General features: G+C 37.0%; 1 protein-coding gene and 1 long non-coding RNA gene across 3 annotated transcripts; both read right to left on the reverse strand.

Moving 5' to 3' along the window:
* Positions 1–110,145: 110,145 nt before the first annotated feature.
* LOC130543339 (uncharacterized) lies at positions 110,146–146,823 on the reverse strand. The gene is made up of 5 exons (XR_008958634.1): positions 146,387–146,823; positions 146,182–146,304; positions 141,253–141,369; positions 115,607–115,720; positions 110,146–110,807 (listed from the first exon to the last, which is right to left on the reverse strand). It is a non-coding gene; the product is annotated as an uncharacterized LOC130543339 (long non-coding RNA).
* Positions 146,824–162,838: 16,015 nt separating this feature from the next.
* SLC7A11 (solute carrier family 7 member 11) lies at positions 162,839–235,664 on the reverse strand. 2 transcript variants are annotated; one of them, XM_048212202.2, is made up of 13 exons: positions 235,553–235,627; positions 235,015–235,283; positions 231,145–231,271; positions 227,184–227,299; positions 219,506–219,631; positions 215,295–215,394; positions 207,226–207,270; positions 180,588–180,711; positions 178,566–178,669; positions 177,647–177,743; positions 175,985–176,134; positions 174,562–174,739; positions 162,839–163,389 (listed from the first exon to the last, which is right to left on the reverse strand). In XM_048212202.2, exons 2-13 carry the CDS (start codon positions 235,058–235,060, stop codon positions 163,322–163,324), a joined length of 1,281 nt encoding a protein of 426 aa, XP_048068159.1. In that variant the 5' UTR covers positions 235,061–235,283; positions 235,553–235,627; the 3' UTR covers positions 162,839–163,321. The 2 variants fall into 2 exon arrangements, with proteins under 2 accessions (XP_048068159.1, XP_026355137.1); XM_026499352.4 differs by having other exon boundaries at positions 235,015–235,664.
* Between the last annotated feature and the right edge of the window lie 52,694 nt (positions 235,665–288,358).

The raw sequence follows: 288,358 nt of genomic DNA on the forward strand, positions 1-288,358 counted from the left end.
CTTTTTTCCTTCAGTTTCTGTGATTTTTAGTTATAGGATTTACATTTGATTATTTTTATAGTTTCCAGATCTCTGCCAAAGTTTTTGTAATTACTTAATTCTATACAATAAGGAAATAAGAGCTTATGCTTGGTAGGGCAGCAAGTTGTATAGATGAGTTCCCCATTAAGCAAGCATTTACTTATTATTATAAATATAATGATAACTATCCAAATTAGACTACTGTAGATTTGGTTCAGGTTTCTGTTGTTTTTTTCCTTAGTCTTCATTTTATTATCTCCCCATGTGGCTTGTTTAGATTAAAATATATGGAGGCTGTCTCTTGATCAGAGGTGCAATTTCCATTTCACAATGAAATTCAGGGACTTGTGCAGCTATGTGATTCTGATTTAAAGAGAACCCATTACAGAGTCAGGATATTGGGTAAAACTCCTGAAAGTCCTGACTTTGTATCAGAGAAATGGCCTATCTTTACTAGGGCCCCGTTGCAGGTTCACACTTGACACAGAACAGTAAGGTAGCAGGGAGGAGGGCTGTGCTCCAAAACTTAAAGTATGGGTGCCTATCAATGCCAAAGACACTAAGTAGCTCTAAAATTTTTGTGACCAAACACTAAAAATTTGTTGTCACTGACACCTGTACTTTGATGGATTCTGAAGGAAATACATGGCTCCAGAGAAGACTTTATTTTATTTTTCTCAAAATTGGTTCCAATGTTCCTTGTTGTAGGGCATTCATTCAAATTTGTTTGTTGAGTTGGTAGAATTTAGTAAAAACACGCAGGTCTGGAGTGTACTGTTTTCAAAATATAAAAGCCCAATCAAGGAACTGGCTTCTGTCTTTGTAATTAGTGACTACAGACGTAGCTTTCTTTTGTTTTTTTCTTTCTTAATAGGAGGAAGTGGAATGTCGTCTTGGGCTCTGAGGCAATCACTGGGATGCAGAGCCTTAGATATTGAGCCATTCGTGACCCAAATATGGTCAGCTAGCTTGGATGTCTTGCAATGTAATGAAGGCATTTTTATTAGCATTTCTAAGATTAACAATTTATCATCAATGCAAGAGAATGGTTAAATTTCAACCAGTACACAGAATTCTAGAGTTAGTCCAGCAAGTAAATAACATAGTTTGGGATACTGAGCTATAGAAGTGTATTGAATGCCTTTTCGGATGAAGACAAACCAACATGACTGTATTTCAAGAAAAACATTTAAAAAAGAGAGCATTAGCAGTATTCAGAATAGCACGCCAACTGCCAATAGTGTGAGAAATTTGCAATGATTTCAGACATGGTGGGAACAATGGTGACTACTTTCTCTGTGGTTTATAGCATCAGTAACTTTTACCAGCCAGGCAAGGCTGTTAAAGTGGAAGACAGCATTGCATACTATTCCCATGTATGTTAAATCTTGTATGAAAAGACTAAATTCATGTTCTCCTTTTAGCATAGGAACAATGTTTCCATTGTATAGTCCTGGCCAGCTTTAGGCATGCAAGACTTTCTTGGCCATACATGTAACTGGTTGTTACAGAATCCAATAATAGGGCTGTCAATGAATTTATCTACTCAAAAGAACATACATTCACACACCTGGATATCCCCATCAGTTATGCAGGTGGACATAAAAAATAGCAAGTCAATCCAAAAACAAAAGCCAAAACAGTATCCATATTAGCTCTGGTTCCGGAATTTGAAGGGCTTCCTCTGCAGGCGTTCAGATTGTTGTACTAGGTCTTAGACTTGTTCTAATTTATTCTGTCAATGTAATTCTCTTAAGTCTTAATTTATATTCTGTCAACTGGTTTATTTGAGTTATTGCTCCCTAGAAATAGCCAAAAAAACAACTCCAGGTTTTGTTTTGTTTTCATGAGCTGGTGTGTCCCTTTCATACTATGAGAAAGGTCTGTAACAATAGCCAAGATGACTCATCCTTATAATTGCATGACCTTCCAGGTTTTAGCTACAACACATTATCATTCATGTAGACTTTCCCCAAACTCTGTAAAAATCTAGACTTCTTTTCATTGGCTAACTGTAGTCCCAGTTATCCATGATTTCCTTTTGTCACATACCTACTTCACTTTAGAAAGGCTTCCTTGTTTGGGGCCTATAGTGGCTTAATACCACTTCTTCCAGTCTTTGGACATGGGTGAACAGCTACCACAGGCTCCTGGGCTTCCAGATTCCATGGTTACCTTGCCTACTCCAGGGCTTCTGAACACTGGCCACCCAGCTTAATCCTGGGCTATGAAATAACACTGTGGCCCCCTGCCCATGGCAGAAAAAGTGGCTCTCTCAGTAGTTCTGCCACCGTTTTACTGTCTCCCTACAGACACTGTCCCTAAAAGGAATATTTCTCATCTCCAAGCTAAGGCAGTTAAACATTGCCACTTCTAAGAACACATAGCACAGGGACAGAGTGGTATTTGTCCCTTCAGTGTTGGTTGCCAACTCTTGTGCAAATGGTACACACATCCAGCTAGTAGAAATAAAAAACACAGTTTAAGAAAAAATAATTCATGAAGTACCAGAGCACACTGGAACTTTTAGGGTCCCCCCCACCAGAGGTATACTTAGACCAGACAGAGTTAGACTGTATGGACCATGGCAAATGTTCTAATAGAGAAGAATTTGATCTTTGAAATGCCCTGCATATTTATGAGAGAATGAGGACCAGGAAACATCTTTGTGCCTATGTAGCAATGGAAGGTCCTTGGTGGAAGAGTGATCTCAATAGCTGATAGTCCACTATTCTTCCATTGAGTCAACTCTATTAAATTATCAAAGAGGGAGGAAATGTGCCTGAGGACCATCCATATTTGTTCTGCCTCCTAAAGTTATCTTGGTCTAGACTATAAAATGGAATTCTCTTAGTCTAAGTTTTAGCTAAGTTGCTGAGACCATTGCTAAGTTTCCAAAGTTAAGATCTGAGACCCAGATGCTGGGTATGTAACAAAGTTGTAAGAACACCAGTCATATCCTCTTAGTTAACATCTTTCTGGTTAAAAGTGGCTAGAAAGTTAGGATGACACTCAAAGAGGGTTTACTTAAAAAGACTTTCTCTATAGTCTCACTACTCCCAAAAAAGAACAGAGTTTGCTACCCCTTGAACTCAAGCCTAGTGAAAGGGCTTCAAAGGTGTTCAATAAAAGCTTGGTCAACATCTTCTATTTGTGAGGAGACCAGTAAACCAGTGTGAGTCACTCTTTAGAAATTTAAATGGATAGAGGGGCTGGCAAAGGATCTTTGTCACAGCAGACAATGAGCTGCATCTTTAGGAGAATTTCATTTCCAGAATTTTCTAGGAGAGAGAACTAATGTTTCCTTGAGCCAAATATAAACCCTAATTACATAAAGAGTTGGTATGATATCATGCTGGATACTGCCAAGACAACCACCTGGAGAAAAGAAAAAAAACTCCACAAAAATAAGATAAAATCAACGCTGGATATATAGCCACTGAAGAACAAATAAGGAACCAGGAAAACAGTGATACATTTACCCTATCAAAAACAGCATAGTTGACTAATCCATTGAAATTGGGGGATGGCAGATGGGAACATTTTCAAAAGAAAAATGACAGCAACTGATGTCTGATTCTGGTAGGTTCAGAAAAGGACAGTGCAAGAATAGTGCCAAATAAGTATGACTATTCCAGTCCCTTTTCTGTTCTCCTTCCTTCCCTTTCAAGGATCAGAAGTCATGGCTAAATAAGCAGAGAGCTTGGAACTGACAAAGTGGAGTGAGAAGAGCCTGACCTTGCCAGCTCTGTCTCATTACAACTTGACTTAGCTCAAGAGGTGGAGACTCAAATGGAATTTGAATTTGTATTACTCTTGCACTGGACCAGGCATGTTAACTCCCAACACTCTGTTTCCTATAAATCTAAGTGACCAAATAATTTTTTATATCTAATATTTAAAAAAAAAAAACCCAAGTTTTTATCTTTTTATATAGTTGCAGGAAGAACTAAAACTAGCGATAAAGTGTTAGTAGAAAAAAATAATGAAAGTTCTTCATATTCACATTTCATGAGTTATACTTGTTTAATTTACCAATAATAAAATATTTAAAAATAAGTTTTTAAGGTGTTTCTAAAAATTACGTTTCGACTTTAGCTATTGCTAATGCTAGAGTGAGCACTCTGACTAGCATTTAGTAGGACATCCTTTACAAAGCATTTGGTTCATTAACACTTTGGATTCCACTGGTTTGTGGAAACCCTTAGAGATCTCCCATCTAACATTTCATTACATGCTATTTTTAATCCTAGATTAGAAAAAAAGAAGTTTAAATATCAAGGGTGAGGTTGAATTTTTTTAATTATTTCTGAAATAAATTGCTGCGTAATGTAACTACTAAGCTTTAAATCATCCCATGAAACTGATTATATTCAGACTCAAGAAATGTTGCAATAGAAAATATAGAGAAGGAAAGGGGGAAAAAGAAAAATTAATGAGCCATAGTTTAGTAAGACATCTGTACTTTTTTCTCTGTTTGGGCTTTTCCATTGTCAGTTTGATTTATGGGATGTCTTTAAATGTATCTCCTTTTGGATATCTTATATCACAGCAAGTCCATTTCATGTTCTTGCCACCAACATTTCCAGTAAATTTCTTCTAACATGTCAAAATGACAGATAAGTTTCCATAGTTAGTCTTACAGAGAGCTCATTATTGTTTCAAACCAGTGCAATTGCCTTGAAGGTCCCCTAAGCAAAGAGCCTTTGGAGTGCCATGTGATTTCCAAACCCATACTGAATAAAGGTGTCATTTCTGGGCTTAAAATGAGGGTTTACGTCACCACTCAAGGTCAACTACTGGTTTTTGTAAACATTCATGATAATCTCCTCAGTAGATGAGAAATAAAAAATGTAAAATATCTTAAATACATGAACTTCCCATTTTTCATACGTAAACTGTGATTTCTCTCATATCATTCAGCTAATAGTAAACAGATCTAAAATTTATTTAATTCATACATTAAGCAGTGCTCATCAAGATAAGCGCACTCTTAATCTCCATCTATTTCACCCATTCCTCCACCTGCCTCCCTTCTGGCAACCACCATTTTGTTCTCTATGGTTAAGAGTCTGGTTTTTTTTGTTTGTTTTTTCTTTGTTCATTTTGTTTCTTAAATTCCACATATGAGTGAAATCATATGGTATTTATCTATGACTGACTTATTTTGCTTAGCATTATACCCTCTAGATCCATCCATGTTGTTGCAAATGGCAAGATTTCATTCTTTTTTTTATAGCTGAGTGATATTCCATTGTATATTTACATACCCCCTCTTCTTTATCCATTCATCTATATTCTGGCTATTGTAAACAATAACTGCAATAAACATAGGGGTGCATATCTCTTTTTGAATTATTGTTTTTGTTTTCTTTGAGTAAATATCCAGGAGTAGAACTACCAGATCATATGGTAAATTCTATTTTTAACTTTTTGAGGAAACACCATACTGTTTTCCAAAGTAGCTGTACCAGCTTGCATTCCCACAAGGGTTCCTTTTTCTCTATATCCTTACCAAGAATTCTTTCTTGTGTTTTTGATTTTAGCGGTTTTGACAGGTGTGAGGTGATATATCACTGGAGTTTTGATTTGCATTCCCTGATGATGAGTGATATTTTTATGTGTCTGTTGGCCATCTGGATGTCTTCTTTGGAAAAATGTCTATTCAGTTCCTCTGACCACTTTTTAATTGGATTATTTGGTTTTTTGGTGTTAAGTTGTCTAAGTTTTCTATGTATTTTGGATACTAACCTTTTATCAGATATATCACTAGCAACCTTTTATTGGACATATCATTTTATTGGATATATCATCTCCCTTTTGGTGGGTTGTCTTTATGTTTTGTTGGTGATATAAAGCACTGATGAAATAAATTAAAGATGATATCAACAAATGGAGAGTTATTTCATGCGTATGTTTGGGGAGAACAAATATTGTTAAATCTACAGATTTAATGTAATCTCTATCAAAATACCAACAGCATTTCCCACAAAATTAGAACACCCGCTTTTAATCCAGAAAATCTTTATAAAATATGTAAATGTTTATGTCATTTACCTCTCAAAGACTCTTATCTAGATCTTAAGCTTAACTGTCTCCCCTAAAATTACCAAATATTTGTAAAAAAAAAAAAAAAAAGGCTATGTGTATTTATTAAGAATTCAACCTGTCAATAGAATGAACCTAAGAGAAAAAAAAATTGTGTAAAAATACCTATAAGCCAATTACATAGCATTTTAAAAAGTCTTAGAAGTTGAATGGTCTTGAAAATATAGAAAAATTTAGAATTTCATCAAGATCTAAGGTGTTTAGACTGACATCTATGTCCTTTAAGAGAAGGCACAATGTATAATCCCATCAAGTGAGTAACCTAGGTAACAGTTGCACACTGAGGAGAAAGTGCCATGAGGTAACAGAAACAGGGGAAGATTCTTTGGCCCAAGATATTATAACTCTAAAAAGGAGTTCAACATGATAGTTGAAGAGATAAGAACAATCTAGAATAACTATAGCTTTAGGTCTTATCCGGCAGAAATTTCCAGTGGCACATGATTTAACTGGATTGTTTTGCGTTCTTTTAGTGGGTATCTACCTTTCAACTCTGGGAAGAAAACTACCATAAAGTTTAAATAAAACAATGGTAATTCATAGTTTTGTGTTAAGAAAGACATTGTGTGTGTGTGTGTGTGTATATATATATATATATATATATATATATATATATATATATAATCTCAGAGTGTTAGAGTTTTGGCCTATTAGAATGTTAAAGTAGAATTTTCACAAGAGTAAAACCATGACTCATAAAAATATAAAATGACTACTATCAAAGATTGCATTTAACTTATTATCAAGGAACCTATAAGATATTAAAACCAGTCCAAATGATAATTTGACTTGCAGAGATATGTATTATCTATGAGACAAACTTCATTTGTATTGTCATTTGCAGGAATGATTTGAACTTCTGGGGCCAACAAATTTGCATTGTTATCAGTTTCTACAATTTAACTTCTATCTCTACCATGTTGTACACCAGTAAATCAAAAGTGCACCCCTCCGCAAAAATCCTGTAATGCTGTAAGTCTAGCTGACATTGCCAGAGCTCCATACCCCATAATATTTTAAGTCCCTTCCAAACATTCAACATCCTTTCAAGAATTAGAATTCAGTAACTTCAAGTTACATATGCAATAAAGTAATTTAGACATGTGATTATTAAAAATATTTATATTCAATTTTGAAATATTGAAGAGACTAAATTTCATTCTGTTTAAGTTTAACGTATTACATTTATAAGTAATTATTTAAGTATGCAGAAAGTTTTTTTTAAAAACTGAGCTACTTAAACTGAATATTAAATTTGTAAATGTAGTTTAAAACATTAGAAAGTCTTTAAATAAATTTTTATTTATTTATTTATTTTAAGAGAGGGAGAGAGAGACAAAGAGAGAGAGGTAGGGAGGGGCAGAGGGAGAGGAAGAGCAAGAATCTTAAATGGGCTCTATGCCCAGTGCAGAGCTCGATCTTGAGATCATGCCCTGAGATCATGGCCTGAGTCTTCGAAATCAAGATCTGATGTTTAAGTGACTGAGCCACCCGGGTGTTCCTAAAGTGTTTAAATTAATTTTTAAATGGGACTAGTCATAAATCAATGTTCAAATGAAAATTATTACTAAAATCTGCCAGGTTTACAAAATATAATAATTTTCCATGCTCAACTTAAAAGTATAAAAAACAGTTAGGTCTTGAGCTGCAGGGTTTTTTTAATCTGTAATTTAGAAAAATAAAGGATAAACCTATAAGGGGCCCTTTGTGCATACAAATTCCTCCCAAAACTTAACATTTATACAAAAAAAAATATTGCACTTCCTTTTTAACATAGGTTTTTCATTTTGCTATTGCATTCTTTTTTATGTTAACGAAAATGCTATACACCGAGGAATCCAAACATCAACAACATACCAATACTTTAACATCTTATACTAGATTATATTCCTCATCATTAGAAGGCAAAAATCTTTTCTCTGGTAGATTAATTTTTCACATTTGTTATATTTCACTTTCTATACATCTCAAATATAGTATAAACATTTAGAACATTCTTCCTACTATATTTCTTTTATTGCCTTCCTAACATCCCAAATTGCTTAATAAGGACACTATTGAGAGCAACAGGATAAATGTCTTCTGGTGATGTGCAACTGGTAAGTTCATGAGGAAATTTTGCCTCAATTGTTGAGCCAATGCTAGTGACTAATCCACTAGCCAAGGGAATTTAATTTAAAGAGTTCAACAATAATTTATGTATTACCAGATTTGAATTCTGAGTTACTAGAATAATTGATCTTTTTTCTCATTAATTTGGCCCATGTAAGTAATTTCTTCAGTATAATTTATTGCCAAAAACCACTAACAAATTCCAGGATGTTATTTTTGTGGTTATCAACAAACTGATTCTAAAGTTTATATGGAGAGGCAAAAGACCTGGAATATTCAGTGTAATACTGGAGAAGATCAAAGTTGGAAGACTGAGACTACCTGACATCATGACTTACTATAATGCTACAATTAATCATAGACTCAATGGAACAGAACAGCACACCCAGAAACAGACACCCAGAAATATAATCAACTGCTCTTTGCAAAGGAGCAAAGGCAGTATAATAAAGCAAAGATAATCTCTTCAACAAATGGTACTGGAACACCTGGGCATCCACATACCCACCCACCCCCCCAAAAAAAAGAATGCAGACACAGAAGTTACACCCTTCATAAAAATTAAAATGGATCATAGACCTAAATATAAAATGCAAAGCCATAAAACTCTTGGAAAATTGGAAAAAACCTAGATGACCTTGGACATGGTGATGATTTTTTAGATATAATACCAAGGGCATGACCCAGGAAAGAAAAAATTGATAAACTGGACTTCATTAATATTAAGAACTGCTCTATCAAAAGACAATGTCAAGAGATAAGACAAACCCCAGACTGGAAGAAAACGGTTGCAAAACACATCTCATAAAAGGCTGTTATCCACATTACACAAAAAAACTCTTAAAACTTGATAATAAGAAAATAAACAACCTGATTTAAAAATGGGTCAAAGACCTTGAGGGACTCCTTACCAAAGAAGATAAAATGATGGCAAATAAGCATTTGAAAAAATGCTCTACATCATATGTCATCAGAGTAATGAAAATTAAAATAATCAGATACTGGGGTGCTGGGGTGGCTCAGGTGGTTAAGTATCTGCCTTCAGCTCAGGTCACAATCTCCAGGTCCTGGGATGAAGCCCCACACTGCATTGGGCTTTCTGTTCATCAGGGAATCTACTTCTCTCTCTCTCTCTCTCTCTCTCTCTCCCTCTCTCCCTCTCTGCCCCTCCCCACTGCTCATTCTCTCTCTCTTAAATAATTTTTTTAAAAACTTAAATAATGAGATACCACCACACATCTATTACAGTGGCCAAAATCTGGACCACAATAACATCAAATGTCAGTGAGGATGTGGAGCTACAGGAACTCTCATTAATTGTGGAAATGCAAAATTGTACAGCTACTTTGGAAGACAGTTTGGCAGTTGCTTACAAAACTAATCATACTCTTACCATATGATCCAGAAATCATGCTCCTTGGTTTTCACTGCCCACACAAAACCTACACATGAATGTTTATAGTAGCTTTATTCATAACTGTCAAAACTTGAAGCAACCAAGATGTCCTTCAGTAGGTAAATAAGAAAACTATCGGGGAGGAGTAGGGGACCCCTTTTTCAGCTGGTCCCGAGTCGAGCTGGATAGGTACCAGACCATCCTGAAAACCTACGGAATCAGCCTGAGACGCAGGAAGATACATCTGGATCTCTACAAACAAACATCTCCAGCACTGAGTATTGAGATAGATACAAAGCGGGGAGCCGAGAATCCATGCACAGTTATCGAAACATAAATGGAAGGGGGAGGGAGACACCGGGAAGCGGTAGCCACCTGCACGGGGGAGCGGGCGGACTCAGGGACCGGCACCCGAGAGATGGCAGACTGAGACCGTAAGCTGGGGAACGTGTGTGCCACCAGAATGAAAACCAGAGCTCTGGAGCGCTCACTGGAACCAGACTAAAACCGGGAGCTTGGGCGCAGGCGCACGACCAGACTGAAAACCAGCACTCCAGAGTGTACACGAACCACATTGAAATAGGGAGCTCGGGAGCGCGCGTGGGAACCCGGGTGGCTGGCAGTGTTAGAAACACAAAGGACAGAGACAGTCCGGCCCTGGAAGTGAGGGCTGGGAGAATGGCTGTGGGGCGCACAACTTGGACACTGCAGGGTTTTTGGCAGCGTTGACAGAAACAGAGTTAAAGAGGCCAAGAGAGCTCAGTGGAGAGCGGAAGCCGATCTCTCTGTTCTGAGACAGAGGCTAGGGTTCGGGCACTGCTGCTCTGACATCAGAAGAGCCACAGAAAACCGCCTGGGAAACCCGCCAGAGTCAAAACCCCAGAATTACCAGCTCACATTGTGCCAATCCCCAACCCCCCTCGCAGAGGACAGGGAGACTCTACCCAGACAGGGTTGCCTGAGTATCAGCCCGGCAGGACCCTCCCCCAGAAGGCAGGCTGAAAAGTCAAGAAGCCCAAATCCCTAAGGTCCCTATAAAACAAGTGCACACTGTCTGGGTCCTGGACAAAAATTTGGGCTCTGGGCAACCCCGCAACCTCTCATCAGAATGACAAGAAGGAGAAATCCTCCCCCAGCAAAGAAAAGATAATGAGTCTATGGCTTCTGCCACAGAACGGATAGATATGGATATAACCAAATTATCAGAAATAGAGTTCAGAGTAACAATGGTCAAGATGATGTGTAGACTTGAAAAAAATATTAACGAAAATATTAATGAGAATATAGAATCTCTAAGGGCAGAAATGAGAGGGAATCTGGCAGAAATTAAAAATGCTATGAATCAAATGCAGTCAAAACTAGATGCTCTGATGGCCACGGTAAATGAGGCAGAAGAATGAATTAGTGAATTGGAGGGTGGGATGCCAGAAGAGAAAGTTAAAACAGAAACTTGGCTCAAAAAAATCCAATCTCAAGAATGTAGGTTATGGGAGATTACTGACTCAATGAAACATTCCAATGTCAGAAGCATCGGCATCCCCGAGGGGGTGGAGAAAGAGAGAGGTCTAGAAGAGATATTTGAGCAAATTGTAGCTGAAAACTTCCCTAATCTAGCAAAGGAAACAAGCATTGGTGTCCAAGAGGCAGAGAGGACCCCTCCCAAGCTCAATCACGACAAACCTACGCCACGTCACGTCATAGTGCAATTTGCAAATATTAGATCCAAGGATATGTATTGAAAGCAGCCAGGGTGAAGAAATTTCTCACGTACAGAGGCAAAAATATCAGAATAATGTCAGACCTGTCTACACAGACCTGAAATGAGAGGAAGGGTTGGCAGGATATTTTTGAAGCTCTACCCGAGAAAAACATGCAGCCAAGGATCCTTTATCCACCAAGGCTGTCATTCAGAATTGATGGAAAGATAAGGACCTTCCAGGATTGGCAGAAACTGACCAAATCCGTAACCATGAAACCAGCCCTACAGGAGATATTAAGGGGGTTCTATAAAAGTAAAAAGTCCCCAAGAGTTATACAGAACAGAAATTTACAATCCATAGAAACAAAGACTTTACAGGCAACATGACATCATTAAAATCATATCTCTCAATAATTACTCTCAATTTGAATGGCCAAAATACTCCCATAAAACACCACAGGGTTGCAGATTGGATAAAAAGACATGACCCATCCATTTGCTGTCTACAAGAGACTCATTTTGAACCTAAAGAAACATCCAGACTGAAAGTGAAGGGATGGAAAACCATTTTTCATGCCAATGGACCTCAAAAGAAAGCTGGGGTAGCAATTCTCATATCAGACAGATTAGATTTTAAACTAAAGACTGTAGTTAGAGATACAGAAGGACACTATATTATTCTTAAAGGATGTATCCAACAAGTGGATATGACAATTATAAATATCTATGCCCCCAACAGGGGAGCAGCAAGATACACAAGCCAACTCTTAACCAGAATAAAGAGACCTACAGATAAAAATACGTTAATAGTAGGGGACCTCAACACTCCACTATCAGCAATAGACAGATCACCTAAGGAGAAAATCAACAAAGAAACAAGAGCTTTGAATTAAATACTAGACCAGATGGACCTCATAGATATATACATAGAACACTACACCCCAGAACAACAGAATACTCATTCTTTTCGAATGCACGTGGAACATTCTCCAGAATAGACCATATACTGGGTCACAAAACAGGTCTCAACTGATACCAAAAGACTGAAATTATTCCCTGCATATTCTCAGACCACAATGCTTTGAAATTGGAACTCAATCACAAGGAAAAATTTGGAAGAAACTCAAACACTTGGAAACTAAGAACCATCTTGCTCAAGAAAGATTGGGTAAACCAGGAAATTAAAAATCATTTTAAACAATTTATAGAGACCAACGAGAATGAAAACACAATGGTCCAAAACCTATGCGACACTGCAAAGGCGGTCCTAAGGGGAAAATACATAGCCATCCAAGCCTCACTCAAAAGAATAGAAAAATCTAAAATGCAGTTTTTATATTTTCACCTCAAGAAGCTGGAGCTGGAACAGAAGAACAGGCCTAACCCACGCACGAGAAAGCAGTTGATCAAGATTAGAGCAGAGATCAATGAATTAGAAACCAGGAGCACAGTAGAGCACATCAACAGAACTAGAAGATGGTTCTTTGAAAGAATAAATAAGATCGATAAGCCACTGGCCAGACTAATTCAAAAGAATAGAGAAAGGACCCAAATTAATAAAATTATGAATGAAAGGGGAGAGGTCACAACCAACACCAATGAAATAGGAAGTGTCATTAGAAACTTTTATCAACAGCTTTATGCCAATAAGTTAAACAACCTGGAAGAAATGGATGCCTTCCTGGAAACCTATAAACTACCAAGACTGAAACAGGAAGAAATTGATTAAACAGACCGATTAATTATGAAGAGATTGAATCAGTGACCAAAAACCTCCCAAAAAAACCAGTCCAGGGCCTGATGGATTCCCCAGGGAATTCTACCAAATATTCAAAGAAGAAATAATACCTATTATCCTGAAGCTGTTTCAAAAAATAGAAACAGAAGGAAAACTACCAAATTCATTCTATGAGGCCAGTATTACCTTGATCCCCAAACCAGGCAAAGACCCCATCAAAAAGGAGAATTACAGACTGATTTCCCTGATGAATATGGACACCAAAATTCTCAACAAGATCCTAGCTAATAGGATCCAACAGTACATTAAAAGGATTATCCATCATGACCAAGTGGGATTCATCCCTGGGATGCAAGCATGGCTCAACATTCGCAAATCGATCAGTGTTATAGATCATATCAACAAGAAAAGAATCAAGAACCATATGATCCTCTCAATTGATGCAGAAAAAGCATTTGACAAAATACAGCATCCTTTCCTCATTAAAACACTTCAGAGTGTAGGGATAGAGGGTACATTCCTCAATCTCATAAAAACCATCTATGAAAAGCCTACAGCAAATATCATTCTCAATGGGGAAAAGCTGGAAGCCTTTCCCTTAAGATCAAGAACATGACAAGGATGGGGCGCCTGGGTGGCACAGCGGTAAGCGTCTGCCTTCGGCTCAGGGCATGATCCCAGCGTTGTGGGATCGAGCCCCACATCAGGCTCCTCTGCTATGAGCCTGCTTCTTCCTCTCCCACTCCCCCTGCTTGTGTTCCCTCTCTCGCTGGCTGTCTCTATCTCTGTCAAATAAATAAATAAAATCTTTAAAAAAAAAAAAAAAGAACATGACAAGGATGCCCACTCTCGCCATTATTATTCAACACAGTACTAGAAGTCCTTGCAACAGCAATCAGACAACAAAAAGGGATCACAGGTATCCAAATCAGCAAAGAAGAATTAAAACTGTCTCTCTTCGCAGATGACGTGATACTCTATATGGAAAACCCAAAAACTCCACCCCCAAACTACTAGAAGTTATAGAGCAATTCAGTAATGTGGCGGGATACAAAATCAATGCTCAGAAATCAGTTGCATTTCTATACATGAACAATGAGACTGAAGAAAGAGAAATTCAGGAATCCATTCCATTTACAATAGCACCAAAAATCATACGTTATTTCTGAATTAACTTAACCAGAGACGTAAAGGACCTATATTCTAGAAACTACAAATCACTCTTGAAAGACATGGAAGAAGACACAACAAGATGGAAAAATATTCCATGCTCATGGAGCGGAAGAATTAACATAGTTAAAATGTCTATGCTACCCAGAGCAATCTACACTTTCAATGCCATCCCAATCAAAATACCAATGACATTTTTCAAAGAACTGGAACAAACAGCCCTTAAATATGTGTGGGACCAGAAAAGGCCCCGAATCACCAAGGAATTGTTGAAAAGGACAAACAGAGCTGGGGGCATCACGTTGCCGGATTTCGAGCTATACTACTGTGATCACAAAGACAACACGGTACTGGCACAAAAACAGACACATAGACCAATGGAACAGAATAGAGAACCCAGAAATGGACCCTCAGCTCTTTGGGCAACTAATTGTTGACAAAACAGGAAAAAACGTCCAGTGGAAAAAAGACAGTCTCTTCAATAAATGGTGCTGGGAAAATTGGACAGCTACATGGAAAGGACTGAACCTTGACCACTCTCTCACACCATACACAAAGATAAACTCCAAATGGATGAAAGACCTTGATGTGAGACAGGAATCCATCAAAATCCTAGAGGACAACATAGGCAGCAACCTCTTTGACATTGGCCACAGCAACTTTTTTCATGACACATCTCCAAAGGCAAGAGAAACAGAAGAAAATAAAACCTGTGGGACTTCATCAAGATAAAAAGCTTTTGCACAGCCAAGAAAACAGTCAAAAAAACTAAGAGGCAGCCCATGGAATGGGAGAATATATTTCCAAATGAGACTACAGATAAAAGATTAGTATCCAAGATCTACAAAGAACTTCTCAAACTCAATACGCGAGAAACAAATAATCAAATCAAAAAATGGGCAGAAGATATGAACAGACACTTTTCCAATGAAGACATACAAATGGCTAACAGACATATGAAAAAATGGTCAAAATCAGTAGCCATCAGGGAAATTCAAATCAAAACCACACTGAGATACCACCTTACACCAGTTAGAATGGCAAATATTGACAAGGCAGGAAACAACAGTTGTTGGAGAGGATGTGGAGAAAGGTGATCCCTCTTACATTGTTGGTAGGAATGCAAGTTGGTACAGCCACTCTGGAAAACAGTGTGGAGGTCCCTTAAAAAGTTAAAAATTGAGCTACCCTATGATCCAGCAATTGCACTACTGGGTAGTTACCCCAAAGATACAGATGTAGTGAAGAGAAGGGCCATATGCACCCCAATGTTCATAGCAGCATTGTCCACAATAGCTAAATCATGGAAGGAGCCGAGATGCCCTTCAACAGATGACTGGATTAAGAAGATGTGGTCCATATATACAATGGAATATTACTCAGCCATCAAAAAGAATGATTTCTCAACATTTGCTGCAACATGGACGGGACTGGAGGAGGTAATGCTAAGTGAAATAAGTCAAGCAGAGAAAGAGAATTATCATATGGTTTCACTCATTTATGGAACATAAGAAGTAGGAAGATCGGTAGGAGAAGAAAGGGAAGAAGAAAGGGGGGATAAACAGAAGGGGGAATGAACCATGAGAGACCATGGACTCTGGGAAACAAACTGATGGCTTCAGAGGAAGAGGGATGGGGGAATGGGAAAGGCTGGTGATGGGTATTAAGGAGGGCACGTATTGTATGGTGCACTGGGTGTTGTACGCAAGTAATGAATCATGGAGTTTTACATCAAAAACTAGGGATGTACTGTATGGTGACTAACATAATAAAAATTATTATATTAAAAAATAAGAAAACTATCGTACATGCAGACAAAGGAATATCATTCAGTGCTAAAAAGATATGACCTATCAAGCCATAAACACACAGAAGAAACTCACATTACTAAGTAAAAGCAGTCAATCTGAAAAGACTAACACAACCTATTATTCCAACTATAGAACATTCTGGAGACGGCAGACCTGTGGAGACAGAAAAAATAACCAGAACAAACAATCATTGCCAGTGGTTCCAAGCTGCAGGTAGCAGAGGGATAAATAAGAAGATCAGAGAGGATTTTCGGGACAATGAAAATGCTCTGTATGATACTTTAATGATGGATACATGTCATTATACATTTGTCCAAACTCAAATATACAATACCAAGAGTGAACCCTAATATAAACTATGGGCTTTTGGGTGATTGTGTTGCGTCAATGAAGGATCACTGAGTGTACCAAATGTACCACCCTGGTGGTAGATATTGATAACAAGGGAGTCTATGCATGTATGGGGACAGGGGGTATATAGGAAATCTATCTTCCTCTCAATTTTGTTATAAACCTAAAACTGCTGGGGCACCTTGGTGGCTCAGTTAAGCGTCTGCCTTTGGCTCAGGTCATGATCCCAGGGTTCTGGGATCCAGTCCCATATTGGGCTCTCTGCTCAGGGAGGAGCCTGCTTCTCCCTCTCCCTCTCCCTGCCGCTCCCCCTGCTTGTGCTCTCTCTCTGTCAAATAAATAAACTCTTTCAAAAAAAAACAACAACACCTAAAACTGCTCAAAAATTTTTATAAAACCACCTAAACTAATTCAAAGATTCATTTTTGGTAGAGGTATTTTACAGGAAAATTATTCAATATTTAATAATTCAGTAATTATTCAAATTAGGGGAGAATATTCAGTAGTCATTGTTAAACTACATACAAAAAGAAATGAATGCATTTTTAAAGATAATCTGTTTCTTAGTAAACTGAAATTTAATTAGATGAGTGAGTAGTTTCCTAAACAAGTTTTATTCCTGTTAAAATTCATCATGTGTTTGCTTAAGCTTTTTACCAGGAGAGTTAATTTCTTCCCAGCAGATCATGAACTCCATCATGTAAAAAGGTTTTGTCCCAGACAAGGTTTATAAGAGCATCTTTTTTTTTCCCCCATTGGGTTGTGGAAAGTCATGTCTTACTACATACAATGTGGATGTGTGTTACTTGAACTCAAGTGTCCAGCATATCTTAACATTTCACTAAAGCATGTAAAATTCATCAGAAAAATTATTTCGTAGGCTCTTCTTTAGGGAGTATTATTACTACTCCTGCATATGACAATAATTAATTCTGAAAGCATTTGAAAAGCATTTTCAATTTTTGAACAAAATCTGGAAATCTATGAAAAATAATCAAAAGAATGTATTTTGTCCTAATTAAAAACCACTTAAATATGAGTTGGATTGCTTGTTTAAATATTCAAACTAATTGCTATTATGCATTTTTTGTGACTCTTCTAATACTAAAATGTAAATATGTATATGAGAAACATCCAGCAAGAAGAAGAGGCCCTGTGGTAGACATATATCAAACATAAGAAGGCAGTCTCAGAATTTTAGGATACCTTGCTATTCTTTTCCACACACACACACACATACATACACACACAAAAGATACTCCATTATTGATGGCATTTTCCATTAGGATATCTCATCCAGATTTCAGAGTGAAGTGGTTGCTTTGATGAAATAATAATGCAGGAAAAGCAAAGAAGAGTAGATTAAAATATTTATTTTTGTTTTAAAGTTCACCATGTTACTCCAATAAAAATATACACAAAATTCAATGTGATTGTGACTATGTAATGTGTGTTTCTAGCTACTATAAGAGGAGGCATGAAGTGTTGGAAGTTGTGTCTGTGTTGAACACTGAATCAATTTAAAAATTTTAGTAGACCGGTTTATAATGAAAAGACATCCTACATATAACATATTTGAAGAGGAGCAATCTTTTGTGTTCTGCAAAATTTTGGATGAGTATTTATGTAGAATTTTTTAATATAGAACACACATATATATTCCTTTAGATGGTTCTTACTAAGTGTTGAGTTAATTCATGATAGTCTTATCTCATGTTCATTGAACTCTCAATCAGTAATTATTGGTGTCCCAAATATAATGAAGGATAGAAAAGAAATTCAGTGTAATTCAAGATACACAGTGTAACAAATCAGAAGCCATTGTTGCATTGGTTTGGGGGAATAATAAATTATTCATTAAGATCATCAATAGTGAACCACAGTGACTATTCTTAGGACAGAAGAATACTTATTTGTAGCCACATTTTAATAATTTTAAGTAGATAAATAATGATGCTTATAATTAAAATATTATAGTTTGATTTATTAAACTTTTCCACATACAGAAATAGGACACATCATGTTTATCAGTCTTAAGAAGAACAAAAAAATCATCAGAACAATTTCTTCGGCCTCAAATAATAAATCTGCTATTAAGAGACCACCACATCGTACTGTGGGCAATATTATATTGCAGACAATATAAATTAAAATGGATAATTTTAAAGTTCCACTCCTAATGTACAGGAGGTACTTTGGACATTCCTAACACATCAGAGACTCTTGTGCAAACCAAAAATAGGTACAAATGCAAGATCCCCTCCTCAAGGTTGACTTAGTCCATGGTCATGGCACACATCTTGGCAAGCTGGACTGAAGTTAATTTACCTTTTTATAAATCTGTGTTGAATATTTCTGTGAAAAATCTGTGCCAATTATATCTTGTTAGATGTAAGGTAAATGATAATCTTGTCCTTCTCAGCTAAGAAATTACAAGCTCTTCAAAGTCAAGAGCTATAAAGCGTAGAAACTAACTGGTAAATGATAAATGTATTGTGCCATTTTCTACTGAGTATCCTTTTTAAACTAAAAAATATAATTGCTTCTACTTGTAGCACTTCACACTTCATCTGAGATTTTATATTCATTATTGTATATAATCCCATAACAAGCTTATGATGTAGACAAACTGGGTGTGATTATTGCACTTTTAAAAGGTTACAGAGCTGGTAAGCACAAGAACCAAAGTTACACCAAAAATTTTGAAACTCAGTCTACTGTACCTCTCTTTAGAGAAATTTGCCATGGAAGAGCTGCTACCATTAAAACAATGTTACATATTAAAGATATTATTAAATAGTGGCTTTCCATAAAGAATTTATCAAGAGTGAATGCAAAAGCATCTCTAAGTTCAAAAGAAAGGTGCTCCTAGATTCAGTCTATATTAATAATTATTTCCCCTTCCTGAAGAATCATGAAAGCAGTTATAAAATATGTCTAATGACTCTGATAAAAATTTACCTCTCAATTTTAATTGAGAAATATTAATCTTTGAGGGGTATATTCCTGAGGCAGTATTTTTGAAGTTGCATTTGCTTGAGAATTTCCCACAATTTAGTGGGTAAAAAAAATGTTTACTTGCAGAAGGTGAGATCACATTCATACTCAGGATGAAGCCTACTCTGTCCTCCAGAAAGGAACAACAACAACAACAAAAATGTCTTTTTCTTTAGATTGCAAGCCTCTTGAAGCCCGGGGATTATTCATTGCTCTTCTCCTACTAAGAAACTGACTAGCATATGGGAAGAGACTCAATAAAATTGTGCTTAATTTAATTAATTTTAAAGCACAAACATTTGTTTGTTTTTAGCCAGTTTCAACCAAATTATGAGATTTAATTCTTATTCACTGACTAAAATGGCCTTAATGATTATGTTTTTGAAATTGAGAAGCATAGATAAAATAAAAGAAAGAAAAAATAAAAACACCTCTTTATATTAAAATGTAGCAGTTTGAACCTTAGATTTCTGTTGCTTGTACTCAACCTGATATACTTAAATTCTCATTTAATATACCCTTTGTAAATATTACCCCAAGACACTGAAATACTCTTTTAAAGATTTATTTGAGAGACAGCATGCATGCACAAGCGGGAGGGGGCAGAGGGAGAGGGAAAGAGAATCTCAAGCAGACTCTGTGCTTAGCAAGGAGCCCACGTGGGGCTCAATCCCAAACCCTGAGATCACAACCTGAGGCAAAACCAAGAGTCGGCCACTTTAACCAACTGTGCTACCCAGGTGCTCCTGAAATATTTTTGATCCAGCTGTGCGCCAGAAGTTCAAGAGTTGACTCAAAGTATTTCTTCAGCTCCTATACCTGCCTCTTTTTCACCGCCATCAACCAAGGCAAGAACACTGACAGCACCCATGGATTTAATAAATGAAAGAGCTCAACAGATCAGGTCCAACGGATTCAGTGAGAAACTGTTCATATATGAACACTGATTAATGTTTAACTTTCTAAATTTTATACATGTTTTAGTTTCTATCTTATGCATCAGTTCCAGTTTTTGACTGCAAGCAACTCTAGATAACTTCAGCAGAAAAAGAATTTGCAGAATTAATAAAGCCTGTAGAACCAAGCCTGGGCTATAAGCAGGATCCAAAGATACTAGGAAACAGGAAAACAGTTCAGGTGGGTTCCAAATCAGTCTGAATAAGATGTACTTTTTGCCTCTACCACTTCAATATCTCAACCTCAATGCCAAAATAATGTCTTAACCTCCCCATATTTTTGCATTAAGTTCTTAGATTCAAAGTCTCAGCAGGTTATGTCTTTTCTCCCCAGCAATTAAAAGAAGGAATATCTAGCTTACTCATTTTCAATATGGTGGCAGCGGAGCCCTGACTCTTAACACAACTTACTCGATGAGGGCTCCTCCTAAATAGAGAAAATGTTTAAATTTGAGGAAGCTGAAATGGGTAGAAGTGTCTACCATATTTTTCAATTTATAATATAAGCGCATTGAAGTTAGGATTCATTTCTACCTATTTACATTCCTCACTCTGCTTAAAACGATGTTGGTTATATTATGCAGTTTAACGTCTGCCAACAGACTCCTGAGCAGAGGTAAAACAGTGTCTTTCAAGACCAATATTCCATGTTTCCTAAAGCTGGATTCAAATAACTATTTCTATATCCCTAGAAATTCCATAATCAGAGAATTCAACACATGCTACAGGGTACCTTTAATCACTGAAATCTATCAACAAACGTTTGCAAGGCATGCAAAGCTTTGTAACATGTGCTTTGGGGAACCCTAAAGAAGTAAAAATACCAGTCTGTGAACCAAAGACACTCATAATCCTGATATAGAGATGAAATTTTTCTTATGGCAAACAACTTGAAAAAAGTCTAAGGCAGCAATAAGCAAGAGCATATGATGTATAAAGGCTCTTGCGTAGGCATTAAGAAAATACCAAGTAACCAAAAGATTAATGTGGACTGTGTTTACTTCAAGATCATGAGTATAAATTGATTCATACAGCCTGAATTCACGGATGGATAACATTCCCTAAATAAAAATCTGATGAATAAAAATATCGTGAGGCAGTTTGATTTATACAACACTAATAAAAAGTCCCTGCGATGCATTGTTAAAACAGGTTTTATAATATCAATCGTCAGTGTTTCAACTGAATGTACTGTCTTTCTAAAAAATTTTCAGGCAGCAGACCTGATTTCATTTCTTGAAAAATCCAATGAGTTTAGCATTTTGAAATTGACAGATTTAGTTCATTAATTTAGATGTCTGTGAGCATTCCCCAGTGAATGATTTTGCTTCATGATGTATGATAGTTGCATTCTTTCTGATAAATACACTTGTAGGAAAGAGGAAGAAAAAAAATACTTTCACCAAATGAAAAATTCTTTTGTGGTTTTATCATTTCATTTTGAAAAAAAAAAAAAAGGTTTGTAGTGATTCAAATAAAAACTTAATGGTGTTTTAATTATTTTCCTAAAGGTTCTCTTAAAATTATATCATGTTAAGACTCTTTTCGAGAAAGGTAATGTTTTGATACTGTAGCATAGAGCATAAAAATAAGAAAGTTCTTTTCTTGCAGGGTCCCAATAGTAAATAGAATCAAATTATGATTATTCTAGAAAGATTTAATAATGAAGTATATAGGGTATGTGGAAAGAAAGAGATAGTGTCAGATCACAGTACTGTTTCTAGATCCCCAAGGCTCGAGCCAGAGAAATAAAGGATGCTGTAATTACAAGGAAGAGCTTCCTTGAAAGGAGCTATGACCTATCTCCTACTCCCCATTCCTTCCAATCTGCTGCTTAGGTTTCTCCTATTGGAAACCAGTAAGGTACACTCACCTCAGCTGAATGCGCACAGAACAGAGAAAAGAGCTGACCTTAGGGGCAAATGAGACTAATCTAGCATCTAAAAATTTCAGATTAAGTTCCCAGGTTCTTAGCTTGTTATCTGGTGGGGGGGGGGGATGCTGCTGAGATTTTGCTAAGCTAAAAACCCCACATTACAAAGATCCATGGCAACCTCTGATAGCATATTTTACTGACTAGTAAGAAAACAGCAAATAAGATTAGCAGACATTAAGAGGCTAATGATAAATCAAAGCATGACTTCTAATACACTAATAGTTTGCCTGTTGTTTAATCAAAGCATAAAAAATAGTTTATTCACCTGTACATTTCTTAGGAGTCTGACAAAGTTTAAAAAGAAATCTAACATTAAAATAGAAAAAAGTTTCGAAGGCAAGTCAATCATGTTCCCTTATTTTAAATTAATAACATTATATATTCATTATTTATTATTCAAGAAACATTTTAAGTCTATTATGTGTTCGGTATCATGAGTCCTTGGCCTTCGGGAATTCAGTATAGACAAGACTCTAATAGAAGGCAAACTTTTATGAACAGATTAGTTATTTAAAACATACTGATTTGATGAAACGTTCAAAGTGTAAGTTCTTTGAAGTCATTTACCCTTCATGGGAAAATATTCCTTTTCCTCTCCCTCTGTTTATTGCTGTTTTGATCTGTGCTGAAAAATCAGCATTTCAAGGATCAGTTATGTGTTTGGCTTTACTTTTTAAAAAAATACATTGAGTTATTTGGTCTGCATAACATCAAAAGATTGGAATATCCATCAAATTGCAAATTTCCTAAGGTCAGAAAGCATGTTCTCTATTCCATTGGCAATTTTACAATTCCTTATTAGGGGCTACAAACAGAGCATACAGTTGCAGATCTTAAATTTAAGTAAGTTCTTAGTTTATCTCTGTGCCAGAGTGATTGAATTGAGTTATACATTAAATATCAAGCAGACAACTGCTAAATGTTTTATTATGATTATATCTACCTTCTTGAAATGGTATTCAATTTTGCCACAATCTATAGTGTTCTATTAGAGAAGCATTGCTGTTAAATTAAATTAGTTGAACTCACATTTTTTGTACATTTTAATGGCAAAAAACATTTCCAATTCAACAGCTTTAAAACAAGATGGCTGAACTGTCCACAACCCTCACAGTCGCATTACTGTTGCATTTGAAACAGAGCTCACCCTGAGTATTCTATTCTCACAACTGAGGTCTGAAAGGAAAAGCTGCAGTGAAATTCTGGGGATTCATCTCAAAACAAGTGAGCCAAACCAAGGCCATAAAATTCCTCAGCTTAAATGTTATCTGGCTCACCTCTTTCAGATCCCTAATACATTCTTAAATGACACAGAAAATGTGAAACTTTAAAAACAAGACTCAAAAACAACTTTTTACAGAAATTTGGGAGAATATTTACTTGTTAATGGAAAAATAGCACTGATTTTAGGAAATACTAGCTTTTTTTCAGTAATATACGGGTTTAATCTCATGACCCAGACTCACAAAGTGGCAGGTTACCTACTGCCTTAGATCTAAAATTTGTACCAATCAGAAAAAAATAGGCAGTTGTCTTCTTAATTACTTTTGAGGCACGGAGTTGTTCTTTCTCCATCCCCTTCTAGCTTTATACATCAATTCTAAAACAGCTAGTCTCAAAGTCAACAGACCTGGAATAAACCAAGCGGGCAGAGGTGAGTGAAAAGAAAGGGTGATGGGGATGGGAATGTTGCCAGTATTACCCTACTTCCTGGGATAAATGATTCCATAACTAAAGTACAATATTTCTGAGAAAATACAAACCTAATGTTGCTGCGTTTAAATAATAGTTTGGTTTTAATGTCTCTTTAGAGTAATACATGCAAGAAGTTTTCAGAAGAGAATATTTTCCAGAAGTTGAGTGTTAGACTAGCAGCTGAACAAATCAACCTAAACTCCAGCTGCGGGTCATGGAGGGACTTGTGACCATCACCAAGACAACAGGGCATCTGAGGCAAGTACATTCCAACCACTTATCTTTTAACCACAACTGACTCTTGTAGGAGATCATTTCATTTAACAATGAGTAAATTAAGTGGTGCTTCAGTGGCCCAGTCAGTTAAGCGTCTGCCTTTGGCTCAGGTCATGATCCCAGGGTATCAGGATGGAGCCCCATGTTGGGCTCCCTGCTCAGTGGGGAGTCTGTTTCTTCCTCTCCCTCTGCCCCTCCCCCTGCTTGTGCTCTCTCTCTGCCTCTTTCTCTCAAATAAATAAATCTTAAAAAAAAAAAAAAAAAAAAAAAGGTGGGGGGCTGGGGGACTGTGAAATCATCCTGAAGATTTATGGAAAGTAAACACTTCAGAAAATATACTACTGCTGTATCCAGAAAAAATGACAGGAAAACATTTGCCATTCTAAAAGAACAATGCAAAAAGATATGGCATGTATGAAATTAGAATGAAAGCCCATTAGATAACACGAGGTTGAAATGAGGATAAAAGTTAATATGGAAGGAACTGCAAAGAATCTAAAAATTATAATTTTCTGTGAGGATCCTCCAAAACAGAATTTCTAACAAGTGTATCCTGGATATACATGGCTCCATAGGCAGAGCTGATACAAAGAAGAGTCATCCACAGGAAGATTGTAATGAAAGGCAATTTTAATTGTGTACAATAGATTTATACATAAAATATTGTGTCCATTTCAAATTACTTTCTTAGGAAATGTGCCTGTGTCCCAAACTGTCTGAGCTTACCATATTACAATGCTCTATTTTCCACCATGTGGGTCATTTAAGGACTTCAGCTTTTACTGAGTAAAACAGGAAGTCACTGAAGGGGTGAAATGCAGTGAAGCAAAGGCAAGAGTAATTTGAGGAACATAAGAAGTTTAAACAGAACTTACTGAGTGACAGGGCGGGGAGGTTTAGTTAAGAATGAAAAAGAGAGTAAATATGGCTCTCGGCTTTCACACCTGGGTGACAAGCAGCAGTGATTTTGAAAAAAACGCAGACACTAGAATCCAAGAAAGTTTCAGGTGAAGTGATTAGATATGGAGATACGTATAATACAGATTAATATAGATATGTAAGTAAGGGATATAATCCCTAATGAAGCTAAAATTTAAAGAGCCAAGTATAAAGTCCAATGAAATACAGAGCATTAATGTCTGAAATCTCATTCAGAATCCATTTTACTAGTGCCATCAACATTCTGTTCTTACCATGAAATGGAAGTGTTGCAGAAACGCGAGCTCATCAGCACCAAAGTGCTACTTATTTGAATTCAGATTTGCTAGGCTGGCTGTGTGAAGGGAATCAATGAGGAACAGAGCCGTGCCACCCAATGAACTGACGGAGGCAAGCACATTTAAAGATATGTCAGTGACTTACTGGGGCATGACCTGGAGCGACGCATTGTGCTTCGGAAAAGACAGTAGCTGCACTTGAGAGAATATGAAGCTGGGAGGCAATCAACCACGGAGTTAATTCATTTTAGCAAAATCTTTGTGTTTTGCTAAGAGACAAAAAAAAAAAAATGACTTTATGTTCAAAAATAGGCCGTGTAACTGAAAGCTCAAGACTGTAATCACAGAAAATAATCTCTCAGCACAGCATTTTGGAAATGACTCTGGGTTAATGACAGTTGCAGTACCATTAGCCCATCTGCATGCAGAAGCAGAAGTGTTTCACAGAATAAATTTAAACTATGAAAGACCTTAAACTCTTATGTTATACCCTCATAGGTAGTTCCCCATGCTAAGAAACATGTCATTCCAAGAGGCAAATAAGTAATATTTTTGATGTGAGGAACTTTAAGTTGAACAAATAAAAAGGTATGCATACAGTTTTTCTATCTTCTAATAAATGTAAGATGAGGTGATTTCCTGTGTGAAATGTAAGCGGTATGATTTTAACCATTTTGGCACTCACATTTATGATGCTCACATTTTCTATTGGTATATCTCCTGAATGACACTAAGCTATCATATTTTCTTCAGTTAAAAAGCTTACTGCTGTGTGTGAGAAGTCTCAAAATCAATGTAATTTTTAAAAGCTAGCCAAGGATATTAGTCTTTGGATACTGTGTATGTCATAAACACATTTAAAACATTTTCTAGCTATGCAGGAAGAAGGAAATTCAGAAATTATATATGGAGAATGGTTTATAGACTGGTTTATGGCTAATCTGTGTACAAATGAAACTATGGTGCTCAGGAAAAGCATGTAAACAATAGTTCCACAAACCAGTTTGGCTTTAATAACTCAAAGCCTGCATGACAGCAAAGATAAAACTATAAATTTGTATTGTGATCACAACTTCAAAAAAAAAAAATCCCTGAAACTGGAAGTTTATACTCTACCAAAGAACATCAGCAGAATTTACTGTATACACCACCTGTTTGAAATCGACCAAAATTGAATTTAAAAGGAATTCTCTCTCCTGGACAAATTTTAACTTGTGTGAAGTCTAAGAATAAGAACAGCATATGAAAGGATCACATCTAACAGATGACCCGTGGATCACTTTTATTTCACAGCAGTGGAAACTATCAGAGCACTGCCACTGGTGAGACAGACCACAGCAGTGGAAACTATCAGAGCACTGCCACTGGTGAGACAGACCACAGCAGTGGAAACTATCAGAGCACTGCCACTGGTGAGACAGACCAAAGGAAAGAGCAAAGAAAAGCTAAGCCAACATATTTCAAAACTGGAAGTTTGGGGAAGTATTTCTCATCATTTTCAGACAAGTTATTTGGTTTGTAAGTGAAAGAGCTATTTGGTGGGTAGTGTTTAAGCTAAACCCTTCATTACATCAAAAAAGTATAGAAGTTATTTTCTCTCAAACTGTTCATTTTTAGAAAATTTAAAAGTATGTATTCATGTATTTTTAAAATCTAATATTCCAACCCCCCCCCCCACCATGACTCCCATTGAGGAATACAAGTGTGACAGGTTTAGGCTTCATCCTCAGGAAGCACATACAAGTGTAACTATTAGGCTGAGAAAGAATCCAAAGCAGTGTTACTCCAAGTGTGGAACACAGACCAGTGCCGGTACACACACAGACACACAATTTACACCCATCGACAAGCTACATTCAGAAATGGAGAGGGGGCGCCTGGGTGGCACAGCGGTTGAGCGTCTGCCTTCGGCTCAGGGCGTGATCCTGGCGTTATGGGATCGAGCCCCACATCAGGCTCCTCCGCTATGAGCCTGCTTCTTCCTCTCCCACTCCCCCTGCTTGTGTTCCCTCTCTCGCTGGCTGTCTCTATCTCTGTCGAATAAATAAATAAAATCTTAAAAAAAAAAAAAAAGAAATGGAGAGTGCATACTTTATTAATTTGACATTGCTGTGACACATAAATATGTTATCACTGTCAGTAAATGTGGTTTGGAGTTTAAGTTCTGGATAGGATTAACTTCTGATGGTCCAGCTGTAACCACAGGAAAATGTATTTATTTATAATATTTATGAGTAGATAGATTAAAATTGCACCAGAATATAAATCAACTCATTGCTTTGTTCACTGAGAAAGTCTCATGACTATCAGCTAAACTGGACAGTGTGTTTCATAACATAGCGAGAATTATGTTATATAAGAGTTAATGCATTAAAGATTATGCTATTAAATTATAATATGATTGCTTATAAATAACTGTTACTGCATGCTAGTGTGTGATGATTATCAAGGAGAAACGTTCTGTGTTAATGTTTGAATTACGTAACACACCATTAGCATGTCTGAAAATAAGTTTGTTTTGTCCGAAGCCATAAATTGTTACACCACACTTGTGTTCAAAATTTTAAAACATCCAAGCAAAAAAAAAAAAAAAAAAAAAAAAGGATATATCATTTTGTTTAATAATAGATAAGATTGAAGGACTAAAACAAAAGTTGGATTTATGGAAGAACAGATACTTCCCACAACTATCAATGAAATAGATGATGGATGCAAAGTAGATGATATTGCAGCTGATGAATTAGAAAATTTTATTTTTCATCAAAAGAAGAACCAAAGAGAAAGATGGTAGAGTAGGAGGATCCTAGGGCCACCCTGTCCCATGGATACACCTAGATAACACCCACATTCGTGTAAATAGCCCAGAAAACGACCTGAGGACCGGCAGAACAGACTCTCTGCAGAAAAATGTAGAGAAAAGACCACACCACAGAGGGGAGGAAGGGCAGAGATGTAGTCTGGAGACAAACTGACCTGCAGGACTGTCCGTGGGAAGGAAGGATGCCATGGGCACAGGGAGGGGAGAAGAACAGACCCCACATAAGGCACCTCAGGCATGGGGGAACCTGCACTGGGAATACAAATCCCCATAACATTTGGCTTTGATAACCAGAGGGGCTTAACTTTTAAGTCCTTAGAATCAGTGAGGCTTAACACCTGGACCTTTGAAAATCATCTGGCTTGGCCCTGGGAGAGCCCAGGACCACAGGAAACTGAGTCCCCACGCTGAAAAAGACAGCATGACAAACAGCTCCACTGAGATACAGCACAGAACCAGCAGTTTGAAAAATGCCTAGGGTATACAGGAGGAAGAATTGTTTACTAATCTCAGAGGACGTGCTGGAGGAGCAGGGATCAATGAGAGATTTTTCTAAGAACAAAAGAACAGGTAGGTACCATTTCCCGCCCCCTCAACCCACCAGCCTAGACTACATGGACAACTGAGGGAAAAACAGCACAGCACTAACAAGCACTAACACTCTCCACCACCTTGCTAACAGGGCACCCTACACCCCTCCAACACACAGGCACCAAGCTCTTCCATTGACCCACCCATCAAGCCCAGCCTCAGCAGGAGTCTATCCAAAGTGGCACCACAAGAGTGGCAGTGTACGAGCAGCCCCAACAGGGCTCAGCACCACCCCAAAATAACTCCTGATTCAGGCAGAGAGGAAGAAGACCACACACGCCAGTTTGTGCCTAGTACTGGGCTGGAGGCAGACTTCTGGTAGGACTGCAGGCCCCATCCACCAATGAAACTTTTCAGAGAACAACACAGAGAGAGAGCACCCTGCACTTTGGTGCAACCACAGCTCTGGCAAATGCCTGGTCTGATCCAACTCAAGCCCAGGGCAAACCCAGCCTGGCACACTATCAACACAGGGACCAACCCTGGCAACAACGGGCAAAGAGAACCTTGTAGATGACTGGACTGAAGGAAAACATGGCTCAGCCACAATTGTAGGGTGCAGACAACACATGTAGGAGACACCCTGAAGTGCCAGGTTCTGGGTGAACAGGGGACACTGCACTGCAGGGCACTACAGGAGTTCTTTGCAAGGCCACTGCTTTCAAAAGCAGGAGACATAGCTGACTTTCCTAACACACAGAAAGACAGAGACAGACAAAATGAGGAGACCAAGGAATATGTCCCAAGTGAGAGAACAGGACAAAATCACAGCAACAGAGCTAAATGAAAGAGAAATAAGTAATAGGCCTGATGGAGAATTTAAAGTAATGGTCAGAAATATATTCACTGCCCCTGAGAAAAAAGTAGAGGACATCAGTGAGACCCTTAACAAAGAGATACAAAACAAAAAGAACCAAACAGAGATGAAGAACTCAATAACTAAAATTAAAAATACACTAATCGGAAAAACAGTAGACTACAGGGAGCAGAAGAATGGATCAGTGACCTGGTGGACAGAGTAATGAAAACCAATCAAGCTAAACAGGAGAGAGAAAAAGTAAAAATAGAAAATGAAAATACACTTGGGGAAATCAGCAACATCATCAAGTGTAGTAACATTCACATTATAGGGATCCCAGAAGGAAAAGAGAGAGAAAGGGGGCATGAAGTGCATTTGAAGAAATAGCTAAAAACTTCACAAATCTGGGGAAGGAAACAGAAATCCAGATTCAGGAGACGCAGAGAGCCCACAACAAAATTAACCTAAGGAGGCCCACACCAAGACATATGGTAATTAAAATGGCAAAAAGTACTGATAAAAAGAGAATTTTAAAAGCAGCAAGAGAAAACAAAACAGTCACATACAAGAGAACCCCCACAAGGTGAACAGCTGATTTTTCAGCACTTTGCAGGCCAGAAGGGAGTGACATGATATTATTCAAAGAGCTGATGGGGAAAAAAACAAAAAAACAAAAAACCCTGCATCCAAGAATACACTATCCAGCGAAACTATCATTCAGAATAGAAACAAGGATACAGTGTTTCCCAGACAAATAAAATTTAAAGGAAATCATCACCACTAAACCAGCCTTACAAGAAATGCTAAAGGAGACTCTGAATAAAAAGGAAAGACCATAGGAGTGAGAAAAGCAGTAAACACAAAAGCAATAAAATGAGGTATATCTATAAAAAAATCAGTCAAGGATTCACAAAATAAAAGGATGTAAAGTATGACAACACATGCCTAAGAGTAGTAAAGAGTAGTAAAATTCAATGCTGTAGAATCAGTTCAAATTTAAGTGAACATGAACTTAATACAGAAGGCTATATGCATAAGATGTTTGATGCAAACCTAATGGTAACCACAAATCAAAACCAGTAATAGATAGGCAAAAGATAAAGAGCAAGGAATCCAAGCATATCACTAAGGAAAGCCAGCAACCCATAAGAGGAGAGCAACAGCAAAAAGAACAGAAAAGAACTACAAAAACAAGGATAAAACAAGTAACAAAATGCCGAAGAGTACATACCTATCAATAATTACTTTGAATCTAAATAGACTAAATTCTCCAATCAAAAGACATAGTGACTGAATGCATAAAAAATCAAGACCCATTTATATGCTGCCTACAAGAGACTCATTTCATAATGAGAGAAACATACAGACAGTGAAGGGATGGAAAATCATTTATCACGCAAATAGAAGTGAAATTAAAGCCAGAGTAGCAATACTTACATTGGAAAAAGTAGACCTTAAAACAAAAACTGTAATAAGAAACAAAAGACAATACATACCATAAAGGGAACAATCCAATAAGAAGACAGAATAATTGTACATTTAAGGCACATAATATGGGAGCACCTAAATGCATAAAGCAACTCTTAATAAACATAAAGTTGGCATTTTGTTATTTGTTTTATCCTTGTTAATACCTATTCTCCCCAAACTACTCCAAAAAATAGAAGAGGAAGGAAAGCTTCCAAATTCATTCTATGAGGCCAGTATTACCATGATACCAAAACCAAAGATACCACAAAAAAAGAGAACTACAGGCCACAGCCCTGAAGAACATAGATGCAAAATCCTCAACAAAATACTTATTAGCCCGAATCCAATAATAAACTTAAAAAAATTATTCACCATGATCAAGTAGGATTTATTTCTTGGTTGCAAAAGTGATTCAATATTTGCAAATCAATCAACGTGATATATCACATCAATAAGAGAAAAGATAAAAGCCATGTGATCATTTCAATACATGCAGAAAAAGCATTTGACAAAGTACAAAATCCATTAATGATAAAAACCCTCAACAAAGGATGTTTAGAAACAATATAATAAACATAAACGAAAAGCCTATAGCTAACATTACACTCCATGGCGAAAAGCTGAGAGCTTTTTCCCTAAGATCAGGAACAAAACAAGGATATGCACTTTCACCACTTTTATTCATTATAATACTAGAAGTCCTAGCCACAGCAATCAGACAACAAAAAGAAATAAAAGGCATTCAAATCAGCAAGGAAGAAGTAAAACTTTCATTACTTACAAATGATATGACACTGTATAGAGAAAACCCTTAAGACTCCAGCAAAAACTATTAAAACTGACAATTCAGTAAGATCACAGGATACAAAATCAATGTGCAAAAATCTATTGCATTTCTATACACTAATAATGAAGTAGCAGAAAAAGAAATTAAGAAACCAATCCCATTTATAATCGCACCAAAAATAATAAAATACCGAGGAAAAAATGTTGTCAGTGGAGCAAAAAACCTGTACTCTGAAAACTATAAAACATTGATGAAATTGAAGACCACACAAATAAGTGAAAAGATATTCCATGCTTACGGATTGGAAGAACAAATATTGTTAAAATATCCACACTACCCAAAGCAATCTACAGATTTAATGCAACCTGTCAAACTACCAACATCATTTTTCACAGAACTAGAACAAATTATCCTAAAATTTGTATAGAACCACAAAAAAACCTGAATAGCCAAAGCAGTTTTGAAAAAGTATAACAAAGTTCGAGGGGTATCACAATCCCAAATTTCAAGATATACCACAAAGCTGTAGTAATGAAAACAATACTGTACTGGCACAAAAATAGACACATCAATCAATGGAACAGAATAGGCAGCCCCAAAATCTACGATTACATGGCCAATTAATTGCTGACAGAGGAGGCAAGAATACACAATGGGAAAAGACAGTCTCTTCAACAAATGGTGCTGGGAAAACTGGAGAGCTACATCCAAAAGAACAAAACAGGGCCACTTTCTTACATCATAAACAAAAATAAACTCAAAGTGGATTAAAGACCTAAATGTGAGACCTGAAACCATAAAAATCCTTGAAAAGAGAACATCTAGTAATTTCTCTGACTTCAGCTACAGCAAAATTTTTCTAGATATGTATCCTAAGGGAAGGGAAACAAAAACAAAAATAAACTATTGGGACTACATCAAAATAAAAACTTTCTGCACAACAAAGGGAACAATGAACAACAACAAAAAAAACCTACTAAATAAATGGGAGACAGTATTTGCAAATGACATATCCAAGAAGGGGTTAATATCCAAAATACATAAAGAACTCACACAACTCAACACACACACACACACACACACACACAACTAAATAATCCAATTAAAATGGGAAGACATGAACAGAAATTTCTCCTAAGAAGACATAAAGATGGCCAACAGACACATGAAAAGATGCTCAACATCACTAATCACCAGAGAAATGCTAATCAAAACTCCCATGAGATGTCATCTCACATCTGTCAGAGCAGCTAAAATCAGGGGCACCTGGGTGGCTCAGTCGGTTAAGTGTCTGCCTTCAGCTCAGGTCATGATCCTCAAGTCCTGGCTTTGAGACCCACAGTGGGCTCCCTGTGCAGCAGGGAATCTGCTGCTCCCTCTGTCCCTCACCCCACTTGTGTTTCTCTTGCACACTTCCTCTTTCAAATAAATAAATAAAAATCTTAAAAAAAATAAAAAGAACTGCTATAATCAAAAACACAAGAAACAACAGGTGTTGGCAAGAATGTGGAAAAAACATATAGAAGTATTGAACCGCTATACCGTACACCTGAAATTAATATAACACTTTATGTTAATTATCCTGGAATTAAGAAAAAAAAAAACAGTAAAGGGGGAAAAAAAGTAAAAGAAGATCCAAACATATGAAATCAATAGATCCAAAGTCCATGTCAATCAACTAAAGGTAATTTAAGTATAAACACAGTTTTAAAGGATAAGTTTGGAAATAACTACTGATTCAGGATTTAAGATAAATTCTGAAAATATATGATCACTTGCCTCATTTTGGATTAAAAAAATGATAAATATCCTGAGATTGCTGAAATTGCTTTAAAACTCCTCTTTCATTCTCATTATCATACCATCGTGAGATTGTTTATCTTCTATGAATGCTATCAAACAGTACACAGAGTTTGGATTATATAAATTAACAAGCAGGAAACAAACATTTGGTCACACTTAAAACTTTGCATAATGATATATACAATGTTTGTTCCATATAGACATTTAAGAGGGAATTGTTTTTTTGTTTTCTTTAGTAATAACTTAGAACAAGTTCAATACAAGTGTAATAATTCTCTTTGTTAATCTCCAATATTGTTTTCAATTAAAAATCTTGATTGCTGTAAATCTTATCCTTTTCCCCTGTTTTAGATGTATCAATTATGTTTATTAAAATGTAATTTTATGTGTATTGAATCTAATAGTAAACAAATGGGGAAAGGGGAATAGAGTATAATTATAAAAAACAGCACACACAGGGCGCCTGGGTGCTGCAGGCAGTTGAGTGTCTGACTCTCGGTTTGGCTCAGGTTATGATCTTGAATCATGGGATTGAGCCCCACAGTCAGCTCCGTGCTCAGCAAGGCGTCTGCTTGTCCCTCTCCTTCCCCCTCTGCTCTTCGCCCTGCTTTCTCTGTTTCTCTCTCTCAAATACATATATACATACATACATACATAAATTCTTTGGGGGAAAAAAAAACAAAAAACAACAGCGTGTGCGCGCACACACACACACACAACAGCACAGGCATTCTTGTGGTAATAAAACTTTCCTATGTCTTGATTATGGTGCTAAATAAACGAACCTATACATGTTATAAATACACACACACACACACTCAAATACATCTAAAACTAGTGAAATCTCAATGAGATTGACAGATAACATCAATGTCAATTTCATGATTGTGATATTATACTATACTATTACAAGACGTTACTATTGAGAAAGACCATGTGAAGGGCACCATACGCATAATTTCTTAATACCATGTGAATCTACAATTATCTCAAAGCAAAAGTTCCTTTTTTTTTTTTTTTTTGTTAAAGATTTTATTTATTTATTCGACAGTGTTAGAGACAGCCAGCGAGAGAGGGAACACAAGCAGGGGGAATGGGAGAGGAAGAAGCAGGCTCCTAGCGGAAGAGCCTGATGTGGGGCTCGATCCCATAACGCCAGGATCACACCCTGAGCCAAAGGCAGACGCTTAACCGCTGTGCCACCCAGGCGCCCCGCAAAGTAAAAGTTCCTTCTTAAAGTACTTTAGAAACAAAAGTAACTCAGGAAACTCATAAGCAAAGAGGTCTGGGAGATGACAGGATCAGTGAAGACAAAGAAGTATTAATTCACAGACAATCACAGATTGCAGTTGTGCTATATATTTCTAGATAGATTCCTTGTAATTCAGCAATAATGCTAGAATGTAGTCCTGAGCTGCTGGAAATTATTGGTAAACATCCTACTCCTGAACAAATTCATCTGATCACCACAAATCAGGTCATTGGTATTAAAACTATCTTTACCATTTTATTCTTCATAAGCCTCTGCCTTGTCTTCCATTGTTACTTGTGTGATTTGATGTAACTTATGTTCAAGCACCGTCCTTCTGCTTTCTTGATGAGAGAAGTGCCCTTGATAAATTCATTTGTAACATTTGTAATAAGGCCCTTAAAATTTTATTAATCAATTAAGAATGCTTTATTTCTAGTAGTAAGAGGATATTTTGTTAAAATATCGTAAAATAAAAAATATTCTGAAGTGGAAAAATATTACAAAGTGAATCATAATTTCCTATCTTCCATTATAAGTAACCATTTACTACTTTAATTTATGTTATCAATTTATGGTACACAAAATTACATAATAAATCTAATGAATTAAACAGTTCAGACACAAAGAGTTTTTAGAACTTGACCTAAATGAGGAAGTCCACATAACAAGTCAATTCATTTAAATGACTTCAGATTTATCAATAAATATGTATAAAATTTTCTTTTTAAATGGCAACAACGTCTTTGACACTTTTCTCATCTAGAGATGAAGTCTATGCTCTTCTTTTGAATCTGTATGGGCATGTGACTATTTTGATCAATACCACACCAAAAAAGTAAAATTATATAACTTCCAAGGCTAGGTCATAAAAGAAATGCAGCTTCCAACACTTGTGGGGCCTCTCACAGTGGTGCTCTGAGCCACCGCATAAGAAATTCAACTACCCTAAGGCCACTATTTTGTGAGCCACCATATGGAAAGACTATACATAGGCTCTCTAGTTGACCGTTCTAGCTGAACAACCAGCCAACAGCATCAGCTGCCAATCACATGAGTGAGTCATGTTGGATGCCCACCCCAGTCAAGCCTGAAAATAACTGTAGCCACAATCAACAGCTGGACTCTTTTCAAATTCCTGGTTCAAAAAACTGTGAACCACCACAAAAAAAAAAAAAAAAAAAACAAAACAAAACAAAACAAAAAAAAAAAAAAACACCACCCCACACAAACAAATACTATTATCACTAACTGGTTCATAAATCACTAATTTTGAAAGTAATTAGGAGTTTAGCTCAAGTATGAAATGGCAATCAATTAGACAAGTAAGAAAGTAAAATATAAAAAGCATGCAGAAGTCAATTATTTACCTACAGTATGAATTTTATTCATTGCAATCCAAGAGCAAAGAGATCAGTTGCACTTTGTTGTAGAGTGCAGAATTCCATCTTCTTATTAAAGTCAAAAGAAGTTAAAACCAAAATATGATGAGGATGAAAGTTACTCAGGGAACACTTTATGCATGGAGTTAAAAAATTAAAATACAAATTCAAGCTGAAAAGCATGAGTTTTAAGTATCCACTTTCCCTTCATTTGTTGATACAGATAGAACTATACCCCTAAGATAGCCATATTAACCTACACGTGGAATTACCAAGTAATCAGGCACAGATTCTATATACCTATCCAGAATTTTGTGCTATAACCCAAATCTATAATTGTATTTTGGCACCAATAAACTTTAGCCAAGCTGAGATCATATATCAGTCTGTAATCTCTGGAAGTACAGAAATAAATACAAAAATAAAGAAGAAAATCAGAATATTAATTGTCCTAAATTGAATTTAGCAAAAGTTTTCTAACCATGGTGATCATTTCCTTGCATTTGTCATTTAAATGTCTGAAATGCTTAAAAGAATATGATATTTTGAAGACCTATCATATTTTAGGTTTTTAATTTTAAAAGTATAAGAAAATTAGCTTAGGTTTTTCAAACCATGTTTGGATTGATACATAACATGAATTTTTATATTTAAAAATTTAGACACTAATTTGTGAGTTTAAGTGCATTAAATTTTACTGGTAGATTTGTAAATCTGTCACTTTCATTACTGAGAGATTCAGATACATTAAGTCTTTTACTATAGTTTGAGATGTATTTATAAATACAATCAATTATGTAAGTTAAATTGAGACAACAATGATCAAAGAATGAAAGGAATTTTTATGTTTTTTACAAAAGCTATCAGATTTATAAATTAAAAGCAAAACTTTTATGTTAAACTTGATAAAAATAGTTATCAAAATCTATAGTTTTAATAAGTAAACTATTGATTTAAACTCAGTGACAAATAGTCATTTACACATAAAAACTCTAATTAGATACTGATAATATAATTGAAAGGATTTCCATTGCTTAACTATACAGCAATACAAAATACAAAAGTGTATATCATTTTTATAAATAATTTGAAGCCAAATTATTAACTGTGCTTTGATAATCTTTGAGGCCTAGAACCTGGTTTATTGATTAAAGACTTTAACGAAAACATCCTGATGTTGAAGAAATCAAAACTAGACACACAAGGAAGTTCACTGCCTACATAGTGAATACTTTAAATATTAGAGATCACATACAACCAAACATGGGGCTGAAGATATTTTGGACCAGAAAAGCCATATGTGCTTGGGCTACAAATTCACATGAGTTATTTCATGGTAAATAATTTTCCTCCATTTGGGAAAGACAGTCCAATTTCCTTAACTGCATGTCTCAATAGAGTGGGCCTTCTTCAAATTCATTCTTTCACTGAAGATGTACTCTCTTGGGCTTTATTGCATACCTCCTAGTCAACATCCTATGTTGGGTGGTGCTAGGTGTTGCCTCTTGTAACCCACACCTCATGTGGCTATCAAAACAGTAGTGCAAGTTGACAGGAGATTGTAGATTCTTTAATCTCATCTGCTCATCTCCCTAGATCCCTACATTCAATTTATTTTTAATTGTAAAGGTTTTTCCTTCTACACAAGGTCAGAAACATAATTAAAATAGAATTTAACTGGGTGGCACAGTTGATTAAGTGTCTGCCTTCAGCCCAAGTCATGATCTCGAGGTCCTGGGATCAAGCCCACCTCGGGCTCCCTGCTCAGCAGGGAGTCTGCTTCTCCTTCTCCCTCTGCTCCTCCCCCCTGCTCATTCACTCACTCTCTCTCAAATAAATAAATTAGAATTTAAAAATACCAGTCCACCATACTTCCACTTTATTCTTAAACAATTTGAAAACAATTTAGTTACTGACGCATTTCAACTACAAAATTATAATTCAACTAACCCAGATGTTGGAAGTAGATAATATCAGCAACCAACAAAGGAAAATGAAGTACATTCTCATAAACTTCACAGAAATGATTTTATAATCAGAAATAATTGATGAATTTTTCATAAGTTACTCTATTCTTTCTTCATCTTATAGAATCAGACTCAGAAACATTAGGAAGGAGACAGCTCTTGTTAGTTAAATAAGAAAGGAGGAAAAGAGAAAAGAATTACCAATTGCAAAAGTGTGATAGGTTTTAAGCATTTTTATAAATTTTACCAGAAAAAAACACATTAAAAAGATCACTCTACTAGGTGAATTTTTTTCTAGTAAGTAATTAAGGAGAAAATAACGGTAGTTGTTGATGATACTTTTACATATAGGAAACTGTAACTCAACATCTATTCAGATATTCCTAGCAAAAGTCAGTTTATCTCAATTATTCATCCCAAATCTATGCTTGTAATAAGTCAAATGAGAATATCTCTAACTCAGGCAAAAATTTTATTCTTTTCTGGAATTACAAGGGCAATATATTAAAATGGAAAAATGTTAGCAGGAGGAAGTGGTTGATATTTGTCATTACTCCTTCAGTTTCTTGGCTATGAGACTTTGGCAAGTCATTCAAACTTTTGGGGACTCAGTCATCCCATTTAACATATGGGATTAATTTATTGCCACCCTGAGGCCAGGAAACAAGATGAAGTACTGATGGAAATCTCTTAAAATTTTTAGGTCAATAATCTGTCATAGTAATTCATTCATTTTTCCTTTTCCTTTTTTTTCCCTGTCCTCCCCCACTTACCACCCACCCCACCATGTACTCTTCCAACTGCATCGTACTGCCTTAATCTTCATGCTCTTTTTTTAGGAGACAATTTAGTCTAGAAAGGAATAGTTGTACACTTATTTGGAAATGTACTCTTTCTGGAAGACAAAGGCTAGGGCAACATCCTATGTAGAAATGAAGTTAAAGTTGATTTCAGCTACCATCTGATTAAGAAAAAAAAAAAAAAATGAGCCAGAAGTTACTACAGACTTCAAAGGTCAAGAAAAATTATGGCCAAATTTCTTACGAACGTCTTGTTCTCCAGAATTTAAAAAAAAAAAAAAATGCAACTAGGTGACACAATCAAGACTTTTGAAGGAGAGAAAAAACAGCCCTATCATTCTGCATTCTAAGAATATATTTTACGGTCAATTCTTCTGTAATATGGAGTCATAGTGCTGGACTTCTTACAAGTAGACCTTCCAACTAGAAAGCTCTGGTTATTATTAGCTGTTTTGAGGAGTTGAGTTTATATTTCATTGACTTCTCAGTCCACAACACAGAGGATTTTTGCTTAGCCAAAAATTATTTTTATAGTGTGTTTAAAAAAAATCCTAATTATAAAGGAATATGCAATGACTCTTATAGCTACAGAGCTGGCTCATAATTTATTTTACAAGACTTTCCTCACACTTCTTTGCTAAAGACATTCTTTGTGTTTTATTACAAGTTTCTTCCATTGCGTCATGCTCTCAGTGGGATGGTGTGCCTATATTTTATTTTACTCCTGCCATTAATTACCTGTGGGCCTGTATCATGTCTCCCTCAGACCCATTTATTATAATGGAGCCTGCTGGTGTCCCTGCAGCTAGCAGTCTGTCAGCATTTCCATTAGAAACCCCATTTCACAGGGGTTTAAAATTCAGCTGTAAAATTGTGCTTTAGGCTGTACATATTTAGAGTACATGATATGAGCTACAAAGCTCTTTATTTTTAGCTCTAAAAAGACAAATTTGGGGGAAAAAAGCTGTTTCAAAATTGATGTTCATATAGGTCCTAATTTTTGTGATAAATTAAAAAAACAATATAATCCTATGAAATGTTTAAAGGTTTTGTTTCATTCTTTTCAAAATGGAAACATATTTGTGTGTAGTTTACAGGAAATACAATATAACCTAGGATTATATGAATAATTTCCATATTTCTTTGTTTCATTTTAATTTCTTAAAACTACATATGGGCACTAATTTTTAAAAGAATTTTGATGTATTCACTGAAAAACCTCAAGAAGTATTCTAATGATAATCTAAAAACTAATCTTTTAAAACATTTTCGGAGTTAGCTATGGAGTTGTTCATTGGTCAGCTTTCAAATATGAATGTTATTTACCATAAAAATGCTCTGGGATTTGGAAATCGTAAGTTTCTAAAAAATTATCATACCAGGATAAATTAAATTTCCCTTATCTTGGGTATGACATCAGCAGGATTGCCAGATAAAATATAGGACACCCAGTTAAATGTTAATTTCAAATTTTAAAAAATACAGAATTGTTAGTATAAGTATGCCCCAAATATTGCATGGAATATATCTATATAAAAAATATAGGTTGGGGCACCTGGGTGGCTCAGTCGGTTAAGCGTCTGACTTTGGCATGGGTCATGATACCAGAGTCCTGGGATTGAGTCCCATGTTCAGCTCCCTGCTCAGCGGGGAGCCTGCTTCTCCCCCTCTCCCTCTGCCTGCTGCCCCCCCTGCTGTGCTCTCTCTCTTGCTGTCAAATAAATAAAATCCTTGCAAGAAAGAAAAGAAAAGAAAAGATAAAATAAAATAAAATAAAATAAAATAATAAATAAATAAATAAATAAATAAATAAATAAATACAGGTACGTATTTGTTGATTATCTAAGATTCTGTCTTAACAGGGTGTTTTATATTTTCATTAGCAAAATCTGGCAACCATAAATGTTACTGATTATTTTTCATATTCTTCTAAACTAAAACTAAATTCAATGTTAAAGAACATCTGAGGGATAAAAGAATGACAAAAATGTCTGGGATTTTTAAAAACACTACATAGGTTATAGAAACACTTTTTCAAAGAGTAAGTTTATTGTTAGAAAATAACAGGTTCTTGTGGATAAGAGTCAAAGTGGAATAATATGACCAAGTGGAAACAAGAGAGTCATGTTTAATGGAAAGAGAACCCCTAAGGATGAGAACCAAGATAACTGAACACAAAAGCACTAAGGGAAAAAAACGACAGTGACAAAAATCTAAGAAGACATTTCCAGATGTACAGTGCCCCTTGTGGACTGCCATAAATATCTGACTTAATTCTGAAGTATGCAACTACTAAATACATATTAAGTCATTTATTTGATTTTATGATAAAATAAACTTGGAAAAAGACTATATCTAAAAGAAAATGTCAAAGTATTTCATTCATTCACATAACTGAAACTTATCTTTAAGCAGTTGGAAGAGGCTGGATGGAAACAAATGGAGCTCATAGCTGGGGAATGGCTGGGAAATTAATAGGCAAGAATAGTTTGGATAAGTTGCACTGTCATAGCAGTTATTAGGGATGAAAAGAGTCAATGATAAAACAGTGTCTTCCTGAAGCACTAATCAATTATATCTAACACAAAATTATACACATAGGATATCATAACACAAGAGTAGGATCAATAACTTATGAGAAAAAGCCATTTCATACTTATCACAAAACATAAACGCTATTCTAAAATGTGCCAAAACATGAGGCACCTGGGTAGCTCAGTTGGTTAAACATCTGACTCTTGGTTTTGGCTCAAGTTGTGATCTCAGGGTCCTGAGATCGAGCCCAGCAGCAGAATATATAAAAAAATAAAATAACAGAATATAAAAAAATAAAACAAATAAATCTTTAAAAAATAAAATACTGTTTTACATTACTGTACTTAAGGTAAATCTTCAACCAGATAATTTCTTCATAATAAATAAAAATGGGAATTTCACTCATGTAATGGCATATTAGCCTATCTAGCAGTAAACCTCCTGACCATAACAAAAATTCTCAAGGAAATTCTGCTGGAAGTTATTGGAGCGTGATCAACATATAACAGAATTGAGGGGATGAGTTTTTGTTTTTGTTTTCCTTAAGATTTTATTTATTTACTTGTCGGAGAGAGAGAGCGCACAGCAGGGGGAGCAGTAGGCAGAGTAGCAAGGAGCCCCATGTAGGACTCGATCCCAGGACCCTGGGATCATGACCTGAGCCAAAGGCAGATGCTTAACCAACTGAGCCATCCAGGTGTGCCAGATATGGCTCTTGACAAAGGAGAATCATACTGGTTGAGGCCCAGAATCATGAAGGCTTTTCCTAGTTTGAATGGCATCTGGAGGAGAGAACTACAGTTTCATGGAGCTGAGGAACTGTCAGGAGATGACAATTATCAGTGCTGCCAGAACTGAAAGTTGCAAATGGCAATCTTGGAAAGGAGTTAACTACATATTGGGTAGTACTAAAATCTGCATATAAGTTACCCTCAAATCTCTGACTGACTCTTAAACTATGTATGAACAGAAAAATATTCCAAATAATACATCAGAAAGCAACATCTGAAAACTAGAGAGCTACACAGAGACTTTTAACAGCTACCTAGTACCTGGGACGCAGTTTGTAGATCACACCAAGTTCCACCAAGTTAGGGAAGCTTGGTAAATACTGATACTCCGGGGGTACCTGGCTGCCTCAGTCAGTAGAGCATATGACTCTTGATCTTGGGGTTGTAAATTCGAGCTCCACCTTGGGTGTAGAGATTACATAAAAATAAAATCTTAAAAAAAAATACTGTTACCCCAAAAAGACCAAACATTGAGAGTAAGAAACATCTCTAAGGACTCAGGGTCACTCCCTATGTTAAGGGGAAAAAATGAAATTGGCCTGCTCTAATAAAGTAGCTTCCCTAAGAACAAAGTGATTACTAATTTAGTAGTTTGATAGTGCAAAATTCAACCATGTTTAGAAAAAATATATATATACTTTCAAGTGGTTGAAGCATATCATCCACAGTTTCCAGTGGTCAATTCTATTTTAGTTAGGCAACGAAACAGGAAAATATGATCCATAATCACCAGAAGCTAACCTGCAGAGGACCTTGATATCGGAACTAGCAAAAAAAAAAAAAAAAAAAAAAAAAGATATTTAACAGCTATTATAAATATGTTTCAAATGTCCAAAAAAAGATGGATATAATCAGTTAAACAATGAGGAATTTCAGAAGAGCTATAGCAACCTTATTAAAAAAAAAGAAAATCATAGAACTAAAGTACGAAATACAGAAAAAATTCATTGGATGTTACAGCAAATTATACTCTTCAAAAGAAAAGACCAAAAGACCAGTGACCTGCAGGTACAAATAGAAATTATCCAAACTTAAGCACACAGAGAAATATTATTATTATTAAACATAGCTCAATGACCCATGAGACTATAACAAACAAAGGAAGGAGAAACTAGGGCAAGAATATTTAAGAGATAATAACCAAAAATGTCTACATTTGATGGAAAAAGGCTCAGCTCCAAGAATCTCAGTAAACACCAAGAAAGATAAAGACAAAGAAATATACACCTTGGCATATTACAAACGTCTAGAAACCAAAGATAAAGATAAAATCTTGAAAAGCTCAAGAAAAAACTCATTAGTTCATAGGGTCAAAAATAAGAACAAAGATTAACTTCTCATCAGAAACAATGGATTCTGATCTGTTTCTCTTTTATTGCTTCTGCTTTTGTTTTCATATCAGATAAACCATTGCCTAATCCAGAGTCACAAATTTATTCCTATACTCTCTTCTAAAAGCTTCACAGTTATAATTATTCTATTTAGGTTTACGATCTGAGTTATTTTTTTGTGTGTGATCTAAAGAATGGGTCCAACTTCAGTCTTTCTTTCCCTTAATGACTATTTATGGCACACTATCAATCAATGGTAAATGTAAGGGTATTCTCATCCTACCAATCCTGAACTATACAGCCTCTGTCTACTTGTCAAGGCTTGGTGGATGAAGGGGACCCAAACTATTGACTACATTTACCTGAAATTTGTTCTCTGCAACACATGGGTGAAAGAGATAAGAAAAGTTGGTGGTCATCCCCTCTTTAGGAAGTATTGCATTCTTGACCAGGAACTAGGTGGAAGAGATATCCTTGTCTTCTTAGCAACATCTGTTCAGAATAGAGCTTCCATTAAGCTAAGCTGGGGGCAGGGGGTAGAGGATGAAACAGGCTGTAGCTCAAGTGCCATAGAAACTCACTGTTCTGAAAAGATTTAGATTTTTTTTGAATAAACATATATTCATCGGTCAAGTAACCTATGAGAAAGGAGATAAAGTATCTTCAACAAAGGGTGTTGGGAAAACTGGAAAGTTAAACCAAAAGAACAAAACTGAACCACCTTCTTATACTATACAAAAATGAACTCAAAATGGATTAAAGATGTAAATGTGAGACCTGAAACTGTAAAACTCCTAAAAGAAAAGGTAGGCAGTAATTTCTTTGACATCAGCTCTAGAAACATTTTTCTGGAAATGTCTACTCAAGGTAAGGGAAACAAAAGCAAAATTCAACTATTGCGACTACACCAAAATAAAAAGCTCTTGCACAGTGAAGGAAATAATCAACAAAATAAAAGACAACCTATTGAATGGGAGAAGATACTTGCAAATGATATATCTGATAAAGGGGTAAAAACCAAAATATATAAAGAACTTATACAACTCAACACCAAAACAACAAATAATGCAACTCAAAAAGTGGGCAAAGGACCTAAACAGGCATTTTTCCAAAGAAGGCATACAGATGGCCAACAGACACATGAAAAGATGTTCAACATCATTCACCATCAGGGAAATGCAAACCAAAACCATAATGAGATATCAGCTCACACCTGTCAGAATGGCTAGAATCAAAAATACAAGTAACAGGTGTTGGAAAGGATGTGGAGAAAAAGTAACCCTCATGCATTGTTGGTACTAATCCAAACTGGTGCAGCCACAGGAAAACAATACTGAGTTTTTTCAAAAAATTAAAAATAGAATTACCATATGATCCAGTCATTCCACTACTGGGTATATATCCAAGGAAAATGAAAATACTATTCAAAAAGATATATGCATCCCTATGTTTATTGCAGCAATATTTACAATAGCCAAAATACAGAAACAACCAAGTGTCCACTGATGAACAAAGAGGGGATGTCTCTGTGTGTGTGTCCGTGTGTGTGTGTGTGTGTGTGTGTGTGTGTGTGTGTGTAATGGAATATTATTCAGCCATAGGAAAGAATGAGATCTTGCCATCTGCAACAACACGGATGAACCTAGAGGGTATAATGCTCAGTGAACTAAGTCAGACAGAGAAAGACAAATACCATATGACTTCACTCATGTGGAATTTAAGAAACAAAACAAATTAACAAAAAAAAGAGACAAACAAAAGAAAAGACTTTTAAATACAGAGAATGAATTGGCTGTTGCCAGGGGGAGAAAGGAAGGAATGGGTAAAGTAGATAAAGGGGATTAAGACTACATTTATAGTGATGAGAGCAGAGAAATGTTAAATCATTATAATGTACACCTAAATACAATAACACTGTATATTAATATTTCAATAAAAAAATTAACCTATATCTGGTTCAACCTCCATCCCTCTAACTCCCCCCTCCAACCCAGAGATTCTGATTTAATTATGTATACATTTATATTTATATTTGTGTATTTAAATATTCATTTGCTATATATTACTAGAACAATTTTCAGAGACAGTGAATGGTCGTTTTTAACATAATTTTCTCCAGTTATGGTTGCTTCACTGTAGAACAGTCCCAAAACTCCTCATATGGCCATTCCACAAGTGGAATCTCCTATGTGACATATTTATTATATATGACCTTTTAGTAGTCTACCAAAATGTCCATAATATGCTTCAAACAGTAGAAATTTTACTTGTCATAATGCAAAAAAAAACCTAGAAATAAATTTTAAAAATTAAACCCAAAGCCATCTTTAATTTTAATAAAATGAGAATCTTCTGCGTAATAGCTGAGTAAATGATAGAATCACACAGAAATGAGATTTCTTTGAATGCAATAAAAGTTACAGCACATTAAACATATAGGATTTAATCAAATCCATACTTAGGGATTGTTTCTATTTTCATCTGTATCTGACAGAACTCCTGTAACAATAATAGTTTAAACAAGATGGAATTTTATCTCTTTCTCATGAAGAAAAAATCCTGAATATAAGAAATCCAGAAGTGGTATATATCAACTTAAAGATCATCAGTATCATTCCAACTTGTTGCTCTATTGTGATTATTCCAGCATCCACTATTACATTTGCTTTGCAGATAGCAGAATTGAGCAAAAAGGCAAGAAGCAAAAGGACAGTTCCTTCTAAGGGCACTACCCAGAAACTGTACATGCCATTTCCATTAGACACACCAAGTGTAAGGACAGCTGAGAAATTTTATCTTTCTTCTGAATAGTATACGCTCAATTAATATTCAAGGATGTATCACTGAGGAAGAAGAGGAGAAAAATTACTGGGGAAAAACTCCTGGACTCTCATGTGAATATAGTCACCTTCAGGTAATCGGAAGAGTAACTGAACTAATATTTAAAATAAACTAAGAACCAAAGAATAAATTAATAAAGATTAAAATGGAAATTAATAGCAATTCATAAGGAGTATATTCAAAAGGATTAAAATATTGAAATCCATTGCAAAAAACAAACAGAAAATATAAAATGTTACATTGAATAAAAATAACATAAAAGATAATGTTTGTTATATCCTAATATCGAAGTTCTTAAGGAATTATAGGACTTCTAGAAAAATTAAAAATTCCTAAATTCTTTCAAAAAGAAAGCACTTCCTGGGGTGCCTGAGTGGCGCAGCGGTTAAGCGTCTGCCTTCGGCTCAGGGCGTGATCCCAGCGTTGTGGGATCGAGCCCCACATCAGGTTCCTCCGCTATGAGCCTGCTTCTTCCTCTCCCACTCCCCCTGCTTGTGTTCCCTCTCTTGCTGGCTGTCTCTATCTCTGTCGAATAAATAAAAAATAATAATAATAAAAAAGAAAGCACTTCCAAATGGCAGAGTAAGGACCTCAGAAAAATTACTGCTTCACCAAAGCAATTAAAATGGCACAACTTTTCCAAATTAACTTTTTCTGAATTCTGGAAATTATCTAAGGACTTGCAACAATCTGAGGAGAATTTATCAATAAAAGGACTAGAACCCATATAAGAACAGAAATCTTTGTAACACTTCCACTTGCCCTATTCCTAATAACCTCTCCCCAGCTCTATGGTAGTTTTGAAAATCAATAGTGTCATAACTACAACAGTTGTGAAAAACAGCGGTCTAGCAGCCATGAGAGGGGGGAAATGGACTTGAATCTCTTCACAAAGCCTTCCCTCAGAGAATACTTACTATCTGACTTGTTCAGCAATTGCCTGGAAAAGCCTTATTTATACAGCTTGTCTTTATTTGAACTGACTCGCAGCTCATTTAGGGAGAAAAACCATATCCCCAGGGTGTTTGTCAGAAATAATCAGCAGCAATTATTTAAAATTGCACCTGCTTGAGGCAGTGAAACAAGGTTGAGCAAACAGGTTAAAAATGTATTAGGAAAATATGGCATATGAGAGGTCCATAGAGGGCTTTGAAAACTTCCAATATAGTCCTGGGAATATAGATGGTCACTTGCATGTCCAGTGCTGTGCACATGACCATGAAAGACTTCAGAAGGCCTTAATCTCTCAGTTGGTTGACCTTAAGGCTCTGAGCAAGATGGAAGTGTAGATTAAGGCAGGATTGAGATCTTCCAGAGCAATGAAAGTGTGCCCCACTACATTCACAGAGCAAAAATGGGGAGACTTATTCTTCGAGGCATTTAAGGAAATTTCCGTTCAATCATGAGGTGATAAGCTAACTAAGCAGAGAATTCAGCAGTAGCATGTCAAAAAAATACATTCTCTATGGAACTTTTCCTGTATAGTTACTAAAAACAAACAGCCAAAGCAACACCAAAAAGTGGCAATGAACCCAAGGGAAAGTCTTCTGATTTCCATGGTTGCCATTACTATTATCTTGTCAGTTCTTTTTTTTTAAAGATTTTATTTATTTATTTAACAGAGAGACAGCCAGCCAGATAGGAACACAAGCAGGGGGAGTGGGAGAGGAAGAAGCAGGCTTCCAGCGGAGTAGCCTGATGTGGGGCTCGATCCTATAACGCCAGGATCACGCCCTGAGCTGAAGCAGAAGCTTAACGACTGCACCACCCAGGCGCCCCTATCTTGTCAGTTCTTGTTTAAAAAAATTAGGAGCCATGTGAAAAGAAAAAGAGAAAGTATATCCCATAAAAGTTAGCTTTTTGGAAATAATAACAAACATTTATTTAAACTGACCAAGAAGAAAAGAGAGAAAATTCAAATTAATGAAACTAGTAATGTGAGAAGTTACTATTCTCCTTAAGGGGGAAAAAAAAGGATTATAGGGTAATACTACAAAAGCTTGTATTCAAATTAGATCACCTAGATGAAGCAAATTCCTATTAAGTTGAATACTATAAAAACTGTCTCAAAGAACAGAAAAATCTGAATAGACCTGTAACAAGTAAATATACTGAATTAGTAATTAAAAACAAAACAAAACAAACAAACAAACAAAAAAAACGCTTTCCTCAAAGAAAAGCCCTGGACCAGATTGTTCACTTGTGAATTCTACTAAACCTTTGAAGAAGAATTAATATCAACACTTCAAATCCTTTATCAAATACAAACGAGGGAGAATTACTTTCCAACTCATTCTATGAGGCTGCTACTAGACTGTTATCAAAAACAGATGATATTACAAAAAAAGAAAACTACAGAACAATATCCCTTAGGGACATAAATTCAGAAATCCTCACAAAAATATTATTAACAGAATCCAATACATACAAAGACGATTAAATACTATGACCAAGCGGGTTTATGTAAATAATGCAAGGTTGGTTTGATATTTGAAAACCAATCAATGTACTACGTCATATTGCTAGAATAAAGGATAAAGACCACATGATTACCTCAATAGATGAAAAAGAAGGGTTTGACAAAATCCAGCACCCCCTTGATAAAACACTCAATGAACTAAGAATGGAAAGGAACTTCTTCAATCTGATAAAGGACATCTATGAAATCCCATAGATGACATCATATTTATGATGGAAAACTAAATGCTTTTCCCCTAAGGAACAATTCAAGAATGTTTGGTATCATCACATATAATCAACGTTGTACTTGAGGCTTTAGGGAGGACAATTAGTCAAGACGATAAAATAAAAGGCATCCATATTTGGAAACAAAGAAGTAAAACTATTTCTACCCATAGATGATGTTGTCTTATATATAGGAAATCCAAAGGCATGAACAAAGGAACTGTTAAATGAACAAATTCATCAAGGTTGTGGAAGAAAATATATATAAGGACAACAAAAACCAGGTGTATTAATATAGATAGCAATGAGAACCATTCACAAAAGAAATTAAGAAAACATTTTCCATTTATACCTCAATGAAGTTGGAAAAAATGAAACATTTTTATTTATAATACTGTCAAAAGGAAAAATATATAGTTAAAAATAAGTTTAACAAAAGATATATAAGACTTCTACACTTAAAAGACTTGTACAAAACAATGTTGAAAGAAATTAAAGACAAGAATAAATGGGGAAACTTCCCATGTTTATGGATCCAAAAGTTAATATTACTAAGATGGCTATACTCATTAAATGGATCTTTTCATTCAATGCAATCTCTATCAAAATTCCAGCTTTTTTTTTTTTTTGTAGAAATTGATGAGCTGTTCCTGAAATTCATATGGAAATAAAAGGCATCAGAATAACCAAAACAGTCTTGAATATGGACAAGCTGGAAGACTCACTTTTTTTTTTTTTCCAAAACTTACTACAAAGCTACACTAATCAAGATGGTGTGATACTGGCATAGGACATATACATCGATGGAATAGAACTGAAAGTCTAGAAATAAACTCATATTTATGGTTTCATATTTGGATGAATTTCAACAAGTGTGCCATGATAAATCAATGGGAGAAAGAATAGTCTTTTCAACAAACGGTATTAGAACAACTAGATATCCATATGCAAAAAAATGAAGTTGTGTCCTTTCTTCCCACCATACACAAACATTAGTTTAAAATGGACCATAGACGAGAGGCAAGTGATAAAACTATAAACTTCTTACAAGAACACATAGGAGTGAACCTTCATGAGATTGGGTTATCTACAGTCTTATTATATATGACAGCATTAGCACAAGTGATAAAAGAAAAAGTAAATAAATTGGATTTTGTCAAGACCATAAAATTTTGTGCCTCAAAGGACATTACTGGGATAGAGAAAAGACAATTATTTGGCCACTCACTCCTCTTAACCAATGGACTTCCACCCATAATTTGATCGGATAGCAAGACTGATGGCACAGCATATGCACTACGAGGATATGAAATACGTATTGTCATATAATGAGGCTTTCTTAGGGAGCAGGATGATTCCTAAGCAGGTATAATAGTTGCCTGAGAGTGCCACGATAGGAGATTGATTGGGGGGGAGGGTTTACGGTTAGGGGATGGGGTGGGCTAAGGATCCCTATGCATGGTTTGAACTTCCCTTGAACCAAAGGAGGGAGAACCTGGGACTTTCTTATCAGCTTACTCAGGCGTGGGCCAGAAGCAGAATTCAGATGGGTAAGGGTTAAAAGTTTCCAAAAGTCAAACATTAAAAATGGAGTCAGACTCTTTATTAAGATAATTCACAGAATGGGAAAAAGTATTTGCAAATCCTAACACTGATATGGGTCATATATTTAGCATATAGAAAGAACTCTTATAATTTAGTAATAAAAAAAAGAACTCAATTTTAAAATGGGACAAAAGATTTTAATATTTTTCCTAAGAAGATATACAAATAGCTAAGTAAGACGTGAAAAGATGTTCAATGTCATCAGCCATAAGAGAAATACATACCAAAATTATAATGAGCTATCACTTCACACCCAATAGGATGACCAAAAAAAAGACTGACAATAACAAGTGCTGACAAGAATATAAAGAAATTGTAACCCTCATACATTGCTATGGGATTGTAAAGTGGTGCAGCCACATTATAAAGCAGTTTGTCCATTCTTTACAATGTAAAACACAGAGTGACAAGACCAGCAGTTCCACGCATAGGTATATACCAAAGAGAAATGAAAACATATGTCCACAAAAAAAAAACTTGCACATGAAATATTCACAGCAGCATTATTTATAATGCTAAGAAATGAAAATAATACAAATGTCCACCAACTGGTAAGTAGATAAAATGTAAAATATACAATCCATGTGAATATTTGACAATGAAAAGAAATGCCATTGTGAAACATGATGCAGCATGAATAAACCCCAAAAACATTATGCTGCATGAAAGAATTCAGTTACAAAAGACCACATAATGCATCATTCCATTTATATAAAGTGTCCAGAATAGACAAATACATACAAACAGCAAGTAGGTTAGTGGTTGCCTGACTAGGGCAAGGGAGGAATTAAGACTGTTAAGTGGTGGGGGATGGTCAAGGGTATTGTAAATATTCTAAAATTAGATAGTGATGATGGGTGCACAATTCTGTGAACATACTAAAAACTGTTCAATCGTATAATTTAAACGTGCAAATTGAATGGCTTATGAAATTTTATTACAATAAAATACACATCCCCCATAGACACAAAATCTCTTAAACATGATGATTATAATTCTTTTCGTATTTATGTAAAAATCTTGGAAGACATTTATTTTGGTCAGTTGTTGTAGCAGTAGAAACAATTATTTGAAGAATATAACTTTCTATGACCCAGATTAGATGAATGCTATATTCTGCAAGTTTTCATCCTTGATGCTTTGAGTTGGGCTTCATCATTTTGCCCTTGGGGATGCCCTGTTTTTAACTGTTCTGTCATCATTTTATGTACAATTATCCATCGAAAAAGGAAGCCCTAGATGTGTGGGGCTGTAAAGATACTGTTCACTGCCGATGTACCTTAGAAGTGGGGTTATCATGGAGACTTGTTTGGGTCAATAATGTTTAATGCCTGTGGCTCCAGTTAGGTTATAAATTATGTGGGCACTCTATAAGGGTCATTTTAAGAGCCCATGATTAGCAGTCTATTTAATAAATTATTTTATAAAGAATGCTTTCCAAGCAAAACTATCTTATAATGTTTAAGGATCCATCGTTACATGGTAAAAGAATAAAGAAAGGAAATCATTACCACAAAAGTCAGTGTAGTGCAGTGATTCTTACCCAGGGGTGATTTCTTCCCATGCCCCAGCATCATTTGGCAATATCTGGAGACATATTGGTTTGTCATAATTTGCAGGGAGGGGGTCAGGAGGGCAGAGAGGAGGTAAGAGTGTACTACTGACATCTAGTGGGTAGAAATCAGCGATGATGCTTAACATTCTACAATGCCCAGTAGGGCTCCCTTAAACAAAGAATTTTCTAGAACAAAGTATCTATAGTGCTGAGGTTTAGCAACCCTGGGACAGTGTTTACATTTGCAGGGGAGGGATAGAAAGTGTAATATTTACATTTTAAGATAATTGAGCTCTTTCTGTTTTGTACAGTTTTTTATATGTATACTATACTTAATAAAAGAGCAGAAGGAAGGAGGGGAAAGATGGGATAGATGGATGGAAGGACTCTTGAACAAACAGGTATCATATAATTATTTCCAAATATTTCAGGTACAAGTTCTTTCAGACTTCCAAGAGGAATAATTTTCACCTATATATAGCATTCCAAAATAAAAATATATAAGCTTGTCTATTTTATTGAGCAAATAATCCTTACAAGAAAGTATCACTTAAAAAAGGCTATATTGATTTTACTTGTGACTATCAATATGAAAATTTTAATTTGTAGCAAAGTAAATTTGGAGGTCGAAAGTCAAGTATGCTTTAATATTAGAAAAATTATTAAATGTGATATCCTCTATAATTCAAAAAGTTAAATTCTTCCTAGATTACTCAATAAAATTTGTTATTAACAGTTTTAAGGAGTAAGAAGATGATTTCTTAACATGATAAAAATATCTCTCAAAACAACTACTATATCATAGTTAATAACCATTTCAACATGGTGAATGCTGTAAGAATTCATATCAGAAAGAACAAAAGTCTTAATTTTCACATTTGTAGAAACGCAAAATAGTCCCATAAGATCTTAAAATAGAAATAAAAGTTGGAGACTTTTTAGACCCTACCCTAGTTTAGTCCACATTGTTTTTTTTCTTTCTTTCTTTCTTTCTTTCTTTAAGATTTTTTATTTATTCATTTGACAGAGAGACAGCCAGCAAGAAAGGGAACACAAGCAGGGGGAGTGGGAGAGAGAGAAGCAGGCTTCCAGGGGAGGAGCCTGATGTGGGACTCGATCCCAGAACGCTAGGATCACGCCCTGAGCCTAAGGCAGACGCTTAATGACTGAGCCACCCAGGCGCCCCTAGTCCACATTGTTTTCTATAAGCTTCTGGACTATGCCCTCATTTATTTTTTTGTCGATGAGAGTCTCAAAATAATAAGAAACTTCAAAATTTAAGTCCTTAAATATCATTTTTATTACAAAGTAATAGGAGTATGAGATGTATCCATATCCAATCCTTGACTTTAGCTCAGTCTTCCTATTCACTGTTACTCTTATTAAATTTTTCTTAATTATATCCCTAAGACTCCTAGGCAGGGAAACATTAAGATTCTAAGAATGTAGGTTTCATGTGTTAACTTGGTAATTTTTAAGAGCTACAAGTCCAATAGCTGATTCTTCAAGCAAGGAAAACAAATGTTCCCAACTCCAAACTTCTGTATCAAAATGCCTTATATCAGATTTCAAGCACCAGAATAGTCCCTGTGAAAAGTCCATCTATAACGAGAGGTTTGCTAATGAGAACTTCCTGCTGATGCGCATGGATACTGTCATCTTGCTCAGGGCAAACCTAAGACCCAGGGTAAACCTAAGACCCAGGGTATGCGGTTCCTGGCTTAATACTTCCAGTGTTAAAACTGACTGCTTCAACAGCGGGCACATGGCTTGGCCGGACAGGTAAAGAAGATGAACACTGTGGAAGACCCAGAGCCGCTAGCAAAGTTTAGACCAACAGGAAGGTTTCACTGCTGACTACTGATCCCTCTCGAAAATGACCAATGGGTGTAATCATTCACATACAAATGACACTGACCTATGTGTGTCCTCGTATTCTTCATTGTAGAAAGTGTTGATTATCATCTTTATAACATATGAAATATCTTGTATCACATATCCAACTCAATGCTTAGTCAAAAGCAAGCACTCAAAACATTTATTCTTTTTCCTTTTCTACTCCTTTTTAAAATTATGAAAACTGTTAAAACTTTTTTATTCTGATTTCTGAGTTATCCAAACTATAATTTAAAAATCCTCTTGTGTTAGAGAAGAAAAGGGTAGTGAAAGCACATTTTTAAAAGCTGCTTTTCCATTGAAAACTTTTTATTTATAATATTTATATTGATTAACTTAAATGAAGATTATAATATTTAAATACATACTTATCCACCTAGTAATGATGAAACAATACTCTATTATCTACTTTGGAAAATTCTTATTCACCATTAGTAACTTTTAAAGCTCAGTACTAATTACTGAATTAGAAGCACAATTTATTCTTTTTTTTTTGAGGTGGGTCCCATTTTATTTTATTTTTTTTTTACTTTTCATGCAGTGATTTATTTTATAACTGTAAGTTTGTACTTTTTTTAATTTTTTTTATTATATTATGTTAGTCACCATACAGTACATCCCTGGTTTCTAATGTAAAGTTCGATGATTCATTAGTTGCGTGTAACACTCAGTGCACCACGCAATACGTACCCTCCTTAGTACCCATCACCAGTCTATCCCATTCCCCCACTTCCTGAAGTCCTATTTTTTAAAGATTTTTTATAATTTATTATATTATGTAAGTCACCATACAGTACACAATTTATTCTTATATTATATCTTGACTATTTCTTGGCATCCTCAGAAATATGTATATCCCTTCCTTCAAAATACCTGCTCTATAATATAGGAAAATGGGTTAAGTTTTATCCTAGATATTCAAGAAAAATAAAGACAAAGGAAACATCTAAGAATGCCATAGCAAGTCAAAATGATAATATTTTATGCAATAGCTACTCTCCTTTCTGATTCTTGCTCCAGAGGGCCCGTAAAACACTGGAGTGAAAATAGAACAATGTGTGTGAAATTTTAAAACTCATTGTAATGGAAGTTAGTAAAACAAACAAAAACCACATGGAATTTATTAACTTCTACTTTGAATCTTCTGTCCAGTGGATACTACCCTACTTTAAATTGAGTTCAAAATTAGAAACATCAAGGTATCCAAATATCCACAGGCAATGAATTAACTCTTTTTTAATCAATTTAAGTCAATCATTGACTAATTGATTAAAATAGTTCAGTTAAGGTTACTCCACTATTAGGACAGCTGGGGGGGGGGGAATCAATCTCTTAAATTAAGGCTCTATCCTATCAGGATTACCTACCCACAAGCAAAACGAAAAGCTGGTCAATTTCTTGGTCAGCTGCATAATGGCCTTTTCTTTCTCTTTCTGGAAAGTATTCTGAGTTAACGTAAGTAAGCTACTCTTCTCAAAGTTTATAATACCTACTGCTAAACAAGTTATATTTATCCCCTCTGTTTAGTAGACAAATAGGAATTCAGAGATAGGCTTGTGTTTTGCCCTTTGCCCTTCAAATAAACTCAGTAGTTTTCAAAAAATATAAAGTTTAGCAATGCTATCAGTATAAATCACCTGTAAAAAGAAAGTCCAATGTACATGACAAATATAATGAAGCCACTCCATAATACACTGTTACTACATGGTAATCGTCATTAGGGAAGAATTTTGTTCATTTTCCTCACTCTTAAATCCCCCAAATGCCTGGGGCATAGTATATGCTCAATAAGGATTTTCAGAATGAAACAATATTGCTTGGATAGACAACCCTTGAGGAACCTCTAGGTGTTCATAATTTGAAAACAAATTAGTAATTGCCATCAGTTTGTCTAAATGAACTCCATGTATGTGTGGCTAACCTGTTAGAGTTTGACCTGATCCCGGCAGAATGCTAAGTTTCCTCAGCCAGGTTTGCTGGAGAGAAGTGAGAAGTATGAGGAGCCAATGGAAATTTTAATCCCCTGTGCTTCACACATTTGCTACCTGGAAAGAGACCTGTCCTTTCTGGGGTGGGGGTGGAGGGAGGGTGGGGGGGGGGAAGCACTGGGGCTCAGGAACTCCCACAGGCCTTTCCTGTTTGAGGACAGATGCTGAGATGGGAATATCCGAGGTTTAACCTATAATCTTAGGGCAATGACACAAGGACAGTTAATTCATGTGCTTGGACACATCAGAGTCTGGAACTATGCTATTAACTTTGGCCAAATGACACTGTAATCTGTTGTGTCTTAGTGTTCTCACTTTAAAGTGGAGAGGATCCAGGAGGTCATTATGACGGAATGGGAAAAAAAATAGAAGAAAATAGAAGATATTTTTCAGTTTGGGGAAATAGAATAATTTGTGGCTTACTGTAGCATTTATTTGGGCAATCTGCATACTCTACCATACTTGTTACAGCCTAGCAAAAGTTTATGAAAAAGCAGAAGTAGACTATAGAGCACTTGGAAATAAGGGAGTTAAAGTTTAGTTTAAACATGTAAATTTCCTAATATCAATAAATAATAGATTTTTTAAAATATTATTGGTTTGTTTTGATTTTAGTGGATTCTATTTTCTTATTTATTTCCACCACAAAAGCAAGGATATCATCACAGGAGTAATACTTCTCAGACTGTTGAAAATTTTAACTCAATTATCAGTACTCACAGTATTAATCATTTTGCTATACTAAAAACAAATCACCAAGTAAAAATATTTAATTAAAATTTAACACTGTAATAGAACCTAGAATAAATATTTGCTTCTTTCTACACTATTTTCTACCAAAGTAAAAAACAGATGTAGTTTCAATTCTTCCTCCCATTGGCCAGGGTTTTTCCATTTATCATGTCTTCCTTTGCAACGAAAACAAATAACGTTATTGGGGAATTTTATCCTTTGCAGCAGTAGTGGGTTGTTTCCAAACATAGTGACCCAGCAATATTTGTACATCAGCAGTTGGCTAATGTGGGCTTCTAATGGAGAATAGAAATGTCAAAGAACCATCTAACAATGATACTCAGTCCCCTCTCTTATAGGATGGAGAGTTGTCAGCACCTAGCTAATACCAGATATATATGCTAGCAGACTATGTCTGCATGTATCCTAAAAATGAATAAAGTCTTACTGTTTTACCTGGTATTTACTTTTTTGTGAGCAGGAATTTTTTTGTGTGGTCAATATGAATTTTACTTTTGGTTAAACATACCATTTCTATGATACACATACAAGAACAACAGAAGATGAAGAAAATTGTTCTTCTCGGTTGGTTATACTGTCCTCTCTGAGGATCTTCATAATAACTTTTTCTCTGATGGTAGGAATTAAAAGTCAGTAAATGTCAGAAGCCAGTCTACATGGTAAAACCGGCTAAATCTATGTCCGTCCACACCAGTCCTTTCTTTTTATGCACTTGTCCTTCAAATTATAGATATTACCACCAAGCAGGCAATGAAATACATACATAACAGATTTCTCTTCCTCCCACTTTACTTTGGATTATAAATCCGTTAAGGATGTAAATCTATTTTATATTTCTATCCTATTCCCAATGACATTACACATAATATAATCAATAAGTTTGTAAAAGTCCTTCATATCAAGGCAAATTTGATAAAAACATGAAAGCTGTTACAACGCCAGAGATTGAAAATGATTCACCCAACAGTACAGAAGTTATTTTTCAATATACTGAACTATTTGCCCGTAACAAGCTTATTCTTAACAGAGAAGCAGTAGTATGCCTCCCTCTGATTGTTAAATCATAAATGTACTTGCATTTTACCAGAATTCACAATGGGAATTTTTGAGATTCTTTCTATTCTGAATTTGGGCCTTTCACTTTATCAAATATCAATTATTTTCCCTGACATTTTTCTTTTTTTGTTTTTTTAAAGTTTTCATTCATCCATTTGACAGAGAGAGGGAGAGAGCACAAGCGGGGGCAGCGGCAGGCAGAGGGAAAAGCAGACTCCCCACTGAGTGGGGAGCCCAATGTGGGACTTGATCCCACGACCCTGGGATTATGACCTGAGCCGAAGGCAGACGCTTAACCGACTGAGCCACCCAGGCGTGCGTATTTACCCTATTTAAAGAAAGCTATTTAAAAAAAAAAAATTATCCCCCATATGTTCCAGGTACACTGGATTATGTATTTGAACCTGATAACAATCATCTCAGTATTTTCACTTCTACACTGGAATGTGAACAACAACAGAACAGAGATCTTTCCTGTTTCATTCTCTACTGTATCCATGAAACCAGACTGGAGTAAGAGCTCAATAAACACTTTTCAAAATAATGAGTCAAGGTAGAAAGGCAAATTATCAAAGGACTAAGAATATGGGTCCTAAAGTCAGTCAGACATTCTGGAATAATCTACCCAAGGCAAATCTGGCCACATTACTAGTTATTAATCTTTATCAATAAACTGTGGATGATAATAGTACAACCTTCATGGGGTCACTATGAGGACTGAATAATAAAGAATTCTAAGAAAAGTACTTAGTGTTTTGTACATATCAGGTATGCACTCAACAAATGTCAGTGCTTATTATTATGCTAAACATAAGGAATTTGGAATTCAGAGAATTTTTATAGTCAAAATTACATGTCTGGTAACAGAAGAAAATTCTTCCTAATTTCCCACCTGTGCTCAGTACTGACCACCCGGGACAGTACAATGGTATTTCATGGAGAATATAATTTCTAGAAAGTAATACATTAGAGAAAAGCAATTGCTGAGTAGAACATACATTCATACCATTAATAGTAATTTTGTACAACTCAGGCTTAAGATGCAACTCTGAGAGAATTTCAGGGAATGTGAATTGCCTTAAAAGCATGAGTTAGGTAGTTGTGTGTGGTAGACTGTAACTCACAGGGAAGCAGCACATCACTTGAGGTGGGTGGCCCTGGTCTGCAGGGAAGGCCACCACGGACTGCTCAGTGACGCTCGGGTGGTTTCCGATAGCCTTGGTAAGTGATTTGTCCTCTGGACGCTCTGTGGCACATAATCCTCTGGAAAGGTTTCCGGGCTCACCTTACATACACATTTCAGCATTCACATCGAAGCCTTTGTGTTACTTTCTGTACCATCTGCCGTGTCAACACAGACATTTTCACTTTTTCACTTGGGATATCACTTTCTCAAATCTTCTAAGAGCTGCCCTAGCATCAAGTTTGCCCCCTCCCTAGGTTCTTGGCCAAGTGTTAAAGCCATATTCTGAAAAAGTGCCCAAGCCAGTGGGTTTTTAAGTATTTTATTAAACATTCTCGTTAATACTTTCTTTGATTCTTAAGACTTAGATTTCGACTGAATTATCTTGGGTTGATGCTAGCAAGGGTTCTGCACGCTATGTACTATAATCTGCTCTCTGAAGACCTTCAATACCACTCCCCATCGTCACTTAAGTGTTAGAGTTCACAACGAACACATTTTTAAGAACTTGTTTTGGATGACATTGTCACGGGTTAAATAGATTTTCCAACCCCAAATGAGGTATTTAGGTCTGTGTTTAGTTGTTGTGAGAATAATGGAAGTTGAGTTTCCCTCAAAACCAAAGAGATATTTGATGAAAACAGGTCTGACCAGTTATTTTACTCCCTATTCCCAGTAATCCCTCCACCATCCCAGCTGATTCTGCTTAAAGTTTGGTTCTGTTGTTCTGTTGATTTTTTCTTCCTTTTTAGATAATTTTTTATGGGTGAGACATCACCATAGTTGTAACTTATTATGACCTTCCTCGTTTCATATACTGTACGACATCAGATAGAAATAGATCCAGGTCGCACATAAGTAAATAATCCAATACCAGACTGCTGCCATATTCTTCCCCCTACTCTGAATCACATGACCCCCCCACCATCAGGTTAATCTTTCTAAACTGCTCTGCAAACATGACTTCTATTTTTATGTCTTATGGGTAATCAGCATGAGTATACGCACATACACATGCCCCTATACAGGTGATATCTCTGTACGTATCTATAGAAGTGCAAAGAGTTAACTGAAATAAGATACACTAAAATTATATTTGTGGTAGAGGGTAAATTTAGAGATTTTTTTAAATAACTTTAAAATCGCATATGAATTATTTCAATTACTCTTCAGGTCACCATATAGTTTGTCATTCGACCTAAGCTTTGAGAGTGAAAAAAGACACTAACAGAACACTATTAAAATATATCCTGGGCAAATAACATAATAAGAGGCTATCCTGGGCAAACAAGGATGTGCCTTTGGCCTGTTTAATCCTCACAGTGGATAGAGAAACTAGTCAAAGGGTTTGGCCCCAGTTTACGCAACTCGTAATTGGCAGGACTGGGTTTCAAGTCCAGCTCCTGTGTTTTCAACTACTGCTTCTTGCGAACATCTCATTTGCCTGTTCTTGTCCCTATGGGCAGATGTGCTCACTCTTGCTCACTCTTTCAAGGAGTTGATGTAAGACTTCCTGTGAGCCTCTCTTGTAATACTTATCTTCCCTAACTTTGGATAATGGATGTCTGTGCACCTCTCTTATCTCTATTCCTAAATTATGTGTAGGGCACGTATTTCAGATACAACACTGAACCTTTCACTTGTCTCAGTTATCTACTGCTGAGTAACAAATTACCCCAAAACCTAGTGAATCTAAGCAGCAAATGTTTATCCTTCCTTTTTCAAGAAAGGCAGTGCAAGTTTGCAGCCCAACACGTTTCTCAGCCTGCCTTCTGGGGACCAGTGACCTCCTTTTGTTTTGTACTATCCTCTCTCTTTCAGTCCAAGTTTTCAGTGTTCCCGCTGGTATAATTTTCCCAAGAGCTTTGTGGCCTTTTGTGAATCTCACTGAGTTCATTCAACACGTTTCTCAGCCTGCCTTCTGGGGACCAGTGACCTCCTTTTGTTTTGTACTATCCTCTCTCTTTCAGTCCAAGTTTTCAGTGTTCCCGCTGGTATAATTTTCCCAAGAGCTTTGTGGCCTTTTGTGAATCTCACTGAGTTCATTCTGTCAGACAAAAGCCACACCCACAAGTACCTGACGAGCACTGTTTAATTTATCATTGTTATACCAGTACTCTTTCAGAAATTATAAATACTCCCATCTATAAATTTTTGAATCAGTTCTATTATTCTACTGGTTCCTCATTAAGGAGATAAATACATTTTTGAATCATGCTCACTCAACTTGTATAAGAATAAAGTTTAAACTATTTGGAAGTTATACTTTCAGAACAGACTGTCAGAAAGCATAAGGTTTCTGTTAACATAAATTTTTGTTGGTGATGTTGATGATGGGATGTCAAGGTTCCCTTTTTATTGAAATTAGGGTTTGAAATTTTTGAAATTAGGTTTTCATAAAGTATACAAATGACACATAGGAATAAATGTGAGTGGGAAATAATATCATCACCTCTGTGATGAATAATCAGACTTAAATCTGGCTGGCTAAGCAGGTTCTCTCGTTCACAAAATCTTGTGACATTCCTCAGCTGAAAAGAGTGGATGGATCAGGATAGGAGAGCAGAACTGGTTTCTGCTGGAAACTTCAGATATCAAAATATCCTATTTATTATAGTGTCTAGCAGAGGATTCATCTGTCTTGTTTGGAATCAAAAGTAAATAAAAATGGGGGCGTCTGGGCGGCTCTGTCGGTTAAGCATCCAACTCGATTTCAGCTCAGGATCTCAGGGTTATGAGATCCAGCCTCACAGCGGGCTCTGTGCTGGGTGTGGAGCCTGCTTAAGATTCTCTCTCTCCCTCCCCCACCTCTCTCTCAAAAAAAAAAAAAAAAAAAAAAAGGAGGGAGGGAGGGAGGGAGGGAAGAAAAAGAGAGAAAGAAAGAAAGAAAGAAAGAAAGAAAGAAAGAAAGAAAAGAAAAGAAAAGAAAGAAGCAAATTAAAATGTTTCTTTTGCTTTTAACAATTTAAAGTTAAGATGAAAAAGGAACACTGTCATCTTAAAGAGGCCACAGATTCAGTAAAATGAAACAGCTAACTTACTTATCTGGAGAGAGCTACTTAGACATGACCAATCACATTTCATCGCTGCCATACTGACTGAAGGCCCCTCTAATTTCAGGTATTCAGAGCATAGAAAACTATAATAAACTTTGATTTTATACTTTTTTAAAGTGCTATCTGGGGGGAAAAAACTATAGGCTCATTTTTATGGCATATTCTGTGCACTGACACAATTGCTGCAAAAACTCAGGTTCTCAACCTCAATGACAATTAAGGATATTGAAAGCAGTCACACATTGAATTTATTTTGACAAATGATAATTTGCTGAAACAGAAGTCTCAATCGAAGAAAGCTTTCTACAGAACCAGTTTCTTCTCCTAATTCTAAAATACAGAGATAACCAGGTGCCATCATTTTTACTTCATGTAACTTATGTCTGTTTTCTTGGAAAACTAGCCCAAAAAGTTTATTCAAGGAATTCAGAAAAATGTAAACATACCAACTGTTTTGACACCCTTTATGCCTGCTTGCCCTTCAGTCATGTCCTAGCTCCTGAGTGTACACCCCCTTTAATCCAGTGTAATAAATCATGAAATGATTTTTCTCAGCGAGACAAAAGAGACATTACTTGAAATGCTGGCATGGCATTGGAATGGTGGGGAAGGCTGATGCAATTATCTAGAAGGCCTGTTTATTCCTGCTCCGTTCCACTCCACCTGAGGACAAAATTATTATTCAGCACAGTTAGCTCTAGCATTGCATAAAGAGTGAGATTAGAAAGTACTGATTTATACGGAGAATTATAGCTAGAATAAGAAATTCTGATAAGCAAAATGACTTAAGGGATTTTATTTTCTCTATTTCCTTAAACTCCATTCTGGTTCTTGCTGCCTCTATCTAAGTTACATATAATTAATATTAAGATTTTTACTATTTACATCTATCTACACCCCAACCCCAAATATCTAACTTTGTATTCGATTGCTGTTTCATCTCTGAAGGGAATTCTAATATGTAGGCATATAAATCATGCCAGTGCATGATTAATGTGCCACAGAACATTAGGTCCCATGTCCTGGGAGGGAAATGAATAGCCTTTGAAGGGTACAATGTTCTTATAGTCTGTAGCAAATGGTGAGAGGTGCAAGTCCTTATCTGGTAGTTCTTACCTTCCCAATATAAGTAAAGTGTACTGGGCTTCCCCTGAGACACATGAATTCAAATTTCTTTGATTTATTTTTTTAAATATACAGTTGAATCCATAGCCATAGGTTGGAATCCATATAAGAAGAATGACATGCAAATCTTGCTGCTGCATGGCCCCCTTTCCACTCACTGTTCTCGGACCTTTCTTGTCTTCTGGGCCACATGGTTTGAGATGCAGAATAATTTATTAGTTAGCAAAGCAGTGCCATGTTACCAACAGGACTATTTTGGATTGAAAAATCAAGGTATTTTGTATTGTCCTTAATGCAATCTGTTGAAAGAGACAGACGGTAGAGCAGGTGTAGGGGGTCATACAATAGACACATGCAGACTTCCTCGGCATACTAACTACAACACAAAATGCCAAAAAGCAAAAGAATAGATGGGCAAGAGTTTAATATACCTGAGCATTTTAGAAATTATACTATTTAATCCTAGCAAGCAGGAAGCTCTATCAGTCTATGGTACTATACTTAAACAAAGTAATAACCATGTGAGCCATTCAAATCACCAGACAAATCATATTTCCTCTAGCATATCTTTTAATCCTTTTTGATAAGATTATCCCCAAATTCTTTGACGTTTATTCTTCTTTCATAAAGAGGATCTGGGTTAGAGACATGGATCCCATTCTTCAAGTAGGCCTGCTATCCTCCCACAAAGGGAGGGCCAAATTTAAAACATTCTTAAAGGTTTATTATAACTAATCTACTTAAATTATTCAGAAATATCCATAATTGTATATGGAATAGTGATACTTTAATAAGAAATAGTATATGTTATAATTTCAAAGTACATTTGTGAAATCCATAGTTACATTTTCCATTGTATTGCAAAGATATCACACTTTTCTATCAAGAGCTATCTAAAAGCTCTATTACATTTGAGTTGTTTTTTTTTTTAAAGATTTTATTTATTTATTTGACAGAGATAGAGACAGCCAGCGAGAGAGGGAACACAAGCAGGGGGAGTGGGAGAGGAAGAAGCAGGCTCATAGCGGAGGAGCCTGATGTGGGGCTCGATCCCAGAACGCCAGGATCACGCCCTGAGCCGAAGGCAGGCGCTTAACCGCTGTGCTACCCAGGCGCCCCCATTTGAGCTTTTTTTTAAATGAACAGTTATAACCCAAAATTTAAAGAAACAATGCACTTGCGATAAAAGCATTGTAAAATGTCACTAGAAGTATGATAAATTTAAGCAATGTTATTAATTACAGTTTTCAAGTTATATGCTAATGGTAACCCCATGCCTGTGTCTGAATCTTATTAATAAACAGCCACTTGGGTGTCAGAGCTATTCCTTAGTAAACATGAAGGATGAGATCTGAAATATGAAAACACTGAATTTAGAATAAATGAATCTTAGAGATCACTGGGTCCAACCTCCTTAATTGGAACCAAGTTTAAAGTGACAAAGGCATAGGCCATTTAATACCACTCATTTTTAGCACACTCAGCCCTGGAAACAAAGGTGAACTCCTTTTCTTGAAATAATGGACATCTATGTCGCAAGTCATTTTCATGTAACTGCTGTGCCACTCATGTTTTGATCTGATAGTAGGTATGCTGACTTATACTTCCCCCTGACTAATCCAAACCACACTGCTTTACATACTAATCTAAAGGACAGGCATCCTGAATCACCTCGTTTGCCTGGGAAGAAACCTGGACTTAAAAAGAGATTTGCAAACATGAGCCAGTGTTGACATTACCAAATCTAGAACACAGGAAGCTATGAATGAGGAGCAAACTGATCTCGTATTTGCCTGTTAACTCTGAAATATCAAGGCAAGTCATCAGGAGTCTTATTTGCATTAAGGCCTGTAAGTCTTATGATGAAGGTGGGACTAGGGAAACTAAGGCTGACCAAGATGTTAGAACGGAGGATGACAGAACTTCAAAGCATGAAGTTTAGGATTCTGTGATAAAAGGGGATAAAAACAATTTTAGTCCTTCAGAAAGAAGTTCTAAGGCTATAGGGAAGTTTCCCACGGTTAAGCAAAAGTGGAAAGGCACTAGGAGAATCTGAAAGAAGATAAAGTTGTATTTCTTTAGGACCTACTGCATGTCAGATATAATGCCAGATTGTTTACATTAAAATATTTCCGTGACTCCTCACAACAATCCCATGTGGTAGATACTTTACCTGAATGTGTGACTTTAAGTTCCTTTGGAGATGCCACACATGGAATAGAAGTTCAAGATATATTTGTTAGCAGGTAGGAAACATTTCTACTCCAATCCTAATAGAGCTCAAAGCAGCGATTCCTATAGAATAAAGATGAAGTGCACAGTTTCTAGAGCCAGACTATCTGGGCCCAGTGCTGGTGAGCCAGCAGTAGGACGGTGAAGTAACTCCCTCTGAGCCTTAGTTTCCTTATCTGTAAGATGAGACTGAGAGCTGGGGTGAGAGGTAAAGCAGGTAGCCGGTGTACAAATCTTGCTCTGCGCTGGGCATTTAGTAAGATCTCCGTCCCCAGCTATTGCTAGTATTATAAATCCCACCAGCAGAGGGAGCAATACACCTGAAAAAGCAGGGTTCTGAAGAGTCCCAGAGGTCACAAACCCTCAGAAGTGGGGGGGGGGGGGGGAGAGAAGGAGGAGGAGGAGGAGGAGGAGGAGGAGGAGGAGGAGGAGGAAGAGGAGGAGGAAGAGGAAGAAGAAGAAGAAGAAGAAGAAGAAGACGAAGACGGAGGCGGCTACATTGTAGAAAAAGACTATTTCCTCTTGGAGAAAAAAATTATTATGGCTTTCAGCAAAGAGTTTGAATACTGGACCAACATCAGGAGACTCAAAATAACAGAACAAGATCTGGAAACCCAAAACCAGAATCTTGCTTGAGCAGACCAGCAATGCTGACAGTGGGCCTAGATGGCTGCAATGCGAATGGGCTAGGCGGGACTGCCTGACAGTCTATTCAGCTTATCCCAAATTTCTCAGAGTGGAGGGGGACTGAAGGCTGAAGGAGGTAGGTAAATAATAATGATAATAGCTAGCATGAGCTTTTGCTATCCTTATAAAAATTTTATGAGTTACAAGGAAACTGAGGCACAAGGTAGTGAACTAACTTTGCCAAGGTCTCAAAGTTAAAACCAGTGAAAGCCAAAATTCTTACTCATTACATGTTTCTGTAGAAAAGTCTCCAACAATCCGAGTGTGTCTAGGACAACAGGACACAGAGGTTTTGGGGTGTTTTTTTTTTTTCTTTTTTAATCATTCCTCTAGCCCCCAAACACCATCTTAGATCACAGACACTCTGCTATGTCCCAATGAAAGAGCATGCCGGTCACCACAGGACTCGGTCCTGTGTGTAAGGGAGAGCAAGAAAACACTGGAAGCTACAAACACGATAAAGAGCCCATGAAGACAAACAGAAACCTGTGACTTGTTGCCTTGGAACTTGCTAGAGCGACAGAAGCTGGGACATGTTAAAAATATACACTTGGCCCAGGAGCCACAGAAACTGAATTGGGTTCCAGAAAAAGGTGGAACAGTTGCAGGTCTGAGTGCAGTCTCAAAACACTGAGGTGAATCAGCAAATAAGCAACAGTGTGTGTGAGTACAAAAGGGCTGTTGCTATATTTTTGCCCTCCAACTACCGCAGAAGAATCTCTCATGTGGCCCGCCCCAACCAGAACCACGTGGGAAAGAGAGTTCCGGGAAATGCAGTTCAGCCTAGCCAAAGTGACACAATACAGAACCACCACAATCAACTGCTTTTCAGTTTGCCACACATACACTTCTCACTAGACAATACTTAATCTCCAAATAAAGATGAGAACACTGTGACACGTCTGCCTAACAAGACAGGACAATCCCAAGTGCTATCAAAAGCTAGCTAACCTGGAAATACATGTCCAGAAAGGTAGCATGAGGGGCTCTGTAGACCGGCTCCCCGGGATAGCAACTGTAATTGGTAAAAATTATTACAAAAAATATTTAAGTCTCAGAAACTGTCCTAAAAACATACGTCAAAAGAATAAATCTTTATTCAAGAAAAATCTTTATTCAGGAAAATCTATTTCCTCTTGGTAGGAACAGCAGAGTAAGTGGCACTTCAGCCATGACTTTATCCCACCACTGTTCCGCTAATGGAAGACCTACCCCAGGTGGGTGAGACCAAGAAGAGAGATCACCCTTGCTCCTCAGCTCAAGGGCTGTGTGTCTCTCCAAGAGGGATAAGCCTACGGCCTATGTTGGGCAAGCTAAATTCCAGAGGAGTGCAGATGAGCGATAGGGCTCTCCAAACAGCCCCTGGTCCTAGAGCAGAGATTCTAGTTCACACAAAGCAGGCTGAGAATTCTGGGATCTCCATCTTCCTTACCCCAGCTCATTTGGGAAGTAAAGACTCCAGACCAGGAGAGGCAAGCCCCCAAAACTAGAAATTACAAAGCCTTCCCAGGGCCCTACCCATAACAAAGAAGTCTACACCAAGAAAAGTAGGTCACCGTCCCAGTTCCAAAGCAAGAGCTCTGAGTTTTGTAAGAGAAGAGGCAGGACATAAGAACACAGCACACTGAGGGTCTCTCCAAAGGATGTGATTTTATGGAGTATGGAAGATTCGAGACTAAATGGGCTCTTAGAAACAATGGAGATTTTGGTGTAAAGGAATCCATAGGAAGATGATAGGTCCATCAGAGCCAGAAGCTAAGCCACAGGACAGCTTATTTACCATATAAAAAAAAACCAAAACAAGAAAAGTAGTAACAAGATGTTTTATAATTCTACAGATGGTGGTTTTGGCAGAAACACTGAGGACATCTAAAGCCAATCCATACCCAGAGTGTGTATTCCAGTAAGAACAAAACACCACCCCTTTCATTATGAAGGCAGTCCAGAGCAATCAATCTGCCAACAGAGAGCTTGCCGGTACCCCTGGGGAATGGGGACATATCAGGGCTCAGTGTTGATCTCATTTGCTGACAGACTGAGTGCTCAGCAGTGACTGTAGTCAGATTGGCCTTGGTGAATGGAAAAACATACATAACCTTTATACTGCCACCGTGGACACTCTGTTTACGAGCCCATTAGATAACAGGGTTGGAGGCTGACTAGCATCCACCAAATAAATCTTTCCACCCCCTGATTATTAACATCCTTCTGTTTTGAGGTCACCATTTGGTGAATGTTTACAGAGGACACAAATATCTCCACATTCTATTCCCATTTATCCATTTGGCCAAAAAATTAGCCACAGTCTATGATTTGTTGTCAATCCATACTATTTGACCATCTCTTCTTTCAAACTAAATGAACCACCAGAGAACCACCCTGAAGTCCCACCACTAGAAGAGTTTCCCTTCACCACTCTCCTTTAAGGCCTTCCCAAAGTGGGGTGGTGGTTCTGCAGCCACTTTTGGATAGTCTTTGCATTTTCCTTCCACAGGCAGCAGATCATACTAAATATAGGTTGAGCAAGAGAAGACAATCAGTCGAAGTAAGAGCCATCTGGTCAACTTTCTCACACAACTTTCTTGTGCCTTCAGGACTTGGTTACATTTTGTTACGGAGGGCTGGTGTACATGCCTGACTTTATGGCATGATGGGTCAGAGCACACCCAGTTCATAAAGGACAGCTTAGGTCACATGATAACTTAGAAGGCCATGGTCAAGTGTTCGGTTTCTTCTAAGGTCCAATAGGAAGCCAGAAGCTGTTCTCAAATAAAGATAATAGGGGTTTTGCTTTTTTGTGGGGGTTTTTTGTGGGTTTTTTTCCCCCAGAGAATGGAAAAATCTCTGGCTGTGCTTCCAAATCCTAAGTGCTATGTTGTATGTCACCTTTAGCCAACCAAATAGCCTCCCTATCTGTCACTGACACTTCAAGCATCATCAGATTTACTGTATCATATGGCCCAAGAGCACAGAGCAGCTTGCACAGCAGCTGGACCTGCTGCAGAGTATGGTCTTGCTCTGGGACTCACTCAAAACTGGCAACTTATTGGGTCATTCAATAAGTGGGTCAGAGTGATGTACACAAATGAACTATATACTGGTTTTGAAATCCAAAAATGCCTGAGTATTGTAACTTTCCTAGTAGTTGAATGGATCATATACAGTCACTTGCCCCCATACAACTGGATACCTGGAAATCACACCAAGCTAGCAGACCGCTCGATTTTCATGGGATTTATTTCTCACCATCCGGCATTCAATTAGCTGCCCAGTGTCTAGTGTAGTTGCTACTTCCTGCACACCAGACTGAGCAGAACCATATAATCAATGTAATGGAAGAACAGATTATCCTGTGGGAGGAAGCTGACCAAAATCCATGTAGCAAAGATAATAACGTAGGGCTAAGGAGTTCGTGTATCCCTGAAGTAGGAGAGCGAAAGTTACACTGCTTACCTCGGCAGTTAAAAATATACTACTTCTTGTGGTTTGTGTGCAGATCAGTGGCTATATATCAGGTAGCAATTAAATCACAACTGCTGTAACTTTCACGTGCTTGATGGTGCCACTAATGTCTGTAATCCTTCCAGGAATGTGGTATTTCTCTTAGTTTGCTATTTTTGTAGATAGAGACAGATCCTGTGAATTCCCACACTTCACAGATCAGGATCCAGGCTCTGAGTATGTCGTCTATTCCAACTACACATTTCAGTACTGGATAAGTGGCCACAGAGTAGGTTTGGGGACCTATGGGGCCCACTGTACTAGAACCTAAGCCAAAATCCATTGATCACCTAATCTCCATAAGCTCCTGCTCTGACCAGTGGACCACAGTGACATTTTAGATTTCTAGGAATTAACGTGATTTCAGAGACAGTGTCCAGTAATCCATAAAAATGCATAAAATCCTGGTCAATTGCTGCAGGAGGAAGGCTGGGAAGGTGATAGACATTACACATTTTTGGCCACGTGGCAAGATCTTTCCTCCAAGAGACCCAACCTTCCCTTTATTCAAAGGGTTCTGGGTCTGTAAACTAGCTCAAGTATGGGAAATAATTAAGAAGCTGCAACTCCGTTTTCATGAATCAAGTTCACCAGATTTGGAGCTTTTCCGCTCATGTAAAGTAAGACTTCATCGCTATCCATAGTCGATTCCATTATTCACAGTAGTTATGTTCTGTAAAGTCACCACAGACACTGAATTAGCAAATACTGAACCACTGCCCCCCAAGGAAAACAGAGTTAGATTCCTGCCAGCCTCTGGTTACATTTTCACCCAGCACTCAATATAAAGCCTTATTTTATATGTGTTTCTGTTTAAAGACACCGTATTTAATATATATTACTTATTCATTAACATTGAACGCATGGCCGAAAGCATCATAATTCATGCCTGAACAAAACGACAGAGCGCTGCATTGCTCGCCCGACCTCAGCTGGAATGTGAGCATTAGGTGATTCAAACACTCTGCACATGCATGTGTCCGTGAATTACTACAAACACTGCTAGGATTGCTTTTGAGGTTACAAAAATATTTTACCAAACAGAATCTGCAAGTAACAAGGATTAACACTATGTTAGCAGTCGGGAACACCATGATCAATTGGCCAATGCCAAACAGCTCTGGGAGTCAAGATTATTTTGGTTATGGCTTTGGCTCTGCTAAGTAAGTGTCTCTGCTTGTCCTCTGCCACCATGCAATCCTGTCATCCTTATTACATTTCAGGGTCTCAGTTTGATGGAAGACATTCTCCCTATAATTTCTGGTCTCCAGAAAAGGGCCATCACAGAAGTCTTCAAAAATATATTTGTCAAAACTACATGGAAAGTAAAGTCCTCTGCATCCTCCCAGAGTGGTAAGAAGCTCTTACATGATAATTCTACTGTAGCATTCCAATATTCCTAAGCCTTGAGATACCTTTCTCTTCAACATACCAGGGAGATTTCTGGCATTTCAAGGTTATTTAGCATAGGCAACCTCTGAGTTCATTTTTAGTCCACCACCAAGCAAAGTGTTAGAGCAATTCCTAGCCCCTCAAACTAAAACACTGAATTTGGGATTTTTGCTCACTAAGCTCATATCTGCAAATTCATCCTGATCTAATTTTATGTTTCTTCTACTTTCATCATATACCTTGAAGTTCCTTTCCCCCCCCCAAACTCCCCCAGATGTCTGTCACTATAAATTGGAAAAATCATGTAGCTCCTTTGGTCTGTATTGTACCCTCACAAATCACACAGGTCACACTTCTGCCACACCCATTTGGGGCCTGCTGGGGTGTGGGTCTGACATAGATCCAGAGGCAAGGAAGGGTTGTGGAATATGTTCTGAGAAGGATCTGCAGTGTCTTGCAAGTCAACCAGCTCAGGGGAAGCTTCTATAGGTTCTTCAGACAAGAGTACTTCAACTGGCAAAATTTAGGAGTACAAGATTCTGGCATCATGAGAACATACCCATATGTCCCTATCCCAATTCTCACAATCCCATTCCTTCCCAGTCAATGCCTTAACTTTAACAAAAGAGAATCTAGAAGTTTCAGAAATCATTTACATTACAATTCAGTCACCCAAGATGAGATTTTAGGTTTGATTTCCAGAAATCTCAGCATTGTAACTACAGTATATACAGATTTTTTCTTTGGAGAGGTCAAAGAAGCATTCAGGTCCCCTGTGCAGACTTTGAGCTGGAAATCTGAAGCCGTGTCTTGTCATATATTTTCCCCAAGTTCCCCAGCACAGTTACAATTAACCAACCAATACCCTTACACTCTTATTGTTTGTAAATGCTTTTATGACAGCTGATATTTAGTCACCCAGAGCTTTACCTTCTGTAGTTGCTAGATTACAACTATCTAAAGGTGATAATTTATGTAACTGTTTTACCATGACATGGCCCAGCCTATCAGTACCCTCATAACTGCTAGAAACAGAGTCACTAATACCTGTAGGTCTAATCAGATCAAACAACCAATTCAAGAAAACCCAGAGCCAATTTGAAGTAATCATTCTTAAAATTCTGTTCTTCTAAATTTCTGCTACCAAATTAGTACCAGTCGGGATTTTATTGGAGAGGCAAAACCACTAGGACAGATATATAGATATGGATACAAAAATAGATAAATATTAAGTAATTATGTCAAGGATTTGGCCCTATGGAATTTGGAGAGCTGATTAAGTGCCTGTCTTCACATTTGATTCTGGAGCTTGAAACCCACATGGCAAAGTCATTGGAAGGAAAGACAGACCTCATGTGGAGAGATAAAAAGCAAGCTGGTACTCACAAGACAAACTGAAACCCTTGTCCATCTTTGATACTCAGTGATCCTAGTGAAAGGGGTGTCCTACAGAGACTGGGAGCTAAGTACACACACCTGGCCCAGGAGTCAGGGAAGCCGAAGAAGGACCTGGCAGAAGGTGAAGTACTGCCGGCCCACTACTGGCACACACCAACCATCGAGACGGCAGGTCAGCGGCACGTGTGAGACACGCACAGCTGCTGCTTCACACCCCACTTACAAATCACCCCCAAGAATTTCTCTTGATCTCATCTTAACCAGCAACATACAGGAAAGGAAATTTTAGGATATCAGTTCACCCTTGCCAAGTTGACACATTACACAGCCACCACAGTATCATTAAAATTCCAAGCTGAAGAATGCAACATCCAGAGCAAAATGAGATTTCTGATGTCGATTCCAGGGGAGACACAAAGAGGAGACGAGCTGGTTTCATTACAAAAGGAATGGGAAGGATAAAACCGGTACTTTGGATAGAGAGATATAAAAAAGGAACAAGGAAGGATTCAAAAGAAGATACTTGCAGCATGGATTCAAAATCGTCTCTACACCAACTACATATGACCTGAAGGGACAAGTAAAGAAATGTGTGCTGTCTGGACTCCAAATACATTTCCAATCAGTTTGAGTAAGACTGGGTGCTTTCAGATGATGAGCTGAATCTATATGCCTTTTCCAGTCCTGATAGTTTTTAATAGCAAATTTACAATCAGGGCAGAAAATGTTCTTCTCTTACATAAATGCCCCTGCAGACATGTCCTCTGAGGAATTTCTTCAGCCAAAGCACTAGCTTGGTACAAAGTTCAACACCATCCAGGCAACTGCATGCCTATTCTAGTAATCTTGCTAGGATTAGGGTACACGCAGTAGTGAGGAAACAGTGAAAGCAATTGGTCTACGGAGTCAGAGCACCAGGGATAAAACTGCCCTGATCATTATAGGACTTGGAACACAAAGAGAGTTGCCAGAAGGTGAAGAGGTATGGAGTCCCCAAAATAGCAGTTCTGAGAGTAGTTTTTTTGACCCGTTTTCAGTATCTCCTTACCAACTTGGGAGAGAGAGCCTGTGGGATCAGTATGAAAGGGGAAGACATTAAGGAACAAACGTTGTTATCCACCAAGTCACAAAAGCAAAAGTAATTCAAACGTGCTCCTCAGAAAATGTGAAGTCCAGGGTCCAAAAAATTTTATAACATAAAGTCTGGTTCAAAGACTAGAAATATTGACATTGTAAAGGAGAAATAAAACAACAAATGAGGAAATCTCCAGTACATCTTATCAGATCACTTCAATGAACTCTCAGATGTGACCGCAGAAATGCCATGTTTCAGTCATGTATAGTTAAGTACCCCCATGCCTGGATGTAGAAAGAACAATGACAATTTGGTAGGATACATTTAAGGCCACTTAAGGAATGAGTTATGGGTCTCATTATAGTCTTTCACTCTGAGTTTAAAACACAGATAAAAAATAAGTACGACCAAACTTATAGCCAACCATTCCAACTATTTAACCACATCACCTTGGTCAAGAGCTACCCAATAGACTTAAACTCAGCAAAGTGATTTGCAAAGCACAAATACTTCCTTTTGAGTCAATATCCTTCTTCAAACTCATCAAAGTGATTTAAAAGAGTATTTCAAGCCCAAGTTGTCCTTCCCTCTCATCATTCTGGAGCACCTTGTTAAACAGCGAGTAACAGTAAAAGAGCATTTAACAATCTGCTTCACATATACCTCTTTTCCAGCCAAATTGCACCTATAAAGTTAAAACAGAACCTCTCTGGATTCTCAACAAACATGAACTGAATATTTTATGATTTATGTAGTAGTTACAGTGTGTTGCCTTTTCTTAATTAGCATAGATATGGATGCCTTTCTTTCGTGGCACGTTATTATTGTTGCAGTAATTCAATAAAAGTATCCTAAACATTTACATTGTGGAGCATTTTTATGGTTTATAACAATGGAACGGCACACACAGTGTCATACATCTGCTTTCGAAGTTATTGCTTTATTTCATATTTTCATATCCCTTTTAAGAATGAGAACTATTGTAGCTTTGGAGCATGCCTTTATCATTTCTGCCTCTCTATGAATTCCATTCTTTCACATAATTTTGCATACTCATAATGATGCTCAAATTAATTCTGTTCAACTGATGGCAATTTTTTCCTGAACTCTCTCATGACGGAGTAATGAATTGTTCTCTTAATCTACTCCATTGTATTTCTATTATTAAAATAGTAATCATTTTTCCCTGTTTGGTCACTAACTAGATTTGCACTCACCCTCTCCAAAATGACTCACATAAAATTCAAAAGCATAAGTTCTCCATAGAGAAACTAAATACATGTTGAAAGGTCAGTCATTATAATGTCTTTATAGTGTGCTATTTCCCTAAACCATTTCCAACCTCAGGGGTCAATGGAATAGGGGTTCCCTTGAACAAAGTGATTATGCAGAACATCTCCATAGGTCTTCAAGTGGTCTCCCTCGTATTCTTATGCATATTTGTGACACAACAGAGTCATAGCAGTTTGCTTCAGTTTGAAACTCAAGGCTCTGAGACTCCTGCACTTGCAATCGCTCCCTCACATCCCTGTGTCTGCCTGAGCTTTTAAACTGCCCATGTCTCTACTCTGCCTCCTTTATGTACAGAAGAAGTAGCAAGTGCAGATAAATCAAAAAGCGATCTTTTGAAGTAACAGTTGGAGCTTACAGTACCAAAATTATGAATTTCAAATAAAAGGTTTGGGAGAGAGATTCTTTCAAACCTTAAGGTGTGGTCTGAGTGATGAGCAAACGTACCTGAGTGGGAGAGAGCAGTTGAGGTCTGGCCAGGGCCACCGACTGGCACTCGTAGAATGAGAGGTCATTGTGCATGCAACACTCTAAGTGTCCACACTGGTAGTTTTCCAACCAATTCCTGGGGATCTTGAGAGAGATCTACAAGAGAAAGAGAAAGGCTAATTAGTATAGTTTTACTATCAAGGCATTATAAAAAACTGAGAAAGCTAGGCCTGCCTTGACTAGGGAGAATAGGGACATCCCTTCCCTTAGCTGGAAATCGCAGAGAGGAAAAAGGACAGGAATCACACAAGGAAAGGGAAAACGACATCAGAGCTGGAACACCAGAGAGCAGCAATGAATGACTGTCAGAATAACATGGACAGTGGATAACAATACCAGCGATCAGAAATGCAAATAGTGATCATTTTCAGAAAAATAATTCAAAAGGCTACAGAAGGGAAACGGATGAAACATTCAAAATTCCACAGATGAGGGGTGCCTGGGTGGCTCAGTCGGCTAAGCACTTGACTCTTGATCTCAGCTCAGGTCTTGAGCTCAGGGTCATGAGTTCAAGACCCACGTTGGGCTCCATGCCGAGCATGGAGCCCACTTAAAAATTTTTTTTTCATAGATGATATGATGATGATAATGATGATGAAGATGATGATAATTGCTGACTACTAGAAAATTCTTCAAATTTGTCAAGAACTATTCTTTTTCTTTTAGATTTATTTGAGAGAGAGTGAGCAAGAAGGGTGGGGAGGCGCAGAGGGAAAGAGAAAATCCCAAGTAGACTCCCTGCATCAAGAACTATTCTGAATAGTTTACATAAAGTATCTCATTTACTACTTAAGCCATCCTTATGACATAGGAACAAGTATTATCCTCTTTTTAAGATGAGGAAATTGAGGCCTTAAGTTATTACCTGAAGTTATTTACCTATGGTTTATATGGAAAAAAAGAAAAAGCAGTATACTGGGCTTTGAAATGGGATATCATAGATGAAGTCTGTGCTTTGCTTTCCTTTCCATCTCTACAGAATCCCTGGCAAGGAAGGGATGCGGGTGTGGCTTGGGTTTCCACTTCCAGTGCCTCTACCATGAGGGTTCAAACACTCTTTTGATATCACTGCTATTGCTACTTAGATGGCTCTCCTTGATTACATTTCCCCAGTCACTACAAGAAGTGAGAAAACACAGGTGGTCAACAACAGTACTGGCTCTTCTTTCATTCTGTCATTCATTCACTCCCTCATTTATTCATTCATTGAACAAGATGCCTGTCCTTTCCCAGTTTACCCTAGTTGTGCCCTGCACGGTAACTGTATCATTCACAAGCACTTTCAGGCCCAGATGTCCACATCCTGGCTAAGATGAAGCCATGTTCTCAGCAGCTCACTCGATGTTTGCTTCCCAGTCTCTAACTCAGTCAGACAGAGAGAAGAGCAGAGTCCGGAATTCCTCTGGTACTACCATACAGTTATAGTTCTTTGTGTTCATTACGGAAACATTTCTATACAAAAATAAAAGGCACAATTGTATTGGAACCAGTTTGTTGATAATTAGTATTTAAGAAAATCGTTTTCCTATAGCATTGCTGGAGGGCCCAGTTAAGTCGTACAAACACACACACTCAAAAAAGGTTTTGAATTTTCATCGTATATGTCAAATGAAGTCCAAGTGAATAAATATCAGGGTGTAAGGAGGAAAAATTCTTTAAGTGAACTGACGATTCTGCAAATGTTAAGTGATATTCAGACTTGGTTATATATAAAATACAGTCACAAAAAATGAGCATTATCCTTTTCATCAGTACATACATATTCCAACACAGCTCCACCCCCTAGGATCTACTGATTAGTGACCAAAATGAATATAGTTATACACATGCTAAGTTTTTATGCTGTTTTACCAGCAGATGACTTGGTTGATCTGAAATGGAAATAAATCCACAACCTTCCTCCTTATTTTTCTTCACACCACTTAATTTTGAAGATGCAGAATAAATTAAAGGTCACTCAGTGACTCATAGCTAAAATCCTCATGGTTAATCCTGAACACCTACTTTCTGATAGATCAACCAATTATGCTCTGGGCTACACGATCGTTAAAACGTACTGGAGTCTTGAATCCACTGAAGTGTTTTAAAATTCAGCCAGTATAACCCTTCCTGCAAGTGTTCCATTGCTTTTTCCCAAATGTGTGAGCTCTCAGGGGAGCTGACACAAAGTAGCTGTTCCACACTTCGGAAAGGGAGTAGCAGTTGCCAGACTTGAAATTGCCGCTGGGATTACAACAAATCCCCAAACCACCCCACAGCAGAAACAAACAGCAAGTCTCATATGTTAAGATAGCAAGAGGAGATTGAAAAGACAGAAACCTTTACGCTGCACGCAGAATTCTTCGCAGCAACCTTTGGGTAATGTTGATAAGCCTGGAAATTAAGGGGATTTAGTGGTAATAGTGACTGGAGGGAAAGGTAAGGACTTGTAAGTAGGACAAAGAAAATGAGATGGCTGATAAATCTGTTAAAAAAAAACGCTTTTTAAAATTAACTAGTAGGTTATTCCTTATTACAGTATGTATTACATATTCCCATACGGTTTAGTTATTTCTGCAATGTCTGTGTTCAAAACAGGCTGTAACATGCATAGAGGGCCATTCCTGTGTTTTGTCCATTTTTGGATACCTATAGATCCCAATGATGCTATACATTTGATACGTATTTAAACTAATAAAAATTCAAGTTATCATCTTAAATGTAACAAGGCTAGATTTTAAGTAATATGCCAAATCATAAAGTGACCAGATAGCTAATTTTCAAACTTACAAACTCATATATTTCTGTCCTTCTATAGGGACTAATCATTGAGTGTTATTACGGATGAGCCCTTAAAAGGAATTTTTCCCCATCCTCTGCCCTTCAAGCAAGCATTCAGCATTACTTAGGCATTCAGCACTATCTCAAACAAGTGAAAAGCTGTTATTTGTCTAAAGAACTCCAGGGAAGTATAAGGCATAGTCCTCAGTAAATCATGCCATCAGTACCATTACCCTGCATTAAATTTGTATGAATGAACTTATTGACTAATTGGCAATATGTCAATGGGAGAACTTAATCTTAAATATATTACACATGCTATAGACTTTGAAGTTAACATCAAAAGTCAGAAGTCTTCTGGGTATGTTAAAAATTCACTCAAAATTTTAAGAAGTTAATAGGAAATATTCAAGTCTCCCTCTATGGATTACTGGAGGGTTGCTATTATAATGCTTAAAAATCAGGTATAGTGTAGAAAAACTAAACTCTGGTTAAGGTCCATTAATTATAAAGCAATGCCTCAGCCAAACAACAGCTTGGCCTTAAATCAATACTCAATTAAATACTTCCTGCAGTTCTAGCCATTAATTGCTCTGCAGCTTTGAAAATAACATTCTAACTGCTTGTAGAAAGGTAATCAAAACTGGTGTGTGAAACTAGAATTTGGTTCCTTTGTGATTAGATTTCCTCAACCAGGAAAATTAACTTCTTCGGTGACTAACAGTTCATACCTTCCAAATGCACTCAAAAGTATTGAAAATTGAATACAATAACAAGCAATCGATTTTTGGTTGTGAAATACTGTATTTAGTTTGCTTTGAAGAATGAACACCACGAAACAGTATTCTCAATCTTCATAATGAAAAGTATCATCACTTCTATGTTATATCTTTAGTTGGGAACAACAGAACTCCTGCTGCCTATCTATTATTGGAAGGAAAATATTTAAGAGCTAACACTTTGCAGCTGCTGCTGACAAGGGAACAGCCATGTTTCAATAGGAAACACGACCTTGTTGGGCACCTAGGATCCACCTTTCAGGTCAATTCTGGGCACAAAGCAACTCATCCTGCCGAAGGTGATGTACAAGGACCCTCCCACTGACACATCGTCCAGAATGCTGATTGCACAGCAGGACAAATACAGAAACACAGGAGCGAGATGTGCGATTAAGGATGTTCGTTCTGGATAGAGGGCTACAGAACTCAGAAACTCACAGAAACCGCCACCATGGCTAAAGAATGAGGATGAGAGAACATAACTGAGAAACAATGCCAATATAAACACCATGCAGGCAGGGAACGGCAAGTGTTTGCAAACATGAGGACTAAGAGTTTAGAAGGAAAGGTTTTGGAACAAAGTGACTTCTCTGTCCTAAACTGGCTGGGGCAAGAGGGGGGTGGGAGTGAGAACTGCTGCAAAATGAGGCCCGCGCAGACAGAAGAGGAAAAGGAGGAGCCTGGAAAGGAGTCCTGTGCTCTCCCTCACAACACAGTCATGGTTTAGCGAGGATGCTTCGTAAGCGTGTGTGTTGTATGGTGTGCGTGTGCGTAAATCTGATTTACAGCAAGTTTGATATTTATCCATTATCATTCAGATGTGCAGAAACATAACTTTCCGTATTTCTCCCCGCCGCGTTCAACGTGCTCTCTGAGCCTCCTTTTAAAAATGTAAACCAGATTTCCAGTTTCCTGTTCCGCATAGAAGTTTGGAAGTTGCCACTCTGTCCTAACAGTGAGTAGCAGAACTGAAAAATCAACTCTTTTTAGATTCCCAAAGGGAACTGGGGTCACAGGGCAAACTGCTGTCACCAAATTCACTGGCAGGTGAATATAGAGAAACACAACTTACCGGAGCAGAAACCCAGGGGCTGAAGCGTCTGTAGAACCAGTGCAGGGGTATGAAACCTGCAATGGATGAATTGGTTGTCTGCGTGGACAAGCCTGAGAGATAAAAAGTCCAGGGGGACCTCACACTTTTCTGAGCTCTGCCTGCTAGAGTTCTACCAGGTTCTGACAGTAAACAGCTAAGAAAAAAATATCCTCTCTTGCTTTCAGCAGGAGACGAGAAAGAAGCCATCTTGAAATACACCGGAACATTCCGTTCCCCTTTATAACGTCTGCCCTCAGGAGAAACTATTTAACTGCAGCCTCACCTGGTGATATTTATCCGAGTCTAACTGGCCTGGGGGAAGGGAAGGACCCAATTGCAGCCCAGTCTCGCTCTCCTGCCCCACCTGAGGAGGGTAAAGAGAAGGGGCACGAGGGAGAAGCACCAGTGAAGCTGACAATCCAGAGGCAGAGGCTCAGTAAAAGACTGAGACCTTCTCAAAAGACTATGGAATGCTGCCCTTCCCCCACACACCTCCCCTCTCCCGCACACCTCCCCTCCCCTCCCCACGTTACTAATGGCCTATTTACAGCAGCTCCTTTTACGCTGCACAGTGCATCTGGAAAAAAAAATTTACAAGACATTCTACAAGGCAAAACACACTTTAAAGAGACAAAGTAGGCTTTAGAAGCAGACACATCAGGGATTTTAGAATTATCAGATCAGGAAGTTAAAACGTTATTAAAATGTTAAGGGCTCTAAAGGATAAAGTAGACAGCATGCAAGACACATGGGCAATATAGAGAGATGGCAATCCGAAGAAACAAAAAGAAATTCTAGAGATCAAAAACACTGCAAGTGAATTGAAGAATGCCTTCGAAGAATGCTTATTAGTAGATTGTATGTATCTAAGTAAAGAATTGCCACACTTGGGATATCTCAATAGAAACTTCCAAAATTTTAAAGCAAAAAGGAGAAAAAAACTGTAAAAAGAAAAGCAGAGCAGAATATCCATGAATTGTGGGACAACTAAAAAAGGTGTACCATGCATGGACTTGGAATACTGGAAGGAGAAGAAAGGTAAATGAACAGAAGCAATATTTGAAATGATGACTGAGAATTTAACTAAATTAATATCAGACACCAAACTACAGATCCAGAAAGTTCAGAGAACTCCTTGTAGGATAAAGGCCAAAAAAACCAAACCAAAACCAACCAACAAACAAAAGTATACCCAGGGATGTCATTTTCAAACTATGGAAAATGAAAGATAAAAAATCCTGAGAGAGGGATACCTGGGTGGCTCAGTCAGTTAAGCATCTGCCTTCAGCTCAGATCATCATCCCAGGGTCCTCAGATTTAGTCTCACATCAAGCTCCGTGTTCAGCAGGGAGCCTGCTTCACCCTCTGCCTGCCGCTCCCCTGGCTCGTGCTTTCTCTCTCTCTCTCTCTCTCTGATAAATAAATTAATCAATTCTTTTTTAAAAATCCTGAGAGAAACCAAAAGAATAAACACGTTACCAAGAGAGGAACAAAAAATTACATCTGACTTCTCCGAAACCAGCAAGCAAGAAGAAAGTGGATTGAAATATTTAAACTGTTGAGAGAAAATAAAACACCAACCTCTTAATCTGTACCCTGCAAATTATCCTTCAAAAGTGAAGGACAAATTAAGACTCAAAAAGCCCTCAGGTAATCTGTGGGCTCTGGGTAATAATGATGTGTCAATGTAGGTTCATCAACTGTAATGAGTTCCCACTGTGATGAGGGTCCGCACGTGCAGACTCGGGGGCTCTATGGGCCCTCTCTGTAACTTCCGCTTACTTTTGCTATGAACCTAAAACTGCTCTAGAAGCTAAAGTCTATTTTTTAAAAATGTCCCTGGGCTTCTGCAGGTAGCTCAGTCACATCTGGTTGATATGTTCTCTTTGGTTTAATTCTTAATTAATAGAAATATCAGCGATATGTACTTCTCTGTGCACTTGCCTCTTAACCTCCTCCTCCTTGAGAAACCTTTCGAGAGCAAGAATTTGTTGACAGGTCATCACAGCAGAGGGGGTGGGGGAATGCATTTTACAAGGGTACTCCTCACATTGCAATGGTCTATATCACACTCCCTGTTGAACTTTTATGACCACATTTGTTCTCTGTGTCTGCAGCTGATGTAAAGCGTTCCCATCTGGCTTTCGTAGGTGGACAGCGTCCCTGCTCAGGACCAGAGCCCCTAGCGTGGTCTTGATGTCTGTGTACTCTCTTTGTTCCTTACCTCCACCCCGGGCCTCCTATAATATAGTAACCTTCATTGCGATCAGATGCTCTTTATTAGCACATAAAACAATTTCTTGATTTTCCTCCACACCAGGTGTTTCCAAACTTTGGGATGTAACAGAAGATGTAATCCAAACGCTCTTTCTGCATGGAAATGAAAAACCTTCATATAAAATCCTCTGGTCATCCCAGTTGGGGAGCATTATAAAGCCCTGCCTCCCATGTAGCAACAGAGAACATACTCCCTCTCTTGAAATTACCAAAGATATGGGAGTAGGCTCCACTTTGAAGCCTGAATGTACACTTCTCTGCTTTCCTCTAGCTGGAGGGACTTTCATCTCATCTCTCTGTTTGGCAGGAAATTTCTCCTAAATCATCCTTCCTATTTCATGGTATGTAGTAAAAACTTCATGCTCGATCCTCCAAGGTTTTGTTCCTTATGTTTAAAGGAAAGATTTTGGAATTTAGAAAATTGCTTTCAAGTGTTTGTCCTTTGCGAATGAAAGCCCGGTTTTAATTATATAATCTACGAAATGGACTTCAAGAACCTATTCTAAAGTGCAAAGGGTTGACTTTGACTCTTTTGTCCTCCACTTCCAGTGATAAGAATCTTAATGTGGTGATGTACAGAGACTGTAGCAGACACCTTGCTAAGTAGTTGTGTATATTATCAATTTTACACTCATAAGGTTTAACAATGACATTCCTGAAGTACAGGGAGATTAAGGAACGCATCCAAGACTGCACAGCTGGTAATGAAACCAGGAACTGGACCACACAGCTGACATCCAAAGGACATACTCTTTTCCCTCTACATTATACCATCTGAGGGTAATCTATACTGATCCAATAGAGGATCAGACATAAACAAGGAAGTAGAAAAAAATCCCATATCAAAATATTATGTAAAAATATGTATAATTTCTGTATGTCTAATTTAATCGGTAGTAAAATGTATAGTTCTAATGATTGAGGTTTCAATCACTCTCAAAAAATCTTTCAGTCATCTTCAGAAAATCTTGGCTTATAGAGCTCTTTTATACAAATATCTATTATTTCTCGATGTGGAGAACTTCCCTAGACATAGGAGCACACCATAATGCACAAAACTACATAAGCACATCCTCTTATACCAGCTGTCTTCGACCTCATTCACTCCTGCTGTGTCACAGGTTTCATTGATAAATGTAAGTAAAAGTTAAGCTTTTTTTCCTACATCTAAAATTATGTTTTCATTTTTATGTATATTGTTTCCTTCTGTAATTATAACAACTCAGAAGTATACATAGTGAATTATATCACATTCCTTGAAATTCAATGGAGAAATAAGCTATCATAATTTAAACATAATCAGGAAATACTACTTAGTAATAGGTCCATTGTGACAAGTCATAAAAATATCAAAATATGAAACTTGAATTCTAGTAAAGAAATATTATGAGAGATTTCTACTCTGAAAGTATAATCAGGGGCACCCAGGTGGTTCAGTCAGTTGAGTGTTTGACTCTTGGTTTCTGCTCAGGTTGTGATCTCAGGGTCCTGGGATCGAGCCCCACTCTGAGCTCCGTGATCAGCGGGGAGTCTGCTCGAGATTCTCTTTCTCTTCTCCCTCTGCCCCTCCCCCTGCTCACAGGCACGCGCGCTCTCTTTCTCTCTCTCTAAAAAAGAAATAAATAAATTTTAGAAATAAATAAAAGTATAATCATATTTTCTTCTATGTGCCCCCAAAAATAATTTTAAGGAGAAAGGAAAATGTATTTACTTATCATATGATGCTTATCTTGATTTAAGATATTATTTATACTCCATGTATTAAATTCCAGAAGAACTTACTGTATTTTAATATTGTAAAACACAAACCATAAAATGTAATATTTTTCTTGATTTAATATTCTTATACCTATTTGAGATATATTTTACTATGCAATTTTTCAATTTGCTTACATGGTATGTATTAAATCAGTGAGAGAACTTACTCTAGATATGTAAATTTAAAATAAATACTATTAAATTAAATCGGAGTAAAATGTGGAAGACAAGACGGAGGAAAAACGGGTTCAGTTTCTGCAGTATTATACTCCCATCTTATATCATCAGTATCATTGTTCAGTCAGGAAAATAGAAACTTCAATTGGTATTTCACCTGGAGGAAATTTAATACAGGAAATAAGGTGCAAAGGGTTTCAGAAGGGCTGGAGTAGCTAGAAAAGGACAAGTTCGTGGACGATTAACATTTGCAGGAAGCGGCCCGCCATCCTAGGCTACAGGAGCGGAGGGGACATGGTGTCACCTGGAGGACGCAGTCGCTGCCCAGCTGCAGCTGCTGGACCACCTCTGTCGCTGGTGCTGTTCAGAAGCGCTGCTGAAGGGCCTTGCAGGAATCCACGGCCCATTCTCCTGGTGCTCGGGCAGCAACCCTGGGCGCAAAGCTCCTCACGCTGTCATGGGGCAAATGGGGGCAGGGCAGGTTAGCCAGGGCTGCTAAAGCACCTGATGCTACTGTTGCTTTGCTACCCGCCCCCCTCCCCCCTCCCGCAGAACCCCTTCCGCAGAACACCTGCCGCTGGGGGAGGAACCCGGTGCTCCTGCATCACCCTTTGGCACTGCTGCTGAAGGCTCTGCTGAAAGCTCTACTCATCTCCCCAGAAAGGTGTAGGGTTGTGGCTTCTTTCTCCCAGCCACTTTCCAATCACCTGCCAGTGACTTTGCTACACTATCAGAGCCTAAGAGAAGCCAGCTGGCAAAGAAATGTCTGGCAGGTAGTTTTTCCGGCATCCAGCCCTCTGTGATACGGAACAGCACACACAAGATTAGAAAGAGAGCCCAGGGCAAATGTACGAATGACCCCGTCCCACCTCCTAAGTCATTGCTAATTTTCAGTCTCCTTTTCTTGACAGCAGGCTTTGGTAGTCTTCACATTCCTTACATTGTATTCTGCTCTTGCTCTTCATTTTGAAAGCTGAAAATATATTTCTATTCTTTTAGTAATTTCTGCAAAATTTAAAATCCTTCGTTGTGATATAAAATAAGATTTATAAATGTAAAGTTCTATCCAGCAATCTTGCTAAATGCATGTATTTGTTCTAATAACTTATCTACAGATTTTTTTGGATTTCTATGTATACAATAAAATTATCCATGAGTAAATGGCAATTTGTTTTCTGCTTTCCAATATTATTTATGTATGTGTTTGGATATTTACTTTTGCTTTGTTGTGTGGCTAGTGTCTCAAGCACAATAATGAATAGAAGTAATAGAGGGCATTCTTGTCTTCCCTTCCTCATATGAGAGGAATAGATTTCAATATTTCACCATTAGTATGATGCATGCCATAAGATTTTCTCTTTTAGAAAAGTTATACCAGAATAGGGAAATTTTATCCTCGTTTTAGTTTCCCAATTCTTTTTTTTTTAATCACAATCATTGTTTAATTCACTAAATGCCTTTTTTCAATACCTTTTGTGAAGATTGTATGATCTTTCTCTTATTCCGTGAATGCATGAATTGATTGTTCCTTTAGGAAAAGCTACAGAGCTTTCTTTTCCCATGAGCTGCCTCTCCTCCTGGACAAACTCTGTGAGCCACTGTTCTGGGCCCTGGACATGGTACCAGCCTCTGGATTTCTGCACTTGCCTCTCCCATCACGGCACCTGTGTCCTGTGAGCGAGCCAGGGTGAAGGCCATCTTGGTGCAAATATTTTCAACCTTCCCTGTATGTAGTAGAGTTTCCGTGCTATGGTTAGGGGCAGAGTAGAAGAGGGTAGCCCCTCAGCCACACTCACCAGGAATGTTACCTCTTCAATCGTAGCTGGAGGGAATGAGAAATGCTGGTGATTGTCCCTGGAATGTGATAAAGTAAGCTTTGATTGGAGCTGAGGGGTCAAGGAGGCCCATCTTCTTGGCCATGCCCATCCCGGATGAAGCTTCTGTGAATCTGAACTAGAAGGGGGAAGAAAGGGAGGTGTGCTTGGGTCATATAATTCTAGAGTTAAAATACTCTTACTGAGCATGCGTACGACCAGTTCATTTATGGCAGCAAACATGGGAAGTCACTTGTTAGTGCCACACTGGAGACCAAACTCACATCTATGATTAAAGATTACTATAATGTCGTCGACCATGCTGCTTTCTCTAACAATCTCAAGCTTGGATACCACCAAGGCTCACATACAGCATCTTTCTGCACTTCAGTAGATTTGACTGAATACATGTTTCTGCCTTTGCTTCTTTGCTGTGTACCCTAATGTGTTTTTTCCAGACACTTTAAGTGGTTGGATGATGTCCTATAGTTTTCACTACTTTTGCTTGTTTCACTGGAGATCAGGTCCACAGAACTCTTCACACCGGCATCTTGAAAGTGAAACTCTCCTGAGGAATGGTAAGATAACATAATGATGATCTGAAACTATTTCAAGTCTTTATATCTGAGACTTTTATTTTTTGTGTCCCATTAATTTACTGTTAAGTTGCTGGTATTGAGGCCATTAGGACTAAGGGTATTGATATTTCTCTGCTACCTATTTGATATAGAAAAAAAAGCTTTTACAAATGTGTTTTGCATCAGGACAAACCCTATAGCTTTATGCCCACCTAATCCTCTACGATTACATTTCCAACATAATGACAGAACGAATTGGTATCAGAAGGGAAATAAAAACTTCCAATTGCATAAGGGGCCAACTAAAAGGAAAATTTATGCTGATAAATAGCTGCGTGATCTTGGGTTCACGATGGGGGATTATATGATTTTTAACAGTATCAATCCAGTTCTCTAAACCCAGGTAATTATTTATTTTAGTTAAAATAATCCAGAAGAATTTTTGGACAGGCTTGGGTCATATAATTCTAGAGTTAAAATAATCTTACTGAGCATGCGTACGACCAGTTCATTTATGGCAGCAAACATGGGAAGTCACTTGTTAGTGCCACACTGGAGACCAAACTCACATCTATGATTAAAGATTACTATAATGTCGTCGACCATGCTGCTTTCTCTAACAATCTCAAGTTATTTTCAACTTAATGGCTGTCCTAATGTAACATGGCTAAAAAGTTAATTTTTATAGGGTTATGAATGTGAATAAATCTGGGTGGCTCCTTGCTCCTACGATTTATTTTTGACATATAACCCGAAGAGCCCCATTTAATGTCTGTAACTTCTAAGTTGACACAGCCCCTCTTTCTTCATTACTATTTTCTAAATATCTATAATTCTGATGCTGTATGTTATGTGTCTTTTTCAAATATAGTTTTATAATTCTGCCCCCTTTAGGTCATTGTCATTATTGCTTTATTATAATTGGTATTTGCAACATATTTATTAAACTCCTCAAAATCGGTTGGCATGATCTTTTCTATTCTTTATTAAATAAAGGTTATTCAGTAAGGCATATATATTTTCCTTGATTATATTTTCCCCAGTTGGTTGCACAGCCCTCTACCATTACCTTTCAGCTAATAGCAATTCAGTCTCATGCGAGCTAAAGGGCTGCCAAGTAGTATTATACAAATAAAATTTCTTATTAAAAAATACTCAGTTGCATTTTTCTACATGTAAATAATGTGTGCATACTACTACTCTATCTTTCTCTTTTAAAATAATAATATATTGTATGTGATCAGAGCATTGGGACCTCAGTTAAAATGTTTTAATTCATTGCCTACTTCAGGTTACAGCTCATCCCTCTCCCCCAACAATTCCTTATTCATGCTCTACTTTTTTTCCCCATTCCCTTGATCACTGTGTAATAAAGTGTATTTTTTCCTTATTTATTGTGATTGTGGTTACTATTTTTCTTTCTTCCTATCCTTCTATTTAAATGTAAACTCCATGAGGGCAAGGATTTTCATCTAATCTGTTGACTGAGGTGTTCTATCTGCTTAGGGCACTGCTTAGCTTTGCTGAATGATGGAACAATGTGTATGGACTGCCTGCTACATTTAAGGCACTGGGCCAGGCTGGTAAAAGAAAAAGAGTTACTTACAGCCCTCAAGATATATACATATAAAATATATTTGATAAGCTTAGCCTTTATTTTAGCACTATAACAAGATATCACCATTGGTAGCAGACCCTTTATCTTCAAATTAATTTAAAAGGATCTGTAACAAAACCTGCATCACAAAAACAGCCAATATCTCTTGGTAATTAGATCAAAATTATGTTAACAGGTGGAATAGGGTTATCAAACAGAGGAAATTAATCTCTACAGTGGGATATTAGGTTTTTAAAAAAATTTCCTTGGAGGATTAAAAAAAGTCTCACCAAGTTGGATCATCTTCTTGTCACTCCTCTCCCCAAATAAGTGAAGAAATCTGTTACAGCTGGAAACACTTTCAACCCATAGTTTAATTTGGAGTATAAAGTCATTCATTTATCTACTCATTCATTTGACCAATTTCTCTTAATTCTTATCTACATGTTAGAAACTTTTCTAGGTTTCAGGGATATGTCGGTGAACAAAACAGACTAAACTCCTTTTCTGTAATTGATGAGACGCAAGAGTAGACTTGGGACTCCATGGTTTCTAAAAATGGGGCAAATTATTTTGGAAAGACAGAGAGACAGGACCATAGGAGACTTAAAGACCATTAAAAATAAATGATAGATAGATAGAAAGATAATAGATGATAGACAGATAACCCAAGAGAGATACTGAGGAAAGAAAGAAGAAGCAGAGTTAAGAAGGAGGTTTTGTTCACATGGCAAACCCTAGAAGTTTATGTGTCATTCCTATGGGGCTCCCTTAAAGGTCTAGGCCAACAACATGAAATACAGTAGCTACTAGTGACAGGTGGCCAGTGAGCACTTGAAATATGGCTAATATGGCTTAGGTATAGGCAGTGAGGGCCAGGAATACTAATACATGGGTCATCAGATCAATAGCTCATCTCTATTCTGCATAATTCAAATTTATCCCTGGAAGACGAAGCAGATTGCAAAAGCCCACACTTTCATGAGAGAATGAAATACAACAGGGTCTGGAAAACTTATGGCCAATTCCCCTTTGTCCACTACTGATTACATCTTAAAGAGCATTAAAATCAAAAAAGTCCAAAACAGTACAAGCCAAATTGAAAGGATGCTATAATCATGCAGGCATGCGTACCGTGACCTCTGGTTCAACACTCCTGAGAATGTGGACATGCTTATGTTTGTGTATAAGCAGCTGCCAACACACAGCTGACATAGGCAAGCACCATAGAATTTCTGTCATCCAGCACCAGCAGGTAGCATTAGATACGTTTTATCCTGAGATAAAGAAGTAACAGCAGAGGAAAATCGGTGTTATAAAGACCACGTTTAAAAAATAATATGGTTATTATTATGGGTTATTATTATGGTTATTAATATGGGTCACCCCATAACTACCACTACCTTGTCACTTTATTTCAGAAGACACCCCAAAATACGATCCCGTGGAACAACAACAACAGAAAAAGAACCTATCAAATCGGTTTAACCTAAAGGAAAACATCTAAACAGGCAAGTTAGTCAAGCTCCTAACCAAAGCAGGAAACTCTCATTATCCTTAACAGGTGGTTACATGACAATTCACGGCCAGTCAGCACAGCTCTGGGTCTCACAAGCAAATCTACTTTTGAAAATTTTGTGTTGATAACATCTTCCTCATGTTGAGCTCCAATTTCTCAACCTGAAGCTTTCACACTTTGCTCCAAATTTTTCTCTCAGTCCTTTTGAAACTGCATCAAATAAATCTAACTTATCTCCTACAGGAAAGTGCTTCAAATATGTCACATGTTGTACACACTCTCCTTACCTTTTCCATATCTACAAGAATCATCATCCCCAAGTGAAATATTCTTCTTCCTGTCAACGCTTTTTCATCTGATTTCACTTAGACATGACTAATGTTCAGCAAACACGTTTGGGTTTATTCGTTTTTGCTTCTGATCCACTCTGAATCCAAAATTGTAGATTTGAATTTGTGTGTGCGTCTAAGTGCTAGGTTCATTTGTCCCTACTGATTTTACTACATTTAGGATAAGAGATTTTCCCCAATTTTTGTGTATTTCATCTTGAATGCTAGTTTGTTTTTTTTTTTAAGATTTTTATTTATTTATTTGACAGAGAGAGACAGCCAGTGAGAGAGGGAACACAAGCAGGGGGAGTGGGAGAGGAAGAAGCAGGCTCCTAACAGAGGAGCCTGATGTGGGGCTTGATCCCAGAACGCCGGATCACGCCCTGAGACGAAGGCAGATGTTTAACGACTGCACCACCCAGGCGCCCCTTGAATGCTGCTTTTATCATCCAAGAGTTTAGCTACAGGTACAGTTCTTGCAACACCTGTAGATTGTATTCACCTGTCTTCCCTTTATTTCTAAGCTCTTGACAACATGTGAAATAAAATAAGTTGACAATGAAAAACCTAGGTAAGTCATACCACTAGAAATCTTTCATTCTGATTAACAAGAATACATTATTCTCTCCAGATAAGCTGTTAAAATTTGGAAGATAAAACACTGAACAGCTATTTTCTGAATGTTTACTATGTGTCAGGTATGCTTCTAAGACTATGGATGCTGCAATGAATAAGATAGAAATAACAAGATAACATTTACAATATGAAGGAGTTTCTTCATGGTACCATAGGATAGGGGAAAAAATTAAATGTCAGTTTGTAATTAGTGCTATCATCTAGAAATACACAAAACTATATTTCATTTAGGATCTTATTAGGCTGTGGGTAATAAGAGCCCAACTATAAGGAAGAGCCCAATTTAAACAATTAAAGTTTGGTTTTTGTTTTGTTTCATTTTGTTTTACATGTAAGTATAGTTGGCTGTTAGGCTGCTCCATCATCTTAAGCATAACAGACACCAGGTCTTTGTGAGTCCCTTGCTGTTCCCATAATGGTCACAAGACTGCTAACGTAGCCCCGGCCATTATGTCTGTGTTCAATACCAGCAAGAGAATAGCATGGGAAAAGGGAGGATTCCTGTCCACGAAAACAATTTCCCTCACGTTAAAATGTAATTTATGTCTTATTCGCAAGAGCCATGTCATATGACCATGACTGGCCAGAAGTATCAAGGAAGAAGGGGATTGAAATGGGGGCTGGCTAAGCTTACTAACAGTACCTGCCAAATTATGGACGTGTGGGCTGTGACAGGCAGAGGTTAGAGAAGACCTCTTAGAGTTATCACACTGAGTCACAAAAAAATGAATGAGAGTTTTTCAGGTGCATAGTACTAAGAAAAGGATAAGATGAGCAAAGATTATCATAGAAGAAAAAGTAACAAAATTTACAAATGCAGAAAGGTATGAGAGACAATGTTTTATTAATATGGGACAATACAACAGGGTAGAAGGACATAAGCCTGTTTTCCTCCTTTCTCATTTTGCATATGACAGAGTCTTTTTAGATTTAATGTCAGTCATGGAGAGTGCAGTGGACTGCCCTTGATCCTAAACTCAGCACATTCTGCATTATGACTAATTCCTCTATCAGATCTTTTCCCAATTGCCATCCAGTGTTCATGACTTCACATTTCTGATATACCCTTTTATTTATTATATCAAGTTTTTATTGAGGCAGAATCCTTCTCAATCCTAATCACATTATTGTCCCGTCCTCTGCCTAAAGCTAACGTTTTAAGTCCTATGAACAAATAAATTAATCACTTTTTAAATTCATTTTCCTGAGATGATTTGAATCAGTCTTCCGGAATTTGCATTCTGTCACTTTAAAAAGATTCTTAATGAATTTAGACTATGGAACTAATCTTCAAGGAATCATACTTTGGGAAATATTGATTATGGTAGGAAGAATTCTAAGATGACCCCCATGATCGCTACCCCTTTGTGTTACATTCTGCAAAATCGCCTAAGTGTATCAAGACCATGGGACTTTCTTCTAGCGAATTTAATCTAGCAAAGGTAATGGGATATCCAACCCTTGGTTAGGTTTCATTATATAGTGAACATAATGGGATGTCACCCTCATCATTACACAATGTCATATGAGATTCCTTAGCAGACTAATAGGAGACATTGCTCTGATGGCCACGAAGCAAGCAGCCACAATGTGAACTACTCTGGAGAGAACCATATGGCAGAGAATTGCAGGCAACCTCTAGAAGCTAAGGACAGCCCGCAGCTGACAATCAGCAAAAAGCCCCGCCTCCATCCTACAGCTACACGGGAATGAATTCTGCCAACAACCTCAATAAAAATAGAAGTGAATTCTTTCCCAGCCAAGCTTCTACATGAGAATTCAACCCAACGATAGCTTGAGTGCAGCCTTATGAAAACAGATTAGGAAAGCCTAAGGTTTCTTCATATATACAAAATTAAGCCCAGAGGCTTTCAACCTCCAGGGAGATAATGTAAAAAGAAAATACACATTTAGTTACTTCATTCTTGTTGTATAAACATACTATTTCTTTTCTGCATAACTAACAATAGTGACAAATCAGCTTTTCCTCAACTGTAGCCACAAATCCCGAAGGCCAAGGTTACTACTGATGATTGCGTTTGTCGGAAGAGTTTGGATTTTGGATCATTAGTACTGAACCTTGGTAGCACCCGATTGACTAGATTCTACCTATCTTCATCCTGTTGACAAGAATTATGTTAACCTTCTACATTTTATCCTGTTTCTTGGCCTTGGCTGGGGGAGTGGTGAAGTCCGGTCCTGCTGGAACAACAAATTCAAAGTTGGGAAAGAATTTGTATGCTGACCCCAGGGTCGTGAAGCCTATCCAAGACCTAGGGAAGTAAATTCTGAGGAAAGGCAAGATTAGGGCATAACATCTGGCCAAGATAGTTCCTTCTCACTGGCCCTCAAATAGCTCTCGTTTGGGAATTGTCAAGGAGAAAGGTCCGGGGATAGGACACCCTGGGGCTTCCTCAAGGTTTATGGGAGAGCAAATGGCAGCACAACCAAACTGTGGAAATAAAAATCATCCATTTAAAGAAACTTTGATTCCTGCCTGGTTAAAATAAAAATATATTACAACAGCTGATGAGAGAAAAAAGGGAGAGAGAGAAAAGAAGAAATTACCACATCCCAAGAACCTTCCCGGAAATAGAGCTGCCTGGAACTAGGAAGTGGAATAAAGATTAGAAGCTGAACTTGGAAGTGCACAGAGTTTCATTGCCCAGTAACTCCACGCACAAATAGTGTGGCCTGGCTACCTGCTCTGTACGTTGACTAATGGAACTAATATGTCTATCTCCCTCGGCAGGTCTAAGAGTGGTTTGGCAGAGCAGAGTATGGCGTGAGGATAACCCAACATCCCCAGCTCTCTCTTGTGCTCTCTCATTTTTATTCTATTTAAATCTATATCTAATAATAACTAAGCCAAATTTCAACCAGGGAAATGGTGTCTCTCATAGGAGAAGAGATCTTTGGTAGCCTCCAAGGTCTAGTGAAGTGGGAAACTAGGTTTTTGCCCACCAGGTTTCCGAAGTATGTCAGAACAGACATCAAGCATTAATTCTGAAACATATTTAATACTGGATTAAATTTTCTCCCTGTCCTACTTCACATTTCCATTTATGCCAGCTGCATGATCCAATATGGCTCACGAGAGAGAGTTACACAGTGAACAGATCTGTGTTAGCCAGATCCATTCTTCCAATTGCAAGTAACCAAACATCATGCCAAATGAAGTTTAAGCAAAGAAAGGAACTTATTGTGTCACTTAATTGAAAAAAACAAAACCAGATGAAGCACAGCTTCAACTTCAGGGCTTGTTTGCTCTCCATCTTTTAGTTCTTCCACCTTTGTATTGACTTAATTCATAGGCAGGTTCTTTCCATGCCATTGAAAAGATAATCAATATTGTCTCAGTGCACATCTTTCCACCTTACTAATCCTGAAAGACAGATTTTCCATTGTGTAATAATGGTTAGTACTCTGGACTACATGGTAAGGAGGAGAAAAGAAAAACAGACCCAAGGTCCAAGGCATCTCTGCAAGAGAGATAACCTGAAGGCTTATCACATGCTTATCCCTGAAGTAATAATCCCATGACTATGATTGGCCAGGACTCAGAATCGCCTCTGCTCTGGAGTTGGGGAGTAGATGAGCCCCTTCCGGTCACGTGGCCTGAGAATTAGAGAAGGATGTCTCAGAAAAGCAAAACAGGAGCATTTTATTAGTGAAGAGAGAAGGGATACCCAGCTGGACAAAAATAACAAATGTTTCGGGCACACAATCAGCCATTATAATTCCAAATATAAGAATGGAAACATTTTCCCAAATTTGAATATAATGAACAATATTCTATTATCATTCTACTACACAGAAAATAAAATGCTCAGTGAAAATTTTGTCTCCTTATAATTTAAAGTAGTAAAATATTAAAGTGCAATATTCCTCCCTTCACAATTTTCTTTTTCGGCTTAGTTTAGCTCCACAGATTTCTTTCAGAAGTCAGGGTAAATCGAAGACTTTTATCTGGCATTATGAAGCTTGAAAAATACATCATCCACTGAAATAAATGTAACTCTTTAACCATTTCCAAAGTTTAAATAATCCGTGATAGTTTCTTGTTTGTCAAGAGACAAGCTGGTATATAATTGTTCCTAACTCTTAATAGTTCTTAAAAAACACAAACAATTCTTAGCTAGCTAGGCACATCACTGCACTGAATAAAATTGGAATTCTGTTACTAAGGAGAAAAGGAGAGTGGATATTGTGGGAAAGAAGCAATCTCTGCCACAGGCCACATATCGATTTTCCTACATGGTCCGGAGGAGAAAAGAAAAACCAACCCAAGGTCCAAGGCATCCCTCTAACTAACAAGAAAACTTACAGTTTTTACATTGGTAGGTTAAATAAAGACAAGACCATGAGGTCATAGCCCATGGGTTAATTATCACAAGGTTAGTGAGAAAATGCAATTACCAGTGACAAATATAGTCTATAAATGTAAGTGAACAAATACAATTTTGTAACATATAAGCTTTGTTTGTGACCATAACTTACAATTCAAAGGATACATTTTGAGGGAGAGCAATAGAACCTTTGTAGCTATCAGCTCAAAGTGAGAGGAGTTTCTGATCTTCTTGATAAAAGATATAGCAATGCAAAATCATAATGACAAATTACAGAATCCATAAGGATTATATCTGAACAAGGCCTTTGTTTTTCTTGGACAACTCTCTAACAACTTTGTGGTCATATTTTGGAGAATATTTACAAACCCACTTTTATTCCAAAATTGTATCATCAACCGTTGTAATATATTTTTATTTTAACCAGGCAGGAATCAAAGTTTCTTTAAATGGATGATTTTTATTTCCACAGTTTGGTTGTGCTGCCATTTGCTCTCCCATAAACCTTGAGGAAGCCCCAGGGTGTCCTATCCCTGGACCTTTCTCCTTGACAATTCCCAAACGAGAGCTATTTGAGGGCCAGTGAGAAGGAACTATCTTGGCCAGATGTTATGCCCTAATCTTGCCTTTCCTCAGAATTTACTTCCCTAGGTCTTGGATAGGCTTCACGACCCTGGGGTCAGCATACAAATTCTTTCCCAACTTTGAATTTGTTGTTCCAGCAGGACCGGACTTCACCACTCCCCCAGCCAAGGCCAAGAAACAGGATAAAATGTAAAAGGTTAACATAATTCTTGTCAACAGGATGAAGATAGGTAGAATCTAGTCAATCGGGTGCTACCAAGTTTCAGTAATAATGATCCAAAATCCAAACTCTTCCGCCAAACGCGATCTATCAGTAGTAATCTTGGCCTCCGAGATTTGCAGCTACAGTTGAGGAAAAGCTGATTTTGTGACAAAAATTTTTGATTCTAACTAAAGCTTTTCCATGGCCATATGGACCTTTAATCTCTAGGAGATGGCCTTGCAGTCTTGGTCTATAAGAGTGCTGCCCCCCTAGAAGGGAATCTCCATCCTTACTCTGTTTGAAGTTACCACGTAGCCTCTCTACAACCAACCCCCAGACCACTGTCTCTGGCAACACCACAGCCACGTATGGTAAAAAACATCCACATTAGCCAAGTCTATAAAATCTACTGGTACATCAACCATCTACTTGCAGAGAATATTGTCCCAGATGATGTCTCTCTTTTTAGAACCTCACCCATCGCACAGAGTCCTAATATCTTAGGGATGATTTATTTGCATCTGTATTAAACCAAACTGTTACCATTACCTAGTAGCATAGAACAAGGAAATGGAAGAGAGGGACATGCTTACACCGCTTTTGGTTAAATAAATCCAATAATTAAATACACTTCTATAACAATGTACCTTCATTTTGGAGTACTTATCATAGTCATATTTTACATTTGTTTGTTTTATTACTTAACTATATGCCTATGTCCCCCACTAGACTCTTTACTCTTTGAGAGCAAGAAATATGTCTGGCTTACTCACCATCGAATTAGCAGGACTTAGTACCATGCTTAGCATATAGTAGACGTTTAATACTTATTTCCTGCATAGAGAAATGAACAGTGCTTCAGTAACATCTGAGCCTGGCCTAGACAGATGAACAACTCATTCTTGTACATAGTGAAGTACATTAGGCCCAAAACAGTAACTTGCAAAAGAGGGCCTTCTCTACAAATATGAAGTCAGTTTGGTTCTTTACATCAATTTTCCAATAGAGAATACTAAATGGACAATGTCACAAAAGATCCCTGAAGAGAATGCACTACAAACTTGATATTAATATTTTATAGCATCTCTAATATAAGCCAGGGGCATGATTTATAATTACCTTAGTTAAATGAGTCTTCTAGAAGTCAAGGCGCTGTGATTGACAAACTCAGATATTTGATGATAGGACTCAATTGAAGCTAAAAACAAATGAACAAATGAAACTTCAATTACAACCTGGAATATCTAAAAGAGATCTAGAAGATATAATAATTATTTCTATAGAGACTTTTGACAGGAGCTGGATTCCAAAGTTACATTCTCTGCCATGGCACTGGATTATAGGCACAGTATTCTGTGGTATAAGAAATGGAGGACTAAATTATTAAATGGCAGTATTGATACACTTTTTTAAAAAATCCACAGCCTAACCACAATTCCATCTTGAATAAATTAATATCTCACTTCTATAATGCAGAGCTAAAAATTTTCCTTTAGGGAGAAATGAATCCTTCCTGAATACATACAATGATTTTGCTATAATATAAAAACAACCTATTGGTCAACTCCCCAAAGATCTACACCATAGATAATAGCCTCCATCAATGTCATTCCAAAAGTGGTGCATGGACTCATGGTGATCTGGAAACTGCTAACAGTCTACAGTGATAGAAGTACAGAAATTGGGTATAAGCACTCAGAGTCTTACATCCCTATTGTCATGCCATGCAAGCACACGGTCAGTGAATTCCACGGAAGTATTGGTATATGGTTGTGTGAAAGTTAAACAAGAACAACAATAAAGCAGTCCTTTATTACAGATGCTTCAGAAGCTTTGGACTCAGTGGTTTAGCTTGGAAAGTTAAAATAAAGGCTTACCCGATGCTTAAAACAACCATAGAGAATTTCCAGTAATAAAATTATATAAAATATTGTTTTGAATAAGAAGTTTATTGAAGTATCTTCTAGGATCAATTATTTGCATAACTTGCCCAAAAGTAGCCAGATGAACTGACTTATTTTAGACAACATTATCAAATACAATGATGTTAATTCCAGATCAATTCGTCTTAAGGTATTCTTTTTATAGAAGCTGGAGGACAGGAGGAATTCTCCATTCAAGCCAAGTAAAACAATAAATTAGCATAATATGACCAATAAAATTTATTTGGAGTTAGAAAAATAAAGTTAATTCTTTTACTACTACAATTCTTCTCACATATATGAACTACCTCCTAAGAAACATGAGTACGGTTTTGAGAAATAGAGGAGAGAATTTAGGAAGAGACGTCAAAGCCTGATTTTCTTGTAATGAATTTTGGAAACTGAGTGATTTCTGTTTTCCTCTTTTTTTAAACATTTTTAAAATTTAAATTCAATTAATTAACATATAATATATTATTGGTTTCAGAGGTAAGGCCTGTGATTCATCAGTCTTATATAATACCCAGTGCTCATTACATCACATGCCCTCCTTAACGCCCATCACCCAGTTACCCCATCCATCTACCCCACTTGATTCCAGCAACCCTCAGTTTGTTTCCTATGATTAAGAGTCTCTTATGGTTTGTCTCACTGTCTGGTTTCATCTTGTTTCATTTTTTCCTCTCTTCCCCTATGATCCTCTGTTTTGTTTCTTAAATTCCACATATAAGTGAGATCATATGATAATCATCTTTCTTGGATTGACTTATTTCACATAGCATAATACCCTCTAGTTTCATCTGTGTTGTTGCAAATAGCAAGATTTCATTTTTGTGATGGCTGAGTAGTATTCCATTGTCAATAGATCCCACATCTTCCTTATCCATTCATCTGTCAATGAACATCTGGGCTCTTTCCAATAGTTTGGCTATTGTGGACATTGCTGCACTAAGTACTGGGGTGCAGGTGCCCCTTCAGATCACTACATATTTATCTTTGGGGTAAATAGTTACCAGTGCAATTGCTGGGTCATAGGGTAGCTCTATTTTCAACGTTTTGAGGAACCTCCATACTGTTTTCCACAGTGGCTGCACCAGCTTGCATTCCCACCAACAGTGTGAGAGGGTTCCCCTTTCTCTGCATCCTTGCCAACATCTGCCATTTCCTGACTTGTTAATTTTCGCCATTCTGACTGGTGTGATGTGGTATCTCATTGCGGTTTTGATTTGTATTTCCCTGATGCTGAGTGATGTTGAGTATTTTGTGTGTGCGTGTCTGTTGGCTATTTGTATGCCTTTTTTGGAGAAAAGTCTGTTTGTGTTTTATGTCCACTTCTTGATTGGATTATTTGTTCTTTGGGTATTGAGCCTGACAAGTTCTTTACAGAATCTGGATCCTAGCACTTTATCTGGTAAGGCATTTGCAAATATCTTATCCCATTCTGTCAGTTGTCTTTTGGTTTTGTCAACTGTTTCCTTTGCTGTGCAAAAGCCTTTTATCTTGATGACGTCCCAATAGTTCATTTTGCCTTTGTTTCCCTTGCCTTTGGAAATGTGTCTAGCAAGAAATTGCTGTGGCCAAGGTTGAAGAGGTTGCTGCCTGTGTTCTTCTCAAGGATTTTGATGGATTCCTGTATCACATTGAGTTCTTTCATCCATTTTGAGTCTATTTTTGTGTGTGATGTAAGGAAATGGTTCAGTTTCCTTTTTCTGCATGTGCAATTTTCCCAACACCATTTGTTGAAGAAACTATCTTCTTTCCATTGGATATTCTTTCGTGCTTTGTTGAAGATTAGTTGACCGTAGAGTTGAGGGTCCATTTCTAGGTTTTCTATTCTGTTCCATTGATCTATGTGTCTATTTTTGTGCCAGTACCATACTGTCTTGATGATCAAAGCTTTGTAATAGAGCTTGAAGTCTGGAATTGTGATGCCACAAGCTTGGTTTTCTTTTTCAACATTACTTTGGCTATTCGGGGTCTTTTGTGGTTCCATACAAATTTTAGGATTATTTTTTCCAGCTCTCTGAAAGAAGTTGATGGTGTTTTGATAGGGATTGCATTGAATGTATAGATTGCTCTAGGTAGCATAGACATTTTAACAATATTTGTTCGTCCAATAACTTGGAATGTATTTTCCATTTTGTGTGTGTGTGTGTGTGTGTGTGTGTCTTCCCCAATCTCTTTCATGAGTGTTCTATAGTTGATCTGAGTACAAATCTTTTGCCTCTTTGGTTAGGTTTATTTCTAAGCATCTTATGGTTTTGGGTGCAATTGTAAATGGGATCGACACCATAATTTCTCTCTCTTCTGTCTCATTGTTAGTCTATAGGAATGCAACTGATGGCTGCACATTGATTTTATATCCTACCACATTGCTGAATTCCTGTATGGGTTCTAGCAATTTTGGGGTGGAGTCTTTTGGGTTCTCCACGTAGAGTATCATGCCATCTGCAAAGAGTGAGAGTTCTTCTTTGCCATTTTGGGTGCCTTTTATTTCTTTTTGTTGTCTGATTACTGAGGCTAGGATTTCTAGTACTATGTTCAACAGTGGTGATAGTGGACATCCCTGCTGTGTTCCTGGCCTTAGGGGAAAAGCTCTCAGTTTTTCCCTGTTGAGAATATTTGCTGTGGGCTTTTCATATATGGCTTTTATGATTTTGAGGTATGTTCCTACTATCCCTACACTGTGAACAATTTTAATCAAGAAAGGATGCTGTACTTTGCCAGGAGCTTTTTCTGCATCTATTGAGAGGATCATATAGTTCTTGTCCTTTCTTATATTTATGTAGTGGATCACATTGATTGATTTGCAGAGTTGTCGACCAACCTTCAACCCAGGAATAAATCCCACTTGGTCATGGTGAATAATCCTTTTAATGTATCGTTGGATCCTATTGACTAGTATCTTGGTGAGAATTTTTGCATTCATGTTCATTAGGGATATTGGTCTGTAATTCTCCTTTTTGATGGGGTCTCTGTCTGGTTTTGGGATCAAGGTAATGCTGGCCTCGTAGAATGAGTTTGGAAATTTTCCTTCCATTTCTAGAAAAATAGGTATTAATTCTTCTTTAAATGTCTGGTGGAATTCTCCTGGGAAGCCATCTGGCCCTGGGCTCTTGTTTGTTGGGAGATTTTTGATTACTACTTCAATATCCTTGCTGGTTATGAATCTGTTCAGGTTTTCTATTTCTTCCTGGTTCAGTTTTGATAGTTTATATGTCTCTAGGAATGCATCCCTTTCTTCCAGATTGTCTAATTTGTTGGCATATAGTTGCTCATAATATGTTCTTATAATTGTTTGTATTTCTTTGTTGTTGGTTGTGATCTCTCCTCTTTCATTCATGATTGTATTTATTTGTGTCCTTTCTCTTTTCTTTTTGATAAGTCTGGCCTGGGGGTTATCAATCCTATTAATTCTTTCAAAGAACCAGCTCCTAGTTTCATTGATCTGCTCTACTGTTCTTTTGGTTTCTATTTCATTGATTTCTGCTCTAATCTTTATTATTTCTCTTCTCTCTCTGGGTTTAGGCTTTATTTGCTGTTCTTTTTCCAGCTCCTCTAAGTGTAAGTTTCGTTGGTGTATTTGAGACCGTTCTTGTTTCTTGATAAATGCATGTATTGCTATATACTTCCCTGTTAGGACTGCCTTTGTTGCACCCCCAAGGTTTTGAACAGTTGTGTTTTCATTTTCACTTGTTTCCATGAATTTTTTAAATTCTTCTTTAATTTCCTGGTTCACCCATTCATTTTTCAGTAGGATGATCTTTAGCCTCTGTGTATTTGAGTTCTTTCCAAATTTCTTCTTGTGATTGAGTTCCAGTTTCAAAGCATTAGTGGTCTGAAAATATGCAGGGTATGATCCTAATCTTTTGGTACTGGTTGAGACTTGATTTGTGATCCAGTATGTAATCTATTCTGGAGAATGTTCCATGGGCACTAGAGAAGAATGTGTATTCTGTTGCTTTATGATGAGTGTTCTGAATATATCTGTGAAGTCGTTCTGGTTCAGTGTGTCATTCAAAGCCCTTATTTCCCTGTTGATCTTCTGCTTAGATGATCCATCCATTGCAGTGAGGGGGGTGTTCAAGGCCCCTACTATTATTGTATTATTATTGATGCACTTCTTTGATTTTATTATCAATTGGCTTATATATTTGGTTGCTCCCATGTTGGGGGCATAAATATTTACAATTCTTAGATCTTCTTGTTGGATAGATCCTTTAATTATGATATAGTGTCCTTCCTCATCTCTTATTACAGTCTTTGGTTTAAAATATAATTTGTCTGATACAAGGTTTGCCAACCCAGCTTTCTTTTGATGTCCACTAGCATGATAAATGGTTTTTCACCCCCTCACTTGAAATCTGGAGGGGTCTTTGGGTCTAAAATGAGTCTCTTGCAGACAGCATATTGATGGGTCTTGGTATTTTGTTTTTTTGTTTTTTTATTTTTAATCCAATCTGATACCCTGTGTCTTCCAATTGGGGCATTTAACGCATTTACATTCAGAGAAACTACTGAAACATACGAATTTAGTGCCAATGTATTACCTGTAACGTGACTGTTACCATATATTGTCTCTGTTCCTTTTTGGTCTATGTTACTTTTGGGCTCTCTTTGCTTAGAGGATCCCTTTTATTTTTTTTATTTTTTTATTTTTATTTTTTTAAAGATTTTATTTATTTATTTGACAGAGAGAGAGAGACAATACAGGGAGGGGGGGTGGGAGAGGAAGAAGCAGGCTCCCAGTGAAGGAGCCTGACGTGGGGCTCGATCCCAGGACTCCGGGATCACGCCCTGAGCCCAAGGCAGACGCTTAAGGACTGAGCCACCCAGGGGCCCCTAGAGGATCCCTTTTAATCTTTCTTGTAGGGCTGATTTGGTGATCACAAATTCTTTAATTTTCTGTTCGTCCTGGAAGTTTTTTTTCTCACTCCTTCTATTTTGAATGACATCCTAACTGGATAAAGTATTCTTGGCTGCATATATTTCTCATTTAGCACGCTGAACATATTATCATGCCAGTACTTTCTGGCCTGCCATGTCTCTGTGGATAGGTGTGCTGCCAATCTAATATTTCTACCCTTGTAGATTACCAACCTTTTGTTCTTGGCTGCTTTCAGGATTTTCTCTTTGTCTCTGAGCTTTATAAGTTTCACTATTATATGTTGGGGTGTTGACCTATTTTTACTGATATTGGGGGGGTTCTCTGTGCCTCCTAGATTTTGATGCCTGTTTCCTTCCCCAAATTAGGGAAGTTCCCCACTGTAATTTGCTCCAATATATCTTCTTCCCCCCTCTCTCTTTCCTCTTCTTCTGAGGTCCCAATTATTCTGATATTGTGTCACGTTATGGTATCACTTCATCTCAAATTCTCCCTTCGTAATCCAGTAGTTGTTTATCTCTCTTTTTCTCAGTGGAAGCTGAATGCTTTCTTTATTTTGATAAAATCTATGCCTTTCAATAATGACTTGTAGAATGAAAAGGAAAAGGATGACAGTGGTTGGGAATGTAAGGTAGTACTGAACTTGCTTTCAAGGTTGACCAAGTCCAAAACACAAATAATAACAGAAAAAAGCAATTCTGAAAATGGAGCCAGTTACATCAAATTTACATATAAGAGGATATTTGTCAGATTCTTCTAGAAGTATGCGAAAAGTGAGGTGAGAAGTTCAGTAAGTCTTGAAATATAACTTAAAATGAGATAGAATCAAACATCTCAAAACTATTATTTAGTTTATCCTGAGTACATTTCTACAGGCCTAACTCTTCCAGCCATTCTGGCTCGTCGTTGGTAGAAGAAACAGTGACTAGTAGCTCATACTGAGTTCTTAGAAGACAACCAACACAAAGTCCCCAACCATGGAGTCTAGGTGTAACCCAAAGAGTCATATCATGTTCTTGTCCTAAGCTCTCCAGAAAGTGATAGAGTAATGAGGGTCAATAGGTTCAGTAATCCAAAAATACCTTACTCTTCATGTAACATAATGATCAAAGATCCTCATTCTTATAATTTGTAGAAGACAGTCACAAAGTTTAGATGCAATACTTAAAAAATCAATGAAGAGTCAGCAAAGTTTATATGAACATAAAATGTGAAAGGGACTCATGGAGGGTTTAAACCATACTGTTCTCAGGATTATATTTGTTAAATCCTTCAGTAAACAGGTAACTGAAGGTCCAAGTCCTTGAGTTATTTAATTAATTACATTTTAAAAGTTTAATTTATTTGAGAGAGAGAGAGAGAGAGCAAGAGCATGAGTGGGGGGAGGGGCAGAAAGAAAATCTCAAGCAGACTCTCCACTGAGCATGGAGCCTGACCTGGGGCTCCATCCAAGGACCCTGAGATCCTGACCTGAGCCAAAGTTGGGTATTTAACCAACTGAGCCACCCAGGTACCCCCAATTAATTATAATTTTTTAGTCAACTACGCTATATGAAGAAGTTGAAGAGTTCTAACCAAAGATGGATCTAAAATGTACAAAATTTTGACTGTTTCCTGTCTTATCATGATAGAAAGTAATCAAATTAAATGTAGCTCAACACTAGTTTGAGAAGATAAAGCCAGAATATGCCCCCTGAGCTTACAGTATTTTAAGTATTTGGTAGAAAATTTAAGTATTTGGTAGCTTAATATATTTTAAGTATTTGGTAGCCAAAAGATCAAATAGGATAATAACTTGAGCCCTTTTCATCTCACTAACCTTGTTGACTTTCTTTGCTGCTGTTGTTTTTTCCTCTTTTTCACACAGCACTAACAAACCAGGAACTTAAAATTCAAGATCCATGTCTTTCCAATCATTGAAGAAATAAGATTTTATCAATCATCTGTTGATAAGAGAAGAAGGGTCTTCTGCAAAAGATTCACGGCATGTTTTCCTGTGAAACATCCTAGAAAATAGAATAGAATAAAAGTGTTCCTTATTCTTTCTCATTCTCTACAAAATTGTCATCTCACTAATCTACATGAGGATATAGCCAGGCTCAAGAACACCTACAATCATGTTAAATAAACCAGGATATTTAATCAAAGCCTGGAACAAAGCAAATAATGAGTTCATTATAATATAATCAGTAACACTGTCTCAGGGGTTAAAATACATGTGAATTTTTCCTAACTGTAAGTGATTTATCTTCCAAATTTGCCCCATAGGCTGCCATTTAATGACACAAAATTTTATGTGTAAATGCATTGAGAACTAAGTGCTCCATTAAATTGACACAGCTCTTTGTCAAGAAATGTACCATCTTAAGACAATTTTCCCTAGAGCTGCTTTTTTTCTTTTATAGCTTTTCTTGTACCCACAAAAGTCTTGACAAGTTAATTATCTCAGTTATATACAAATATAATAATATATTATAATGTATAATATATAATTAAATTAAGAGGTTATGACAATTTAATTAAAAATCTAAACAGGCACCCTCTGCCTTGGTGGGAGGGATAGAAGCTTAAAATAAATCATATAGAAAACCAAATTAGGGAGGAGAAAACTTTTTCCAGGAGCTTTGGATCGGACAGTTTAAGAGCTTTATCTTTGCCATTTTGCCCCCTTTATAGTTGAAGAGGAAAAGGCTTAAAACTTAGCATTTGAGGAAAACTATTTGATAAAATTTCAGTTTGTCTCTACACCTGTAGTATTAAAATCCACCCCAAATCAAAGAATCTACACATGAAGGCTCTACATTGGCTGTCCTGCCAAGCTGCAATTCTGGAGACAAATCTTGGAATTTGGAAGGCAATCTCCGTAGAATCTGCCAAATATGAAAATATAAACCGTTATCTTTGTGCAGCTTGAAGTTAGATCTGCTGGCAGCAAATGGGTGATGTAACTCACTGCAGCTAAAGACAAGGAATCTAGCAGGAGTTTCGAGGAAAGGGAGATTGCTTTCCTTCTGGAACAGGTCACGTGCACAGGTCCTGGGCAAGCTGGGAAGGAAGGCAAACAAGTGTTATTTCAAACTATTTCTGAGAAGAATGGAACAGGATATTGACTGGGGATGGCCTCTGGGTCCAATTACCTACTATTTTATATCATTTTAATTAATTGGTGTTAATCAGTTTGGTTTAAAAAAAAAACCCATAAGCTTCTAAGAGAGTTGTAATTTACGTTCTTCTCATTTTTCTAAATGTCAGACTCTGCTTAGCATGGTTCTGGTTTGGGAGCACACCCTGTTGAACTGTGCTTAGGATGAACAGTACACATCCTAACCTCGGAGAGACGCAGTTCTTGTAATTATAAGCATCGATTAAGCCAAAGACTATTAAATCTAGTAGATCACTTTACATAATAGGGCTTCTAAGTCAAACTTCTATTTTGGGAACTGTCATTAATATTCTTCTACAGTCCCTCTTCTCCTAAGACATTCTTCAGTTTATATTGGAGCCCAGTCAGTTTATGTAGCTTATATTGGAACCTGGTCAAATTCTTTCCCACTCTTCCTGCATTTCTTTGTATAATGACCCCCATTCCCCAAACTCAATCTCTGTTGTTAATTTCCCGAGGATTGTATAGAATGCTGCCTAAATGAGAAACATCAGTTCTAAGGATGTAGGCAATGCTTTAATTGATCAGATAAACATGGTCCATTTAGTTTTGCTTTAACTCAGACTTCAAAGTACCAAGCTGTACGTTTGCTTCATTTTGGCAGAAGCAAAAAGCCTGAAACTCTTCAGGAGGTAAGGAAGCAGTGGAAATTAGGCATCTGCCCAAAATCTAGGACGAAGAATAAACACTTAAAACCTATTTTAATTTCTACTTTGAACTGAAAAGAAAAGGACTCAGGAGAACATTTGAAGACAGGAAAAGGACAATTTTCAAGACCATGAACTTGAACCCATTCGACAGCAGAGGATGTGGTTTCAGGGCCACAGAATATTGGTCTTTCTTCATTAAAGTCTCATCAGCCCTATCAAGATGAAACACAGGTTCTAAAATTCCCTTCAGTCTTCCCCCTGCCGGGTGTTAGCCCTAGGTACGGACCTGCCTGGGGAGGATTTATACATGCACTTTTGAACTTCTAATAGAGTCTCTCTTTTGAGTAACCATTTAAAAGAAGATTAAATTTAATTAGACTGTATCTTTTTCCTGTGACATGCCGCCTTCAAAGTGCACTTTATTACAGTCTTCTACCCCAGCAGCGTCCTAATGCTGGCTGGTACAGGACAACTTCAGATGCAGGAAGAAGGAAAAACAGAGGTAGAGACTCAATCCCTTGGGAGCATTTTGGGCACGGTCGACATCTGACATCCACGCCTGCCCAGCAACACACCTGAGCAAATGTTGCTCAAGGATCCATTGGGAGACATGTGACAACTTTCAGAGTAACCTGAGCCCTCCCCCCACCTGCCTAGCTAGGACCTCACAGTCACCGTGGGTTCTATCAACTTAAACCCTATTTCCTTCTCTTTTTTTTTGATGTTTTCTCATTCTCTGAATTTACTGATAATAACCACCCATTGATCGTAGTTGGTACCAACTCATTTATGAAGAAATACTTGTCTTATCCTGAAACCTAGGTGTGATTTAATTAATGAACATTTCAGTCTAATTTGCTCTTAAAACTATATTAACACATGCGCTATGATTTCTTCAAAGACAATCAGTGTCAATGACACTAAAGGGATTTAATGAGAAGCCAGGACATCAAGCCCCTGTTCAACAATGAGATCGTGTGGGAAATCTCTAGATGTGAGATTCAAGTCATTTTAATTTTTAGTGGTAGACTTTGAGAGAAGGGAAAGAAATGCAACCAAGAGAAGCAGACAGTAAAAAAAAGAAAAAGAAAAAAAAAGAAAGTAAAGAAAAAGAAAGAAAGCATTTTCAACCTGTACTGAAGCCTCATTCCTTTTCAAATGGGAAAGGAAAGCCACCACCTCCCGCGCCTTTGGTTGTACCAACGTTGCTGGGACACGAGTGTGGATTTATCCCTTCATCATTGTGTCGTTGCTTTCGCCAGGATGCTGCGGCATTTTACCAACCTTTCCCTACACGGTCACATTTTTTTTTTTTTTGACAAGGTAAAGAAGAAAGAAAAGAAACCGGTTTTGAGGCACGTGGGTGTGTTTCTCAGCAATGCCGGGGAGTCCCCGTGGTCCTGGCTGCAGGCTCGCTGCTCCCTTCCCCGGCCTCCGACGCTTCCCCACCGCTTGGACAGGGGGAGGCAGAAGGGCTGTTTGCGATTTTTCAGTTTTTGCTCTTTTCCCCGGCATGACAGCGCACAGCGGTCGAGTCTATTCTTTCATTTTTCACTGGTGTGAAGGTGTGCAGTCACTTAGCGAAAGAAACCCCTGGCGGCAAGGGAGCAAAGAGGGAAAAAAGAAACAGGCCAGCCTGGCCTTTCTTTGGGGCCTGAAACTGCCTAAGGTTAATTGCTCGCATAAGAAGAATAACTGGTGGTGCCTAATTGAATTTTTATGGAAATAAACAGGTGGCAGATTTACTGTAGCTGTGGGGATAGCAGGGGGTGAAATGCTGTAGCCACATTAACCTGTTTAATTTAATAGCTTGGGTACTCGTAGAAAAAAAGGCAAAGTTGCTCGTTGAGTCAGTTGGATGCCAAATGTAAATAACTACAATTACCTTGGCAAGCCCATGTGGTTGAGCAAAAAGGGCATTGTGCCAGCTTTGACTTGGTTTTCATGTTTATTAATTAAGCTCCTAGAAGTTTCAAAATAAAAGTGCTGACCCACAAAGTACCCTGGAAAAAGGGACAGAGGAGAGAATTTGACAAAGGGCAAACGACTGATGGACACACAGACAAAGGCTCTGCTTACACTAAAGGCATAGCACGTCTTCCGACCCACAGGCTTTACAGAGTCTACACCGGGCACCAGGATGAACTAAATGCTAACTTTGCACTATGCTTCCCCCCAGTGGCCAAATTTGGGAAGTGCATTTTTATATTATGGAAAGAAAAACTGGGACCATCTGGTGAAACTTGCAGAGAGCTCTGGTAGCTTATTAATATGCCCATTTACTTTTAAGCCAAACAATAAAAATGAGAGTTTCTGTTTAAAGTTTTGCCAGGTTGGGGCGCCTGGGTGGCTCAGTTGGTTAAGTGCCTGACTCTCAATCTCAGCTCAGGTCTTGATCTCAGGGTCGTGAGTTCAAGTCCCATATTGGGCTCCATGCCCAGCTTATTAAAAATAAACAAAGTTTTTCCAATTTGTCTTCCAGTATATACACACTTTTTTTTAATATCGGAAATTGAAACATACTTTAAAGAAAAAAAATGTTTATAAGAGACAGAAGCACTTACTATCAGGAGACACCACACCATCACTGTGAACATAAAGGTGAGTGAAACATGGGCACCGTCTGCCAAACTTCCCAGGCTGGAAGGATGGACAGATTCCCAGATAGGTACTTTCAACATAAAGCAGAATTGGCTAAGTACTGAAAAAATAGAGTACTAGGAAGTCATTTTACAAATGAGAAATCGTTTACACCTTATTTGAATCGCCAGACCAAACACCTAAAAGCCAACATTATCAGAACCAAAGGAGTCTAGCCAAACATCGCCATCCAACTTGGAACATTTTCTGTTTGTACTCGCTATTTTAGAGTAAGCTAGTAAAAGGCGAGAGGGACTGAAAGGGTGCTCTCCTTCTCTATCAGTTTTGGTTTGTTTGTTTTTAAGCCCATAAACCTCTGGTGAATTCTTGCTAAGTGCAGCGAGCTGAACAGACTGCACTCCAGGGCGTCAGCGTACCTTAGCTGCTGAGTCCTGCAGTGCATGGTCTCAGACTCCTCTTCTCTCCTTGCAATTTCTCCACAGCTCTGGCCTCTCTTCCTATCCATGGACCAGTGACCCCCGTGTTTATTATGTATTTCATCAACAAATCCGTTCTCATTCCTCACCCTCATGACTGTTTTCACTCAACATCTTCACATAAATGTGTCAGGGCCCTCAATCTCTACAGGTCCAAGAATGAACTTAAGATCATTGTCCCAAATTTATCCCCCCTCTCTTTCTCCATGCAAATGAGCCAAGAATCAGACTCATTCCAGCCAGTTCAGATTGTGAATATGTCTATATATATACACACATATATATACATACTACTGTTCTGTGTGTATACACACACACACACACACACATATATATACTACTATACAAGCCAGAAATTTTAGGTGGAGAGATGATAGATAGATGGATCGATAATCTCCTGCATATAAGCCAGAACTATGAGAGCATTGCTTTACATTTTCCACTTTCATGTACTCAATAGTCAATTCATTATCAATAGTCCATCGCCAATCCTATTAATATCATCTCCTAGATATCTCATAAATTTACCTATTTCTCTGTCCATACAACAAACTCCCACTTGGATTGTTGCAATAGATCAATACTACATCTTGTCACTCTCTGATTAAACCCATAGTGCAGTCAGAGAAGTCGTTTAAATATCTGAACATGACATTTCCCTACTTAAAACCATGCACTTGATTTCACATTGTTCTTAAGATAGGAGCAAATCCTGCCAGTTTAGCCCGTTTACTGCTTGAGCTTCCTTTCTGCCCACTTTGCCCCCAGAGCCACCATTCCAAGTGCACGGTCTTTCATTTGGATCCTTAGCTGCTCTCTTCTCTCCTGCTGTGGGTGCCGTTGGCCCTTCCCCTTTGCTTAGCTAACACCCACCTTCGCCACCAGTGCCACTTGCTGGAGGAAGACTTCCCTTGTCTTTTCTGCTTTCCCTTCCAAACCTTTCCTGCACACACTTACACATAAACACCAGGACAACGCAGATTTCCCTGCAACACAAGCTCATGGAATTCTCTCGATCAATGCCCGTTTTCTCCACCAAAACATCTGTGACACAAAAGCAAAGACTATGTCAAGATTTGCTCATAATTGCACCCATGACATCTAGCAAAGTCTGAATCTTGGTGGGTATTGAATAAATATTTATGAAAGGGACAACTGGGTATAATTTATAATCACTCAATGGACCTCTGAGTCTTCTACGTAGGCCTAAATGGAGACCTGAAAAGAATCATCAACCCTACATCGTTCATGCTTTTGGTGATGTTTTTTAACTTTTGTGATTCTCCTACGGATTCAATACTACTCTGGATTTTAGCACTTTAGTAGGTAAGGTCAACTCCAGAAGCCTGGCAATTCTAATAGTCCTGTTCTTGGTACAGGGACCCAGTGCGGGATTCAGTCAATTGCTTATGAGACTTATTCCACTTATATACTGAGAAAAATAACCACAAGACTGGACCACCTCGGGGGAAACTCAGATCAAAACTCAATTTATAATCTGAAGTACAATTTGTCATTCTGATCAGTAGACCACAATGGTACTCTCCATCTCCAGGAATTAGGTAGCTCAGAATCAGTGTCTAACCATATCCAAAGCTCCAGTTATTTCTCTTTCCCAGAGTGGGTTTACTATATGTATTTTTACTATATGGAATTTTATACCTTCTTTGTATTCTATTCACACACAGATAATACCTGGCATGAAATGTCTGTGTAGCCAGATTCTAGGATGTGTTTGTATCAGTGTGACCTGAAATGCAGTCTATTTTTGTCACAAAGTCGAAACAATAACATGTGGTACCTGATAATGTCTATGTGAACACTGACCCCTAAAAGCACATTATCCTTACAGTGTAATGCTGCTATTCTTGACGGTTGCTAGATCATTGGTATGAGAGAGCAAGAGTCTTTTGGAATTCTTTCTGCAAAAGGACAGAATTTCCCAGCCATTCTGAATGAACCAGGAGCATAGAACAGACTAACCAGATTAACAGCAATTTATCCGCAATACATAGCACATGGCCACCAAATAGCCTTCGGTGAAGGCGAGGAAGGAGATTAATTGCACATACAAGTGATATTGCTGAGTCCATCATTAAGAAATCCTGGATTATGGAACTGACTCAAATCTGAGAATCGGGCTAGATTGAGCAACTCCCTGCAGGGGTGGCCCATATCAGACCTGTGCTTCCCGGTCGTGGAGTGTTTTCATAACACAAATCAAGAAGGACTAATGTGCTATCACATATTTCAGTCAAGGGACCCCATGATCAGCCAACCAGTACGAAAGATTCCTGTAATTCAGAACATTCTGACTGATGAGCTTGACCTACTATGGTAACCACAACAATTTTGTCTTTTACTTTTTGAATGCTGCCACTTGGCCTCTACTGCCCTACACTAGTTTCCTCCTCATTGCAATCAGGGAAACCATTTCAATGGACACATTCTGCCCCTAACATCCTCAGCCTAGAAAAACAGTAATACGAACTCCCCAAAACTGTTGCCAGTCCCCTCGCCAACACATTTCTTAAGACCTTAGTAATGATCCACACTTCTTGGGGGACAAACAAGGGTAAGGATTCTTTGTAAATTATAATTTCACCCCAGAGTACTTGCTCCCCTTCTCTGTGTTATTTAAGGGATTTCTAGAATCTCAAGTTCACTATCCTAAACCTCCACTGATGTGAGATTATAGTCAAGCAAATGAGGCAGGAAACAGACCCACGCCTGCTAACTCAGAATGATACAGTCATCACTTTGAAAAATTATGCTTTGCCTGTCCAAGGTCAGTCACTGTTACTAGTCTTTATCATTCTTATATACAGTCCCAAGTTTTGTCATCCTAAAATAAAAGGAAAAAACTTCATCCAGGTTTCACAATGCAACTGACAACTCTGGGACACGTTGGCATCTGCCCAGTAGTTAGAAGTTTGGAGATGATGGGAGGTTTGTAGGTTCTGAAGAAGACCAGAAAATGCCACCCCAAAATATGCCACTTTGGCATACTGATTATTTTGAATTAAAGTTACTTGAGACACAGCCAGTATAAGAAGGACACTCTGACCCTCATTTGTCACCCTGAATCTTTCACATGAAAGTACCCTCTTGATGTCAGGAGAATAGAAGACATGCTTATAGCCAGGGATAGGAAATTCAGGGCTATGAGGCTGTAAAAACAAGCCTTGTTACTTCTTTGCCAATTAGCTACCCCAAGCCCAAAGAACTTTGTCTTGTCAATTTTTCACAAGTTTACTGTTTTCTTATCTAAAAGGTATAAGAGTTTTGGCCACATCTTTGAGTCTCATATTTTTATGGGTTTCCATACATATGAAATTAAATTTGTTTTTCTTCTGTCACTGTGTCTTATGTCAATTTAATTATCAGACCAATCAAAGAACTTAGAAGGGAAGAAGGAAAAAGTTCCCCTTCACTGCAGTTCCAAAGGGTGAATTGGCTCTCTCTTGCTAAGATAGCCCCTAACTCAGGGGCTCCAGGCAAGAAGAGACAGCCCCATCAACCAAGAAGGAAATACTTCAAAAATCCCAAGAACAGTGATGTGCTCCAGCAAGAGGGGGAGGGGGAATCCTGATCTGCAGCATTTAAAATACTTCTGTGGCTGACTTTGAGGGGTCAACATGATATCACTGAACACAGTGAAGAGATAAAGGCAGTCACCCTCATGAGCCATAAACAGCTGGGTCCAGCGTACCACCACAGAGGGCGGGGTGGACCTGGGGGTGAGGGAGGTTAGGAGTTCAAGGACATGCAAGTCTTTGGAATCAGCTCACATGGTCTAATTCTGATGCTTAGGATTCTACGTTTTTCTGATCGGTGCTCTCACTTTCACATAAGAAGACAGCAAGACTGTAAAGTTAATTTTTATTATAATTCAGCAACCATATCAAACCCTGAGTTTCATTTTCAAGTACATGGAAGTTGAAAGAAGCTGAGAGAATGCAGAGACTGTTTCATTGTCAGAGTTTCTGAGATTCAGTCTTTGCCATAATCAAGAATCTAAGGAGAGAAACTTATCATTTACCTTTGTCATCTATTCAATGCTCTCAAAACATTCCTGTATCCCGATAGCCTTTTATTTTATCTGTTTAATGACAGTGGCAACTTGGTTCTCCCAAAGCCTTACCTTGAATAGGCATTTGATTCCAAGGGAGTCTTTCATTCCAGAGACCAGAGGCTACGTTTAATTAGCTCTTTCACCACTGCATGTAATGAGCTGCCAACGTCCCCAAAGATGAATGGGATTTCACTGCTTTCGGCCTCAGTCTGAAAACCAGCCACCTCGTCACTCCTAACCCCACTTTCCCTAAGGCTCCATTACATTAAACCCATTCCCAAGTACCTTTCTGTGTATCAGCAAGGTCTTTACCCCAAAAGAACATACACCAAATATGGTAAAATTAAGGGAGGAAGAGGAGTCTATAGCAAAGGTTTTAGTTAGCATCCAGAGTGATGTGAAACTTGAAAAATCAGGCTCAGAAAACAGGAAGGAACCAAGAGAGATAATCAACAGGAAACACTGAAGGAGAAAGTCTGGTTTCGAACACCAGAGACTCTGCAGCTAACACCATCACCTCTGTCCCAGGCTCTGCTCTGCCCCTCTGGGGATAGATCCCCTCCATCCTCAAGCGGGACCCTCTGACTGCCAAACCAAGACCAGGTGCCTTTGTCCTCGCTTCCGGGGTGCGCAAAGAGCGTCTGATCTCCTTATTCTTGAACACGAAACTCTGCTTTCTGCCAGGAAGTAGAAACCCAAGGATTTACACCCAGCAGAAAGAGCACTCGGCCGCGGAAGAGTAAAAAACTATGACGACTGTACTGAATAGATAGGAAACGCGCACTTTTATAGAACAGTTTCAGAGAATGGGCGAGCAGAAAATGGGAGTAGAGTAAATGAAGAAAATTGATGACAGGAACTGTAGACTAATCTTCCAAGAAGTTTTGTAGGAATAGAAATGATAGTAACTTGAAGGGCAACAGTCTTGAAAATAATGTTTTTTTCTTTTCCTTTATAAGGGATAAAGACAAGTCAATTGGAGAATGCATTTAAGTGAAAAAGGCTGAATATTTCAGTAATTAAGGGATTAATTGAAATGAATGGAATTGGGTAAAATTAAGAATACATGTGTTTGGATTAACTTCATGAGGAGGAGGGTAATTTTCTACCTAAAATCGGAGAAGAGGAAAGAACTAAGACCGGGATACTGTAAGTTGGAGGAAGGAAGGAACGTTGTAGTTGTTTTTATAAAAAGAGTTCTCTCCCATAGTCTTGATCTTTTCACTTAAACAGAAGCTAAGAGCAGTGCTCAATGTGGAGGGAATGAGCCAGAGTTAGGAACCTTGGGCGAGTGGAAAACCTTTAGTAAACTTATGATGAAAAGCAATAGTGAACGACGCATGAATAAATGATACACTAGTGGAATTGAGGACCACTTCCTATCTCACTGCCTAAAAAGCTGTTTCTTAATAGTCACTGAAGTTGGGCTGATAGATTTTTTCCATTAGGGAAAAAAAAAAAGTATATACTAAATCCAGCTTCCCCAGCCCTAGTAACAGCCTTCAGCATGATTATACAAACAACAGATGCAGAAGGAGATTTTAGCCACACACCCACACACGTAAAATGCACAAATACCTTCTTGTAGTTTTAGTAAGTAGGATAAAATATTGCAAGAGGATGAAATGATTGTGGCAGATGGTAAATGAGTCCCAAATTTCGGTGTCTGGGGCAGCTTTATCTTTGGTTCTGCGGTGTCTTTGATGGCTATTTAAAGGAACTAGAATTTAACCACCCATTAAGAGTACAGATCAGGCCTTAGATTCACCTTGGTCTTCCGAGGTTTGTCCCTCCTGCAGAATCTTCCAGATGCATTCTGTAATGACACTGTCTCAAGCCACTGAGATCAACTGCTAAAGCCCAATCTGCTACAGGAATCTTCCTAGAAGAAAAGGATGTTTCATCAGAGGCATTCATTCATCCTAGCCCACACCTCGCCTGCTTCTGATCTTCCGCTGTTAGAAACATAACACACTGGAGGAAGATTGTGCTATATTTCATGAGTGCTCTGTGCCGCCACCAAGGGACAGTTCCATCTGTTATTTGCTCTCAGCTTTGCTTACTGATAAAACAGGAAGGACAGCTTGCTGATGGGCTCTTTGAAGCAAATGGCTCCTCTCTTTCCTGCAATTAATGTTTATAAATTATTTCTACAGTAGATGGTATGTATGGTACCATGATTTCAAAATTAGTTTCAATAAATTAAGGGCCTGCATTCATTACAAGAGTAGCTTGATTACAATGCAACTCGTGGAGTCTAGTATACGCTCTACCTTTTGTGGAAATTACTGCATGAAACCAAACGCTGCCATTAATCCTGTTCGTTATCAACCCCCCGTAAGAAGATCTTCAGATCGAATGTTCAGTTGTTGAAATTTCATTTTGTCTAGTACATGAGGATTTCAGTTGTTTACAGAAAACAGAATTCAGGGTACTTTAAAATTTCAAATTCTAGGTTAATAACTTTTTGCTGTAGCAAAGGGAGCTGGCTTATGAGGGGAAAGCACAAATATCACTAAAGCAATTTGGTTTCTTCCCCCAAATTAGTCTGTCATTCCAATCATACACCATTCTTTAGGTAGAGAATCATTATATATTTTCTGGCCTCTGCACTATTTTAAAAGGGATTTCCATAGACCTAGACTATAAATTGCTTTTTCTAAATTGGAAAACATTCTTTTACCTCAACTTGTCATGTTTTCTTTATTTCTTTGGTTCAATATCCATGACCAAATTGCCTGTGTTTTCTTTATAAACTAATTATATTCCCTCATTATATTGATATATTTTCTACAAAACAGCGACTATGAAATTTCTATTAGGCTTGTCACTTTCAAGTTTTAGACTAGGAATTTCAACTTTCCAAGCAACACCTACTAGTTAAAAGGACAAACAAGAAAAAAGTGGAATCGGGATTTCTAAAGACTAGAGGTTGGGGAGAGAAGCCTTTGAGCAATGTAAGAGTCATTAAGAGACTCTGAAAAGCCCTGGGAGGCAACCATCTCTTCATCCTTGTATGAGATCGGCTGAGAAACTGAACTTTGGCAAGGAGGGAGGACCAACAGGAGATGAGAATACCAAGATTGCTGCTTTAAGAAAAGAATACAGCATACCTGGAAAGTGTGACCCTTTAGAATATATTAATAATGAATGAGCAAAATGAAAGAACTGCTAGAACATGAAGGAAGAAAAATAGGTATGAAGCACCCCCCTACTATCAACAGGGTGTATTTAGGAGAAGCAATTTTATTTAAAGAACAAATAGGCCAGTGGTACTGCACCGTTTATGACCATTTCATTTTATTTCACAATGACTCATAGAAGACATGACCTGTGTTGCTTGTGCTCATGGCACTGTGAGAGTAAATTAGAAAGCATGGCAGAGATCTGAAGCCTAAAAGTAATTGCACAAAATAAAATCTATTACATTTTTAAAAGATTAACCTGAGTGGAATTTGAATTACAACATTCTTTGTCAACTCCATCATTCAGTGAGAGGTAAGATAAAGCCCCTTTGAGATGGGACCATACACATTAATAAAGAACAGAAAAAAAAAAAAAAAGAAAAGAAAATGTTCAGGGAAGTTTTACTTATCATTAAATCTGTTTCACCCTTTTTCCCCCCTAATCTTCCAAGTACCCAGCCGTTCTTAGCAGATTGGAGTGGTATTCAAAAGGGTACCGATTAAATGAAGAAGTGATGAGAAACTAACAGAACACAGTTATGAAGAGACTGGGTAGAGTACAATTCATGTTTTTAAGTGCCTTTTGGTGAGATTAAAAGAAATAGTTACCAACAAGGTAATACTGTCGTTAAAAAGAGCAAGAACATTATTAGCCTATATGCGATGAGTAGGAGCAGTGAAATAATTCCCTATTCCGTACAGTCATCTCTCTTTGGGGCAGTGTACATAACCCAGGTGCCAAGCCACTGGAATGACCGGACATTTGACACAACAGTCTGGTCATTTTATATTCCTCAAGTAATCAGGGAAATAGAAACAGTCACAGAGGTTAGAGGAGAGAACAGATTCAGGCATATGAGATATTTTCTAAAAGGAATAGCACGCACTGAACCCAGAGAATAGTCTACCATGTAACAGACTTCAGCAAGAAGTGATAACTGTTTTTCATGGTTCCTAAGAACACACACACACACACACACACACACACACACACACACACATAGAATTGAGAATATAATATGAAAGATTGATGTTTAATCTAGGAAAATGTACAAATGTACACGGGGACTGAAAGCAGCCTTTCTTCTGAGTCTTTAATAAATGCATATACTGTCATGTTTCAAAGAGTTGAAGGCCATCCTTCTTATGGGCCTGTTTATTATGATCAGTCCCATTATTATTCCCTATGATGCAGTTTAGAAAATAAATTTGTGCACTTAGTAAATGGACCAGATCATAAGCGACTGCCTTTTGCTGCACAGTTGGTTGCTTTCATGACTCGTACACTTAACTAGTCAACTTTAGGGGGAAAAATGTTCATTTTCCTTTGAAGGAAATTAAGTACCTATTTTTAGAAAATTAAAAACAATCAGGCATCCATTGTTTTGTTTTCCTATGAAAACTGACTGATGCTTAAGTGTGACTAGGACGACATAATGACTGGCTACTAGTAACAAGTTCTTTTGATATGGAATTGAAATGAGTGTTTAATGAGCTATTGCAGAATTTTCAGTTTTCTAAATAAAGCGACATAGGGAAAATGGGCAGCACAAGGCTGGTATTCAGGAGAAAGACGAGATTCGTAAATAAAAACAGCACGGTGAAGAAACAAAATTGTTTAGGCATTAAAACTACCTATCAGTTAGATGCATATTTCTCTTCAAAGTAACCTATGCAAAAGCTATTATCCCCATAACAACTTTGTTCTAAGTATTTTTAAAGCTCCATTTTTGGAATGGACACTGTGCATAATTCCAGTCATATACGAAATCAGGCACTATAACTTCCCTTATCCTATGGAATAGCTTGAATTCTGCTGCCTCTCTTCATATGTCAAAATAAGTACTCTCTACTCAGAAATATTTGCTGCCTCCTCATTTTATGGACCGAGCCATACAACTAAATTGAAGAATGAAAAAAAAAAAAAACAAAAAACAAAAAACTCTTAGAACTACCAATTTAAATGCAGATTCATGGTTCTTAAATTTTTGCGCCATGAAATGCTAGATAGACTGTGTGAGTGGTCACGAACCCATTCAGTAATCCACCGTGACTTTACTATTGATTCGGTTACATGAGGCTACATGGTGTCACCAGATAAACAATTAGGAAGAAAAGTTGCCTACACAGTCCAGCCTCAATGTCACAAGTTAGTTAATACATTTTGGTCCTCAATTGCCACTTGAAGCCAGTTCAATACTGGTGCAAATTCTGCAGCTAGCTTGGGACTATTATCATGCCTGGCCTAGTTTACAATCCTAAGAATGGCCACGTACCTCCATTTTAGGAAGACAAGAGTCTGAGGATCAAAACCTCTTGAATTATAATCTCCAATCTAAACAAGGCCCGTCCTGTCTCATCATTATGAAAAGAATTATTGTTTCTTAAAAATTGTTAAAATATTGACTGATGGCAGAAAGCGGCATGGCAGATTTTTTTAAGGAAAAGATATCAAATACCAACAATAGGCAGTGACATATAAGGATGTGATTCCTGTTTTACAAAAAACTTATAAAATAAAATAGCAATATTTAGTATCATCATCCCTCTCCAAAATTATCACTGCATTCCTGCCACTACTGTGTTCAATAAAATCTCTTGCCGTGGAAAGGATGGTGGCAAATGTGACTTTAAAAAGTCTGTGGGTTAATTGCATATATTACACGTCTACTGTGTGCTCTATTAACGTAAAAATAAGTAACCGTTTCTAAAGAACTTACTGTGATCCAGACACTATTCTTAGAGGTTATATAATCCTCATTTCAGGCCTGTAAAGGGACCATTGCCAGGCCTTATTTTAAAGATAAGTAAATCAAAGTTCAGAGAGGTTAATAACTTGCTCTTGGTTTCATCTCTAAGAAGTGATAGAGCCAAAATTTAAACCCATGTCTAACTCCGAAGTTTACACTTTTATTAACTATTTCTGAGAGTTATATTTGAGTTATCCTTGCTGTTGAAGTTTTAGTAGGAAAAAATCTCAGTCTCTGGGACTGAATGAAATATATAAACTGTTGTATATGAAAATGTCTGTCGGCTGAAGAAACACAATTTAAACAATGTTTAAACCTGACACTAAATTCCACACCCTATTTCTCATTTCAAAAATGATTAAACAAATTTCTTTCCCTGCTGGAATATCACCAGATTGGCATGTGATCTATCTGGAATCTACCATCCAATCCCAAATAGCCAGAGGACAGAAGCTGCTTTCACGTCATTTCTAAGCAAAAGCTGAAAGGCTAAAAATCACTGCAGAAATTTGTTCTGGTGAGATTTTTCAGTTCAATTTTAAACTCCCTTGAGGTTTAAACAAACTTCAGATAATCATCTTGAACTTGGTGGTGAACCAAACTCAGATTCAGACTATGGCTTCTCAGAGGGTCAGCCCTTCCATTTAGAACAAGGCACAGCTTAAAGTGATGAGCCAAGTGGGTCAGATGTTCAATACTTGGCAGCAGACTCAGCTGTCGTGTTGAAACAATGTCGACAAGATGGCAGGCTTTAAAATAAATCCCCCGTGGAGGCTATCGATATCATTCTTTCTTTCCCTTCTGTCTCTTACCCAGTCTGGCTACTTTCTGAAGCACGTGTCAGTCACGCAGAGTACTTACTAGGAACTACAAGGACTGCAAGACACTCCGATATTTATTCCAGCAACAGGAGCCAATCGTGGGCATATATACAAGGGGACTTCCTTAACTCCCCTGCACAAAGTCAAGCATGCTGCTGACACACACCTGCCCAAGCTGTCAGAGGGCAGCCAAAGCCACCACATTCCTCATTCACCAGCTCTTAACCCTTTCCAGTCAACTCTCTTGAATAAAGTGGGCACAGAGCACCTTGAGTTTTTCTCCTACAGGATCCATTTTGGCAAAGGCTCTGAGAACATCGATTAATTTCAGTTAGATAGCCATCCATCGATCTTTCTGGTAAGCAAGACGCTGGCTTACTAACTTTGAGTTATGCATCACATAAGGGTTAGAAATGTGGATTAATTAACTATTTGTGTGATACCATTTCTCTATAATGAACTGACTTGGACTCCTTCAGTATAGCCTACAAGTCTAGCCCAATTCATGACAACATTTAAGCTTTTGATTTCATGAACTTTCACATGTGTGCTCTGATCAATTATAAATAGAAATCTAGCCCCACTGTGAGAAAAGTAACTTTTGATAGTTCTCTGTTCTAAAGTAACTGATCATCTGGTAGATATGAGATTAATAGGAGAATAATATAATATAGGAGAAAAATACAATGCCAGTAAATATAATCTGGTATTAAGATTGTTTTAAATGGCTCACATTGTCTTTGCCTTTAGGGTCTATACAATAAATTATCGCCAATCCACGTATCTTTCAGTTATGTGATTTTGAAATTGGTATATCGGTATTTTGGTAAAGTCACTGGGCTAACCTAAACCACCAGAATACCCAGGTGAACGGCTTTATTACAATGAAAAGTTGAGATACTAAACTGTTGGAGGGGAACACTGAGAAAAGCTCTCTTGTATTAGCCCCACCCCCACCCTCAGCCCCACCCCAGGCTCTTCATCTTTTTAGTGCTCTCAGAATACTGAAGCCACGGACAATTAAAAACCTCGCACTTGAAGAGGGCCGTGAGATGATCTGATGCGGTCATTCACAAAAGGGTTGCAACACCTCCTTCTGAAGCTACCTCAAAATTACTAAGGAGAGAAAGCGGCTGCCCACACCTGCTCCATTCAGAGCCGCTCCCACCATTCTCCTCCACGGTCTTCTTAAGCAGGGTTCTCTTGGAAAATAAAATGGCATTGCTAAGGGAAAAATTAAGAACCATTCATCTCGTCTGGGATACTCCTCATTTTATAAGTGAGTCAACTGAAGCTGCAAGAAGCGACATGATGAGGCCCATGTCACCCACCTAGTTAATGACCAGGTCAGAAGAGCAGCAGCTCTTCCTCCGTCTGACGCTAGAACCCATCAGGCCCTTGCCGAAGACCAGGGCTTTGCTCATGTTCTTGTTTCCTCTGTCTACACTTTCCAATACCCTCATTCTCCCTGATAGGCTCTCCTCATCTTTCCAGCAGAAAATCATGGAGCCTTTTTGGAACCCCAGCCAATTTTATTCGTTTAAACACAGAGCTAAGCACTTATCTGGGGGGAACTGGATTTAGGTGTAAAGGAAAACCCAAGGCTAAAGTGAAAATTTCACTTCATTTCAGGATCATTACTGCTATTATGATCACCATGACCGTGTCACCAACACCTCCGTCATCATCCGTTACATTTAGACTGCCCTCTAGAATGGTTTATTCACATGCATGTTGCTTCATTTGATGACAGCCAACAAATACTTTTAAGTATCTTAACAAACCGAGTGCTAGGAAGATCCAGAATTTATCTGTACTACTTTGTACTTAATGCTTTGTAACCAACCATAATTTGTTTAGCATATGCAATTGCTCTCACCAAATAGATGTTTTAATCTTTTAAGTCCTCTGTGATGGCCCCTGTTATTTTTTTTATTACACAGGTGTCTAATAAAGAGACCTTTTTATAGAAAACAATGTGTAGATTACTCGTTAGCAAAACTAGACATAAAACCAACACCCTTAACCGCAGAGTCCAATGGCAAAAAGTTAAGAGCTGAAAGTGGAATTAGTGGCAGGCGCACTGCGGGAGTGCTGTAGCCTTGAGTGACCTCTCGGCGGCTCTTGATGCTAATGATCATGCCCTTCTTCCTGAACCTTCCATTCCCTTTGTTTTATATATCACTGCTCTCTTCTTAGCTCTTTGAAGCTGCCTTCCAAAGGCCATTTGATGGCTTTCCTGACCCTCCACATATTTTCATACTTTGGAGTATCTGCTCATGACATTCGTTCCTTTCTTCCTCTCTGCTTGAACTTCTCATCTTCCAAGATTCATCTCCAATACCACTTCCTTTTCTAAGGCCTTTCCTGACCATCTAGACTGGAATTATTTGTTCCTTCCTCTTTTCTTTTTTAAAAACTATATCTGGTTTTTCAAACAGCTAATTCATTCACATGATTCAAAAGCTGAAAATATAAATAGGCATGCGCTGAAGAGCCTGTACCATTTCCTGTCATCCAGTTTTCCTTCCCATCACTTGATTTTTGCATTTCCAAAGATACTTATGCATAAATAAGCAAAGATAAGCATAATTTTCCTCTGGTTGTACACAAGTGGTGGCGTCCTATACAGTATGTTCTGCACACTGCTTTTTTCTCACTTAATGAGAAATGTTTTGGAGAGAGGTATTTTTATATTAATACATAGAGTACCTATTAATATCCATTCTACAGCTATATGATATTTTATGACAGAGGTATAGCATACTGTATTTAACCAGTCTCCCGTCGATGGAACTGAGAGCAATAGTCTCATAGCTATTAGTAGTCTCATAATACGTCATTTTGCAAATACGTACGATTACACCTACAGAATAAATTGGAATTGTTCTGAGAGCATTCAATTTTCATAAACATTTTCCATCGTCCTGGGTGTATATGTGCAGCAATTTACACTTTCTCAAGCAATATGTGTTTATTTGACCCATATTTTTGATAACACAGTATTATCAAACTTATGCATCTTTATCAATCTTAATAGGTAAGAGGCGTTATTTCAGTGTAATATTAATTTGCACTTCTTTTATTATGATTAAGGCTGAGAACCTTTTTCACAGTTCTAATGATCATGTGTACCACCTTTTTAATTATTTGTTTATATTATTTCTATATTCTTCTCCTAGGTAATCTCATTCATTTATAGATGCTCTTTACATATTAGGGAAATTATATTTTTTTCTGTTACATGAGCTGCAATTTTTAAAATTTGTGTTGTTTGCTTTTGACTCTGTTTATAGTAACCCTCTTCATTCTCTAGCTGCCTATTAGCCATTCCTTTATTATTAAGCTCATTATATTATGTCATAAATGTTTCTATATTTGCTGTTATATAAAAACAAATATTGTTGCTCTTAGATTTTTAAGATCTCAAGAACAGATATCATTTCTCATTCAACTTTCCACACCTTTGTATGTTAGCACAACACTAGGCACCGAGAAGTCAGCAATAAATTTTCTGTGAATGGATCATTAGTGTTTGCTTACTTTTTTCTTCTGAGCTTAAATTGCTGCTAAACTGGAATGATTAAATTGGTGGTAGCGACAGGTAACAACATTTATAGCACTGCTTCGTTGTGGCTCTACTTCTCCTTTCCCTATTCTATGCGACTTAACTAAACAATAACAAGCAGCAATTATTTAGCAGATTGGTTTTTATCCGGAGTACAGTTCAAAAAAATGTCATGGGTGTGTGTGTATGTTCTATGTGCGTACGGGGTGGAGATGGAAAAGGCAAACTCATACCCATTTACGGTCCTAAGTTTCTTTTTTAGCTCATAAAATAAATAAGTACCAGAGTAAAGCTTCCTAGAACATACTGAAGATTTTGGGCCAAGATCCCTAGTCCCAGAAACCTATTTAGAAATGATACGTTTGAAGTAAATCAATAGGAAATTCAAGGAAACAAGTGACCTGCCCTTCAATGAATCCTACATTAACTAGTACTACATCTATTCATCCTTTATTTTCCTCCTTGCATATCCTAGACATAAATTTTAGGATTTCTTTTTATAGAAAAAAAGTGAAAATTTAATTTTCTAGTATCAACCACTCCTCATGTTATTGCTTCTCAAGGGTTTCTGTAGTTGAATGAAAACACAGTGACTCCTCAGGCTGTCTTTAAAACAAAGTTTGTTATATACTTGGTCAGCAGGGGTGGAAAGAAGGTATGGAATTCCATACACATGTTCATCCATAATTTTCTCTTTGGTTCAGACCTTGATGAGGAGCTGAGATGTCCCTTGCTTTATTTGGTTTTTAGGTCTCCGAGCTAGCATGCAATGGCATAAGAGCATTCACCCTGACTCACCTTCCCTTTGTGTTCCTTTCTTTTTTTTTCCTCTCTCTCTCTCTCTCTCTTTTTTTTTTTTTTTTTTTTTGTCAATGATGACTGCACAAAAAAATAAACAGTTTTCCTATGGTGCTTGACAGCACTCAAATGTGCCAGGGCAAGGACCCCTTTTCTAGAAAATGAAATAAAACATATGGGAGGAAACTAAGAACTCTTGTCAAAATTATTCCACTGTGAAATTAGTTACATTCCACAAGAAAATATAATCATGCCAAGGGTTTCTTTCTTCAGTGACTCTCGCATAAACTGCAGCAGAAAAAAAAATCTGGTGTTCAGCTTCATAAGCTGTCAGTGCCGTTGGCTACCTAAAGCCATTCATATTTGATTATTTTCAGTCCACTGCAATCTCTATACAGCCCTGGTGGATATTTCTTTGGTTCATTGAATAAAACATTCACATCAGTCTATGATTGTGTTGCCGTTGTCCTTGCTATAATTAACACAGCAACAGATTAAAAAATACTACTTAAAATAACTGGTGTACAATTCACTTCCAAACAGAATACACATAAAAAAGATTATCCAACAGAGAGCTGCCAAATGTACTGTAAACTGGAAGGGTTTCAATATCCTTTAAACACTCGGCTAGAAGCTAACTGAACCACGTCTCTGCTGTCAGTAGAGCATGAAACTCTGAGATTTGTTTCAGTTTCCATCCAGTCTCTGCCAGTGAAAACTAAAGACTTCCACAGAGCGAATACATATTTCCATTTTTACTGGCATTGTCTACTTTCTCTTTTATAAGCAATACATTTCCCTTTCAAGGATGCTTGCACCTTTTATGAAGATGACGTTCTGAAAAGCACCGTGGTGTAACAAACTTCCCCAACTTTCATCACCATCCTCATCTCCATAGAATCGCGCTTGCGTGCACACGGTTGTGAATGGCACTGTGAAGAAAATCTAATAGACCCCATCCTTTCTCCTACAAAAACGTATCACGGCAATCTCAGGGTCGTGAGATTGAGCCCTGCGTAGGGCTCCGCGCTGGGTGCGGGGCCTGCTAAGGATTCTCTCTCCCTCTGCCGCTGCTCTGGCTCACGTGTATGTTCTCTCTAAATAAAGGAATGTAGCATGGAAAATACACACACACACACACACACACACACACACCCCCACTCTCTCTCTAGAGAGAGAGAGAGAGAGAGAGAGAGAGAGAGAAATGAATATAAACAGTAGACCCTGCTCAGAATCCTCTATTGGACTCCCATTTCTTATCAAATCAAATACAATTTTCTCAGCCTGTCATTCAAAGACTTCTACAATATGGGTCTAGATTATCTTTGCAGCCTGTGTTTCACCAATCTCCTGAGTGTATCTCCTATTCCCAGTAAACCAGATAACTTGCAGTTCCTGTATCATTGGCTGTTCCCATTATCCGGTCCTGCCTCCCAGATAAGCAGAGAATCAGAGCCCCAGAATCAACTCATGTGAAGTACTGGTGTTGGATGCCTGCTACAATGGAAGACAGGGAGGAAGAGGTGCTCCCCGTAGTCGTATGGATAGGCAGCTGGCGTGCCACTAAGGGCATGATCTGAGTCACATCATCTCTCAGAGCTGCTGATAAGAAAAATCATGCAGACATCTAAATAAGTTATTGGTTTATTTTTAAAAAGATTTTATTGACTCATTTGAGAGAGAGAGACAGAGAAAGCATAAGCAGGGGGAGGGGCAGAGGGAGAGGGAGAAGCAGACTCCCCACTGAGCTGGGAGTCTGACTTGGGGCTCAATTCCAGGACCTGGAGATCACGACCTAAGGCAAAGGCAGATGCTTACCTGACTGAGCTACCCAGGTGCCCCTAAAGTGATGCACTATTATTTATTTTGACATCCTGTGTAACATCCTGCTATAGAGAAGTATAATATTATTAAATAAAAAAAAAAAGAAATTTCCCCTTTTAGGTACATTTTCTTGAAAGTAGAATGATTTCAAAACTAGCTGGAGGGTTCAGGAAAAAAAATCTGTTGGTCTCCTAATTTGCTCCTAAGATTGAGGGAAGCCATTTATTAATTTTATCTCTTATTTTCTCCTCTAACAGGTAAGATAAATAAAACTCTCAACTGCCCATCTACCTTACTTTTATAATTCACACATAAAGTACATATAACGGTGAGAAATCTTGACTTTCAAAGTACTTAGTAATATTTACAGAGCTGAAAGCCTGTAAGAAATGCAGAGTGGTCATATTCATTACAGACTTTGCTTTCCAAGGCTACAGGAGTGCATCAAGAAAATAAACCATAAATATGATACATTTTTGGCTATGCAGCACTTAAAAGACCCTTTAAAATATGTACTTCTTCCACTAAAATAAGAAGAAAACTTAGGATTTGAAGCTGCTTAACAGTTCCATTACTGCAAGTGCAATGACATTTTGTCATAACTTTTCTTTCTGTTTCCACAACTTTCACATTCCTAGTAATGTTATGACATGTTTTGCTTTTATTTGCTCAAGTTTAATGGCTAATTCATTTCCAATCAAAATGTTCAAAAAATTAATATTTTGACTAAAAATAGTCATTGAAAGGCCAGTGCTAACTATGAAGTCTCACAGACCCAGTCTATCCTTTTTTAATGTGTGTAAACAAACTCTCTAGGAGTCTGTTTATGAACTGGTTATTTCAATGTGTGGAAGTGAGCAAATGTTCTATCACTGCTGACTCTGAGGAAGGCACTGGCTGTGTGGGCAGAGAATGTCGAAGCCATCTGTGAAGGGAAGGGTATGTCACCTGAATTAATGTAGTAGACCTGCCCCGTAAGTCATCTCTGCCATTCTGCCCTACCACACTGCTGGGAAGAGTAGGGGTCAATATTCCACGCCTTTAGAACATACAGAGCCTATTTATTTACTGTGGGATTCATAACCCTTCATGGAGTCAGGATACAATAAGACTCAGATTGAAAACATTTTTAAGAAACCAATTATTCAAAGCAGTCACTTAGCCATTAAACTTGAACAGATATTTCAAAATCCCCCTTGTTACTGAACGCCCCGACTCGCCTACCTGTAGAGAGGCAGCGGTCGCCTACGGGCTCAGACTTCAGTGCCCTTGAATACGCTCCTCCCCCAATGCAATCAGTTGTTTCCTTCTTCATGTTCATTGAAGTGCCTGATTTTTTTTTCATTTTTCCCCAAAATCCTTTAGAAAGGAACATGAAATTCCTTAGTTCAGTTAGACTTACGAAGCAAACTCCTTCTGTGCGGAAGGAGCGCTGTTGTGGCCATCTCACAGAAGCAGACAGTGAGCGTGGTAAGTAGCAAATATCAGAGGAAAAGAGATCATGAAATGTCAAAAACAAACTTCAAGTGGTCAGTGTTTTGTTCCTGGTTGCTTTTTGCTGAGGGAACAAGGATAAGGACCAGCGAATTTTTTGTTGAATATTTAGATTGGTAATTGCTACTTATAGGACATAATTATGACTGGTCATAAAAATAACTGAATATCGAACAAATGGATGCTTTCTGGCCCTGTGGGCCAGTTTCCAACAATGAACATATTCTTCATACTATTTTGTACCCATAGAAGCACAAAGGGTTGCTGCTTCAGACTTCTTGCCCAGGGAATCAGCTCATTCAGCACATCCATATGGTGCCCCAGATTCTATTGAAAAGTCCATGAATCATGTGGGTAAACGGCCGTAGACCACTTCTATGTCCTCATTTTCGTTCCCATTAGCTGGGGGTTTTAAACTCCGCCTTGAGTTCATTTTGATTGCTAATTATTAGGTTTCTGTAGTTCGTTGGAATTGTGCAGAAGGAGCTGAGAAGATGGTGGGGAAAAAACCAAAAAGCTGGGAAAAAACAAGGCTGGTGCAGGGATGTGAGCAGCCGGGTGGCTTGCTTCCTAGCACCCCGCAGAGATCTAGGTGCACGAAACCTTTTCTGCAAAAGTCTTTGCTTCAGAGTCAAACTGCTCCTCTAACAACTTCTTTCAGATGATTAAAAAAAACAAAACAAAACAAAAAACCTCACTGAGCACCAATTATACAGGAAGCACTGTGATAGTTTTTCAATTATAAAAATATTTAAGAATATGATTGCTATCTTCACGGAGCTCAAGGTCCCTGTGAAAGTCACCACGAAAACAATGCAGTTGAATATAAACTACTGTAAGACTGTGGCAGCTTACGAGTGCAGTAGAAGAGACTCGGGGGTGTAGATGCAAGGGTCGACTGGCGGGAGAAACAAAAGGGACCAGAGAAAAGGTAGCATCGGTGGGGGTGTCTTAAAATGTTATTGAGAAATATAGTTTAATAATATAATTACAATATATACATAATGATGTGATTCTGACATGTGGGAACGAGGAAATCACTTCTAGTGCCTTGCTAACTGAGGGTACAATCACACAATTCGGGGTTTAGCTTTCCATCCTATGTACTTTTAGCGGCTCTGTGTTTCTATTTACACAGCTTTAGCTCGTTGGCTGGAATCTTCGCTGCCACGCATTCATCATCCCTGCTCTTCTTTTATTTCTTTCTGATAAATGATTCAATTTCTGTAAACATATTTTCTCATAGGGCTCTATTTCCCTCTAATTTTATCATCTTTAGGCTCTTCCCTGACCATCTGTAAGCTCTTTAAATTTAGTGTAATGATGCTTTCAAAAGGGCAGAGGTATCAGACCCGGGGCAAATCAAAATTGGTTTTTCTTCTCCCCTATAAAGTATGGTTAAAATAAACATCACAAAAATCTATGAGGAAATGAAACAGAGGAGATCTCACAAAGCCAACTGAAATGAAGCAGAGAGGAAGCCCTGTTTCTTCAGCTTGTCGAGCGAACACTGTTATAGTGGAAAGAGTGGGGTCTCCCCCACTGGGAGTCTCTCCCACCTTTGTGCCTTGGGCTTTTCATGTTATATAAAGCAGCCACCCCTTGGCGCCCACCTCAGGCCTGAATTCAAGTTGCATTCACATGTTTGTCAAAGCTCTCCGTTCAGATGGAACAGAGGGGACTAATTTACTTGGCGCAGCAGATAGGAAAGCCAGCGGAATAGAAGTGGAGTTGCAGGGTAGACAAGAGCACATGGGTGTGTGGAGAGCTTCCAGCAACAGGTTGCAGAAGAAATCAGGCAGAGCAGGCACATCACAATCTGGAGCAGAAACGTCTCTGCACGTTCAGCGCACATTCACCACCCTTCCCTTCTGGCTCACTTATTCTTCAATAAGTTCACCCCAGGAACTGGTGCTGTATCACTTCCATTAGTTATATTTTCATCTACCCAAATAGAGTTTTGCTCTCAACCCTCTCTTGGCATAAGAAACAGGATAGTAAAATGGCCACTATTCTCCTGAAAAATTGATTCCATCTGCAGTAGCTTATTGAAAAGGCTGACAATAACTCATTCCTACCAACCACTTCCAGAAAGTCAGAGAAGGAACAGCCCACACCCTGAAGGAGAAAGAAAGGTATTTTCTCTGTGATTTTTAAAGGTATGAAAAGAAAAATCTCTATTGCAACATTGACTGTAAACCGCACAAACAATACATTGTTTTGAAGATTGATTAAGCTTTCAAGTGTCACTATGACTATTATTAATCGATGGCGTTCGCAACTTACTACTTTACATGACATCAACTGAGCAATAGTGAGAAACTGACAAACAACGAAATTCAGTTATAAATTGTTCAGGTAATAAGAATTCTCGTGAAAATGGAAGACAAAATGGATATTAAATGGTACAGAAATCTAGGCATTCCAATTTTCACGACTACTGCACCAGCAGAGTTTGATTTTAAATTGTAAAATTTTAGGGTAGACTGGTTCATAATGTGTTCCAATTTTCAAAGAGGTCAAGTTTTCTTATGCCAAACTATAGTCCGCAATTACTGGCACCTTTTTTCCTATCTTTATGTATCTTTGATTTAAAAAATACTTTACTTAACTAACCCCTTTCTACATCCTTAGTTTTTTTTGTTGTTGTTGTTGCTACCGGAATAAATTTGAGCTGAATTTTTAATCCATTCACTTCAGCAAGTATTTTCAATCATTAAAAAGCTAAGGTGAAGGTAGCTGAATGTGACGTAAGAGAACAGAATGGAATAGTAGAAATACCTGAAACCTCTGTCATCTGAAAGCAAAAGGGTCATCTCTGATGCTCTTTGCACCTCTTCATATTGCCTATGGTATAAGGTGTATGATAGATTTCCAGAATTTCTGGGTGAAATTGGTTAAAGATAAATATTCTTATGTCATAAAGATACGATAAATTACAATTTGTCACCCACCTCTTTCAATATGGTCTCTAAGGAAGCAAGAGATCATCCTGCCCCTCAAGACTAAGCCTTGAAAAGTGGATTCGCTAAGGTGAATGCCAATAAGGCCAGTTACAGGGTCAAAGGGTTTAAAGTATGAGACCTGACCAGCAGTTGAGTCAAAATGTCTCTTTGAGGAGAAATAAGGCAGAGCAGAGAAAGAAGGTGTTCACGGATGAAACTCTGTCCTGTCATATTGAGTGAATCTTTAAATTTTCCAGGTCTCAGGGGCGCCTGGGTGGCACAGAGGTTGAGCGTCTGCCTTCGGCTCAGGGCGTGATCCCGGCGTTATGGGATCGAGCCCCACATCAGGCTCCTCTGCTATGAGCCTGCTTCTTCCTCTCCCACTCCCCCTGCTTGTGTTCCCTCTCCCGCTGGCTGTCTCTGTCTCTGTCAAATAAATAAAATCTTTAAAAAAATTTTTTTCCAGGTCTCAGTTTACTCATCTGTAAAATGAAGCAAAAGGTAGACCCCAAAGTCTATATATGCCAGGGTGAAATTTCCCAACTAGCCTATTACCTTTCGTCTGGTAAACCAACAAACATAAGAAATCTTTTAACAGAGGTCTTTAAGATTCACCTCTAATAATTATTTAGTACTGTCAATAATTGAAATAAAAATATAGTACAAATGGCTCTCTTAATTTTACTCTTTGCCCATGGCCTTGTCTTTCTTCATCATTTTTTCTTCCTTTTTTGTTTTTTCACTGTCAGAATTTATGGGAGTGTGTGTGCACACCTGGTCCCAATTTGGCCACCAGGAGGGGTTACTTTCTTGGACGTCCCCCAAGATTCAGTTTGTCTCCTTATACCAGGACTTTCACGCTTTATTTAGTGACTACTTCTCTAATTTTCCAACATCCCCCTCCGGAACATCACTCCCTCCACAAGCCCCCATAGTTTTCTATAGTCTAATTTCTTCTACAAATTCTATTAAATCCTTTCTTCCTAATTGGAAACTGTTGGGTACAATGGTATTACATAGCATGTTGGCCTCCAGTTACAATCTCTGACCTTTTTGCATCATGTTTAGTCTCTACCTTTATATCTCTGTGTTCTCAGTTTACTTTGAACTTTCCTGATGATGTAATACTTGCAGAATCACTGCAAGGCTACACATCTGTTCTTTATATTGGGTGGAAGACTGTTTCCTGCTAAAAGGAGTTCCTCGCCCATTCTACGAATAAGAGAATAGAATTAGGCATGAAACTGGAATGTTTCTGGGCAGTTCTCTTCTAGGATCACTCCTAAAACTATTCAGGAGGGAGGGAGGGAAGGAAGGAAGGAAGGAAGGAAGGAAGGAAGGAAGGAAGGAAGGAAGGAAGGAAGAAAGGAGGGAAGGGGGAAGGGAGGGAGGGAGGGAAGGAGGGAGGGAGGGAGGGAGGGAAATGGTCAACAGGTGGAGCTCCTGTAAATGTCCCTAAGATCTCCACACATTTTAAAATCCATTCTTTCTCTTCTAAAAAAAAAAATTAGAATGAAATGCAGAAAATGACAGGATACTGAAAAATAGGTATGAAGGAAATATGTAGTTAATGAAAGTCAGTGTAGGAAAATGTAAAACACATTTAAGAATAAAACTAAACCTATATTTTGATTGGCAAAGATCTCAAATTTTAAATGACACAGGAAATAATCACTAGTGGAAGTGAGGGAAGGGATAACTAATTACTTTGCAAGGCACTCTTTGACTCCTTCGTCCTGTTGTTTTTCTAGTCCATTTCTAAATGGCAATACCCTATCAAATGCTCAAATGCAAAAACTTGAGTTCAAATAATTGTCAACACTCATCTGGACTCTTTTTTATTTCACCTTACATTTCTAAATCACATTTATTTCATAATGCTAAACTCAAGCCAGATGAAATCCCTTGACAAAAGAATCGAACAAGTCCAAATTGATCTCTTAAGTGGATCAATAGAAACTTAACTGAAATGGATTGGGGATTTTATCAAACTTGATGTAGTAGGACACTAATAAGATCACTTCCGATTCACGCATATAGAACCAAATTTTCAGCACAAATTGATCTGATTACTAAGGATGAATGGTCACCTTTAATAATGGATTAAGGTGGTAAAGGATTCTCTTTTTATATGAAAATGTTCGTTTTTTAAACTCTTGGAGATTGCTTTAACTTTTCTTGTTACACCACATTTTACTCACTTCTGACATGGTCAGGTTTGACCTTCGAATGGTTTTAACTTTAGTAATTTCACCGGACTTTTTTTTTTTTTTTTTTTTTGTCAGCAATAGCTTCTAAAGTGTTTTCAAAAGGAAATTTTGTAACAGCCAGAGAAACCATGATGATACAAATGTATTACTCTGGTAAAACCATAACATCCCTAAAAGCAGTTTGTGAAATAATGCAAGTGATAGTAACACTGTCACTATGACAGAGGATTATATGTTTGAAGGGTTAACTTTGTCCATTTTATTATCACTAATTTGATAATTCAGATACATGTTCTTTAGAAGATCTGTTACATGTTAGGATTTTAATATCATTCATAAAATGTATCCTTGAAAATTTGATGATAAATCTTCCATTTGGTTGAGGTAAAGACATAACATTGTGATGAATAAAAGCCAAAGATTGTATCGCTAAGAAAAAACACCCTAATCTACCTCCAGCCCATTTGAAATAGTGGAAGATTCATCCATTTTAATATCTGTCTCTTCATTTCAACATTCAGTGCCTAGCTTCTGCAATTGTGTAAGTGTTGGTTCCAGAATGCTCTGAACAAGTTTCTTCACCTTACTTCAAGAAAGAGTGTTGCTATGAAATGCTCAGACCCTTGGATATTTTATTGGACATTTTGTTAGTGGGTATAACTTCTCTAGACTTTTGTTTCTGGGACCATGAAACAATGTCCCATGACCTAAACCCCTTGAGAAAATCAATCTTTCTCTTTCAGTCTCTGTCTCTGTCTCTGTCTCTCTCCTGCTTCCTGCCCCCTCTTCTATGTATCTCTCCTTGGGTCCCTGACTCTACTGACTCTATATCTCTCTATGTTACCTCTGTTAGGTACATAGATACAAAAATGGAAAGCTTCTCTGTGCCTAAGAAAACATTCAAACAAAGAGTCAAGACTTGGTATCTTGTTTCCTAAACCCTCTTCTGCTTACTGGTGGGTGTGCTTTAAATTATAAATTCTTAAGCATATTTGTGCTTCAAGAAGCAAATAAGTAGACAAGACATGGTGTACTTTACTTCTAGGTTCTAGAATCTGCATGGTTTAGATGGACAAACTACACCTAAAATGTTCTCCAACTGTTTGGTTCAGGGTAACTCACACAAATTTTATGTTGGAATGAGTCCAAAGCCCCAGAATCTCCAGTAGAATCTTCTTCCTTGTGGTAGCTTCTCTGTTGATCTTGCCACAGAAGTGCAAAAAAATGGCTGACTTGTCTAGTGTAGAGTATTGGTGTGTCCCTAGGACTAATGCCACCATAAGATCATGCTAACATCTTTCAACACTGGGAATTATGAGAAATATAAAAATGAACAAGGTATTACATATACTCAAAACTGACCTGGAATTATTTCTGATTTCCCTAATGCCAGTTTCTCCTACTAGTACATTTTATTTTCTCTTATGTTGTTTTTTAAAAAAAAATTACTGTATTTTTATTGCACATTTTATTGCATTTTTTTTCTACATGTGAAAGTAATGATGTACTTATTGAAAAGTAAAAATTTGAAAAATTTGAAAAACCACAAAAATAAAAGAAATAAAAGCTCACATATAGTCTCACAGGCCAGAGACAATCAAAACATTTTAGAGAGAACCTACTACTTGTTGAAGTCTAAAAGTTCTGCAGCTAAACTAAAGTGTTAAATAGGAAATTTCTTTCTACTTCTAGACCAAAGCACAAATAATGGTCACATGTTTTGCATATTCAATGCAAGGAAAAGCCACCACTTCAAAAACAAGCAGAAAGAAGAATATTCAAGATATTCAAGAGACAAAGAATATTTACCTCAATTTTTTTTTTAAGACTAATTTGTCCTATCCCCATTCCACTTACCCATTCTACATGGTTATGTGGGAAAAAATCCAAAGGGAGAGAGAGGGTAAATATAAATGGTCCAACCATCTATAAGGATGCTTCAGGCCACCCACATTACCAAACCACTCTAGCTCAGCATAAAGAAATCCCCCAACCATTTTCAAGTGGATGATAATGCATCTCTGGCTTCGAGCGACACATCCTCTAGGGGCTCATTAAGTGAAGTATTTCCATCTCTTCTTGAATCAGAAGTCAGGAGGTTGTATGGGGAAAGAGGATCTGAGCTCCTTTGAGAGGCTGAAACCAACGCACAGGATGTGACTTGAGTATGGATAATTAAAACTGGAGTAGTGGCCAGAATGATTTAATGTGTGATACTGGAAGAAATGAGAGACAAGGGTCACTGTTTACTGTGAGATCAAATGTTATTATTTCTCTTCGTTCACTGTCCCTTTTGAAGGGATGCTTCCACATTCTCGCTCTGCTAAACTTGGACATGTTTTGGCCAATTAAGTGTGCGTGAAGTGGTGTGAGCGGATGAGGTGCAGAGCCTCTAAGAACCCGAGTGTGGTCTGCCTTGTCTCTTTTCTCTCTGTAGTGACAGCTTTCCAGAGAGAGATGACTCCATCACCCCAAGTTCTAGAGGAAATACAAGAGTACTAGAGCTAAAGAGTGTGGGACATTAGCATAAGAGAAATAAACATTTCTCATTATCAGTTAACAAGACTTTTGTGTTGTTGATCACTACAGTGCCAAATAACCTATTCTGATGGATATAGGTCAGGTGCCAAAGCTCTCAGAACTAATAAGGGATGTAATAGAGAACACCAACAGTAAGGGGTACAGCAAAACGGCTGTAAGAACTGAGCTGCAAAAAAGATTTGTTTTTTTACATACGAGTAGAAGATACATTTTTGGAAGCTGTGTAGATTCGGTTTTTGCACTATGTATTTGATTTTGATTCATACATTATCTTTATTCAACATAATATTGTGAGAAGTTTTCATGTTTAAATACTTTTGGAAAGCAACATTTTTAATGGTCATGTTCGCTCTCACTGATTTATTTATTGTGCTATTGACATTTAGGTTGTCTCCTGTTGTTTATCATCACCAATGACACTATAATAAATATCTTCATTTTGATACTCAAATTTTCAATATAATTTACAGTTTTAGTTGACTATGGATTTTACTTATTTAAAATATCTTTTTGTGTTGTCCTTTGCATTAGATTGTAGCTCCTTATATGCACAGTTTATGTTCATTATTTTCTCTTAATTTCCCTTGATACTTATTCCAGTAATTTACACAGAGCTAATGCATATAATAATTATAACTAGCCAACTAACCAAATAGTACTATAAACACGTTTTTCTCTGACTCATAGGGACAACTGAAAGGATGGTGGAACGTTTCCTTACCAGTAGCTGCTATGTGGGTGACCTAACTGTATAAACATTTACATGTATTTATAGGAAGGCTAATTCCAGTATGTGAACTGAGTTTTATTCTATATTTGGCATAGATGGCCACCAGGCTCTCATCAGAATTCTTTGGAAGACAATTTAAGGAAAATAGTAAAAGGCAATATTTTAGTATATCCAAATTCCTATTTCCCTCTTTTTTCAATAACTAAACACAATGTGATTTTACAAAGTCAAGATCATGATTAATTCAATTATGAAACAGTAAAGTAATGCAAATAAAAGAAAACCTAAAGTCCCTAGAATTAATATTCTGTAAATGGTACACATTTATGCAATCTAGATCATTGTAAAGGGGGTGAAGGGAGAGAATTTAGCTTCACTCAAATTATCTTGTATGCCATTCACCGAATGTAATATATGAGACAGAATTGAGAATGATAGCCAAATTTCTGATGTGAGGAACAAGATAAATGGTGATATCATTCTCTAAGAGAGGGAAACCCAAGGCAAGGGGATTCAGTGAAGGGGAAAAAGTCTTGTGTAGTTAAGGACGTGCATAAAAATGTGAGAATGGGGTGTTTGCAAATGGATAAACATATGCATACACCACGGCGTGGTGGTAATTTCGTATACTTATTAACCTAGTTAGTATAGGGTCTAATTCCGTTCATTAGCTAGTTACATCCTGTGATTTAATTTTCTAAGAGAACAGAAAAAGAAAGTGGAGAAATAGGAAAATGTCTTACCAAGGCAGTAAAGTAGTGAAAATAAATGCTTACACAATAATATGCTTTAACTCATTTGGAGTAAGTGCTGGCCATTAAATATAGTTAAAACAGATACCATGCTGTGAATTACAGGGTCTTAAACATCCCTTTAACTGATATTTGACTTGTTAGAATGTAATGGTGGGTGGAGAGGGGACTATCACAATAAATAATAGAAGATAAATTCTAGGCCTGTCAGCAATGATTTCCTATGTGTTATTTTCACTTAAACACTGAAGGAAATGACAAAGGCATAAATAGAATGAAAGCCAACTTAATGAAGTCTTTTTTATACAGTTTAGTAACACTGAGTCTACACCAGCTTCCAGACAAGACAATTTCAGCCCTTAAATCAGACCTCAGGACTGGTTTGCTGGGATCAAAACTGAGATGCACTTCTAGAATTGTCTTTCTTAGAACAAGTCAAAAGGGTCAATGTCTTCATATCATCTACTTTTTTGCATTTTTCAACTTGGTGTCTGCAAAGTCATTTTCCATTTCTAAGGTTTATTCTGTAGTTTAAGAAGATGTGCTGCACATTGGTGCATACTTAGTTACTTCATTCTTTCAAAGGTAGCAGTAAATCTAACATAAAGATACACTATGGATTTGTAAAGGTGAAGGGGCCACCAGTACAAGCTAGTCTACCTTTCAGCTTCTAAAAGTAATTCTGTCCGAACTACCATTGATCTAAATTTATGTTGTCATTGCAAAATCAAAGCAAGTCAAAGATCAGGCTGTGTTATCCATCCATACACTAATAGTTGTCTACAAACAAAAGTTGCTTCAAGAAAGTCAATTGTACTGGCTTAATCCATTTATTCAACCATTTTGTTGAGGATTTATTTAATGCCAGACATTGTGTCATGTACTAATATAACCAAAATACTAAATATATCTTCCTTGTCCCTCTTAGAAACTTAGATACACGGCTTGAATCACAAATGCTAAAATACTAGGAAACCCAAGTCTTTCTCACAATTGCTGAGATTCCAGAGTCCTACTTGTCTTGGCACCATCTACTTCCAGACCTATCCATACCTGAAACTTAGTTGCTTTAACAGGAAATACACACACACACACACACACACACACACACACACACACACACACATTTTTGCCTATTTTCAAGTTCAATAATGCTATTAAATATTTGGTACCCACAAGTATAGAATGACATGGCAGAACATACACAGCCTCTCCCAGCTCTCTTGTCCCCTTCCTCTCTCCCCATTTGAACATTCACCTTTCCTGCACTTTCATCTCTCAAAACCAAAACAAATTATTTTCCTTTTTGCATGCTTGACATCTCTGCCTTATTTCATTGGAATGTTCGAACTCAAAGCAAAGTCTCTCTCTAGCTTGTGACACTCTATTTTCCAATTGTTTCTCTAATTTATGGAGCAGTGCTGTTCAACAGAACCTTCTGCAATGATGAAAATGTTGGATATTCATCTTGTCCATAGAATAGCCACTAGTCATATGTGCCTATTGAACATTTTAGATACAGCTAGTGCAAGTAAAGACCTGAATTCTTATTTAATTAATTAAAATTTGAATAGCCATATGTGGCTAGTGACTAGCATGTAGAGCAGCACCGCTACGAAAGCTCCGCCAAGCAGCCAAGTGCTTGCTTAATAATCAAGGCTACATTAACAACCAAATTATTAGGCTTATCTTCGTAAACGTCATTTCCTTCATATTAAATATTCTACCCTCTTAATAAAAAAAAAATACGAAGGACTGAACTATCAAACCAGACTCACATGAATCAGAATTTCAAGTTTTAGTAAGAATTTTGAGTTTTACAATAACCCATGTCACAGGCAAAGAGAAGTCTAAGATCCCTAGCGTGGTTTCGGGTGCTTTCTCATCATATCAGAATACCTTCTGGCCCTGAGTTTATATGAGATCACTAATAATGGATGTAACTACACTCCTTACACAGAAGGAATCTCTTTTCATTATGAAATGTATGCATTTTATGCCAAATAGATTTTATGACATTTCTTAGAAAGCCATGCCCACACACCCATAGATTCCATTCTCCAAAACTCCCCAGACTGCCATCAGCAATCATTGAGAGCCCAGCTGCAAAGATGATAAAAGCACCACCCAAGATGCAGTTCCATAACTGGTTTCAGTTCAACAATCCCAGAGGAGTTCTGAAAATGAAATCTTAATATTGGCTGCAGGTTATCTACACTGTGGAGATGCAGAGTTTTGATGTCCAATATGGAAGCCACTAACCACATGTGGCTATCGAGCCCTTGAAATGTGGCTAGTTCAAACTGAAATGTACAGCAAGTATAAAATGCACACCAGACGTTGAAGACTTAGTATCAAAACAAGTAAAATATTTCGTTGATAATTTTTATAGTGATTGAATGCTTACATGAAAATACGTTGGATATATTTTGTTAAATAAAATTTATTATTGAAATGAGTTCCACTATTTATTGTTACTTTTTCAGTGTGACTATAAAGACATTTAAAACTACACGTTTGGCTTGCTTTTTGTAACTCACATAATATTTTTATTGGGCAGCACTGGCCTAAAATATCCTATTTCAAATGCCCTTCACTTATTATAGTACAAAGCCTCATCATGATGTCTTCAAATTCTCAGTATATTACATTTTCATGACACTTTTGTCAAATACCTCCTCTGCACACACTGTTTCTGTTTTGCTCTATATTAGCTAAGGCAAAAATTCATAGCTTCTATCAGTTATTAATTTAAAGAGGATTTATAAGCATAGAAACATTTTTGACAATTTATGGGCCAGAGTTGCATCATCAGATCTGCCTTCTCTTTTCGATCTTGCTTTTTCCCTTTATTCTTTGTTCATTCTTCTCTTCCCTCTCCTTTTGCCTCAGGAACAAAACATTTCTCTCTCTTTGTCCTGCATAACGGTTTAGGAAGCATCATATTATGTTTGAGCATACTTGTGGGGTCTGTCTCTCTATCTGAAGACAGGCGGTTTTCTCCTTAAGATGAGGTCTAGTGAACACATATTTCTCAACATTTTACACTTGCAGTACAAAGATGAAAGTCACTGGGGTGATTTTTAGTGTATTTACAGTCTACAGGGGGAGACAGAGAAATCAAACCAAAACTGAAAATCAGAGTGGGAAAGGGGCCATGAGAGAGCTGTAGCCAAGATCTCAGAGAACGCAGGGAACCAACGGCACTCACCATCAATTACATAGATACATACAAGTAACCAGGAGTTGCACCGTTCTGGCCACTTTCACACTATGCTCTAGCCGATCAACCATGTGACATTAACCATTCACTCTACCTCAAACTCTCTAGAGGTTTCCCAAATGCAAATGCAGTTTTATCACAAAACGCCTTACTTAAGTTAAACCCCATGGAAAAATGTAAACTAATTATCCAAGTAAAAGCAGCTACTCTAATTGGGGTGAGAGCTGTGGAGTCCCATCTATTCCCCCCCTTCTCTATTGTGAAGGGCAGTGACACCTAGTGGGGCTTTGGGGAGCACAGAGTAAACACCATTGCTCTGCTCCCATGGCTCATGAAACATTCTCTTTTCCCAATTTTCCATTTCTGACAAGTCCTTCCCAGACAATGTTGAGAGCTGACCATTTTGCAAACAGCCCTAAATGCTAGCTTCCTCTCGTGCTTCCTATTCTCAATCTCTTCCTTTGTATTTTCATCCAACACGGATTCAACTCTACACTCTAGAGACTGAGAATGTGCAAATCTAAACCTTCAGTGCAGACTTCCTCGAGGCTTCAGGTTCAGATAGCAACATACCTGCTAGACAGCTTCTGTTGGCTTGAGGTTCCACAGGCATCCCCACCTCCACATGCTCCACACCTCATAACTGAATGAGTTTTCCTCCAGTATTCTGCATTTCAGTTGGTAACATTTCTGAAAGTCAGATAAGTTAAATACCTGGGAGTTTTTACTCTGTCTTGCACTCATCCTGCACCATCTTCATAAATGACCAGTCCTCCCAAATACTTTTGTAATGTGTCCCCTTCAGTGGACAAAGATGCTTGCATCCCCATCGCTCATGCCTGTGAATACATTACCATACCTAGCAAAAGGGACTTTGGGGATTAAGGATTCTGAGAGGAGGAGATTATCCAGTATTATGTGGGTGAGCCAAATCCAGTGTGATCATAGTCATTACAAGACAGAAGCAGGGGGATCACAGTTGGAGGAGATGTGACAACAGAAACAGAGGTCATAGTGGTGCAAAGAAGAGAAAATGAGCCAAGGAATGCAGGAGCGTTGGAAAAGGCAAAGAAACAGATCCTCCCGTAAAGCAACCAGAAAGGACACAGCTCTGTTGTCACTTTGATTTTAGCTCTAGAAGACCCATTTCAGACTTCGGAGTGCCACAATTGTAAGATAACAGGTTTGTATTGTTTGGAGCCACTAAGTATACAGTAACTGATTATAGTAGCAAGAGGAAACCAGTACATCCCCTTACCTCAATCTCTATGTCCACAGCCCTAGTTTTGTTCTCCTCACATCTGGAACACTGTCATTACCTCTTCCTTGTAACACTTCTTACATGTTGACTCCCTCGAATCCAGCCTCCACTCAACGTAGGGTTTTCCGAAAGCTTTGCCTTGCTTACCATCCGAAGGAATCACGTAAACAATGCTCACCATGGCCTATGTGCTCCTATATGACGTGGCCCTTGCCTGCTTCTCTCCAGCCTTATGCCTTTCCTTCTGCCTCAAACTCAGCTTGAGGTCCCTGTGCACTGTACACAATTCCTTCCCCCCTCCTTGGCAGTACACATGCTGAAATGCTTTCCATAGTCCCAACCCTCCCATAACCCTTTTTCCTCCTAGCCATGAATGCTCAGTTTATGAATCATCCCTCCAAGATTTCATCTCTATTCTCCTTAGGTGAGATTAGGTTTTACTATTACGTGCTTCCATAATGCCCATGCATGCCTCTACCAGACCCTTAAAATACTATATCTATTTATGGGTCTCTTTCATTGTCAGACTCTCAATCACTTGAGAAAAACTGGGCTTTACCTTCAAGTGCACAACACTCAACCTGGCACATAGTAGTGGCTTATTATTTGTTGAATGAATTAAATTTTTGAATTAAACTACATCATATTGCATATCCCTCATTTTCTAGCAAAGGGAAGGGGCTTATTTAACAGCAAATTGGAACAATATTGAGGAACAGTGATAGAAACATATGTCACCAGTAAAAGAAATTTGAATGCATGTTATAAAACATCACAACTCATTCAGTTATTTACAACCTGGAAAATTCATCTACGACAGGAGATGTTGTATAAAGCAAACCAGGGTTGCAATAGTACATTTCCAGTTTAAAAGCATAAATTAGCTTTGCACTTGTATGATGGAGACAAGACTCAAGTTTGGTAAATGAAGGAAAAAGATTTTGTAGAAGAAAGCAGTAATTTAAAATCCATATTCATACTGGAACTCAAATGAAAGTCTGAAATGACTTTCCATTGCCACATTTGTCTTATTATAGAGCTAAAATTTTAACAAACCCATCTCAAGACTTCTCTTTGTTTCTTCCTTTACGATAGAATTAAAGGTAAATTGTGGAGAATATCTTATGATTCATATGAGATTAGTACTTAAAAATTATACTACAGAGAAACTTCTAATCATCAGGTCAGAGATTCTGCCAGGAAAACTGAGAAGCGAGAAAGTTTGTTCTACACTTGGTTTTTCCCTGAAATCTGGAAACAATAGTGAATGCTCTGGACAGCGAAATAGCGGATGGCACTGATCTAAAGGTAAGATAGAGTAACCATCCTTATTCTCCTTTATTTTTTCCTTTCTCCTTTTTTCATCTCAGAATTTCACTCCATGACTTGACAACGATCTCATCGATACATGCATTTGTATCATTGCATCTCAGCATCATTTTTCTTTTTTTTTAAGATTTTATTTATTTATTTATTTATTTATTTATTTATTTATTTATGAGTGCAAGTGGTAGGGAGGGGCAGAGGGGGAGGAGAGAGAGAGAATCTCAAGCAGACTCCTCCCTGAGTGCTGAGCCCAAAGTGGACTACATCTCACGACCCTGAGATCATGACCTGAGCTGAAACCAAGAGTTGGATGCTTAACCAACTGAGGCACCCAGGCGCCCCTTAATTTCTTATTAAATAACTCACCTTCTTCTCTGAAAACTGATTTTAATGGAACACATTATTATTTCATTATTACAGGTAATTTGCTCGAAACTCTTATCTTTTAAAAATACTCTTAGCTAGTTCTTCGGTTCATAATCCCTCATCTCGATCAGTGGGCACAGTCAGTCTCCTGGTTTTATCACTGTTGTTATGCTGTGCTGTTCTTATGATTTTCTACTGCACCCACCTCTACATTCCTCTTGCCTCCCAAATTTCCCCCTTAGAGTGCTTTAGCTGTAGTCCAAGAATGTTGGCTTGTTTTCTTCATTATTATCCCGTCCCAAGTATTTTGTAAATTTCTTCTACCTGGGAATTTCCTGGAAGTCTATTTTTAAGATACACAAACTTTGTAAAGCTATCATTTTATGATTGATTTCCAATTTTGCTATATATTGTCATAGTCTCCAAGATATTGATTCCTTGAGATTTAGTTGGTTTTCATTGAGTCCCAGTAGAAAATTGGTTTTTGTGATTGGTCCATGAATGCTCAAAAATAATATTTGCCTACTGGGTATTACTTACACACACACATATATGTGTGTGTGTGTGTGTGTGTGTGTGTGTGTACATAATGCTATATGAAAATATATAACTATACACAATTATATGTAAATACATGATTACATATATAATTAATTGTGATTTTCAAACATTCTATATCTTCATGTCTTATGAGTTTGAACCAAACAATTTCTGAGGAAGTGTTAAAATCTCCAACCAAAATTGGTAATTCATCCTAATCTCCCTGTTGTTCTGTCCACAGGTCACCTGCATCCTACCAAAAACAAAACAAGACAAAAACAAAAACACTCTGGAAGCAAGAAACTAAGAGGAATGTGGAATTTTTAATTAGAAGTGAATTCATTTTTACCAGCTATGGCTTCATGGTAGGATGTGGAAATGATGCCTGTAATTTGTCTTGAATTGCCTTACTCTTTGCAGGATTTTTCAGTGGTGAGAGAATGCCCCAAATTACACTTTCACTCCTAACATCTCCCCAGTTAAGTAAGGCATTGTCCAAATAAACACTAGTATGTCTCGTGACCTATGGATATCCTAAAGAATCAGTAATATTCATCAACATACTCTTGTTGATAGAAGTTTCTTTTCCCTTTGCCCAGTAAGCAAAGAAATTTCAATACTTACAAACAGACAGAAAATAAAACATTTGGTGGTTGGAGAATAGGAATAATTTTAAATGCTTCTAAAATGTGCCAAACGCTTCCTATGTGATGGTGAACAAATTATTTGACTCCAAGTTACCTCGGTTTCTTCCTAATAGGGTGGACCTCACAGGGTGCCTGGGTGGCAAAGTGAAATAAGTGTCTGACTCTTGGTTTCAGCTCAGGTCCCGATCTCAGGATCATGAGATGGAGCTCTGCAGCAGACTCTGAGCTCAGCATAGAGCTCGTTTTCCCTCTCTCTCTCTCTCTCTCTCTCTCTCAAAAATCAATCAATCAATCAATCTTTGGGGCACCTGGGTGGCTCAGTCATTTAAGCATCTGCCTTCAGCTCAGTCCGTCATCTCAGGGTCCCGGGACCAAGCTCCATGCCAGGCTCCCTGCTCAACGGGGAGTCTGATCCTCCCTCTCCCCCTGCCCCCCAAATAAATGGATAAAAATCTTTTAAAAAACTAGTGTAGACCTCATAAAGTTGTCATGAGAATTAAATGAGTTCGTTTTTACTTAGTGCTCAGAAGAGTGCTAAAGGCACATAGCACACATTTGTTAAACATTAATTTTTCTTATCTTGTCTCTGGCTGTATCTCACGCTTCCTATTCTTTCCAACTTCTTGATTTATTCATGCTTTATATGCTTGCACATCTGTGTTTGGCACGGGGCGGGGGGAGGGGAGAGTATACATGTGTCTAGAGAAAACCTTTTACAGTTAGTACGGTGACTGGGAATTCTGCTTCCTCAAAACCATTCACCCATTCACTTGTGCAGGGACCTGAGGGCCATTATTGAATTCTGCCTGGTGTTAAAATCTGTTACCTGTAATTATAACGAAAAGATCTGTAACTTCTCAAAGTACCAGCCAGACAGAAGATTTGAGTTTTGTGGTTGGGCGGAGCTGGAAGCTACATCCAGCAGTTAAATGGAACTGCTGACCCTCTTACCATCTGGGTGGGGTCATAGAATGGGCTCTGCACTGGGACAGCCTGATGGCTTTGGCTCCAGACTGGGAGAACTGCCAACCAAGCTCCATGGCCAGACAGGGCCACTGGATTGGGTCTGCATGTGGGTGGGTACCTCAGCCAACAGGAGTGCTGTCTGCCAAGATCCATGCACTTGTTACTGGAGCCTTGCTCCCCCATTCTGTCTCTAGCAGATTTCCCCGGTGATCCCTGTGAGGTAATACTTAAGTGGGGCTCAGAGGAAAATTCCCAGAATGATGGGGAAGCTGGGTGTCTACCTTGGGCTTTCCTTTGCCCTCTAGAGAAATCATAGGCCAGGGGACCACCCTACGTGTGGTGTTGTACTGGCCCGAGGGAAGGTAGATGAGGTCAAAACGAAATCAGTCCTCTTACCGTTCTAATGTGATTTTTCTTTTCTTTTCTTTTTTTCATCCAAGGGGGTGCTTCAGCCTCATCCTCAGGTTCCAGGATCTTCACAAAGGCATCTTATCTATGGGTAGTTGCCAGTTGTTCCTTCTGCAAAGAGAACTTAAGTTGGGAACCATCTTTTTTACCATCTTGCTCTAACACAGCTTTTTCATACCCAGGTTTGCCTTACCTGAAGTTCCATTACCAGGTGTTTCTCTACGCACTTATAGTGATATATTGATTTCCTTAAAAGAATAATTTGGTATCATCCAGGTGTGCCTAATGATAAGAAAAGGTTAATGTAGGAAGTCTATGATTATTAGTAAAATACTTTCTCAAATTAAAGCTCTCAGATTTCAGTGAGAGAATATTGAATCAAAAAACTGAAAGGGCAGAAGAAATTGAACAATGGTTCAATTTTGTAATAGATGTTATTTATCATTTTTATTAAACCTTGTATTAGCCATGTGCTTTGCATTGACCGGGATACTCCTCACCACTCTTTATGAATAAGACAGATGACAAGTCTTACTTCCATTTTCGGATTAAGAAAATGCATCCAGAATAGCTAAAATGACTTCCCTGGAGCAATAGAGAAAGTCAAAGGGGTCAGAGTAGAAATTTTGATTATCAAGTCACTCTTAAATTTCAGATTATTAAATCAAAACATTTCTTAGGTGAAGACAATTACTTTGTTTTATTTGTAAGTTAATTAGCCATTAAATATTTATTTTGTATCTGCTATATAATTAATAATACATTTTATGATATAGAAAATATACCATAATTCTTCAGCCCTAAGAACTCGTAGTAGTTCAGCTTGGATAAAGAAGAATCTGTAATAAGCCACAGAAACACACAATTTAATGCAGCATGGGATTAACTGTAAAACTGTGGGTTACCCTCTAAATGCGCTAAAGCATAAGAGTAGTGGGCTTTGCATTGGTCCTTAAACATTTGGAGGAGATGCTCAGGAGAATAGAAGTTCACTTTCAATGATGTGTGTATGTGGTTTCAATTTGAGAAAAGACATGTATGCCAAGTATATCATGCTTTTGTTTCTAAAAGAGTTAAGTCTGAGTAAATTCAAGGCTAGTCAATACAGAGGAGTTGATTGTATCATATCTGCTTATGGCAAAACCTTTAGACCAGGAAAGTGAGTTTGATCGGAAGATGGAAGACACGAAGACATTTCTAAAGGGAATAATTTGGTCAAAGCATCTACTGAGCAAGGTTATATTGTCAGCTCTGCCAGAGAGTTTATGAGGAGAAATCTGAGATCAGCCAAATCTAGCTGCTGAGTTTTACAATACATAGGCATAGAGACAAGAGATAAAAGGGTAGATGAATTAGAAATTCTGGAGAAAAAAATAACAAGTGTTTAGTGGTTGATTTATTATAGAGGATGAAGAGAAGGAGGAGTCCAAGGAGACTCCTAGGTTTCAAGCCTGAATGAGCTGATGAATAAAGAAGCATATGACTGAATTAGGCATGTTTTGTGGTAACCTTCTGATTTCTTATGAAGTAATTGGAAATTTGAGCACATTTCCATTTATGAAGTGCTGAATTTGAGGTACTGAAAATTCCATCTGGATACAGCTCCTAATTATTAGGTTACAGGCAAGAGCTCAGGAGAGAAGAGAGGATTCAAGATACACATTGTTAATATTCTTGGGGAAGCTGATAAATATCACTTCTCTTCCCCCACTTGAATTATAAATCAAGAAGACATAAGTCAAAATTGTAAGGCAAATAGGAGCATAAAAACATCACGTTTATTGCTGATACAGCTAATGTAGAAGAATGTGATTCATAGGTAAGTGCAAGTGGGCTTTCTAATATTGAGCTCCAGGATTAGAAAGATTTGGCCATCCACTGCAAACATTGTACCATTTCAGGCCTCTTCCCAAGGGTTTCTGACTCTGGAAAGGTATGGAGCAACATGGCAGATTTTTTTTTTTCTTTCCAAACTCACCAATATAATTAGGACACTTCTTTTCTAGAATGAGGCTAAGAGCATTTCCCTAACATGGCTTCTTCCACATGGAAGTATATATCAGGTATAAGAAAGAACTATCTCCTCTTCTCCCCCCACCCCATCACATTTAGGAGTACTCTGCATAGAAATGCACTTTGAGTTCAGAAAACATGTCTTTTGCACTTTGTACCCATAATCTAACTCAAGCATGGTGCCTAGAAAATGTCAGTTACTCAACAAATACTTTCTGATTACATGAATAAATAAAATTGGCAGTTAAAGATGATGTGAATTGATGGCTTTCCACTAAAGAGAGTGTAAAAGAGAAGGTCATAGTCCCCATGGAGTAAGCTTGCATGATCTGGGGAAGAATGGAAGGAACAGAGTACTAAAAGGGAAAAGAGCAGTGGGAATCTACTAAGACTTTGGATGTAAGGTGAAAGTCTGTTTGGGATGACACAATATACAGCATCTTATTGATGTCATCTCTATTTCTCATATTTTGTTCAAGTTGGCAGCTATCCTGGACTTTGTGGTTTCAGGTATGTGGTAAGTGAAAATATGTCCAATGATAATTACTGTATTGTATTGTCTTCTGCTATCAGAAGCAGTCGAAAACATACTTTTAGCCTGAATAAGTTCATTGTGATGTATTATATCACATTATCTAAAACTCTTTTGGATGTAAGTAACAGAGACCAGTTCACGTAATTAAAGCAAAAGCAAGAATATGATAAGGAAATAGCCATGTCTTAAAGAACCATTAACAGTTCAGAAAGGGCCCCAAATCTTGAACTGCAAAGCTACAGGAAACCAGGCAACACTCTTTCTCCATTTCTTAATCTCTGTGCTTTATGTGACTCTTAAAACTTCTATTTTTCCAGGTACTGGCCTCTGCTATACAACTCCTGAGTTTATACATCTCCTCCAATCAAGAGAAAAACTCAGACAAAGACTCAAATCTTTTATCTAGGTACCAAGAGAAAACCACCAAGCACACCCTAGAGTCTCCTGGGCAAGGAAGAAAGTCAATGCCCTATCCAATTGCTTAGTATAGTCTCTAGTCCTGCCTCACCAGTAAGCCTGGCCAGAGATTCTGGGCAGCTGTGGAGTCCATTCTGTAGCCCTCCTTAGACTGAGTCAAGTCAGCAGGCTGGCCCAACTGTAGAGCATAACCTCCGGCGCTATCTGCAAGGGAGCCCAAACAGTGACCCCAGGCAGAGTTGGACCTGAGCCAACAGTACTTCTGTTGGTCTCGTCTAGGCACAGACCCCAGCCAGCAACCCCACCCAATTGTGGAGCATAGCCAACAGCCCCACCCAACCATAAGGCACAGCTGGTAGCCCTGCTTGACTAGGGACCCCAGCCAGAAGCCTTGCCAGAGAGTGGAGCATAGCCAGCAGACTGCCCAATCATGAAGCCAGCCTGCAGCCCAGCCTGAAAACAGTCTAGCCAGTGGCACCCTACATCTGGCTGGGGAGCCAAGTCAGATGAACATAGATTCAAAAATTCTCAACAAAATGCTAGCAAACCAAATTCAGCAGCACATTGAAAGGGTCATATACAATGACCAAGTGGGATTTATTCTTGGGATGCAAAGATGGTATAACATATGTAAATCAATAAATGTCATATACCACAATAAAACAAAAGGTAAAAATCACATGATCTCAATAAGTGCAGAAAAAGCATTTGACGATAGAACATCCTTTGATGATAAAAACTTTCAACAAATTGAGTATAGAAAAAACATCTTGACATAATAAAGGCTACTATATGACAAACCATAGTTGTCACTTCAATGGCGAAAGGTTGAAAGTTTTTCTAAGACCAGCAACAACTCTCACCACTCTTACTCAACTTGGTACTGGGGGTCCTAGTCAGAGTAATCAGGCAAGAAAAAGAAATAAAGGGAATCCAAATCATAAAAGAAGAACTAAACTTGTCTTTGTTTGAAGATGACAAGATCATACATTCACTAAACTCAAAATACTCTATCAAAAAACTATCAAACCTGACAAACAAATTCAGTGAGGTAGCAGGATACAAAATCAACACATAAAAATCTGTTGCATTTCTGTACACTAACAACAGATTATCTGAAAGAGAAATAAAGAAAATAATCCTATTCACAAAATTATTGAAAACACTAAAATACTTAAGGGTAAGTTTAACCAAGGAGATGAAAAATTTGTACATTGAAAATTATAAGACAATGATTAAAGAAACTGAAGAAGACACAAATAAATGGAAAGATATGCCATGTTAACGGATCAGAAGAATTAACATTGTCAAATGTCCCTACAACCCAAAGCAATCTATAGATTCAATGCAATTCATACCAAAATTCCAATGGCATTTTTCACAGAATTAGAAAAAAAAATTCTAAAATTTGTATGGAACCCACAATAGATCCCAAATATCCGAAGCAATCTTGAGAAAGAAGAAGGAAACTGGAGGCACCACCCTTCTTGATTTCACACTTTATTATGTAGCTGGAGTAATCAAATAGTATGGCACTGGGATAAAAGTGGACACATAGGACAATGGAATAGAATCAAGAGCCCAGAAATACATCCATGCATATACAGTCTACTAGTATTTGACAAGGAAACCCAGGATGCTCAATAGGAAAAGATAATCTTCCATAAATGGTGCTAGGAAATCTGGATAATCACATGCAAAATAATGCAATTTAACCCCTATCTGAAACCACTCACAAAAATTAACTCAAAGAAAAGGGTACCTGGGTGACCCAGTTGGTTAAGCATCTGCGTTCAGCTTGGGTCATGATTTCAGGGTCCTGGGGTCAAGCTGCATGTCCAGCTCCCTGCTCAGCAGGGAGTCTGCTTCTCCCTCTCCTTCTGCCCCTCCCCTCCCCTCTGCTCTGTTCTCTCTCTCTCTCAAATAAATAAAATCTTTTAAAAAAATTAACTCAAGATAGATTAAAGACTTACATGTAAATCTTGAAGCCATAAAACTCCTAAAGAAAACAACAACAAAAATGTTCTTGATATTGTTCTTGGTGATAATTTTATGAAGATGACATCAAAAGCAGGAGTAACAAAATATATTAAACAAGTGGAGCTACAATAAAATAAAAAGCTTCTGCACAGCAAAAGCAATAATCAACAAAATGTCAAGGCAACCTGGGAAATAGGAGAAAATGTTTGTAAACCATATATTGGATAAGGGGTTAATGTCTAAAATATACGAGGAACTCCTATAACTCAATAGCAAAAAAACCCAAAAAACAAAACAAAACAAAATTTTAAAATCCATTTTTAAAATGAGCAGAGGAGGGGCACCTGGGTGGCTAAGTCAGTTGGGTGTCTAACTCCTGATTGGCTCAGGTCATGATCTCAGGGTCATGAGATGGAACCCTGTGACAGACTCCATATGGGCTCAGCAGAGTCTGCTTGAGATTCTCTCTCTCTCTCTGCTCCTCTCTCCACTAATGCTCTCTCTGTGTCTCTCTAAATAAATAAATAAATAAATAAATAAAATAAAATAATAAAAAAATAAAATGGGCAGAAGACCTGAATAGACATTTTCCAAAAAGATATACAAATAGCCAATAGATACACGCAAATGTGTTTAACATCACTAATCATCAGGGAAATTCAAATCAAAACCACAAAGTGATACCACCTCATACCTGTTAGAATGACTAGAATCAAAAAGACAAGAAATAACAAGTACTGATGAGAATGTGGAGAAAGGGTGTCCTTGCACACTGTTGGTAGGGATGTGCATTGGTATGGTCACCATGGAAAATAGTTTGGAGATTCCTCAAAAAAAAAAAAATAGAATTACAATATGATCCAGCAATCCCACTTCTGGATATATCCAAAGGAGATGAAATCAGAATCTCAAAGACATGTCTACACAACCTTGTTCCTTACACCATTATTTACAATTGCTAAAGTATAAAAACAACCTAAGTGTCTGATGGCAGATGAATGGATGATGAAAACGTAAACTTGAAATTTGCTAAGCGAGTAAATCTTGAATGTTGTTGCCACAAAAAATGTGGTAACTATGTGAGGTGATGAAAGTGATAACTAACCTTAATGTGGTAATCAGTTTCACGATATGTACATATATCAAATCATTACATTATATAAACTTACACAATATTATTTGTCAATTATATCTTAATAAAGCTAGGGTGGGGGGAAGTATATCAGATAATTCCCTGTTTTCCAAGTAAGTGTTCCTTAAGTAATCTCAAATAATTTTTCTTTACTTCTCTAATTCCTTAAGCAAACGTTATCTTGCTGAAGAGTCACTTTTCATCCACTGTGAATTATGAGGAGTGGAAATAACTACAAATTCATTCTACTTCTACAAAACCAGAAAAAATTCAAATAATTTTACTGTACTCACATTTTTCATATTAAAACATTATAGTCAAATGAAGATTTTCTTTTCTTCTAAGATAATAACTGTTTAATAATATGTCATGCAAAGTAGTTTTGTTTAATGTTTTCATTTGGGGAAAAAAACACATTTTAGAAATTATGATTAGGTTAAAAAATTATAGCAACATAAAAATATTTCTCAAAAAAAATAAATTACAAATTGGCCTTGAGATGAACATTGGTGAGCACTCAACAGTGTAGGTCAGATGTAACCTAACTTGAAAAAGAGGAGGGAAAACATGCTAAGCAGAGACAACAATGACATTTCTGGAAAAAAAAAAAAAGATTTCCATTTGTTGATTATGTAATTCCTGCAGTTACTTTCCTTTTCAAAATATATGTCTTGAGCTTATTTCAGTTTACAAACACTTTGGCAGTGTAAACTAATTAGATAAAATATAACAATAATAAAAAAAGAAGTAAAATGGAAATTATTTTTTACTATTTTAAATGATTCTATTCAGAGATTTTAGCAGAGGGTAAGATTCAAAATTTTAATAAAGTTCAATGTGCATATTATGTGTGAATTCCATTTGTCTAAGCCAGCTCCATAACCCTGGGTAAAAACAAATGTCTTGAACATTGACTGGTAAGTCCCCTACAATTGCTCCTCTCTAGGGTTACATTGTATGTTGTCCCCATGCACTGGTTCCACTGGTCCTGCATTTATTTCCTTAAATAAGCCCTGCTTTTTCTGGCTCATGGCCTTTATCACACAGCTTGCTTTGCCTATAACACTCCTCATCCAGGCTCCACTTTACCTGGTTAATGTGCACTCATCCTTCAATATCACTTCATACTCACCTCTAGTAAAGCCTTCCCCAACATTCTAGGACTAGATCACATCTAGGTATATAGTTTTATAGCACCTGAGACCCTAATTTTATCAATACATTTGAATAACTAGGAGAAAAAATATCTCTCCCCCCCCCAGATTCACAAAGCAGAGGCAATACAGACTGTTAATTGTTTTGTATCTCTAGCACCCATGATATAGCTTAGCACCGGGGAGGTGCTTAAAACTTTGACTTTACTTCCTTAAGCAACAAATTCTGAAAGGAACATAACAATGGGAGAATAAGAAGTAAACATAAGTTTAAGGCAGAATTCAGAACATGAAAGAAATTTTTATGGCGTCTTTAGATTTTAGGAAATGGAAGGCTTGATGATAAAAGAACATGCAGTTATATAATCACAATGTTAATTACTATGACAAAAGTAAGATTAGTTTCTCTTATTTTTAAGAAAAAAGAAAATAACTAGCTTGCTCACATTTTTCTTAGGGTTATCCTCATTTATACTTCGTTATTTTATTATAGCTGGAAGGTATTTCAATTTTTGTAGTATTTAATCTGAATTAACAACTTTGAAACCCTGTTTCACATTTCAGAGATTAATAAATCTTCAAAGCTAAAGTTTGAAGAGGTATTGAATCCTAATTACATTTTTATTTCTGAATTCTTTCAAACATCAAACACTTTTTAAAAGAATCAGCCCATGCCTGCTGGTGACCAGGTGTTCTTAAGCTTAAGACTATAAAAACAATAAGATGGCTATAAAGACCTGACCTTCAAAGTCAGATCTCCAGGAAATCTGCAAATGTAATTTTTAGGGCATGTGGAGGCAAAAGCAACAGTAGGTATCCACAGCCCACCCACCCCATCCCAGCACATATAATGACCTCAAATCTTTATAAATTAGACATAGCCTAAGAATTCAAGTAGAAAATTGTTAGAGGTATTTCAGCAGCAAAAGTCTTTATAAACCTAAAGCAGCATGTTTAAGAGTCTAGCAATAGTTTAAAAGCAGATTATTAGGCATTATGTATCATCTAAGTTTTTCTGTATATTTTTATTAAACACATTTCCAGTCACATTAACTTTAAAATAAGTATATCTACATATGACATGGTTTATATTTCTTTTCAACATAGTTTAAATTTAACAGGTGCCAAAGTTATTAGTTTACTTTTTTATTGTTCTCCCAAAGCATTTCACCAGGAAAAGGTGCTACTCAATCTCCTGTATCTACGTCAAAGAGAGTTTTGGTCATCAAAACTTTAGGTTCCTTCTGCTCTACATTTCTGAGCATTTTTTCAAATTATTATGAAGACAATACCTTATTGAAAATATAAAAACCTAAATGTCTTTTCACAAGAAAAGTTCATTGTAGGTCATTTGTTCATTTCTCCATCAGGACCCACTTACTGACATGAACTGGGGATGGAGCAGTGGAAGGGAAAGAAAAAGAGAGAATGGGAGGGGAGAGGGTGGGAGGGCAGAGACTGAAACTCCTCAGTTTTCTTACATGCTGAAGTTAAGATATTCCACGGAAATATTCATTCCATAGAATCCAATGGATTGCTTAAATTTAGAGGTAATAAAACTGCACCTAAGAAAATCTTATCATGAAACCTAACGAATATAAACCATTCATTCATTCATTGAATAGATTAATTTCATAAACATTTGAGTACCTACTATGCTTTAGTCAGTGAAAGACACACACACACACACACACACACACACACACACACACAGAGGCAGAGAAAGAAGTCAAGTCTGCAATTTCAGTGGTGTGATGGGTTCTACAGAAAAGGTACATCTAAGATGGTGAAGGTATTCAGGGGTCAGTCTTGGGGAAGTTTTCTGGAAGAGGTGACTTTTGAACTTGGTCTTGAATATTGGGTAGAAATTTGCTACTTGGAAAGTAGAAGATAGGAATGGGTGAGGAAAATATAATCCCTGTAATCCACAGTGTGTCAAATGAAATAATAGAATCTTTTTGTTGTTGTTGTTAAACTACTGAAAAAAAAAACACAAAACCATTTTATATGGCTGCAGAGAATGTGGAAGTGGTCATTTGTAGCTGGAGAAAGAAGGGCAGCAGATTATACAAAGCACTGTGTTATGCAGAGGAGTTTGGATTTATCCATCCAGAAAAATTAAATAAGTAAATGTAAAGTCATGGAAGACTGTTACTGTATTTGTGTTTTGTAAAGAACATTCTGCGGAAACATGTGAAGGCTGAAATAGAGATAGACAAGACATGAGACTTTTGTTAAGAGGCAAGAAATAAGACAGGGGACTATAGAAGAGAGAAGTTGGTAGATATTTCAGACCAGAGCACAGATGGACATAAGCCATGAGAAAGAAGAGTGTCTATGGTCTTGACTCTAGTGTTTGCCCCACTTTCAGTTTTTAGTATGGGGAATTAATGCCAAGAGGAATGTGTCAACAAATTCACAGAATCAATGATAGATAAATTCAATCATCAAAACCAAAGCCTTCGATTTGTTGGGATGTACACTGCTTTTAAAAAAAGCAAAACATGACTTTTCTTATGTAAACTATCAAGCGTTTATTTCATTTCCATTGAAAATATTTTCAAGTAAAAAAATGGACAAAAATACATATACAAAGGTTGAAGCAACTAAAAGCATGACAGTTATGCAGATACATAAATACAAATGAAATTAAATTCACTGCAAAACTGAGTGACATCATATTGCACCAAAAATTATTCCATACAAAAACACACGTCAAGACTTTCCATCAGATGAAAGCACTCTTATATCATAGTATCTTACCACTCACACAACTAGCCCACAAACACCATCTGGCAGTGTGATTGTTGCACCAGAACTCTCCCCAGAGGGAAATCATTAAACTGTAGAAAAATCCATTTTATTTCACATATCACATGATGGTGTAAGTATCAGTGCCAGAGAACCTTAAGAAACACAACACAATCACACATGAAAGTCCCTTTGCGCCATTTATATTTTCATAGTTAAATATCTAAATAAATCAGTACACCTAATGTGGTTGGAATGTAGACACAGAAAAGGAATTTTGCTATTTAGAAATTTATTCAATATAAGACATTGTGTAAAATTTGTACAAAATACAAACAGACCCCTTTACCAAGTTTTATCATCATACTGTCAGAGTGAAGAAACCCCACCACAGATGAGGACCATTTAGGATACTGAGGCTCATTCTTCCTCAGACAGATTTCTCTGTTCCTGTATTTGAGATGACCAGGCCAAACGCTGTTCCTCCTGCCCCTCAGTTAGGGGAATGGTTCAAGGTCATGACAAATGCATTCCAGATTCATGTTAGGGGTTGGAGCTGTCTATAAATTACAATTGAAACATAGATCAAAGAGATGGCTGCCAGCACAACCCTCCAGAGGATTTTGACTACCATTTTTTCCAGTCGTCTAATCTGATCCTGTGGGTGCAAATTACTGGTGCTTGCCGTATAGAATGTCAGAAGCATTTAAACACATTCATATACAGTACCTAATAATATGCTAATATGAACATACCAGCACACATTTTCTATCCCTTGATAATTGAAAAAGAAGTCACTGTTACTAGGCAGATTTAACACAAAGCTCACTAAATCCATTTTTATATAAAGTAAATACAGATATACATACAATAAAAAGACACAAAAAATTCATCATGAAATGAATTCTGAGTCAATAACTAAACACCATCTCTACCAGTGCATCACTACCATCTAATCCACTCTACAATAAGTAAAAAAACAAAAAACAAAACTCTATGAAATCTGGAGTCAAATATTTGTCAGAAAAGTAGGACAAATTAAGTTCGTCAAGAATTCAATACAAGAGGCCATTTGTCGTGCCTTTTTCTAACTTGTGCTTATTATAAAAACACAGGTAGCCAACATTTAGCATTAGTAGAACACAACTCCATGTCCATTCACCAATTTGGCACAGAGAGAAGACTATATTTCATGGTACTAAGCAATGAACTCTTAACACATCTAATGCTTATGTTTGCAAAGTTCTCAAAATGTTGAGGGGTACCACTGAAGACTCATTACTATTACACTGCAACACACCTACAAAGAAATAGAAACTTGAGGCTCATGCTTGTGTTCAAAATAACATTGACCCCAAATATCCTAAAAGAGTAAAGTCATATATCACTCTCTGCACATGAAGAATGTCAAAAGAAGAATTCGGTTTTCAAGATGTAAGCATCAACAGTTTCGTTCCAGATTTATAGTACTGGTAATACTATTCACAAGGGAAAACAATGAAGTAAAAAATTTCTCCAGGGAAGGGATCAAAAAAAACAAAATCCAAGACTACTTAAAATTTTCGGAGGATTCTTGTGGTTTATGTGATAACCACAGGTATATATTGGGGTCTTTTTTTTTTTTTTTTTGGCATCCAGAGCAATTAAAAAGTGCTATATGGTAGTGTTTGAAATTATTAAAACAACAGTAGTTTAATGCAGTTCACTCCTATTCTGTTAAAAGCATACATTCATTTGAAACAATCTGTTTTAGTTCCCCAAAGTATTATTTTACTTTAAGATAATTTTCTTTATATTACATTAGTCAGTAAACGGAAATTTGGAATGAAGGAGAAATGCTAGGGAGAAAATAATTCAGAAATCTTTTGAAATAAGACAGTTCAAACCTAGAACCAAGAACCACATTGCATTGCCTCCAGGTGTGATACAAATGAGCTTCTGAGCATGTGCTGAAGACTGTTAACTGGTAGGAGTAAGTGAGGTCTATCTTCACAATCATCATTTAAGTCAAATCCCTCCCAACCCAACCAATTATCCAGATGGAACATCAAAGGCCTATTATGTTTTCCCATAAGATTCTGTGCAAAACACTGTCACCCAAGGTGCTCAAAATACAGTCACTTCTGCAAAAGACATAACTGTGATTCAGTCTTTTTTGTTTGTTTCTCTAGCTTTCAGCATGACCTTTAAAGACTTCAAGAGGTAATAAGGAAGGACTCAGCAAACAAGTCTTCTAACCAATAAATTAATTCGCTTGAAAGTTATACTTTAAAAAAAAACGTCAGTAGTGTATGTGCGGAAGGAAAAACAAGTATGTTCACTTTCAAACCAGTGCATCCATCTGCATGGCGCTCAGATGCCTACTGCTCCACAGTTTTCTCGAGAGAACTTTTATCTATAAAACTGTTAAGGCTGTTACTGATAACATAAATGTACCCTTGACCCAAGTAGTTGAAATATACACATGTAATAGATAACTACGTGAGATAACCATCTCCCAGTGATATTTTAAGGCCAACGGTAACAAAGAGAAGAGAAGTGAGGACTCCCAAAGAAGTAAACCAAGTGGCAGTTTCACACTAAGGATATTTAGGGTCATTGTATAAATTCAGATTAAGACTAACTCCCATTTTGAGGCTATCATGTCAAGATATGACAAATAAAACAAAGGAATTCATTGATTCATTTAAAAGAAAAAACAGAAATGGTTCAAAAAGATCGAGTTAATATCCTTAGGAGGTTGTAAAAAAGGACAACATCTCACAACATGGAACACTGGTAAACTTTCTGTGAGACCAAGATTTACACCTTTGTGAATTTGTAGTGAATCTAAAAACAGGCCAAGCATTTATTTTTAGATACCAACTAATTTGAAAATGCAACAAAAAGAAGTAAGGATTATCTTCAAAACTTGGCTGTTAAAGTAACTTTTTAAGAACAGTACTAAAACCACCCAGAAGTTACACTTTTAGGTATTATATATATTGAGATACATTTAAAATACTGTTCATGAGAAAATTAACCTAAAATACACTTATAGGTAGTAACTTTTTACCTTACATATAAATTACGTAAACAGAAGCTGTCAAGATGTCTCATTATCTACTCTAATTTATATCCACCACGAGTTTCTTGCCAGTTACACAATGCCATGCTTTAATACCTGACTTTGAATTGTTAACAAAGTAAAATGTGACTCTGTAAACATTATCAGCACCAACATACACCATGTTGGGTAAAATGAAGCAAGATTACATTTAAGTAAAATCAATCTTTTACTCATCTGCCTTCAAATCCCAAATCTCACTCTATTTCTTTCCTAAGAAAAAGAATTACAATTAAAACCCTAGTTTTTGTTTTTCTATCATTCAGAACTGAATCATAAAATATGTCAAAAATGAACTCTCTCCTTATATATCGCAAAATATATATTATGAGAAAGTCAGTTATAATTATATATAGACACTTCAATTAACTCAAAACTGTATTATTTAAAATATATTCTGTAACTGGCCTGTGTTTATTTTTACTAGAAAAAGTAATGGAAGTTATTTTACCATACTCACAGTGACAGATGCAGATTTTGTAATGCCAGAAATGTATACGATTTTTCTGATCTTCTTCAAGAAAATTAATACAAATTTCCTAACGCAACGTTAGCTACAGGACCTTGGAAGGGGCATGTCTAAGTGTGGGCACTGAAGCTACATTCCATTAGCTACTTAGGATATCCACTTATGCACAACAGACGATTAATTTTTAATATTTCTTTGACTATGCTGCATAATAAGTTACATCAAAATATCATTACTTCCAGTCACATGCTATCTTTCATTTCCTGCTACTCTGACCTTCAGTATTCTATCTTTTCATAACCTATACCTCAATTATAAGAAATCCACTATAGGTCAAAGATGACTTCTTTCTTGTACGGCATTACATTCATCTACAAATAGAGATAAAATAATGAGTTTCCTGAAGACTAATTACAGTCCATAAAAAATTATGTTGAGTTAAGTAATTATACTCAGGTTAACTATCTGTTAATATATCAAATAGCAACTGGGGAAACAATTTTACCAGACACGTAAAATAATCCAGAAATTTGTTTCAACATACATGTTTTAGTGTTAGAGAAACTGTTATTCATTGCTAATGTAACCTAATAATCTATCCTACTTTTGTGCCAGCAGAGATGGGGGAAAACAGTATAAGCACGTATGTATATTTGTGGGTGCACACACCTAACATTTATGTTGGGTACTGGAGTCCGCCATCTTTTCTAGGACAAATCTTTAATCTCCTGGAGAAAGATAAGAACAAGGTCTACTTCCAGCTGACCTAAACATTCATAACAGTCCAGTTTTCCTCAACTGATGAAAGAAAAATCTCAGGAAAATAACCTAACATTTTAAAAAATGAGTCAAAAATATTTACTGAAATATTCATAATTGCATAAGGAGAATCAGTCCATTTTTAAATCAAATTGTTTTAGTTTTGGAAGTCTTTGCTAAATCTGTTTAATTCTCAATTAAATATTTGAGACTCCAAGTTACCCAAAAAGTAGTACATTCGAAAATAGCATATTAGTTGTCTTAAACTGTATTGGCCACTTTTACTTTTTGTGTTATAATAAACTCGTAATATGTATATAAACATTTGAATATCCACACTGGTGCAAGTATATTGTAACTGGTGCAAGTAAGTGTAATGTAATTGTAATTCTCTCTATATATAATTCTAAATATATGAGAAAAAATTTTACTTAGTATAAATAAAAATATACATATTAGTGTATGGGAGAGTTTTCAAATAGAATTGGCTTGATGTGATACCATCTGAATAGAAATTATGAATATTGATTCCCCGATTATAGAAACCCTGCATCTTGTTGAGATGTATAAGTTGAAGTACAACTTAATCTTTATTACTTAAAAAAAAAATTACTGACTGACTGACTCTCTGGTTAAAAATGGTATTACAGTGGCATCAGAAATTTAGCAATGCAAAAATCATTTTTGAAAATGATGTAAAAAATGAGAACGTATCCTAGTTAGCTTTTACAATGTTATATTTAAAAAGAAATTAAAACAAAAAATAAAGGAATAAAATGAGACCTATCTGCCGCTGTAGTTACAAGCACATTGCTCTCAGAAATAATCAAGAACTATGTAAAGAACTATGTAAACCTCTCCATGAGATTTTACCATTTTTTTCATTAGACAAAACAAACAAACAAACAAAAAATAAACCTCACAAAAAACCTAAATAAGAGTTTTCTGGTTTATATTACATGGGCCTAGACTGTAAAAAAAAAAAAAAAAAAAAAAAAGGAATATAAAGACAATCTATTTTTTTCCCTCAGCAACAATAGAGTGGCAAGAGATATAGACAAATAGAAGAAGCAGAGACTACAGATCAAATTTGAAAACCAGATGGTACGAGAAAAAGGAAGGAGCTTTTATGAATTCACTTAGAGATCCAAACACCAGGTTTGGCTGAAAATAATGTCAATCTTGGATGTGTATTAAATGTTATCAAGAGCAAAAACTGAAATTGGTGAATTGGAATTGCCTCAAATTATAAATCATCATTTCTACTTTGGTCAATTTCCTATAAACTCTCTATCAGCTCTTAATGATTTTAATCAGTACAGTTCTTTCAAAAATTGTTACTTTTAAAATTAGAGGATGAAACATACTCTGGTATGACTATTTCATCTTGGATGTATGTAAATAATAGTTTACACATTCCATCGTTATGTTACACTATGAAAACTCCACAATATTTTCTAAACCTAGTATAAAAACACCTGTCTGAATACACACACACATTTTCTCCTTCTTTCAGTGAATTTGTTATCAGTTATCTCTTTTGCAAGTTGAATGATAATTAAGGTGGGGAAATTACTGACAAAGCTGAGATAAAGAAGTAGAAAATTTTTAGAAACATCAGTTGTAAATCTTATTTAGCAGTGACATTTCTTTCTCAATTTTTATGTAAATATATGCCTTTTCCTAATTAATCTGGACAGTTTCATCTGAAGAGATATTTTAACGGAATATAAAATATATAAAGGAAATATACAAACTGTCAAAATTTATCACCATGTAAAAATAGCTATGAGATTAAAAAATTGTTCATAATTACTAACACTGCATATAGATATGATTATAGGGTTGGGCATAATATTTTGGGTATTCTCTTTCTTGTTGATTTATGTCTTATATGGACATTGCAATTTGAAGATTTAAAAGTGCATATATTTAGCTATATTATCATGGGGTAAATTATTAGTGAAACAAATGATTGTGCTTAAGAGGCTTTAATACCAAACTGACTATTGCTTTGCTCTAAGAAAGATGTTACATCCTTTCCTGATCAAGTGGGCTGCCATGAAAACAGAGTGGCCCATAGCCGTGGAGCTTCCTGATAATGAGTGAAAAAAAAATCTTAAGATAATCAGTTATCAAGAATTTTTAGACATAATTCCTGGATTTTTCTCATAACAGCCCCTGGAAACTCTTCTTTAATGTATTCATTAAAATTAGGCATATCCCCTCTGTCCTTTGTTCAAAATGCTCTGGGTAGAATGCATTAAAAGATGAGTGATATCTAAGTTGGTATCTAAGGGGAGGCAATGCAATGCCAACATAAAATAAATTTCTTTCTTTCTTCGGTCCATAATGATGACATATGCTTTTTCCCCCCCAGAAGAGTAGAAAACACTTTTCACAGTATGGTCATCTACAGTATATAAAAATTGTTTCTATAAAAGCCATATATACAGAAAACATCTCGGTGTTCATGATAAGATATGTTATAAAGACCACTAAAGTAATTGTTCATTCGGTATTTTTCCTCTAATTTCCTGTAGGTATCAGGAATTCCAAAATCATGTGAACTCATGGAATACTTGCATAGCATATCTGCTTTCAATAACTACGCGGAGTTATAACTAAATTTCTTAGAAACCAGTTTGAACACACTAAAAGATATGAATAGCAATAACTGATTCCTTTAGTCCACACCAAAGTTGCAATCCTCTGGATTTTCATAAAATGAAGTGAAGATCCACATTTTGTTTCAGCCCTTTGGGCAGAAACAAGGCCAAGCATAGATTGCCAAGATTTCAAATGCATTAATTCATAATTTATGACAATCTTCTTCTGGTACAACTTCCAGTATTATTTGTAATGTTCTGGTTATTCTGTCTACAAAGAAATAAAGAAGAGAAATTAAAAATGCACAGAACTCAGAAACGCATAAGAACAGCAGAATGTGAATTATTTGGGGTTGAATACTGAAAACACACAACCACCTATTTCATAGAGCACTTTCAAGAATTATTTACTTCATTAGAATCCCATCATGCTCAATTAATTTATTTGTCACTTCTGTAACTTCCCATGATGGCTTCTCAGCAAGAATACATTAATATTTTGTATTCAAATAGGAACTTTTATTCATAAACCAGGAGGCTGAAAATATTTTGAGGCAATAGAACCAAGATATAAATAAATGTTCAAAAATACACTTCATATTCGGTTTAAAGATGGCTTGTTGTTTTAGTACCTATGAGATTACAACCAATTCGTCAGGAAAATGAAAGACACATACTATAATGTCCAGTCTTAAATTTGTAGCATGTTACTGAGTAGAACATGTTGTACCCCAGGGCCTTATTACCTCATCTGCAGAATGAGGGACTTAGGAGTGCCATCAGCAAAAGGGAAGCCTAGGAGGTCCCAACACTTGCCCCCCCCCCAAAAAAACAAACAAACAACAACATCAACAACAAAAAAACAAAACAAGGAAACCAAAAAATACCCCAAGAACAATAAATAAACAGCTATAAACTAAAGAAAACAGATCAGGGAAATTTTTAAACCACAAAGAAAAGAGGGCAAAGGTCTGGCAGAGCTAAAAAACTGAGGACGTCTGCCTAGAAAAGTAAACAAAGAATTTTGCCTGCATCATCCTATCCCCTAGTCAGATGCTGGAGGACCCCAGCCAGCCTCGGTGTTTCGGATGCATGCAGCTTTTGCTACAGAGGTCTTCCACGGTCCTCCTCAATGACACTGGTCCCAGCTGATGGAGCAGCCTGGAGTGCCCCCACTCCGCATCTGCTCCCAGAGGCAGGGGTTACTGCTAAGCTGAGATTTGCCCTTGGGGGGTCTTGGTTGTTGATGAGCCCACGCTCAAGGACTGGGTGCCACAGTACGTCACCATACACAAGACTGGAGCTGCCACTGTTCTTTGTCCACTCCAGCCCCAGACTGGGGCTTTGTCCCATAATTACTGAGGCAACGTCTCCTCACTTGAGCCCTGCCCTTAGGGTCCCAAGTTACTCTTTGGCTGTCATTTTTGGAACTGGGCTACTATTGTCCTGACCCCTCCTCTGACAACTTTTCCAGGTCAAGACTCTGAATTATAATTGCTGAGACAGTCTCTTACTGTCCTGAGTCCTACCCCTGCATTCTAGGTACTGGCTCATACTCATCATTGCCAGGGGCATTGCCACTACCCCAAGTGTTACTCACTTCCTGTGTCCTGAGTCACACTTTGGCTACAATTACCGGAGCTGTGCAGCTACTGCTCTGAGAACCCCCATTCCAGGTCAAGACTCTGAGCTGTCATTGCTGAGATGGGCTCCTGATCCCTGTCCTGTGAGTTCCAGGTCACAGTTCTAACCCATCATTGTTAGGGACACTGACACTACCATGGGCCCCACCCCTCAGGTTTCAAGCTGGGGTTCTAACCTAACATTGCTGGGACAAGGCTACTGCTGCCCTTAACCCTACCCCCAGGTTCTGGGTTGCAGCTCTGAAATGTCATTGCCAGGGCAGTGCTGCCACTGCTCTGTGCCCAGATCCCTGGGTCCCTACACCTTTAATAGACCACTACAGATTTGTGCTGTTGCTATCTTGTAAGTGTACTGGTGCCAGAATTGATATTTTCACCCACATCCTCAGGCTGTGCTACCATCACATTTTGTTATTCCAGGACCGTTGCCACTGCTGCATTCCCTCCTACCAGCACAAGTCACATTGGTGAGTCTTTGAGACCCAGGTACCAGTTACACGGGATATCTGCATATGCCCACACTCTACACATTAGTGCCACAGCCACAACAAGCATATCTATGCCCCAGGATCTAGGCACTGTGATAGTTCCATATGCACCTGATCCTAGGATGCCAGCTCCAATAATGCTCTGAGGGCTCTGAGTGTCAGCATGACTGACCAGGTGCCAAGGAAGGACTCCTTAACTAGAGCTTCCTCCCGTGGGCAAAAAAATCCCAGTAAGGCTATCAGCAGATTTCTCCGCAGAAAACTTGCAGGCCAGGAGAGAATGGGATTATATATTCAAAGGGCTCAAAGAAAAAAACAAAAAAACAAAAACAAAAACAAAACTTCCATCAACCAAGAATACTTTATCCAGAAAAGCTGAGGTAAAGACTTTCCTAGACAAACAAAAGCTGAGGGAATTTATAGCCAATAGACCTGCCTACAGAAGTGCTAAAGAGAATTCTTCAAGATAAAGAAAATATATATATAGTAACATGAAAACATATGAAAGTAGAAAATTCACTGATGAGGGTGAATATATAGTCAAATTCAAAATATTCCATGTTGATCAGAGCAGAAATAAATGAAATAGAGACAGAAAAACAACAGAAAAAATCAATGAAATTAAGAAAAGATAAACTTTTATCTAGATTAACTAAGAAGAGGACTCAAAAAATGAAATCAAAAAGAAAAAGGAAGGGTGTTTGGGTGGCTCATTCGGCTAAGCATCTGACTCTTGATTTCAGCTCAGGTCATGATTTCAGGGCTATGAGATGGAGCCCTGCATTAGACTTCACACTGGGCATGCAACCTTCTTAAGATTCTCTCTCTCCCTCTCCTTCTGCCCTCCACCACCCTTCCTCCCTCTGTCCCCCTTTCAAAAAAAAAAAAAAAAAAAAGAGGAGACATTACAACTGATATCACAGAAATACAAAGGATTATGAGAGACTTCTATGAACACTTATATGCCAACAAACCAAATAACCTAGAATAAATGGATAAATCCGAGAAATATATGCTCTCCCAAGATTAAATCAGGAAGTAGAAAATCTAAATAAACCAATATCAAGTAAGGAGATTCAATCAGTAATAAAAAATACTCCCAACACAGAAAAGCCTAAGAATAGATGGCTTGCACTGGTAAATTCTAGCAAACCTTCAAGGAAGTATTAACACTAATCCTCAAACTGTGCCAAAAAAATTCTAAAGGAAGGAACACTCTCAAACTCATTTTATGAGGCCAGCATTATGCTGATACCAAAGACAAAGACATTATAAGAAAAGGATATCATAGACCAACATTCCTGATGAATTCAGACGCAAAAATTCTCAAAATATTAGCAAGTAAAATTCAACACAATAAAAGGATCATTTACCTATGGCCAAGTGGGATTTATCTCTGGGATGCAAGGATGCATTGAACATATATTGGAAGTCCCAGCCAGAGCAATTAAGCAAGAAAAAGAAATAAATAGCACCCATATCAGAAAGAAAGAAGTAAAATGATCTCTGTTCACAGATGGGTGATCTCATATAAGAAAACCCTAAAAATTCAACTAAAAAAACTTAAAACTATTACATGAATTCAATAAAATTGCAGGATGCAAAATCGACATATAGAAATCAGTTACATTTCTATAGAGAGAGAACAAATTACCTGCAAAAGAAATTAAGAAAGCAATTCCATTTACAATAGTATCAAAAACAATAAAATATTTAGGGCGCCTGGGTAGCGCAGTCGTTAAGCGTCTGCCTTCGGCTCAGGGCGTCATCCCGGCGTTCCGGGATCGTGTCCCACATTGGGCTCCTCCACTATGAGCCTGCTTCTTCCTCCCTCACTCCCCCTGCTTGTGTTCCCTCTCTCGCTGGCTGTCTCTCTGTCACATAAATAAATAAAATCTTAAAAAAAAAAACAACAATAAAATATTTAGGAATTTAACCAAGGAGGTGAAAGTCCTGTATTCTGACAATTATAAGACATTCATGAAAGAGACTGAAGAAAATATAAATAAATGGAAAGATATCTCATGTCCCTAAATTGGAAGAATTAATATTGTGAAAATGTCCATATGACCCAACTGGTCTACAGACTCAATGCAGTCCCAATCAAAATTCCAATGACATCTTTCACAGAAATAGGAAAAACTATCCTAAAATTAGTTTGGAACCCCAAAGACTCTGAATAGCCAAAGCAATCCTGAGAAAGAACTAAGCTGGAGGCATTGCAATACTGGATTTCAAGTCATATTACAAAACTAATCAAAACAGTATGGTACTGGCATAAAAAGAGGCGCACAGAGGAATGGAATAGAGAGCCTATATATATAAATCCACATGCAAAAGAATGAAACCTTAGCTTGGACCCCTACCTTACATCATTCACAAAAATTAACTCAAAATGGATCGAAGATTTAAATATAAGGCCTGAGATCATAAAATTCCTAGAAGAAAACATAGGGGAAAAGATCCCTGACATTGGTCTAGGCAATGATTTCTTGGATAAGTCACCAAACGCACGGGCAACAAAAGCCAAAATAAACAAGTGTGACTATATTAAACTAGACAGCTCTGCACACCAAAGGAATCAATCAACAAATTGAAAAAAACAACCTACTGAACGGGAGAAAACATTCACAAATCATGTCTGATAAGGGACTCTTATTCAAAATACATAAAGAACTCACACAACTTAATAACAAAAAGAGCAAAACCTGAATAGACATTTTTTCAAAGAAGATATACAAATGTCCAACAGGTATATGAAAAGGTGTTCAACATCGAAATCACCAGGGAAATGCAAATCAAAACCATAATGTGATATTGCCTTACACCTGTTAGGATGACTTTTATCTAAAAGACAAGAGATAACAAATATTGGTGGGGATGTGAAGGAAAGGGAACCCTTACACACTATTGGTGGGAATGTGAATTGGTATAGCCATTATGGAAAACATAATGGCAGTTCCTCAAAAAAGTAAAAACTGAACTACCTACGACCCAGCAATCCTATTCCTGGTTGTGTGTACAAAGAAGTTGGAAGTCAGTATCTCAAAGGAATATCTTCACACCTATTTTAATTGCAACCATTATTCATAATAGCCAAGATATGGAAACAACCTAAGTGTTCATCAACAGAAAAGTGGATAAAGAAGATGTGATTATGGAATATATTCAGCCATGGGAAAGAAGGAAATGCTGCCATTTGCAACAACATTATGCTAAGTGAGATGAGTCAGACAGAGATGGACAAATACTGTATAATATCACTTACATTACGGAATCTAAAAAAATGAACTTGTTAAAATAGAGAGTAAAATGATGATTACCAGGGACCAGAGGGTTAGGAAATTGGGGAGGTGTTGTTTAAGGGGACAAACTGAGTTATGGAGCTCTAATGCACAACATAGTGATTAAAGTCAATGATACAATAAATTACAAAAATTGCTAAGGGACTAAATCTGAACCATTCTCAACACCAAAAAGAAATGATAAAGACATGACATTATAAAAGGTGTTAACTAATGCTAGGGTAACCGTCATATTGCAATATACAACTATATCAAACTAACACATTGTACCATCTGAAACTTATATAATGTCATAATGTAAATTATACCTCAATAAAAAAGGTAACTAAAAAAAGAAGAAGGAACTTGGACTAGAAAGTAGTTCTCAAAGTATTATCGCTGGACTGGAAACATTAGCATAGCCTGAATTATCAGAAATTCAACTTTTCCAAGTGCTATCCCAGACCTACTAAATTGGAAACTGAAGGCGGGGCCCAGAAATCTGTGATTCTGCTAGACACTAAAATATAGAAACCAGTGGGCTAGATGATTTCTAAGGTCATTTTATCTTGGCAGTCCTAGAACTCTGAGATGCTAGTTTCCCAGGGTGTTCGTTCTTGTTCATCTCTCATCTTTGTAATCTATCCCCACAGAATCTCTTTAAACTGCTACTGATCCTGGAACCTCCGGAGCCTATCTTCTTGATAGTTTCAGACCCATATCATCTCTCATCCAGACATGCAATGTTTCTCTTCTTTCATGACTTGTCACCTGTAATAGTCCCTTTCAAGCAGTATTTCACGTCACTAAAAAAGATAAATTTTTCATCCATTGCTTTGTAACAGTGTTCCCCAAAGTTGTTTTTCTCCACACACTAATTTTTTATAATATACGTTAATTATCAAGAGCTCAGCACAGTTCTGGCAAATGATAAACTCCATGTAAATCTTTCTTGAATAAATTATATTGTTACAGCCCACTCTACACTGAGATATATGTGGAACACAAGGGAGTGCTCAAGATTAATAAAAGTCCATGTTTACAGAAAAGGGAAGTGATAAAATTAACTGAGAAAAATAGATTGTGGAAAAAGAAGTATCAATCAATAGTATGGGATATACGGCTTTTGTAAGATTGCAAAGCATTGGGATTAAATATACATCCTCTCCATCTCTTCCTCCCTGAACCAATGCCTAGAATGACTGATTTTCGAGTGTGTGTGTGTGTGTGTGTGTGTGTGTGTGTGTGTCTATTCGTGCATGTATCTACTGAACAAAAGCCTTTTCCAAAAGTCTGTTTCTGTATTCTGGGGCCCCCAGCCCTTTGCTTTCTTATACGTCTTACCCATGTCACAACACTGCATCAGTTCCAGAGAAAAGGAGAACAATTTAGAGATCTCGATGCTTTAGTAGTGTGACATTCTCCTTTCTGAGCTCAATTTAGATCTTCTATTCAGCAGCACATATGGGGCCAAAGAATCTGTTTTCCAGTTCTGCACACCCATTCTCTTCTTCCATGTTCAATCAGTCCTATTACATTCTCTCCTGTGACTCTCCTATGTTGTCTCTTGGGATCCCAAGATTTGAATAATTCTCATCATAATGGAGGTTTGGCCAGAGTGACTGATTTTGGCCCTGAGTAAGCTGTTGGAAATACACCTGCTTTTCCTTCTAGGTGATCTACAGCGATGGGATCAGACGGGCAAACTCGGCAGACCCAAATACATCTCTGTGGAAGCTTCCTGCTTGCCTAGGAGAATTGTGGGGCATGTAGCATTCAAATGCACACATGCTCATATAAGACTTTTAACTTTGGGGATAGTCAATTCCATAATTCTATTCTTTAAAAAAATATATATATAATATATATTATATATATAAACGAGCCCACTGGTTTTATATATATATATATATATTGGTTTTTTTTTTAAGATTTTATTTACTTGAGAGAGAGAGCAAGAGAGAGAGAGCATGAGCAGGGAGTGGGCAGGAAAGGGGCAGAGGGAGAGTGAGAAGCAGACTCCTTGTTGAGCAGGGAGCCCAATGCGGGGCTGGATCCCAGGACCCTGGGATCATGGCCCGAGCTGAAGGCAGGTACTTAACCGACTGAGCCACCCAGGCGCCCCTCCATGACACTATTCTTTTAAATAAAGTTGAGCCAATGAGTCTCCACTTGGTGTTTTCGGTGACTGCAAGTTACAAGAGCAAACAGCAATTGCAGTATTTCTAGCTTTACTTTTCATGTTCAGTAGTTTTTGAAATCAGCTGAAACAACAACTGACCTTGCAAAATCTGACTTACTCGATCACCCTTGGTAAAAGCATGGAACCTACAGCCAAAACTGAGTAAGTCTGTGAAGTATTAGCAGAAAACCGATCTTCTGCACAAGTCATAGTGGAAATAATAGTATGTATTTTTTTTTTAAGGCTTCCAAACCTTTTCACATGCATGGTCTCATTTTATCTTTACAATAAAGGTGGTTTGGGCCCCTAAGAGATGTAGGCAAGCTTAACTAATGTAAAATATTGCACTGCAGACTTCGTGAAGAGCCAGTCAAATGCATTAAGGAGCTTTCAGTGAGGTATCATAAGCTACATTACCAATGATACGACATAAGCAGCATATGCTTTTAGGACCCTGGAACTGCAAAGTCATTGTCTACCGAGATGGACTATGATCATTTTGCTGGTGCTCCCCAGTACGAGTCTTTGTAAACAAAGATGTTGCCTAAATACAGCTGGCCTCCATATCTTGCTTTAGCAAGAGGGACCAACGTCCAGTCATCCCATTCATCTCGGCTGTGACACAGTCCGGCCGATAAATAGAGGCAGCCAAGCAAAGTGGTTATTGCAAGCCCTCGCCAGAGCTTGCCAGTTCTAGCTACCTCCATGTATGTGAGCATGTCAGTGCGGTGTCTGCCCCATTTTCCTTGGGTGAGAAGCTCATGTTTCTATAAATAAATAAATAAATACCCAGAAAAATTCACTACTCTGTCACAGATGGCAGAAAAATGTGTTCTGTGTATCTGACTATTCCCTTAAGAGCACATTTTCTTTTCACCCTAGGAATGCTATCAAACAAACCGTGGTTCAATACTGGCATCCTGTGGCCAGAGAAATTAATCAAATCTCGGAAAATCTCAGATCCTCAGGTTCTGAACATTCCTGGCTGTCTGTACCAAGCAGCTTTTCACCATTTCCTGAAGGCTGTTTGGTCACCTCACATCGTCTGTGAAAGCACCTGAGGTTAAGATGTATTTTGATCAACTATCATTTCAGAAGGCTAACCTGTTCATGCATATCAGGGTGAAAAAAAACGATAATGGAAAGTCTAGAGAACGTTACCCAACAACAGCAATAAAAATCTGATACTAAATAGCGGAAGCTCTCCAAGTTCACACTGAGCTTTTTCCTAACAAGGAGACAGTTGGGGAAAGAGGCAAGGTGGTGGGCAGGACTCCGCTGTTTGTGTGTCTATTGTATGAGTGTTTTGTTTTGGCCAAAGGCTAGGAAACTACTTGCTATTGCAGCAATAAATATTATGAATTTTCTTTATTTTACTACAAGAATGCTGCCTAAGAGGAAAATCAAACAAAATTATGGAGGATTGTTGTTTTTTGCTACTCACTTTCAAGGCGGCTATAAAGATAAAGGGTTACAAGGCTCGCAGTTTAAAAGCAGAATTGCCATGCTCCCTGGTAAGACTTAATGGCATTTTTGAGATCCAAATAACCATTATGGGACTACTGCATCGCGGCTGCTTTCACAAATGGCTACACTAAATTTGGAGCCCTTGGAGATGTTTGAAACATCATTAGAGACAGAAAAACAACAAAAAACTTCAAAATCACGTAAGCATAGAAAACCATCAAAGAAGGATCAAGTGTGAAAACTGGCAGTTGGTCGGCACAAAGAAATGGTGCAAAATATGAACATGGTAGCGACGGGAAAGGATGTTTAGAGTTGGCTGCCTCCCGATGGGGGGAGCGCAATGCCTACTACGTGGGAGAAAGCACGGAATCTGCTCTCCCATCATGCTCTCCGTCATCATGGTCCAACTCCAGGGCTATAGATCTCTCTTCCTCAATTCGCCTGCTTTCCCACGGTGCTCGGGGCTTTGAACTGTCTCTAGCCAGGATCTGAGACAGACACAGACCTCGCAATGATGAATGCTAATCTGTCCCAAACATTGGTAATGAGGACAGCAATCCTAAGTGTAGTTATTGTTTAACAAGATTCTTTTTTCTTTTCAGGAAAGCCTCTATATTTATTGCCTCCAACAGAGAAAATGTAAATAAAAATATTGCACAGAAAACTAGTGTGATCTAACAGGAAATAGAGATTAAATACCCTGCCAGACAATCAGTGTGCCCGTGTTAGCCTTAAGGAACCCAACTTTTAGAGTAATGGCTCTTCAGGGAGTAAGTGTTGCTGGCTAGAAAACAAAATTCAGATATAAATAGTAGCATAAGGTCTAAAGATACCAAATACCAATTAAACGCTAATAGAGAGTAGTAGCAAAAGTCTATTTTAAATGGCTGACTTCTAAATGAGTTTGTGTAGCACAGTGGAGAGCTGATATATATGTATATTTTGGAGTTTTTTGTTTTTTAGTTTTAGTAACACTGACCTTATTTATTAACAATTTTACCAGAAATATCAGAAATCTCCCTGAACTTCTTACTGGGCTTTTAAAAATTAATTATGGTTAAAGAAGCAAACTAAAATGAATGATAAGAAAAATAGTTGATTTCTAAACTCACTAAACTCATCAAATTCACCTGCTAGAACATGGCTGTTCTTCTGGCTACATTTCTTTTTACTTCTCTCTTGTCCCCTACCCACTCTAGAAAGACCATGGGCTTTTAAGTCCAGCAGATGTGGGTTCAAATCCTAGCTCAATGGTTTAAAATCTATACACTCAAAAGTAAATTCTCTATCTCCCTGAGTCCTGGTTTCCCACCAGGTATAGGAATAACAAACACTATCTCACACAGGGAGCCTGTAGATGATGGGATGAGAGGATGTGAGGGAAAGTCCTCACTCAGCAGAGCCTCTGACAGACGGACAGCCTTTCCACCTACTCATATCTTTTATTCCCTCTTTCGCCAACTTACTTGGTCACCAAGCCCACTGGGTTTTTCCTCATTAACAGCTTTCACTTTCTCTTGGACCCTGCCAGCATTGTCTGTGTTCAGACCCTTCTTAATCCTTATATGGGATTACTGTGGTAACTACCAATCTTGAGTCTCTTCAGCCTTGACCTTCTCTAATCCATCCTCACTGTACCCAGGATGATTTTTATAAAATACAACACTACTTGAGTTTGAATTCTAGCTGGTCTACTTAACATCCGCATGACTTGGAACAAGCCACATGAATTCTTCCATGATACAACTCAAAATCTATAAAATGGGGATGATAACTTTTCCTACCTTGGAAGGTTGTTATAAGGATTAAATAAGGTGATATATGTGCTAACACACAGAAATCACACAATAAATGTGAGTTGTTATTCTTCTCTTCATTGTTCTTGCTGTTCTTACCCTCCTGTGGTTCGCCATGCCTATTAAGTAGGGTTGTGTCATAATCATGATATTTAGGACCCTTGTGGGTCTCTGTCTCACTCCCAACCAAATCTTTTTTCACTCAGCAAGTAGCATGTTATGATATAGAATCAATAAACTGAGTTCAACCCAGAATAAAAAATAATTATGTCAGTAAGGGAGTCAGGAAAGCAATTAGGTCACCTACAGGACTGTTGATAAAATTCTATCCAAAAAAACTGTTCTCTAAAGACGGGATTAGAGCAGCTCAAACTAAATATCCTGAAAGGATTGAGAGGCTGTACCCTAAACATCCTTCCTGCTTTTTCTTCTCCTAGTTCTAATTAAAATGCAATGATATATTTAAACTAGCAATTGTCTTATTTATATTTTTAAACTAAGGGGTGTGTGTGTGTATGTACACATAGATGGGTTTTCTACAACATGGTCCCTCAAGAGGTCACGAAATGTGTAACAGTCTTACCTGACATTCTTCTAAACCACTTGGGTTTCTTGTCCCATATAATAAAGAGATAGTATGCAGGAACCCCAGTCAGAGTAATGATGAAGCCAATTCCTGTACTAAATGGGTCAGAATACAGGGAAAGGGCAACCATGAAGAGACACGTGAAGGAAAACAAAGCTGGGATGAACAGCGGCACCTGGAACACAGCACAGGGAAAAAAATCACTTCAAGCAGATCCAGAGGCAGAAGATGGGTTCAAGAGGAGCACATCAGTCATAGGACCGGTTGACCCCCACTGGTCGTGTGAGCAGGTGACAGGTACCATCCTACCTTACCTGAACAGCAGCAGCTCTTTGATAGGGCACATACAACGTAGCAAACATACTCCCTTAAATTTTTTTTTAAATAAAATCTTTGAATAGAATAAAACCTGAGGATAAGTAAGTGTGTTTCATTAGGGATGTTTTGTTTGAATGGTTGGACTAGATAAGTACCATTACGATTTATGTTTTTGATTTTAAAAGGTTGGCTCTTTGATAATTATGATTAGAATTTGCTTTAACGTAGAGTCAAGAGCACGGGCTGCTTGTTACATGTTAAAGCCTTTCAGTGCATATTGATTTTCTGTTGGATACTCACAATAAGAACTGACAGGAATAAAACAGACCAACTCCTATTCAACCGCTAATAAAGATGTTGCTAGCATTCAGCAATGGATGTAATTAGAAACAAATTCTGACAACATGACTGACAGCATTATCTGTGTTATTTCTTAAAAGCAAATAAATAGTGAGGTCAAATCAATCCACGAACGTTCACGGCTAAAGGAGATGAGAAATACATTCGTCAGCCCTCCCCAAAGGAAAAGTTTAGTTATGGTAAAGGGTATTCTATTAAGTGGTGCATTCATACACCTTCACTTGCCCTGTGTATTTACACTTCTATTTCTTCGGGAATATATAATGTAGACGAAGAGCGATGTCACAAGTCGTAACATTAAAGAATGTTTAAAATGCCTGTTTTGTAAAGCGGCATCCCTTTTAGAGTTTCAGTTAGTGACAATTCCACATGGCTCTGCCTCCCTCTTTCTCAGCACGGTTATCCACAATTACTCAGCATAAAGTTACAAGTATCCCACACTTTGAGAACACAGCAGGTCATTAGACACAACCAAGAAAAAGCAACATAACAAATGCCCTATATATCTACCCCTTCTCAGAGATGTGACATGCAAAGTTGGGCACATCACATAAACGAGTTGATGAATTATTATTCCAAGCTAAAATAAATTCAGTATGAAGGCACTACCTGCAAGAGTTAAACATTTTATTCCAGAGGATGCTGCCCCCCGCCCAAGCTCCTCATCATCAAGTTATGACAAAGGGAGGACTAGGTATTAGGAGAAAGATTTATGTAAACCCATCAAGATTACTGAGGTTACCTTGAAAGGACGATGCATATCTGGGCGTTTGTATCGAAGATAAATCAGCCCAGCAACCGCCAGCCCAATAAAAAGCCACCTGGCAAAACTGAGGAAGTTCAAAAGACTGTAGAGGTCCCCAGAGAAGAGCATTATCATCGTCAAAGGGTGCTGGGGGGGAAGGGGGAGAAAAACCACGCTCGGTGAGTTAAAGAGAGCAGAGCCGATAACAATAACATCACTACACATTACGATTACCTTTTTCATATGATTATTTATACCGATAAACTACCGCAGTGATTAAAACCTATATTCAACTAACTTCCTATCTATATTCTGCTCTTCTACCCCATTACGCATCAGTAACAGCATGAGAAGATCATTATTACCGCTTAATCAGATGGAATGTTATATGGATGTTTAGTTCTTAGCTGTTTTTTCATCTGAGAGAGGAGAACGTGTTTTCAAAGAGTGAAACACAGGATATTCAATGACTTAAATTTAAAGACCCAGAGACTGAGATGATTAGCAAATAACGAACGCTACAAATCAAAAGTGTACCCAATTAGAAAATTCGCAGAGCTCTCTGTAAATGGTTTCTGACGAGCCCTTGGCTATGCACACACATGAAACACAGCCACTTCGAGGTGACTCTGTCGACTCCTGAATGCAAAATATTGACCTTTCCTTCCTCCACACTTACTCTCCCCGTGTGCTTGCCATGTGTGACCCTCGAGACCGCAGAGAATGAAGCAGAGATCAGCACAGCAAGTCTCTGCAGCTGCACACGGCAAGGACAGCACGACTGATAGCAGAGGCTTAAAATGAAAGCCCTCTCCACCGAATAATACATTCTGTTCCCACAAGTGACGTTAACTTCCAGATTCCGCACAGAGAGTACGCATACTTTACAAAGAGATTTCAAGGAAACATTCTGAAACAAATTAAATACATGAAACAAAATGTCCAGTGTATTCTATGGTGCTCCTGGCAGCAGATTCCATTTGACAAAAATGTTACAAAGTAGTAGGTAAAAATGAATATAATATTGCCAATGGATATTAGGCAGGACTTTGACACCTTACCCAGTTTTTTTGTATCCCAGGCTTCACAAACACTTCGCATTAAGAAATCTACAATTCAAGTTTCAGTTTTGGTGCTTTTATTTCTTCCCTTTAGAGTTGGTCTCAAATATCTCACTTTAAATCACAGAATTACGGCACAGTCTAGGACTTTAAGCGATTTTTTCTATTAATTTTGTATGCACTTCATTATAAGGGGCCTGTGATACTATGATGTACATCTAGGCTTCTTGGGACTGTGGCTGTTAGCTCCACTTTCGGTATGCAGAATTGGGACTTGTCGCTCTACATTCTTTTTCTGGGAGGCTCTGTGTCGATGACAGAAGCCAAGGTAATCATTTCCCTTAGACCTCACAAATATCTACAGAGGTGAAAAGGAAGTGATGTGGTTATTGCCCCATAGCATCAAATATGCATTGGAAATACTGAATAAAGGGAAGCGACGGAAACTATCCTGCCTCCCAAACTCCACCAAGATCTACACAGAGCCAAGTGAGCAATGAATGAGGAAGGAAAGCACTATCTAAAGTCTGCTTTGAAATCCTCTTTGCTAACCTGTTACTCAAGTTTATATCTAGGTATACTTTTTAATATGCATTACCAAAACAATAACAGCTGGCAGAGGAGTGTGCTTGCGGACATGAATCATGGAGAGGATTTCTGGAAGGTGACCCTCTCGAGACGCAACATAGAATAACCTGATGGGAGAAAAATGTGGGTGGAATTGACTGTATAATTGATCATTTCAAAGGGAAAAATCCAGAAATCTAAGAGAAAACTTGCATCTAATTCGATACCAAATGGTTTGGCATTTCTTAGGTGATTATTTAAGTTTCACCATTCAGGTAAGGCAGAGAATCATCAAGAGAAATCTGACTTCGGAATTTTCTAAAATCTGCCAAAATATTCTCTTACCCTTTGAGGAGAAACAATAGCAACATCCGACTCAGCAAGGCTCCCCTACATATAAATATCTCTAGGTTCCTAGTATTGGATGTGTGCTGTCAGCCACTCCAGCCCAATATACACACACATGCACACGTACGCCCACACACAGACATGCCCGTGTACACACCTAACATTTACATTTTTCTGACTGGATATTAACCTCATGGGAAAATAAAAGGGGCTTTTTCATCAAACAAAACAAAAGGGATACGGATGGTGGGGTGGTGATTTCTGGTGTCTCTTAGTTTACTTTTTTTCTTGTCACCTTTAGAGAAACAAAAGATTTTATCACCAGAAATAAAATGCTGTTGTTAGACTCTGTAGACATACTACAAAAAAAAAAAAAAAGTCTCCATGCCTGGCTTCAGTGTAGGCTTTGAGTAGACAAGCAGTGCCCTCTAATGGGCAGAATGAGACATGCTGTTGCTACTTGGACGAAGACTTCAACCTTACCATGTCTCTTTAAAAACAACAGGTTTGGAGGCACTATTTCTTTTCTTTTTAAACCCACCCTTATCACATCCAATCTCAAAAACAGAAACGCATTTCTGGAAATGCTTGAACTCACTCACCTGGAGACAGCAAACACACCACCGTTCATGGAGCCAAAGCAGGAGAGGGCAACAAAGATCGGAACTGCTAATGAGAAATTTCCCAGTAGCCGCTCAGAAAAGGTCTAGTGAAAGACAGAATGAAGCAAATTAATGCTCTGCCAGAAAGTAGAATAAAATGAAGCAATTTAGGCCAACCTCGCTCTATGACTTTCTTTTAGCGTGCTGATACATGTATGTTTTATAATCTTTCTTTTTGGTTAGGGTCAGACTAACTTCTTAGACAATAATCAAAAGCAGGTACCATGGCATTGCTTGTTGCAAAAGTATGAGCAAAGGTCTAAACAAGCACCTTCTCTCTACTTTCAAAACGCAACGATCCATTTATTGAATCTTTATCAACTGTGATATCTATCAGCTCTTATTCTGTAAGTAGAAAAATCTCAGTTCAGAAGTTCTCCTATTGGAGACAGAAATCCTGCTGTAAAATGCCTTCTCTTTAGCCTGCAAACCCGCATTTTGATAGTGAAGTTCAAATGTACACTGAGAAGTATCACGGATTCTTGTTTCAGGTACCAGTCCTCCTGCTGTGACACAGAAGGACAGTGAGACATAATTGACGACTTAACCATTTATATCGCATCTACGAGCAGTTCTGCAAATCTTTTGCCCTGAATAATCACATTAGCTGAATGTCTGTTTATTGAGTCCCTCTCTCCCTCTCAGGTATCTGCCAATTCCTTCTGTGGTTTCCTATAAAAAGGCTAGAATACAAAATACAAGTCTGAGAAAATCAAGCCACAGAAAATACGAAAAATAAACAACAAAACTTCTGAAATTTCCTTTTATGCCAAGCATAGGCAACACTGCAAATTTCCATGAAGGATGTATTAAACACACACACACACACACACACACACACACACACACACACACACACACACAATGTGGGATTCTTTAGTTGTCCTTGATGCAGCTGGTGCTGTGTAATTAATGGACCACATTACGCTCAAAGAGTAAGTGCTGCCCTTTGTCTAGTACGATGAGATGACTGACCCAACATCGGTAAGCTCTGGACAGTTGGTTGTCTGGTAGGACTTACAGCAGCCGCAAAGTCTTTTTTTTAACACAGTGAACACGTCCATAGGTTCACTTGAAATGAGATGATTTGTTCCCTGTGGATGTTGCCCATATGAGCTAATAGTGACTGTTTTAAAAGGAACTGACATCTAGTGATGGGAAGTTACTTTTTCACCCTTCATTGTTATGAGGTCATGAATAAATGCTCCCTTACCAGCTAAGTTTTTATACAAAATAAAAGTATGTGTCACAGAATAACAGTCCCATAACATGACCTTTGAGAGCAAAGATGGTACTGAAGTCAAATAAATTTTGGAAAATGCAGTAAAATTACAAGTATCCACTTCAAAGGGAACTAAAATGCACATTAGCATCTTTAATATTCTGAGAAGTGCTATAGCACTGACATCTGTTTAACTTTGAATAACTCAGTATTTCCAAAAATTAATAATATCCCATTACTGGTATTCAAACAGATATACTAGAACAAACAAATATATATGGTCATCCCTTGGAAATTCTTAAGTGGTACTTTGGGAAAAAAGATTTTAAGTTAGCATTTGAAAAGTTTATAAACAGGAAAGAGTGCAGAATAAATTATAATTCGCATACCAAAAAAATACATGCATTTAAATTCAGTAACTGCCCTCCTACCCTTAAAGTCAGGTTGGAAGAACACTATCTTCTATTCAACATGCACGCGTGGAAGTGTGTCTTCAAGCATGAATATGGGGAAATGTTTTACACGAAATGAACAAGGCAGAGAAATCGTATAGGACTTTGGCTGTATCAGTTAAATGGAATATGCTAAGGTGTGTTCTAAATTTTTTAAATGCTCATTATCATTCAGGTCAAGAAAAGATTACTGAATTTCAAAACACTTTCTGCTGAAGGGAACTACTATGAAATTGCATCAACTCATTAACCTAAATTCAAATTGGCATTTTCCCAACTTGGACTTACCACCGCCACTGCGTTTGACAGCAACAGCTCCTCGGCACTAATGGTCGTAAAGTAGGCCACATTTGTTAGCACATAGCCAATGGTGACGATGGCCATGGATATACATATGGCAAGGGGGATGGTTCTGAAATGCACGAAGGAATTGCTTATTAGTCATCTTTTGTTAGTCATTCTCTGAAAGCAAAGACGGTATGATAACAGGCTAATTCAAACAACAAGTAGTATGTATGATAATTATAGACTCTGTTGGGCATGCATATTTTATCAGGGTGAAGTACTACAGAGTCCTTTGTAATTTAATAAGGTCCATGGGAGCAGATACTCCATTTGCCTTGTCTACTGCTCTAGCCCCAGAACATATGGGTCCATCCTCTTCTTGCGCTCCATAAACGCGATAGCTGTGTTTCTCACACCTGAACCTGCATCACTTGGAAGGCTTATTGAAACACAGTTTGCTAATCCCATCTCAGACTTTCTGATTCAGTAGGATTTTCATTTCTAACAAGTTCCTGGGCAATTGTGCTGCTGCTGGCCAGGGACCACACTTTGAGAACCATGGGCCCATATACCTTCCTAATACTAATTTATTGCCTCGACACCTTTCTAATCCTAGACCCCAGGAAGGTCTTTCCCATCCAGCTTTTCTCCTTCAGTAGCTTCCCTTATCAGCACATAAGTTGTACACTTTTGGATGCAGGAGAGCAAGATATATCTACCATTCTAAATGATAGTAATGATAATTTTATATATAACACAAAAAGCACAGAAGTGCTCGCCATAATGACTTTGCACTGCCCTGCTGTGAGTTCAAAGGAAGCTCAAGATCATGAGTATCTATTAAAGCAACAGTGCAGATAATCCCATGAAATTAGAGGTGACATGCTGTGAAGTACATATGACCGGACCGTGCTGACACTCTGTGGCATCCACAAGTACCCGGCACAAATGCAATGTTATGTCTTCATTTAATGCACCGGGAAAGCCAGGAGTTACTGACCCTAATAATTTGATTCCATGTTACCGATACACATTACTTGCTTAACATAATCACCTCTTCAGACTCTTTCCAGTTCAAGCAACTTAAACCTTCAGCTCCCTGCACAAAGGCTGATGGGTTTTTTAGCCATACAGCTTATCAGCCCTCATGGAGCCTTAACCCTGCTGGGTGCCACTAATGAAGACCTCAATATAATTTCTTCTAAGATGAAAATACAGTTCAGAGCGGGGATAAAAAAAAAAAAAAAAAAAAGAGGCACAGCCTGCCTCGCTCCCCAAGCTGGGTATGTTTAGCACACAAAGTCCCAGCTCATTATGCTGAACAGCACTATCCCCTGTTGAGAACAGGCAAACCTAGCCAGTCAGCAACTGCCATTCATTATGCTGCTTGGAGCCTGACACTTCCCCTGATCCCCAAAGCCTTAAGCCTTGATGGGGAAACACATTGACCTCTAAATCCTGGCATCCTAATATAAAAGTAGCAGATGTTCCCCTTCCCCAGTGTGAAGAGGGTCCTGTGGAATTTTCTGTTAACACCATAACATGCATTGCTAGTTGTGATTGATAAATGCTAAATTTAAGCAGAGGAAATCACTGGCCCAATTAAATAAAAGGAGTGAGTGGCGTAAGGCACATGAAAGATGAATTCTATTTCTCCAAAAGAAAGACGAGATGTAAATGCAAAGGGCTAAGAAGGCGAACTTGAAGGTATATGTGCAGCTTCTCAACCACTCGCTGTATTATTTTAAACTTGAATCTTTTCTGTTTTTATAACATCCCAAATGGTGTGTTAAGCTCCTTCTCTAGAGGAGAGAAGCAGGGAGGGAGAGGGGGAGAGAGAGACTCTCTATTCCTTTGCAAGAATGGGATTAAGAAGTGTAAAGTTTCTGTTAATAAAAACTGAGGTGACATTGTTCAGTGCAGCGAAGCAACTAACGTGTCCAGGACAGGTAGCACTGTCACATCGTGTGGCACTGCAAATCAGCAGGGACAAGTCAGTCTGAACCGTGGGCTGTGGCCCTCCCAGCATAGAATCAAGCCTCCGCTTGGCTCTTCCTGCTTGGAGATTACGGTACATCTGAGAGAAGTTTTCTAAATTGATTTTAGCAGAAGGAATCCTTAAAAAAAAAAATCCAACTTTTTTTTCTCCACTTGTCAATGACAAAAACTATAGCAATAGCTGCTGTCGTTACTTGGTGGCTGTTACGTGCTGGATATTTTATTAGGTACTTTACATATTTGGCTCGTTTTATCTTTGGAAAATCCTGTGAGTTAGGGCATCATCGCGATTTTATATGTGAGGAAATGAAGTCTTAGTCTAAATAACTGTTTAAAGATACACAACTGGTAAGTGGGAACCCGGAAGTCAGCTGATCAATCCTAGCTGAAGTCACAGCATTTGAAGCACTAAAGTGTATGCTCTCTCTCAATCTCTCAACTCTTAATTTTCAGAGAAATCGTAATTGTTGCATATGTTTATTGCAAAGCTCTTATCAAGACTGTATTTTTCATGTAGTCACTGAAAATGCAGTTTTATTTACTATAAAGGAAGGAACAGAGTTATTCCACGATATTTATAATTTTTCTGTGTAATATGAACCATAATGTCGAGTGAATGTTTTCAAAGTTTCAATTTTTAGAAAATGGGTTTTGTTTTTGTTTTTTAGATTTAAAAGGCAACGGAAGGTCACTTAATAAATTTTCCTACAAAATTTTTGCAGGAAAGGAAGAAAAGCAAGCATGTTTGTCCGAGAAGCTGAAATGTATAGATTATTAGCGATTTTACTATCAGCCAGATATACTATATAGATACTACAGGGAAAAATCAAAGGAGCTTAAAATACAAGACAAAAGTGAGAAAGGGGTCCAACCTTGTTGCAGTTCACAACATGCCCAGGAATTCCTCTCTAAGTAAATTAAGCCATGAAATTGGAGGGGGTGTGGCAAAAGAGCCACTATCTTCTGTCCTCAGGTTCCATTTCACTTCAACAAGGGGAAGGAGGAGAAGTTTGTGGCTGCCTTGGCATAAACAGCAATCAATTAGTGAGGACAGCAGCTGATGTGTTCAGAAGGGCTTGGCACCATGTGGTTAACTCCTGCGTTTCAAGCACCAAAGCTTAAGAGCCACTGGGTGAGCTGATAAAAGCTATTAGGCCATGCCAGAGCAGTCTTTCTGGAGGCTTTAGATGCAGAGGGCAGATAAGCACGGTTAGGAACTTAAGATTAAGGCAAATGGCACATGATAATAAAATGAATTAAAGGGACTCCTAGACCACTGATATTTCAAAGCCTCTGTGTTATTGTGAGGTATCCTCCAATTTTAAGTGCAACAAAAGCATTGTCTTTAAGCTGAATAAAAACGACTCACTCCTATGAATTCCACTCTTTTTTGAATGTTTGTGCCTGTCTGTTATGATTAACAAAATACAAATGTATTGAAAAGAGTTACTTAATCCTTAAGACCCCTAGTCATTATACAAAGTCTTTTCAATGAAAGGCCATTAAGTACGTGAGAATCCAATAATTTTATTAGCTGCACTTAGTTTTCAATCAAAAGGTCTTGGATACTCATCTTTTCCTGTGGGTTTACTTTAAAATGGTACCTATAACCCATCTATGTCACACATGGATAAATATTTGTTTTCTTTGAAATTATGAAATGGGAGTCCCTGCTACATCTGCTTAAAAGCACTTCATTCTAGGGAACAGACCTCCCCAGGAATCCAAATGGTCCCCAAAGTGATGGCTGGGAGCTTATATTTGTATATTCTGCAAAGCACTGACAAACACACTTTATCTTCGAATCTACACATGCCACTCCAAATCCTTTGTGGAATGAGAGAGAGTATAAACGAATAACAAACAAAATTCACAACAACTGAATGAAACAAGAGGTTGCTGAAATTGTTCACACCATTTTCAAATAAGGGAACCAAGGCTCAGAAAGTTAAGTGATGTGTCCAAGGTTACAAAAATAGTAGGTGGGAGGCCTGAAACTTGAGCCTACGTCTTCCAGCTCTAAGTTCCACATTCACCATATATCCTGTCATGACACCACGGCTGCTTTGTGCCTGCTTTAACTCCACATACAAGGTCCCTAGGATTCTTACGTGCTGACAAACATGTGTTTTATTTTGTATAAGTAATACAAATACCGGAAGGCTGGATGTAACAATGTGACACGTTTTATGCCAAAAGTATTTCTCTCTGCACCAAATAGTCATCACAAATAAACTTGCAAATAATGCAGCATGGGATGCATTTTTTAATATGCTTTACAACTGTACGTGAGAGCATCAGAAATGACCACTGTTTCCAATGCTTTATATTGGCCAGAAGACTCTTGCTGCAAACACAGAAGAAGTCAACCTCGCTTGATTCGCCAGAGGTTTGAGGACACCTGAAGGTTACAGGGATTTCTGATTTTCTTTTCTTTTTTTTTTTTTTTTAAAGATTTTATTTACTTATTTGACAGAGATAGAGACAGCCAGCGAGAGAGGGAACACAAGTAGGGGGAGTGGGAGAGGAAGAAGCAGGCTCATAGCAGAGGAGCCTGATGTGGGGCTTGATCCCATAACGCCGAGATCACGCCCTGAGCCGAAGGCAGACGCCTAACCGCTGTGCCACCCAGGCGCCCCGGATTTCTGATTTTCAAACCATATGGGTCATTTAGTCATCACTTGAATTTAGAATATTCCTAAAATTGTTTTATAACTTGATCAAAATTTCCTGAGATTTGTGTGAACCAAAATAAGTTCCACACAATCCCCAGTGTTGCAGACACACAAATGGAAACCACAGAACTCATTGATCCTGGGGCGTCTAAAGTTTGAGCCAGGGGACTGGGCATGATGACAGTCAGTTCTGTTAAAGCCTGCTCTTTTATGTTCAAGAATCTTCTAAGGGAAGTGACTGATGCTTCACACTTTCTATTTAAAAATCATTAATATTTTAACACATGTATGTGACATTCAGGAGAAAGGAGAGGGGGAAGGAGGGATTAAGAAGTGCAAGAAAATGGTAAACTTCTTAATATGTGAGATGCAAAACAAAAAAAAGTAAAACAACTTTCAAAATATTTTCCAATTCTATTAATAAACTAGGCACTATTCGTATATAATTGAAATGTAACTGATTCATCTCAACACTAAGTATTTAAAATTATATTAAGTACCTCTTGCTTCCAAGTTTTTTAGACTCATATTTGTTTCACATTTTCTTTATAATTACCCTATAAAGACCTTGAAAAGCTCTTCTATAGCTCTGACACAGAAATGACTCAAGCACTTCTTTTATTTCTCTTTTGTATCCACCGATCAATTAATTAATTTTTGCTGAATCACTGTTTATACACTGCTGTTAATTTTATCTTACTCCTCAAACTTCAGTCATGTGTTATAAAAAAAGATAAGTAATAATATATCTTAAAGAAAATCAATCTATATTTTTCATTCACATGATTTTTTTTTCCCATACATTTTTATATACTTTCCCTGACTCTTGCTCATACCGAACGCTCCAGAGAGCCCTGGGCACAGAATCATCCTATCTGGCTATGTGATTTCAGACATTTCTAGCAGGGATTGAATTACAAATAAGTGTTTTCTATAGTTTTCCAGACGTGAAACAATTAGATTACAGATGGCTGGAATTACACATTCCTTTGTGTGTTTTCAGTGATTTTGCCTCATTGTCATTTAGTGCTATCGCTATATCTCTGGTTATACACAGTGTGAGGGAATTGGGCTGTTAATAACATAAAAGAAATGCACTTGAGGGGACATAACAAGTAGTTGAGGGAAGTGTGTGGGCTGTCACTAAAAGAAAAAAAATGTAGCAAGAGGAAGAATCATGTTCAGTCCTAACTTAATGACAATTTCTGGGCCAAGGATGAACACAGAGATGTGGCAAGCAGATTGTCACATAAAGGTACACAGTGATCCCACTGAGTTCAGGCATTAAGCACCTGCCCTCAGCTCCTTACAGGATCAGGGCAAGGCTATGGATGTTTTCACTGAAATACTTTAAATCTCAATACCACTGATGTCTAATCTAAATCTCACCATTCTCCATTGTCCACAAATGAAGAAGTCCATAAACAGAAAGAGAAGACAGAGAGACCTGTAGAGAGATGTAAGAAATGAACAGACACAGATTAAAAGACTGCAGGGCTGGAGGAGGCTCGTGGGAAAATGTAAGGAGAGAAGTAGATACAGTCACACCAAAGAGAACAAAGAACTAAAATGGAAACTTACACCTCAGAAACATAGTGTAAGAAGCAATCAGAAGCATTAGTATAAGCATTCAGTCCCTTAAAATACTTAATTTTTTATCCTATTGAAATAAATTCATCAGTAAATAAAATTAAGCTTGAGAGTAAATTTTCATTTGCTTGAATTATCATTTAAAAAAGTAACACGGTCTACATCTCACTTTTTATCATTTTCTGGAGATTTAGAGTATGTCTTCCAGCTATATTACCATTACTCATATTTATCATGGGTAAACATAAAGATATTAGTAGGCAAGTTTGAATGTACAAAAACACTATTGGTTTCCAATAAAATGTTAGCAATTAAATAACTGAAAAGAGAAAATATTTTAATAAAAATAAATTAAATTTCACACCGATGTTCAATTCTTATTTTTGTTACACTGTTTTTACAATACGCCTTTTAAAATGTCATTGTCTTCCTCAGGATTTGACCTGACGTACACTACAATAACGCAACATCTCAGCGAGCTGTTCTTTGTACCAGAGTCCCTAAAATTCAAATGCATGGCTGAAATATGAACTACCCCCCATACCTTTGTATACCTCTTTCCACAGTATAAATTGTTCCTGAGAAGAGCTACCCACATAGGCCACATTTGCCAGACTCTCCTGTATGTAGGGGAGAAGGTGGCTTATCCTTGATGTCAACTGATGTGGCAGTTAAAGGCCCAGGTGGACGAGAAGTGAGACACCTAATCACCTGCCCTGCCTAACTGGCAGCTAGCTGCAGAGAACCTAGAGAGGAGCAAAGCCACGCCAGGGAAGGAGTCCAGGTCACAGACTCAACATGTGGAGGAAGGCCCACCAGTTAGCCAGGGACACCAACACTGGAGGTCACAGGATTTAAAAATCCAATTTTTGACTGTTTAAAGCCATTGAAAACTTGCAGTTTGTCCGCTGTAGCAGCTGGCATCACCCTAACTAATACAAGAATGAAAGGCCTCATTATATTAAGATCTCAATTAGTTTATGTAAGAGTTAAAATGGGTCCTCATTAAATTTTATCCTGTGTTATATTGTTTTATAAGAGATCAGTATATGATATAAAATTCTTAAAACAATGTCCCAAGTTACAAAAGCCAAAAGAAAACATTCACATCTGAGAATAGTAAAAATTAGTCATTATTCAAACTTCCTAGGAACAGAGCAAAGATAGATCCCCTTGTTTGCTACTTTAAAATATAAAAACTCCTGCACTTCTAACAGCTGCCACCATTCCAACAAAGATCAAAGCACAATCGCTTCTTGTTTTGACCAAGGACATATAATAACACAATGTAATGTTAAATAAATATCTTTTATGCCAAGAACAAGGCCACATAAAATAAATATACCCACTTTGGCATAGCAAATGGGAATTAGAGTCAAAATTCCCTCAGGCCATAAGCACTATCTCGGAAGGAACAGATAACATTTCTCCTACTATCATGCATAAATCAGGTCCAGGCACATTTCTGATCAGCCACATGATAAGAAATGGAACAGGTCAACATGGAGACGTTCAGCCATGACGAATACACTACTGCTTCTACCACCAAAAACCGCCTTCGACATTTGACTGACAACGACAAACCTAATTATTAGCAATAATATCACTTCGATATCTGGTGGTCATATAGATAAGTGACTTTCCGGTTGGGTGCTCTGGGAATCGGAACAGAAACTGGACAATTGGCAAGATTACAGACCACCCTGTTCTCATTTGCTTCAACCAAATCAATCCTCTCTTTGTTTTATGCATTGATACTCTGCCACGCAACTGAGGCTTTCGAATAGTTTTTAAAATCACTGCTCTACATTCTACAAGTCGAATTATGTCTTTAGATTATTTTTTGGACCCAATACTAGCTTCCTAAAGTACAGTTTTGAAAATATATAAATTTGTTTCATAAAGTAGCTATATATGAATGATTATACAGGTATGTATATATACATTTTACTCCATAAAGTTGAAAATAATGTTTTTTACTGCAACGAGTCCCTGTTTATACTCCCTATTTATACGGTCATTCTAGCAGGAAAGGTACAAAGTTGACAGACGAGCCAAGAGCTATGGCCCAGCTTTAGTAAGTGGTAAATCCATACGGCAGGACCAGAGAACGTGACACAGCAGGCTGATGAAGGGGTAGAGAAAAGCAATGAGGAGAAGACAGAGTTGATGGGCCGAGTAGCTTGCTGGTTGAGAGAGGTGATATGTCATTGTCAAGAAAGTGATGATGAAGACTCCTGATAGGAACAGGTCGCAGCTCCCCGAAAAGGTCACGAAGGTCCAGAGAATGGCAGAACCCCCTGCAAGCCGTCACTCTCCTCTCTGCAGGCTGTCCATTCACAGAGATCATACAGCAGAAATGGAAATTTTGTGATCTTTTTTCTTTCGGCTCAAAAGTTAAACCCTCTGAACAATAAGCTTTTGTGCTATAGTTTATATTTACTAATGTCCTTTCTTAGACTACAAGGATTCGTAGGCAAACCTCTCTCTAGGGATAATTTTCTCAAGTCAAATACACTGTGCAGTGGCTGAGGGACTAGGAAAATAGAGGCGGTCCTCACATTCGCCCACCTTTTAATTCCCCCTCTCCTTTATACTTTCTCCCAGCCCCATTCCCCAAATTCCTACAACCAATATATGTATTGGTATATATATATGTGCCATCCCAGTTGTAAACTGTCTTTTCCCAACATCTTTTCTCTGGAGTTTTGCCTTTGATTTTATCTTAAGTTCATAGTTTTGAAAAATGTGCTAGACCCCAATTGAAGGCTGGGTCTAGTCACATTCCAGTCACTTGCAGGGACTCAAGGAGATCACTGGATCTCTCTAGGATTAAACTTCCTTATCAGCTAAAAAGGGTATTTTGAATTGGGGCACCTGGGGCGGCTCAGTCAGTTGAGGCTCGGACTCTTGGTTTCAGTTCAGGTCATGATCTCACGGGTCCTGAGACTGAGCCCCAAGTCAGGCTCTGCGCTCAACGGGGAGTCTGCTTGAGATTCTCTCTCTCTGCCCCTCCCTTGACTCATGAACATGCAAACTTGTACACGTGTGTGTGCCTGCTCTCTCTCTCTCTCTCTCTCAAATAAGTAAATAAATATTTTTTTAAAAAGGGTATTGAATGCTTAGAGTCTAAAGTCCATTTTATCTGAAAGTTTATTATTTAACCACTTTAGCAAATAAAGCTAATCCATAGAGATTGTTCAACAGAATACTTTAAAAACTCAGTGGAGCACTTGTTCATGTACCAAAGCATTCTAAGGAGATGCCTGCCATTGCCTTGTTCTGTTGTTTGGAGGAAGGAATAGGACACTGACTTTACAATCTCTCCTCCTGGCCTCTGGAGATAATGATTCTATCCTCAACCAGGAGTACCAGCATCTCAAACACCTTCTATCATTACAACTGCAAAGTGTCACCCTGGCTGAAAAAATGGATCATTACTAAAGATCACTTTAATGAAAAGTGGTCAGTCCATTCTTCCAGATTCTAAAATCGTATCTGTAGATCACATCAGACTTCTGGAAGGCCACAGGATAAGACCATTTTGTCATAGACACTCATGGAATGTCTCTGCAAGTCACTATATTTTATGTCTCAGCTTTTATCAAAACTTGATTTTAAATATATTTTTAAAAAATCATCTGAATTTTAGGAGGACATTTGTAGGAATATTATCATTTGTCATTTCCAGCTATTCATACTCGCCAAATTTTACAAAGAACTTAAGGCCATTCACTGAGCATTGTAAAGTGCCCTCAAAGTATTTCCTTTAAAACTGTAGTGTAAACATTTTTGAGAGGAGTTGACAGGACTCTTTGTTACCCTCAAAGATACCTCTGCTTTTCATGTAGCTTGTAACCACATATGGAAAAAATTCCCGGCCTCCTTGGCTTCTGTTTATGTTTTTTGTTTCTTTTTATCAATCTTTTATTTCTAGGACATGTGGTTCATTAAAATAGGGAGAGAAGAGAACTATTTTGAAGATACAACATAGGATTTAAGAAATTTTTAAAATGGAAACTTGTTTACAATAGTGATGGGAGGACTCAAAAGTTAACAAATTTAAATTACTTCAACCAAACGAAGCTATCATTTCGACTTTCCTTTACATTATTTTCACAGCCATGAGATAGATCTGCACAAACCTTCCAAAAGAAGACTTTTAAAAAATAAATAAATGGAAGCCGTAAAGAGGAAAAAGAAAAAAAAAAAAGTTAAGATGCAGCTTTAACAGAGAAAAGAAATGTTTATTCCACCAATTCCTCATGAGAATTCTAAATTATTAAATCTCTGAGAACACGTGATTTATGAAGAGGCTAACACAGCCCCTAGCCAAAATCATTTTTAATAAAAAGCAGGAAACCTCCTGAAGTTCATCTCAGATTTAATATCAAACACAGCAGCCACACATGAACATTTCCCCATAAAACACAAACGCAGCACGCACAATCGGCTGGCAGCCATCAGTGGGGTGTCAACAAAACAAACAAACAGGGTGTTGGAACCATGGGAGGGATCAGGCCTCGCAATCAAGATGAAGCAGCCAATGGAAAAGGACCACAGACGGAAACGGTGTCAATGAGGAAGGCGAAGGGGCTCAAGAAAGACTCATTTCTAAATATACGACGGCAGCCAACTCACAGTTCTGGTCAAAACACTGAGCTTCCTGATTGACTGTTAGATTTGAGAGAGCAACGCGATTGTGCTTTTGTGTTGAATCTTATGCATAAATTTAGACTATACCAAGTGAATGGGAACCACCATAAGAAAACACAGACTAGTAATGAAATATATTAACACTGCCATCCTCGTTCTGTAAAAGAAAAGGAGTCAACATCTAAAAGATGTATAAAAATGTGACTCGAATATTTTCCAACAGATACTTGGTTCATAGATAAGAAAGATGTCAAGGAAAAAAAGTATCTTATTTTTTCTGATGTATGTTTGCTTAGGAACTGTGTTTATTACCATGTTTATAACCTATGTGGTAAAGGATTTTTTCTCAGGAATATAAATCCAACTGTTCAAATATAATATAATATAATATAATATAATATAATATAATATAATATAATATAATATAAATAATATATAAATATATATAAAAAATAATTAACCATTTATGTTTAATCCCTTAAAGGGCAGTTTCAACTATATCATAAGGAAATATTTTTTACATGTTTCCACTGATATTTCCATTAATATTTTGGTATTTGGTGTTTTGTTAGAACAATATTCTGGGAAATAGAAAATCATTATAAAAGGTGCTCTGTTAGTAGAGCTCAGAGATTAAAAAAGAAAGACGAAAAGGGGAAAAGAGTGAAACTAATATCACTGACAGTTACCTTGTAGGTTACTTTAACCAGTATTTTCAAAATGTGAAAGAGACAGACAAGAAAACAAGTTAATAATTAACTGTAGGATAGAGGAAAGGAAATGTTTGGACTATAAAGGATTTAGCCAAACATGTAGAATATATCCTTATCTAGGGCAGATTCTTCTGTAAGAGAATACTACCAAGATCATTTGAAAAACTATGAGTGTTAAATTTCAAAGCATTATGCAGGTTTTCTTTCTACTCATGAAAAGCCGAGAGTATAAACTACCGCCCTCCAAATATGTTATATTGAATATTTATTTATTCAGAGAGGAAGAGTAGTCAGTAAGGCCATTTTTCTGTCCAGATAAGAGTATTAAAACTTTCAGTACAAATTATATAGTAATTGGCTGATGTATCAATAGAAAGATAAGTCAAGCAGAATAAATTACCTCGAAATACAACTTAGTAAATAACATAAAAACAATATATAACAATCGCCATAATTTATGAGTTAGTATTATAAACTAAGTAAATATCATAAACTAGGGGGTAATAATACTATTCAATAAATGCTGGGATATTGAAAAACTGGGGGGAATCAAAAGCCTACATTAATTCATGCTAAAAGAAATCCATTCCAGGTTAAGTGAGAAAGCTTAATGTCAAAAGGAAATCAGGAACAAAAAGACAAACTAACAAACAGAAAATATGAGTGATATTTAAATGATCTAGGGATGCAAAAAGACTTATATTTAAATGTAGTAAACGTAAATATTTAATTAAATTACAATATATAAATTCAAAGTTCTATGAGCTGAATCATAAAGAAAATTTAGTTACATGAAAAACTGTGACAGAATTTGGCAATCAATATAATAAAGAATTAGTACCCATAATACACAAAGAATTGTGTTGAATCACAAATATTCATGCCCCAAAATGTCAACCACATATAACTACTAAACATGGAGGAAGTATTAAGCCTTATATGTGATTTTAAAAATGCAACTTAAAACAATGAGGTATAATTTTTGCTTTTCAATTAACAAAGATTTTTGTAAATAATGACACTCAATGCTGATTAAGTATTCTTAACTATTGCTATTGAGTGAGGAAACTCCAATGCTTTGGAAAGCATCTTGTAATACAGAGAGAGACTTCTTAAAAGTTTATTGCCTTTGACATAATTCTCTTCCAGCAATCTTCCTAAGAAAATAACTGAATATGTACAAAAATTTGTCTATTAAATGAATAACACAGCATTATTACACTAAAAGAAAATGGAAACATTTTCAATGCCTAACAGAAAAATGAATAAATGCTGGTATACCTACCCAATGAAATACTATGCTGCCATTACAAATGGTGTTTGCCAAGATTTACGAGATCAAGGAAAATCTAATGAAATGATGTTAAGTGAAAAAAGCAGTATAGATCTAGGTGAATAAAAAGTGCTAGAGCTGAACTTGAGACACAACAAATCTGGTGGCAGGATGGACTTCATGGTGCCTTCGAGCTGCTGGGGATACAGCAATGAATGACACAGAAGGGAGAAAAGCAAAACATCAAAATAGACAGGACTTCTTTTGATGTGATGATGACATAACAGATGATTTTAATTTTCTTCTACATAGTTTTTGGTTTTTTGAAATTTGACTCTCTACTATTATTAAATTAAAGGGGGAAAGACACCATACTGTTAATGAAAATACTATGGAAATCATAAAATTTTACTTTGACTTTTTCTAGCAGGGTACAGAAAATGTAGAAGTTTTCCTTTCTATAACTTAATTAAATGGATCATTTGACTATAACTGCTAGGTGGAAATCTGCATCCTCACCATTTAAAAATGGCATAAACAAGATGTGTCTATTGGGAGAAATAGGAGAGCCTCAGGATGTCTTGCGCTCCCGGGCCCCCCTAGATCTGAGCCGTGAAGTTGGGGAGGCCAGGCTCAGAGGTGAGGGAAGTCTGCAGGGAGATGCCTTAGAAATGGTGACAACAGGGGCAGAAGTAGCCCTGTCTTTTGGAGAACGGGAACCTGTGGGAAGTCTGCCTGGTCAGACTTGCATCAGAAACCTGGGGGTTGGAAAGCACCTCCATGCCCAGGCTGAAGCTGTCTCCCTTGCTGCAGTTCAGAGCTCAGGTTGTGGCTCAACAAACAGACAAAGGGCTCCGTGTTACCAGAGAGGGACATCGCTGAGTTCAATTTGCAGCTGTCTTCTCCCAGCATTTGCCACTGATCACCTCTCCTTGGCCAGAGGCCATGGCATGAAGAGGATCAAATAGCAAAACACGTACATACATTTAAAACATATTTAACCTTTCTTCCACCAGACCCTGAGCAGCTACAAATCAGTAGGTTAGAAGTATGACCTCCTCTTGCGATCTATCTCACTCGTTTCCTTTGTCATTTTCTGGCTCGAAACAAAATTAATCGTATCTTCTATATCAATTTCTCTTTTGCTTGCCTCAGGCTAGAATATGGGAAGTGAGATCTTGATTGCTTGATAATATCAATACAGAAAAATTAAATATTGCCCCCCCAATGAGATATCAGAACTATTTTGAGAATCAGTGTGTTAGTAAAAATCTTAGAGAAAATAAAAAGCAACTATATCCTTACAATATCCTAGCATTCAGCATCTCCTAGTCATAAAGTTTCTGTTTTAATCGTGTAACCAAATGACCTTCAATAAACAACCTGGAATAGATTATTTAACTCAGCTAGCCTAGGACCCCTTTCATTATGTGTTTGAAAAACAGCTTTAGAAAGTCGAATGCAGGCAAATGTTAATGCTTTTATACATTTTTAAAAGCAGTTTTGTTCCATTCTCAAATAACATACAGGTCACTCCTAATGATTACATTCTTCCCCCAGCTAATTTTGAGGCTAAAATCTTGCCATATCCATCACTCTTAGATTTGTATTCAACAACGCTAAGTGTTTGAAAAGAGGACTGGAAAGGGATCAGTATTTTAAATATAAACAAATGTAAATATAGACAAATTAATCCATCTCTCTGGCTTCAATTCTTTATCTTTACAATGAAAGGGATAGCAAATTTTATGGCTACTTCCCTCCCAACTCAAAAATCCCAGGCTTTTGTAAAATATTTTCTCAAGGTCAAGTCCACTGTGTTTTTAATTGTAATAGGGAGTTAGTCTAATAAACTAGGCCAGCCATGCCAATGTGTGAATGGAGGAAGGTGAATGGGAGGAGAACTATTTGTACACACAGGTAACATAAAAACTGAAACAATTTAGAAGTTTAGAGACATTATCACATCCTTTGCTATCTATCCCTAAGAGAATGACCATGACAGTAGAGTATCAGGGAGAAAGAAAAAGATGACATAATCAAAGGCCAACAGGAGAGACACTTTGGTAGGACATGAGATGCCTATAAAAAGCTCTGTGATGGGCAAACAACCAGTCTCTAAAAACAACTCTGCTTATAAAGTCATGCTTTATAGTCTTTAATCTCTCTTATTTTGTGTTATATGACTATATATTATAAACTTTAGTTTTACATACTATAAAATATTTGAGTCCTATGCCATAGACTTAATTTCATAACTATCTTCCATATAATACTGTATATCTTACCATATAAAACTGTGGCCATGGTGTTTGATCACTGCATTCTCAACTAATATGCATTAGTATTGATTATTATTAAGCTTTTGTCACAGATAGCTCTATTTCTGTTCCACATATATAACTTTAAAAGAGAGAGAGGGGGGTGCCTTGATGGTTCAGTCGGTTAAGCACCTGACTCTTGATTTCCACTCAGGTCATGATCTCAGGGTCGCGGGATCGAGCGCTGTGTCAGGCTACCTGCTCAGCACAGAGTCTGCTTGTCTCTCTCTCTTTCTGCCCCTCTTCCTGCTGTGAGCTCTCTCTCTCTCTCTCAAATAAATAAATCTTAAAAAAAATAAAATTTGAAAGAGAGAGAGAATGAGAAAAGGAACAAATGAGAAAATGACACAGCAGTAAACAGTTGGGAAAAGCAGCTGACTATTAAAAGCTATGTGCTTGTCTCCTTAGAAAACCAACAAAGTACTACATGTTTTTGAAAAACAACCTCCAATAGGAAAGACTAGAAATGCCTACTTCTGAGACTGAGATAATTTCTGCTTCCCTTGACAAGGTGTTTCAAACCAGATGTCTTTTACCTTGTCATAATGGATTTCAAATCCAACATTTAAGCAGTGCTGAAAAAAAGAACTAATTTGGCCAAATTCACAAATCCTGATCCGATAACCCCTCTTAGATTACAAATGAACTAATGACATGTTCCATAACAAACATAAAAAGTTAATGGTCTGCCAATAAGTAAATGTCTACTATGAGCAAAGTATCGTCAGACACATAGTATATTATTTCTAATTCTCACAAAAACTCTGCAAGAGAAGCAGAGAATGTCCATTTAACAGATGGCTGAGGGAATTAATAAACATTTTTTAAAGTTATTACAAATCAATCTCTCTCTCTCTCACTCTCCCTCACCCTTTCCTTCTTTCTTTCCTTAGGTAGGCAACATAAAATATTTATTATTATTAATTAATTAATTAATTAAATACTAACTGGACTATTAGAAATGTCTAATGTTTAAAGTACTAGACCTATCAGAGAAGATACCTTTCTGCACAGGCAATTCCCTCACAATATAGGTCCAATTTTTCTTGAGAAAAAATATGAAACACATAAAAAGACTGGTATGAACCATTTCCTGCACCACAGACGTTTATAGACCATTTTACACCTTCTACAGATGATAAAAACAGTAAACAGAATACAGGATTCATCATACACACATTACTGATCTCCCCAACAAGTACATTGACACCTACCTATATCCCTCCTGGTGCACTCCCCATAGCACAAGATCCTGTACATCAGGTGACCCCACTGAATTAGATTCCACAGCTTAGATCTAATCGTGGATCTCCAGATCTAATAATTAAAACTCCCACATGGTAGGGTGTCAGTCTGGCTTCACCCCCCCCTCCTTTGTCCACTCAAACTTCTTATCATTTCCTGAAATAACTCAGAAAGTTTTAGTCCTACCTAATCTCCCAATTATCATGATATCTAGAAACTGGATGCAAAAGCCCTTTCTCTGTGTCTGTTTTTCTTCCTGAGACGGATCTCCTGTCTAAGTTTCTCTCCGTTGGCCATATTCCCAAATGAGATCTTCCTGTCAAACAAGGTACTTGCACGTCATTTATAAGAACCATAGAAAATACTAGAGTTGAAAGGAAACTCAGAATTTGGTACTCTATCATTCCTTTTCTGCAGCTGCGAAATCAGAGGCTCAGAGGGGATAAAATTACGTATCTGGTCACAAAATTACGTATCTCCACAACTGGAAGTAGAACCTTAGTCACTTGGCTCCAGCTACAGAGCTCCTTCCACAACACCAATGTGAGTCTCACTGGGCTTGGTAGTGCCAGTTGCTTTCCAGCCCAAATCGTCCCCTGTACTGGCATTGCTATTTCCCTCTCCTTCTTAACCCAAACTTTCCTAGAACGCCAACTGTTTGAAAGCCAGATCTTTGACACATCTCATTTGGAATATTTCCAACTTTGACTTAGGATTCGATTTGACCTTAAATTTTAAGTAAGGGTTTCCTTTATCTTCCCAGAGTGTGACACCTCTCTCCAGTAACATAGACCTGTGGTGTAGTACGTGATTCCCCACATTGGTTTCCATATATTCACTAACCTAAAAATAGAACCAACATATTATAGACTTAGAAGCAAACTTAAGCAATGGTCTGCCTCATTTTTCCACCTGAGTATCTAAAGAATCGTGGCTAAATGATCATTTCTTTTATCTCTATTTTGGGATTTCCAATGACTAACCAAATTCTCTTGTTTCAATACTTTTGAATATAATTTTATCTTAAAATGAACTTTCTTCTCATTTAACTTGATCTCATTTGCTCTTGCTCTGGCATAGAAATAAATAATTCCGCCTTTTTCATTAAAAAAAAATAACAACTCTATTTTTAAGAGAGTATGTAAACGCCAGGTTGACTCATCCATTTTCTCTAAGCAGTTTAGTTCATATCTTTGAGCTGGGACAATGTGGCCATTATGATGCTATTTGCCAGAATTTTATGCCACATTATTTGTCACCATGTCTGACTGTAGTAATGTTCAGGTCTAGAAGGCAATTAACTTTTCAAAGGCATTTGCTTTGATTGAAAATAAACATATAAAAGAAGACTGAAATGTGACCTCGTGGATTATAACTCTCTTTAAACTGTATTTATGTCACGAAAAGAAAATCCACTGAACCTGCCATCAGGTTCATCTTCCCTAAACACCATTTCATATATACCCCAAACTTGCAACATACCCACACTCACCCCATCCCATTGTCTACTGGATCAGGTTCAAAATTCTTACAATGGAGGCTCATCCCATATTAGCATCCACATCTTACTAACATTTTGCCTTCTACTCTTTTTAATCCTTTGCTGAAGCTAGAGCAGTCTACACATTATTTCTTGAAACTATGGCTTTGTATATGCCCATCCCCCATTGAGATGGCTTTACTTCTCTATTCTACCTTTGTAAATCCTACTTGTCTTCCAACTTCCTCTTCCACAGAAAAGTTACTTTCTTAGCCATTACAACACCTTGTACACACATGAGTCACTTCTGCTTTGCCTCTTAAATAAGACACAGTTGGCATTCTGGAAGGAGTACAAGTTCTGAAGCCAAACAGTCCACGCACTATATCAAATATGGATTATAATCCTAATCTTCTCACTAATTACACGGCCATGAAAAATTACTTCACTTCTACGAGCTTTAACTTTCTTAACTGAAGAATAGAAATAGGGGCACCTGGCTGGCTCAGTGGGGAGAGCATCAAACTCTTGATCTTGGGGTGATGAGTTTGGGCCCCACGTTAAAAAAATGGAAATAATATACATAATATTATTGAAAATAATCTAAAGTGCTACTTTGTAATCCATCCATTACTCAGATAACAAATACTATTTATATTTTTAATAAAGGCTATGCATTTTTCAGTTAGGCAAAAATTCATTAAAAAAAATTTGGGGGGTAAACTAACACTTGTGTTCTCCTGTTTTATACCAACTCAATAGCTTCTTTTCTGGAAATCAGAATAAAAATGTAAATGCATGAGGCCAGTCACTCAGATCAAACCCCTGTTTGCCAGATTTCATAAAGGAGTTTCTTGGTAATACAGTGAACCTAAAAATAAGTAACCGTGGTTGAAGGACAAATAGTCCATCCATTATATCAGCACCATCAGCCTGCAGTGTGTCGGTGACGGTATGGGTGTGGGCATACAAATATTTGGTTTAGAAGGAAAAAAAAAATCTGCCAAGAAATTTATCCTGATTATGATGCGCGAGCATATTGCCACCTAAGGGAGATTAGAGACTACTAAATAAAAAGCAGTTCTCATCATCTTTTGAACCTTTTAACTACTAATAATTGAGTACTTTGCTGATGATGCAGAACAACTTTTCAAGCTGATTAATAGGTCATTTGTGTAGAAAAGGCACCCCTGTTCATAAAACAATTATGCTAATCCTCTAATTTTTTTCAAAAATTATGAAATATTCTAATCTTTCAAGAATATAGGTTTGGGTTGCAGATGGCGTTTGTATATTACTTGTCGAGCTCATTAACATTTTTGAATTTCACATATTTTATCCTCACAACCCCATGAGAACTGTAATATGGGGATTAACACCCTCTATTTAAAACTGGTAAACAAAGATTCAGAAGCAACTTAGAGGCCTGCCCAAGGTCAAATAGCTAGTTAAGAGGAGACAGTCTTAAGAATTTTGATTTCCTAAACTAGTGCTATCTTCAAAGACTCAGTAAGTAAATATTTTCACAGTTCATAAAAGTGAAGGAAATCTTGCTTCACTCGAAAGCCTTGACTTCATTTGCTTCATTTTAGATGTTTACATTGGTAATACAGTTTTAGCTTGTGTCTATACAAATTCAAAAGTTACTCATTTTCCTGAGTAGATCGATAAGCTGAGTCAATGTTTGATTATGACAAGAACAAAATTATCAAAATTATGCCACTGCATGGCCAGTGTAAATACAATGGCCTGGATACATCTTGTCTCTGCATAAAGAACAACATGGGATATTATACTATTTTTGTGAGAATCTTAAACCACTGAATCTGAATGAATACCAAGCAGCAGACCATAGAGTAAATATTAGTGGTCTAAGGAGTTTTGCACCAAGTATAATCCAGAACATAAAACTTATTTGTGAGCTACTTTTTGGGTACAATCATTAACATTCCAATCCAGGCACCAGAGAAAAGTAGCTTATTTGCATAAATGAGAATATGGATAAGGGAGTCACTAAACTATGAACTCAGCAGCAGGAGACAACCTAATGACTGACATCTACTTCTGATTGCAAAAGGTATTTCCTTTCAGATAAAAGGATTCTAACTCTGTTACCTCTGATGTGTGTCATTTAATTTTTCATTTGGGTTGTACCTTTTATAGTCAAAACGTCTGCCCTACCCTCTTTATGCCATCCAACCAAGAATTTATCAAAGCTTGAAATGGTCACAGAAATTAACAGGTTGCTAAGCAACATGTGAAAGCCAAAAATATTGGTAGCCCAGTTCACGGAAGGTATAGTCAGTTTCTCATTTTACTTCCTATGAGTTACATCTGTTTAAAGATATTATAGAAGCAAATCATGCCTCTGGTGGAAAGCTAGATTACATAGTGTCCAAGAGCCCTCCTAATTCTGAAGTTTCTTTATTCTACTCATTATACCACTTCTGGTCTCTTATTTTATGAATAACTAAAGGAAACAGAAATATACGGTAAATTTAAATCAGCTGCTATTACTTCACCTAAAACATTAGTTCCTGATTCTAAACTCAAAATATAAACTTCAATAAAGTTAAAATTAAAATTTAGAAACAAGTAATATGAAAGGATGTAAAACAGTCAAAAGCACTGACCTTCAAATTTTTGCCACATAATCCTTAGAATCCTTAAAAAACAAACAAAAACAAAAAAACAACAAAAAAACTAAACTAAATGGCTTCCACAAAGCACTTGAAGGATTAATATCTGTCTTCTTCAATTACTGCCTGATAAAATATTATAATCCTATAATTTCTGCACCACTTATCTGACACTTCAACTTTACATGAACAAACTGTGTTTAAGACAAATGTATTTTTTATGCATATGTGAAGCTGAGAAATGCAAGAATTTTGATCCCAGGGTATATCAACCACATGTTCCATCACCGAGAAATTCTTAGACTAAGCAAAGGCAGGAAGAGTAACTTGGTGACCTTGTTCTCTGAACATAGGACCATCTATTCTCTGTGACATCAGTGGCTCAACCAGTATAAGTATATATGTATTTTGAAACATATTTAAAAACAGATATGCCAAACTTTTTACATATATTTCCAGAAGAAATGCACAAATAGAATAATTTTAATTTAGGCATCAATTCTTTCAATGATTAAAGAGAAGCACTGTCACATATTAAGATAATTCTAACAATTCCTTATTGTCATTAATAAAGAGATACCTTATTTTGCCAAAAAAATCTTTGTAACTTGGGTATAAATTCAATTTTAGGGATGCCTCAGTGGCTCAGCTGGTTGGGCATCTGCCTTTGGCTCAGGTCATGATCCCAGGACCCTGGGATCGAGCCCCACATCGGGTCTCTGCTCAGCGGGGAGCCTGCTTCTCCCTCTCCGTTTCTCTGTGTGTGCTCTCTCAAATAAATAAAATCTTTAAAAAATTTTTAAAAATTAACTCAATTAGGAGACGTCATTTTTAAGAAATTCATTCAGCAAATACTTTTACAAATTAATTCTGCTTAATAATCCAGATTTTTCTATATGAATTTATTTGCAGTGAGCTAATTTTCTGTGAAAATTAGTTTACATTACTTAAGAACATATATCACTTGAGTATTTGTAAAATAAACTTTAGGAATATTCTAAGAATGCAGATAATGTTGCTTTGTAATAAAAAAAATCACGACACATAGTACTCCTGTAATCTACATTTATAGTCAAGACATTATATGCTATTTTCCAGCAACTGTTAAGTTAGAAAGCTACAAAGTATAAAAAGATGAAGATTAGTCTCTCATAGAAAACTGCATCCTTAAAATGCTAAAGTGCAAAATAAAAGACGTCAAATCAACCTTTAATGTTCTGTCATGCAACTTAGCTATTGCACATTTGGGCAAACCTTTTAGACTGCTTTGTTTTGCTGTGTTTTTAATCAGGTTAACAGTTTCAGATGTCCTATAAGCAATAGGCCTTATAAAACAGTATAGTGTTATTAAGAAATGCCTTTACACTGACAATACAAATCAATAAGGATAGAAACACATATACTAAGAATTTAAGATGGCAATATCTGAACTGAATGCAAATAACGTGATTATGGACCATTTATGATCCAGTCTGATCGATCACACTGCCCTAAATAAAGGTCTTTGGGCATCTTCCCCAAGCCAAGTTTCTCTTCTTCTAAGTTATCATTGGTACAAGGTGTGATGACTTTCAGGCATCAATTAATATAAATTGGAAGCAGGCAAAGTATTAATTAAACATGACACTCTGATTATTTAAACCTTCTATTAAAGTTGATTATTCAGACCATGTTGATAGCCTGTTCTTTAAAAATGACTGATGATATCAAGGTTTACTGACTTCCACCAAGTTGACTATTTCCAACCCTTGAAGACAGAGGGAATAAATGAAGTGAGAAGAACACTGGAATGAGTCTAATAGACAAACCGACTAATCTCAGACCCCCAAGGTCAAAGTAAAACAATTCATTTCTTGGCTTTCATCAACACAAGACATGATTGATCAATCGAAGAGTAGGATTACAAACATTATACATCTCAATGATATGTTCTTTGCACTGTGTAACTTTGGGAACAATGATAGATTGCACAGTCGCCACACAAGTAATGTCATAAGGCAAAACTCATTATATTTGCAAAGAAAAACACTTTGGTGTTTAAAAACATAGGTGCACATTAGCCATCCTCACTACTACTAGGCATTTCATTTGATGGGGCGACATTTTAAATTTCAGATATTCTTTGGGATTCTATCACCTTCATGGTCCAAATAGTAAAAATACTATTTTTACTCTTAGGGAGTCAGCCACCATGTTACAGATAATTACAAAATGTTACAAAAATTTCCATAATAATTACTGTCATTTTACATAAATATGTTAAATGCCTCTTAAAGGATTGCTACTTCCATAGATCCAAAACTACTCTTAGAGAAGAAAACATTAAAAAAAAAACAAAAACATAACACTGCATTATAAATGTACTCACATAGCAGGATTTTTGCCCTAATTTTTAGGATTAGTACTTTACAAGCATTAAATAGAACGTGAGACATAATAAAAGAAAAAGTCATGAGCTAGTTATCCTGATTCCATTAATCTCCCAGTTTACCTCTCACTTGTTTTAACACTTAGGTAACTGTCTATAAGTCATGCTCGTAATAGCAGTTCCGAAATTACTCCATAGAGTGATATTAGGTAATTTGAAAGATTTCCACTGAAATTAAATTATATGTAAAGGGTAGTCAATTGTGATCATGAAACCTTATTCTACATTCTGTATATTTTAAATCACATTGTTATTTTCAGTGATCTAAATTAATGACCACTTTTTCTATTAGGTCACAATTTTAGCAAAATTTTATTGCCTAGGTGGAGGAGGATAGTAAAAGGCTTGTATGTTCAGCTGATGATTCATTTCACCAGCTGCCAGAAAGTTACACGTTGCAGCACACCTGGACACATGCACCCGTGACTGATTGGGAAACACATTTATCTTGGCATGTCACAAAGGAGATGGAATTATAATTATTCTCCCTTGTAACTAAAGATATTTTGGAGCTGTATCTACCTACAAAATAATACAAATTACACATCTGGACGAGGTTCACATAATTTTACCATCTGTTCTCTATGTTCAACCATAAATATTTCCCAAAGTGTTCCTTGTGTTTAAAAAATAAGATTTAGTTTTAAAAGACCTGGACTGATTGTCAACGTTATAGGGAAATGTTGTTTTTAAAATTAAGACACTGAATAAGTTGCTTAAAACCTTGAATTTCTTTGGTTGATAAGTACATAGTACAAATTTAATCTTTGCTTTCCGTTAAGGGGATTTTGTGGATTTCTCATATTCTGAATTTGAGAAAATAAACATGTTAGCTAAGTTTTACACAGAATGTTTCGGGCAAAAATTGAATATTTGAATACCTAGTATAGCAGAACAAAAAGGTACCAGAGGTTTCTTTCTTCAACTTAAGTCTTAGCAGTTACTAATTATCTTGACCTAAAATTCCACAGATTCTTACTTAATCTCTCCTGAGAAATTCCTTAGGAGCTTAAGACCTTAAAATATCAACTTAAAAGTATTCTAGAAATATTTAATGACGTTTGCAGAATCATGATTTCCAGAAAATGAAACTATTTCATCTGGCATAACCAGTGATAATAATCAGTCTAAATCAGTTTTGATAGTTACTTTTAAATTATTATCAAACTCGTGTATCTTATGTTTCTTCTTTAAAATACAAGTTTATTTTCTCTAAATGTAAAAAATTAAATGAAATCTGTACACAAGAAGAGGAGAGATCATAAAATGCATAAGGAATTTCAGTGCTGCAAGTTTATGGAACAGGCTTCAAAATGGTGTGAAATAATTTTTCATATTTCTTTCAAAAATATGAAGAAAGAGAATCACTTAGGATATTTTAACTGAGGAAATATTCTTATATGAGTAACACTTTATGTTGTTCTTAAAATCAGAATATAATTATAGTAACAACAACCAATTATATAGAAATTAAAATGTACAGTCACTAATCTAGGCACTTTATACATATTAACTCATTACCACAACCCCATGAGGTAAGTGCTATAATTATTCTCACTTTTTTGAGATGAGGAAACTCCTTGGCAACAACAGCAACAAAACACTGAATCAATACAACACTGTTCTTTAGTGGCTGTACGTATTGAATCATAGACATTATCAATGTGTGAAACCAAGACCCTTAAATGAAGAAAGAAAGAGAGAGAGATAGAGAAAATCCTTGAATGGCATACTTTTCCAGTAGAATGCTTCAGAAATTCAGATCAAGGTAATCGTGGCATAAATAATTTTAAAATATGCTTAATATACACAATAGTATTATATATACAGCAAATAAAACTATGCTTAAACTGTTAAATACCATTACAAGAGAATCTGAACTATGTCAATATCACCGATGTGTCATATAACAAATGTCACATTATAGGTCCCATCCACAAACCTACAGCTTGCCATTTTTTTCCCTAAGAAATATTCTCTGCTACTAGATTTTAGTAACTGGACTCTCTAAAGGGTCTTTAGACTTAAAAGACATAAACCATAGTGATCTCTTTTATACAATGGAAATTCAATACATATTTTACATGTATAAAATCTAGTAAGAGCAGTCTGTTCTTTGTGTTACCTCTTACACACTATTCTCAAAAACAGTAAAAACAGGGCAAGCTATTTATCTCCGTAATCAATAGCTTTAGAGTTATAAAGTGGCTAATCATTTCAAAGTAATGCTAGAAGAAACTAGTTCCTGGTAAATGCATGTTCTCTACCACAATTCCAGTTATAAATATGAAAGTACTGTCATAAATTTCTCATATTTCTCAATAAAATAACCTTTTCACATGTTTAGATTACATATTGATTTGCATAACAGTTGAATCAGATAGTATGAAACATCGTTTTAACCTCAGTTGCTGGTTTGCGTGTTCAAAATTCTGACAACCCTGGTACGTGGCCAGATCTAATCGGCTTCCTATCTCCCTCCCGATATTGCTTTGTCTACCTTAGTGTGAACTGTGAACACCTGAACTTATTCTCTGATACTTGGGCAATTTCAAATTGACTCACCTTTGTACGTGTTTTGTTTCTTAGATGTCTTTCTCCCTTTCTCTCTCTCTCTCTCTCTCTCTCTCTCACTCTTCCTCACTTTTTTTTTTTTACCTAAAAACACCTGTTCATCATTTGGTACTCCACATAATAAGCGCATCTCCTCAGACAGAGTTAAGTATTTCCTCTTTTACTCTCCGTCCAATGGAGTACATACTCTATTATGGCATCATACTACGCTACTTTCATTTGTTTACACACTTGAGTAACTGACTAGACCATAAAATCATAAATACAAGTCTTATTCATCATGTAAGAAGTTCCTAGCACAATGGTTGAAACATGGTAGATGTTTAATGAATGCCAGATGAGTTAAATTACTTTATAATTCAGTCCATATCTTACACGGCACTTCTTAAAATGTCCCTCTTCTGCCCACAGATTATGTTGCTTTCCTGTATAAAGTCAAGTGTTTTTATGCAAATCACAAAATTCACTTATCTAAGTTCTGAGTTAAAAATAATTCAACTTAGGAGCATTACGTAAATGATCATCAAATTACCTAGTCATTCAAAGTACTATCTAGGAACAAAAAGCTACTAAAGTTTACAAGTTCTTATAGTATTCTGCAGTAACTTCTTGGCTTTCATAACTAACTGTTCATTAATTGCATTATTCTCTTTAACTGAATAGTTATGAAGAAACTCACATGAATTTTTAGAAATAATCCATTTTTAGAGTTCATGTCTTATGGAACATTTGTGGGCAGCTGAAAGTCCATGTTAAGTTGTATGTAGGCTTTTATGAAATGGATTACCTAAAATATAACTTTATTATTTTATACTTTCAGATTATCAGACAATTTAGTGTTGACTGTGGAATATATAATAAAGTTATTTACATCTAATTTATAATAAAGTCAAATATATTTTATCTGCCTAAGAAAATGATGATGAGGATGAGGATGAGGATAAAGTTAATTAGCCCACACAGAGGACCTTCTTTAGGTCTGCTTTCTCAACTGTATAACCTTACATTTTATTCCTCAGAAATATTTCAGAGTAAATATGGCCCCTTACTTTTCAGGATTTTCCACTTCTTCAGTAACAAAGTTGAGATAGAACCTAAAAAGATATAAATGAATTATAAATTATCAATATATTTTATAGTTATAACCCAAAGTATCCAATTTTAAACATTTACAATCAAACTCCGAATTATAAAAAATTTTGAAAAATACTTATTATAAGATAAAAATCTCCAACTATCAAAGCTCCCACAAATCATTCTTCTATTAAACTATACGTATGGATTTTTTTATTTTTAACACTTTTATAGAGGTATAACATATGAACAGTAAAGTGCACAAATCTTAATCTACAACTTGATGAATTTTTACATACTTATACACCTACGGAACCAACAAAAATATCAAGAGATAAAACATTCCTAGAACCCTAGAAGGTTCCCTCATGGCTCTTTCTGGTCAATACCAGAGGCAATATTGTAAAGGCAAGCATTATTCTGACTTTTATCACCTTTAATCAGTTTTACTTGCTTCATCACAATAGACTAATATTGGGACTCCTGGGTGGCTCAGTCCGTTAAGCGTCTGCCTTCGGCTCCGGTCATGATCCCAGGGTCCTGGGATCAAGCCCTGAGATGGCCTCTCTGCTCAGCGGGGAGTCTGCTTCTCTCTCTCTCTCTTTTTTTTAAAGATTTCATTTATTTATTTGAGAGAGAGAGAGAGAGAGAGACAGAGCACGAGCAGGGGAGCAGCAGAGGGAGAGGGAGAAGCAGACTCCCCACTGAGCAGGGAGCCCAATGCAGGGCTCGATCCCAGGACCCTGGGATCATGACCTGAACGAAGGCAGATGCTTAGCTGACTGAGCCACCCAGGCACCCAGGGAGTCTGCTTCTCTCTCTCCCTCTGCCTGCCTCTCTGCCTACTTGTGCTCTCTTTCTCTCTCTGGCGAATAAATAAATAAAATCTTAAAAAAAACAGACTTACATTTGCTTGTATTACTATTATACAATAATTATTGTGTGTGTACGTGTCTGGCTTTTTTTCTGGACTTTTTTTTTGTGAGTCTCATCCACGCTGTTATATGTAGTGATAATTCATTATTTTTATTGATGTTCATTTTATTACACTATACATTCTACTGTTGATGGTTTTGGATTACTTCCAACTTATAGCTGTTATAAATAGATACCATACATATGCTGTACATGTTTTTTGGGGGGATCATGCAATTATTTCTCTTCAGCATATACTCAGAATATGATCACTGGGTCATGGGGTAGATGTATGTTTACTGGTCAAACTATTTTTTCCCATTTTTGAGCTCCCAGCAATATAGGAGATTATCATGTTTCAGTGACTGGGGAAAACAAAGTGGGAAATCACAGTATTTCTCCTCAAGGAGCTCATAGTTTATACAATGGCTGATCGAACAGTGTGACACAGCACAGGAGGCAGTCCTGGAGCATACACAGGACACGATGGGAGCCAGGGATGAGGTCTAACCCAGACTGGCAAGTCAGGAAGGTTTTCTAAAGAAGGCATCATCCAAGTTGAGTCTTCAAAAAGGCTTACCATCTAGCCCTAGTGAAGTGGTGTAGGGACAGTCCAGACTGAGTATACCACATGCGCATGGGGGTGTGAGCAACAGTTTACTATTTTGCAGTGCAAAGTGTGGCAGGAGCAGCAAGAACAGAATTTAAGTACCAGATGGCCTTTGGCTCCCAGGAATCCAGATTTTAGTGGTGTTGGCAAGTCAGTCAAAGCTTGTAGGGCAAGAGAAGTATGGCAATAGCATTTCTCAGTTTTAGGGAATTGACCATATATAAACACAAAAGGGCAAGTAGGAACTGACAATGGTATCTAAGATAATAGATTCTCGATTTGTTCTTCTTCCATTCAATTCACTGTTTTCTGGTATCTGCCTATCCAAATAACCTCAAATAACAAGACTATGAAGTTGTTTTTTGACACACTGTTAGTCATTACATTATTAGTGGATTGTTCTTTAGTAAGAACAAAACATTTTGGACACTTTTCCCAAGTTCTGAACACTTTTCTGGGTCCCTTACATGACAAAAAAACATTCTAGGCATACAATATTTCACTTTAAAGTTTCATAGGATTACAAATATTACCCTAAAGTTATGGCCGTAGATAAATGCAGATTCCTTTCTTTCACTTGTGACTCTACTTATCTCACTCAGAAAATGTCCACCACCTTGCACCCTTATTTTTCCAATTGAAAGGGACTTCTGGAGACGCTTTAAAGCCCTTATAATTCTTTTCTTTTTTTTTCATTATGTTCCGTTAGCCAACATATAGTTCCTTTCTAAGGTTCCAAGATGTACAATTGAGGCAGACTCCATCCTCAAATAAACATACATAGATAACTGAATTGCGAAGATGGGAAAACCAAGGGATCATAACGGGAAAGCTAAACATATAAAGACAGAGACATTTCTACCTCTTCATTTGATAGGCTCAGGTCATTTCCACAAAATAAAAAAGTTATATTTTCAAAACACTCTCTGTCCTCTTATTATTCTGCAGAAGGTAAAACAGCCATTATATAGGTACACAGAAGCTTGGGTCTATAGATACGAATTTCCTTTAAAAAAAAAAAAAGATTTTATTTATTTGTTTGACAGAGAGAGACAGCCATTGAGAGAGGGAACACAAGCAGGGGGAGTGGGAGAGGAAGAAGCAGGCTCCCAGTGAAGCAGGGAGCCCAATGCGGGGCTCGATCCCAGGACCCTGGGATCACGCCCTGAGCCAAAGGCAGACACAACGACTGAGCCACCCAGGCACCCCTATAGATAGGAATTTTCTATTACCTAAAACCAAATGGTTAGAATATTAGCTCAACAGACTTTAATATACTTAAAGTATCTCATAATTTAAAATAAAAAAGAGAAAACCTATCTTGTCTCATCTTTATAAAAACCCATCTAAATTCACAACTAGGAAGTTGATGTTCATGGTTGTCAAAAACTAGACAAGTCCAAAATGGAGTTGCTTATGCTAAGCCCCACAACACCAAACCAAGACAATATAGTTCCTACTCTCCCAGTAAAGGAATTTTATACCAATCAGGAATCACTTGATTGGTACTAGTTAGGTAATCTGCCTGACAGATCCCCGACATTGCTCACATGAAAGTAACCTTGCAAAAACCAATCTGCTTTTTTGCCTATACTAACTTCTTTGTGCCTGCCCCCTTCCGCCTACAAAAGTCTCATTTTGTACAGTTCCTCAGAGCTCCTTTCTATCTGCTAAATGCTGCCTGATTCAAATCAACTTTTGCTCAAATAAACTCTTATACATTTTAATGTGCTCCAGTTTATCTTTTAACAAGATTAAGGCATCTAATATTTTGAGGACTATGTCTTAAGTAGAAACATTTGAATAGCTGACAGAACAGTAGCAGTAAAGGTGATCCAAAAAGTTAGCAGTCAAGGATATTATTTAATGACTAGAAAGTAAGTTTCTAAAAATAGAGACTATAGTTATACCAGGAAGGCAAGCAACAATCAATACTTATATCTGGGATATGCACTCTGAGGGATTTCGTGTGTTTGTTATAAGGCCAAAGCAACGGGAAGTATAGGAAGAACATGCAGGAAAGAAAGAAGAGAAGAGAAGAGAAGAGAAGAGAAGAGAAGAGAAGAGAAGAGAAAAGAACTCCAAAACATAAAACACACACACACGCACACACAGAGAAATGTTTCCAGGCTTCTCATGTCAAAAATATCCAGTTCCTTCTTCATAGTTGTTTTAAAAGCGTGTTTTCCAACAATGTTTATAGCAAGAAAGGAAATATTTGTGAAAAAAGGAACAGAATTTCAAATATTTGCCATAGCTCCAGAGAATAGAGAAAAGGAAAGGGCTTGGGGCAGGGTGGGGGTGTGAAGGAGAAAGCTTCTTATTTTGGTCCAAACATTCACATCCTGTGGGAAATACACCTTTATGCTTTCCTAGTCTCCAGCAATGAGTCCATAGCATTCTCCTTGCTTTACATCTCCTCAAGGCCTCTAGAGAATGTTCACAAGATCTATTGTTTCAGCTTTTCCATAATTGTGTATAAAAAGTACCACAAAGCTGGCAATGCATTCCAGTACCCAACTACGTGAATTATTTTTAAAAAGCAGCTTATTCTTTAGATTAGATTTGACACAACAGTACAAAATAATCCCAGCAGGTGCTTTAGAAAGACTAAATCCACCGAGGATAGGATTTAAAAGGGAGAAAAAAGACACTGAAAAACTTTCTATCACACAGTTTTAAAAAAAACCCCATGAAGCAATATTTAGCTTTGGATCAGGATATGGGACTGAAATTGGTTGAGTTCCCTTGGGCCACGAGGAAGATTGGCAGACATATCTTTCTGAATGCAGACATTGGCAATAATATTAGAGTTCCTCTGACCCAACTCTGTGACCTGGCTGGGTTAATGATTTCTTTCCCCCTAATCATGTTTCTGTGAAGGAGTTTTCATCATTCTAAAAAGGTTCTGCACTCCTCATAGCCAAAAGCCTACTCTATTCAGACCCAAGGTTTGGCAGGGTCTTTTTCCTATTCACCATGTAGAAGTTGAATTGCTAACACAGAAAGGCCTCCTGGACAACAAAGGTCTCCCTGCTTTGACTTACACCCTAGGTGGTTAAGTTCTGATGACAGTAGCTGCTTCTGTCTGACTTATTTGCAATGCCCCCCTACACTTTTTATTTGCATCAAACGTTGTCACGGCAGCAGCAAGGGGAGTGGAGACTCATTTACCGTGCCCCATTTATAATTCCACCAACTAGTCTTGTCATTATACTGTGAAAGACAGAGAGAGGTCAGAGAGGCAGAATGACATTTGGGAAGGGACTAAATATCCCTCTCTGTGAACCTGTCTCATCTCCATCTTGTTCCATTTACAACCAGATATTAGCTTTTTCTCTGCAACTCTGAACCAACAGACTATTTCTTCTAGATATGGCTTCCTTTTTCTAAGACTGATGGCCATAGATTAACAACCAGATGAATTCTACCTATCCACGAAGCTGCATTCGGATAGCATAACAACCCTCTTAGAGAAACGCAGTTATTCCTCTGTCTCTGCACAAGTCACTTGTATCAGATAACATTCCATTTAAAATCCCGGCCTTCATTTCCAGTACCATAATCAAACTCCCCTTAGGAATATGAGAAAATCAACAGTTTTCTCTTCTTTAAAATAGGAAGTGGAGAGAAGGATCATATGGGTAAAAGTATAAACAAAAGTTCACATAAACCCCACGTTTCCTGTAAAGAGAGTGCTGAAATACATTTCTAGGCCCCAAACGGGGCCACTTAGTCCCCAAATGCCAACTCCAGGATCTATACTTATTTCCTTGTTCCTTATTCATTTTCTATTTTTCTCTTCCTTGTCCCTTATTCTCTGAAAGAATTCTATAAAAGCATATCCTATAAAAGCTTCTAGTCTTCCACCCCATTTTGCGGTTCTCTGGACTCTTGAAAGCAGAGACCGCCCACTTCATGAATTGTTAAATAAAGTTTGTCTATGTCACCTAAATTATTTTTTAAATCATTTTAACATGAGTAGCATTTTAGGTTCAGAATCAATAAAAGGGAATATTAAGATAATAAGATAATTCAAAATGAAAAGAGTGAGAGAAATGGAAAAATCCCTCTGCCCTCCAAAGCCTACAGAAGTAGAGAAGGTTTGCTGAATAGGAAGCTGCTGACCTGAATATCTGGTGCTGGGAGTGGGAGAGTGAGTTGGATAGAAGACTATTTTAAGATTCCGTGGGAACAGATGCATGGCACTCACAGGCAAAAGAAACTTCATTCAATAGAATTAATCAAATCTCCCTTGTGACTATCTCCACATTCCACATTCCTGATTGAATATTGCTGGGCTCCCAACACTTGGCTCTAGCTGAAAGCTTTTACCACCTCCCCACTTCACTCTGGTCTCTGGGTTACCCTCCCAGTAGCTTGGCTGCTGCCCCTAGGGCACCAGAGCTTTGATCCAGGCTGAATAGCCATAGAATAGTTGCTTCTGCTCCTAACCCTGTGATCACAACTCTGTTCTTCCCTCTGCCCAGCACCACATTGTGCTTTGGACAAAAAAAAAAAAAAAAAAAAAAAAAAAAGACTTCAAATACACTGTGTGATTCAAGATTAATACTTACACACAATGGCTGTAAGAATATTTCTTGAATATACAAATATTTTACACTATACCACTTGGAGCTACAATCTTCTAACACCTTTCAAACATACTTTGCTTCAAAAGCTGGGTTAAAATTTTAAATTCCTACACCCTCCTAATTTTCCTCTAATGCTATATTTTCACAATTCAATAAGTTTAATAGGGTAAATACTCCATTTATTTTGAAATATATCTTTATATTCCAGGCACTAAAAACTAAAGAAACAGAAGTATATTAAATTTATATTAAATGCATTTATATAATTTTTGAGTTAGTGTGGTTTCCTGATACTATTTTTATGTGCATAGAACATTCTCACAGCTAAAGTTGTACAACTATTAGCTCTATAAAGAATTTTTTAAAAGAGATTTTGCTACTAATTACTCCAAAACAGTGAAATTTAATTTTACTACAATGATTTTGATGTTTAAGCAACACTTTTCTACCTACTGGGCTTTCTTGTAACAGTCATTTCCACTGAATCTTCGATCAGTAAAATTTAATTAATAAAAAATCGCACTCTTATCCATGATTATTGTTATTCAAGTTCCTGAATAAAATAAGGCATAAATACAAAGTTCTAATGCTTCAACCACAATGGTTATCACAGCTGAACACGCACAAAGGAAATGTACCCATGGCACGTGATTTTAGTCATCTTTGCTGCATATTTTGTTCTTCAAATGTTGAGAAATTTTAAAGAATTTGTAAGAGCCTTTAAAATGTAACCGATTATCTAGTATACCTGATTTCACTATGTTAGTTTTTCCTACCCTGCTTTTACAGTATCATTTTACCTCCTGGGAACATCTTACTTATTTTTGTGTCTGAATTATTTCATTCTCATGGGAAAGTAGAAAAAATCAATTAATCACTATTTGCAAACAACCTTGGAGCTTCAACTGAAAGGCCTTTTGACAAGCAAAGAATTAATCTTTAATTTCTCATGGCACTACTATGTCCTCACTGATACAGACTTACAAGTGATTTGCATTGGTTCTTAATGTCAGCAAGTTCTCTTGCTCAATTGTAGATCCTAACAGTTAAAACCAGAAATAGACAAGACCACTTAACTCATGCTCTAACTAAAATCCATTGTGCTTATTTCTTATTATACTTTCTTGAAGCACAAAGACATTTTGCAATGACCAGAACATTCTAACCACTGGACCAGAAAAGCTCTGATAGCAACGAAATGCCTAGAAGACCACATCCTACACGTCACCTTCCTACCCATGATCATGGGCTGAACACATATCCACCCCACCCATGATTATGTGCACTCTGTCTGCTCTCTTGCACTTACCTCCCCCCCGAACCTCTCCCTATAAAACTCAAGGTGTCCATCTTACAGGCAGAGAGGTTGATTGTTAAGGCTTGAGCCTGCCACCTCTTCCAGGTGCCAGCATCTGAACTAAACTTCCCTCCTTCCCTTTTCCAAATGCTTGTTGCTTGAGGTATTGGCTTCTCTAGCAACAAGTTCATCTGAGTTTGTTTGGCAACAGTATTGGCAAGCCCAGCCAGGAGCTGTACTTTCAATTTGTCCAGCCCCCTCAAGATTCCCCTGGATGCAACAGTTGGCCCTGCCAATGTGCACCAGCGTTCCCCATTTGTTTCCTGAGTTAGTGGCTGTAACAGATCTTTTGGAAACATGAAGATCCACATTTGTTTGTTTTTTATAACATCAGGCTAAGTCAAAGAGTCAACTTGACTGAAAAACTCAGTTATGTTTACATTAAGTCATATGCACAGTGACTGGCCTGGTGGAGGGAGCCACACCATCTTTCTCACTTCAAGAAAGGCAGACCGTGCTGGATTGTGGCTATTCACACTCGTCTAGCACCTTGCTTGGCACTTAACCAAAGTACATGAAGGAATTATTGAACCATACAAACCACCAGATCTAGCAATATCAACTTACCAGCCAGCGTATGCATACATTCCATAATAAAAAGCCAGTGGCAACCCCATAATACTCGCATCTCTTCCTGAGAAGGCATCTTTAAAGTGTTGTGTTTGCCCTGCAATGAGAACAGAAAGATCTTAGGACGTTTCAAAGGATTGATTATTATTCATTCTTTAACCATAAACATGGAGAAAGATATGGGAGGGTTGGGGATGAACTATACTATTTCAGGTCCAGATTTCTCACTCCCTGCTCATTGCCAGATTCATCTATTAATACTGTATCCATTCTAGAGGAGGAGTCCCAAAAGTATATTGATCACCACTAACACTATTTCACATTTCTCTTTTAATAAAATTATAGCAAAGAGCAAAGCAGTTCCTTGTTTGAGTGTGCCTCTACTCTTAAGAGTTTGAGCATAAAAGAACACTAAACAATACTCTGTAAGCTATAGTTTATAGGAGTATGATAGAATTCTTTTAAATAAAGGTAATATAATGCTTGTGTTGAGGAGAAATAATTTCCTCTGCCCTTCAAGGTCCTTCTAGCTGGACTAAGAATGAAACTAACATGAGACAGATTAACAGGAGAAAATCAAATTTAATAGCATACATATGGGGAACCCCCACAGACATAGAAATTCCAAAGACAGTGAGGCAATATGATAGTCACATGAGCTAAGAAGAGGAGGAGGATTCTGAGGATATAAAAGGGAGAAAGAACATTAGCAGGAAGGTAAAAGGAGGTGTTTGGAAAACAAAAGTTGCCCTACTGTGTAAGATGAGTATCTTAGGTAAAGAGGAATCTCTGTTAGTAGCTCTCTTCCTGGTATAAGCAGGTAGTTGAGGGGGAGTTAAAGAGCTTTTCCTCAATCTACTGGGTTTTGATTGCTTTTAACTCAAAATCATGGTCATGTCAATGTGGCCCATCTTGGGGCAGACTGCTCTTGACATCTACACTTGGAAAGAAATATCCACAGGTCTACTCTCAATGAGGAGGTAGCAAAAAAACCCAAGAACCACCTTCTCATATCATTTAACTTTCATTCTGCTTTCTGTTTTCCCCTGTAGTCTATTAAGTACCCACAGTGGTGGAAAACCCTATGGACCAAATTTGCCTTCCAAAGGTTCTTTTGTAAATAAAGTTTCATTGGAACACAGCCAGGCTCACTTATTTGTGTATTAGGGTTGATATCATCAGTCCATGGCTGATTTCACTCTGCAAAAGTGGAGTTGGGTAGTTGTGACAGAGACTGTATGGCAAGCAAAGTTGAAAATATTTACTATCTGGCACTTTACAGAAAAAGTCTATTGACCTTGTCTTAGAGAATGGCATGGTTTCCTTCTAGAAGCATTGAAACGAAATTAAATTAAATTTTAAAATAGATAGGTTTTAACAAATTTTGCATCAACATGTGGATTGAACGCTTTAATTCATAACATTTTTTCCTATTTTGTGAATCATACTGGGCCTTTTTCTTGTATATCCTTTGGATAATTACAAAAAAAAATTCCGATTTAGTCAGCTAATATTCAAAGTTAAACATAAAAAGTCTCTTTCTCGAAGAAAATAGCAAATGAGATCATCCAAAAGGGAAATGTGATTTTGTTTCAAAATTGGTCTTCACTCAAGTAAATAAAGGAGGGATGGGCATATAAAAGATTAAGAATATTTATCACTGTGTTATTGTTCTGTAGAAATCATACTTTTTTAGTTTAACTATGTCCCGTGCAATACGTGAGATACACTTTTATAAAATAAAATCCATTGTCTATCTGAAAAGAAAAACAAAAGAGGGATGGGAGGTAGATGATGTATGTGATTATGACCCTCTCTCTTCACTGAAATCTCAGTTGTTGCCTGGGTTGCCCAGACGACAATATGTATTAATATACTATATATGAGCTTTGAGATAAAAAATGGGGAAGGTTGAGTTATGCACTAATTTTTCCACCAAAGTATCCAGTTCCAAAGTGTAGTTCATTAAAATAAAAATAAAAAAAAAGACACAGTGAATTCAGAAATGCCTGTTTTACTAAAACATCTCTGTGTCCTCATAGAAAGAAAATAGAAATACTGGAGCTCAGATAAAAACATCTGTTGAATATTCTTTTATCATGATCTATGGTCTCCTTGGCCTAAAGAGATAATATTCTAAGAGTAGAGTATTGAATAAGCAATAAGAAAAACCAAACTTTATTAAAGATCAGGTCCTAAAGCATAAATCCTGAAAGTGTCATTTTGAGAGTATTACAAAAGAGAAGTTTTTCTAAACTTCAGGAATATTTTGGATGAATAACAGAGGTCTCAGGAATATGAAAGTCATAATATTCAAAGGAAAGTTTGACAAATCCTCGTAAGTAAATACAGAACATACAACTATTTTCAGGATCTGATTAGAGTGGAAATAAATGCATGCTCTATAATAGTAAAGCTTTTATCATCCTGGAGTTTCAAATTAATGTGATTAAGTTAGAAAGAAAAACCAACATTTTGTATTAAGAGTAAATAGGCTTGCTAAGAATGCTCTTCAAAATATTAAAATTTACTTTAAATGTAGTAATATTCTTACTGCATTTCTCTATTAGGTGAGCTATAAAGGAAGCCTGTTCACATTAAGCACTGATAGATATCATAAGTATTAATTAAAGGATCATTCTATTTTAAGTGTCAAAAATGATCCAAAAGATACATTATGATCTCTGCTCTTAAGTAATCTGCAATAAAATAACATTTGGAAAACCTCATCTCATCTCAAATACATATATAAATATGTGGTAAAAAAAAATGACTACAGTCTTACATTAGACCAAAAAAAAAAAAAAATCTTAGTTTTAAAGGATAGTATATCATCATTTGGAACCTAAACTAGAACTAAAGTAGGGTCAATGACTCAGGGTCTCTGCACTTTCCAAAAATGGAAGAAACTCCTTACAGAAGACTAAAGAGTTAGCCCATAAAAAGAAAGCACTAACAAAACAGATTATGTGCTCTACATTTCTAATGGATCGGATAAAATGAGCAGGCCAGCTCTGTGGCAGCCAATGTGAATTAGAAGAGCGAGCTCATGTCTTCTCTTTAATGTAAGCTATAGCATTAAAATCTTTATTGTGTTTACTCTGAGTTGGCCGAAGTTGCTGGATTTGATGCAACCATTTAGCCAGGAGAGTTCTAAGATCTTCCATTAGTAAACAGACAATAGCAGCTCCCTTTCCCTAGTTACAGAGTGACAAATCTTTCAATGTTTGTTACTGTTTGATGCCTCTACCATCAGTGATGATTTTGCTGAATTTTGGCATTTCGTTTTGCTTTGTGTAATTCTTCTCCTGCAACTTCATAAAATTTCTTTCTAAATTCCCTTTCCTGAAACAGATAATATCAGTGTAAACATTAAATACTTAACATGCCCAAATTATATGTCAGTCCTTCAAAATTTCATCTTACTTTCCTATTTCCTACTACCAAGCCCATTGCTAATTAAATAATTGACCTGGACCTCCTGCTCTTCCAATAACTTCCACTGAATCCAAGCAATTACATGTACCTTCTTCCCTAAAACAGCTGAAACTCTAAATAACACCTGCTCAACTATCTCATCTTTTCTTATTAAACAGTCAACTCTACAAATACTCCCCCAAAATATTACCTTCCCATAAAAATGCATATTTTATTTTAAAAATATGTAATAATAAAAATTAAGTTTTTACAACTTTTTTTGTCAGATAATATCTGGTTTTTAGGAATGTTATTTTCATATCTGACTCCCCTTCTGTCAAGATTATTCTCAAGGTAAAAGTAATAATAGCCATAGAGTAAAAGAATTATTGGTCATCTTTCATTATTTTCCAGATATCCTTTTTTTTTGTCTTTATTACAATTAGTGAAGTACCTTAAATATAAGAGGATATACTTATCTGTAGTCAAAACTAATGACAGCTTTCTTTTTCTGTTTTGAGTTTTCACTCCAAAGACTTTATATGGAGAGGATTCACTGATGCCTTATTTTGTTGCCTGGCCCAGTCTTAAGTCTCTTGTTGCCATTGAACTGTAAATGCCAATGCACCCCCAATGCAGCAGTTTTTCAAATCAATTAGATGACAGTATAGAGTCTAAGTTCCACAAACAGAGACTAATTAAGGGATTCTGCTCGTATAAGTGAAAGTTAGTGCTAGGAAAGATCAAAAGCAGATACGTATTTTAAAAAGCATTTACTTTCCAGTCCATACCTTTAATTAGCTGCATAACTCCAGGGACTATAATTATCAGAATTGCTGTGAGCTTGCAAAAGGTTAGGAAAATCTGGATCCGGGCGCTCCAGCTGACACTCATGCTGTTTAGGACCATCACTACAGCTGCAAACAAATAGATGAAGTTACAGAAGATGAATTCTCATTGGCATGAAGACACCTTAGGTCCTTGCTATTCAAAGCGCCACCCATTGACCAGCAAAGTTGGCATTACCTGGAGGCATTTTGGAAATGCAGAATTTCAGGCACTGCACTAGACCTAATAGATACATTTCAACAAGATGTCTAGGTGATTTCCATGCACATTGAAGTTCGAGAAGCTTGGATAAAACCATTGGACAGTAAGAATTCATCTCTTGGTCTTTGTATATGTCAATAAGCGTGGGCATATACTGCAGTTTCCTAAAAATCATATAAAAATATCTTCTAACCAAATCCTGAAGTCATCATAATATGTAATCAAATCGCTGTATATGATCTCCAGCTTTGTAAGTCAGGCAACTATTTCCTCCTGCAATGATGTTACACATATGCACCTGCCAGGATGGAATCACTCAAGAAAGATGTCAAGAAGTTGGCTAGTACCTTGTTCTTCACTCTCAGAACTGGCTCTACCAGGCACCCTGCTTTTCCTCTCTGCTTCCCAATTAGCACGATTAGCATTTTCTACCTCTGTGTTGCTAGTGTCCAGCTCAATGTTTTGTCCAAGTAGATAATCAACACAATTTTGTTGAATAAATGAATGAGTTGGATCCTCACTTTTAAAAAACTACCTTTCAGCCAAGAAGGCATGAAATGAATGGTGATACTCTAAGACCCTGACTTCTATACTCAGCTGGAATGACTTCTAGAGGTTCTTCTAGACCACGGATTTCAACTTTATGCTCTTTCCAGAAGTTTATATTCAGTGCTTACCCCTCACCCCTGCCAAAGACACTTCATACCTGACGTTTGCAGTTATTATCTATAAGCTTTATTTTTATTATTTTAAGATTTTATTTATTTATTTGACACAGAGAGAGAGCGAGCGAGCACAGGCAGGGGGAGAGGCAGGGAGAGAGGGAGAAGCAGACTCCCTGCTGAGCAGGGAACCCATTGCAGGGCTTGATCCCAGGACCCCAAGACCATGACCTGAGCCGAAGGCAGATGCTTAACTGACTGAGTCACCCAGGCACCCCTATAAGCTTTATTTTTAAAAAGGTATATCCCTCCTAAACAAATAACACAAATGTATGAACATACTTCTCAGGGGACAAAACCACACACAGGATTTTTATAATTCGAGTTGCAATAAGAAGTTTTCCTATTATACACTCATCGGTTATCTTCATAGTTTCCATTGCCTTGTATAATCACTAGCTCATTTCAGAACTTTAGAATCAGTGTAAATGTTATCGACACATAACACAAACAGTAATGGCAAAAATTTTAAAATAACCTAGACCCCTAAAGGAACGCTAATTAAGGTACACCTTTTTAATGATTTACCATGCAGCCATTTAAAATCATGATGCAATTAAATATGTGCTGCATGAAAGGGTGTTCATGATATATTACCAGTACAGCAAGTTACAGAGAGAAGGATGGATGAAGACACAAAGACAGAGAGAAATGAAGGGAAAAAATCTGAGTGTTCACCAAAACACTAACAGAGTTATCTATGGATGACAGAATACTGAATAATTTTTTATTTTTATTTCTTTTTCTGCATTTAATAATTTTTATAGTGGACATGTAGCATTTTAAGTGAAAAATCAATAAAACAATTTTCATTTTTGAAAAATTCAAAGATGGGAAAATAAGGGATCAGAAGATCCCATACAAAGTTAAATAGGGGTCTGCTAATGATGAAATGTTTCAAAGGAGTAATAATGAGAATGATCAGGAAGGCTAGAGCCCCAAATAATCTCCATGGGAGGCTAAGGGAAATATTTTACCTATGTTTGAAGCTAAAAACATGAAGAAAGACAGTTCCATTGCTAACGGCAGAGTGCATTACTTTATCAGAGGGAATAAAAAATAATTTTTCTTTCTCCAACATAAAGCACTTATATGCTGAAAATAATTTAATGCAACTCTGTTCCCCACTTCATCATCCAGTTATTCTTTTCTTTTTTCTATGCAAATGACTCTGTGATAAATGAGTCATCATATGAAAAGCATTATTTTTTTAGTGAAGGGATTCAGCATTGGCCTGAAAAAAATTGGACTCATGTTCCCACCAACAACAAAAGAGCACTGTTTTCTTTTAAATAGAGCTCCTAAAATCTAAAATACTCTTTCTGAAAGTACTCCACAATAGAAAAGAGCTGTTGTATAGAGAGAAAAAAAGGACAAAGGATTGAGGAAAGGAAAGGAAAGGAAAGGAAAGGAAAGGAAAGGAAAGGAAAGGGAAGGAAAGGGAAGGAAAGGGAAGGAGGGAAAGGAAGGAGGAAGTGGGGGAGGAAGAAAAAAAAAGGTGGATGCGAGGGAGGGAAGGAAGAGAGGGAAGAGACAAAGAAAGAGGCATTCTTATTTTTGGAACCTCTATCTATATATTTGAGAAGAGGAAAGAGGATTTGTTATTTTCATAAAGAGTATAAGTCTTAATGCCTATTGAAATAGGGAAAAAATGGGCATTTGGGGTTTTCTATTTTGTAAAGTTTTCTTAGAAAAATGGAAAGCAAAATCAAGCAAATATTATGAATTGATAATCTCACCTTGCATTCCTTTCAGGCAGCTGAAGTAAAAATTCTGGTTACAACTGATTCCTCTCAAAGGTTTCTCAAAACCCCACTTTATCTGAACATCCACACACTGCACTCATTATTTGGTATACCAAATTCCAGCTGAGATGTACTCTATGACCTGAAGGATACAGCTTAACAAGACAGCCAGTACAGAGGCACCGTGAAGGTCCTCAAGTGACTAGAAGTACTGTTTCATCATGTGTCTTTACACAAAAATTTAAGTCTACATATGTTGCTTATCCAACAATATTGAAAAGGGGCTTTGGGATTCGCTAAATGCAAGAGATTTCTGAGTTTCTGCAACAAATAATATCTACTTTGTTTTTTATAGCCTATCTACCCACATTGTAAAAAAAGAAATTTGAGTAAGTTCTGTGGTCCCACCAAGCTTTACTTCCTTTGAATAATAATTGCAAATTTCATACATTAGAAACTACTTATATCAATTTTGGCTTTTTTTTTTTCTTACCAAAATGAAAATACAGGGACATATCATTTTTATTTACTTATTTTTAGTGCAGTTTTCTAAAAACTGAAACACACACAGCCAAAAGCTATATGTATAAATCCTGGAGATAAGAAATACATATTCGAAGGGAGCGGTTTCTGAAGAGGATTTTTAGGGAAATGTGAAGGACTGGCAAGTGTTTCTTTATGCGCTTCTCTAATTCAAGTCCATCTCTGGATTTGTTGAGTAAGATTACTGAGCCTGGATATACTGGTTTTTCTCCCAGGTTTAGGTTCTCTCTGGCTTCTTACTTCTGACCGCTTCATGCTAAGTTGATAAAATATATGGATGCTGTAGGGACGCCACATGATGAGTTAAAGTCAATCATTCCATGGTTTTTATAACAGCTGCTTGGGTCACCTTTCTCTTTGTTAGCAGTCATTTCCTGGATGTATTGATTTCAGAGAAGATAAACACCTCTACCCATAAACATCTTTAAAAAGGAGAGACAGTCTATATCTAGGATCTCAATATTGAGAATAAAATCGGTAAACATTAAATAATTGTAAACTATTATTATATGGCAGGCATTGTACAAAGACTTCACATGGGTAATGTTATCTAATCCTCATCTTTCTGTGATGGGGTCACCATCATTGTCTTTATTTTCCAGATGGGCAGCTGAAACTTGGGATAGTATCTAACAGGCTTACGTTCACACAGGTAAGTGTAAAGACAGGTCTGGAGCCTAGGTAAACTGACTTCAGAGTCCACACTTTTACCCCTAACTCACAGGTAACAATGAGGAAGTAGCTCAAAAGGCACACATGATCTCACTAGTATACTTAGTTCTTTCAAACTCCTAATGGCTCTGCCTCTCTGCTAAGGTTCATGTTTATTTTGGCTAGGATTTCAGGATACTTTGATCCTACATTTTATTTGTCATCCTCCTGAAGGATATAGTTATTGGTTTTCAGTGCTTACATATTTCAATACCATGTATATCTACCTAAGAATACACTGTCTTGGTAATTTAGGCATGCTAGAAAAGGGGTGGGTAGAGCCAGACTTGAGAATATTTAAGCAAAACCACACTCCACATGCTGTATTTGAAATGCCAGCCCAGAACGGATCCTTGATTTTTTTTTTCATATAATTCAGTGATGCCAGGAAAAGAGTTTGGGAAAAGAAAGTACAGTGATATAGAATGGAACTGGCTAATTTTTTTCTTATAATGCAGTTACAAGTGTTATTTTCTTTGGTTCTAATTATTCCCACCAGGTATGAGAAGCAGGGTGGGGATCTTTACTCACCCATACACACACTAAGTAAGGAAGGAAATGACACTTGGAGATCATTAGGCATGGGTCTGGGATGAGATTTCACATTTTGAAGAAAGTATTTTTATTATAATATTCTGCCATTCAAGTGTATACTATATATAGGGAAGAGTTTCAGGAGACCAGAACAAAAGACTGGATATCATTTTATAGATCGAACATCATTCAATGCTTGCCAAAGTTCCATGGACAGGGAATCTTGCTGGCATTGCATGGGTGTGATGTTCAGACTGGGCTGGAGGAGAGCACTTCATGTGAATGTGTGAGATTTCCCAGCTAGACTTCTCTGTGCCTGACAAGTTTATCCAAATGGACAGGAGTTTGGATAAGCAAAAACTTTTCATCTTTATTAAATTGACAGAAATGAAATTGAGTACTTTCAACAAAGGTCACATAAATTAGCATTTAGTAACTCCCCACTCCTACCCCACTATCATTTCTCAAATTGTTGGTTAACATTTTACAAAACTTGAAATTCGTTTTTTTTTCGGTGACTTGATTCTAACAAGATCCTTCAGGTTTGCGTTTCTTCTACACTTGAACTAGAGATTTCAAACTATCACAAACTATTTCCTTTCCCCAAGGAATACAGGGAAGCAATTCATGCAATTAGACTCTGTTTTCCACATCTCACTAACCTCCCACCCTTCGCAGGCAGAAAATCACCGACACTCACTTTCAACTAGAATAGGAGAGATTTGCCCCCAGGTAAATTTCTCCTTGTCCCTCTTCATGTCCACCCTTGCTCCATGAAGGCTAAATTCTTCTCAAAGAAGAGTCTCACTTTCCCCGTGAGGCCACTGATTTGCATTACCTATATTACCTACCACTACTTTTCTCTTTCGGTGCTTCTGATTATAGGAAGGCACTTCCTTAGAATCTCAAACTTGCAAACGGAACATCAAAATTTGTAAGTTAATGTTCTAACTAATGGCACAAATGAATAAGAGGTCTAGGTTCATCTAAGATTCACCTAAGATTCAGGCTTTGTACTCTTCTATCACCAGTCTCTACTACAGGAGTTTGGTAAACCACAACTTGCTTCGTTAGCCTTACCTACAATTGTGCTAAAATTTTTGTTTGAATGGTTTCCAACGTCTCCTCCAAAACACAGATTTTCCCTTCAAAAAGTTTAATAGCATTGGGATAAAGAAAAAGAGTTTTCCAGACTCTTAGATGTAGTAATATGTCATGATCATCCATCTCATTTAAAGTCCAAAGCAGGCAATATTTGCAGACTTGTAAATGTTTACATAAAATCTACTGAAAGTTTGCTAATTCTTTAAATTGAGAAATACATGTGCCTACACTAGAGATAGCCTTTAAAACTTCTATTATAAATTTACAAATCTCTTTAAAAACATTACCTCTATCTTCTTTTCAAATATAATAATAGTGGTAGCATTCTGCCTCAGTCATTCGAGAGACAAGAATATAATGGTTACAATAATGGCTGTTAGTTCAAGTGGGACACCAGATTTATCAAGAACTTTCTATGGGCAAGGCACCTTGCTAAAGGCCTTAAAAACCTGATGTAGTTTCAACTTTCTACAGCCATCCAAGACAGATTATCTTCTCACAGATATTTTACCAATAAATAAAAGCAATGCTTAAGAAGGTTTAATATTTAGCTCCAAATCACATAACTAAGAAATTGCCACAATAAGTTTCAATTCCAGGCTGTTTGTCTTCAGTGCCTAAGCAGTAACTACTGTGCTAAGACAGTTCATCCCACAAAACCTCATGGTATTAGATGTGAAGATCACATTGAACAAACTCTGTTTCATTTACCACCACTGTCCTACTGCCTGAGAAAACTGAAGATGTGTAATCCTCCAGGTTTAACAAGTAGATTTTTCTGCTACAGAAAAATTCTTAGACCTCTTTTCATAAAATCAGTCAGTCAACAAATATTTATTAAACACCAATACCACACAAGGAGCCATGTGAAGGGCTGGAAATACAGCAATGAAATGGCCCTTGGTCTCATGGAACTTCAAATGATGTTTTCCCACAAGAATATAAATAGCTACCATTTGCAATTTGTTCTTAATAAATTGCAGGCATTACCCAAAACACTATACATATGTTGTCTCAGTTAATATCATTTAATCCTCACAAAACACCCTGCGAGACTCCCTAGGATTTACAGGTGAGAATACTGAGGTGTGGAAAGGTTCAACGATTTGTCCCTGAGTCTCACATCTGTAGTGTGTGTTAAGGAAACAATGAATTAAGTTTGCCATTACCTCTCCAGAACTCAGAAATGTCTACTTTGAGTATTTTTCTTTGTCTTTCTTCAAAGATTTCACAGAATAATAGTGTGTGCCTGTTTGGTGGATAAAGTAGCAAATACAGAATGAACCTAAGTTCAAAAATATGTTTCTTTTTTTTTTTTTAAGATTTTATTTATTTATTCGACAGAGAGAGAGACAGCCAGCGAGAGAGGGAACACAAGCAGGGGGAGTGGGAGAGGAAGAAGCAGGCTCATAGTGGAGGAGCCTGATGTGGGGCTCAATCCCATAACACTGGGATCACGCCCTGAGCCGAAGGCAGACGCTTAACTGCTGTGCCACCCAGGTGCCCCCAAAAATATATGTTTCTACACTAGATACTACATATACACGTTATATTTTTATGTGGAATTCCTGACTCTTTCCTGCCAAAAAACCACTCACCTCTTTACTGGCAAATGTGCATTGTTCTCGTCATTGTTCTATTGAAATACTTCAGTCATGCATAACTGAAATTTTTTCGTGAGTATGCAGTTCAGTTACTCCTGTATAGTTTTCTGTTATCAAATAGTTCAAACTTAATCAAATGTGATCATACTGATTCTTAAAACTAATTCAATTAGCATCTAGAATTAAGTTATTGTTTCTCATAATATTCGAAGGTTTGCCTTCATATCACTTGTGTAATACTGTGTATTTTCCTCTTTTTATTTCTTTTAAAAATGTTTAGTATTTGTGCATATTGATAAAAATGAACAAATTCCTAATTTGGAGACCTAATCCGAGAAGTGCTACTAATAATCAAATATGAAAAGACGACTTTTATCATGACCATCAATGGGCAGCTAAAACTATAACACTTTTCTTTTTTATTTCCCTTTTCATATTTATACCTATGATACTCACTTATGCCCACAGCTGTAATGAGCTTGATTGCAAGTTCAGGAATTTCACATTGAATAAAAAATGGTTCCAGAATGTAGCGTCCAAATGCCAGAGAAATCACAGCAGTGGCTGCCGGGCTGGAAAAAAGAAATTAGGTTAACAAAGGAAAAAACAAATAGTATCTTCACTAAACTGATTCTACCTTGAGATAATGTTATTCAACATAAAGAACATGTTAAATATAAAAGCCTATAATTTTCCAAACTTCACATTTGCTTAGGTTGTCACAGACATTCCAAGTAAAACATGGCCTATAGTTTTGGTGGCTAGTTGAAACTTCCCATATGCAGGGAAGTAAGACTGGGTGCTATCAATTTTGTCCCTGTTCTCCTAGATTTGACTTTTTTTTTTTTCTTAAAAATCTAGTTTATTATTTGAGATCCTGACAGAGCTGGGCTTTACGAGAAGCGGTCTTCTCAATAAGTCAACAGCTAAGCTCCAGCCACCACACGAATCGGTTCAGGGTACAGATCTAAGGAGTTGGGACATGGTCCGGAAAATGAATACAAAACCCAACTTCAAAAATTATTATTAATAAGTGCTCATTGCACATATGTGCTTTTGTCCTTGACATTGTATTCTTTTTATTTTTCCAGCACACACAAAAACTTGAAGTGCCAAGTGATTATTCTGAATTTCATAGAAACATTTAGAGGTGAAGTATCAGTTGAAAAGTAGAAATGCTGTTGCAATTTTATACAATTAAGAAAACAGGCATGAGATAAGAAAACTAAATAAGTTCAGGTCTATAGTAAAATAGGTAACAAACGATTCTACTTTAATTCTTCAAATATTTCTATGCGAAAATTGCATGTGCCTTTAAAAATATTTCTATAAGAATGCATATTCGTTAGGTACACAGGCAAGTTCATGGAATTATCAATGTCTCATGGCAATCTTTGCTTTCAGCTTCTCTTCTCATAGTTACTCAGCACCATGCTCAATCCCTAGACTGTCAGAAAACCGACCACCGTTATGCTCCAACGTTGGCCTGCTTGCACTAGAGAGCAACATATAGTTTTTTATTTTCTTTTCCTAAGTACCTTCTCCTCTTTCACCTCCAAAAGATGATCTTTCCTATTCTTCATCATTTGTAAATTTTTAATGTATAAATTAAAATCTGATCATGTGATTTTAGTGCTTTTAAAACATGCTCAGGATAAGCAAAATCCTTCAGTTACAGCTCCATCTGGTCTAACCATTCCCTTCCTCTTGGTTTGCTTCTTCCCACCAGAAGGAGCTGAATACCCTTTGCCAGGAACCCCTGCAACTCATTGACAGCTTTTCATACCCCATATCTTTGTTCAATCTTTTTTTGCTCAAGGAAGTTCCTTTAACCTTCCGATTGGGTGAGAGCTCCATGAGTGAGTACACTCTCTCACTGAATCTCATGGCTTCCCTTTCATGGTGCTTATCACAGTAGCAACTTTATCTTCACTATGTGATTTCTTGATTGATAACTATTTCCCTCATGTGACCCTGAGCTCCATGAATTCCAGACTCTGTCCATCTTAGTCACTATGTTGTCCCCAGTGTTTAGTATAGTATCTATCATAAATAGAAACCCAATAAATATTTGAATATATGGTTAATGTGTGAATTCAATGTAATGACCCCTGCTATGTACTGATGTATGATATTTATTTTCTTGAAATCTGTGTTCTACGGATTATTCCTGGCAAGTCTGAAGCATAGTTTTAAGTACTTAGGCACCACAGACGTTGTCGACAGATGAGAAATATTAATGTACCTAGGTATCTTGTCATCCCTCAAGTCTTTCATTACTCTGCTTATTTGGAAGACCAACCAAGCAATGTGAGTCTCTTATTACAAAGGAATATATGAACTCTTTTAAAAAAACCTTCTAGAATATATTTATGTAATTTCCTCTGTCAGTACACACACACAGACACACACACAGACACACACACACACCATGAAGCAGCTCTCTTGCAGTTAAACTAATGTTTAATTATGTGTTACTTGGGAAGAGGAATTGTGGCTCATTCCACTGTAGATCTCTTTAACTTACCATTCACCACTCAGTAGCTGTTTAAGGAACGGATAAATAAGTGAATGAGCACTGTATCTCTGCTACTGTGAACAGAGTGATCATGTTCATTATAATGCCAAACAATCAGCCAAAGCCGTGCAACAAATACATAGCGAAAAGGGATTCAAGTGCAGCTCTATCAGGCTCCAAAGCCCACCATCCTACTAGGCCAGCACTGTAAATAAGCAGCATCCTCATTTGAATGCTGAGAATGTTGTATTCAAAATATTGTAGCCTCAAGCTTTCAGTCAAAAAGAATTAAGGGGGCGCCTGGGTGGCATAGCGGTTAGGCGTCTGCCTTTGGCTCAGGGCGTGATCCCGGCGTTATGGGATCGAGCCCCACATCAGGCTCCTCCGCTATGAACCTGCTTCTTTCTCTCCCACTCCCCCTGCTTGTGTTCCCTCTCTCGCTGGCTGTCTCTGTCTCTGTCAAATAAATAAATAAAATCTTTAAAAAAAAAAAGAATTAAATTATTCAAAAAGAATTTATATTGCTGCTTAAAAAGAAATTACTATCTGTGATACTAAGGATACTGACTATAATGGTTTCAAGAAGTGTGACAGTTGGTCTTATGTACTTAAAATGCCTGCAGTTCTAATGGGAGAAACAGAACACAGACACCTGGAAATACTAAGTAAGAACACAAGAATATAAGATACCATATTGAATAAGGAAAGACTGCATTTTTTTCAGAAGAATTAAGAGAGAAAAATATAAATTAGGGTGAACAGGAAATGAACTGTGGAAAAGACAGGATTTAAGTTAACCTTTAAATCAAAAAAGAGCAGAAGGTACATTCCAGGCAAATCCCAGATTTCAGAAAAGGACCAAAATACTTATCATTATTTCATTACAACAAGTTTAAAATAATGCCAAATTGTCTAAAATGAGAACAGACTTATAGAAGTAAATACTACTCTGAAGGTCTTTGTTAGAAAAGAGATACCTACCACTATAAAAATCATGATTCGTGTCAAATCGATACTTACAACCCTGCATTTGCCACTTATGCCCCCAAATGTTAGGATAAAAGCTCACAGGAGCTCTCAGCTGCGTATGTCTGATAAGTTTACAGTAAGAGCACGTTTCTGCAGTTATTTCTGTTAGACTCTGCAATCAGAATGTCCAAGTCGCATATTGTGGTGGCAGTTCGCCTTAAGGAACTGTGATACTCTAACTTCTCATATGACATCACAGATTTCCCACAAAGGTAAAGGAAATTTGCTATTCAGAGTGACTTAGCACTATTTGGTTTGATTTTAAGCCAAGACAATTAGAAAGGAGAACATATCTTACAGCAATAAAAATTTTTTTCGCAACTATAGTTCACTGATTTGCCTAACAAGAGGAAGTGAGTCACTCGAGCTTTGTTTTGTTTTGTTTTTTGTAAAGTAGTAGACTCAGTGACACACTACATTGTTAGGCACAGAAGTTTCCTAGTCACGACAACTGAGTAAAGTTAAGCGACGATGTAATCTACAAGAAGAAAAACTCCAACTACTACTGTAACATTTAATTTTGTCTGGCCAGTCAAAAGGTATGATTTATCAAGGTAGATTTTCATGCTTCATATCCTTTCAGGTCAACACATTTTCTAGAAATGTCAGAGAATAATTGAACATTAAAGAAAATTAGTTACTTTAAAAGTCTGGCATGGATAGCAAACTACTGCCAGTCACAAAACAGTGTTAAAAACATTAATTGACAGAGGTATTTCATCACAGATTTAAAACCCTGAAATAGGCATGTTTATAACATAGTCACATGACATGCATATTTCTAATTAGTTAAAAATAATTAAGATGATTTATAAGGGTGTAATGAATGGACTTATTTTTCCTTAGTATTTTTCTTATCTATCCTCTTACCGTATTATGAGCAGTTCCACCCAGACTCGTACAAAAGCTGGCAATGGGCCAAAGACTTCCAGAATGTATGTATAATGACCACCAGATTTCTTTATACTTGTTCCCAATTCAGCATAGGACAAGGCTCCTGTGAAATGTGCATAACAAAAAGGTACAAAGTTAAAATATTACCAAGTCATCCAATAGAACAATTGATGCAATAATGTTCACGTTATGTGAGCTGTTACTACATCATTTGGTCTGAATGAGGTCCTTATCTCAAGAGAAGAAACAGTCATCTGATCGTTAGGAGCCACCAAATTCTCCTTATAACTTTCTCGTATTTGAGATCTAGTTCATTGTATTCAAACAATGTAATTTCATTTGAAATGGTAAAGACAAACTTCTAAAATAGTATATTATTAAGAATTTTTAATCTTAAACCTGAGGAAAAGAGAAGATAGATGCCAATAACAGTAACCTATTTTTTTTTAAGATTTTATTTATTTATTTGACAGAGAGAGAGCATGCACACAAGCAGGAGTGGGAGAGGGAGATACAGGCTTCCTACTGAGCAGGGAGCCCGATGCAGGGCTCGATCCCAGGACCCTGAGATCATGACCTGAGCTGAAGGCAGACACCCAACCGACTGAGCCACCCAGGCGCCCCAACACTAACCTGTTTTTAAAGGAACTACACACCAAGACAAGGAATTATCTCAAATTGACTTCATTATATTAAGAATCCTTTTAATAAATGATATTTCTGTTGCACGTCAAAATTATCAAGATTTATGTGTTCTTCAGAGATGTATAGACTCTAGGCCTTGCAAGACCTCATTTAATTTGTAGGATATGGTTTGTCAACAAAATGAATTTTGACTCCGATATTCTATTTCTAGAAAAGATTTTCTGGTATTTTTTTGAAGTGCATACTTCTACGTAGTTGAAATAACATACTGTTTAAAAAGAGATGCATAACTTATGTATATTAGGTAAAATTAATTAGAAACAGTATTTCAACATTTGGCAATACAATTCACATGGACCTAAGCAAGTTAGGTAACCTCCCCAAACCCACATTTCTTCCTCTGTGAAATGGAGGTCTAAATTCTCACCTCATAAGGGAGTTGTGTGTCTACATGTGATAATGGGCGCCAAGGACAGTACTGGGCCTGATACATAAAGAACACCTCATGAAATGTACTTATTAATTTGAGCAATTAACTATCAGGAAAATGAAAAATACATCTTGATACTATGTGAAAAATTCTATTCATACTGCAAAGTACTCAAATGTAATACAATTTTTGGCTGAGCTACTTCAGAGACTAAAAGTGTGGGAAATTATTACTGAATAGAAAAGCTTCAGGCAGAACTGTCCAAGAGGAGTAAAATTTGGATATTCAGTGAAATCTTAGTATCATTTATCCTATTCCTGGGCCCAGCTCTGTATCAGAATCACCGGAAGTAATTTTTTTCTTTAAATACACACAAAGAACAGACTCTAAGGCCATACCCCATACCCCATACCTGTTCTCTACCAAGTGAGTCCAGATTTCCAATAGAGGGATCCAAAGAAATCTATTATTTTAAAATTTGTACAGATGATTTTAAAGTAACTAGTCTGCAGATTGATACTTGAGGATCACTAATATATTAGCCTATTTGTAACTAATTGCAACTAGCTTCAATTCACTCTGTTGGAAACTAGTCGCCATGTTGGTAGCCTGTACAAAAAAGCATCCAATATAAAATGTTATTGGAAAGTCTTAAGTACCTCGGAATTTATTGCCAGAGAATCAATACCTAGACCTGTGTATGCTTTGCTGAAACTCCAGGACGGTTGCCCTAGGTTTAAATTGAGTTCTGGAGGAATGAGATTTTCATTTAAAAGTCTCAAGCTCCATAACCATTTTACCCAGATGAAAAAGTTCAAAACAGGATGTAAAAATCCATGTATTGACCCTGGCTTTAAAAAAAAATTGTAAACCAAATATACAGATTCTTTACTCTTGGTCCCAGAGTTCTAGAGTTTTAAGAAAAAGGATTTGTTTTCCTTACATTTTACTTTGCTTCCTGTTAGGAAAGCACTCCAGTCAAAAAGCTCCTAGGAACTTAAATGACAAATAAAATGCAAATACAGATAAGTAGATTAATACAGGAGCATGCTCCCTGTGATTAGTAATCAAAGAATACCAACTCAAGTGTAACTTTAGCTAGTCCTTTTAACTCTTCTTTCCTGAGCATCTGCTTGAGTTGATAAACTTACACAGAACCATATTTTCATAGTACAATAGCATTTTCACTGGTTCAATCCTTGGCCCAATCCATTTGACTGCATCTGAATAACCTTTTATTGTGTATACACATCAAATCACACAGTGGGAGCTGCATGGATGTAAGTATGAAAAGTTCAGGAAATTGGTTATGGTTTTCCCTATTAGGCATTGATTTATTCTCAATTTACCAAGTATTTGTAGAAAATTAAAGACTGAGGGTGCATAAAGTCGTTTAAGAAGAGCAACAATTTTCTCTTTGTGTATAAATGTACATGATAGAACCACACAGAATACCACAAACTCTTCTTAAAAACCAAAAAAATCATTCTTCTACAGATCTTCCTATACTAAGGCTTTGTTTTAACAAGTTTTCCTTGAAATACCTTCTTCCTAATACTGGAAATGGGAGTTCTCTAGGTGTATACCCAAAGGAATGCATTAAAACATCACAAGGCCTTAAGAATGAATGGATTGGTACACATAGGACCAAGAGTTAAGACTTAGTCCTAGAGTCACCACAAAGCTTTGTGTTAGTACCTTTAAAGAGTAGGGCCTTTTACAATTAAAACACACTAGTTGCCACAAGAAAGCAAATAGATCTTAGACATTTACCACATAGTACATAGCAAAATTTAATCTTTTTTGACCATCCACCAGTTTTTGTCACCTTTATAACTAACTCAGGTAACTTTTAGTAATTTGCCTACCCCATGAAAGGCATTTATTACCTCTTTGCTATTAACATCAAATCAATAAAAGAGAGCTAGATTTTGAAGCAAAATTGATCATCATACTTCTACTACTAGTTCTGTTCAGATTGACTCAGTGGACAGGTGGACACGTTATCTGTGTCCCTGAAGACCAAGTGAACTATAAATGAAGGAAACAGATCTGGGCAAGCACGGCAAGCTAACACCCAATTCCAGTTTTACTATATATATTGCGAAAGTTTACAGGTGTTAGGGAGAGATGAAAGATTGAAAAAAATGTGAAATATGCTCGGACCCTTGCAATATTCCCACTTATCACAGGAATCGAGTTATGTGCCACCACCCATAGTATCATGGCAAGGACTTTTGAGAAAACATTAGGAACTGACAAGCAAGCAAAGCTAAAAAGTTACAAAGAAAAAGCCTGCACCCCATCCCCCTTGGTTTGTTTTGGCAATAAAAACACCATAACACTTCTGTTGAATGTTCCACTCTCTGCCTAAATAGGCCACGCTGGGTTTCACTTCACAGGTGTTTCATTCAGCGTGACGGCTGCCAAGATGCCTCAAACATACGTAACTCAGCAAACTGCCTGGTACAGAAAGTTCGCGTGTATTTTACTGGGTCATCAGTTAGCTTTCGCTCTCATCACCACAGGGAAAGTCAGAAAACAGTCTTAGTCAGGAAAGGGAGCACGGGCTGCAGGAAGCAACTTGCTGGAATTCAGGGTCCTGCCAACAGTGGACACCGTGTTTGGGTCGTTCGCACACTTAAACAAAAATCAGAAAATTTGATGTAGCCTGTGCCATCCATTCACTCCTCAAAAATTCCCCCTCGCTTTCCCAGAGAGCACACTGCCCAGCGCCACAGACAGACCCCCAGAGAAGAAGCCGCACTCACCAAATAGTGACAGGACCCCACAGACCGTCCAGATCATCAGAGACATGCCCACGCTGCCCGTGTTCTGCAGCACGCCCTTGGGAGAGATGAAGATTCCTGCTCCGATGATGGTGCCAATGATGATGGAGATGCCCCTCAGCAAAGTGATTTTCTTCTTCAGCACCACTTTCTCCTGCCCAGGTGACTCCTTGCCACCCAAGGCGGGCAGCTTCCCATTAACGCTCCCCTGCAGGTAACCGCCACTGGAGATGGTGGCCACGACAGGCTTTCTGACCATTGTAGTGACACGCGGGAGGGAAGAAACGAAACAGAGGAAAAAAATAAAAATAAAAATAAAAGCCCCAAACTTTCAACTTTGGTGTCTCTTGGTGTGACTGACCAAACCTCTTCCTCTCTGCTCTCAGATTGTCTCTCTCAGTGCTACTGTGTTCACAGGTAAGAACTCGAAGGTGTATTTTCTCGTGCCCAGCTATCTAAGGACGCCTCAGAAACACCTGTGTGTTCATGGGGCTCTCGCTCCCCCACCACCTCGGACTACCTCTGCCGCTGCGGCTGCTGTTACCGCCCTATGATTACAGACCAGCTCAGCTTCCTCAGGGGCTGGTATTTAAGCTCCTGCCTGTCACACCAACTTATTCCAGCTTAATGATGATGCAAATTCTCCAGGTTTGCATCAGCCACATGAGAAGGCTCCAGCATTACTCAGCTCTTTTTTTTTTTTCTTGAAAAAAAAAAAAAAAAATTAGCAGCACGTTGCTCAACTGACCTAAGCTTTTCAGAGAACAAAGCCCACACTTAAAAGGGATCTTAACCAATCCAGAAGTAGTAAATTCGGAACAGACCTTCCCAGAGATTTAAAGCAACTATTCCTAGGCAGGGACAAAAGCTCTTCACGCGAAAAGAAAATGAAAAATGAAACAGGAAATGATCGCTGCTTTGTAAGGAGTTTCTTTTTTAACTTAAAGCGTAAAACATTTCACATGCAACCGCTTGGATAACAGAGCACAACCCAAAGCTGCATTGTTTATGACAAAAACTTTTTAGATTTCATAATGTTTCCTGCTTAGTTTTTTTTTATTTTGGGTCTCTGAATTACATAGTCAAGTCTAGTTTTTACCAAGCTAGGATGATTCTGTGTAGCTGCTGTCACGCATGTAACAATCGTGAGACTTACTCAACATTAGAAGATAAAAATGATTTCTTGCTGCCTGTAATAAACGTGTATTTAAAATCACCACCTGAGTGTGACAGATTTAAAAATAACAGTGACTCCAGAAAATAGCCATCTTCTGATTCTCATCAGTTCTAGATGATTTCCTAAACTAAGTAAAAGACACATATTCTTCATTTGCATGTTGTTTCGTTGAATTACCAAAAAAATTAATTTCAAAATTAAGCAAGGATTACAATGACTTAAAACTACACATAGAGCAAAAACTTGAAAAGGAATACATAGAATAATAGTTTTAGAAGGTGTGATATTATGTATTTTTTTCCTAAAGTGTATGAGTTATTGTTATATGATGATTATAAATTTAAAATGACCTGCACATATAAGCTAACGTTAAAATGTTTACTTAAAACAGTAAGTAAGGCAAAACATTTTCAAACCCTGTAACTTTCTTAATCTGGTGTCCATAAAACAGATATCAAAAGAAAAGGAATCCTAGATACCACTTTTGGCTGTGGTTATATATGGTTTCGGATTCAGTGAGAATTTAACGTTATCATTACCCTGAAGCTACATTTACAAACACCATTAAACACACTTCTAAATGTCTGAACAAGAATAACAAACAAAAAAACTTGTGTGTGAGAGGTGGGGATGAGGTGGGTGGGAGGTTCAGGAGGATGCAAGAAAGAAACAGCCACTAGGAAAGTAGCACGGAGAAGATTAGAACCATTTCTGTTATTTTAGCACCTGAGAAAATTCTACCACTTCAATGCTCTTCCAGCCAAATAATTGAGCCTATTATCATTTCCTTTTTATATTATCCACCTAAATCCTACCTAATTTGCTTTGGGTCTCCCAAGTCGGGGGTTTTATACAGCCAAAATAAATAGTTTTTCCCAGTTGTTATGCCTTTCGTAAAGTAAAAATGGGTAGTTTCCCTCATTCAATCTTGTTGACACTCCTAAAAAAAGGAAAGTAAAGGAAGATTCTTCTTCACTTCTCCCCTCCCTACCTGTCCTTCCCCTCACACAAGGGAGGGGAGAGGTCTCTGTTTCCCCAAAAGGAGAACTGAGTAGTGTTGAAGAAATATGAGTTAAAAGTAGAACGCTGGGAATCCCAGGGAATAACTTTTCATCTTTACCTCACATGGAGCCACACTTCGATTTTAAATTTTATGCTAAATGACTGAACTAATAAATTGAGACTATGACCTCACTCAGACAGGAAGTTAGATAAATTCTAAAAGAAGAAAAAATGTTCTTTTAATATCAAATAACGTTTTCCTCCTTAGCAGTATTTATGAAGAAAACTTGACGTTTGACTAATGACCAAAAGGACTATACCATCACATAAGAGACTCATAAAAAATTCTGCAAACCTGCACATAGTCACCAAAGACACAGCATACCTCTTCGAACCACCCACAAATTTGCAGAAAATTTAGGTTACAAAGAAAATGTTGAGTTACCTTCAATGTCAACAAACCCTTATAATCAGCAGTCCTGAACTTGTAAACTAATAATTTATGGTCTTCAAATATGTGTGTATCATAAAAATGAATTCTAAGCCAGTGCATTTATATTCCTCCTGCTTCAGGCCTCATTTTAAGCATTCCTGTCAAATTAGTGCTATTTGCAAATATTTATCTAGTGCTCTCTGTGCACAATGGATAACCCCAGCTCTCTAAAAGTATCTTACGGAAGAAACAGATGTGATATACTGTGGTAGCTTTCCTTTTCTGGTAATAATTTCTGTCCCATGATTACAAATATGGTCATGTAATGATCTGGCCAAAACTAATCCTCTTCCTGGCTGCCAGGTATAGGAATGTGACCTGAGTCAGGACATAACTAAACAGAATATCTTTTTTCAACTATTGTTAAGTTGTCAAGATGTGACCCAGAACAACTGGTGGCCATGTGCTCTGCCATGGTGAGTAAATGCTTTGAAATAAAAAAGAATATGCAGAGATGAGAGACACTTTCAAAGTCTCACGATCATCAAGGCCTGACATCATTCCGAGGGAACCCAGACTGGCCCTAGATCTCAAGGATCTTCCTTCAACTCTATAAGCTATATAGTTTCCTTGTTAGGTATGCTGCCTCACACCACACACACAACACAGTGACATGGGTGGTAGAGCTAAATGTCAATGGCATATCATTAAAGCTTCTCAAATGCGTTGATATACGATGTATGGTAGTCATTAGACACGTGATTATCAGCATCTAAAATGTGGCTTGTCCAACTGGGATGTGCTATATGTGTAAAATAGCCACTGGAATTTAAAATCTTATTTTTAGAAAAAGAACAAAAATTTCTCATTAATAATTGTATTATTCATATGAGTTTCTCCTGTTTCATTCAATTTTTTTTTTTTTTTTTTTTTTTTTTTTTTTAGTGGCTGCTTAAAATTATATATGTGGTACATGGGGCACCTGGGTGGCTCAGTCTATTAAGTGTCCAACTCTTGATTTCACCTCAGGTCACAAACTCAGGGTCGTGAGAGATTGAGCTCCGTGTTGGGCTCTGCACTTGGCATGGGGTCTGCTTAAGATTCTCTCTCTCCTTGGGGCGCCTGGGTGGCGCAGTCGTTAAGCGTCTGCCTTCGGCTCAGGGCATGATCCCGGCGTTCTGGGATCGAGCCCCACATCAGGGTCCTCTGCTAGGAGCCTGCTTCTTCCTCTCCCACTCCCCCTGCTGTGTTCCCTCTCTCGCTGGCTGTCTCTGTCAAATAAATAAATAAAATCTTTAAAAAAAAAAAAGATTCTCTCTCTCCTTCTCCCTCTGTGCCTCCCACACCCACTCTCTCTCTCCCCCTCTCTCTCAAATTAATTAATTAATTAATTAATTATATATGTGATTCAAATTTCTGGCTCACATTATATCTCTAATAGACAGTGCTGATCTAGAAGAAAACATAAAATATATTCCTCAACAGGTTTAAGCAGGGATTTCTTAAAAGGGACATACAAAGTACTCATCACAAAAGATATATTGAAATATATTAAAATTAAGAATTTCAGTTCATCAAAAGATATGAGTAAGAGATTGTAAAAGCGAACCATAAAATAAGAGAAAGTATTTGCAACTGACAAAGATCTCATACGCAGAATAAATAATAAATTCCTACAAATCAATAGGGATAAGACAGGCAACCTAATAGAAAATCCACAAGAAATCTGAACACTCTTGATAAAATGGCCAATGCATTTTTTTTGAAAACTGCAAAACCATATTAGCCATTAGCGGAATTAAAACTAAAACCACAATGTGATATTAATTCCCATCATCACAGTGGCCCACACGAGAAAGATGACAACACCTGGAGTGGCAAAGTGTGGCACAACTAGTAAAATCTACCAAAGTTAAATATACGCATACCCTTTGACCAATAAACTCCATTCCTAGGAATATAAGCCAAAAAATACAAGACATCTATGTGCCAAAACATATGGACAAAAATATTCATAGCTTTATTCATAATGGCCCATAATAAAAACAATACAAATGTCCATGAACAGTAAAATGGATAGATGTATTTTTTCAGTGAAATACAAGACAGTAAAAAAGGAACAATAGCTATGTACAACAATATGGATAACTCTCACATAATATTAGAAGATGCAAAATAAAATACTATATGATTTAATTAACATATTTAAAAACAAGCAAATGACTCTATGGGGTAAGAATTCTGATGGTTCTTTGGCAATAACTGGATTCTAGTGATTGAGGGGGTAACAAAGGCAGTTCTAGGGTCCTAGTAACATGCTATTTAGCAACCCGAGTAGTAATTACATTAGTCTTTCACCTTTGTGATAATTCACTAGGCTGTGCACTTGTATTTTTGTACTTCACTCTATGTTAAAATTCAATTTTTTAAAAACAAGCATTTCAGTTGAAAATTTATGATAGAGTGTCAAAAACAGATCAAGCAGACAAACAGGCAAAATATGAGAAAATCTGAAGACTATGATTAATAAACTTAGGATGGTAGCTCTATAGAGAACTTCCTGTTCACCAAACAGAAAATACAGATTATTTTAAAGTATATGTAAGGCTTTCACAAAAGAAGCCATGTCTGCAATAAAAGGAAACCCCAATACATTCTGAAGAATTAACACCAACACTATACACTCTTATCACAATGCAACAAAATTAAAAAATAACAATTGTAAAACTAAAAAATAAACCTTGCATGTCTGGAAATCTAAAAAATATATTATCAATGTATCTTTACATTAAAGAAGAAACATGAGAAAAATTTTAAAATTACTTAAAATTAAATAAGAAAGTCTATGTTGAAATTTGTGAGACTCAGTAAAAAATTAAGAAAAAGATTCAAGGCTATAAGTTACATTAATCAAAAAACAAGAAACCCTCATGCACTGTTGGTGGGAATGCAAATTTGTACAGGTATATATATATTATGTATATAATATACAAAATGGAATATTACTCAGCCATAAAAAGGAATGAAATTATGCCATTTGCACAACACAGATGGATCTAGAAGGTATAATGCTAAGTGAAATAAGTCAGTCCAAGAAAGACAAATAGCACAGGATTTCACTCATATGCATAATTTAAGAAATAAACAAAGGAACAAAATAAAAAAGAGATAAACCAAAAAACAGACTCCTAGCTAGAGAGAACAAACTGATGATTACCAGAGGGGAAGTTGAAGGGCGGACAGGTGAAATAGGTGAGGAGATTAAGAGTACACTTATCAGGATGAGCACTGGGTAGTATATAGAACTATTGGATCACTATATTGTTTACCTGCAACTAATACAACACGGTACATTAACTATACTGGAATGATATTTTTTTAATTTAAAAAAATAAAAGAAAAATTTAGGTCAAATAAGCCAAATATCCAACACAAAATTTGGGAGAAAAAGACTATATTCAAAGAAGAAAAAAGATAATTCCAGGAGTCAGGAAAGTAAGAACAAAAAGATGATAGAAAATATTCCCACAAGCAAATTTTAATTATTTGTAAAGACTGATATAGATAAACGTCTGACAAAAGTGAACAAGGAAAAATTAGGAAATCAATTATATCTGGAATGAAAAAGAGAAAATATCTTGGAGAGCTAGGTAGTTTTTAAAAAATAAAGGGATATAATAAACAACAATATGACAAATAATATGAAAACCTAGTATAAATGGACATATTTCTGGAAAACAAATATTAGCATTTGAAATGGCACTAGAAGAAATAGAAAAATTGAATAACAAAGTGGTAATCAAGGATATGCTTGACTCAAAAACAACAACAACAAATAAACAAAAATTAGGCCCCATTTGTTTTATATGTAAGACCCACTAAATTTTCATGAACTAAATAATTCTTTTCTTAGAGAAGTTATTTAAGAGACTTAAGAATTCTTCCTGTAGGAACAGGCTTGGACTTTACCTGAAATTGTATCTCTATTTTCTTTATCCTCCCTGACCTGCTTTCTGTATGCTCTTACCAGTATTCATTAAAGCATTCCTTAGTAGATCACTTGCATGTGATCCTTCATCTCACAGGATTTGTCTGGAGAATCTGACCTAAGATGGTTGATATTGAAAGTAGTCTAGAATGCAAACTCTAAGAAAGAGATTTGTAGTTTACTCACTCACCTGTCAAATAGCAGTAAGGACCCCAACACTAGTGGCAAGTAGAATACTAATAGCCACTGTCAGGCTGTTGTATTGCAATTACTAAGACTTTCCTCTGAGGTGAACTGAGATAAAACACAGTTGGAAAGGGATGCACTGCCTTGCACAAGGTCTTTCATATATCGGAGCACTAAAAACATTCCTCTAAATGTCAGGAATAAGACAAAGTAAGTCACTGTCACCATTATCATTTAATGTTATCTTGGTACTAGCCACTGCAATTAGACAAGAAAAAGAACTTAAAACTTAAGAATTAAAAAAATGAAAAAGTGAAGGTAAAAATTGTCACTATTTTATAATTACCTGGAAAAAAAAACCAAAACATTTAACAACAACAATGAAAAATTCCTACCATAATAAAAATATTGTAAGGTAACAAATAAAAATAAATGAATAGAAAAGCAGTAGGCTTCACATATTGTATATATGTATGTTTACATATAAAAACAATTATATGAAATAATGAAAGTACTTATGTCATTTATAATAATAAATTTAAAAGTAAAATGAAATTAACAAGAAATTGGTAAAGCCTATATTTAAAAAATCAGCTTGAGCAAATGAAAAGGTATGTTCTTGAAGAGGAAGAATATAAAGCTATCAATTTTTAAAATTAATTTCTAAATAGAATACAATCCAAATGAAAATTTTAAAAATTTGTTTAGCTAGAAAAAGTGATTCTGTAGTTACATGAGAATGTTGTTTCTTAATCCTGAAAAATAAGAGCATTGAGCAAATACTAGACCAGCAAGATGTATTATAATTCTTCAGCAGTTAAAACTTTGAGGCATCAGTATTTTAAAAACAGAGTAGAATACAAAACCTAGGAATTGACCTAAATACATTCAGAACTTTATCAAGTGATAAAAGCATCATCCCAAACTAGAGAGGAAAATATGAACTATTCAATAATGAAGTGAGGAAAGCTAGATAACCATTTATAAGAACATAAAGTTGAATCAGTCATACACACCATACAACAGAAATAAAATCCTAATAGATCCAGGGTATCAATGTAAAAATGAAATGTCCTATAACAAAACATAGAATTCCTGTAGAAACTAAGAGTGCAGAAAGTTATCTAAATGACACAAAATCCAGAAGCCATCAAAAAATCATAATATTAAGAGAATATAAATTTTAAAATCCATGTGGCAAAATAACCATAGTCAAAAATGAAAATGGGGGGGCGCCTGGGTGGCACAGCGGTTAAGCGTCTGCCTTTGGCTCAGGGCGTGATCCTGGCGTTATGGGATCGAGCCCCACATCAGGCTCCTCTGCTAGGAGCCTGCTTCTTCCTCTCCCACTCCCCCTGCTTGTGTTCCCTCTCTCGCTGGCTGTCTCTATCTCTGTCAAATAAATAAATAAAATCTAAAAAAAAAAAAATGAAAATGGGGATGATATATTTAATATTACAGCCAAAGACCTAGTCTCTTTACATGTAATAATTTTATACAAATCAATAGAAAAAAAAGATATTCAACCCAATAAAAAATTAGCAAAGGATATTAATAAATCTTCACAGAAAAGGAAATACAAATGGCTTTCATACAATGAAAAGATGCTCAAGCTTACTCATATTGAGAGAAATGCAATTCCATAAATCAAGGATGTGTTTAATAATAAGTAAAGCTGGTCAAGAAGAGAAGTTTTTTTGAAGCAGCTACTATTATCCAAACTTGGAATAATTGAGCATCATGAAAGATATTGACTGCAAAGAAAAATAATTTTTAAAATCATTTTTAAATCATTTTAAAAAATGATGAATATAATTTTCCTAGGAGCAAGGGAAGGTAGAGAAGAAAAAAGGAAAGTTGTTCTTTAAAGAATCAAGCTTGACTTATTTCACTTAGCATAATCTCCTCCAGTCCCATCCATGTTGCCACAAATGTTGTGTAATCGTTCTTTCTGATGGCTGAGTAATATTCCATTGTATATATGGACCATTGTATATATACTCCAGTCATCTGTTGAAGGGCATCTCGGCTCCTTCCATGATTTAGCTATTGTGGACAATGGTGCTATGAACATTGGGGTGCATATGGCCCTTCTCTTCACTACGTCTGTATCTTTGGGGTAAATACCCAGTTATCATATGGTTTCACTCATTTATGGAACATAAGAAATAGGAAGATCGGTAGGAGAAGGAACGGAAGAATGAAGGGGGGTAAACAGAAGGGGGAATAAACCATGAGAGACTGTGGACTCTAGGAAACAAACTGAGGGCTTCAGAGGGGAGGGGCTGGGGGATTGGGATAGGCTGGTGACGGGTATTAAGGAGGGCACATATTGCATGGTGCACTGGGTGCTACATGCAAGTAATGAATCATGGAACATTGCATCAAGAACTGGGGATATACTGTATGGTGACTAATATAACAAAATAAATATTATTAAAAAAAGAAAGAAAGAATCAAGCTAATATATGTAAAAGGAGTGAAGAATTAGAAAATGAATTATTTTGCAATTCAATGCAATAATTGATTCAGATAACAGTCATTATGACTGTCAAAACCACAGGGTGAAACCTTGTTGAAAAAGAGAATATTTACATAAGCCTGAATTATATCTCCAAAAAATATTTATAATTTTCAAAGAAGAAAACAGACCTTTTACAAGACAGAGATATGACTGTCACTACCTTAATTAAGTGATCAAAGTAAATACCATCAGTGGTGCCTATTGATGTAACCAATACTGATAATCCAATATTACCTATGTAGAATTCTTGCCCAAAATATTTAACCTTAATTAAGTGATGGGGGAAAAATTAGAAACATCCATAATCAGAGAACATTTATTTAACAAGTAGCCTATGATTTTTTAAAAAATTCCAGGTGATACAAGACAAGGGAGGAGGGGGCCTGTTCTATATTAGAAGAAATTAAAGAGATATTACAACCTAAGGCAGTTTGTGAAACTTGATTGAACCTCAGATTTTTAAAAAAGGATATAGAAAATATATTTGGACAACTGAGGAAATTTGAATAAGAATTGTGTTTTGGCTAATATACAGAATATTTGTTAGTTTCCTAAGTATCACAATGAAATTGTGATTACATGGGAGAATATCATTTTTCTTCACAGATGTATATAAGATATATATGGATAAGGTATTATGATGTATGCAATTTATTTCCAAGTGGTTCAGCAAAAATATGTATAAACAGAGATAAGTTAAATGCAGTAAAATATTAACATTACATCATAATTTGTGGTAGCAAATGTTTCAAAACATCAATGCCCATCCAAACTGGAGTGATTAAATAATTATCCAAATATACATTAGAATACTAGCCAGCTATTTTAAAAAACCTCAAACCTTCAAATTTCTTAATGTCAATATACATAGATTTCTAAAATATATATGCTATTAAATAACAAAGGAAGAACAATCATTGTGTGGGTGTGTGTATAAATATGACTGCATAAAATCTCCACGTGGAAATTGAGCACATGGGCTCAAAGTAGGAAAGAACTTTTCACTATATACTTTTTTTAGTGCTATTTGATATTGAATTACTGTGAATGAATACCTATTTTAACAACAACAACACTTTTAACAAAGAACAGTGGAGAAAGCTCAAAAAAATGTAGAAAAAAGAGGATAATAAGGCAATAGAAACTGGCATAAATGATAATAACAAACAAAAGAAACAACATATGATTCTATGGAAAGCTGACAAGCTAAGCATACTTTTGGCAGGATGCATTAAGGTATAAACAAACAAGGTAAAAGCAAACCTTTGTAAAAGAACTATAGGGGTCATCACTATCAACAAAACACAGGGTTAAAAACTGTAATAAAGTGGTACAAACTCAAACCGATTCATTTGAAAAATCACATTAAACAGACAACTTTCTAGAAAAATATCTATCACCAAAATGACTCAAGAATAGAAATTTTGAATTCTTTCATACTTTGAAACTAATCAGCAGTTTAAAAAATCATATATGACAAATGAACAAAAAACAAACAGGTAACTTTATAGGAAAATCTACATTCAAATAACATATACTTTCTTTCATAAACAAACTGTTACCCAAAGTAGCAAAAGAGAAACAAATCTCAACTGTCTTTATTAAGTTAGTGTAATCTTGATATCAAAAAATAGAAAGACAGTAAAAACAAGGAAAATGAGCACCCAGTTTTACTTGAAACACAGATAAATGTATGCTAAAGCAGTAATATAAATCATTAAATATTAGTTAACTATAATCAATAATGTATTAAACAATTCCTAATAATCAAATCATGAGATCTCAGTAATATAAAATTAATTTAACAATAGAAAAATCAGTGCATATTTTAAATTATGTAATTAGTGGGTGTTAAAATTATAAATTTCATATTTTATATATATTATTTTTATATATGCATATATTGTAAAATATACACATATGTATTCTATTCAATATTTTATTGGAATTCCTAACCAACACAAAAAGGCCAGAAAAAGAAATTAAAAGTACAAGAATTATTTTTTAAAAATCCTTGTTATTCACAGATGATATTTTTATCTAAATAGAAACCCCAAGAGAACCTACCAAGAAATATATTAAAAGTAATAAGAATTTTCAGTAAGGTTGCTGGATATAAGATCACTATATAAAAAAATTACATTTCTAAACATAAAATAAACAATTATAAAATATAATCCTTTAAAAAGTATCATTAATTGAAATTTGCTAAGTGATGGGTCTGTGGCAGGGAATTAAATAAGCTAATATATGGAAATATCTATTTTTTCCATCTAGCAAACAATCAAAAGTGAAATGCCAAGTTACCTCTTCTAAAAAAAGATATCATTAATGATTTTTTAAAAGATGCAGAATACCTAAAGATAAGTTCAAATTTTAGAAAAAAATTGCAGTCTTTACTGAAAGACTTACGAGAAGATTTATTAAACAGATATATACCCTCTTCTTGATGACAAAACTCTTTATTTTAAAAATGTCAGTTCTCACTAAATGAACTGATATATCAAACTTAAATCAAAACTTATCATTTTATGAAACTAGATTGCTCATCCTCAAATTTATGTTATGATGAAAAGCCGGGAATATCCAGAACACATTAGAAAAAAACTAGTAAGAAGAGGATTCGACCAACTGGAAATCATGACCTATTACAAAAACATAGTAATTAAGTTCATGTGATATTGGTACAAAAACAAACAGACCAGGAAGAGAACAGAGAGCTTATTAAAAAGACTTAATTATATAGAGAGTATTGGTATTTGACAGGTAGCACTACAAAACAGTGGAGATAGAGTGGCCTGTTTAATGCACTGTGTAGGAAAAAATATCTATGCAGAAAAAGTTGAAATTCTACCCCTACCTCACACCACACACACACACACACACACACACACACACGCACGCACACGCACATGCACAAATATTGTAGACAAAGTCTTAAATAATGAAAGGCAAATTAAAAAAATATTTTACAAGAATGTATAGGAGTAAATTTTATATTACCAGACAGAGAAAGATTTCTTACACAAGAAAGCCACCTACATGGCTTGCTTCCTCATTTAATAAGTTCTCTGCTGTAATGTCACCTTATCATAAAGGCCTTCCTTGACCACCAGATATAGAATACTAGCTAGCCCCCATACTTGATGCTTGATATTCTCTATATTATTACCCTGTTTTATTTGTCATCACAGAAATATTACCACTGTGGAGATGGGAGTAGGGACTGTGTCTATTGTGTTCACTCCTCTGTCCCCAAGATCTAGCACCTTGCACATAGTATTCTCTCAATAACATTTGTAGAATTATAAAAATATTTAAAAACTAAGAAAAATATTAATAAATTTACCACAGTGAGTTGAAAATTTTTCTGGAAAAATCTTCATAAACATAGAAATAGGCCATATCTGAAAGATATTTACATTCCCCCTAAGCGAAGAACTTAAAGTCCAGAATATATAAAGATATGTACAAACCTTAACGAAAAGACAAACAATTAAAGATAGGATTTAATCAGACTATGCGCAGAAAAGAAAATCTACCTGGCAAGAAACATGAAAATGTGTACCACGTTAGGTACACAACCACTTTACTGACAAATGGCAATAATAAATTTGCCACTTCCAGCACCACTTGGAAAAATAGAATGAGGCTTACTTACCTAACGTGCAGAGAAGGAAGCAAGGGCACTCAAGACATACCTCAGAGATCTCAGCTACATTCTTCAACAGAGATGGAGGATCCAGTTCACCAGTGGCAGAACAGAACACATGAATGAGTGAGGTCCTCCTGGCTTTCTGTTAGCATGACATCCACTCCCCAGACCTTGCCTGACATAAATAATCCTGGACTACTTCTACATGTAAACTAATCTGGGTAAATTCCAAAACCACCTCATCTAGGCCAGGTTTATCTCATCAATCTCAGAAGTATACAATCTACAATTTGATTGCAAGTTACCCTACGTTCCGCCTAGACATGAACTAACTTCACCCAGCTTCCTCGCCCACCCTAGGCTGACATAGTTTCGTCCAAAATAGAATCAGAAGAAAAACACATTCTTCTTGAATACACATGCAATGATTACCACAGTTGACCACACACTAGGCCATAAAACGAATCTCACAATTTTTCAGATGAAAGGTATCATACAGGTCATGTTCTCTGGCCACAACACAATTAAGTTACAAGTTGTGCATAGGAAAAATAAAATGCCCATTAAGAACTCATTGGTCACAAAATAAATGGTAAGAAATTTAAAAATTTGTAGAGATTAATAAAAATCAAAACGCTATATTTGAATTTGGGGACATTGGTTAAGGCCTCACTGAGGAGAATATACAGCCTTAACTGCTCATGTTAGAAAAGAAGACTAAAAAAATGAAGAGTAAAAGTCTAACAGAAAATTAGAAACAAACAATAAGCCCAAAGAAAGTAAAGGACATCATTAGAAAGATGAAATGGGGCGTTCCATAAACTGTAAGTCAGATCTTTGAAAGGTGACAACATAGAAGCGAACATTTGGTAATACCGAGGGGTAAGAAGAGACAGGGAATACACAATATGAATGGTAAAGGAGACAGAAAACTAATAGCGCAATTGAAATTAAAAAGGTAATAAGTGAATATTATCAACAACTTTATTCAAATGTAATGAAAACCTAGGTGACAAATTATTAGAGGAAGTTAGCCTAACGAAACTAACCTGTGAAGACAAGAAATGTCTGAATGGCACTGTAACTATTAAGGAAATTGGAGAGTTGCAAAAGCTAACGAGAGTAACCCAGATCAAGATGGTTTTACAGGTGAGTCATACAAAAACTTTCAAAGATTAGTACAGTTGGCAACTTGCATACCCTACAACCCGTCAATTCTACTCGTAGCTGTTTAGCTAAGAGCACTGCTCACACATGTGCTCTTTGAGATATCCACAAGAACCGTCAGAAAGCAAAACATTACAAACAGTGCAAATTCCCTCTCCTGGAGAGTATTCTATAAATTATGCTTCATTCACACAACGGAGTGTGAGAAAGAAGAAACTATAACTGCATATGCTACAATATGGATGAATCTTACCTAATGTTAAGTAAAATAAAGTCTCCAAAATCATTCAATATGATACTCTCTTCATGTTCGAAAAGTTAAAGAAAACACACACACAAATGCACAAATTCCTAAAAAGCAAGGAAATGATAAACACTTTAATATTCAAGGTTATAGGAGGCAAAGAGAGAGGTTTAAAAGTTCAGGAGTGCCCATGACATTATTTATAAGTAAACAGGCAAATAAAAATATGATCATGTATGGACTTATTATGATTTTGTATCATGAACCTAGGAATATAATAAATGAAATTCCTTCTGCCTGAGATCCTAAAGGAAATAAAGGGGAGTAACTTTATCTTCTGCTCGCCTAGTAACAAATCTTAACCAGATATTTTATGCAGGAAAATGAAATAAAGAGGGGTTAATGTTTCACGCCTCCCAGGCTGACAAATATTTAAGATGGATAACATCCACATTTTGGTGAGGATATGGGGGAAAATAAACCTTACTGCTGATGTGAGAGCATAAAATTTATACAACAACATTAGAGAACTATGTAGAAATACCTTAAAAAGTTAAAGTTGCACTTGCCCTATGAGTTAGGAATTTCATTTCCAGAAATCTATCTTAAAGAAATTCCCATACAACTGCTCAAAGGAGACAAGTTCAAGGACCATTTCCTGCAGTATTGCTTACAATCACAAATATGTGGAAATACCTACATAGTCATCATAAGGAAATGGATAAATTGTAGTTTATTCCTATAAAATGTGATACAACTGGTAAGATGTGTTAACTAAATTTGCATGTATTAATATCTAGATAACATAAGCTTACATGAGAAAAATGAAGTTGCAGTAGGAGGCACACAGTATGATCCCATTTATGTAAAGTTTAAAAGTACACAATACAGACGCCTGGGGGCTTAGTCAGTTGAGTGTTCGATTCTTGGTTTCACCTCAGGTCATGATCTCAGAGTCGTGAGATCAAGCCCCACATTGGGATCATGCTCACCAGGCGAGATTCTCTCCCTCTCCCTCTGCCCCACCCCCCACTCATGCACTCTCTCAAATAAATATTTTTTTAAAAGTATACAATATAATTTTGTATATTGTTTATGAATCTATTCCATGTGTAGTAAAAAAACCAAAAACACATATGGGGATATTAACTCCAGAAGAATGGTTACCTGGTTACTTTTGAGGAGGCAAAAGAGGAAAGGGTTACAAGGATGATATTTTGTGGGGATCTTTAACTTTTCATTTCTTTCAAATAAAAATAAGGTGTGAACTTAAGGAAACATGACAAAAAAAATCTGTTAAATCCAAATTGTGTACCCTCTGTTTTTTACATTATTTTTTAAATTTTTCTGTAGGCTAGAATGATTTCAACAAAAAAATTTAATTGAATTCTATAACAAAATAATTTGACATCTCAAACTTTACCTAAAGTCGCAGTAACCACCATTAGTTCCAGTAAGAATTCATAGCACACACATAAGGGAATCAGTGGATCTTGGAATGGTAAGATATGTCCAGGTTTGCTTGTAATTATTTGACTCAACTTATCTTAAACCGTGACATGAAAGAGACTTTGGGAAGAGTACTTAGCCTCCTATAATACAAATTTTCTCAATCATCAGGGAATGGCAGAAAGTACTTTTCTACAACAGATGGTTGAGGTTATATTAAACCTAAACAAACTAAAATCATTCATATATGAGCAATTTCAAAACACTTAGAGTAATTAAAATCTTCAATTTTTGTACTGCAATTTTTTTGAAAACATGTGAGCTCCAGAGAAAATTTCAGAAGCAACGAAGGAAAATTATAAATGTAACTTATACATTTAAATATGGGTCATATGTACAACTGAACTACCATGATTTTCATGGTATTTCCATTTCAAGAATTGACGCTATAAAAAAAATCATATGCCTCGATTTTAATCATGATATTGAGTCACAATATAGCTATGGGCAAGTCTCAACTTGGATTTCCACTCCTTCCTCTTTTAAGAAGCAGGAAATCTTATAATCTCTGAAAAGGATACACCCTTCATTACTACTGACGGCGTCTCTACACTATGGTTTATGTCAGCATTCACTGGAATAATTTGTTAAAGGCCCTATACTTCATCCTCTGTGCTGGGGGGGGGGGGAGGCTTATTAAAGGAATTTGCCAGAGAATAATTGCAAATAAAATAAAAGCATTCTGAAAGGAGGAAAGGGTGAAATCCCGTCTCTAACATAAATAAATTTACATACTTAATCTATTAAACAAAACAACTAATGAATTGTGAAATCAAACCTAGATAATTCAGTCATGAGTTGTATGAAAACCTCAATGTAAAATTCAGGGCCAGAATTCACCAAAACAATTCTATAAAATGGCTGACTCACCATAGCAGGTGTCACAAAGAACCATAAATAAATTGCAAAAATCAAAAAAATATAAAATTCTTTTGCTAAATTTGGATTACTTTTCAAATATGTTTATGTTAGTAAATATTTCAGTTAATTTTGCTACACAAATCTTTTTATACTTTGAACATCCTTTGAAGGCATATAAATACTATACAAAGTCATGTACCTGACTGTATACAGCCCTTAGATGAGAACATTCACTTTGGAGGACTCAATCCAATTCACTGAACTCTTTAAGTCATGCTTTTCTCCTGAGCCTCTGTCCATTCATTTCTTCTTTCAGCAAATATTCAATAAATATTTACCATGTGCCGTACATTATACTTGGTGGGAATATTTAGTGGATGATGATGATGATGATGTTATGTCCAGACACTATCTAAGCACTTTACAATCCATACTTTCATGAAGATTACAAACTAGTAAGGAAGGAACAACTAATAAACTGATTACAATTATAATACATACTAAAAAGGAATCTTCTGAGAGTGAAAATGACAGTGAGTCAATCTTCTGAGAGTCAAAATGACAGGTCCCTGAGAAGGCATAAGAACACTCCCAGTGTCTAGCAACGACCTTATCTTGCTCCAGTCACCCAATACAACTTGTCTCTGGAAGCCAATGTCATACCCCTATGGACTTTACTCAGCTCTTTCCTTCCTCTTCCCCCTTTCTTCCCCACATCCTGACCTACTCTTTGATAATGAGCCCATGTTTGGCCTCCATCTCCAAATTTTGGCAAATATACTTCATCCATTTAATATGCAGAGGCTCCTATGAGCACTCATGCAGTTATTTTCTTGTATCATGTAAGTAAAAACCCAAGAGAAGCAGCAATTGCCAATGGAAAGCTACCTTCTTCCCAAATTCTTTCATGACACTCCTACCTCTCAATCTGTTCTCTTTTATTGCAAAGAAAATGAGAGCAGAAGGACATGGAGGAGGAGAGAATGAAAGAAGAGAAAAAAAGAAGAGAAAGTAAGAAGGGAAGAAAAGGAGGAGGAGAGAAGAGCATCACCGGCAGGTTCACGATCAATTTTGAAAGCACAGGAGAACTTTGGCGTGCCTTTTCCTTCCTCCTGTTGTTCTTTCCCTTCTTTCTTTCACCTTTCTCCTTGCATTACTTTTTGTCTCCTGTGGCTCTCAGTACACATACACGCACAATCTAAAACTTCTATCATGGCATTACTAGAAGCAGAGATCCTTCCTCCTACAGATTGCACAGCAATGCAAAAGTCAGCCAGCAGGTGCAAGAAGTGTTCCATAGTTTTGAGGTCGCCTTGTCCCTTAAGTAAAGCCGACCAAACCTCTCATCTCAGGTGTGTTACAGATTTGGAGTGAGAAGAGGGCAGCACTTATATTTCTGCCAACTGGCACTGGCACTGGTTACTTCTGCTGAATTTTATATCACTGTTCTGCCTTTGCTTATTGATTTTCCTTCCCTCTTCACCCCATCCTATTTGGACACTGCCCTAACCCTTTCACACGCACACAAATAGCAACCACTCAAAGTTATCTACTTACATATGCCTAGCAGACTAGAGTGAAATTTTGGTGCAATCAGAGTTGGAGGTGGGGGTTACCTACCAGAGCAATACAGAGAACTAATTGAAATTAAACATGAGGCATACCTGTTTTTCAAATCTCTTAGGCACTCCTGGCACTGGAGACTTTTGCCTGGCCACCCTCCGTCCATATAGGAAGTTGCTAACTGTCCTGTCTTCCCTCACCCAGTTTCAACTTCTGTCTCATTCTCAGGCTGCCTAGAGAAACTTACACTTATTCTGCCATTCAGAGCAACTGGTTTGCCTTTGCCCTACTCCTAGCCCAGACTATTCTTATTTTTTTTTTTTTAAGATATCATCTATTCACTCAAGGGAGAGAGAGAGAGAGTACAAGAGGGGAGGGGCAAAAGGGGAGGGAGTGTGAAGCAGACTCCGCACTGAGCACGGAGCCTGACGTGGGGTTTGATCCCACAACCACAAGATCATGACCCAAGCTGAAATCAAGCAGCGGACACTTAACCGACCGAGCCACCCAGGTGCCCCTAGCTTAGACAGTTTTTATGATTTTTATACCGAAAGACAACATTCCACAAACCAAACGGTCCCTTGCAACACTTGAGAAATTCATTTGTTTGACCGCAGAGGAACCCTTCCCTTGCACTTAAGCTAACAGGTTCTTTTTTCCTCCTCGTTACAATTTTGAAAGCATAACTGTAAATAAGAATAAAGCAAAAGCAAACACATCAATCTCAAAGGAATAATATTGAAAGGTAAAATGTGCTGTAATAAATTTGTCTAACAGTTCTGGCCAGTGCCTTGTAGTCAGCAGTGCTTTATTAAAATAATTATAATGGAATTCCCTCCAACAAATACAAATTTATATATAACACTACATTTGTGTCTGTGGTGTGTACCCATCAGTTTCTAAAATACTAATAAAAAGTCTAATATATGGCAAAATACAATATGAGGACAAAGCAAAAAGAATGTTAAGACTTTGGTTAACAGACAAGCAGTGGCAGAAACCTCAGAAATGCAGGCATAGTTATGGCTCCTGGAAGTTAAATACATTGTGCAAGTCTGGGGGTGGCGGGGCCAGGGTGGGGGGGGTATGTGTGTGGGGTGGGGGGTGGAGAGGTGTTAGTTGAAATGGTGAGGACAGTAAATGCGAGAAATGCTAAAGTGGCCACTGAAATGACAACCATACAAAACGTCAATGTGGTACATTTGTTCTGTCTCCCATGGAAACTCTGAACTGATTAATCGGCCAGGTTAATGAGCAAACTGCAAGCTAGCAGTCTGTCCCACCCAACCCTACAGTGATCAAATGCACAATGTCTTGGGAAAGAACCAAGAAAGAAAGCCAGGCTGGAGCTAACCAAAAACATATATCATGGCCTGGGAAAGTGTCAGTGAATCTGGAACCAACACTTTTTGAAAAATGTAAAAGGAAAAAAGTATCAAGACCTGACAGGTGTTCAAGAGCAGGCTGAAAAGAAGGAGAAGATGAGAAGTAAAGCTTCAGAGCATGTTTAAAAATTTGAACTAATGCAGGTAGTTCTGCTCTGCTTAGGTATTATATATTCAAATGCACCACGATTGACAATAAGTTAAACCTGCAAAGCTCTAAATTGGAAGTATGTTTTTAATTTGGCGAAGAGGCCTTTTCCTTACACTAATATCAAGGCAGAATGCAGCCATTTCAGTGATGTACCCAGCCACAACATCCAGGGCATTTGTCATAACTAATTATTTGAGCACATTTCGGTGGCTTGGATTTCTTGATTAAGAATAGTAAGAAATTTGACCAATGATAGGTTCGAAGTTTTGGTATCAACATGCCAAAGAAATAAGCATTCAAACTGTATCTGTTAGTGTCACACATCATTTTCTAACAAACTGAGTCAACGCTAGTTTGCATTTTAAGAAAGGAAGAAAAGGAGAGAAGGAAGGCAGGCAGGCAGGCGGGAGGAAGGGAGGAAGGGAGCGAGGGAAGGAGAGAAGAAGGAAAGGAGGGAAAGAGGAAGAAAGAATGAAGAAGCTCATTCTTTAAAAATATACACAGGATTGAATGTTTTGTGGTCATTTTAATTGAGAATGCCATATGAGGAAAGTGTCCAATTATAATAACTCATTTTTCTCCAACATATTTTAAATATAAGAGAGAAAGAAACTGTAATCAACCATTTTTATAATTTTGACAGAATCAAAATACTTTTGCTGGTTTCAAAGATGAAGTACAGGGAATCTGTGGCATGCGGGGTCTTCCCAAGAGAACATTTCCAGTGGACACTTAGGAAAATGGTAAATGAAGAAAAAATTTACTGCTGGCATCCTTTGGTCATCATTTTCCCTCCTTTTAAGCTAAATATTTTTGTTATGTTTTTCGTCTGCTGAAATCCCCCAACTAAATTCACTTTTCACTAAAGTGTCCCATTACAAAATAACAGTGAAAACTCCCATTCTTTTATATATAACAACAACAACCAAAAAAAGCAATCTGACTGAAGACATTCATACTAAGGACAGATGGGGCTGATACAAGTCAAACATCAAAGGCATATTTTCTAACTAAAATCAGTTGATGGTATGGTATGTGTAGGAAGGTCTTTTTGTCTATTTGTCTTGTTTTTATTTCTGCTTTTGTTTTGCTTGTTTGTTTGACTTGGAAACTTTCAAAGCAGCTCTTGCTTACTCTGCCAGAGTAGTCTTATTTCATGTATTTTAAGAGTAATTACACAATAACTCAATAGATTTTCTTTTTTTAAAATTCAATAGATTTTCTAATAGGTTGTTAACTCCTGCCAAACCCAACAATGTATCACTCTGTTTGTAGCATACTGGCCTTGTCTTGTCTCCACAGTGCTCCTCCCTCTCTTAATCACCCCAGGTACTGCTGAAGACAGGTCGTGAATTTTCAGCCTCACTCACTCAGGAGTTAGGATGAGAAAGCCTTGTCCCGTTTCCCCCAGAGGCCAAGAGAGTAGCTCCGGCTCATCCACATGCCCACCCCCATACTAAAGTTCCAAGCCCATAACATGCTAGCCCAGCCCCCGGGAATAATTTTCTGCCTGTTTCTCCACATCTTCTCTTCCACTGTAATTAGAGACCTACCTTGACTACATCTTTCTTGGGAGCCCTTGTCTTTGCATCACACTCAGAAGCCAGGGTTCTGTAAGCATCCCACCTACCACCTTGAGCAAACCAAACATACTCAACCCAAGTCTATTTATCTGTCTCATGTGGCTCACATATTCTCATAAGATTATGCAGAATATTTGACCAAACAAACACCAATTACTCTGCAGAGCGCCTAACATACAGTAAATGAAATAGCTTCGACTTCCCTTCTAAATAAGAGAGGTCTGTCTTAAGAAAATGTTAAGTAGAAGTTTGTACTGGGCTGATAGCTTATTTAGTAAGTGTCCATTAAAAATTCTAGTTGCAAAATCCCTAAGTGACATATAATTGTTTTTTCTGTGTTTCTCCAAAACCTGTTTTTAAAAAAATAATAAAAGCAAAACAAAACACAAAGCTCCATTCCCAGATTTGTGAATATTTAAAATGATAAGAGAAGATTCTGGGAAGAGATGGCAGTGGGGGCATAGTTTTGGAATCTCCCTGAATCCCCCTAAACAACAAGCAAACACTCAAAACTGACAGACAATATCTACAACAAAATTAAGTTGACAGAGTATCCTTACAAATCCCAAAATATGAGTCAGTGGTCACAAGTCCACCAAAAGTGGAAAGAACCACATAGCCTCAGAGACTGTTAAGGAGAAAATAGAGGTAAGGCACAGGGGATTTCTGAAGGCCTTGAGAACTGAAGAGACCAAGTATTGCCAAGAAATACTCATTGGAAAGCTTCGTAGGGCCAGCTATAGGCAGCCACCAAAACTTCAAGTAGGCTCTGCAGGCTCCAATCTATGGATGAGAGCAAAGGGGCCATAGTAAGGTGTGACAGTGCTGAGCTCTCCACACCCCATGGACTCCTTCCCGATGAAACTCTGCACTAAGGAGACACTCAGCAGCAGAGCACCACATGAAGAGGAAAAGTGCTACAGAGGTGGTGGCTTGGTAGGAAGAGCATGGCTATTCTACGTAGAGGGTTCAGGGAAAACTTCAGCTGTAAGACAACTGTGGAACAGAGACTGGAGGGAAACACGGGAGTGTGTTAGTTTCCTATGACTGCTGTAGCAAATTCCTACCTACTCACTGGCCTAAAACAACACAAATGTATTCTTTCACATTTCTGGAGGTCAGAAGTGAATTCAAAAGCCTCACTGGACTAAACTCAAGCTGTCAGCAGGGCTGGCTCTTTCTGTAGGCTAGAAGGGACAATCCATTTCCCTTGCCTTATTCAGCTTCTAGAGGCCACCTGCTTCCCCTGGCTCGTGGCTACTCTCTGTCTCACTCTAACTGTTGCTTTGGTCATCACATGTACTACTCCTCTCTGATCTCCTGCCTCCCTCCTCTAAGGACCCTTGTGATTGCATTGGTCCCACTTACATACTCCCAGATAATCTTCCCATCTTAAAATCATTAGCCACATCTTTAGAGTTCTTTTTGCAGCATAAGGTAACATTTACAAGGTTCAGACTAGGATGTGGACATCTCTGGGGTGGGGGTGATATTATGCAGCCAACCACAGGGAGCACACGAAGACTAACCTTTCTGTATGAAAGGCAAAGTAAAATATGCCTTCCACTTCTTAAAGCTATGATTGGTTATTATGTTCATGTTTTCACTAGGACATAAACTAAGCCAGTTCCTCAGGGCTCTCAAAAAACATTTAGTATTTCGAAAACAGTCAGTGCACTTTGGGCTTTACCTATAACACTAGAACCTGAGCAGAAGACATTTGAAAGATGAAAAGAGGTTTAGATTAAAGGTAAATATCTATTCATTTCAATCCATTTTAAAATCTGCTGTTTTCCTGGAAAGGCTTAAATAGGATGCCAAATTGTGTGTCAAAATGAAAAAAAATAAATACACTTTACATCAAAAAGCTATTAGCTAACGACTGTCAAGACATAAGAGCATACATTTATGAATCAATGTTTTACATATCGTCCCATTGCTGAGCATTCATATATTAAGTAATATCTCATATGATTTACAGAAAAATGTTTGCTAACCTTCGTTCCTTGCTACAAAATACAGTAGGTGGAAATGTGAAGATATTTTCATGTGTTCATGGTCATTAATATGAAAGACAATGTATTTTATTAAAAACTAATAACTAGGCCTCATAGTAGAAAGAAGATAGAATTTAAAGAAAAAAATTTAAATACATGCACACCTAAATCCATACACACACATAAGTTTTCAAAAATCTCACCTAATATCCTAAGAGGAGAGACATATTCAAGTCCTGACTCTAGAATCAGATCTTTTCCATGTGACCCATTAGCCCCGTGATCTTAGTTGCTTGAACTGTAAACTCACTTTCCCATCTGTAAAATGGGGATAATATATGTACCACCTCTTACATTAGTGAGGATTAAATGAGATTATGGAACATGAAATCCATGCAGGATTTAACCAGAGGGTAAATCTTTCAACAAATATATGCAACTACTTTTATCGTTTACTCTTCAGTTTCAAATTTTAAGATTTTAAGATTTATTTTATATATCTATTTGAGAGAGAGAGAGAGAGAGAGAGAGCGCGAGCGTGAGTAAGGGGGGGGGGGCAGAGAGAGAGGGAGAGAAGATCTCAAGCAGACTCTGCCCGGCATGGAGTCCTATTCGGTGCTCGAGATTCAGTGCTCGAGATTCGGTGTTCGATCTCATGACCCTGAGATCATGACCTGAGCTGAAATCATGAGTCAGATGTTTAATGGGCTGAGCCACCCAGGTGCCCCACAAATTTTAAGATTTTAAATAAATCATCTTGCCTATCACCTTCACAGATCACTGAGAATTTGAAACACAGAAGCCAGAGTGATTGTAGTTAAGTTAAAATGTTAAGTCCTATCAGGTCTCTCCTCTGGTTTCTAACACATGCTAAGGGAAAGCAGAAGTCCTTACAATGGCCAAGAGTCCTTAAAATGGCCTAGAAGTTTCTGCAGTCTGTTTGAGGGCATTTACTCCTCATTCCCCTCAGTCCCTTCCCCTGATGCCTTTCCTGCTGATGCTGGGAATGCCACTTCCTTCATGCCTCAGGGAATTTACCCCATGCTCTTCTGCCTGGAACACTTAACTATAGAGATTACTGGCTCCTTCCCTCTTTCAAGTCTTAAGCAAGAGGCCTTCCCTCTTTGCCCAGTGAGCATTCCCAATCACTTCCTTGTTTTTTCTCCAAAGAACTTACTTCGTTTCTATTGTGTGTTTAAAATTACCTATTTATCTTAGCTCTTATCTGTTCTCTTCACCTATATATAAACTCTAAGAAATCAGGAAATCTTGTCTCTTTTATTCATCGCTCCGTCCCTTTGCCTAGAACAACGTCAAAGATATTCAGGTGCCCTGTTTAAATTGGCGTTTTCACTTTTGTTCTGTTGAGAGCCAGACCAGGGCCCAGTCATTCATTACAAACTTCTACCATCATATGAACAGCGTGCTCCCCTGTACTACACTCCATAGGCAGAAACAGGTAGTGTGTGGGCTTCCAAAAATGTTTACATGTACCTAGATCATATACTTTACTTCTCAATTCTCACAAAGCAAGACCAAATATAATTGGAATATCTTCTACAATGAAAAAAACTACAACCTTCTGATTGTAATTTGATAAATATTTCTTCTCTCTCAGAACCGTCGTCTCCTGCTGTTATGATGTTTTATTCTGCTTAATAATCCCATGCGATGCTCCCAATGACTTTATGGGGGATATACTAAAACCCCTGTGTTACAGATGAGGAAGCAGGGTCTCGGAGAGTGTAAGGAGCGTGGCGGATGGTTAAAAAGTCCCATTAGGTGTGATTTGGCCATAGAGCTGTCTCTCTCCAAAGTCTATTCTTGGTACTCTGCTGTATGGCCTCTCTAACTGTAGAAGACTGGACATTATTTTCAAAGAATCTTGACGTATAAACTGCATTATTTCTTGCATCCTTCGACACAAATTAGTATCTGAAATACATGTGAAAGTATTGCTATTCTGTACAATTTCCCGTAAACAAACGTTTTGTTTTTCTCTCGTATACTATGTACAAGCTCCAAATATGGCTGTGCGGCAAAACATTGTCTGTATCGCTGGAGAAGGCAGTCATCACTTCTGCTGTTAAAGGGATGGCATAAAGATCATCAGTATCTCCACTTAAAACTTGCGCTGGATCCGAGGAGAAACTGATTTGTGAAGTTGACTAAGTTACTGAGTCAACAGCTGGAAGGAAGACACTCTCAAAAGAATACAGACAACGCTGAAAACAAAAGGGTAGAAAAAAACCCTTGAGTCAACATAGATTCTCTCTTTAATTTCCGAAAGAAATTAAAATAAAAATGGAGATAACATCCGAGGTGTGAAAAAGAAGCCTTCAGGATGAGTATATCAGATCTCATATAATGCTCTCAGAGTTAAGAGTTGAATCGCCATCAGTGGATTCTAGAGGGGTTCATTAGTGGGACAAGCCAATGTGTACACTGTATCTTGTTAAAGAAAAAATGCTCAATCAGAAAGAGCATTACTTGAAGCCCAGCCAAGGAGGTTACTAGTTTATAGGAGCACAGCCTATATTTTATTCCTGCATTTTTATTGAAATCATTATTTTAGCCCCACAAACATTTTTCAAAATTTATTCCCCCTTCTTCCTTTTTTGGCTTTCTGAAAAGTATCAGGGCTCAATTTCTCCACTTTTATAATATGCTCTTCAGGTTAGTATATTATCTTTAATAATTATGTCTAAAAAAGTTGCAACATAATCATAACAGAAATAGGCCACCATGGTGAGTTGAATGTATTGCATAAATTAACTTCCAACAATCTCCAAGGATATTTTGTAGCCAGGGATTCACACCATTCCCCTACCTAAAAAAGAAATCTAAAATATATTCCTGGGGTGCCTGGGTGGCTCGGTCAGTTGAGCGTCTGCCTTCAGCTCAGGTCATGGTCTCAGGGTCCTGGGATAGACCCCGTATGTCGGGCTCCCTTGCTCGACAGGTAATCTGCTTCTCCCTCTCCCTCTGCCCCCCAGTCATGCTTGCTCTCACTCTCTAGTGCTCTCTCTCTCAAATAAATAAAATCTTTTAAAAAGGTACATTCTTCTAAAGTAAAATAAAATAAAATATATCCCTAATATTTGCCCAATTGCAGTTTTCTCGAGGATAGTAATCATGTGCCTAATTGCCAAATCACTTTATCATGTACTTCACATTGCATTTATTGATTAATAACGTTTTAGTTGACTAAATTACAATATACAAATATCTGAAAACCAGAAAAAGCTGAAGATTTTAAGGTAACAATTACACCTCAGTCAAAAACCACAAAATCTAATATGAAAGACAAATCTATTTCTTTCTTATCCAGGGTGATTATTCAGAAGGAATTGACCTTTGCCCTTTTCTTCATTTGCTATTGATATAGGCACCTGTTCATGCACGTTATAGTAGATCAGTAAACCTATCTTACTTAACCCTAATGGCTCTATGCTACAGACCAGGGAGATGTGGAAGCAAATCTCAGCTTCGGCTAAAGTCATTAACTTCCAGTCCCCTACAATCAGCACCTGTTCCATCGTGTTGGAGAACCTTGGCCCAAATTATTTTTGCAGAGTTCTGTTATGAAGATTGAGATTTTCTGATAGGCCTTGCCACAGTGAGAAAAGATAATCAAAACTACTATGGACAAGGAGTGGAAATCACTAAGGAATCAACTAAATTCCCCCAAAAGGTTAACAGATTCTATTATAAATTACATTTATTTTAAATAGAACCAACTAGCCAAAAGCAAAAATGTATTCTTCAGAAAACCCATCCTCAAGGCATATCCGTGGACAGTGAAAAGAGGCACTTCCTAAAAGACAAGGAACAAATAAAAATAGTTGACCTACAAATGTGAAGCATCACACATTGACGGGATGATCTATTTTGATCTTCAGATACGTTAAGGAAGCTCAAATTCACAAATAATTCTAGCTGTGACTGTTCATTTACTCTCTTGACATTGGCGATGTCACTACCAACAATGACTGATTAGATTTGGACTAAATGTATGTCCATTTTAATTTGAAAATCATCTCACTAAGATGGTCCTAACTGCTAACTTTTTCTCAATTTTGCCATGTTCACTTAAGTGCATGTCATTTTATCGTCCCTCTAATCCTCATAACAAGAGCACTAGAACTTTCCTCAGGGAGTTATCCTGAGGTCTAATGAGTTGATATATGTAAAGTGTTTAGATCTTGGCTCATAATAAGATTTCAGAAAGTGGTATTTGGTAAGTGGAATAATTATCCACATTTTAAAGTTAGAGAGAACCCTTAAGTTATAAAGCTTCCAGAATCCATGTTCTTGTCCACAATTCTGTGTTTAGTGTAAATTGTATGAAATTAGAAATCATGAGTGTAAGAGATGACACCCGTCTCTTTAACATCAAATTCCCTTCCCATACAATTCTATTCCGTGATATTTTTTCCTCACTAACTTCCATTTCATACCCTCTCTGATGGTATGTTTCCTTGCTTCAGACACCTTTGAGCCCGTGCACAAGCCATTCCTTACTTCTGGAACAACTTCCAGGAAAGCATATGGCAATCTTACGTCTAATTGTGTGTTTCAACATCTACCTATTCGCCTCTTTTCAATCTCTAACCTACCTGTATAATCCCTGACCTCTTAATATTCTTCATTTTTTTCCCTTTTGTATTGACAAGTATGCTTGGAAACACATCTGTTATTCTCTCTATTGGATTCTTAGGAAGTAGAAACTCTATCTGAAGTCTCAGTAGTTGTTCTCTACAAAGCCCCAATTTATTACAGATGGTAAGCTTCTGAGGACGCCTGCATCAGGAAGCTACAATTTGGCCAACATGTCCCCCAAATGATACTCTCATCAAACAAAATGATTTTAAAAATTTGATTACAATATTCAAATTCCTAAATATACTAAATAGTGTATAATTGTGAAATTACTTCTTTTCTTTCCATTGAACAGGTGTGAAGTTCAAAAGCAAAAGCATACCTTCTATCTGCTAATACATTTATGCTGTGCATCCGACAACTGAAGTAGAACGTGCAATGACACGAGGAGTGCAGTGTTCAAATAACAAATCACCTCACTATTTAGAAAGTATTGTGCCATGAATCAAAACCCTCATTAGAATCATAAAATATTTCACTTATGTTACATCAGAGTGACTGTGAAATATTACACACATTTTCAGTATGAAGTTAGGTAAAAATTTCCCGGTGCTGCATTTACATTGGATACATAATATTATGTCAGCCTTACATTCTAGAAGGATTCCTGCGGTAGAGAGTGAGTGTGATCTGTGAACAGTCCCGCTGCCCATGCTACCCCAAGTCTTGCTGGGATACTAGGCAAATGATTTATCTTGTCTCCATCTCAATTTTCTCATCTACAAAATGGGTGGGTTGACACAATCCTGACTTGTTTCTAAATTCTATCCAAAATTCCTAAATATTCCATATAATTTTCAAAAGATTGGTAAAATAATATTCCTAAGAATGACTTACTTTAGTTACCAGATTGTATATTTAATATCTATGATGTTCATACTTCATAATTGAAACTTTCATAATTGAAAATTAATCCTACAGTGCTACATTCTTGAGGAAATTATATTTTAAGCTATGTTACTCTAAGCAATTTTATAATTTATCCTACTCAGAATGTTTTTATAGTAAGTATTTCCTTGATCTTTATAGAAAAATAATCTATTATGAAAACTTTAGGGAAGAAACTGATAATGTATAAATGTTGCACATAACTTCCCATTGGGTATTTTTTTAATTAACTATTTCTTTAAAGTGATTACAAAAATTAAATACATTTCAGAGAAGCAGAGTGTTTTATTCTATTATTAGAATGCAAATTTTCCTACCAAATTCTCCTCCCCTTTGCTTGTGGGGCTCTATTTTCTACTCTCAACTTAGAAATGCTGCATGAACTAGGAGACATACCAAAAAGCAAACACAAATATATCAGAGTAAATCATACCCATTTCCAAGCATGTATATTAGCACAGTTTTTATGAAGGTTATGTTTCTTTATAATGATCTCTGCCCACATCACCTCTGCTTAGCAATGCTTTGAGAAAACATATTCAGACAGGAAAGTCATTCAACACTGAAGACCAGGATGCTAGGGAAGAAAAATGACTTTTTGCAAATAATCATTTTGGATAATTCCGGAGATTTATTCAACCAGATGCTCCTGGGTCCTGCTGTCTGACAGTTGTGCGAGAGTGCAGCCGTAGGACCTGCCTTTGCAGTGGCTGTCAAAAACAGGAGCTTTTAAACACTTTTTTAATGGATTTTTTTAATGGAAGGGAAACTATCACGGAGAGTGGAAATCAAATTATTTTTTGCTCTTCCCTTTCAACCACTTTAAAACAGATTCGGAGGTTATTTTGTTAAGGACTTTGCTAGTGACATACAAATAACTCCATTTTCAAAGTAGAATGAACAAGAATGATATGACTATAAACACATCAGCTACCTTTCTGGATATCTCCTGGTTTGTCTCACTACTAAGTTTTTGCTTGATTGAAGCTTGATGATTCCTGTTTAGGATACTTAATACATTGAATGAAAACATGATTTGAAAGGGAAAGCCAAAACAAAGATCCAAGTTACAAAGTATGAGAAGAAAGCCTCCATTTGGCTCTGCTGCTTTTCTTTTTATAGTATTGATCTTTATTGTTTACTTATAGACTTTTAGAGCTAGAAAGAAAATGACATAATTATCTAACTCAACTGTCTATTTTAAAGCAAAGGCATTTTTATTTCATTAATGAAATGCAAAAATCATTGCTGCACTACAGTAATTCAATATTTCCTATTACGAATGTTCCTTGGTTCTGTCTCTAATACTGCTATTTAATTTACTCCAAGGAATATTCTTTTCAGCAAAGTAAACCTTAAAAGTACGTAGCAATTGGCAACATCATTTTTTAATATATTTCCAAGAAACACCGTCCAATTTTGAAGCCCAAGACTTGGGAACATAGATGCAGAGTTTTTTTAGAGTTACTCAGTGACCTTAGGACAGGTCACACCTCATCAAGCTGGTGATATTATATGTTGTTCAGCATCAGGCCTGCTGAATCAATCAGAAAAGACGTAAACTGAAATATGGACTGTGTCTTGCTAGAATTAAAAATCAGATGTGATGTCTGTTTTTTAGTTTGATACATGCCCTTGATCTTCGGCTGTGAGAGCAACTCTGTTAAATTTTTTATGGTTTAAAAAGTATTTACAGGTGCTAGACCTCAATAATTTTAAGCAAAAGGATTATTTCTTCACAGTTCAAGTAATCTAATAAAATGCTTTGTTTATAAACTATACCTTACTGTTACAACTGGGATATCATCCTAAGATAGCAAAATAGGGGTCTAATCTTTTATGGTCCAATGTTTAAAAATATATATACACAAATATATGTAGATATTTAGTGTTTGTTTATATATATCCATCCGCATTTATATATTAATTATGCTGCACACTAAAAGTTAACAACAGTGTGTATATCATACAAAGTTTGTAAGCTAAACACAAAGTTTCAATTTATAGCTTTATGAGCCACAAACAGGCATATAAAATAATCAAAATTGGAGTTTTTCTTCTTTTTTTTCCCAATATGAATCCTGTGGAATTCATTCAAAATATCAAATTAAAGTTTGGGGGGAAAAAGGTAACCAGGAACTACCAACATCTGTGATCACTGCCTCCATTATAGCGAAAAATGTTTAAATAAAATTTATGGGAAAATATCATTGTCAATAGTGTACTAAGCAGGCAGATAAGAATGGGGGGGAAGGTAAAACATATGCTAACACTGCACTGAAGTAAATCTTTATGCTACATTTTATTCCACTGGACTTATTCAAGCCTGTTCAGGAGTACGCCTTTTTTGGTCTTAATTTTTTTCCCAGTAAAACTGTCTTCAAACACACTATTTGCTAAAATCTGCAAGGTTCTCAAGTGAACTATTTTTACAAAACCACATTCAACTTAATGGGAATAATTAGAACCATCAGGTTTCCAAGAAATTTTTTTAATCCATTAAATCTTTGTGAATTTTTAAAATAAGAACTCCTGCTATGCACAGATTATTGGGTCAATATTTATATTTAAGTAGAGAGAAATATAATTGTAAAACACAAACATAATTATGTTTGGCTATAGTATTTTACATTTTCCAAAATGTTTTCATGTACTCCACCTTATTAGACTGTCACAACACCCATATAGTATAGGTAAGCTAGCAATTATCATACACCTTAGGCATCCCTGTATTCTAATTTCTCTCCTTGCTGTCACGTAACATTGTGCTTGTTCTTTTCTCTTGACAATGAAAGAAAAAGTCTGAACTTGCCTGGTAGGGAGGTCATAAAGAATTGACTTTCTATGTCTATATGTCTCAAATTATAGTTGAAGTACTAGCAGTCTAACCTTGATCTGTTTTATTTTTTATTTTTTTAAAGATTCGTATTTATTTATTTGACAGAGAGAAAGCACAAGTAGGCAGAGAGGCAGGCAGAGGGAGAAGCAGTTTCACAGCTGAGCAGAGAGCCCGACACGGGGCTCAATCCCAGAACCCCGGGGGCACGACTTGAGCTGAAGGCAGATGCTTAACTGACTGAGCCACCCAGGCGCCCCAGGATCTCTGCTTTAAGTATCTGAACCCTACAGTATGGCCAATACAGGAACACCATTCACTGCTAATAGGGACATGATACTGATTTTGTTTAAATGGCTGAAAAAACAGAAATCCTTTATATGCATGTCATATATGCAGCACACATCTGCATATTTGTATGATATCACTATTTAAATTACAAATTTAAAAGTGCAAAATAAGCAGCAGAATTCAATATGATGAGGAATATGTTATTCCCAGAACTGAAGACATTTCTTTTTGACTTTAGTATTCTACCCATAATTTGGCAGAATAAAGAAACAATTTTAATCTGAGGTTCCTTAGATGCTCACCTCATTTAAAATTACAAGCATTATCAGCTCATTCAAATGACTTGACAGTAAAATTATCAGTAGTCCAAACGTGATTTCAAGATTTAAGTCTTTATCTATATGGACTAAAAATGAAATTAATATAAAAATGTGCAATATATAAGCAATATTGTCCAATATTATTCTAAGGGCACTCCTGATGGTTGTCACCTGAGCAGAGAGACAGTCTGAGGCATCCTGGTCCCAGTCATCCTGGGACTCAAGTATCTGCAATATCTATGTGACTTCACCCCCAAGGATCAAGTTATACCTGTAGGTTTACCTGAGAGCTGAGATGCCTCCTGGAGGAAAAAAATGAAGCTTACAACTCTGTCCTTCTAAATAACTACTAAAGCCTACGGGACAGGGAACGGGGGAGCAAAAGTACCCAATATTCACAGATGCCAATTCCCTGAGAGAGTTTACTTTATAAAGGCTGAAGAAGACAGCACAGGATGCTGGATTTCTTAAGATGACCTGAGCATGACAGGAGAACTCACCACAGCTGACCACACAGGAAGCACTTTGAGTGGTCCAGGATGAAAGGGTTGGGAAACGGAGATGGGTTTACCATGAATGAGGTTTACGCTTTGAGGGCCCTCACTATGCTAAGAGGGTCTAAGGAAGTGATCACATGTCGTGAATTTTTGGAAATTTAGCACATATAAGATATTTAACCCCAACCACTATAGACTACCACCTCTTTCCACCCCAGCCTGCTCTGGAGTTGGCGTGGTTACAGGCATGTTTGAGATACAGTGACGCAGAAGTTGAGTCAGGAATACATCTACATGGAGTTTAATGAGATATATTTCTGTGGTTCTCAGTCATTTATGTGTGTGGTTAGGTTATTGCCAGCTGGGAGAGGTTTTTAGGAACACACTATTATATAGACACACCTAGTTTCATAACACAAATATACAGGTCCAAAGGTCAAGTCACAATGTGAGCAAATGCTATGGCACCTGGAACCAGAGCATTTGGGTAGAGAAGAAGCAAGATGGGAAATGTACACAGCCAGAAGGTAGGCTGTGGAAAATTTTCTAATCATTAGAAAAGTTAAAATTATACGCAGAGAATTTGATTCACGTTGACAGCTAGTCAAAAAGAATTGACTTATGTCAAGAATATTCTTGGTGGATAAGTGTATACAATTATTAATACACTATAGTGGTTTACTTAAATTCTAAAAACTGGCATGATGATATCAATGGTAAGTGGTGAAAATACCAATAAAAACAAATTTTAATCAACTAATCTCAGAGGAAGGGCTGAATTATCTTCCTATATTTTACAGAAAATACTATATAATATTTCTTATATAAAGAAGTGTTCAGAGTATTCAGCCCAAAAGGGTAGAAAACAAGACCTCAGTGGTGTGGGGGATTTTGTGATGTCCTTGGCATTATTCAACTTTTTAAAATGTGTTGTGGTTTTTGAATTCTATATCAATACTTTCTTTCATAGCTATATTTGTACTCATACTTTTATACCCTTTTTGTAAAGAATTTCTACAAAATCGGACAAACTTCAGGTTCCATAAAACTTCTATCTTCCTCTAGGTGGTGTATTAATAATATATACATATTTTTTAATTTTTACCTGAATCAGGATGTTGAATAAGCCTCTTTCAATAGTTTGAGATTTCTGCTAATGTTCCAAAGCTGAGGACTACTGGGGCTAAGTATCACACATTGTAGAGACTGCCAATATACACATCTCCATGTGCCCACTAAAGGTTCTGTCTGCTGCTCCAAACATTACATACCCTTACGGACTTATATAAAAGCAGACTAAAAAATTCAGAGAGTGAATAAGAATCAAGAGTCATTTGCCTAAGGAGGGAATATAATGTCTTTTTCTCTTCCCCAGCAGATGCACCTTCCAACCCTTCTACACCCTATCCCCAACTCACCAACCCTTCTTATCCTGAAACCCCTACCCTGGAGAGGATGACCAGTGTGGGCTGCATCAGTGGGTTCTCATGCCCTCTGGCTGTTGCTGGGTGCCACTCTTGAGGACAATGGATAGGAAATTGGCAAGAGGAAGGAGAGCTACGGTGTTACCAACAGCTGACTGTACCTAGCAGGTGAAGGACACAACTCACATTGGGTGACCTTCTCTACACAGCTGTCTCCTCCTTCAGTAACCACTTTCTCCCTAGTATTTCAGTCTTAGGGATAGTGACTGTAAGAATTCAAGGGTATTGAATTTTTCTTTTTGATTTTCTCATATTCCTCCATCTTTTTAAATAGTCATGTTTTAATGAGTAAATGAAATTTATTATTTTACTTTGATCATTTTATAACATTTAAAGTTTTACTTTCTCATCCATAGGTTTTCCCAGGTGAATTTTTGTTTTCTAATTTTGTGTGTGTGGTAAAATGCACAGCACTATCTTAATCACTTTGAGGTGTACAGTTCAGTGGTTTCAAGTACATTTGTATCATTGTGCAACTATCACCATCAACCATTTCTAGAACTCTTTACATAAAATCTGGCAAAACTGAAACCCTACACCCATTAAACAATAACTCTCCCTTTTCCTTCCTCCCCCTCCCCCAGCAACCAACACTTTACTTCCTGTCTCTAAAAAGGCAATTCATAGAATAGGATAAAATATTTATAAATCATATATCTGATAAGAGATTAATATCCAGAATATATGGAGAACTACAAAAACTCACCACCAAAAACAGACAATTCAATTCAAAAAACAGCAAAAGGTTGAATAGACATTTCTCCAAAGAAGATATACAAATGACCAAACAAGCACATGAAAAGCTCTTCCACATCAATAGTCATTAAGGATAATGCAAATCAAAACCACAATGAGATATCACCTCACAATCCATTAAAATGGCTACAAAAAAAAAAAAAAGTACAGGGGAAGATGTGGAGAAATTGGAACCCTGTGCACTGTTGGTAGAAATGTAAAATGGTGCATCCACTGTGGAAAATATATGGCAGTTCCTAAAAAATAACAATACGATTACCATGTGATCTACCCATTCCACTTCTAGGTATCCACCCAAAAGAACTGAAAGCAAGGCCTCAAAGGGATATTTGTACACCCATGTGCCTAACACATTGTTTTTTATAATAGCTAAAACATAGAAACAATCCATGCCCACCATACTATACTATACTATAAAATGTAGTATATATACAATGGAATAGCATTCAACCTTAAATAAAAAGTAAATAGTTATTTCTCCCGTTTTACATTTTGTAAACTTCTTCTCATTTGACCATTTTGAATATGATATCTATTTCTTTTTTTTTTTTTTAAGATTTTACTTATTTATTTGAGAAAAAGAGAGAGAGAGAGAGACAGAGAACATGAGCGGGGGGGAGGAGGCAGAGGGAGAGGGAGATGCAGACTTTCCGATGAACAGGGAACCCGATGCATGGCTCTATACCAGGACCCTGAGAGCATGACCCGAGCTGAAGGCAGATGGACCCTTAACTGATGGAGCCACACAGGTGCCCCAAATATGATATCTATTTCTTACTGTCACTTAAACTAATGTCTATCAAAACCATGTGAGGGGAGCTTTAAGAAAACCACTCAAAGAGATTAGGTATCAGTCAATAGGGGAAATGGGTTTTTGAACAACTTTGGACTTCTGATTTTTCAGTGGACTTGCTGTCTTCCCTCTATGCTGTGGGGTCTCCTGTCAGAGGCAGGACCTGAGGGGACTCAGTAGAGGTCACACAAGAACACATTCCCTGGGTCAGGGAATTGAACACTGGGACATCACCTGCAGAGCTTCCTAAGACTACGCATGTGCCCCTATGAGAGGACCCGGTCTGAGCTTCTACCACTCAGGGAAGCAAAGCAGAACCTAGAGAATCAATAGAGAAGAAACTGCCTATCATGTGCTCACTTACACAAAAGATATTTTTCTCTTTCCTTTCCCCTTTTCCAAGTGCCAACACTCTGGAGGATATAAAAGTAGGGTTACCAGATAAAACACAGAATGCCCAGTTAAATTTGAATTTCAGATCAACAATAACAACAGAACAATTAGCCTAATACATACTATGCAGTATTTGGATTACACCTATACTAAACTCAAATCTTACTAGACATTTTGCTTTTTTGTTCAGTTTAGTTTTGTTTTTGATAAATCTGACAACCCAATCTAAGATGAAGGAGACAGTGTCTCTGGATTAGAGCTTCCCCCCTGACCCCCACATACCATTGTTTTAGGCTGATCAGTAAGGGGAGGAGAAAAGAGAGTTTTAGATCAGAAGTGAGATTTGACACATGAAAAAATGTTCAAAATCATTAGCCATCAGGGAAATTCAAATCAAAACCACATTGAGATACCACATTACGCCAGTTAGAATGGCAGAAATTGACAAAGCAAGAAACAACAATGTTGGAGAGGATGTGGAGAAAAGGGAACCCTCTTACACTGTTGGTGGGAATGCAAGTTGGTACAGCCACTCTGGAGACAGTGTGGAGGTCCCTCAAAAAAGTTAAAAATAGAGCTACCCTGTGACCCAGCAATTGCACTACTGGGTATTTACCCCAAAGATATAGACGTAGTGAAGAGAAGGGCCATATGCACCCCAATGTTCATAGCAGTGTTGTCCACAATAGCTAAACTGTGGAAGGAGCCGAGATGCCCTTCAACAGACAAATGGATAAAGAAGATGTGGTCCATATATACAATGGAATATTACTCAGCCATCAGAGAGAATGATTACCCAACATTTGACAGCAACATGGATGGGACTGGAGGAGATGATGCTAAGCGAAATAAGTCAAGCAGAGAAAGACAATTACCATATGGTTTCACTCATTTGTTGGACATAAGGAATAGCAGGGAGATCGGAAGGAGAAGGAAGGGAAGAATGAAGGGGGGGCAGTAAACAGAAGGGGGAATGAACCATGAGAGACTATGGACTCTGGGAAACAAACAAGGGTTTCAGAGGGGAGGAGGGTGGGGAGATGGGCTAACCTGGTGATGGGTATTAAGGAGGGCACGTATTGCATAGAGCACTGGGTGTTATATGCAAACAATGAATCATGGAACACTACATCAAAAACTAATGATATACTGTATGGTAACTAACATAACATAATAAAAAATTTAAAAAAAAAAGAAATGAGATTAAAATGCTAAACTCTTCTAGACCAGACTGGACCTTTCTACAAAACTGGGAAAGTTTTAGAGTCTACATAAATCTCTTTAAATGGTGACAAGGAGAAAAAGTAAAACATATTCATGTTTTTGTGCCCCACCCATTTCAGGTTTGTTGAACAAGACAATTAAATCCCAGAGCTTGATAAAATGCCCAAATGCAACCTTGGGTTGTCATTAATTCTGATGTGAAGCATCCATCTATCCACACACGGACTAATGACTGCCATCCCTAGAAATAGATGCAATGAGTTTTTGAAATAATGGCTATGACATTCTTTGAGAACAGAGGCAAGAGTTTTGATGTAGGTTCTCAGACATCAGCACAAGCTTGGGAAATACCAGACATCTCAGATGGTGATGAATATGGGGACTTTCCAGTATCTTCTTTAAAGCCCTTATGCAGACATAAAGTGCTTGACTAGACGTTCAAGTGGGAGTAACATGCATACAGCTGTGATAGGGCTTGCTGACCATGCTGATTCCTCTGCATTCTTCAGGGAACTCTTGTAAGGATGCATTGAAAGTGATATTTATACACCACCTCAGATGCTCAAGTTTTTTCAAAAGACTGAACCTCTTCCTAAAGAAAGGAAAAACTGTGCAAGAATGGCCTACATCTTACAACCTGACAAACCTCCCTAAAGTGTTGAGGGCACACCACCAGAAAAACAGGCTTATCTCATAGAAGGGACAGAAGAGTGTGCTGTCCAGTGTTTTGTGAAAACCAGCAAGACGTAAAAATATAGGTAATTCTGAACTTCCCAGAGGAAGAAACTTTGGATCCCTGGTTAGAACAGTTTGTTGAGATGCGAGCCTGCTGTTGTCCTGAAATTAATGAAGCTAATTTGGAAAGAGGAGGAGAGGGAGGTCAAAGTCACTGAAGATGGAAAGAGGTAAAAGATAAAAAGTTTACAGTCACAAAAATCCCTGGCAGGGCTTTAAGTGGAACAGATGAGTACTTCTCGGAACATTATTCAGTGATGATTTCAAAGGCTCAGTAAATCAGACAGGCAGACCATGCTTCCTTGAGTGAGTGCTCAGGTATGAGATGACAACCCAGTAGATCTTATGAACTGCTAGGATTCTACCTGAAAGTGAAAGAGAAAATAGAAGGCCTAACTTCCAGGGATAGAGATGAATTGTCCTGCATAAGGTTGTCAGAGAAGCCCTTTCTGAGAATGTAGCATTTAGGATAAGAAGTCAGCCTTGCAAATAGCAAAAGGGAAGAGCAATCCAGACAGTTGAAATAACACAAGATATGATTCAAGGTAAAAAGGAGCTTGGTATATTTGAGGTATGAATAGAAATCCATTTAGGGAAAGCATAGTGAGAGAGCAAATGGCCCAAAGGAGTTAGGGAGTTAAGTTATAAGCTGAACAAGCAAATGAATAAATGAGTGAATAAATGTGTGGTTACTATAAAGGATATTTGCATTCCACCTATCAGTCAAATTTGTGAAGAAAGGAATCCTCTAAGTACAAAGTGGGTAGTGGCTGCTTTATACAGGAAAGAAAAGCAAAACGAATCCCTAGAACATGCAGAAAGAAAAGAATTTAGTTTTGGAGAAAGACAACATGAATGTGAGGAGTAAGAAAGACACATGTCTCCCCAGGTTCCAAGAAAGCTGATGAAACAGATTTCCCCCCATGGCTCCCACACTGGGAAAGCACCAGTACAAAGAAAAGCCCCCTTGTTTCTTCCCATGAATAGTGGGAAGTTTTCTGTTTTGGTTTTTGTGTTTTGTGTGTGTACTTTAGTGAGATAAAATGTATTTATTGACACTGACTAAGACATACACAAATAATTCTGAAGAACGAGCTGAAAACTTTTCTTTGTTTATTTTCTCACACAGAGACCCTTTATTACCCTAAAGGCAGGATGTGCTAGTCTTCCTTTGTGGAAAAGCACACACAGGCAGCAAGCTTCACCAAGAGAAAAGATTGTGTCCTTAAAGACCTGCAGGACAGAGATCCTTCTATGACTGGTAGGTGTTGTTGTTTCCAGGGCTGACAGAGATAGGGCCAGCTAAGGGAAGCAAGAGCATGGAAGAGTGTCCATGAAAATGCAAGAAAACCATTGCTCAAAACATGTTAAGGGATACTCTGTGTGCTTGAGGTTTTCTTACCTGGAAAAGAATACCCCCTAGATGACTGGCTTTTGAGAAGACGGTAGTCCTTCCCACTGACAATTAGTAAGGATGATATAATCTTAGTGGAAAGGATTATACAGGTAACTATGACCATAACTGTCAATTTCTAGACTAAGTAGAATTTAGTCTTCAAAAAAAGAGATCTTTAAATCATAGAATTTTGGAACTGGAAGATACCTTGAAGTACAAGTCATCAATCTCTCAATTTTTCAAACTAGGAAAATGAAACAGAGATAAAGTAGGTGATTTAAGGACAGCTATAACAGGTGCAACGATCACGAGTTTTGTGCACTCTCTCCCTTGTCCTTCTTACTGCTCCCAAGTGTAGTATAAACAAGACTCCTAAGACCTCTGAGGAGTGCAAATGGTGTCCAAGCACAGCCTTCCCATTCATGAATTTAATCGATGGAAGTTTTCATCTATTTATTTCTTGCAAGAGAAAAACTGGGGCAGGGGGTGCATAACATCTCCTTCTTTGAGAGTACACGGTACTGTGTAGATGTTGCCTGAGGAAGGGTACTATAGCTAGCTCAGTGTACTTGCAGCAGAAGTAACCAGTGATGAGAAGAGAGGTAAGACTCTAGACTCAGAGACAGAGGTTTGCAACGATCCTTTGCCAACAGAATGCACTTCAGAGAAAGTAATTATTCATTTTGAATTAAATCACCATTTCATCTGAAAGGTAAATATATCTACTTTTAAGTATATATAGTAAAAGAAATTTCTAAAATATACATTGGTTAAAAGGGGGCAATAATTCAGGAATAATTACCAAAATGAATAATTTTAGAGTTTGGGACTATGCATATTTCTGATGTCAAAATCTCTAAATTTTATAAATCCTATATCTCAAAGTATATTTAATATTTTTGTAAATAACCAGCTCTTGTTTTTATTTCAATTGTTTTTATTCCACAATCAGGAACACATTTTTCTCCCTCCAAGGCAAAATTTAAACAAATAATATATGAACTGCTGATTTAGAGAATGTGATCTTTTAAAAAATTGATCATCTCTCTGACTCTCTCTATTCCATTTCCATCTGTGGTTCCTTATACAACAAAACGATGTGGTAGGCAGAATGATGGACACCCAAGAGAGGTCTAAATCCTAATCCTTAGAACCTGTGAATATGTTGCTTTACATGGCAAAGGGGAATTAACTGTGCAGATGGGATGAAGGTTGTTGATCAGTGGACTTTAAAATAGAGATTATCCTGGATTATCCAGATGGGCCCATTGAATCACAAGGGGTCCTTAAATGTGGAAAAGGGAGGCCTAAGAGTCTGTCAGAATTACACAATGTGAAAAAGACTTGAATAGCCATTGCCAGCTTTGAAGAGGGAAGGGGGCTAGAGCCAAGCAATGTGGGGCAACCTTTAGAAGTTGGAGAAGGCAAGAAAACGCATTCTCTCCTAGAGCCTCCAGAAAGGAATGCAGCCCTGACCTCATCTTGGTTTTAGCCCAGTGAGACCCATGTTGGACTTCTACCTCCAGAAGTCCACACAATGAGACCGTAAGATGATAAATTTGTATTGTTTTAAGCTATCAAGTTTGGTAAGTTGTTACAGTAGTCAGAGAAAACTCACATACATGACAAGGGAATATAAAATCACCCAGGGTTGCAAACAACATTAAATAAGTTAGAGTTAAGAAAAATAATTGAATTTGGAAATTAACTTCTCAACAATTTCATGCCACCCTTTCCAAAAGGAAATTAACAAATTGAGCTTACAAAAGAACATGAAAGGAAACAATGTTGTACGCACAGAATATACAACTTGTTTAATGTTATTGAGCCCTAACCACATTCTCTATTCTTCAGAATGACTATTCTTTTTAAACTTCTGCATTGCCTGTTATAAATTTAAAAATAAAACTAATCTGTACCATTTTAGTATTCTAATCAATCACTCAGTATTTGTTGAGTTCTATCTGCCCAGCTGTTCTCAGAGAATTTACAGTTTATGTTGACAGACTAGTTTTTATTTTTTAGCATAAAAAGAGTGGTACAATAAAAAGTAGGAATTGTATAAATAAATCTGATGGAATATTTGAGAAAATTCTAATAAATATTTATAGAAATGTTAACAAAAAGATATTTTTATCAAGGACTTTAAGGAATAGTATTAAGATTAGTCTGATACATTTGCAAACTTTCAAAAACCAGAAATACAACAAGAGCTACTTCAGACATGTGATACAAATATAAGTACTTAATTTTAGAAAAATTGTTTCATCTACATTTGTATTATAAAATAATGAATGTCAATCATTATTAATAAACAAATGTGGATCTATATGAATAGTCTTACCCTTATAAGAGAAAACTTACCATTACTTACTACATACTACAAAATCTCTGATTATTGGGGAATTGGGCCTTTCACATATGTTGTTTATTATTGCTATGCTTTATTAGAATTTATTTTTAAGCCACAAAAACAGAACGTGTTCATTTTAAATAGAAAATAACATAAATACAGTAAGAAAAAAATGACAAATCTTGTCTTCTCCTATCATTGTCCTCATTAAGATACTAATATCAATAGCTTGGCATACGTTCTTCCTAACTTTTTTCTATATTAACATAAACTAATAAAAATGGTATCCTAGGTATTAGAATGTGTTGTTTTTACAAAAATATGAACTTTTGCTCTACAAATTAGTCTTTATCTTGCATCTATTTTCTTCTTACTAGTATCTCATAGATGTCAGTATTGTCACTAGCTACGTAATATCCCGCAGTTTGGACAGTAACTACAGCATGATTTCGTCAACATTTCTCTATTAATGAATATTTTAGATTGTGTTCAATTTTTCTCACAAAACACAGCTGATTCACAAATTTTTTTGTATGTACCCTTACATATTTATGGCTTACATTCTTTTTTCTTTTTTTTAAAGATTTTTAAAAAAAATTTATTTATTTGACAGAGATAGAGACAGCCAGTGAGAGAGGGAACACAAGGAGGGGGGAGTGGGAGAGGAAGAAGCAGGCTCATAGCAGAGAAGCCTGATGTGGGGCTCGATCCCATAACGCCGGGATCATGCCCTGAGCCGAAGGCAGACGCTTAACCGCTGTGCCACCCAGGCACCCCTATGGCTTACATTCTTAAGATAGGTTCCCAAAAGCATACTGCTATGTTAAATGGAATGCATACTCTTAATTTAAATAGATATTGACAGATTACATTCCGAAAGTTGTGGCAATTTAACTCACAGAGCAATACATGAAAACACCTTTTTCCCCCCCTCTAAATAACTGAATTTTTCAGTCTTCTGATTTTCAACAAACTTACAGTTGAAAATGAAATATTGATCTTTTCATTGAATTTCACTCAGATTAAGCATCTTTTTATACATTTTCTATTTATATTTCTATTTCTGTGGAGGCCTGCTTTTGTCTTTTGTTCTAGTTTTCATACTATCTTTTCCTTTCATTTCCTCCTTAATTGGAAGGAGCCTTTTATATTTAGAGAAATTTACACTTATTCTACCATATGTATTGCTAATATTTTCTCACAAATAATTTTTATATTTAGATGGTTTATGGCCTCTTTTGCCACATAGAAAATTTTAATTTTGGGAAACTCAAATTTGTCTTTTTCTGCTTCTGAGGTACCACTGTAATTTTTTATTGAGAGGAAAGTACTGATTAAACACTCTGTATTCATCCCACTAGTTTTCCATTCATTCCTTAACTCACTAAATCAAGTATCCAAAATATCCTAAAACTTGCTTAAGTACCAAATTCTCTAACATTATAGTTTACTGAAAATTATTTTCAAAACACAATGGTTCTGCTTAAGCGTCCCTAAATAACTTTTTAAATTATATACATCTATAGAATTTGAATTTAGAGAAAAGATTTTTGATTGTTGATCATTGATATTTGCTGATGTAATAGTAGTGTCACTGGCTAAATTACTCCTAGAATACTCAGAATATTATGTTATTATCAATAAGAATGTTGTACCTGGAAAGAGGAAATAAATAAATGTGTCCATGTGTTTGTCTATAAACAACTGAATAAATATAGAGATAGATTACTAGCTGGGATGGCAGGGATAATACTATCTATAATTTCATATGTGAAAAAAATTCAGTTTAGTGTGAAATTTTGCCATATTCTGTACATGAATCCTCCTAAACCCATCTTCCTCTTTTATGGTAGTATGAAGGTAATAATACATAAAGAAAACATTTTTTTCCCCATGAAAATCCAAAGTGACTGTAAAATTAAATCTCACAAGAAGATCCTCATTATTTACAAGGAGAAAACTTTATAAATTGATGGCACATCCCTCAAGATTGTCAAATTTTGGCATATGGCAGGTATAATATCCATGCAGTTACCAACCACCCTGATTAAATCAAGTGGCTAAGAGAGTCTTTGAAAATTTGAATGGCATTATATAAGAGATATAAAAATGCCATAATCCCTAAAACAATTACACCATTCTATCCTATTCAGTTGAACATCACCATTGAGTACCAGTTTTTCTCTATTTATAACCACTATCTGTTCCTTAATGAATAATAATTATACAGAAGAGTCAATAAGAAAACAATAGATTATAAAATTATCTCATCAAAATCATAATAGCCAACACTTTGTGTATATTATGGAACAGAAATCATTTTTATGCTTTGAATGAATTATTTCACTCACCCCTCACAACAAGCCTTGAAGGACACTTATTATCTCATTCTATAGATGGAAACACTGAGGCCTAAAGAGGTTAAATTACATGCTAAGATCACAAAACTACCATGTTGCAGATGTGGGATTTAAATCCAGGAAATATGGATCTAGACCTTATACTTTTCACTAGTGCCTCGTGTAAGTATATAGACAAAAGTTAGAATATTAACCTTTTCCAAAATATAATCAGTGTTTAATTTAATAGCTTATAGTATCAATCAATTAGAGTATTTTTCTTGGTATCAAAACATCTGTTTCATTTGAAGGTATTACTGTTATCAAATAAAAACTACCATTACTCATTACATATTACAAAAATGTATATAGGTTCTGATTCTAGTAAAACCAGACTAACTCTTGGATCAACTTGGATCAACTCTTCTGCTAAAAACAATTAGAAAATTAGGCTAAACTTAAAAAAAAGATCTGTTTTAAGATCTCAAAGATTTTAATAAAATGGTCAGGAATTTCAGGGCTAATATCTAGTGGGGAAAGGGGAATAAAACTTAGTCTGGCTACATCTGAACACCATTATATGACAGATTTGGAATTAGCATCATTCTGAAAAATCATTACACCACTGTATTTCATTCAGCTGAATAGAATGCGAAAGGTGAATGTGTCATTCAAATTCTCTTTTCTCCTAGGAAAATCCACTTACTTCAGAATTAGTATCTATCAGGTCTGGAAGCTGAGCAGAGCTTTTGACATCTTTGTGAGGCAAAGGGGAAAGTTTTGCAGTTAAAGGTCCTGGTAAACCTCTCAAGCTTTAGATTGGGAACCTAAAGACTATAGTTTAAGAGTAAATAGGAAATATAACAGCCCTCATAGGGGCTGCAGCTTAACTTCAAATGAAATGAATGTGTTAAGATAATCTAGTATTAACAGAATTCTTATCTACCCAACAGAATCCAAGGTAAATCATCTCTGAGTAAAGATAATTGTATCTTAAGCATAAAATTATTTTTACAAATTTTCACACCAATATCCAACTCTCAATCATAAATAAGCACATGAAGAGATGGATTAACTTGATTTAAAAAAACAAACAATAAATAGTAGAAACAGATCTTAAGAGATCCAGATAAGCAAAAGAGACTTTTAAAATAAATATGTTGCAAAAATAAATAAATTAAATTAAAAATAAATTAAAAATAAATATGTTGCTTAAGTTTGAGAGACTAAAATATATGACTAAGAATTTTGGCAGAAAACTAGAAAGTATAAAAAAAATACCCAATAGGGCGCCTGGGTAGCGCAGTCGTTAAAGCGTCTGCCTTCAGCTCAGGGCGTGATCCTGGCATTCCGGGATCGAGTCCCACATCGGGCTCCTCCGTTCGGAGCCTGCTTCTTCCTCTCCCACTCCCCCTGCTGTGTTCCCTCTCTCGCTGGCTGTCTCTCTGTCACATAAATAAAATCTTTAAAAAAAAAAAAATAACCAATAGAATCTCTACCTGAAGAGTACAATAACCAAAATGTAAAAGTCACTGGATAGATTTAACAGCAAATTAGACACAACTGAAGAAAGAATTAGTAAGTTACAAGGCAAGTTGAAAAGAAAATAAGCATCAGAAAGCATGGAAAGATAAAGGAATGGAATATACAGAAGAGAATATAGAAGACATGAGCAACATGGTCAAAAAGCTATATGGTCCATTATATGTGTAATTGGAGCAGAGAGAGGTAATGGGGCAGAGGTAATATTTGAAAAGATAATAGCTAAGAATTATTACAATCATACATATCCACAGTCTCCAATTGTTACAGTGATACATTCGGATACTATAAAACAATAAAATGAATGACTTCCAGTTACACCAAAACAATATGGATTAATCTTATATACATAATATTAAGTTGAGGAAGCCAAACACAGGTATGATTTATACATATAAAGTTCAAAAACAGACCAAATTTTTTTATAATGTCAGAAGTCAGAATAGCTTTTGGACAGAGGGAGAGAATACTGATTAAAGGGTCATAATGCAAGCTTCTGAGTGCTGACCATGTTCTATTTCTTGAACTTGGTGCTGATTATCCAGGCCTATTCACTTTAATAATTTATATATATATAGTTTACTTTGTATATATTTGTAATGCTTCATATAAAAGTTTTAAAATAAAGAATAATAATTATAATGTGCTTATGGTAGAGAAAAATATTAATTCCAAAAACAAAAAGAAATTTATTATTTTAATATGGCTTTTAAATTAAGAATTACATTTTAAGATTTACATTTTAAATATGTAACTATTAGTAAGACCATAGTACGTTCCACAGTTTCTGTAATTTAGGACTCCTATGATGAAAATAAAAGGTTTAGCACATCTCACTCAAGCAAAAAGAAACTTTGTAATGGTACTTACATAATTTTTCCTGTATTTTTCATTTGTTCTAATTTCCAAAATGGTCAGATAGAATATGTCAACACTGAAAGCCTCATGTAAATGTCGTTCCTTCTTCAGAATCATGACTTTCTTCTATATACTAATTAAGATATGCACAAGGAACTGATAGGCATAATATCCATTCTGCTTTGGATCTAAGGTAGCAAGTAAGAAGAGGTGTCCATGTTAAATTATCTGATTAAGTTGACTGAGCAAATCTTGATTGCTTACTTGATAGAGAATCACTGCTGTACAAAAATTTTTGTGATGAAATCTGTGACCTTAAATCATTTTAATGAGACTTGAAGAAAGTATATATAATCATCAATAGTTGAAACTATTCAGTGATTTTAACAAGAAAACATCAATCAATATGTCAAACATAAAACAAATGTGTGAAATCTTCTCATTATTAGGTGTGAATGTTAAAATTGAGGGGTCATTTCATTGTTTCACAAATTCCTAGGAACAGGAAACCTAATCATTTACAATGATTACTGTTGATAATCTAAAACATGAATTACTCCGAGACTTGCCAAGAGAGATGTGAAAAGATATTTCTTCAATTAAGTGTAAGAAAAGCAATAGCTATCAACTTCAGTAATAAACAAATGTTGAAATGTCAAGAGAAATGTTATAAGAACTGATTTATAATCTCTGTATCCTTTTTTAAACTTCATGTAGTTTCATCCTTTTGAAGAGGGCAACTTACAAAAGAATAATAAAACTTAAATGTACATTACTGAGAATTTTTTATATATATATCAATCCATGAATCAGCAGATACATAGAGATCCATTTGTATCTCTATCATTGCATTTAACACATCATCCTGTACGCACCCCATAAGCAGGAGACAATATCTTGTTCACATCCCTAGGACCTTACAATATGATGCCCAATAAACACTTGTTACACTAAACTGAGCCTTAAAAAGTAGTCTTATTTCTACAATCCCCCCAAAATAAATTATAATAAGACAAATTAACACTAGTGTCCCATTGTGTTATTTAAAATAAGGAGCAGAGTTAAAAATAGAGCTCCCATACCACCCAGCAATTGCACTACTAGGTATTTACCCCAAAGATACGAGTGTATTGATCCAAAGGGGTAGCTGTACCCCAATGTTTATAGCAGCAATGTCCACAATAGCCAAACTGTGGAAAGAGCCAAAATGTCCATCAACAGATGAATGGATAAAGAAGATGTGGTATACGCACACACACACAAGATGGAATGTTACTCAACAGTCAGAAAGGAGGAATACTTACAATTTACATCGATGTGGATAGAACGGGAGGGTATTATGCTGAGTGAAATAACTCAATCAGAGAAAGACAATTATCATATGGTTTCACTCATACGTGGAATATAAGAAACAGTGTAGAGGATCATAGGGGAAGGGAGGGAAAACAGAATGGGAAGTCATCAGAGAGGGAGAAAAACCATGAGAGTCTCTCAACTGTAAGAAACAAACTGAAGGTTGCTGGAGGGGGATGGGGTAATTGGGTGGTGGGCAGTAAGGAGGGCATGTGATGTGATGAGCACTGGGTGTTATATGCAACTGATGAATTACTGAACTCTTCACCTGAAACTAATGATGTACTATATGTTGGCTAATTGAATTTAAATAAAATGATAATAATAACAAAAATTACTTATTAATGCCAGAAAAATTTAAAAATAAAAATAAAATAATAAAGAGCAGAGAAATAAGGCCTGTTGGCAGATGCTGCTATCTGCTTCTCAAAATTCATTCTCTCTTCATAATTAATAGAACTCCAATATTTTAGCTGTGCACTTACCACCCAATAAAAAGACAACATTTCCCTGCCTCCCTTGCAGTTTAGTATGATCATGTGAGCATAGTGATTCAGGCAATGAGTTCCTTCAAAAGAAGAAGGTAAGTGGACAAATTATATATTAAAATATGAAGCATAAAGAAAATAAACTTTAAAAAATAAAATATGAAACATACACGATAAAAGTAAGTACACTGTCAAATTCAAAATACTCTAATACTACAGTATGGGGGTGTATTCACCACCTAACTATAGTATAAGAATAAAAGGACAAGCTATTTTAACCATAGCTACAATTATTTGTTAATGAATACACAATATAAAAAGAGGTAAATCAGGGGCGCCTGGGTGGCTTAATCGTTAAGCATCTGCCTTTGGCTCAGGGCGTGATCCGGGCGTTCTGGGATCGAGCCCCACATTAGGCTCATCCGCTGGGAGCCTGCTTCTTCCTCTCCCACTTCCCCTGCCTGTGTTCCCTCTCTCACTGGCTGTCTCTCTCTGTAAAATAAATAAATAAAATCTTTAAAAAAAAAAAAAGAGGTAAATCATGATATCAAAAACATAACGTTATATGTTAATTATATTTCAAAAAAAACAAGAGAAAAAAATTAAAACCAAAGCAACAACTCAGAAAGAAAGAAAGAAAGAAAGAAAGAAAGAAAGAAAGAGATAAAGAGAAGAAAGCAAGGAGTCAAAGTGTATAGAGTTTTCATATGTGATCAAATTTAGGTTGATCTTAGCATAAAATAGAATGTCATAGCTACAGATTAAAAATTTCGTAACAAAGAGCGTGCCTGGGTGCCTTAGTCAGTTAAGCGCCCAACTCTTGATTTTGGCTCAGGTCATGAATATTCCAACATATATATTCCAATAACTATATATTCATATATATATTATATATATTTATATATATAAATTATTATATATTTATATATATATTTTTATATATTTTATATTTTTATATTTTATATTTATATATATATTATATACATTTTATATATATATATAAATAATGATCCAAAAAAAGCTAATTTTGCCATTTGCAACAACATTGTTACACCTGGAGGCATTATGCTAAGTGAAAGAAGCCAGACAGAGAAAGACAAATATTGTATGGTCTCACTTATATGTGGAACCTGAAAAAGCCAAACTCCTAGAAACAAAGTAGAAGGGTGGTTACGAGGGACTTGGAGGTAGAGGAAATGGAGATATGTTGATCAAAAGGTAAAAACTTACAGTAGATTTTGGGGATCTAATGTACAGCATGGTGACTATAGTTAATAATACTGTATTATATATTTAAAAGTTGTTAAGAGAGTAGATCTTAAGTATTCTCACCCAAAAAAGATGGTAACTATGTGAGGTGATGGATGTATTAACCTAACGCTACTCTGGTAATCATTTGGCGATATAGGAGTATCAAATCACCATGTTGTACACTTAAAATTTATACAATGTCATATGTCAATCACATTTCAATAAAGCTGGGGGGAGGGACCATCTGAAATAGATGATACAAGTGAGAAAAACAAGGCACAAGGAGATCAAATAATTTGCCACAAGTCATCAACTTAGTGAGTGGTAGATAGACCTGGGTTTTGAACCCAGCAATCTGGCTCCCAAGTCTGTGCACCACTATGACTATTTCTAAAATATTTAGATAATGAAAATTAAAAAACAAAAAAAAATCTTGAAAATTCTTCAAGCTGTATATTTATGACTTGTGCATATTTCTGTATGTATATTAAACCTCAATTTAAAAATTGACTTGAAAAATCTACTTAAAGAAAGAACTATGGGAATTTTTATTGTGCTAGGTACAAGAGGAATATAAGAACAATGGTGTTGGGGCACCTGGGTGGCTCAGTTGTTTAAAACTCTGACTCTTGGTTTCAGCTCAGGTTATGATCTCAGGGGGATGGAACCCTGCATTGGGCTCCGTGCTCAGCAGGGAGTATGCTTGAGATTCTCTCTTTCCCTCTCCCTCTGTCCCTCCCCCCGCTTATGCACTCTCTGTCTCTCTCTCTCTCTCTCTCTCTCTCTCTCAAATAAAAATCTTAAAAAAAAGTTTGCTAGCTTCCAGTGGATTCTAGGTAACTAACATCTGAGAAAATGAGGGAATGACAGATGTTGGAAGAAGAGGAAAGTTTCAGATATGGAAGGAGATAGGCAAGATGATCTCTTAGTTGGAATAGCGTTTTCTCAACCAAAAAAAACCTCCCCCCAAAAACAAAAAGAAACACAAAAAAAACCATTTTTCAAGATCAAAAGACCATATATATTTAGAGGAAGACAAAGTTAAAAGCAAGAGCCCTCATTTGGCAACAGACAAATATAAATCACATAAATGGGCCTAGAGCTGGAGCTGGCAAACTATAGCCCATAGGGCAAATCTATCCCATTGCCTATTTTTGTTAAGTACAGCCTTAGTGGAACACAGCATTGTCCCTTAATTTACATATCATGCAGTTGGGACAGAGACTGTATGGCCTACAGAGACTAAAATATTTACTTTCTGGTCCTTTACAGAAAAAGTTTGGTCACCCTTGATCTAGAAAAAGAAGTTAAAAATTTGAATAATCCATGTTTTTAATAAAATTCTGTGGAATGAGATCCATCTAATTTTTTTTTAATCTTCTAAAAAGCCAGCGGGGCTGACTTTACTTGTCTCATTTCCCTAGTCTTTCATATAAGTGTGTGTGTGTGTGTGTGCGCGTGTGTGTGTGCGTGTGCGTGTGTGTGCATGCTTAGTGGCAAATACACTTCAAAATTCAAGGCCACTTACTGTTAAATTAGAACTGGGGGTATAGATATAAAATGCTTTAAGTAAAATGGAAATTAATTAGGAATTTGAATCATTAACACTACATGAATGGTCAATTAAATAACTAATTATGTTGAAAAATTAATTGCCTACTTAAGTAGATGACCACACCCCACCACATATCCTTTCTCAGCCCACACAGGTGTTCCATGTCTCCTAGACTTCAAAAATGATTTGGCATTCACATTTAATGGCTGGAAGAACAAGACACATTTTTTATCATTCAATTATCCATTCATTCTACAAGCATATAACAAATGACAATTTTGTGCCAGAAGTATGTTCGAATTTAAGAATATAGTGAACAAAGATGGTTAGGAACCACCAAAAAGCTCTCTTTCTCTCTCTTTCTGTCTCTCCCTCCCTCCTTTCCCCTTCTGCCACCCTCTCTCTCTTTCTCTCTCCCTCTCATATGTTTTATGTATCATTCCAAGAGCTACACATCCTTATGGCATTTAGCTTATATTTCTATAATAAAATGGAAATGGAAGGAAGGTCACTACTGTTACAAGTGATGTTGAAGGAAGACTGCTTGATTTATAAAACATTTCTCTGGGCCCATTGGTTGTACCCAGGCTGGCTCTCAGGATGATGTGGAGGAGAGAGGTTGAAACTAAAAGGGGCCAATTTATTCTCTGTAACTAAGTATCACCAATTTCTGATTCTGCCTGGTGACTTGGAAACTTTTCTTTAATGTTTAGGAAATAGAGACAGATGGTAGATTTTGGTTAGTATGAGGGTGAATCCAGCAAGGTGTGGGAAGTCAGGGAGGCAAAGAAATACTTAATGAGTGAGTAATTTTCATACACCAGGAGTGTCTGACCAAAGTAAATAATTTTGGAATAACATCTGATATTCAATTTTAGATAGACCCTTGTTTGTTCTATAATGGGCTTCCATTGTTTCTAGATTTTCAGTTACCCAACACAAGAACCTTATGTTAGTGATTCTTTTGAGGAATAAAGGGAAAATATCCAGACTTAGAGAAAAGCCCTGAGAATCAGGAAGAAACAGGCAAAAGTGATCCTGATTTCAGTCATTGAAGACGCTGGAGGGCACCTACTAGGAGAGTCCAGGTGCCAGCAGGCAGGAATCCTTAGAAACACCAGAAATGACACAACTCCTCCCAGTGTGTGGGCAGGGGTCTTGAATTATTTTACTTGAACATAAAAGAAAAAGCACCCAAGAAACCTTGGGGACTTGGGAACGTTCAGCTTATTACGAATCTGATTTTTGCCTCGTGTTATACTTATGTAAATCACCCTGGCCTCCCCCAGTGGAATGTAAGCACATGTATTCATCTTTATATTTCTCCTATACTATGCTTAGCGTATTGCAGAGCAGGAGCTCATTAAATTAAGGAGAAAAAGAATTTCAGAAGCAGCAGGAAGACGGAATAAAAATGAAGATCTTTGTTTCAACATAAGAAGCAATATAGAATTGGCTGAGGGCTAAAGAAATTACTTTTGTCTAGTTGTGTTTCTCCAACTGAAAACAGTTTCCCCACAGTTGGGACTGGGGAAGGGGGGGGGAGTGTGTCAGGGAGTGGATGTTCAGAGTAGTTGGGAATGGAGTTAAGAGTGGAAAGAACTTTTTCTGTGGCAAAACCTCAAGCTGGGGAAAAAATACTTTAAAGACGGGAATACGTTTGCCTTTTGGATAAAGAGAAGATAGATACCCCAGTGCTAATTTGACTTATTCTGTGGATCGTATTTGGTATGCGCCAGAGATTTCTAAACATGACTGTACAATAAATTCACTAAAAAATGTGTGGGTTTATTGAAAAGATATGCTCAGGCTCACCCTCTGGAGATTCTGATATTCTCAGTCTGAGTAGAGCTCTGAAATCTATATTTTTAGTACATTTCCCATAAC

This window comes from Ursus arctos, unplaced genomic scaffold (assembly GCF_023065955.2).
Source record: "Ursus arctos isolate Adak ecotype North America unplaced genomic scaffold, UrsArc2.0 scaffold_11, whole genome shotgun sequence".
In the NCBI taxonomy this organism is placed as follows: domain Eukaryota; kingdom Metazoa; phylum Chordata; class Mammalia; order Carnivora; family Ursidae; genus Ursus; species Ursus arctos.

Bases quoted from the DNA above. Each gene is read 5' to 3' on its own strand.
- SLC7A11 (XM_026499352.4), bottom strand. From the start codon at position 235,291: ATGGTCAGAAAGCCTGTCGTGGCCACCATCTCCAGTGGCGGTTACCTG. The intron at 178,670-180,587 runs GTAAGTCCAAGT...GTCTTTCACTAG, and splicing joins TGTCAAACGCAGTGGCGGTG to ACCTTTTCTGAGCGGCTACT. The intron at 163,390-174,561 runs GTAAGACTGTTA...ATTTCTTTGTAG, and splicing joins GTGGTTTAGAAGAATGTCAG to ACAGAATAACCAGAACATTA.